Source organism: Rhinoderma darwinii, chromosome 5 (assembly GCF_050947455.1).
Source record: "Rhinoderma darwinii isolate aRhiDar2 chromosome 5, aRhiDar2.hap1, whole genome shotgun sequence".
NCBI classification, from domain to species: Eukaryota; Metazoa; Chordata; class Amphibia; order Anura; family Rhinodermatidae; genus Rhinoderma; species Rhinoderma darwinii.
The window spans coordinates 127128567-127416604 of NC_134691.1; the positions used below are offsets into that span (position 1 = coordinate 127128567).

Below are 288038 nucleotides of genomic sequence, written 5' to 3' on the forward strand. Positions count from 1 at the left end.
CACCATGCACAATGCCAAGCATCGCTGGCATCCACTGGTGGAGGAGGGATAATGGTGTGAGGCTGGCCTTCAGGGTTTGGGCTAGGTCTCTTATTAGCAGTGAAGGGTAATGTTAATACTACAGAATACAAACTTATTTTAGATAATCATACGTTTCCAACTTTGTGACAACAGTTTGGGGAATGCCCTTTCCTGTTCCAGCATGACTATGCCCCATAAAGACGTGGTGTGTGACAAGTTTGGTGTGGAGGAACTTGAGTGCTTGCACAGAGCCCTGACCTCAACTCCATCCAACACCTTTGGAATGAATTAGAAAGCAGATTGCGAGTCAGACTTTCTCGACCAACATCGGTTACTAACCTCACGAGTGCTCTTTTGGCCGAATGGCCACAAATTCCCCCAGACACACTCCAAAATCTTGTGGAAATGTTGTTATAACCACAAAAGGGGGCCCGACTCCATATTAACACTCATGGTTTTGCAATGGGATGTCCAACAAGCTCATATAGGTGTGATGGTCAGATGTCCACATACTTTTGGCCATATAGTGTACATGAGATGTACATTAGATGTTTCTTTTAATAACTATTGTAGCGTCGCATGTGTTTTATGAAAACAAATACTTGTATTTTATAACTGCCTGAAGGTGTGTATGTCAGTGTGAATGATTGTGTAATTTCTTGTATAAGCTATATCTTGCTTTTGTAATCTCAGTGCTTGTGTAAGGCACTTGTGAAGTCATGTTAATGGGCGTTCCAGAAAATGCCAGCATTTGTGTAAGGCAACATAAAGGCTTGTCATATTCTTTCTGTTATCTATTGCATGGTGGAAGTAATTGAAAACATTTTATTAGCAGATTATGTAAAGCAAAGTATTGCCCTATATATAATGTCTCATCATAAAAGCCGATATCTCTTAATCAGAAGTAATCTCTGAATTCCACAGATCACTAAACATTTATGTAAATGGATACAGTTTTGTTTAATCATTTCACGTTATAAACATGGTAGGTCTTTCTGAAAAGGACATAGAGCTGGAAAGTAAAAAAAATAAAAATAACCTAGTGCTTGGTACCTTTAAATACTACGAAGAACTGTGTGGGAGTGGCATCGGAACAGATCTATGCATATTGAAACAGCAGGGGTGTAACAAGTAACCAAGGGGCCTCATAGAAAAACTTGGAATGGGGCCGAATTCCATCATAACCACTTCATCAGCAAGTGTGTTCAGTACATGAAAAGTTCATGATAATTTTTCTCTCCCCTCTATCCCTTGTGTCTTTTCCTCCTTTCCTTATTTTCCCTGTGATCTGCATTTAAATTTCCACTGCCCCATCATCCACTTTGATCACTAACTGCTCTGAATGGAGGAAGGTACCCTTAGCTGCTGGGCCCCCTGGTAGCAGGCATTTTATGGGAGTAGGGAGTAACGGCTGCATCATCACATTCATATCGTTGCTTGACACGCGGGTTAGTAAGCTGGGGTTTACCAGTGACATATCACCAACATTGCTCTCCATAATTATAAGTACGGATTTTGACTAATATTTCATACACTATAATGTATAACCACCATGATTTACCAAACAATGCAGGTCTGCTATATTGTAGCAGTTTCCCAACTCCAGTTATCAAGTACAACCAACAGGTCATGTTTTGAGGATTCCTTTAACCCCTTCTCTCCACGTCCATTTTTAGATTTTTCTTAGTTTAGTTTTATGATCCCTGCCATCCAAGAGGCAAAACTTTTTTATTTTTCCATCAACATAGCCATATGAGGGCTATTTTTGTGAGACGGGTTGTAGGTTTTAATGTCACCAATTAATGTACCATATAATGTAATGAGAAACTTTAACCTCTTCCCTCCGCAACCAATTTTCTTTGTTTTTCATTATTTCCTCCCCGCATCCCTAAAGCCATAAATGTTTACATTTTCCGTCAACATAGCCATATCATTGCTTGATTTTTAAGGGACATGTTGCAGTTTTTCATGGCACCATATAATATACTGGGAAACTGAAAAAAAATTCTTTGTGGGGTGAAATGGGCAAAAAAACAGCGAACCGCTGTTTTTTGTGTTTCATTTTACAACGTTCCTCGTGTGATAAGAACTACATGTTAACTTTATTCTACAAATCTATACGATTACGGCGATACCAAATTTAGGCTTCGTTCACATCTGCGCTAGGGCTCCGTTCCGACGTTCCGTCAGAGCTTTCCGTCGGAACGGAGCCCTGACAGACACCAACGGAAACCATAGGTTTCCGTTTCCATCACCATTGATTTCAATGGTGACGGATCCGGTGCCAATGGTTTCCGTTTGTGTCCGTTGTGCAAGGGTTCCGTTGTTTTGGCGGAATCAATAGCGAAGTCGACTATGGTTTCCGTTTGTATCTGTCAGGGCTTCATTCCGACTGAAAGCTCCGACGGAATGTCGGAACAGAGCCCTGGCTCAGATTTGAACGAAGCCTTATATGGTTTTTTATGTTTTAACAATTTTACAAAAGAAAGAACGTGTTAAAAAAATAGTTTTGTGTTCTGAGAGCCATAACTATTTTATATTTTTGTCGATCCAGCGGTGTGAGGGCTTATTTTTTGCGGTAGTTTTTATTGGTACCATTTTGGGGTACATGTAACTTTTTGATACATTTTTATAAAAAAACATTTGGGAAGCTAAGGTGGCCAAAAAACAGCAATTCTGTTTTGTTTTGTTTTGTTTTGTTTTGTTTTGTTTTGTTTTGTTTTATTTATAATATTGTTATGTTGTAAAAGTTCAGGCTTTTTTTTTTTATAACATATTTTTATTACATTTTTCCCAAAAAAAAAAACACAAATCATACAGTAATGCATTGCCATAGTAATAAATATTACAAAAAAAATGTATAAGTGAACATGAGATAGTAAATACTTCCTAGCAAAATAGGTTTAATCTTGGATGGTATTCCCCAGAGGCTATCAACCCTCCTTCATCTCCTCTGTCCTTCCCATCCTTTAACCCCACATGTCGGGTAGTCCTGTAACCATAGTTACATAAACTCGCGTAACTGCCTAACTAACACATCAAAACAGTACATAAAACAAATAAGAAATGAGAGCATACATAACATTTGGAGCTTCGTGAAGCAGTTCACCCACTCAGGCAGCTAGTCCGCAAGAAGAAAGAAATCCAAGAGGAGACATACGCTTTACTCCCGTGGTATTTTCAGTGCCCCTAAAGTGCCCTTGAGATCCTCAATCAAGTACCATGGCGTTCCCGTGAATGGGCCTATAATGTCCCTTCGTTCTGCACTGGTGAAATATTTTGTGAGGAAAAGCTTCCATTTCTCAAAGAATTTTTTACTCTGCGTGTCTTTATTCTGTAATATACCAATGCGGTCTAGATAAAACAGTTTCCTCAACCCCTGGACCACAATATTCTGAGTCGGTACTTCAGCTACCAGCCAGTTTTGGAGTATGCATCTCTTTGCCACTATCAGTGTGGCATGGGCCATGGGGGATAAATGTGTCGTTTCTGTCTCTTCTAATTCTCCATCATGTTGTATATGGAATAAGACCTCCATTGGCCCTACATTCCCGTGGAACCTGCCCACCTGCTGCAGTAAGGATGTTATCTCCCCCCAGAATGGCTGAATATGTGCACACGCCCAAAGGCCATGATACATGTCCGTCTTTGAGATATTACATCTAGGGCATGACATTTTCCTATCTGGTTGTGAGGCGGAGGGGGCCAGAGTAAATGCATATATTGCTTGGTGTATAATCTTCAATTGAGTTTCCCTCCAGTTTTCATTGTGTATGTGCGCCCTGAAATCCACCAGCCCTTTTTCAATATGCTTTTCAATGCCTGGTAAATTAAACAGTTTTTCCCATCTCCCAAAGGCCTGCCCCGGGGACATCTTCAGTAGTAATGGTCTGAGTGTACTATATAATTGGGAAATGGAGTGTCTGTGATTGTCCATGAACCATGAGTCAAACAGGTTGAGGGGGACCTCATCCGCTACATCCGCAAGTTTAGTTTTACAGTGATTAACTATTTGCATATACTGTAAGTGCTGATGTCGTGCAAAAACGTATTTATTCTGGAGCTCTTGCAAGGTTAACCACCTCTTATCCTGTGCGTGAAACATATCCCGCAGTGTCGCTACCCCTTTCTCCCTCCATTCTGACATTAGTTTGTTAGATCTTCCTGCTGCAAACTCTGGGTGCTGCCATAAGGGCATATGTTTTGAAATGCGATAAGAGAGGTTATAATGTTTGCGTAGTACCTTCCAGGCAATGATGGTATCTCGTAACAGAGATGATTTCTTGACGATCTTTGGGAGACAAGTGAACGTTGTGTGTACCAGAGCCATGAGATCCCAAGGTTTTGCTAGCTGTCTCTCCAATCTAGTGTTGGAGTGGAACTCTGTGTTGTGTTTCCAGTCTAGCAGATGTCTACTCAGACAGGCCAGGTTATAACCCCGGATGTTAGGGAAATTGACCCCTCCTTCCGCCTTCCGCATCATGAGTTTCGTGAGCGCTATTCTTGGTTTCTTTCCCCCCCATATGAATTTGGTAAATGATGAGTTGAGTATATTGATATCTGAGTGCTTGACCAGAAGTGGAATAGTCTGGAGCGGGTAGAGTAATTTCGCAAATCCTGACATTTTGACCAAACAGCTCCTTCCCATAAGTGATAGAGGTAGACTATGCCATCTCAGAAGATCTGCTTGGATATCCTGTATAAGGGGAGTATAATTTAGATCATATAGGGAGTTGGGTGCTCGACCCACCTTAATACCCAGATAAGTAATGTTTGGCTTTGCCATCTCAACATCCAGGGTGGCTAGGGACCGCCTGTATGCTGGGTCCTGTGTTCCCAAATCTAATAACTGGCATTTTAACGTGTTAACTTTGTACCCTGAATAGCTCCCAAAGTCGTTCAATGCCTGGAAGATACGCGGAACATCTTTAAGGGGGTTTGCGAGAAATAACAAGATGTCATCTGCAAACAACGTTTCCTTGACCTCCATCTCCCCCACCCTTATGCCCGTATATAGATTGGATGACGCCAGATAACGTGCCAGCGGCTCCAAAGCCAGATTGAACAATAGTGGCGATAGCGGACACCCCTGTCTTGTACCTTTGCACAGACGGAATGGTTTAGATAGAAAGCCCGGTGTGGAGATTCTAGCCTTAGGGTCTTTGTAAATGTGGTGTAATAAGATCCTGAATGCCCCCGTTATTTCCATCCTATCCAGGACTGCATCCAACCATTTCCATCGGACATTGTCAAAAGCTTTCTCCGCGTCAAGTAAAAGTAAAGCCGACTGTTCCTCCGGAAATGGGTTATGCTGTACTCTATCTAGCACTGCCAGAACCGTCCGAATGTTAGTGACCGCCGACCTACCTTTAATAAAACCTACTTGTTCTGGGGCTATGAGGAACGGCATTATATTCGCTAACCTATCAGCTATGATTTTGGAAAGGAGTTTAGCGTCCACGTTTATGAGCGATATGGGCCTGTATGACCCTGGTAGTAGGGGATCCTTTCCAGGTTTTAGCAATAATTTCACATAAGATGTGTCTGCTGATGGTGGTAATCCCTCCTCTCCCAGAGCATTGTTAAACAAGGAGACCAGAGTCTCCGTAATCTGTTCCCGCATTACTTTAAAAAATTTGCCGGTCAGCCCATCTGGGCCAGGTGCCTTACTATTTTTAAGGTTTCTTATTGCCTCATCTACCTCCTCCCTTGTGACCCTGGCATTTAAAAGTTGCAACTGTTCCGCGGAAATGACCGGTAAAGTGACCTTGTCTAACAGTGTGTCTGTCAGCGGAAGGGAAGATGTATCAGAGTACAACTCCTCATAGAATTTGGCCAGGATGGTGTTAATACTAGATGGATCGCATGTTTCTCGCCCATTATGATCCCTCAGTTTCGCTATGTGTTGCACTGAACGTTTTCCTCGAGCCATATTGGCCAAAAGTTTACCCGCCTTATTTCCAAACTTATGTAAAGTAGCTTCAAAGTCTCGAGTATGCATTGTTTCTTTCTGAGCTGCCCACTCGTCAAAAGAGTGTTTTGCCTGAATCCAGGCCTGTCTAGCATCCAATGTAGGGTGTGCCAAATATGCTGTATAGGTTTCCCTCAGTGTAGCACTAGAAGCATTAAATTTTTGCGTTATTTCCCGTTTTTTGCTGACGGTATATGCCATTATCCTCCCCCTCAGCACTGCCTTGGCCATATCCCAGAACAGTGAGGGGTCATCCCTGTGTCCTGAATTCGTCGACGTGTATTCTAACCACCACCCTCTTAGCTGTCTCACAAAGGTGTCATCAGTTGCTAAATGAGCCGGGAATCTCCATATGAAGTCTGATCCTCTGGGATATATTTCCTGGAAATCTACCCGTACCGGGGCGTGATCTGAGATCACTAGGTCCCCTATCTCGGCGACCCCCAGCCTCGGTTGTAATGTTGGGGATATTAAAAGGTAGTCTATCCTGGACCAGGACTGTTGAGCGTGGGAGTAATGCGTAAATTCCCGGGCATCCGGGTTACCCCTTCTCCAGGGATCTATTAAGTGTGTTCTTTCCATCAGGGGTCCTAACACTCGGTCCTGTTTTCTGGGGGCCCTTGTAGGAATGGATTCCGTGCTTTGTGAATTATGTGTGCGTCTATCCTCCTTGTGATCAGAAACTGAATTAAAATCACCTCACACTATTTTGTGCTGGACATTATCTGACAGAAGGGCCCTCTCCAAACCATTGAAAAACTGAATATTATCACTGTTAGGTCCATACACGTTATAAATGCTTAATACCCCGCATGGTGTGCTTAGAGTAATATGGAGCAGTCGCCCTTCCTTATCTGCATCAGTGTGAATTACCTCATGTACCAGGTTTCTATTTATTAAAATAAGTACCCCCGCTTTACGGCCACAAGCTGAAGAGCCGTATACTTGGCCCACCCACAATTTTTTCATGCGGTGGAAGTCGCTCTCCTCCAAATGTGGGCCTCCTGAAGAAGAACGATGTCTGTATGGAGTTTTTTTTAAGTGACGGAGTACCATCATTCTCTTGTTAGGGGACCTGAGCCCCTTTACATTCCACGAGGTCAGCTGCATAAATTGGGCGTTCCGAAAAGGTTCACTATTGACTGGTCATAAATATCTATTTCTAGGCAAAAGTGCTGTGTTGCCTTGGTAGCCGCTCGGCGGCGTCTGCTCCAGATTGCTCCCAACATTACAATAACAACATTTACATTTGGTGCCAGAGAATTGGCACAACCTTTAACAACAAAATGCCCATCCAGGAATGTCACCAGCATTTCCTGTGAGACAAACTTTAAATTGGCATACATAACTTCACTTTTTTCTGGTCTGTGACCCCTCCCCCCCTCCCCTTCCCGCCATCTTTTCGTGACACACTGGATCTTCATATTTTAAATTTTAAAATATTAAAATAAGTTGGACTTCCTATACATCACGGGTACAAGTGCTTATGCCTATTATAGCAGGAGTTTTGTCGGAATAACATCCCACCAGAACCAATTGCCACATGAATATATAAGGCACAATCAAATGCGCTCATGGAGCCCCTATGAGATACTTATCAGTCCGGGATGGTTGCAGGCCGGTTTTCTGAGCGTTGTCGGTGTGGCGTCTTCGATGATTCTGCCCGTTGTTGCTTGGGTGAGGAATTGGAATTGCGGGCGATATCTGACCATGTACAGTCCCTCGGTGGAGAAACTGGTGCACGGGGTCCTTCCCCTCCTGTACCTTGACTCGCCGTCTCCTCTCCCGATTTTCTAGGGCCCCGAAGTCCAGGGATCTTGTCTACATATAATGCCGCCTCCTCAGGATTGTGGAATACCTTGTTGGCGCCATCCGTCTGCATGATCCTCAAGGTGGCCGGATACTGTAGCTGGAATTTGATTTTGCGTTTGTAAAGGGAGGTGCAGACCCCTCCAAATGCTCTCCGACGCCTTGTGACTTCTGCCGAATAATCTGCAAATAGGATGATTTTTGCACCCCTTATGTGCAAAGGGGTATTACGGTTCCGGAAAGTGCGCAGAAGTTCCTCTTTATCATTGTAATCCAAGTAACGCATGATCACCTGGCGCGGTCTGCTTTGCGGCTCTCCTTTGGCGTTGGCGCTCGGACCAGGGGGGCCCACTCGGTGCGCCCTTTCCCCTCTACAAGATCTGGTCAGGCCTAGCGCTTCTGGTAGCTCCGTCTCGCAAATGCCCTGGAGAAGCTGCGGTCTAATATGTTCAGGCAGTCCCACTATCCTTAGATTATTCCTTCTGGAACGATTCTCAAGATCTTCTAAGCGGTCCCTGAGTTTTGTGTTATCTCGCATTAGGTCTCTAATGCAGGTATGTGCCCCTGCGGATTCATCTTCCATGAGGCCAACCCGCTGTTCCAATTCATCTAGTCGATTGCCATGAGATGTCACCTCATTTTGGAGTTTTTGGAGCGTTGTTGTAACTGTGGCTATTAGGGAGTCTCTGATGTCGGGGGCCAGTTGGGTAGCCACCTCAATTGCCAGCTTCCTATAATCAATCTGCGAGTCAGTCATTACCGACGGCAATAACATTTCCCTCTGTATTTCTGGGCTCTGAGACCGGCTCTGTGAAAGTGATGGCTGCAGCGGCGCCGCCATCTTGGATGGCGCCTCACCTCGTGTGCTGTATTCGGCCGGGCAGGAGATCTCTCTGCTGCCGCTCCGGAGGAGATATCTCTCCATAACCCGCCCGGTTCTTGTCACCCAACTCTCCTCCAAATGCTGGGGTGGTTATATCCTGCGGGTGTGTGGCGTCGATGGGTTAGGGGATCAGGGCTTCAGGAGCTCATGCAGCTCCGTCCTCACATCCCAGCGCCGGAACCGGAACAAGTTCAGGCTTTTATGGTTACGGCTAAACCAGTTATTTTAATTTTTCTTTTTATTAACATTACTTTAGGGGAAAAATGGGAAAGTGGTTTTTATTTAACTTCTAATACTTTTTTCTACATAAAAAAAGTTCTATAACTTTTTTCGTTTTTTTGTTAGCCCCCCTAGCGGAATTGAACCAGCGAATCGCTTGCACGATACACTGCAATACTAATGTATTGCACTATATTGGGATTTTTACACACTCCTATTAAGCCCTGCCAGAGGCAGGACTTAATAGGAGCAGAAAGATGGCAGACCTGGCAACCATCAGCACCCCGTGCTCGCGTCACAAGGGGACCAAAGAGCTGTCGGATGGGGTTGCCCTCTCTTTCTAACGGCTTAGATGCAATGGTCACTATTGATAGCGGCATCTAAGTGGTTAAACGGGCGGACTCAAAGTGATCTTTGATTCCGTCCATTGCAGTGAAGTGTCGGCTGTATTATTTTGCCGACACCCTCTCAATATGGAGTGCGCTCAGCCCATGAGCGGCTCTATACTTCCCCATGTCGTTAAGGGGTTAAAAAATTATTTTGTGGGGTGGAATGGGAAAAAAAACAGCAATTCCACCATTCTTTTTTGGGTATAGTTTTAATGGCATTAACCATGTGGTAAAAATGACATGCTAACGTTACTATGTTGGTGCGAATATGGCGATACTAAATTTATCTAGTTCCTTTTATGTTTTACTACTTTTACAAAGTAAAAACCCATAACTTTTTCATTTTTCTGTGAATGGACCTGTGTGAGAGCTTGATTTTTGTGGGGCGAGCTGTAGTTTTATTAATAACATTTTGAGGTACATGCGACTTTTTTATCACTTTTTATTCCTTTTTTTTGTCAAAGTTTTTTTTAATTGATTTTTTTCTGCGTTCACCGTGCCAGATAAACAATGTTAGGCTTCGTTCACATCTGCGTTGGGGTCCCGTTCTGACGTTACGTCGGAGCTTTCCGTCAGAACAGGACCATGAACAGACACAAACTGACACGAACGGAAAGCAGAGGTTTCAGTTTCCATCAACATTACATTCAATGGTGACAGATCCGTTGCCCATGGGGTCTGTTTGAGTTTGTTGTGCACCAGACCCGTCATTTTGCCGGAAGCAATAGCGTAGTCGATTACGCTAATGCTTCCGGAAAAACGACGGGTCCGGTGCACAACAGACACAAATGGAAACCATGGGCACCGGATCTGTCACCATTGAAATCAATGGTGATGGAAACGGAAAACTCTGGTTTCCGTTCGTGTCAGTTTGTGTCTGCTCAGTGTCCCGTTCTGACGGAAAGCTCAGACGGAACGTCAGAACGGGACCCCAGCGCAGATATGAACGAAGCCTTAGATTGTAGCTCAGACTTTTATGGATGCGGCGATACCAATTATGTTTATTTTCTTCAATTCAAAATTGTCAGCAAATAGAAGAATAGCAGAGGTTCTAACTTGTTACAATATGACTTTGTGTCATAAAAAGTTATATGTGATATTTCCCAAATTATGGGCCTGATAATCAATATTACCCCAAAAATCAGACCATATAAGACCACTGTAATTATAGATCAGTTACATTGAAAGCAGTGATGTAATATTTGTTCATAACTGATCTGCTGCCATAGTCTGTGTAGACAAGACCGTCATAGGGACAAATGATTGCTTTGACTGCTGTATTTTTAGAAGTACAATAGTGGAATCACAGGCTGTGAATAAACTGTATTAATATGTGATGTTATATATCAAGAGTCTTACTTAAAGCTAAATGTGCTTAAAATGTTTGATTTTTAGTCTATTTGTGGCCTTAATTCCAAATTATATGTTAAATTATACCGCAAAATTCCTCCTGTACATCTTATTTTCATTTTGTCTGACAACAAAAGTACATCTCTTATCCCTTGGAGGACAATTGTTTGATTCTTTAATCAACTGCTCTTTTGGCTTTAGATTAACTTGATTGCTTAGTCTGCTGAATTATCTGATCACTTAACTAGATATATGTGCAGATTAGTGTGCCTCTGAAAATACATAACAGTGTATATAGCAGCCTCGGAGCGGGGGAAATATCCTCAGAAAAGCAATTCGTTTTGTGATAATGTTTGGCCTACAGACACAGGTTCACAATGTTCTGATGAAGCAGAACAATGTTCTCATTATCGGGAAACATCTGCATTGCAGTCAGTAGCTTGCAAAGAATCTCAATTTAACATAAGTACTCAACTAATTTTTAAAAAAAAAGTCAAAAACTAAAACCATGAAGACTAAAGGGCAACAATGTATTTCATACAACAAACTTCGAAGCACCAGTTGTTACAATTTTTGAATTTCACAATAGATTTCCCAAAAGTAAAAGTAGCATATAGAATGAAAACTAACTATATGTTCTAATTGACAGAGGTCACCTTTTATGGGGATCATGAATATTGTATTTGCCTCATGTCATCATGATCTCATGGAAAATTGTGAATATGGTATATGTCTAGATATGGCTGGGAAATCAATCGAAAAAAACAAAAACAAACGGAAATCCAGCAATTAACCGATATCATCTTGCACATTTCAGTTTCTTTGTTTTTTTTCCGGTTTCAACTGTATCTGCATCCTCAGGACACAGATACAGTTGAATCCAACGGTAGAGCAGGTAGACGTAAGGTCTCCCCTCTACCATTCACTATGTATCGCCGGACGCTCACGGCTTGACGCAGACAGACGCAAGTCAGTGATGTTATCGAGCCTGTCTGCGCAGAGCCACATAGACTGGAGGAGCAGAGGTATCTCCTCCACTCATCGTTGGAACAGGGTTAGGTGAGTATGTATTTTATTAGGCACTATTGGGGCTATGTCAGGGCAGCTATAGGGGCATTATACTAAGTGGGGACAGCTGTGGGGCATTATACAGCATGGGGCAGCTATGGGGGACTTAATACTGTGTTAAAGGCAGCTATGGGGGTGTTATACAGTGTGAAGAGCGGTTATGGAGGAATTATACTGTGTGGGGGCATTATAATGTGTGGGGCAGCTATGAAGGCATTATTCTGTGTGGAGGGCAGTTATGGGGCATTATACTGTATAAAGGCAGCTATGGGGGCATTATCCTGTGTGGAGGGCAACTATAGAGGCATTATACTGTGTGAGGATCAACTATGGGGGCATTATACTGTGTGGAGGGCAGTTATGGGGGGCAATGTACTGTGTGGAGGGCAGTTATGGGGGGCAATGTACTGTGTGGAGGGTAGTTAAAGAGGCATTATACTGTGTGTAGGCATGCCATAATTAAACATTTATCTCTGTATTTTTATCTTTAATTTATCTCTTGAAATTAGTATATGATTAAAATAAGCACAAAAGGAGTTAATTCTAATGCTTAACCAATTATTGTTGCAGCCAAAGAAATCACATGTGCAGCATGTAATCACTTCTGTTAAAACTGCCGCCCGAGCAACAAACAATTGGCGAACACTGGTAGGTGATATTTACGCGCTATAAACTTCAGCACTCAGCAGCCCTGCCCTGTGAGTTTGCGTGGTCTACCCCGTTGTGGATAAGCTGTTGTAACTCCTAGGGGCTTCCACTACACAATAATAGCACTTATAGTTAACCTGGCCAGATCTATCAGATCAGAAATTTTACAAACTGACTTGTGGCATCCTATGACAGCGCCACGTTTAAAGTCACTGAGCTCTTCACTTTCACCCATAGTACTAGAAATCTTTGTCTATGGAAATTGCATGACTGTGTGCTTGATTTGATGCTGCTGTTTACAATATTTGTGGCAGAAACACCAGAACTCCATTTTGAAAATCAAGTGTTTGTTCATGCCTGTTATGTGTTATTTTGTTACGTTAAATATTTTATGGTTATTTTCTTGTTCCACAAACCTCATAGTCCATGTGCCAATACATTACCTGGTTATGTCAAGGTTGTGAGCAAGATAAGATTTCAACAGTGGTTGTCCAGACTGATTGCAGGGTGCTCAGGAGTGGGCCTCCCTCTATGACTTTGTCCTAGCAGACAGCTAGGACAGCTGAGAAAGTTATCAAATATCAGGTTGAGGTCTAAAATCTAACTCACTACTGTAATTTTATGTAAAGCTAGTATAGTTACATAGTTAATAAGGTCTAAGTTTACCAACTTTTACAGCTATGTTCAGACAAGGTGTGACTGGGGATTTGCAGAGGTGGATTTGGAAATATTCCGCTGCACCTTGCTTCGTTGATTTAGATGAAGACAAAAACAACCCCCTGTAAAGTAGTAGACATTTCTGACTCCATAAATATCAGCCATAATAAATTCCTACAACAATATCCTATATTAGCCCTGGTATAGTTAACAAGTGATTCAATTTATTTCAAGAACGACCTTTAAACTCGCTTCCAATGACAGAGTATTCAACAGCTTTAATAGTGTAAATAACCTCCCTATTCCGAATATGGAACCTTTTCTCTAGACATAGTAGATGACCACCAAAGATCTTGCCGAAAATCTTTGGACTTTTATAGTGTTTATACACTGTAACATTGTCAACTCTAAGGTAACATTTTCTAAAATACTTAAACCTTATTTCTTTAATCATTCTAAACAATGCTTTTGATTAAAAAGTCTGTCCTTAAAAGAGTCTAAGGCTGGGTTCACTCACCCTATTTACGGACGTAATTAGGGCGTTTTAGCCTCAAATTACGTCCAAAAATACGGCTCCAAAGCGTCGGCAAACATCTGCCCATTCATTTGAATGGGTTTTACGATGTACTGTGCCGATGGGGAGTCAAAAGACGGCACGTAAAAAAGCCACCCGCGTCAAAGAAGTGCATGTCACTTCTTGAGACGTAATTGGAGCCGTTTTCCATTGACTCCATGGAAAAAGAGCTCCAATTACGTCCGTAATGGACACTGCGAAAAACGCCTGCACATGCCATTACGTCTGAAATTCCGGAGCTGTTTTCTCCTGAAAACAGCTCTGTAATTTCAGCCGTAATGGACGTGCACGTGTGACCATACCCTTAGACTTTGTTACAGTATTTCCTTAATGTACAGAAAAGACGAAAACTTGTCACAATATCCAAGATTGGTATGACTACACATAAATAACACAATGATTCCACTGCATGCACCCATGCACCTTTTATGTATTATATATTTGTATGGCCTGGATCTAACTGCTGTGTTGACCACTGAATACTTCTAAGTATGCTTCACTCTATTTGAATGAAAAATACTGCACTCTCTTGGTTTTCTTCCTACCTTTCTGACCGCTCGTTCAGTGTTTCATTTGCTGGCTCTACTCTTTCCCTAGCTGTTGGCATACCTCATGGTTTAGTCCTTGGTCCACTACTTCTCCCTCTCTCTTCAGAGTGCTGATTAGACAAACTATCAGCAGATGTGGCTTTTTCCTCACTGTGGAAACAGCCAAAACTCAATGATTACTGCAACTCATTACAAATCGGTCTTCCCCTCACCAAACTACCCTCTCCAATCTATTCTGAATGCAGTAGCCAGGCTCATCCTTCTGTCCAAGTTCTACACCAGTACATTTATCCTATGTCAGTCACTTAACTAGTTGACCGTTCCCTTTAGAATTCAATTTAAACTAAAACTTGTACATGAAGCTCTCCACTGTGCTGCACCTTCTTACATCTCCTCCCTCATCTCTGTCTACCACTCTACCTGTGCTCTATGTTCTGCCAACAATCTAAGATTAACATCCTCCATAATCCAAACCTTTCACTCAGTCTCCAGGATTTTACTTGTGCTGCACTAGTTCTCTAGAATGAGCTACCCCAGACAATCAGATTGATTCCCAACATCCACAGTTTTTGGTGTGCCCTTAAAACACATTTTTTCAGGGGGGTTTAACACATTCCCTAATTTTACTCCTCTCCTTTGAACACCCCCTCTACATTATTTCACAGAACTCGATCCATCCATTCAGCAATATCACATTTCATGCACCCTAATGCACTTCATATTTGTGTCTGCACAGAAATGGTCTGGCTCATGCAGCTTTGCAACATGTGTTTTCCCAAATTTGTACAAAAGATGGCTGTACCAAGCACTTTTACCACTTGTGTCAACAAGCTGGACCGTCACTTTCCCTGTTTGATTTGTTAATGTACACTCTGAATTATAAAGTGCTGCATTATATGCTGGTGCTACATAAAAAAAAAACATTATTATAATACCTCTGTCAGGATTCACACCCAGAAACGCCTGTATAGCCGGCAGTAGCTCTTATCATTGAGCTACTTGTGTTGCTGGACAGCTCCAATGCTGAATCTATTATTTGGTGTAACGTTGATGTATAACAATACAGCCTGCCTAGCAAAAACTCTTCCACAGTCTTTTCGCTGGCTACTCTGTTTAACAGAGTCTAAGGGACTGCAGGTTTTCACCATTTAACCCCAGTACAGGGATCTGGTCTTTGCTGCAGCAAATCCCCAGATTTCGTCTGCAGAGTAGCCGCTGACAGATGGAGCAAACAGGCAATAGTAAACCAATATTCACAACAGACACAAGACGGGTCAAACCAAGAGAGAGAAAAGGCACTGTAGCAATATGTGACGAGTAGTCAGAAAACTGTTTGAGGATATCCACAGTAGCTGTTACCCTGGTGGCCGTCGTTCGCTGCTCTCCGGCTTCCCCTAGCGGCCGCGAGCATAGTTTACCTTCGTGCCGGAATCCTCCCCGGGGATGCTGGCATCTACTGCTCCCATCCGTTGCTCACTGTCTTCCCAAATTAAGGATGAGCTGCGGCTCATGACCTCCGATCCACCCTGGATGCTCTCATTCTGTTGGCAACTTGGATCGACATGAGGATCAAGAACGTGCCCAGAAGGTCCACCGGGAGAGAAGGGCCTATAGACTGGCTCCCAAGTTACAGAGACCCCTACTGCCTTCTTCTGTTGTTCCTCCTGAAGAGCCCACGCAGTTGGACAGACTCAAATTGTGCGACCTGGAGAGACAGCGCAGACGCTCTGCAGGGCTGTGTCTATATTGTGGCCACAAAGGTCATTTTGTGCGTCAATATCCACAGAAGCCAGGAAACTCCAGCAACTAGGGTTGATTGTAGAGACAACCCCAGGTGGAACGATGCAAAATAATAAATCCTCTCCCAAATTATCGATTCCTGTAATTATTGTCTCTGGTGAGGAATCGCACTCCGTCTCTGCTTATCTGGACTCCGGAGCAGCTGCAAATTTTATTCAGCAGTACCTAGTAGATAATTTCTATCTGGCCACAGTTCCTCTGGAGAGACCTCTGGCAGTCATCTCTGTGAATGGGCAACCACTGTCCATCACTAAACCTCTGAGACTACGAGTTGGAATCCTTCACTCTGAACAGATTGCCTTCTAGGTCTTCCCAAAAGCTATCAACCTTTTCCTGCAGGGCCTGCCTTGGCTTCGTCTACTGTACATGTTCCGGTTCTTATCTGGATTTCCGGAGAGGTCCTCCATTGGGGACCCAAGTGTCTTCACTGTTGCCTGCCACAGGTTGATCCTATTCTGCCCTCAATGCCTCAGTCAATCTCTGGACTACCTCCACATTATGCCAGTTTTTCAGATGTCTTTAATAAAAAGGAGGAAGAGGTTCTTCCTCCTCATCGTTCCTTCGATTGTCCTACTCAGCTGCTCCCTGAATTCTCACCCCCTCATGGACGGGTCTATGCTCTCTCCTTGCCAGAGTCCCAGGCCATGTCGGCTTACATCAAGGAGAACCTTGAAAGGGGGTTCATCCTGAAATCTACTCCAGCCGGAGCCGGATTCTACTTAGTTAAAAAAAAAAAGATGGATCACTTCGACCACGTATTGATTACCATGGCTTGAATCAAATCACGCTCAAAAACAAGTACCCCTTGCCGCTAATCTCAGAGCTCTTCGATCGAATTCGTGAAGCAAAGATTTTTACAAAGCTGTATCTACGCGGGGCTTATAACTTGATCCGGATGCGTCAAGGTGACGAATGGAAGACCGTATTCAATACCTGCGATGGTCACTATGAGTATCTCGTGATGCCCTTTGGTCTGCGTAACGCTCCAGCTGTATTTTAGGAATTTGTGAATGACATCTTCCGGGATCTACTGTATGTCTGTGTGTTAGTATATTTGGACAACATCCTGATCTACTCACCAGATCTGACGACGCATCGTAAGCATGTTCGCCAAGTCCTGTTGCGGTTAAGGGGGAATCACCTATACGCTAAACTCGAGAAGTGCATGTTCGAGAACAAATCTATGCCCTTCCGTGGTGACGTTGTCTCTGATCAGGGTCTCAAGATGGGTCCAGAGAAAGTGAAGTTCGTCTTAAAGTGGCCTTGTCCACAGGGTCTCCAGGCTATACAGAGATTTCTGGGATTCGCAAATTTCTATCAGCAATTTATCTAAAACTTCTCGTCTCTGACTGCTCCAATCTGTGCTCTCACCAAGAAGGAGGTGAACGCCAAGGTTTGGACCTCAGAGGCAGAGTCTGCATTTATCAACCTTAAGAGCCCTTCACCTCAGCCTCCATTCTTCACCATCCTGACGTGACTCTGCAGTTTTCACTGGAGGTAGATGCTCCTTTTATTGGTGCTGGAGCACTTCTGTTCCAAAGAAGCTTCAAGGGTAAGGCAGTGGCTTCTTCGCCGAACTATTTTCTTCTGCAGAGCGCAAGTACTCCATTAGGGACCTGGAGTTACTGGCCGTCAAGTTGGCCTTGGAGTAATGGAGAGACCTGCTGGAGGGCGATATTCATTCTATCATCATTTATACGGATCACAAGAATCTCACATACCTGCAGTCGGGGTGTGCAATATACTTCTAAATTCTGGAGAGCCCTGTGTAAACTTCAAGGTGTGAAATTGGACTTTTCTTCTGCTTATCACCCACAGTCTAACAGCCAGGTTGAAAGGATTAATGAAATACTGGAGAATTATCTTTGTCATTTTGTTTCTGTTCAATACGACAATTGGGTGCAGCTTCTTCCCCGTTCTTCATTGTTCCTTCTTCCTGTGCCAGCTACATCTCAAGTACCTACAGCTAACTCTTCATTTGGAGACTTTCTTCATATCTGGCAGCAAACCAAGTCCTCTATCCTGCAGACGGGAGACCGCATGAAGAGAAATGCGGATAGAAAAAGCCCTCCTCAGTTTCTTCCCGGAGCCAAAGTCTAGTTATCATCAAAGAATATTCGTTTGAAAATCCCCTCTTACAAATTTCCCCCCAGATTTCTTGGTCCTTTTGAGGTTCTCCAACCTGCCTCCGACTCTCAAGATTCCCAACTATTTCCATGTGTCCCTCCTAAAGCCCGTGGTCCTGAATCGCTACAGCAAATCCCCTGGCTCTACTGTAACACTGGCGACTACCGTTCACCGCTATCCAGCTTCCCCTAGCTTCGTGCCGGCATCCTCCTCCTCCCCTGGGACACCGGCATGTAATGCTCCTGTCCGTTGCTCGCTTCCGTAGAGTGCACGCACGCCCTGTTGTCTTCTTAAAGGGCCAGCGCGCACCACTATAGTCTTCACTAGCCTATCCCTGTGCACCCTGTCCTATTTAAATCCATCCTGCCCTCCTTCCTGTGCCTGAGCGTTGTTGTTGCTACCCATGTTCGTTTAGCAAATGGTCCCATAGTTGTATCCTATTCTTAGTGTTCCCGTATCCTGTTTCCTTTATCCCGTATCCAGTAATTGTGTTTGTTCCTGTGCAAAGTTTAGTTGCGGAAAAGAGTCCACCTTTGGTGCACGTGCCGACCCGTGGGTTTTGGACGTCCAAGTATCATCTGTGCCAAGTGTCATCTGTGTCAAGTGTCTTCACACCAAGTGTCTGCCACATCTCCTACCCAGGTAGTCTTGTCCAAAACATTTTCATTGACTAAACTTTGACTAGCTGCTACTTCGCTATGGTGGAGCAGCCTTGTGGGTCCACATACCCACAGCCATGACAGTAGCAAATACTAGGGAGAAAGCATAGAGGTAAATGAGCTGGGTCAAAAAATAAAAGAATATTCACTAAATGCACAGACTAACACAGAAGGGCTAATTAAATAACTGGCAAATAGAACACTGATCTAACTGATTGGCTCTCAGGTTAAGTCCCCTCCTGCCTTTCTGCTCAATCTAATTTGAAACAGGTGAATTTGCCACCGCTCTCAGACCATGCCCTCTTTAACTTTTTTGCCTGGCTTTTGGAGCAGAAACGAAGTTGTTACATCTGGTTTCTCTTGTTTCTTGCCTCTTCAAATTTCTTGCCTTGATTACCTAATTAGTCTATTAGACTATTGAGCTTCCTCCGTCTAGTCTAGTTTATTGCTGCGTTACTATAAAAAACTTTTGCTGCTAATTTGTGGACCGAACTGAGATTGTTTCCTGACCGGGCCTCTGCCTTATGCTACAAATTTTTCCTGCTTATCTGTGTACCGAACTTGGATTATTTCCTGACCATGTTTCTGCCTTACGCTACAAACGGTTGCTGCTTATCTTTGTATCAAACCAAGACTGTTATTTGATTACTCTTGAAGGGCTAATTAAATAACTGGCAAATAGAACACTGATCTAACTGATTGGCTCTCAGGTTAAGTCCCCTCCTGCCTTTCTGCTCAATCTAATTTGAAACAGGTGAATTTGCCACCGCTCTCAGACCATGCCCTCTTTAACTTTTTTGCCTGGCTTTTGGAGCAGAAACGAAGTTGTTACATCTGGTTTCTCTTGTTTCTTGCCTCTTCAAATTTCTTGCCTTGATTACCTAATTAGTCTATTAGACTATTGAGCTTCCTCCGTCTAGTCTAGTTTATTGCTGCGTTACTATAAAAAACTTTTGCTGCTAATTTGTGGACCGAACTGAGATTGTTTCCTGACCGGGCCTCTGCCTTATGCTACAAATTTTTCCTGCTTATCTGTGTACCGAACTTGGATTATTTCCTGACCATGTTTCTGCCTTACGCTACAAACGGTTGCTGCTTATCTTTGTATCAAACCAAGACTGTTATTTGATTACTCTTGCTATCATCACACTCCGTCCAGATTGTTTCAGCCACTGGACTCCGAATCTGCTTACAGATATTGACAACCACAAAAGAAGTGTATTCAAAACGCATGGATGCATCAGTAAAGCTAGATTTACAATGGGCTCTACATTTGAACAGTGCTTCCGAAATTATTCCCAACATGTAGTGAACTGTATACTTACTATACTTACTATATTGTAATGCAATTAAATTGAAAAGTGTAGTCTACTTCAAAAAGGTTGTCAAAAAGGTATAGGAGTCTCTTACAGGCATAAGTCTGGCCAAGTAAAGTCTATAGGCGTATTAGTCATTTACTTTGGGAGTATTTTCCGATATATATATACTCAAAATGTAGAGCCCAAACATAGTATGAATAGAGCCTAAAATGTGCCTTACATCTTAATTGTTCACGCAGAATATCTACCAGCACTGCTACTCACATCCCACCTGCTCAATTACAGAAGAAACGTAAAAGGCATACAAGACAAACATATTTGTTGAAGTCTAAACATGTCTGTTATTTTATGTATATTATTCACGTTCAATAACACTACACATTTCACACTTCCTGACAACTTCATCTGTTTGTTTGCATCATTAATGCAACAACTTTGCTGTTATATATTTTACTTGAGTGTAACAATATAAATATTTGGATGGCAGCAATTGTTTGGTAGATAGAAACATATGTTATAGTCTGCTTCCCAATATAAATGGTTGGCGTGTGTGCAATAACATATTCTATGAAAGACAATTTAGACAGCTTCGCTCAAGCTGTAAATTTACTTAACTCAGCATGCTTCAATTTAATATGGCAGGTAAATGAACCATGTTATGAAGCTAAAATAACCATGTATCATGGGAAATGGTAAGAACCAATCAGCTTATTTTCAAATGTCATCATGTTTAGTTTCAGGAGAATTAAACATTTTTGGAGCCACTTTAAAGTATACATATTAGGGAACTTCATTATAAGCAATTCCCTAGTTTAATTAAATTATTATATTTGCTTTATTTACAAGCCAGAGTTTTTATGTAGGGCTGTGATGAACCAAAATGGATTTCCCACTATAGCCATTTATGAAATGTCCACAGGATATACCATAAATGTCTGAAGGTAGGGGTTCACACCTCTGGTAACTCCACCTATCAGTAGGTCAGGGGTCCCCTGAACCCTATTCTTCAGGACGAGGCCCTTAGCACAGGCAGAGACTAAATGGACAGATAGTTGTGCATGTGTGTGGCTTTCTCCATTGAAAAGTTATAGAAACAGACGAGCAAATAGTGCTTCTCCAATTAGTCTGAATTTGACTGTCTCTGCTTGCCACACAAGGGTTACCCCACCTATCAGATATTTGTGGCATATCATGTAGAAATGTTTAAGGTGGGCAAACCTCTTCAAATTTCCTGCTGTTACCCTGCAGGCGTGGTCCAGAAGAATCCAGGCAGAGATTATGGAAGAATGTATTGTGTAAATGGCTGGTGAGATGCAATTCAACAACGGAGGTGTTGCTATTTTTTTCTATTATATTGTATTTTCTAAACTATCATTGCATACAGTGTTTTTGAGACATATCCTTTGACTATATGGTTTATCATATTCCATTCCACTTGTACCAAGTTTAATCAGAAAATGATTGTTTTAAGTGTTCTATACATTTAGTATAAACACAGGACACAATATTATGTAAAAGACAGGATTTAGGCTTACCCACAATATAACTTCAATATTTCACTGTTACACAAGTGGAATTCATTACCTGCAATAAAATAAGGATCTGCTATATGTTATTGATGTTTCATAAGGCTCATTACTACTTAAGTACAAAGTCTCACAGATAAGAACCATTATACAACTGACTTATTCAAGCTCAAGTATAAATGCTCAACACGGAGAGTCTACCATGCAAGGGCATTCTTGGCCTACCTAAATTCATCTCTTTAGCTCTAATTGAATCGGTACAATGAAGGCATATAACATAGTATTGATGTCCCTCATCTGCCTCTCGGTCATCTCTTACATCTGCACCGTGGCCTTCAATGCTGTGTCAGCCATAGCTCAAAATGGTAAGTAATATATACATTTTCTTCATCATTAAAATTCCAATGAAACATTAAGGTTTGTGGAGTTGCTCAGGTAGTATCAAAAAAACATGGAACACTTTATCTATACTGAATTGTATATACTAATACAATAAATATAATAGAAAGCAGGAAATGAATTAGAGGAACATAAGGTCATGTGATAAGATCATTTCCGGGATCAGAAAACTCACAAATTTACAGTTGTAGAAAATACAATTTGTCATTTACAAATTTTTTTATTTGGAACAACTCATTGTAAAGCACACATTTTGCAATCTCATAGAGTTAAGCAACGAATTCAACTCTGCTATATCTGTAACAGTAGCCGAATGAGCTCTCTGGTTCTTCACTGTTGACCACTAGTCATAGCCTGGTAAGTTATGCCGTTAGAAGCCTGTCGTAGGGAATGTGAGTACAAAAAAATAGGTTATATACAGCAGTGAACTTCTAGGAAAGTGTGTGCAGTGTGTTCCAGCAATATTTTGTGTGTTTCTGAAATTAATTTGTTAAAGTTAATGGGCACTTCTTGGGCAAACCATACAGCTCAGAAGTGTAACTTGACAAGATGAAAGATAGACACCCATACATGCTAAATAATTTGGTCTTTTTCTGTTAATTATTTTTTTTCCAAAGCAGTGTTGTGTTTGTAATGAATTCTAATTTGTCTTTATATCATTCATTAGGCTTGTTTATCACAACTGCTAGCAACGTTTCTGCCAAATACCCGCTAGATGTGACACCTGCAGGCTGGACATTCTCCATATGGTCCGTAATCTATATCTGGAATGGACTCTGGATTGTCTATGTGGTCTCTACTCTGTTCAGAAGGTAATTGCAAATTATACATTGGTTTCTTCCAACAATAAGATAACACCATAGGAGCTGCCAATTGGAATATTTAATATACATACATCTTTTGTACATATCTACCTTATACTTGACTTTTATCATCTCTGGGGCTTGAATGATATACTTACCCACACATATAGTCTGAACCATTTTTAAAATAAGTTATTATTTTACTAATTTCATTGTTGGTAATAAGTGAGAAAATATTTGCACTATATGGATAACTATTCTATTTATTCAATGATATCCTATGACGTTCCAAATAATGACTGAATAGAGTAAATTGCAGCTGGAACCAAAGTGATGCTAGGGTCTTCATTACTTTGTCTTGTCTGGATTATCCTCCTTGGCAATGGTTTGGTGTTAAGTGTCCAAGTATCTTACAAGACCATGGTAGAGGCTTATTGTATGGACAATCACAATACAGTCGTCTAAGAGGAAAACACTTTTTGCCAACATATTCTCAATTCTCCAGCAACTAGGATTCATTGGGCAAAGCGATTTGCCATAGTTGAGATTTGCTTTTGACAAATTTTAGAGGATAATAATAATATAATTTTTATCTAATTTATAATCTACACTATACTAATAGTTCTCCATTCTGTTTCAGCAATAAAACGGGCCGTATATACCTCCAACCAGCAATTCATCCACCTGAATTTTTTGCTTTGTGGATAGTTAACAACCTCATTAATATCGGCTGGCTCTTCTTGTGGGACAGGGAGTAAGTATTTCATTTATGTTATGTATCAGCTCTGTATAACTGCATAATTCTAATTATTGCGACCTTCTCTGAAAAGCTGCTTGCTGTAAGGGGGACATATTGTTAGAGGCCCCATATTCAACTATTAGGCCACTTTCACATGGCAGTACTTTGGTCAGTATTCTTCTTCAGTATTCAAAAGCCAAATCCAGGAGTGGGACCAAAACTGGACCAGTCCTGGTTTTGGATTCCAAATACTGAAGCAGAATACTGACCAAAATATTGCCGTGTGAAAGTGGTCTTATTGCTGCCGGTACTGAAATGGTTGTCTATGTTCCAACAGAGCTGAGAGCAATGCTGTCTCATTGAAGACGTCCTGACAAGCTTGTATGAGCTCAGTATTGCCCTTTTAGTACATTTGGAAAGGAGTTGACGATTGGAGAACCCCTTTGAGCTGTACAGTGCAGGTCACAGCTGCATGATCTGAAAAACCTCATGAAATTTAGCAAAATTTACACATAAATAGGTCCTACAACATTATTTTCAGAAATAGCGCAACTCTTGTCTATGGGCTGTGTCTGGTATTGCTGCTCAGCCCCACTAATTTTAACAGGCATAGAATAGCAGTATATCATGTTGTCTCGAACCTTAATTTTCCACTGCAACTACCACAAATCATTAGCTCTGTTCCTGTTCAAGTGAAGAGGAGCAGAGCTGCAATTCTGCAGCATGGCCGCTATGCAGTGTTTGGAGCCCTCCGCTTCCGGCTCCGAACTCTGCATATACTGCATAACATCTGGCACCCGGAGGCAGCCGGAGCAGCTGATCAGCGTGGGATCCGGGTGTCGGAGCCCCACCGATCTTATACTGATGACCTATCCTGTGGATAGGTCATCAGTGTCCGTGCCCGGACAACCCCTTTACATATTTCTATCACTAACATAGGCAGTAACCAACTGCACCCAGTCTAATATAATTTTATCGTTACAGAGTAATTCGACCGAAGAACGCTATATGCTAGTAAATTCAAAACTAAAGCACTGCCAAAATTTAAATAATATTGCTATTTTTCTATTCTGTTATGGCTGCCATTTTTGCAAAAGTAGCACAACGATCCACTGCCAAAGTGGATGGCGCTTTTAAAATCAGCTTCTTAGCAATCGGGAGCAAAATGTCACTAACTGTTCACACGGAGAAAAAACTGTTCACGTGTCTGCTTACCATACCGACCACAACACCACAAAGCTGCGAACCTTCAGGGGCTCTGACGCAAACAAAGTGACAACCCATCTGATTAGTACTTACATTTCTAAACGTACAAAATACTATATGAAAACTGGTTAGATTCTAACAGAACGCCACTGTTCCTGCTTACACGTATTGGTCTCCTCAGCAGGCAATATCAGATTTCCATAAAAAAATGCCATCTTTAAGAATATGTCTCTGGGTTATCAAAAATGTGAATGTGAGATGACTTATTTTCTTACATTTTTTTTTCCACAGGCTCCTTATATTCTCTAATGTTTTCTTAGCTTTAATACCAATAACTACCTTCCTGATGCTTCACATGTCGTACAGAAATTGTTACCGCTATGCAAACTGGATGTCGGAAAATCAGCGTCTCGATCTGTGGTGTATCAGGATATTGGTAAGAATACACTGTACAAAAAAATATTCCGCAGATTCTGCTGAAAAGTAAATATTACATCAATACAGTCATATAAAGTAACTAACTAATCAACTAATAATAAGAATGTATTGGAAAGAGTAATATTAGGCCTCGTTCACATCTGCGTTGGAGGCTCCGTCAGGGGCCTCCGTCGCAGATTAGGCCCCCCCACGACGGAACCCATTAGAGTCAATGGGTTCCGTCTGACCACGGCAGTGTCCGTTGCTTCCTTTATTCCTTGTTCAGCTCCTCTGATGGAGCAGAACAAAGGAACACACTGACGCAAGTGTGAACAAAGCCTTAGCCTCTGTATATTCCAAGTGTGTTTTTTTAATAAAAAAAATTCTAGGCTTATTTGTATGAGAGAATACTTTAAATTTGATCTGGCTAGCAGAAAGTCACTAGCATTTGGTGTGAATAGGAATCCATAATCTTCTATTTATTTACATTTATAATCTGATGTGTTCAATTAGTGTATTTCCAAGATACTGGTTCCTATATGGGTTGAACACCCACAATATTACCTCTCGTATCAAAATTTAACAAAAAATTAGGGGGGAAATATTCCTAAAACGTCACTTTTATTTAAGACTATTAAGAAAATAATTCTTGATATTTAAAGAACAACTAGATCCAGACCGCTGTTCATGGGTTTGGTGATTAGTAATAGAGACTTGATTATCAGCTGAGGGACATATAGGAGACAGCTGATGTAAGGGACATATAGGAGGTTGAGATTAGGTATCCAGTGGTACTGGAGTCACCCTTTTCAGGGCGGGTGCTCTGACATAGTACCAATAGGGCTCAGAAAAAATAGGGCTAAAAACAGGGACCCACATTAAGTCAGACCAAGTAACCACTGGACCGAGAATAATCAAGTCTCTATTACTAATCACCAGACCCATGAACCGCAGTCTAGATCTTGTTGTTTTTTAAATATCAATAATTATATTCTTAATAATCTTAAATAAAAGTGCAATTTTAGGATTTTTTTCCCCCCTAATTTTTTATAATCTGATGTGACTGTTGCAGTATTTTATATGTAAAATACTGCACCAGACAAATGCCCTGTGTGTACCCAGTCAAGTTGTCCTGTGAAGATCTGGAATCAAATAAAATAAATGCAATTACTATACTAATAGTAACTATACAAAGTTATTTTGCATCCCCTACTGGTCATCTGTGGCATGGCGCTGCTTTGATGCAAGATTAGTGAAACATGTGAGATATGTGATGGTACAATGGATCTGTCTGCTCTTTATCCATTTGTAATTTTGATTCCCAAACATTGGACGAGCTTTTAAACTGCCTTTAATGGAACTGACGGCATTCAGATTCACAATTAAAAAAAAATAGAAATGGAGTGTATATCTTTATATTATTGCATTCCGGATAAGGAACAGAGTGGCAGGTGCTAATGTTAAACACTGGAAGTGATAAGCCAATAATGGTTAATACATTACGCACCCAGAACCTGTATATCTTCTTGAATATATACCAGACCTCTCAGTGACTATCCAGTGTCTTGTGTCTGTATTCTAGGTACATAATGGATTAGCTACATATGCCACATGGACTTCCATCGCTACAATTATCAACTTTGGCCTTGTACTGAAGTATAATATGAGCCATACAACTGAACCCTACGTCAGCAGCATTGTTCTTGGCCTTATTTTGTTTGCTCTTTTCTTCTGGTAAGTTCTCATTACACCGTCATTCCTCACTGTTGTGCTCTATTCTACCTATCAGTTTATATATTGTAATATAATACACTGTATATCATATACCAGGGGTGGTCGACTAACTGCCTCTTGAAAACCACAATAATGGCTAGCTTCTTGTCAGCAGCATGAGCCATGAAGGCATAGAAGCACATGCTAACAAAATAAGATATATGCCTCATATTACCCTCTCCACACCTGCAAAACCAACCCTGGCTGTAATACCAACCCTGGCTGTAATACCAACCCTGGATGTAATACCAACCCTGGCTTTAATAGCAACCCTGGCTTTAATACCAACCCTGGTTGTGTTCTCTGAGTGCCCAGCCCTAGTGACTCCAATGATGCAGCTTCCAAATTGTAGTGCTCACAGCAGACTCTACCCACAATGGGGCCAAATAATACCTGCATATTACAAATATTCCACATTAGTTCTCACATGTAAGACAATGATTTATATGTGGCCCACATGTGTATTTTCACTGTTGTGGAAATATAATTTAGCATTTGTGACCTTCATGTTAATGTACCTTTTGATTCCCAGAAATGAATCTCTAAGGCCCCATTCACATGACGTTTTTGTCCTATGTTTAATGTATACGCCGGGAAAAGCTAGTTAGTGACCTATGCCATAAGGTGGCATCTGTCACCTATACACTTTTATGGAATACGCTAAATATGAAAAGAGTCATGAGAGTTCAGGACGTGTACGTTAAACGGATAGCATTATAGCCTATGGGTGACGAATGCCACTATTCGGCATCCGTCACAGGCATTCCACACCCGTAGACTATTATGGTATCTGTTTAACGTATAAGCCATGAAAATCTATTAAAAAGCTCATGTCATATATACGTTAAACGGATGCCTGTGAAGTATACCATACAGTGCAATATTTCACTCCCAAGTTAAAAAACGTATACCATGCTGTATACATTATTTGCAGGATCCCGTAGAATAACATAGTATAGTCTACTACGCTATTCAAAAAAAGGTATACTAGCACGAAGGAGGCCGAAACGATACTCTTTTGGCCTCCATCGTGCTAACGGAGCCCCATGGACACGTTTAGCGTAAATATCAGGAGCTTTTGTTGCTGTACACGCAAAATGTAGGGCAAAAACGTGATAGCAACAATCTGTATGGTATGTGTTTATGACAAGTGCCATTGCACAGATTAATATATCAATTGCAATAGCTGCAATCGTTGACCCTGTATTAGAATATCTCTGAATGTGCAAGGTTGAAATGATAAAATGTGGTCTGGTGTCTTCCATCTTTCAGAGCTTGGGCCTGACTATGACTCCACCTTAAAGTGGTATTCTAAACAACGAAAATAATTGCATATCCACAGGGCATGTCATAACTGTCTGTTTTGCATCCTTTGGGGCTACAATTATCATATGTGAGAACCTTACAAATTTTCTGAAACTGGTCACAAATGCATGAGCTGTATTGCCAGAGCAGTGCCTGAACTAATCTATTGTCATGAATGACCATTAATGTGTATTATCTATTCATTACCTCAGATAATAATAACCAAGTAAAGAAAGAGACAGAACCTCAATGTTAACAACAGCCACTTCTCAGATATGAAGGCACCACATTGACCTCTGGTGGCATTCAGCTAAATGTGCATGTAGTACCGGGAAATGAGTCATTTGGTGCCGCTTACAGCACTATATTATGTTTATGGCGAGTTCATTTTCAGCTTCTAAACAGTTTTAATAAACCCATTCATCCATTTTATGTGATTTAGTGTTGATATTATTGTCTTTATCTCATAGGTTCCTGATGGAAACATTTATGTTTGAAAAGTATGTGCGCTATACAGTAACCATTTACCCAGTAGCCATTGTAGCTTCAGTTGGCATATTTCTTGGGGTGGATGAGACCACTGAATTTTCTGACAACGAAATGATGAATGGTAAGTCTGTTTTAAAGTATTTTTGTTTTGATCTCCACAGATGTGGGATTACAATTTTTAACAACAGGTTCCCTACTTCACATGCGCGATGCCTGTAGTGCAGCATGCCACGGAAAATTATTCTTACTTTAATAATGAAATAAAACAATTGCCAAGTCAGTACAAACGACTATGGTACTCCGTAACCGATGTGAGCACGCCTGTGTATGGGGGTCGGGGGGTCGGGAGGAATAGCTGTTGGCTGGACGAGTGTTCAGCAGACAACTATCCGAAAAATATCGCCAGCTTTAGGCCTCATACATTAATGTGTGTTGAGCTTGTTTGTTTTCATATGCGTTTCTATAGATGTGGCATATGTACATAGCATCCTATGGACTTATCACACATCTGTAGAGGAGCATATGAAAACAATACAACCCCACACTGCCCCCCGACACACACAATGTTTAACCCCTTAACGACATCCAACGTATGGGTACGTCGTTGTCGTTACGTACTTAACGCAATCCAACGTATGGGTACGTTGGAGCGTTAAGTGGTCACTGTGTGTAAAGACACGGTGACAGAGTAAAGATGGCTGCTGTCCCTGACAGCAGGCCATCTTTACATGTGGCCCAGGGGGGTGGCACGCTCCCCTGCATCCAGTGGCGGATTAAGTAGACCATGGGCCCTGGGCTGTTACCCAAACTTGGGCCCCCCTTCCTCACCGCCGCCCTGCCGCACCGTAACTATATTTAACACTACTTTTTTGGGCAAGCATTAACAGTGTTACGATTCCCCTTGTCACAGGGCTGTGTCCCTACATACTGACAGTATCACACTGTGCAGGGACACAACCTCCTGACAAGGGGAATTGTCTATCAGTCCTGGACTGCAGATAGACTTTGTGAAATACAAGGATTTCCTATAATAAACATGTCAGGAGAGGTGACAGATTCTCTATAAATCTAGTGACTCACAGGTGACGACGTAGTTTTTTTCCTCTTCTCCATCCAGTCCAGACTTCATGACGACTTTTCCCAGCCATGACCCATTTCTGCAGAATTTGCCACTCAGATGTCTTTGGCTCCTCACTTTTCCAACATTTCCACACCTATAAACAAAGATAATATTATCATGGTGCCACACACTGTGCCCCTAAATATAATAGCACCAAACACTGTGCCCCTGAATAAAATAGTACAAACACTGTGCCCCTAAATATTATAGCACCATAGACTGCGCCCCTGAATATAATTGTGTCAAACACTGTAGATAGCACCACACACAGCCCCCTGTAAATAGCGCTACACAGTCCTCCCCCTCTGTAAATAGCGTCACATAGCCCTCCCCCTCTTGTATATAGTGCTACACAGCAATCCCCCTTAGATATAGTGATACACAGCGCTCCCTTCTATATAGTGCTATACCACAATCCCTCCTTGTATATTGTGCTACACAGCGTCTCCCCCCTTGGACCTGCAGCTCTTGTAATTGCTCAGTATAATGTCCCCCGTAGCTGCCCCCACAGTATATTGCCACCCATAGCTGCCCCCACAGTATAATGCCCTTCATAGCTGCCTCTACACAGTATAATGCCCCATAGATGTGACACAGTATAATGCCTCCATAGCTGCGACACAGTATAATGCCTCCATAGCTGCGACACAGTATAATGCCTCCATAGCTGCGACACAGTATAATGCCCCATAGCTGCGACACCGTATAATGCCCCTATAGCTGCAACACAGTATAATGCCTCCATAGCTGCGACACCGTATAATGTCCCCATAGCTGACACAGTATAATGCCCCATAGCTGTGACACAGTATAATGCCCCATAGATGTGACACAGTATAATGCCTCCATAGCTGCGACACAGTATAATGCCCCATAGCTGCGACACCGTATAATGCCCCTATAGCTGCAACACAGTATAATGCCTCCATAGCTGTGACACAGTATAATGCCCCCCATAGCTGTGACACAGTATAATGCCCCATAGCTGCGACACCGTATAATGCCCCTATAGCTGCAACACAGTATAATGCCCTCCATAGCTGTGACACAGTATAATGCCCCCCATAGCTGTGACACAGTATAATGCCCCATAGATGTGACACAGTATAATGCCTCCATAGCTGCGACACAGTATAATGCCCCATAGCTGCGACACCGTATAATGCCCCTATAGCTGCAACACAGTATAATGCCCCCATAGCTGTGACACAGTATAATGCCTCCATAGATGTGACACAGTAAAATGCCCCATAGCTGCGACACCGTATAATGCCCCCATAGCTGTGACACAGTATAATGCCCCATAGCTGTGACACAGTATAATGTCCCCATAGCTGTGACACAGTATAATGCCCCATAGCTGCGACACAGTATAATGCCTCCATAGCTGCGACACAGTATAATGCCTCCATAGATGTGACACAGTAAAATGCCCCATAGCTGACACAGTATAATGCCCCATAGCTGTGACACAGTATAATACCCCCATAGAGGCGACACAGTAAAATGCCCCATAGAGGTGACACAGCATAATGCCCCATATGTGCGAACCTAATAAAAAAGAAAATATAATTGCTTACCTATCCCGGTTCCCACGACGGTGGGGGATGCGATGCTTCTCCTCCTCTGCACTGTGCTGTGAGTGACTCCGTGCAGACAGGCGCGATGACGTCACTACATCGCGCCTGCCTGCACCGAGCCGCTCACGGCAGAGTGAATGCTGGAGCGAGGCTCCAGCATTCAACCCAACTGAATCTGCGTCCTGCGGATGCAGATTCAGTTGGAAGCGGGCAGCGCGGTTCGGGCCGCGATGGGCGGTTCGGGCCGCGATGGGCGGTTCGGGCCCCGATGGGCCCCCTGGCAGCCTCGGGCCCCGGGCGACCGCCCGAAACGCCTATATTATAATCCGCCATTGCCTGCATCGGCGATCGCTGCGATTGGTCGGTCAGTTCAGACCAGCCAATCGTGGATTTTTGCGGCTATAACCTATCACTGTGCCGCAGGACACACTGATATGGTGGGGATTGGTGCAGTCTAGGAGGGCACCAATCCCTGCCATGTACTTGTAAGGCAGTCTCCATAGACCGACCAATCGTAGCCATGGCGGGCGTTTCAAACACTCTGCACCAGCTCTGCCCACCTCATTCCGGTTAGGAACGTTGAGCAGAGCTGGTGCGATAGTCTGTAAACCAAATACTTACCCTTGCTGAGGCCTTCTGTGCTGTGATCGTCCTCTTCTGCATCTTGCTGTGTGATCACTAACTGTGATCATCATCATCAACTGTACTGCTGCTGATTGTTTTGATTTTTTTTAGCAGCATCACTAGTGATTCCTGAATTTCCCTATCCCAGTTTTTTTTACTGAAGTTCGTTCACTAAATTTTACATAGCGTAGTTTTATAGTTTTAGCCTAAATTTACTCCTTTAGTTTTTATACTACATTTTTTTTTAGCAGATTCAATGTCACTAAATTTTAGTTAGTCAGGTAGTCAGGAAAGTCTTTACAGTTTTATATTGCCATAATTTTTTGTTACTGACGTTTGTTCAGTAAATTTTTTATACTTTCTTCTCTTGCAATTTTTAAATAAACGTGTAAAAGCACAACACACACAACCCCCTGTGTAAAAATAAAGTCAGTGTTACACATGTTCAAGCACTACACACCCCCCTAATAAAAATGTCCCAATCATCCCAAAGGGTCTATTCAGCAGAGGAGGTATACGCCATCCTGGCCTCTGACACTGATTCTGCCAGCGAGGGGGAAGAGGAATTCGCCCCATACATCTTGTCATCCTCATCAGGTGATGAGGAACCCCCGCAAAGGCGACTTTTGGGGGGTTTTCCACTGTCTTGTCCCCTCAGGGGCTTTGCAAATGCGACATGGCCTCCGCAAACCATTCCAGCTAAATTTGAGCTCCAAAAGTCAAATGGCGCTCTTTCCCTTCTGAGCCCTGCCGTGTGTCCAAACAGCCATTTATGACCACATGTGGGCTATTGTTTTACTCAGGAGAAACTGCTCTACAAATGTTGGGGTGATTTTTCTGCTTTAGTTCTTGTGGATATGAAAAAAAATTAGCTAAACTTACATTTTATTGCAAAAAATTTAGATTTTCATTTTCACGGCCCACTTCCAATAATTTCTGAAAAAAACCTGTGGGGTCAAAATGCTAACTATACCCTTAGATAAGTTCATTGAGGGGTGTAGCCTAAATGGCATCACTTTTGGGGCGTTTCTACTGTTTTGGCACCACAAGACCTCTTCAAACCTGACATGGTGCCTAAAATATATTCTAATAAAAAGGAGGCCCCAAAATCCACTAAGTGCTCCTTTGCTTCTGAAGCCGGTGTTTCAGTCAATTATCACTCCAGGGCCACAAGTGAGATATTTCTAAAAACTGCAGAATCTGGGCAATAAATATTGAGTAATGTTTCTCTGGTAAACCTTCTGTGTTACAGAAAAAATAGATTCAAACTGATTTTCTGCAAAAAAAATTAAATTTGTAAATTTCACCTCCACTTTGCCCGTGAAACTTTCTAAAAGCTGTTTTTAATACTTTGAGGGGTTAGGTTTTTAAAATGGGGTGATTTATGGGGGGGTTCTAATATATAGCGCCCTCAAAGTCCCTTTAGAACTGAACTTGTCCCTAAAAAAATAGCCTTTTTACATTTTATTGAAATTGTGAGGAATTGCTGCTAAAGTTCTAAGCCTTGTAACGTCCTAGAAAACTAAAAGAATGTTCAAAAAACAATGCCGACATAAAGTAGTCATATGGGATATGTGAACTAGTAACTATTTTGTGTGGTATTACTATCTGTCTTATAAGCAGATACATTTAAATTTAGAAAAATGCTAATTTTTACACATTTTCTCAAAATTTTGGTGTTTTTTTTTTTTTCAAATAAACACTGAGGGTATGTGCACACGTGAACTGTCTTTTACGTCTGAAAACACAGACTATTTTCATGAGAAAACAGCTGCGTCGTTTCAGACGTAAAAGCTCCTCCTTGCATTATGCGAGGCGTCTTTGACGCTCGTAAATCTTGAGCTGCTCTTCATTGACTTCAATGAAGAACGGCTCAAATTACGTGGCAAAGAAGTGTCCTGCACTTCTTTGCCGAGGCAGTCAATTTACGCGTCGTCGTTTGACAGCTGTCAAACGACGCCGCGTAAATGACAGGTCGTCTGCACAGTACGTCGGCAACCCCATTCAAATGAATGGGCAGATGTTTGCCGACGTATTGTAGCCCTATTTTCAGGCATAAATCGAGGCACAATACACCTCGTTTATGCCTGAAAATAGGTCGTGTGAACCCAGCCATAATATATCGACCAAATTTGACCACTAATTTAAAGTCCAATGTCTCATGAGAAAATGAGAAAACAATCTCAGAATCGCATGGATAGGTGAAAGCATTCCGAAGTTATTACCACATAAAGTGACACATGTCTGTTTTGAAAAAAATGGCCTGGTCCATAAGGCGAAAACAGGCTGTGTGCTTAAGGGGTTAACTAAGGCTATATTGGGAGCTTAGATCACTACATGTGCATTATTACTATCAAACAAGAGATCTGCTTTGTTACATAACAATATGCTCTATGCCAACCTCAGATATTTGGCAAGACTCAGCAAATCCTGGTCTTAACCCCTTCCCGACATTTGACGTATCCATACGCCAAAGTCAGGTAGGGGAAGTATGGAACGGGTTCACGAAGTTAACCCGCGCCATATGATGCCGATGTTGGCTGTTTGTTACAGCTGACACTTCAGAGTAACGAGCGGCATGACGCTCGAGCGTGATCCTGATCGTTTAACTCGTTAAATGCTGCGGTCAGTAGCGACTGCAGCATTTAAATCGTTAGAAAGAGGGGGGGCGATCCCCTCTAACAGCTCATCGCGGGGGGGGGGGCGATGATTGCTATGGCTGCCTGGGTGTCTAATGAAGGCCCCCAAGTCCGCCGTCTTTGTGCACCTATTAAGCCCTGCCTCCGGCAGAGCTTAATAGATGCCTGTCAGAATCACAATATACTGCAATACATTAGTATTGCAGTATATCGTGCAAGCGATCTAACGATCGCTGGTTGAAATCCCCTAGGGGGACTAATAAAAAAAGTAAAAATTTGTAAAATAAAGTTGTTTTTTTTATGTAAAAAAAAATAAAAAAATGTAAAGTTAAAAAAAAACTAATTTTCCCCCTAGAGCATAGTAAAAAAAAAAAAAAAATGTACATAATTGGTATCGCCGCATCCGTAAAATTCGGAACTATTACAATATATCATTATTTAAGCCGCACAGTGAAAAAATTGTAAAAGCCAGAATCTATTTTTTGGTCACCTAATCTCCCACAAAAAATGGAATAAAAAGTGATCAAAACGTCGCATGTACACCAAAATGGTATTATTAAAAACTACAGCTTATCCCGCAAAAAATAAGCCAACATACCAGTTAATCGACAGAAAATAAAAAAGTTATGACTCTCGAAATTTGGCGACACAAAATACATTTTCTTTTTTACACTTAGGGTATGTTCACATGGCCTAAGAAGCAGAACGCCTCCAAACATCTGCCCATTGATTTCAATGGGAAAACGGCGTTCTGTTCCGACGGAGCGTTTTTTTCACTGCGTTTTTTACGCGTAAAAAACCGCCGCGAAAAAGAAGTGCAGGTCACTTCTTGGGATGTTGTTTGAGACGTTTTTCATTGACTCTAGCGAAAAAGCTCCAAAAACGCCCGTAAAAAACGCTGTGAAATACGCAGCGAAAATAGCGAGTGCCTTAAAAAAATGTCTGAAAATCAGGAGCTGTTTTCCCTTGAAAACAGCTCCATATATTGAGACGTTTTTGAGTTTGTGTGTGAACATACCCTTAGGCTGGATTCACACGAGCATGTTCAGTCCGTAAAGGACGGAACGTATTTCGGCCGCAAGTCCTGGACCGAACACAGTGCAGGGAGCCAGGCACCTAGCATCATAGTGATGTACGACACTAGCAATCCCTGCCTCTCCGTGGAACTACTGTCCCGTACTGAAAACAGTACGGGACAGTTGTCCGGCAGCGAGGCAGGAACTCCTAGCGTCGTACATAACTATGATGCTAGGTGCCCGGCTCCCTGCAGTGTGTTCGGTCTGGGACTTGCGGCCGTTATACGTTCCGTCCTTTACGGACTGAACATGCTCGTGTGAATCCAGCCTTAGGTTTTTACTTGTAAAAGTAGTAAAATATAGAAAAAACTATATACATTTGGTATTGCCGTAATCGTATTGACCGACAGAATAAAGTTAACATGTTGTTTTAATTGCACAGTGAATTCCGTGAAAACGGCACGCAAAAAACCATGGAGGAATCGCAGTTTTTTTCATTTTCTACCCCACAAATATTTTTTTTGCCCGTTTCCTAGTACATTATATGGCAAAATAAATGGTGCTACGAAAAACTACAACTCGTCCCGCAAAAATCAAGCCCTCATAGGACTATATCGACAGAAAAATAAAGAAGTTATGGCTTTTGGAAGGTGGGGAGGAAAAAACTAAAATGAAAATCTGAAAAAGGGCTGCGGCGGGAAGGGGTTAAAGAAAGCCTGAGGTTATTGTGTAACTGACATTACATATGGTAGAAGTTCAGCTGATGATCATTCTGTAATAAAATATCTTCAGTTAGTAATGATAGACACACCTGCCTATTCGCAAACATAGCTACATTCTTTCTATCCCAAACCATATATGCTCATGTATACTAAGCATACAGCCTTCCATAACATGACTCATGCAACAATTTGTTTTTTACTGTCACATTTTTTGCAACTTTAGTTGCAGAAATAATTGATTGCCTTGTAGATATTTGGTATAAAACACAATATACTGCAATACATAAGTTTTGAAGTATATCGTGCAAGTGATCTAACAATCGCTAGTTCAAGTCATCTAGGGGGACTAATAAAAAAAAAGGAAAAAACTGTTAAAGTTTTTTCTACTATACAAATGAAAATTATTAAAAGTTAAAAAAAACTCCCTTTTCCCATTTTTCCCCTAAAGTAATGTAGAAAAATTCAAAATAACATAATTAATATTGCCGTGTATGAAAAAGTCTGAACTATTCTAATATAATATTATTTTACTTGTACAGCAAACGCTGTAAAAAAAAATAAATATAAAAAACACTAGAAATGCTGCTTTTGGTCACCTTAGCTCCCACAAAAAAATGGAATAAAAATTGATTAAACAGTTGCATGTACCCCACAATTATACTAATAAAAACCGCAGCTCGCGCAAAAAAAAAAAAAAAGAAGCAGTTACAAAGCTCAATTGACAGAAAAATGTAAAAGTTATGGCTCTCAGAATATGGCGACAAAAAAAATTATTTCTTTTTAACAAAGCGTTTTTCTTTCTAAAATAAATATTATATGGTACATTAAATAGTGCCACTAAAAACGACAGCTCGTCCCGCAAAAAACAAGCCCTCATACGGCTATATCGACGGTAAAATATAAAAGAATTATGGCTTTTGGAAGACGGGAGGGAAAAATTAAAATTTTAAAATTTAAATTGGGTGCGTCTCTAAGGGGTTAACTCTACAACTATGCAGGGGATGGAGCTCTGTAACAAAAACAAAGCTCTGAACGCTCTAATATATAAAAAATTTAATCAATTGATACTGTATTGTTGGACTAAGGCCTCCTACACACGAGCGTGTTTGGTCCGTGATACACGGTCCATACGTCGGCCGCATTTCCTGGACCGAACACACTGCAGGGAGCCGGGCTCCAAGCATCATAGTTATGTACGACGCTAGGAGTCCCTGCCTCGCTGCGGGACAACTGTCCCATACTGTAATCATGTTTTCAGTACAGGACAGTAGTTCCGCGGAGAGGCAGTGGCGTCTAGCGTCACTTTTTTCAGTATTCATGTATAAGATATGGTTAACGCAAAAGAACAGTTATTCTGCAATTGTTATAAAATTGTTTTTACCTTTACAGCCGTGGTCATCGCTGTGAGCGCTATAGCCTGTCTGCTACGGTTTGTTCTCATCTTCTCATGTGATAAGTTAAGACCAATGATACCAGAAAATAACACAGATCACGCAAAAGAATTCCGAGATGCTTCATCACCATCATCACAAACCAATGGTCACATAAACCCAATGGTTATGGAAATGGGGGAACCATGAGAGTGTATTACAATGAGTGTGTATTATATACCAGTAATAGGCTGTGTGCATCTATTTATATGAAAGATATATATTGAGTTGATGATAAAAATGACAGGTGATAACAAACTGACTTTCTCTCAGAGGTCGAAAAGACTAGTGCTAACATTACGAGTTGTACGAGGGATTACCCACATATACTACACAGATGTTGCAGTTGAACACATTTTTTTTTATCGACAACCAAGTAGAGCAGTCTATAAACCAGGGTCGCGGATCTCGACTCCGCAGGAGTTCCCACCAAGCTGGTGTGCCAAAGTGACTGTCGGCTCCGCAGCCTGTCCTACCATACTGCTATAGGTCTTTGAGAGGATACCCCCTACGAATGCCTGCACCGCCATTGACTGCGCTATTGATTCCGTCTAAAAAACGGAAACCTGCCGGAACAGTGACAAACGGAAACCATTAGCAATGTGTCCGTCACCATTGATATCAATGGTGAATGAAACGGAAGCTATCATTTCCATTTGACTTTCCGTTGCGGGGTTCCACGATGAAAACAACAGACGGAACCCCTCAACGGAAAGCAAACGCTGATGTGAACAGACCATAACTCACAAATACAAGCACCGGTAAGAAGATTACCTTCACCACAAATTACACAATGTGCCGCTCAAAATGGGCCAGAAAATAAAAAAATTTGTGGGAGTGCCTCTTTAATAATAACTGCAATATAACAGTAACTTCTAATAACAAGGTGATGAAAATTTGCAGAATACAATGTTAACTCTTTATAAACCTGTCCCAGTTATTCAGGAGGAGTAGGAGACTGGATCACCAAACAGTAGGCCCAATGCTACTTATCTATCAGTCTCTCACACAGAGTCCGGACTGCACGTCTACAGGCAGTCCCTGGTGCAGACACACATGGTAAATGGAGTGAAACTTTATGGCTGCCAAACTGGTACACACAGGAGCACAGCTCCCTCTGAGACTCCTACACATCAGACACACAAACTGCCTCCTGGCCTACTCCCCTACTTATCCCATCTGGCGCTGCACCAATCAGCATCAACTCGGATGGTCAACTGACACTTGGCTCATTTTCGCTGCTCTGTCGCCATGGGAACCGTGTTCCTTAAAACGAGTGACGCCTGCAGTAGGCTGACAAGCAAAAACAAGGAGCATCACACACACATGGGGACAGACATAGAACCCTGGAGAATGGGGAAGACAGGACAAATGTGCCTCAAACAGGGAGGTCGTTACCCCCTTACACTATAAAAGAAATCTATACTAGTAAATGACCTCGCTAATAGTAAGTGCTAAACCTATAAAGGATTTGTTGTTTTTGTAATATCGAATGTTTGATGTGCATTTTTTTTAAAATAAAACAGAAAATATTCACAATGCCCTGAGTCATCATTATGATAGGTTGTGTTCTTTTTGTTATCCTTTATATAAGAATATGATTTTCATTATTTGCTGTTAAAAGGGTTTCCCAGGAATATACTTGGAGGGCCTAGCCTTAAGCCATCAATGTATATTCGGTGACCGTCTGACCACCACCATGTTTATCCATGCACAGCAGTGTCTCCATCCATGAGGCTGGGAACTACAGTTTAGGTCCATTTAAGGCACAGTGTGCCCGAACAGCAGGCTTACTGAACAGACAGCCCTGGGGTCCTTTGTAGGTCCCCAGGGCAGACTGCAGAGGGATTCCCCGGTGTTTGATCACGGCACCGGGTTTCCGGTCACGGGATCAAAGTGGGGAGTTTCCTTTGATCATGCCGCGGTCACGGACCGCAGCGATCAAAGGGTTACACAGCTGGTGTCCGAATGTTTTCCGACCCCAGCTATATTCAGCAGGCTGCTCTAAAATCAGGAGCTGTAAGTGACAGCTCCTGCTTAAAGGATGAGTGCTCACAGGATCGCTCATCAGCCTCTTCTGCAGCGACGCCAAAAGATGTCGCTCTAGACTAAGGACATGCACCGCCTGCCGTAAAATAACGGTGGGTGGTCATTAAGGAGTTAATATATATTAATAACTGGAGTGGGATTGTTTAGATTCATGGAAAGCAAGCAGAGATCTTAAAAATTTCAGCAGATCAAACAGATACCCACAGAAATTTGAAGGCCAAGTCAACACCTTGAACTCTTTGTCATGTTCTGCAAACCAATCCTGAACAATTTTTGCAGTGTGGCAGGGCACTTTATCCCGCTGAAAGAGACCTTTGCCAATAGGGAACAGCGTTGTCATGAAGGGGTGTAATTGGTCTGTAACAATGTTTAGGCAACTCACACGCACATGGCCTTGACGTGATGTCAAAGAAAACATGATGCATGAAACCAGTCTACCTTCTACTGTCGATTCATCGTCCAGTTCTGAAACTCATATGCCCATTGTAGGCGCTTTCGGCGGTGGACAGGATGTAACATGGGCACTCTGACCGGTCTGCTCCTACGCAGCCCCAATGGCAGCAAGCTGTGATGCACTGTGTGTTCTGAATCCTTTCTATCATAGACAGCATTAAAGGGGTTGGCCAGGAACACATTTTATTTCTATTTTAACCTAAGGTGACATGTACAATGAACTTTCTAATATAATGTCTTTTTATTTTTGGAACGGCTACTTACTTCTAATTAGCGGTCAAATGACCACATCCAGAGTAAACTTTTCATTTCCTGTGATGTTCAGTGTCTTTACTCAGCCAGCACTTCTGGCAGAAAAGAGGCACGCCGCTTCATTACAGGCAGTGGGCCGGGCAGATGTTTCATGAGCTCTTCAGAGCTCTGGCTCTGGTCCCACTGCCTGTAGTTGATGACACGCCGTGCCTCTTTTCAGCCGGAAGTGCTGGCTGAGCAAAGACACGTGGCGTTTCTCAAAGTACACACCCCTCCTCATCCTATCTCGTCATTCACGCCCCCTCTTTTGGAGTTACCTCACTGCCTGGCCATAGCGTGGACAATGACAGAAGAGGTGGAGGTGTGTGGACGACGAGATAGGAGGGCAGTGAGGTCAGGGGCTTCCCCAGAGCCGGAGTCCCGGGCAGAGTGCTAGTATAGGCTCTGCTCCAGTTCTCTGTGGAATCCCCTGACATCACTGTCCATATATGTTAGGGGCTTCCCCAGAGTCAAAGACCCGGGCAGAGTGCTAGTATAGGCTCTGCTCCGGGACTCTGTGGAATCCCCTGACATCACTGTCCATATATGGACTGTGATGTCAGGTGCTTCCCCAGAGCCGGAGTCCCGGGCAGAGCGCTAGTATAGGCTCTGCTCCGGGACTCTGTGGAATCTCCTGACATCACCGTCCATATATGGACAGTGATGCCATGGGCTTCCACAGAGCCATAGTCCCGAGCAGAGCGCAAGTAGAGGCTCTGCTTCGGGACTCTGTGGAATCCCCTGGTATCACTGTCCATATATGTGATAATTACTGGGTGTGTGTGACAGTGTGCACGGAGCTGGGTGACGGTAATTAGAGCAGGGAATGACCCTGTGAACATAGAGGGGCGTGGCAGAATGCAAATAGCTGAGATGTTGTTGAGGAAGAGGGGGGGAATGTAAGCTGTCTCCTCAGATGCAGCAAGGGATCATGGGTAAGGTGGGTTACCAGAAAGGAAACAGACAGGAACAGAAGCAAGGGATGTAAACAAACAGAAAGAGCAGCAGTGACTATTGAGATCAAACAGAACCTGGTTAGTTTAGTAGGGGGTTTTAGGGAAGGCAAACCAATGCTGGGGGGACACTTTTCCCCCCAAAATTTTTCCCTGGCCAACCCCTCTAACTTATTCAGCAATTTGCGCTACAGTGTGGGATCGGACCAGGTGGGCTAGCCTTCGCTCCCCACGTGCATCAATGAGCCTTGTGCACTCATGACCCTGTTGGCGGTTCACCAGTTGTCCTTCCTTGGACTCATTTTGGTAGGTACCAACCACTGTATACCGAGAACACCCTACAAGAGCTGCTGTTTTGGAGATGTTCTGACCCAGTCATCTAGCCATCACAATTTGTCTCTTGTCAGTCACTCAGATCCTTACACTTGCCCATTTTCCTACTTTCAACTCAACAACTCCAACAATTGACTGTTCACTTGCTGCCTAATATATCCAACTCCTTGACAGATACCATTGTAACGATATAATACATTTTATTATATATATATATATATATATATATACATACACACACACACACACGGTAGTATTCAACAAAATAGCAGTGAGTTTAGAAAAGCAAATAAAGCGCAAAATCATTATAATAATATAAGTATCCAGTTTGTGTTAATCCTTTACAGAAAATAAAGAAAAAGGAATATTAGGCCGTTCATAAAAATAGCAGTACCAGAATTTTTCTTTAAAAACTCAAAAATGTAATGTATGAACAAAAAAAATATTTCAGATTTCACTTGACATTAAGAACAAAAGATTGACACCAGGCTCAACCATGGCCCCACCTTTTCCCCTCAAATAAAAACTCAACTACCGTTATGGTACAAGGCCATAGCAGCCATATTTATTAAACAAATATTCTCATAAATAACTTTAATAAACTTTACATAAAAATACAATATAAAATGACAGGTGTTCAAAAACATGCTAGAACATTTTACCCTATTCTATCTTCTCAATTTCTTGGGGGAAAAACAATCCTTAGAGGCAGTCTCCATTTTGACCCCTACTTTCCAAGTAAGGTAAAAACTCCTTACCCCTAGCCGTCCAAACCTGGCCTAAGGGCGCCGAATACAACTTATCCAACTATTCCTGGGGGGCTCCTTCCCCCCAGGACTCCATTCGTTGTATTTCACCATAAATTCAGATACACGGCCCAGTTTCGTGCACCTGACCATAAAATTTCTGCCTCCAAGGACCCCTTTTCCCCGCTCCTAATAAAACTGCTATGACGACAAATAACCCCCCATACTATTAGCGGGCGGCTGGGCGGGAACTTCTCTGTATGATAATGCAGACCCCTATCACTTAGGCTGGATTTACACGAGCGTGCTTTTCTGTTTTCAATCATACTTTTTACTGCTGTTGCGCGAATCACGCGCGTCACACGGAAGTGCTTCCGTGTGCTGTGCGTGATTTTCACCCACCCATTGACTTCAAACAATGCACAAATATAGAACATGTCGTGCGTTTCACGCAGCGGACATACGATGAGTGAAAATCACAGACAGTCTGAACTGCCCCATTGACTAACATAGGTCCGTGCGAGGCGGGTGAAAATCACGCGCATTGCACGGACGTATTACACGTTCGTCTAAATAAGCCCTTATTCCCACTAAGCTAATTAATGATCCTGTTTACTTCTACCCCAGTCAAGCCGCACTCCGCTATGGTTTCACCCCGCTCCATTGCTCTCCTTACTGAACTAATATTTAGTGGCATAACCATTGTTTCTGAGAACTGCTTGACATCTGTGTTGCATTCGGTCGACCAACTTTTGGCACCTCTGAACAGGTATTCCAGTCCAGCAAGATTGGACGACATTCCACAGTTCTTCTGCATTTTTTATGTCACCCCACAAGTTCTCTATGTGATAGAGGTCAGGGGATTGGGCTGGCCACTACATTAGGGTATGTTCACACGGCCTATTTATGGACGTAATTCAGGCGCCTCGAATTACGCCTGAAAAGACGGCTCCATTACGTCAGCAAACATCTGCCCATTGATTTCAATGGGTTTTACGATGTTCTGTTCAGACAAGGTATTTTTTACGCGTCGCTGTCAAAAGACGGCACGTAAAAAGACGTCCGCCTCAAAGAAGTGCATGTCACTTTTTGGGACGTAATTGGAGGCGTTTTTCATTGACTCCATTGAAAAACAGCTCCAATTACGTCCGTAATGGACGCCGCAAAAAACGCGTGCACTTGCAAAAACGCCTCAAATTCAGGAGCTGTTTTCGCCTGAAATTTCAGATGTATTTTGCGCTGTCATGTGAACATACCCTTACATCAATCCTGTTTGTCTGTAACCAAGATGTTGTTCGCTTACTGGTGTGTTTTGGGTCATTGTCATGTTGAAACACCCATTTCAAGGGCATTTCTTCTTTGGCATAGGGCAACATGATCTGCTCAAATATATTGATATATTCAACCTGATCCATGATGCCTTGTATGTGATAAATAGAAACATCTCCATATCATGATTTTTGGACCACCATGCTTTACTGCCTTCACAGTGTGCTGTGGCTTGAATTCAGTGCTCGGGGGTCATCTGACATACTGTCTGCGGCCACTAGACCCAAAATGAAAAATTTTGCTTTCATTAGTCCACAAAATGTTGCGTTATTTCTCTTTGGGCCAGTCAATGTGTTCCTTGGCAAATTTTAACCTATTCAGGACATGGTTTTTTTTCAACAACGGGACTTTGCAGGTAGTTCTTGCTGGTAACCTGACTTCACTTAATAGTCTTCTGATTGTAGCAGTACTCACTGGTAACCAGATCTTCTTTGATCTTTCTGGAGGTGATTATTGGCTGAGCCTTTGAAATTTTGGCTATTCTTCGATCCATTCGAACAGTAGTTCCCCGCTTCCTTCCGCGTCTTTCAGGTTTTGATTGAAAGGCATGATTCAAGGCATTTGATATAATTTTCGCTGAGCAGCCTATAATTTACTGCACTTCTCTATATGTTTTTCCATCTCTAATCAACTTTTTAAGCAAAGTACGTTTTTCATCAGAACAATGTCTGGAACGACCCATTTTCCCCAGTATTTAACCCCTTAAGGACACAGCCTGTTTTGGCCTTCAGGACACAGCCAATTTTTTCAACTCTGACATGTTTGACTTTATGTGGTAATAACTTCGGAATGCTTTTACCTATCCAAGCGATTCTGAGATTGTTTTCTCGTGACACATTGGACTTTATGTTACTGGCAAAATTTGATGGATACATTAAGTATTTAATTGTGAAAAACACTAAACTTTAGCGAAAAATTGCAAAAATGTGCATTTTTCTAAATTTATATGTATCTGCTTGTAAGACAGATAGTAATACCACACAAAATTGTTGCTAATTAACATCACCCATATGTCTACTTTAGATTGGCATTGTTTTTAGAACATCCTTTTATTTTTCTATGACATCACAAGGCTTAGAAATTTAGCAGCAATTTCTCACATTTTCAAGAAAATTTCAAAAGGCTATTTTTACAGGGACCAGTTCAGTTGTGAAGTGGATTTTAGGGCCTTATATATTAGAAACCCTCAATAAGTCACCCCATTTTAAAAACTTCACCCCTCAAAGTATTCAAAACAGCATTTAAAAAGTTTCTTAACCCTTTAGATGTTTCACAGGAATTAAGGCAAAGTAGGTGTGACATTTTCAAATTTCTTTTTTTTTTTTTGCAGAAATTCATATTTCATCTATTTTTTTTGTAACACAGAAAGTTTTACCAGAGAAACACAACTCAATATCTATTGCCCAGATTCTGCAGTTTTTAGAAATACCCCACATGTGGCCCTAGTGCATTTACTGAAGCACAAGCCTCAGAAACAAAGGAACACCTAGAGGATTTTGGGGCCTCCTTTTTATTAGAAAATATTTTAGGCACCATGTCGGGTCTGAAAGGCTCTTGCGGCGCCAAAACAGTGGAAATCCCCCAAAAGCAACCCCATTTTGGAAACTATACCCTTTGAGGAAATTATCTAGGGACATAGTGAGCATTTTGATCCCGCAGGTTTTTTGCAGAAATTATTGGAATTAGGGCGTGAAAATGAAAATCTACATTCTTTCAAAGAAAATTTAGGTTTAGCTCATTTTTTCTAATTTCCACAAGGACTAAAAGGAGAAAATGCACAACTACTTTTGTAAAGCAATTTCTCCCGAGTAAAACAATACCCCACATTTGGTCATAAACGGCTGTTTGGACACACGGCAGGGCTTAGAAGGGAAAGAGCGCCATTTGGCTTTTGGAGCTCAAATTTAGCAGGAATGGTTTGCGGAGAACACGTCGCATTTGCAAAGCCCCTAAGGGACCAAAAAAGTTACTCCATTTAGGAAACTACACCCCTTGAAGAATCCATCTAGGGGTGTAGTGAGCATTTTGAACCCACAGGGGTTTAATAGATATTATTGGAATTGGGCAGTGAATATCAAAAAAATCATTTTTTTCCAATAAGACGTAGCTTTAGCTCAAAATTTTTCATTTTCTTAACAAATAAAGGAATAAAAGAACCCCAACATTTGTAAAGCAACTTCTCTGGAGTACGGCAATACCCCATTTGTGGTCATAAACTGCTGTTTGTGCACACTGCAAGAATTAGAACAGAAGGAGCGCCATTTGGCTTTTGGAGCACAGATTTTGCTGGATTGGTTTCTTGACACCAAGTCACATTTGCAAAGCTCCTAAGGTACCAGTACAGTGGAAACTCCCCAAAAGTGACTCGATTCACAAAACTACACCCCTTGAGGAATTCATCTAGGGGTGTAGTGAGCATTTTGACCCCACAGATGTTTCATAGATTTTATTAGAATTGGGCAGTGAAAATAAAAAAAATCCTTTTTCTTCAATAAGACGTAGTTTTAGCTGAAAATGTTTCATTTTCTCAACAAATAAATGAAAAAAAGCACCCTTAGGCTATGTTCACACGGAGTATTTTGGGGGAGGAATATCTGCCTCAAAATTCCGTTTGGAACTTTGAGGCAGATATTCCTCTCCCTGCACGCCGATTTTCGCACCGTTTTTCACCCGCGGCCATTGAGCGCCGCGGGCATAAAACAGCGAGAAATACCCTTTCTCCTGCCTCCCATTGAAGTCAATGGGAGGTCAGAGGCGGAAGCGCCCGAAGATAGGGCATGTCGCTTCTTTTTCCCGCGAGGCAGTTTTACTGCTCGCGGGAAAAAGACGCCGACGCCTCCCATTGAAATCAATGGGAGGCGTTCTCGGGCCGTTTTTGCCGAGTTTTGCGACGCGGTTTCCGGTTTCCGCGTCAAAAAACTCGGCAAAATACCCCGTGTGAACACTTGTAAAGCAACTTCTCCTGTGTATGGCAATACCACATGTGTGGTTATAAACTGCTGTTTGGGCACAGAGTAGGGCTCAGAAGGGAAGGAGCGCCATTTGACTTTTGGAGTACAGATTTTGCTGGATTGGTTTCTGGGCGCTATGTCGAATTTGCAAAGTCCCTGTGGGACCAAAACAGTGGATCCCCCCCCCAGAAGTGACCCCATTTTGGAAACTACACCCCTCAAGGTATTCACCTAGGAGTGTAATGTGCATATTAACCTCACAGGTGATTGGCAGAAATTGGTGTGCACTTGATGTTGCAGAGTGAAAATTAGATTTTTTACATAGATATGCCAATATGTGGCGCCCAGCTTGTGCCACTGGAGACACACACCCAAAAAATTGTTAAAAGGGTTCTCCCGGGTATGCCGATGCCATATATGTGGAAGTAAACTGCTGTTTGGGCACACTGTAGGGTTCAGAAGGGAGGTAGCGCCATTTGGCTTTTGGAGCGTGGATTTTGCTTGTAGTTGTTTTGTTTGGAGTCTTACTGGTGTTTCCGTTTATAATGTGGGGGTACATGTAAGCCGGGCGGAGTATATAAGGGGCATAGTCAGGTTGTATAATAATGGGGTAAAAAAAAAATAATAAAATGATCCATAGATGTGTGTTACGCTATGACACAATCCTTTCTGCACAGGCCGGTGTCGCACTAATAAATGGTCTTTACTTATTCCCCTTTTGGTCCACACTCGGGATATTTGCAGTTTGAGGAATTTTGCTGGGAAGTGTTGTCGTGGTATAATACGGGCGCCCTCGCTTCCAGCAGATATGTTTGGGCTCTCCCCTTCCTGGTTCTCTATTTTTAGGGGCCTTGATAATTCGCCATTTGAAACAAAAAAGAAACGTTCCCCTCGGGCCGGCACAACAGCATATTTTTATTTCCTGGCTTATTGGAGCCGTAACTAATTTTATTTTTTCATAGATGTAGTGGTATGACGGCTGTTTTTTTTGTGGGACGAGCTGTAGTTTTTATTGGTACCATTTTGGGGTACATGTGACTTTTTGATCACTTGTTATCCTTTTTTTGGGAGGCAAGGTGACCAAAAAACAGCAATTCTGGCATATTTTTTTAATTCTTTTTATACAGCGTTCACCATGCGTTATAAATTACATGTTACCTTTATTCTGCGGGTCAGTCAGATTCCGGGGATACATCATTTATAGCACTTTTTATGTTTTACAACTTTTTGCACAATAAAATAACTTTTGTAAAGAGAATGGATTTTTTCTGTCGCCAAGTTGTGAGAGCCATATCGGTTTTATTTTTTTCCTCGACGGAGCTGTATGAGGGCTTATGTAGTGCAATGTATTAGAACTGTCAGTTGTTCACTGACAGCAAGCCGATCAGGCTCCGCCTCCGGGCGGGGCCTAATCGGCTTCCGTAATGGCAGATAGGAAGCCATCGTTAGGCATCCTGTTGCCATAGTAACAGTCGCCAGCCTTGCCATCGCATGGCAGGGATGCCGATTTCATACAAACCACTTTGATGCAGCGATTGCATTGAATCGCTGCATTGAAGGGGTTGATGGCAGGAATCGGAGCTGGCTCCGGTTCCTGCCCTTACAATGGATTGTCCGCTGTAACATACAGCGGACACCCACTGCTGATGACGCCGGCTCAGCTTCTGAGCCGGAAGCTGAGCCGGCGCCATCTTGCCGATGGTACTGGAAGCCTCCTGGGCCCCGCCGACAACAGGGCATAGGAGGATTCCGTTACTGGCAGACCGGGAGGTAAGTATTAACTCTCCGATCGCCTTTGCAGCCACCGGCAACCCAGCGATCACGTTGCTGGGGTGCCGGTGGCTATAAACTCCTCACATGCTGCGATCTCTATTGAACGCAGCATGTGAGGGGTTAATCAGTCGGATCGGAGGCTAGCTCCGATCCTGGCCGATACCTCAGGGTGCCAGCTGTAACATACAGCTGTCACCCGGCGGCGATGTCGCTGGCTCAGCTCCTGAGCCAGCTCCATCTGTTTCGCGTACAGTTACGTGGAGTTGCGGCAAAAGACCATCTCCCATCACGTAACTGTACGTGAAATGGCGGGAAAGGGTTAAGAAGGAAATGCATTATAACCGACATGTGTAACATTTGCCACCCTCTTATCTTAAATAAGGGCCAACATTGACTCCTGTTATTCCACAGAATGAATGACTTCACCAATGTAACTACTCACTGCTATTATTTTGAACAAGCCCCTTCCAATCAATGATTCAATTACTCAGAATGAGCGGCATCCATGTCCTAATTGTTGGCTCTGTTTTTTTTCTACTACACTTACAAGTAAATTATTTGCTAGGTAGAAATATCACTTCTACCAAAAACATTCATTCGTCAGGTTAATGATTTTGGACTGCTATGCTTTTTAACACTACTGTATATATATATCTGTATATATATTTATCTATATATAGATATGTACATCTATATACATCTATATATACACACACTGTATGTCACTGCGTGTCAGTGTTTATATCTGTTACAGTGTGCATATCTGTCTGTGTGTGTGTGTGTGTGTGTGTGTGTGTGTGTGTGTGTGTGTGTATGCAGATGTGCCACAGAATGCGTGTGCGCGTTTGAATGTGTGTAGGTTTTTTTGGGTACGTTTGCATTTACTATGTATGTGAAGCTGTGAACACCCCCCACCCCCTTACAAGATCCTGTGTATGCTCCTGGCATTGACTTATAATGGGGCCTATCGGGTTCTGTCAAGGTTTCCATTATTTTGACGGGAAGAATATCACTGCATGAAGGGCTACTCTTCCCCATCAAATTTGATGGGTACCACACTAGACCCTCCTAACGCAAATGAGAACATAGAACAGGTAATCATATTTTAATAGCTACTGGCCAGAAGATCATTATTGAATATTGGAGACAGCACAGACAATATATTTCCAGCACCCCTTCCCTGCTCTGTGTAAAACTTGGAAGCCTGTGATGTACTGATGCGTCCATAACATTTCCATAAACTGAATACAGAAGCCATTGTTTTCACATTTGGGAAAGTCAGATTGAGTGCGAAGTTCATTGCGGTTAGTGATAAGGAACATGTCACTTCAGTTCTTTCTCTCATTGTAGGAGGTATCTGAGAACTATACATTGCCACTAAACTCAACCACCCCCCAAATGTGAAATGTGATATTAATGTGCATAGGAGTATATTTCTCTAACCCATTCCTAAAGTGTAAGTTTCATTATAAAACAAAATTCACCATCCCTCCTCCTTCAGCTGTGTACTACGTGTAGGCAGTCAGATGTTCTACCCGCATAGTTTTTTCCTACTCTCTCCTTATCTTGTTGAGTGTGTAGGTTTTTCCTAGTGTCATGTAAGAGCTGGGCTATATGCTCTGAACCAATCAGACCCCCCCACCCCAAAAAAAAGTGGCGAGTGGGGAGGTTTCTGAACATTTAGGCTGAGTTCACGCAGGGCGGATGCTCTGCGTAATAGCACGCTGCGTATCCGCTCTGTCTGCCGCAGGGAATTCCGGGCCAAAAAGCGCACCAAACTGTGGTGCAGTTTTTCGCCCATAATGTCTGCTGCAAAAAACTGCAGCACTAAACACGTCTCATCCCTATGAGACCGCTGCAACCTGTGATTGGCTGTAGCGGCGGTCACATGGGATGAAGCGTCATCCCAGGAGGCCGGCCCTCTGACGTCATCCAGGCTGGCCTCCTGGGATAACGTTTCATCCATGCGACCACAACTACAGCCTGTGATTGGCAGCAGCGGAGGTCACATGGTATGAAGCGTCATCCCAGGAGGATGAAACACAGACTCCTAGATTAGTTAAATAAGTTTTTTTGTTTTCTGAGTTCCGTTTTTTGAGGCGGGATCGCTGCGAATCGGCCGCAAAAAACGGAACAACTTCTATTTGATGCAGGATTTACATCCCCATTGAATTCAATGGGTAAATCCTGCAACATATAAGCAGCATTTACGTTAAGACAATTGACATGCTGTGGAATGAATTTCCGCATTGCAGGTCAATTTCTGAGAGGTATTTCTGCTCAGTATTTACGCAGCGTGTGGATGAGATTTGTTTTACCTCATCCACTTTGCTGCTACTGCATTTGCTGCGGATTTTACGCAACGAATTCCGTATTTACGCAATGTGTAAATTGGCCCTTCTAGTGATCCTGATGGCTGTTGGGGGCGGGGTGGAGGAAAGGAAGAGAACTACATGCTGCTGAAAGGGGAGGAATATGCCACTTTTCCCTAACAAGAGATATATTGCATAGATTCCTATATTCACATGCTTTAATCTTACGTTTTGCTGGTGATTTATAGCTTGGCAGCAAGGCAGGTCGGAAGCTTCAAAGCTAACTCCCCTCAATGTCATCCCTCTCAATGGACTTGCGCACTTTGTGCTGATAATACTGCAAGAAAGACTAATAAATTGAGGGCAGCCACTCCAGTTGTGATGGGCTACTCACAGGGTCTTGCTGCGGATGGGACTAAGTTCTACCCACCCTTGAATTTTTTTTAAAAATAAGGGTATGTGCACACGATGAGAGGCTTTTACGTCTGAAAAGACAGACTGTTTTCAGGAGAAAACAGCTGTGTCGTTTCAGACGTAAATGCTGCTCCTCGTATTATGCGAGGCGTCTTTGACGCCTGTAATCTTGAGCTGCTCTTCATTGACTTCAATGAAGAACGGCTCAAATTACGTTGCAAAGAAGTGTCCTGCACTTCTTTGCCGAGGCAGTCAATTTACGCGTCGTAGTTTGACAGCTGTCAAACGACGACGCGTAAATTACAGGTCGTCTGCACAGTACGTCGGCAAACCCATTCAAATGAATGGGCAGATGTTTGCCGACGTATTGTAGCCCTATTTTCAGACGTAAAACGAGGCATAATACGCCTCGTTTACGTCTGAAAATAGGTCGTGTGAACCCAGCCTAAATCTAAATAGGTCTAGAATTCTGTGTTAATTAATTCCTAAGATAACTTTAGAGCGGAGGGCGCTTACTGCATACTGTTTATACATTGACCTAAACAGTGAATCAGTATGCAGTAAGCTCCCTCTAGTTGCGACTTCAGACAGCCAGAATGTTATTTTTAGATCTATGTCTTTACAGGGAATTTGGAACTTAATAACTCAAAAACAGAACTCTGGCCATTATAAAGATAAATTAAGAAATTTAGACCATAAAACAACATGGTGATAAAAAAAAGTGGATATTCACTTTGTTAACACTTTGTTATTCACGTTGGTCATATTTGCCCAAACCAATTCTCATCTTTGAAGTCTTCAAGACTTTATTTTACTTTCATTCTTTTTTTTAATGTTTATAGTCTTTTGAAAATGTTAATGGAGACATTTTTGAAAACTGGTGCCCAGCAAGTAATATGGTGAACACAGAAAAAAACGAAACGGGGTTGTCCAAGTGTTTAAAGGAAAGGTTTTTGTTTTTTGAATTAATTTGTGTTTTTATGTTATAAAATATTATATTTACTTTATTTTTTGTCACAAAATGTAGTTTAGGGCCTGTTCACATCACCGTTCACTTTCCGTTGCAGGGTTCCGTCGGAGGTTTCCGTCGCGTGAACCCCACAACGGAAAGTGAAACTGAAACCACAGCTTCCGTTTCAGTCACCATTGATATTAATGGTGACGGAAACATTGCTAATGGTTTCCGTTCGTCACCATTCCGTCAGGTTTCCGTTTTAACGACGGAATCAATAGCGGAGTCGACTGCGCTATTGATTCTGTCGGAAAACCGGAAACCTGCCGGAATGGTGACGAACGGAGACCATTAGCGATGTTTCTGTCACCATTGATATCAATGGTGACTGAAACGGAAGCTGTGGTTTCACTTTCACTTTCCGTTGCGGGGTTCACCCGACGGAAATCTTCGACGGAACCCCGGAACGGAATGCAAACGGTGATGTGAACAGGCCCTTATCGTTAGTTGTCATCAGTTTTTACCATCCGTTTTTCACATCAGTTTTTACCACAATGGTCCACAAAATGGTAGTCTAGGCTCTGAAAATGTGCCCCTGTATATAGTGCCACACACCCCCTGTAGATAATACCGCAGTGCCCTCTGTAGATAGTGCAACACCCATCATGTATATAGTGACATACAGCCCCTGTAGCTAATGCCGCAGTGCCCTCTGTATATAGTGCCACACCCCCCTGTAGATAATGCCACGGTTCCCTCTGTAGATAGTGCCACACACCCTGTAAATACTGCAGTGCCCTCTGTTGATAGTGCCACCCCCCCTGTATAGTGCCACACACCCCCTGTAGATAATACCGCTGTGCCCTCTGTAGATAGTGCCACACATCCCCTGTAGCTAATGCCACAGTACCCCATGTAGATAATGTCACACAGCCCCCCTGTAGATAACGCCACACAGCTCCCTTGTAGGTAGCGCCACACAGCTCCCTTGTAGGTAGCGCCACACAGCCCCCTTGTAGATAGCGCCACACAGGCCCCTTGTAAGTAGCGCTACACAGCCCCCATGTAGGTAGCGCCACACAGGCCCCTTTGTAGGCAGTGCCACACAGCCCTCTTGCAGGTAGCGAAACACAGCGACACTTGTAGGTAACGCCACACAACACAGCCCCCTTGTAGGTAGCGCTACACAGCCCCCATGTAGGTAGCACCACACAGGCCCCTTTGTAGGCAGTGCCACAAGCCCCCTTGTAGGTAGCGCCACACAACACACACAGCCCCCTTGTAGGTAGCGCCACACAGCCCCCTTGTAGGTAGCGCCACCCAGCCCCCTTGTAGGTAGCGCCACACAGTCCCCTTGAAGGTAGTGCCACACAGCCCACATGTAGAAAGCACCCCCTCCCCCTTCATGTAGATAGTGCCACTGTAGCTCCCTGAAGGAGCGAAATCCCCCTTTGGCCGGGGATTCCACTCTTGGAGCACTCCCCTTCATGTCTCTGTCCATATATGGACAGTGACATCAGGGGCAACTTCTGAAGCGGAATCCCCGTACACAGCGTTGCCGACGCTGTGACCAGGGATTCCACTCCAGGAGAAGCCCCTGTTGTCTGTGTCCATTTATGGACAGTGACGTCACTGGCTTATCTTGGAGTGGAATCCCCGGTCACGCGGGGATTCCGCTACTTCAGGGAGCTACAGTGACGCTAGTAGATAGCAAAGCAGGGATGATACCTCCATGCTCTGTTATAGTGGCATCGCTACCGCTGTAGCTGCCGCAGCGGCGCTACAGGCCATGGGGGGTCCCGTCCCGACGGGCGCCCTCATGCCCGGTGTCGCCGCTAGCAGCCGCTATGGCTGATACAGCAGCAGCGACGCCACTGAGTGAAGAAGCACCCGGGCGTAAAGGCGACTGCTGAGTTGCCGGGCGCTGGGGGCTTCTGAAACAAGCAGGGGAAGGGAGCCAGTGCAGCACCCGCTTACACCTGCTGGGGTGATGCGCCATGTGCAATAGCACAGGTCGCACACCCCTAAGGCTGGCCCTGAGTGGGAGGGTAGTCGTCAGGGTCTCCGCCTGGAGCGGAATCTCCGGCAATGCTATGACCGGGGATTCCACTCCCAGCTCACATCCACCTTTCCGCCGGCTGCTGCCGGAAGGTGGATGCGGCAGCACCCGTGTTCATCCGGCCACCATTAAAATAGATAGGCTATGGCGCCGGACCTCCCTGGGAGCCGAAGTTAAAAACGCTACAGGTAACGTTTTTAGATCCAGCTCCCAGGGTGGTCCGGCGCCATGCGGTGCCACAACTGATATCCTCCGTGCCAGAAAATATCCCATAGAAAACTACGGGATCCGTTCTAGCATCAGTTTGCGTCCGGGTTTTCTTCAACACGCCGAAGGTAAACCGAAGCGGGCGCCGGACATATGTGAACGGCCCCTTACATGTTTTTACTGTACTGGGGGCTGCCATTTATTATTTCATCTGTGTATGTATCACTTCACGACACATACACAGATGAAATATGGCAGCTACAGGGCATAGGACATAACACACGGGAGCCGTTCGTTATATCCTGTGCTTGTGCTGTCTAGCTCTGTACTGCGGCCCAGAATGGAAGCTGGTTTTTAGGGAGAAAACCGGCACCATTTTGGTGAAGACCGGCCGCACTGCCGGTAAGGTGTGTTTTGTACGTGTGTGTGGGGGGGGGGGGGGGTTATGTGTGGCGCGTCTGCATGTTTGGGCTGCACCCCACCTCGTCGGCCCCCACTGTGTCTCCATGATGCGTCAGAATCATTAATATTTCTGCTGCATCTCTAGTTCCCATCCCAGTTCACGGACCTCGTTTCTTTTGCGGCAGGGGGAGATAGAAGTCTGTGGGTATAAGTATTTTTATTTTTCATATTACTAACTTTATTTTTTGGTTTGCAGGTTCCGCTGGACCTATTGGACTACATAGTAGATTCGTTGGACTACTGCGATGATCGACGTTTTTAAAAAAAAATAAATATAATAGTTAACGAGGGTCTTGTGAGGGAGTTTTTATTTCAATAAAAAAATATTTTCTTATGTCTCTGTATTTTTTAATACTTTATTACCGCTTTAGTAATGCCAGTTGTCTGTTTGACTACGTCCATTACTAAGGCAATGCTTAGTATTAGCCAGTAAAAAGTCTAGCAGTAACCTCCCCATTATTACCCCGATATCCACTGCCACCAGGGGTATTGGTTAGAGCTGGGTACAATCCAGTACTCGACCGTCTGTAGTGATGGTAAGGTACTGGGATGGCCGCAGGCTAGTAAAATGAGGCTGGGAAGGGCCAAAAACTGTGGCCCTTCCCACCACGGTAATGCTAGGCTGTTGCTGGTATGTTGGCTGGTATGTATATCTGGCTGGTTATGAAAAATTGGGGGGACCCCACGTTGTTTTTTTTTAGTCTATAAGTGACGAAAATGACATGAGTTCCCACTCATTTTCATAACCAGCCAGATACAACACAGCAGCAGCCTAGCATTACCAGGGAGGGAAGGGCCACTGTTTTTGGACCCTCCCAGCATAATAATAGCAGCCTGCGGCCGCCCCAGTGCCTGGCCATCGCTAAAGATAGTCGGGTACTGGATTATACCCGACTCTTCTCGATACCCTTGGTGGCGGTGGGTAGTGGGGTAATAATTGTAGCCTTTTTGCTGGCAAGCACTAAGCCCCACCTTAGTAATGGACGTCGTCAAACAGACAACTGCCATTACTAAGGTGCTAATAAAGTATTAAAAAAACCCAGACATAACTCCCAATTCACACAGATTTTTGGTGCGGAAACTGCGTCGGAATCAGCTCCATAAAACCCCCGAAATTGCACCGCACTGATTTCAATGTGATGCAGAGGCGTCTTCTTCTCAGGCGGATTTGGCCGCCCGCGGGAAAAAAAAAGCAGTGTGTCCTTTCTCGGTGCAGCATCCGCCTCTGACCTCCTTTTGAAATTAATTTGAGGCAGAAAAGACCTGCAGCGCTCGTTTCCAAGCGTTTTTCGTGGCGTTTTTTGCCAGGGGTCCTTGCATTAGATTTAATGGCTGTGGGCAACAACCGCACCGAAAACCGCGGACAAATAAGCGCAGGCAGTTCAAAACCTACCTCAAAATTCCTGAAGGAATTCTGAGGCATATTTTTTTTTCTGCCTGCAAAAAACTGTGTGAACAGGGCCTAAGAGTGTATACACACAGTACGTTTTTCCAGCATGGCCGAAAAGCACATAGAAAAATGCATGCGGTTTTCGGCCGTGCAGCGAAAACGTGGCAAAACCGCAGTGTGTGAATACACCCTTACAAAATAATTTTTTATTGAAATAAAAACTCAACACAACCCTTGGTAACCATTTTATTTAAAAAAAAACAACGTAGATCGACGCAAAAACGTAGTGATATGAAAAATAAAAAAAAACTTACATACAGCAGACTTCTGTCTTCTCCCTTTTTAAATTACAGGAATTTTTCATGTGTTTTGTGCACGTTTTTTTGGCGCATAATTAGGACTCCCACTGACTATGGGAACATTTAGAGCGTTTTACGTACCAAAAAATTGACCCGACGCCTTTTTTACAACGCTCGCGTAAAAAAGTGCGTTATATGTACTAAGCACATTTTGCCATTTATGTAAACAGGAAGCTTACTCAAGCGCCTTTTTGGCTCATAAGATGCACCATTAACCGCGTAAGATACAAGCTGTGTGAACCTGTCAACTGATGTCATTCACCACAGGGTCTTCCTTCTTGACTTTCATCATTCTTAGCCTTTTGGTGTGTACTTTGTACAATACAGCTGGCAGAAGCTAAGCTCTTCAAAAATGGGAGCTGGACAATGCTTAGCAATTTGAAGGCACCTTTTCCTGGCTTGGAGCCAAAAATAGGGAGGGGGGGGGGTGAGTCTCTCTCCCACATTTATATTAGTTGTAAGGCCTCATTCACACGGCAGGGTTTCCCGTCCGGGTGCCGGCCGTTCATAAATCGGCCGGCACCCGGCTGCATTAGGAATGATAGACCCCTAATGGGGCTATTCACACGACCGATTTTTTGACGGCCGGAAAATCCGGCCGTCAAAAAATAGGACATGCTCTATCTTTGCCCGGACACCCGGCCGCCCGGCTCCCATAGAAGTCTATGGGGCCGGGTATTACACGGCCATCACCGGAATGTGTTCCGAGTGATGGCCGGGTTTCCCGTGGCTTGCGCTCTATCTCCTCCTCCTCACAGCGCAGAGTGCATGTGAGGAGGAGGAGTTGATGCCATTCTGACGAATGGCATCGCTGCACACTGTGTTGCAGGGCCGGGGTGTACAGCAGGTGGAGGGAGCGCTGCGCTGGCTCCCTTCCCCTGCTTGTTAAAAGCACCCTGGCTCGGCGACACCTTCGATGGCGCTGCTAGTAGCAGCAGCTGCTGCTGCTACTACTACTGCAGCGACGCCACTATAGCAGAGCGGGGAGGTATCTCCCCGCTCTGCTATGTGCTAGCCGCACTTTAGCTCCTTGAAGGAGCGGAATCCCCGTGTGTTCGGGGATTCCGCTCCTGGACAGAGCGCTTGATGTCTCTGTCCATATCTGGGCAGTGACATCAGGGGAAACTCCTGAAGCGGAATCCCCGAACACATGGGGATTCCCCTTCAGGAGCTGCCGCTGATGTCACTGTCCGGATCTGCCCGGCCCGGCACGGATGCATAACTTTATGCAAACCGGCCGGGCAGAATGGCCGATTTTACCGGCCGGCACTCGGGCTCGGACCCGACCCGGTCGTGTGAATCCCGCCTAAGTCAGGTTGCAATGCCTGATTCACGTTGCTGTAATTCTTGGAATTGCTCCCTCTGGTGGCCAACATAGGAAAACTTATCAAATTATTAATACTTTCCACTTTGTGGAAGAAAAAAAAAATGACACCAAAAAAATATAATAAAAATAAGTATCTTGCTTGAATTTTTATTTCAATTCACGACACATTCCCTTGAAGAAATGAAACTGCAGGAAATGTTATAAAATAAAAACAAACATTATTCACTTGTTTAACCCCTTGCCGCTCCAGCGCCGATGCTCCCGGTGGCTTTGTTTATTTTCCTGGAGCAGTACATGTTGGAGATGGCTTTAGATAATCACTGGCCTCAGTGGTACATGTTAGCATCATCGCTACATGACAGAACGTCCGGCGGATTTACTGCACTAGATTTCATTACAGTAGCAGAAAAGTGGATGAGATTTGAACAATACACGATGTGCAAAAAAAAACAAATCGGCTGAGCAGAACTTAATAAATTGTCCCGCGGTGCAGTTTTCTAATCCACAGAATGTCAAAATATGATGCGTAATCCTTGCACTTTTGTTGCGGGCTTTCCGCCACAAAAATCACAACATTCTAATTTGCAAAAGCTGCAACAAATAGCAAAGTCAGAGAAAAAAAAAACACCTCTTTTTTTGTTTAAATTTAATTAAAAAGTCTAATAACTTACCCCCTGGGCATCGCCATAGCAACTCGTCCCCCTGTTCTCCATGCAGCCTATCCTCCTGGGATGTTTCATCCCATGTGACTGCTGCTGTCAATCACAGGCTGCAGCGTCATCATAGGAGGCCGGGCTGCAAGGAAAACCGAATGAAGTGTCGCTATGGCAACACCTGGGAGTAAGTATTGACTTTTTTCTTATTTTAAACTAATCTTTCCGCAGCCGAGATTTTGCCAGATAATCCGCACCACGATTTGGTGCGTTTTTTTCAGCCGAAATTCCCTGCGGGTTCCAGGTCGGATAAGCTGCATACTTTTACATAGAGTATTTGCCCTGTGTGAACATACTCTAAATGTAGGTTAATATACTAGTTCTCAATGATCTGCTGATGCTACTTGCAGTATGCAGGCAAGCCAAATGTTAGTGGGAAGTTAAGCCACATGTGAACACACTAAAAATAAGCCATTCACGTACCTACCACACCGGAGAGATCGCTGCTCAGCGTTGCAATTGCACAGGGAAACTGCTTCCTCAAAGGGTCATACACAAGTAGAGCAAAAAGTGGAGTGTTACATAGAAGCCATATTTACAGATATGAATACAAAAAGGGCAAGTTAAGCGAGCAACCTACCCTGGTATATCTATATCCATAATTATGGCCTCCTGGTGTCATTTCAATATATTTTTTACCTTATTTTCAGTGATTTGCCAATCAATGTGAACAATTTGTTGTCCCTCCCCATCCCAGACACATGTATCAAATACAATAATCAAGATACAACAATAGAAATAAATATATCCAATGTTCGTGCCATAAAAAAAAAATAATAAAAACTTACATGGCCACCTTCATAGGCAGCCAGAACAGAACCACATTGGCACGTTGTGTGATGCGGCGCATTAGCAGTTGAAAATTGTAGGCAGTGCATTCACACTGAAGTAATGGGAAACGCCGACACAGGCGTGCGGTTGTCAATGTGGTTCTGTCCTGGCTTCCTAATAAGGCGTCCATGAACGTTTTTATGGCACGAACATTGGATATATTTATTTATATTGTGGTTGTATCTTGATTATTGTATTTGATACACATTTTTGGGACGGGGAGGGACAAGAAATTGTTCGCATTGATTACTATATATACTTGCACATTCATATTTTTGTATGCTTGAAATAGACTTCTGTGCGACTCAAAACGTTGCTGTAACTGGGATGTGTCAATAAACACCAACATTTCTTTGCCAATGGTTGCGGTCGTCAAGTTTTTGTAGTATGTAGAAGTCTGAAACTGGATTTTTGGACATTTGAATTTTGCATCTGGTCCTTTGTGGAGTTTTCTCCGGTGAGTCCTGTGGGCACTTTTGAATATTACTCTATAAAGACTCCACATTATAAGTCAATGGGATGAGTCTGGATTCTTTTGAACCTGATCTGGCATGAAGTAGCGATCATGGCTCCATTATAAACGTGATCATCAAGTAATAAAAAGCACGAAACAGGTTAAAAATGTCCTCTCTTTATTAAGCCCAATTTAAGTACTTGCCATTTTCTTTTCATATAAAAGTATAACTTGTATACAATGTTTATTGTACTTTGCAAATATATGATGTTATATTGAAAAGAACAAGATCTTAGAAATCTTATGATTAAATGGACCTTCCTTTTATACATTTTGGCAAGAAAAGTTAAACAGAAATAGAACTTGTATTAGGGCCTGTTCACATCAGCATTCGGGTTCCGTTCAACCTTTCCGTGAGAGGTACAGAAACTATAGCTACTGTTTGCATTACCATCGATTTCCGTTTGTTTCCGCTCCATAAAGATTTCTTTTTTTTCCACGGAAACAATAGCGTAGTCGTCTGTGCTATCGGTTCTGGAAAAAAAAACTAAACTTTACAGAACGGAAGCAAACTGAAACATTACCATTGAAATCAATGATAATGCAAACGGAAGTGATATTTTCTGTTCCTCTGATGGAAAGAGTGAACGGAACCAGTGCACTGATGTGAACAGGCTATTACCAGTTTTGCTAAATTCTGTTAAAATTTTACTTTATAAAATAAAAAGTAAAAAAAGTTCCCTTTAAGTGATTTTAATGCCAGAAATTATAATCAAATGAATATTAAATGATTGTTTGTTTAGCAAATAGAATCCACATATAAGGCTTAAAGTGAATATTACCACACTTGAACATCATTTTTTTTATATATATCTAAATAGGCTCAAGATTCTGTGAAGATTATGGCTGGGTTCACACGAGCACATTAACGTCCGTAATGGACGGACTTATTTCGGCCGGATGTCCCGGACCGAACTCAGTGCAGGGAGCCGGGATCCTAGCATCATAGTTATGTACGACGCTAGGAGTCCCTGCCTCGCTGCAGGACAACTGTCCCGTACTGTAATCATGTTTTCAGTACGAGACAGTAGTTCCACGGAGAGGCAGTGACACCTAGCGTCATACATAACTATGATGCTAGGAGCCCGGCTCCCTGCACTGAGTTCGGTCCACTACTTGCGGCCGAAATACGTCCGTCAATTACGGACGTTAATGTGGTCGTGTGAACCCAGCCTATTATATCTTTATTGCAGCAATCGTTATTTCCGATACAGAGCTCTAAATCCCCTGTATAGACAGAGATAGAATTTTAGATCTATTTAGGGGAAAAAAAAAAAAGACATTCACTTTAAAGAAGTAGTAGTGTTGTTGTAGTGTTTCTGAACGAAGTAATGCCATATAATTCAATATGCCAGCATAGTGATGACTATTAGGGTATGTTCACACGACAACGCCAATTACGTCTGAAATTACGGAGCTGTTTTCAGGAGAAAACAGCTCCAGAATTTCAGATGTTTTTACAAGTGCACACGTTTTTCGCAGCGTCTTTTACGGACGTAATTGGAGCTGGTTTTCATTGGAGTCAATGAAAAACGGCTCCAATTACGTCCCAAGAAGTGTCCTGCACTTCTTTGACACGGCCGTAATTTTACACGCCGTCTTTTGACAGCTCGTCTGCACAGAACATCGTAAGACCCATTGCAAGCAATGGGCAGATGTTTGCCGACGTATTGGAGCCGTCTTTTCAGGCGTAATTTGAGGCGTAAAACACCTCCATTACGTCTGAAAAGAGGTCGTGTGCACATACCCTAACTGGTTGATGGATACATTTTACAGACACAGAATACCGTACATTAAAAGGAATGGAAAAAGTTTCAAATCAAACATGGAATTTCAAACTGAATTACAAGCCGCAACATTTAGCAGTTATTTTCTTTATGGCTTTGGATGACATGAAGCAGACACACTGTAGCCTAAAATGTGAAGAAAACAAATTACAGAAAAAGGATACACACATTTACAGTTTTCCTTTATTTTACCATTACAAGATATAAACCTCAATTGGTCAGGTGTCATGAATTCTATAGATGGCCAATGGCAATATTAAAGAATGTGACAGCATAATGTGGTGTGACAGATAAGTGTCCACTTAAAGGGGCCATCTCATCTTGGACATTTATGGCATATCTACAGGATATGTTCTAAATATCAGATCGATGCGGGTCCCACCTATCTCTAGGACAGGGCCCTCTGACCCCAGTACTACCTTCTCTCACTGCTCTCTGGCTACGGACTGATGAGATGATCGGGAGAAGAGAAATAGCCGAGCTCACTGTGCTACGCTGTATCCGTAACTCCCATTCACTTCTATAGGAGTTAAGAAAAGAGTAGCTTTGGTGTTTCTGTACTCTGAACCACCCGGTCAGTCAGTGGCCCGAGAGAAACAAGAGCTAGACAAGGTAGGACGAATCCCCGTTCTAGAGATAGGTGCGGGACCCACATCTATTGGACATTTATGGCATATTCTGTGGATAATCCAGAAGTGCCCAAGATTGGAAAACTCCTTTAAAACGCAAGTTTAGTGGGAGCTCAGTGACCGTCACAATGAAGCTGCTTTGTGTACATGACACTATGTAGTACAGAGCTCTGACAACCTTCGAATAACATACTGAGTATTACATTATTCCTACTGGCAATGCCGTGCAAAAAAAACCAAAACTCTTTACCAAAACTTGTTACTGAATTTAAATGTCAAATTTTATTCAATTTTCCTGTACGTTTTCATCCTGAAGCAGCATATCTTTTGTAGTCTTCCCAAGATTCCTGCTACCTGGGTGTGAGGGGCCCAAATAAGCATGTGTAGTAGAGCTGCAATAGAATAGTAAGGAAGTAACAACTTCACGTGACCGCCCTTAGTGCATGTAGCTACAGTTCATGTACTCGAGCGGCGGGCAGGCACCCAGACAGGAAGTCAAGTGGTTGCTAGAGAAGTATCCCAGCCTATGGAAGGGGTAGGAAACAGATTCTGCAAAACTATAGTTATATTCTATACTATAGATGCTACTTCAGTGGGCTTAAAACTTTAAAGGGAACCTGTTGCTCCTCCTGATCTATATTTGTGTAGGAAAAGATTCAGTATAATGTAATTTATTCATTTAAACCTCTGCTTACTCTGGGCTGGGGAGTGTGGGCAGTCTTACTGACTGCGTTCCCTGTGCGAGTGTGAATATGAATAGTTGTCCATAAGTAATTAGGACCGCCCACTGGACTCCTAAGCCCAGTATCAGCAGACGTTCAAATTAATAAATTAAATTATACTAAATGTTTTGCTGCAAAAATATATATCAATCGGCTCAGCTCCCCCTGCTCTATAACATACTATATTGGTCTGCATTTCAACGTGACAGGTTCCATAAAGGAGGACATCATTTTTGCCACAATTTTTGATTAGTGATGCTTGAGACTCAATTATTGAGCCTTTATTAAGAAGTACAGCGTTAACATAGAATAAGCATGATCCCATTTATCATTTGTCACTAAAAGATATTTCTGATTGTTGAAAGTTATTGTCCATTAAATGCCACAAAGCAAAGACTTATTGCTGGGGAAATAGAAAGACTTTGAACAGACCGAAGCAAAACCATTGTATACAGCACATAAGCTCTAGTAGTTCCCACTTCCACCAACAAGTCCATCCACATGTGAAGACACAGCTCAGATTGCAGGTATTCATTTAAAAACTGAATATAAAATATCATTGGTAGCTTGATGACGGACTTGATATGAAGATCAAAAACTTAATTGCCCATCGCAAAATGATGCTCATACTTTCGGGTCTGGACCGGAAACTGGTCAGCAACTCTTAGGGACGACATTTACTCTTCTGCCATATAAAAACGATACATCAAGGCAACAATAACAGCCGAAATTGCTGGGATAATCCAATTACTCCACAAACTAGAATGGAAAAGGCACCCGGTTAATAAAAGCACGGTTTACTATCAGACAGCACATTTTATTGATTCCTAAACATGTTTAGCAAGTTATAGATCTGATGCTAGTCATAAAAGGAACATTTACAGCATTATGTCAAAGCTATTTAACTTTGTATGAGCAAAACCCCAGGCAAAAAATCCACCCCAGCCACGCTCTGCCTCTTAAATGTATATTTAGGACTATTCAATTTTGTGTTTGGCACATATTAAACGCAAGATTATCTAAAAAGTAAAGTGTAAAAGTAACATAAACCCTTAGGCCTCATGCACACGACCGTAGCCATGTGCAAGGCCGTGATTTACGGCCGTGGGCGGAGTGTCACCCGCAAATCGTGGCCCGTGCACATGGCCGCGGCCATTATTTGCTATGAGCCTGGGCCATGCAGAGACCTTGGTGAATGATACAAGAAAAAACACACGGCGCCACATAGCGTAAGTAAGCCCAAAAATAGCAGTCAAAATGTGACAGGTGTAGGCTTACCACAAGAAGTAAGATCAGTCACGTAGGATGGTAAGTGCTGCAGCCGAAATCCCAGACGGTCACACCAATGGGTCTCCGTGTAGAAATGATTGCAGAGGAAAAAAATGGGATATGAACGGCGCTGCAACTCAAGAATGATGCTTGGAATGGTTATAATGATAAGATCTTTTATTCAATAGGCTACGCGTTTCAATGCCGCACCGGCATCTTCCTCAGGCCATATAAATTTCAGTTGAAACAACACACCTTAAATACAACATGCTGCCAAAAAAACCGCCAATGTGATCAAGGTCAGAGTGCATCAGTGACGTCATCGATAAAAAAGATTTAAAAAAAAAAAAACACAAATAAAGAAAGACAAGTGTAAAACCAATAGTAACACAATAAGTGACATCATGGGTTAAAAAATATAAAGAACAATACAAATAAGAACATTGTACCATGAAAATGCTATCAAGGAATTTCAGAGAAATAGAAGTCGGGACCTGCAAAAAAATACATACTATTTGCTATTCGCGTAAGTGTGGTATTTACAAACACAACGATTTTTATAAAAATAAACATCTAATACTTTAATAAATAGGATAGAAAAGAAGAAAAGGATCAGTTTAAACGAATAAACCTCTGAATACATGTATATTTTGTATTTCTCAGCGTGTATGAATTTGAGGAACTAGATATCAAAAAACTCAAAAGAAGGTTTGAGATGCCGTAAAGAAGACACTATTTTAATATCTGAAATCGGAATAATCATATATATATATACACACACCCCCCTCTTAATAGAAGAAGAAATAATCCACATATATATATAAAAATATACATAAACCCTCAAACCATCCAAACGGATGCTCAATAATGTAAATGCAGCAATTGCAAAATATGATGAAAAATATTAAATATACAAAAGGATACACATATCATGATAAAAAATGCACTAAGTAAAAAATTAATTAAGAACCAATACTGTAATGTAAACATTACAAATTAATATAAGATGCCTCATTGGGGGACTAACTATAATTTACTGAAATATTTATTCCGTGGAAAATTCATACACAGATAAAAGTTACAGTTGATGATAAAAACTGGAGAATTAGGAGATATGAGATGAGAAAATTTGCCAAACAAACATGTATCTAAAAAACACACATAAAAATATATATAAAAAATACATACATATATATATATATATATATATGTGTAAAAAAAAAAGGGGTTGAAAAAACACAAACCACAGTCATAGACCCCCAGAGAATAAAATTAGTCGAGGGATGTTTCAGAAATGTCATTTAAACCATTTGGTTGCAGTGTTAGTAATTTAAAAATCCAGAAATTTTCTCTTTGTTTTAATTTCTGGAACCGATTGGGAATGTCACAAGATATTTGCTCTATCGGAGTAATAGTAATCTTATTAAATTGACAATTATGAACCGAGGCACAGTGTCTTGAAACACTATGTTTTAAAAATCCTTTTGAGACATTGTACCTATGTTTATTAATCCTACTCCGCAGGCATTGAATAGTTCTCCCAATGTATTGTAACCGACACGAACATTCCAAGAGATAAATGACATAATCACTGCCACAATTGAGGAATGACCTAATAGGAAAAATTTCCTTAGTAATATTAGAACTAAAAGTATGTTTTCTATGTGAAATATTGATACAACAAAGACACCGTTTTTGTCCACATTTGAAGGAACCATTTAAAATGGAGAGGGTTTTTGGAATAGATGACTTAATATTATGGACCCGGCTAGGGGCTAATTTGCGTAGCTCAGCAAATTTAAAAAATATATTAGCCCCTAGCCGGGTCCATAATATTAAGTCATCTATTCCAAAAACCCTCTCCATTTTAAATGGTTCCTTCAAATGTGGACAAAAACGGTGTCTTTGTTGTATCAATATTTCACATAGAAAACATACTTTTAGTTCTAATATTACTAAGGAAATTTTTCCTATTAGGTCATTCCTCAATTGTGGCAGTGATTATGTCATTTATCTCTTGGAATGTTCGTGTCGGTTACAATACATTGGGAGAACTATTCAATGCCTGCGGAGTAGGATTAATAAACATAGGTACAATGTCTCAAAAGGATTTTTAAAACATAGTGTTTCAAGACACTGTGCCTCGGTTCATAATTGTCAATTTAATAAGATTACTATTACTCCGATAGAGCAAATATCTTGTGACATTCCCAATCGGTTCCAGAAATTAAAACAAAGAGAAAATTTCTGGATTTTTAAATTACTAACACTGCAACCAAATGGTTTAAATGACATTTCTGAAACATCCCTCGACTAATTTTATTCTCTGGGGGTCTATGACTGTGGTTTGTGTTTTTTCAACCCCTTTTTTTTTTACACATATATATATATATATATATATATATATGTATGTATTTTTTATATATATTTTTATGTGTGTTTTTTAGATACATGTTTGTTTGGCAAATTTTCTCATCTCATATCTCCTAATTCTCCAGTTTTTATCATCAACTGTAACTTTTATCTGTGTATGAATTTTCCACGGAATAAATATTTCAGTAAATTATAGTTAGTCCCCCAATGAGGCATCTTATATTAATTTGTAATGTTTACATTACAGTATTGGTTCTTAATTAATTTTTTACTTAGTGCATTTTTTATCATGATATGTGTATCCTTTTGTATATTTAATATTTTTCATCATATTTTGCAATTGCTGCATTTACATTATTGAGCATCCGTTTGGATGGTTTGAGGGTTTATGTATATTTTTATATATATATGTGGATTATTTCTTCTTCTATTAAGAGGGGGGTGTGTGTATATATATATATGATTATTCCGATTTCAGATATTAAAATAGTGTCTTCTTTACGGCATCTCAAACCTTCTTTTGAGTTTTTTGATATCTAGTTCCTCAAATTCATACACGCTGAGAAATACAAAATATACATGTATTCAGAGGTTTATTCGTTTAAACTGATCCTTTTCTTCTTTTCTATCCTATTTATTAAAGTATTAGATGTTTATTTTTATAAAAATCGTTGTGTTTGTAAATACCACACTTACGCGAATAGCAAATAGTATGTATTTTTTTGCAGGTCCCGACTTCTATTTCTCTGAAATTCCTTGATAGCATTTTCATGGTACAATGTTCTTATTTGTATTGTTCTTTATATTTTTTAACCCATGATGTCACTTATTGTGTTACTATTGGTTTTACACTTGTCTTTCTTTATTTGTGTTTTTTTTTTTAAAATCTTTTTTATCGATGACGTCACTGATGCACTCTGACCTTGATCACATTGGCGGTTTTTTTGGCAGCATGTTGTATTTAAGCATGTTGTATTTAAGGTGTGCTGAAATTTATATGGCCTGAGGAAGATGCCGGTGCGGCATTGAAACGCGTAGCCTATTGAATAAAAGATCTTATCATTATAACCATTCCAAGCATCATTCTTGAGTTGCAGCGCCGTTCATATCCCATTTTTTTCCTCTGCAATCATGCAGAGACCTTGGAAACCACGGTCGTGTGCATGGCCCCATAGGAATGAATGGGGCCGCAAATTCTCCCGTGGATTTTCGGGAGAATTGCGGCCGCAAAAGCACGATTGTGTGCATGAGGCCTTACAGACACACCCTGCGTGTTTTTTCATTTCATACATTACATGTAAAAGCTACCTAGGTCTTATTTTCTATTCACAATGCCATTTTTTTATTTTTTCAAGCCATATAACACACACACAGGTAAGGCTGCAGTCACACTTCATTAGTGAGATCTACTCTCATGTACATCTATTTTTTTTTTATCCCAAAACATACGTTCGTACGCATCTCCCAAACGCTGTGTAAATGAAGAGTAAAACATTGTTTTACATTTTCATTTGGTCTCACAAATCTGATCAAAACCATCTGATTTATTGGTTCTCAGTTTTTTTGGGGTCCCTACAAGCATTCTGCATTTCTGATGGTCTATAAATGAACCTCTCACTAAACTATATTAGAGTAGTCGAGGAAAAGATGATAAGAGACTCAAACACTTCCATTGGTTTCTGATCCTTCTCTTTACAGAAACGTAATCAATTTGCTTTCAGACTAGATTCAAATTAGGACAATCGGAGTGAGATCTAGGGTTGTCACGATACCAGAATTTGGACTTTGATACCAAAACGATACTTTGCCAACAATAATAATAAAAAAAATAAAAAAAAAGTTCTTCCATTTTCTGATGTGAGGCACGTGGTATTAATTTTGAACCTCCATGTGCCTCACATTAATAGTAATTAACCCCATCATGTTTCTCAGTCATAATGAACAAAATTGGGTTAATGTGTGAGGTACATAATGGGTTAATTACTATTAATGTGAGGCACATGGAGGTTCAAAATTCATAATACCTCGTGCCTTACATTAATAAGTGAAAGAAAGTACTACTTTTTTTTTGCAGTGTGCACATCATAAATGATGCTAGAAGTTTGTTGTGCAGGTTATTACGGTCGTGATGATAGCAAATGTGTGTATATTTTATGCATTGAGACTTTGTTTAATGTTTATTGTAAGAAATGTGTATGTATTTCAGTTTTGTTTTTTTTATTCAACCCCTTGGCGACATCCAATGTACTATTACTGAGATGTCGTTAAGGGGAAGTATGGAGCGCGCTCACAGGTTGAGCGTGCTCCATACACAGCGGGTGGACGACTGATATACAGCCGACACCTCACTCCAACAAGTGGAATCAAAGATCACTTCGATTCCGCCCGTTTAACACCTTAAATGCGGAGGTCAATCGCGACCGCAGCATTTAAATTATTAGAATAAGTGGGGCGCCTCCTCAAATATGTTCACCTTAGCTCTCCAAAAAAAATGAAACATAGAAAGTGATCAAAAAGCCGCATATACCCCAAAGTGGTATCGGTGAAAACTACAGCCTGCCCTGCAAAAATTAAGTCTTCACATCTCTAAATTGACAGAGAAGTGAAACAGTTATGGCTCTCAGAACATGGCGACACAAAACATTTTTTTTTTTTTTTCTAAAAGTGGTAAAACATAAAACAAAACATATCAATTTGGTATCGTCATAATCGTATCACCTGTAGAATAAGGTGCACATGTAGTTTTTACCGCCTGATGGACACCATAAAAGCAAAACCCCCCAAAAAAATGGAATAATCGCTGTTTTTTTTCCCACTTCACCTCAAATAATTTTTTTTCAGCTTCCCAGGACATTACTCGTCCCACAAAAAACAAGCCCTCATACAGATCATACGGCTATGTCGATGAAAATAGAAAGAGGTTATGGCTTTTGGAAGGCGGAGAGGAAAAAAACAAAAATGAAAAAAAACCTCTAATTGGCCTGGTCTCCAAGGGGTTAACTTTTTTTAAAAACTTTTCTATTTCTAAACTTTAATGTACGGTCATATCTATATGCCAGTACATTAGCCTGTGTACCGATAGTACACAGGCAGTTGTTCGGACATACCCAAGTATGTCACAACAGGCAATATGGTCAGAAAGCCCAGGGGTCCTTCAATGGACCCTGGACTGTCTGAGAAGGGGGTATACCATGTATGGGCAATTTCCCCTTGAATGCGGCAGTCAGCTTTGATCAAGGGAATAGGTTTCTCTGATCTCCGCCGTTAGAGCGAGTATGCGGCTGTGTAATACAGCCATTGCCCTGCTTCTGATAGCATGCGCACACCCACTTGTTGCGGTCGGCAAGCACTAATAAGCGCCGGCAATGAAGACAGAACAAGGGGGAGATTTGCACTGCGCCCGTCATGCTCTCTGTCTTCAGGGCTGGTGCCGCCGCTCATTAATGCAGCGCCGGCCACACAGCTTAGTATTAAGACATGAATTTAACTGTTTGAGGGCGCACAGCATCGAAATAGTATTGATATTTCGATGCATCGTGCAACCCTAGTGAGAGCATAACTTTATCGTTATGATGATACATGTATGGTCGCCATGAGGTCACAAAGAAGAAAAAGATGTCCAGTATGCTGTGCGTTGGGAATAATAAATTATGTGGCATCCACTATTTTGAGACACAGAAAGAACTGCAAACCCCTCCCCCAAGGAACCTGTACAGCTAGGACCATACATACATATAATTATGTGTCCGTCTGTTTATTCAGCTCGACCCCAATGTGCTCTACCACATATACTACAAAAATTACCGCACACAGATGCATTGCACCCATTTACAGATCCTGTATACCAGATAAGTGCAGGATACACTAGAATAAAAATGGACACCTTTGTCCTTGAGCATTATAGCGACCCATATAGGTTGAGAAAAGTAGACAGATTTGGGATCGCTATACACAGGAGGGTGAGGGGATTATTTTTTATGTATAAATTTGTTTAAGCGTATTACATTACAAATGTTTTTTTCCTATTTCTGCCGATTTGCTCGGCAGAAATAAGAATCTATTTAGAAATTAGAATCTATTCACACGGTGTCTGAGCCTCACAGTGGCATATATGCAACACAGTATATATATATATTTTTTTTTACTGGATGGTTCTTTATGGAATAACAGTCAATTACGCCACTTCATACACAAAAAAAAAATTAAAAAAAAGAAGGCTGCCGACTTACCTTCCTGACATATGGAAAAAGGACACTATTTTGGCATAAATCGAGCCAATGGGGTCCTATGGAAACATTCAGCATATACGCTGGGAGATTTCCCAGCGCATATGCTGAACGTACATTGCATACACTTGTTGTGGTCTGCCGTATAGAACTACAAACTGAAAAGGAAGTCGGTGCATGGAGATAGAATAACTAAAGACAGGTTTCATACATAAGGAAGCCAGAAGATTCAATGTAACCTAAAATCCGTTTTTCATATAATAAAACTGTATGTATACCTTGAATCAGATTCAGTGGTAGTAATATAGGTTTCCTAAAGAAAAAAGAAAAAAAAAATGCATAATTCAATCATTTTGACGTTTGACAGAACATTTATTTTTTTTCCCAGACAAAAACATTGCAGTTTGAAAAATTAATATTTTAAAAAAAAGTATCTTTAGGGGGGAGTTCACACAGAGTTTTCTGATGTGGAAGCCACGTCGGAAAACGCGCAAAAAAAACGGCCAAACAAGAAAGAGAAACGACATGCCCTTTCGGGCATTTACGTCCCTGATCTCCCATTGACATCAATGGGAGGCCGAGAAAGCCTTTTTCACTGCGTTTTTTGCCCAATGAGCTCAATGGCTGCGGGTGAAAATTTCTGGGAAAAACTGCGTGCAGGCAGGTGAAAGTATGCCTCAAAATTCCAGAAAGAATTTTGAGTCAGATTTTTCTGCCTACAAAAAAAAATGCGTGTGAACAGGGCCTTAAAACTATTCATATGACACAACAGGAGGTTTTGTTTTTTTGAGTGAAGATAACGGTTGGTCGACCATGCTCAAACACGCAAGCTTAGATCGGCTAAACTTATATGTTTACTTTAGAGATAAACATCTGCTAGCCAGGGGCGTAGCTAGGGGGGGCGCAGACCGGGCATGTGCCCCAGGCGCAACTGGAAGAGAAGGTGGGGGGGGGCGCCCTGCTGGGCGCAGATACAATTAAATACTCCTCTTGCAGCAGAATCCCCCCTGATGTCACGATCCATATATAGACAGTTAAGTCAGGGGCTCCTCCTCCAGGAGAGGAATCATACCTCCCAACCAACCGGGACGACCTGGGGTATGTGCCGCTGTCAACTGTATCTGCATCCTCAGGACGCAGACACAGCTGAACCAAGGAACAGAGCAGAGGGAGCTCATCCGCTCACCGAGGACTCCCCGGGCACAGCGCTACTTTAAGCATATATGGACAGTGACGTCAGTGGCCCCTCGGAAGAAGAATCCCCGTTGCAGACGCTCTGGCACGGGATTCCGCTCCAGGAGTAGCCCCTGACGTCACTGCCCATATAAGGACAGTGACATCAGTGACGTCACTGACCATATATGAACAGTAGCATCTAGGAGTGGAATCCCCGGCATACGCTCTGACTGGGGATTCCGCTCCTAGAGGGAGTCCCAACGATCATAATATACAGGGGGGAGGGGGTAGCACTATCTACAGGGATGGTGGCGCTATATTCAAGGGGGGGTGTTGCACTATATAGGTGCACTATCTACAGGGGACACTGACGCCATCTACATGGGCACTGTGGCAATCTACTGGGGCACTGGCGGCATTATACTGTATCCCCATACATCTAAGGCGACATTATACTGTATGGGGCAGTTATGGGGACATTATACTGTATGGGGGTAGATATAGGAGCACTATACTATATGTGGCAGCTGTGGGTGCATTCCGCTGTATATGGGCATTATGCTGTATGAGGGCATCTATAGGGGCATTATGCTGTATGGGGGCTTTTGATTCAGCATTATGTATAGGGGCATATACTGTATCGGGCATTATGCTGTATGGGGGAATTTGATTCGGCATTACAATGTATAGGGGCATATGTCTGGGCTTTATACTGTATAGTGGCAGCTATGGAGCATCAATGTAATGTGGCATCTAGCGGGCATTATACTGTGTTGCTATGCGTGCCGCATCGGTTGTCCCTCTTTGCGATACTTGAAAGTTGGGAGGTATGGAGGAATCCCTGGCTAAAGCGTTGCAGACGCTCTTACCGGGGATTCCGCTACTGGAGAAGCCCCTGACGTCACTATCCATATATGGACAGTAATGTCAGGGGCTCCTCTATAGAGCTCCAATGGTGCCATCTCCAAGGGGGGGGGGGGAGTCGGTGCTAGTGTGGCGCTATCTCCAAGGGGGGGGGGGGCTGTTCATTATGTCACCATAGAGTCTCATTAGCCTCTTTATTTTCTTTTACATTTATTGTTATGTTAACTCCCTTATATAACTATATCGCTAGTAAAGTGTAAATCTTAGCCCCGGGTGCTGGAGAAGCTAGGTACGCCAGTGTGCTAGCCATCTCTGGTGCCGCTTATCTCTCCTGGGAAAAATTATTTAAGTGTAGCTAAACTTTTATAATAAAAAAAAACTTTTGACATATCATAGTGACATGTCAGAAGTTTTTATCAGTGGGGGTCCGAGCATTAGGACCTCCTTTGATCACTAAAATGAACCGGCAAATGCACACGAGTGAGCATTGTGCTGCTTAGTTTCTGATCAGCTTTCCTCAGAAAGCCGAGCAAGCGGTATACGGGCTCAGACTTTTTATTGAGCCTGTACACCGCTCCGAGGAGAGCTGATCAGACAAGAAGCGCCACAGGACTCGCTTGAACGCGTCTGCTGCTTCGTTTTAGCGATTGGTGGGGGTCTCAGTGCTCAAACCCCCAACGATCGACATGTCACTGACACTTTAAGCAGGTTAACAACCAGCATATCTAATCCTTCAAATATCAGGGGAATATCAACAAATGAGACGGTCAGTGGGACAAAATCAGCGGGATCCACTGACAACAATTTTACGTCTATGGCCAACTTGTCAGGAAGCCTCCATTACCTGTGTGCAGTGGTCCATCACCAATGATGCAGACAGTTGAGGGTAGATATTCTATGCACTGTGAAAGACCACTGCACACAGATGATGGAGAGGTTCTAACTACATGACGAATCGATTAGTGAAGATATTCACAATAAATGTTGTTGTAGCCAGATCTGTACAACTACACACGGCCAGCATACAAATCTTCACAGTTAACCATGAGATAGCATCACCTTGTTGTACCCGCTATTCATTTCAGAAGAACAGCCTATTACAAAATAAAAAAAAACTTACCGCTGGTTTCTGAATTTTGGAAAAATCATCCTGTGAAGAAAAAATAAATAATTTACATATTAAAATATCTAATATTGCTTTGCTGATTGAGTAAGAATCAAATATATTTCAAAATGTCAATATAGATAAAGCTCTTTCTAGCATCCAGAAGAATTGAAGATATTTTTCGAGCAGCAGGGCCTGAAGCCACCGAAATGATCACAGCTGGATAATGTGATTTGTAAATGGTCGAACACCACACGGTCCGAAGGGAAATCTGTGACTGTCCTGCTGGATAACTACAGAACACATCCACATAGCTAGTTCTGCAGCAAACATTACGTCTTTATTGCAGATGATAGGCCGAGGCCATATACACAATTTTAAAGCATTCTACAATGAGACTTTCGTCAGGAAACCGCAGAACACTTTTATTTTATTTTTTAAAGTGAACCGTACAGCAGAAAATTGGACTCAATTCAATAATATTCTAAAGGCAATTAAAATCACTCTCCAGGCATGTGTGTGGAAATTACTTGAAAATCATATTTTTCCCACTGCTTTAGTAATTCTGCCCTTGCGGTAATAGAAAACAGCTCTCCAAGTACTGAATTCATGCTGAGCCTATGATTGACTCGTGTTTATACACAATCATAGGTAGAGCTGTAGTGGGAGGAACAGAGCAGCAGCTTGAACCAATGAGGAGGCAGAAGGGGTGTCTCAGACTACCTCAGACTCCCTGTAGGTACTGCAGCCACAGACAATAGCTCTGCCCTAATGGTGAGGAGCTTAACCCCTTAACGACCAAGGACGAAAATGAACGTCATGGTCGGCTGCTAGTTCCCGCACCATGACGTTCATTTTCGTCCGCATTTCAAACTGTCACTGTGTAAACACAGAGTGACAGACCCGCGCTGACAGTTGTCCCCGACAGCTGAGACATCAGTCTCGCCGGACAGCGGACCATCGCCGCTGATTTCGGCAGTTAACCCCTTAAGTGCGGCGACGGATTGCCGTCGCCGCATTTAAGTGGTTTGAAGCACATCAGCAGCCCCCACAAAGTGATCGTGGGGGCTACCGATGCTTGTCACGGCAATCGGAGGTCAGATAATGACCTCCGGGTTGCCATGCACGGAAGCCTCGGAGGAACAGCCTCCGGCCGTTCCTCCTCTGCTTCCTGTCAGTGTGACAGTCACGTCACAATGACAGTTAGAGTACATTACACTACGTGTGTAGTGTAATGTACTCTAGCAGCGATCAAAGCTGCAAGACTAAGTGTCCCCTAGTGGGACAAGTTAAAAAAGTAAAAAAAAGTAATAAAAATGTTTTAAAAAAAGTGTAAAAATAAAAGTTATAAGTTCTATAAACACTAAATGCTTTTTTCCTATAATAAGACTTTTATTATAGAAAAAAAATGAACACGTTAAAAAAGTACACATATTTGGTATCACCGCGTTCGTAACGAACCCAACTATAAAACTATAATGTTATTTTTCCCGCACGATGAACACCCCAAGAAAAATCAATAAAAAACTACGACAGAATCGCAATTTTTTGGGTCACCACCGCTCCCTAAATAAAGAATAAAAAGTGATCAAAAAGTCGCATGTACCCGAAAATAGTACCAATAAAAACTTCTATCTGTCCCGCAAAAAACAAGCCCTTACACAGCTTTTTTGACTAAAAAATTAAAAAATTATGGCTCTCAGAATATGGTGACACAGAATTTTTTTTTTTTTATAAATAAGTCATTTTATTGCGCAAACGCTAAAAAAAAGGACCAAACCTATATACATATGGTATCGCCGTAATCGTACCAACCCGCAGAATAAAGTAAAAATGTCATTTATAGCGTACGGTGAGCGCCGCAAAAAGAAAACCTAAAAAACGGTGTCAGAATTCCTGTTTTTTGCTCAGGATTGCAAAAAAATTGAATAAAAAGTGATCAAAAAAATAAATAAATCGCATGTACCCCAAAATGGTACCAATGAAAACTACAGATTGTCCCGCAACAAATAAGCCTTCACACCACTCTATTGATGGAAAAATAAAAAAGTTATGGCTCTTGGAAAGCGGGGAGTGAAAATCTAAAATATGAAAGCAAAAAATGGATCAGTCCTGAAAGGGTTAATTCATTTCTAATGAAAAAACTTATGACAACATGTTGGGTATTTCCGTACTCGGGAGAAATTGCTTTATAAAAAATGGTTGTTTTTTTCCTCCTTTATCCCTTGTGAAAATGAGAAAATGCAACATTTTAGTGGGAAAAATGTTGATATTAATTTTCGCAGCCTAATTCTAATAAACTCTGCAAAAGACCCGTGGGGTCTAAATGCTCACTATACCCCTAGAAAAATTCCTTGAAGGTTTTTCCAAAATGGGGTCACTTTTGGTGGGTTTCCACTGTTTTGGTCCCTCCAGTGCATTGCAAATGCGACATGGCACCGAAAACCATTCCAGCAAAATCATAAATCCAAATGGCGCTCCTTCCCTTCTGAGCCCTGCTGTGGGACCAAACAGCAGTTTATTACCACATATGGGGTATTGTCGTAATCGGGAGACATTGCTTTACAAATGTTGGGGTGCATTTTCTTCGTTATTCCTTGTAAATAATAAAAATTTCTATGTTGTTTCAGAAAAAAAGTACATTTTAATTCTTACAGACTAATTTCAATATATTTAGCGAAAAACCTGTGTGGTCAAAATGCTAACTATACCCCTAGATAAATACCTTAAGGGGTCTATTATTCGAAATGGGGTCGTTTTTGGGGAGTTTCTATCATTCTGGCAGCTCAAAGCTTCTCCAAATGTACATTGGGGCCTAAAACATTTTCAAGCAAAATATGAGTCCTGAAAGCCTCCGGGTGTTCCCTTCCTTTGGGGCCCTGCCGTGTGTCCAAACAACGCATTAGGGCCACAATGTGGGTATTTTTGAAAACAGGAGAAAGAGGGTGATAGATTTTGGGGTGTGTTTCTTCATTTTCATGGTCGCTTTACAAAGAAATCGGTCTTCAAACAAATAATTTTATGAAGAAAGTGAAATTATTATTTTTTTCACCTGATATGCATTAAATTTAGCAAAGAACTGTGGGGTCAAAATAATTACTATACCCCTAAATAAATACCTTATGGGGTCTAGTTTTCTAAATGGGGTCGTTTATGGGGAGTTTCTAAAGTTCTGGCAGCTCAAAGCCTCTCCAAATGTACAGTGGGGCCTAAAACATTTTCAAGCAAAATATGAGTCCTGAAAGCCTCCGGGTGCTCCCTTCCTTTTGGGTCCTGCCGTGTGTCCAGGCAGCGCATTAGGGCCACAATGTTGGTATTTTTGAAAACAGGAGAAACAGGGTGATAGATTTTGTGGTGTGTTTCTTCATTCTCAGGGTCGCTTTACAAAGAAATTGGTCTTCAAACTGATACTTTTATGAAAAAAAGTGAAATTATTTTTTTTTTCACCTGCTATGTATTAAATTTAGCAAAAAACTGTGGGGTCAAAATACTTACTATACCCTTAGGTAAATACCTTAAGGGGTCTAGTTTTCTAAATGGGGTCATTTGTGGGGGTTTCCACCATTCTGACACCTATGAGCCTCTGAAAACCTGGCTTGGTGCAGGAAAACAAAATGTACTTCAAAATTTATAAAATTATTATTTAATTTGTAAGTCCTCTAAATTGCTGAAAATTTATTTTATTTTTTCAAAAGTGCTGCCAAAATGGAGTAAAGAGATAGAAATATATATTTAATTAAAAAAATTGTACAGTATGTGTGTACATATGTGACATATTGCAGTTAAAAATAGGGGAAAATGGTTAATTTTTACAAAATTTCTTCCATTTTTTTATTAATTTACGCAAACCGTATCAGTCTACTTTTACCACTAAAATAAAGTACAACATGTGACGAAAAAATAATGTCAGAATTACTTGGATATTCAAAACTTTCACAGAGTTATTCTCTGATAAAGTCAGACATACCAGATTTGACAAATCTGGCTTGGTCATTAAGGTACAAACATGCCCGGTCATTAAGGGGTTAAAAGCAGCCAAGAACAGAGGAAAATAAATAGGTAGGTACTGACACGTATAATTTTTAAGCTCACTGCGGTGTAGCGGCTTTAATTATATCAGTTTTATTTTTATACATTTATGCAAATATTTCAGAACAGTCTACCATCTCTTTAGGCCCATCTATATTTGATTAGGGTATGTATCTATACAATGTGGCACGTAGGGCCACACAATATAAAAAGGTCACTCACTGGATGAAGTTCTCCTATGATAAATTCTTTTGACATGTTTCTGGCATCTGTAGAGTGTCCAATGTCTTCAAACGTCTCTGTTGCATCCCCCCCGGCTTGTTCCCGGAGAACTTCTTCACCACCGGGATGCTGAAATCAACACATCTCAATTAACTTTATTTTCAGGTCATCATAAGGAAATCTGCGGTTGTAGCTAGGGATGGGTGGGACAATAAAGAGGCATATTCTCAAAAAAAAAAAAAAAAAAAACTGGGGTGGGAGGATTTAATACAATATAACCGCTTTGGAAAACAACAACATACTTTGGATTGTTTTAGTCCCATAGATGTAAAGATTATCATAGACTATTGTCAATAAGAGAATGGTTACGTCTGCGTCCATCTGCAGTCTGACCTCAAGTCTAAAATTACGGTTTACAGAAAAATGCTCGTTCTGCTCAAATAACTCCAGTGTACTGTATACATTTCCTACAATTATAAATTGCTTTGTGAACACACATTTCCTGAACAGCTTGACAACACAGTGCAGCTATTATTCTGAGAGAGGAGCGTCCTCCGTAATTATTTTTCATATCTATATCAGGTATTAAAAGGGTTGGCCACTTTCTATTAGAATGTACTAAAAACATAAAATATGAGGTTATGCAGCTCAATTTTTTTTAATTTTATTTTCCATCCTGTGCCGATTCTGTAATTCCAGAAGCACTGCTGACAATGTAAACAATGGGGACCAGTGATGTAATAGAGCAGTGGTCAAGTGATATACACATGAGATTGCTTTAATCCATGATCTCCATCCCAGTCTATCTGCGGGGGAGCTGAACTGTAGCTTACTACATCCAGCACATACAGGAGTTTATGCTGCCTAAACATGCGCTAGATGCAGGGAGCTATAGTTAAAGGGACACTCCAGTCGTTTTTAATTTGAAAAACAATCATTTTTTAGCTAGATTTATGCTAATGAGTTTCTCAATGGCCGACTGGGCGTGTTTTTACTTTTTACCAACTGGGCTTTGAACAGGGGAGTGTATGAGGCTGACCAATCAGTGTCCTGCACTTCTCATTGTTCCAGCCCAGCTTCTTTCACTGCACAATCACACTGTGCTGTGGATCATGCTGGGCTGGAACAATGAGAAGTGTCAGATACTGATTAGTCACTGATTGGTCAGCGTCATACACTCCTCTGTAGAACACCCAGTTGGTAAAAAGTAAAAACACGCCCAGTCGGCCATTGAGAAACTCATTAGCATAAATCTAGCTCATAATTTGCTCAAAAATGATCGTTTTTCCAAATAAAAACCACTGCTGTTATCTACATTACAGCGCCGATCAGATTATGTAGGAGACAGGGCACTTATAATCTGGTGACAGCCTCTTTAAGTAGATAGAGGAGTGGAATGACAGCTGTATTGCTCTCTTGATAGGCCTAGATATAGATGGCTTAAATAGACCAGGGCAATGACCAAAGCAAAAAAATTAAGGAATCAGCAAACTAGTGTCTAATGAAGACGAATTTTGGCATTTATCACCGAAAATTGTAGATTTAAATAATTAAGTAGCGAGGTGCTTCGTAATAAAGGTTTCTGGGAAAGTCGAGTGACAACAAATGGATGTACAATAAAGTTGCCTATGGGGTCGTCACGCAGCCTCCCTAGCGTTCTGCACAACAAGTCTACATTATGCAGCGATATTCCCCCTCATCTTGTATTATTCAGTTGATTACGTGTTCAGGACTCAAGAAAAGCTGGGTGACAAACAAGGGGAATGACATGACAGTCATAAGGTTTGTCACATCTTTCTTCAGATCATAGCTACACCACCCCCCATATACAGACCCCACGCCCTGTTTACACACCCCAGCATAGACTCAAAGCTACCCCTTTACATACCTCAGAGAAGATGTTAAGCTACCCCGATCTCTCTTATCCTGCGCTTCCCATAGCTCCCAGATGTAGCGGAGGGAAGCGATGAGTATGTGGGGCGCCCAATAGATTTGCTGGCTCTTCCAGGAGTCCCGCAGATCTCTCCTTTTTCCAGGAGTCTCCCAGACATTCCAGAAGAGTTGGTAAGAATGGTCAAATATTGCAGAACTCAGCATATCAGATGAAGCAGAACTTTCTATGTCAGATGTGGTAGTGCTTAATGCATGTACTGTCAGATGCAGTAGTGATGAAGCAGGACATACACTTTGTGAGTCTGAGTGCGGCGTCTGCGTCCCGTTGGAAGGAATAGTGATGCAGCAAAGCGGAGTGTGTTTGGTCAGGATGTAGTAGTAATGAATATGTCAGATATAGAAGAACCGAGTCCATGGGTTCTAGCAGAGCGGAGTCAGTGTTCTGGATAGGATAGATACAGGGCCTCAGAAGACGCATGACCGTATAAGATGATGCGGCAGATCAGCAAACCGCATAAATTAAAGGCCATGAAGAACATTAATGCCGTTTTTTTTTTAAATGAAATGCATGTATTTTTGATTACTAATAATTTTTCTTATGTAGTTTTATTAAAAATGCTGTTTAGATTTAGCTCTGCAGCTTCTATGTATCCACCATACAGAGAAGCTGCATAACGCCGCTGCAAGCGGAATCAGTCATTCAGCTGGACCGATGGCTCGGCTGACAGTGGCGCCGGCGTACCTCTAAAGGGGGGGGGGTGTTTGCACGGAACAGTTATTGGGCAGATGAGCGTTCATATAACATATAAAAAAGTAAAAGATTATCGTTGTCGGTAGAAACATCTCCCTGCGTAAACAACGAGACACTCTGCAGACATGATAATAATGGATGGGTACGAGCGATCGGAGTAACGACCGCTCGTCCCCATCCATAGCTCCGTGTGACAGGAGCAAGCGGGCGTCTATCATCGATGTCTCGTTGATCGACGCTTATCGGCCGGTGTAGCATCGGCCTCTAGCAGCTGAGAGCAGGGAGATTTGACGCTCCCTGCTCTGTTTACTTTATCCTGATGCAGTGCCGTAAAAAGGCATATGCATCAGAATAAAGCCCGTTAGTGACCGCCGTTAAAAGGCGTATTGGCGGTCACTAACGGGTTAAAGGATCATCGACTCAAACAGCAGTGAATTATTATTATGACTGGGGTATGCAAAAATATGACCTAACCCATCTAACAGCAGAACGAATAACCGTGTCAAGAATTGTTAAAAAACAAAAAATAAATAATAATAATAATAAAAACTGAAGAACTTCGGCCCCATGCACACGAAGGTGCTTTAATCGCCGCAATTCCCCGGGAGAATTGCAGCCCCACTCATTCCTGTGGGGCCATGCACACGACCGTGGTTTCCACGGTCCGTGCATGGCCCAGGAGCCCCGGACCGCAGAAAGAACGGGCAACTCTTATTACGGCCGTGTTCTGCGTCCAGGCTCATAGCAAATAATGACCGCGGTCATGTGCACGGCCCACGATTTGCAGACTGCTTGCAGGTGACACTCCGCCCCTGGCCGTCCTGAAAATCACGGCTGTGCACATGGCTACGGTCGTGTGCATGAGGCCTTACTGCAAATCAGGATAAAAATATAAACGGGCATAAAGAATTGTAGTGATTGCAAAACAAGAGTTAATCCTGTAATAAAATCTGTGCTGCATAGAATACATAACCACAATGACAGGGTGTAATCTACATGGATCACATGTACAATTTGTATACAAACTTTAATAATACATTAGTATGGAATAGAAAATGTTCATTTTCAACACACTCCAGAGTCGAATATCTTTTAAATCCTCTGCATTAAGAAAAGAACAGCAGAGAAAATATGTGCCCTATAGACAGCGCTACAGATTATACGTGCGCCACAGCCCGGCTGCGTGACTCAGCAAAACTAGAGCCAAGAGAGAAAAGAAAGAACTCATAATACACAGTGCAGATTAGGAAACGTTCGAGCCTTGTCCCACGTGCTCCGCTTCACCCTTGAACTGCAGAGATAAATGGTCACAGAGCAAAGGTCTCAAGACCATAGAAAAAGTCACGAGTCTGCTGTCTCTAGACATTTCACAGGTTTCCAGAAAGAATTCCTTTACATTTATTAGCCTAGACAAGCCGAGAAATAACCAAAATATGGAAACTCTAATTTAGCAATCCTTCCAGAACTGGTGTTCATTTAATTTTTATTTTTTTTATACTATATTGATTTTAGGTCTTTTTTTTCAAATTATAAAATTCTAAGAGAAGAATAAATTTGCAAATAGGTTCTATGACCATCAGGATACAATGGGCCAATTGAAGGCCAGGTCCAAGATTCACTTTTGGTAAAGGCACATATACACCGTATTACCGCGTGCCTGGATCCGGTACAGCGACGCATGGAGAAATGCAGGCACTATGCATGGCTGTGTGCTTAGTTTTATGCACCTGTTTGCAATGGATGTGGTGTAGCTCAATTAGGAGGGGTATCCACATACTTTTCGTTATAGTGCATAACAGATGTGTACAGTAGATGACAACTATGTTGGGGGGGGGTTAGAGTAGGATTCAGCACTTAGTCGGTCTTGTCTCATGCCGCATTACTCATTAGTAAATGTGTGCCATAGAAGGAGGTTATAGAAATTTTCCTGTTTTCTGTAAATAAAGCTTAGTAATTATATATTAAAAAAGTTATTAGACGACCCTCCCTTATAAATCCTGAGCAGGTGGGTTTCACTCTCAACAGGGAAGTAAAAGACAACACCTTGAGAATAATTTATATTTATACAATATGCTAAAAGACAAAATATACTGTTAGCTCTCCTATCAACAGACGCAGAAAAAGCGTTCGATAGGGTCAACTGGCAATTTTTAAAATTGAGTCTTGTAAAGTTCGGTTTACCGGAAAAATTTGTTAGACAAAATTATGGCCTTGTACATTGACCCATCCGCTAGAATTAAAATTAACGGAGTCCTCTCACAGCCATTTCAAATTAGAAATGGAACAAGGCAAGGCTGTCCATTATCCCCCTTGCTATTCATTTTAACGATGGAAGTCTTAGCCCAAAGAATCAGAGAAAATGCAAAAAATGTAAGGAATTTTATGTAATAAAACTGAACATAAAACCGCGACCTTTGCAGAGGATATGCTCATCATTATGACAAATCCGAACACATCGCTTAAGATTCTGCTCAAGGAATTTGAACTATTCAGGAAAATATCCAATTTTAAAATAAACAATTCAAAATCGGAACTCCTTAATATAAACATTTGCACAAGAAATCGGACCTCATTATCTAAGTTCTCCCCCTTCAAAAACACCTGCACCAGCATAAATTATCTAGGTATTAAGATAGATCCTGACTTAGCAAAATTATTTGATCTAAACAAGCTCTGTTGGAAAAAATAGAAAAAGATCTTATAAATTGGAACTCAATACAAACCTCATGGTTCGGAAGAAATAATCTTGTGAAGATGATAATTCTACCGAAAGTCCTCTACTTTCTACAGACCCTCCCCATTAACATTCCCCACTCCTTTTTTAAAAACCTTAAACAAACAACAACAAAGTTTATTTGGCATTCTAAGGGATTTAGAGTCAAATATGACAACCTGACAAAACCTAGGAAAATGGGAGGGATTGGACTACCTGATTTTGAGAAGTATAGAGACGCAACCCATATTAACAGAGTCCTAGAACTTTTACCCAAAACGCAAATTATGGACGGACATAGAACTGCATATGCTTAACCAAAAATTTGAAAGTTATAGGTGGATCACCCCCCACAATAGAATTCAATACAACACAATCGGAAACTCTCTAACAAATTTCACTTCACGGACTTGGCACAAACTTAAGAAAAACTTGATGGTCCTGAATATTTGTGAACATACGCCTCTCTCATTTCTCATACCAAACAAATTCAGATCCTTGAAACAGACCATTTCTGATAACCCAACATTAGCTGCTACCTTAGCGGTAAAACATTTAATTAAAAACAAAATTGCACACCAACTAACGGATCTGCCAGAGTTTAAAGATTCAAACTTAAGCGAACAAGACTCCAAAACGATCCTGGAAGTAGTCAGACTGTTCTCACCAGAGATTACTGACTCAACATCATACAAATTATCAAAATTCGGTCCCCAACCAAAACCGATCAAGAGTATGATTTCGAAATTATACAATTCCTTATTACTAACCTCCGATCCACCTTCCTATATCTCAAGATGGGAGAAAGACTTAGATACTAAACTCTCAGCAGAACAAAACAAAATAATCTTAAACCACTCTCAATCCTTCTCAATCTCAACAAGAAGCCAGGAACTTAACTAGAAGATCATAGCGAGGTGGTATAAAACTCCGGAGGTTCTGAATAAAATTGATCCGTCTTACTCTTCCACTTGTTGGAGATGTGGAACAGCAAAGGGCACGCTTTTGCATATATGGTATAAATGTCCCCTAATACTCCCATTTTGGCAAAAGGTCCAAGTCATCTTAAGAAAATTTCTAGCCAAAGACATTACCCTTACTCCAGAATTAACCCTACTCAATCTAGACATGTCGTATCAATATATAAATCGCAACTCTACTTTACCACATCTTATAAGTGCAGCAAAGACCTTAATAGCTAGACACTGGAAAGAGGTTGATCCCCCTACAATCACTGAGTGGTTAAGAGAAATAAATCTAATACAATCGTACGAAAAAACTAAATGGCTTTTAAACCAAGACAAATTCCAACATATGGCCCTGTTCACACGGAGTTTTTTGACACGTTTTTTGACGCGGAAAACGCGTCGGAAAACGCGCCAAAAACGACCCAAAATGACTCCCATTGATTTCAATGGGAGACAGAGGCGTTTTTTTACCGCGAGTAAAAAAAACGCCTCGCGGCAAAAAGAAGGGACATGACCCTTCTTGATGCGGTTTCCGCGTCCAAAACCGCATTGAAAGCAATGGGGACACGTCAAAAAACACCTCGAACTAGTGAGGTGTTTTCTGACGAGTATATTGCCGAGAGTTTTGGAGGAGTTTCTTGCAGTCTCCTGCTGCTAGTCCAGCCCAGAAAGGGGCTGTCATTTCCTGTCTGCTCGTGGAGGCTGAAAAACATCGTGGACAGAACTCAGGGATACAGAAAACCGAAGTCCTGCATCCAAATACAAGTAAGTGCACTTGCTCCTATGTTCCATACATGCTATACATGTATGGAGCTGTGCATTTTTTTTTTTAGAATTTTTTTTTTAATTTTTTTTTCTGATTTTTTTTTTCGATTTTTTTTTTCGATTTTTTTTTTCAATTTTTTTTTTCAATTTTTTTATTTTTAATTTTTTAATTTTGTTATGCAGTTGTTCATGGATGTCATCTCTTTTTTATTTTTTTTTAACATTTCAGGAACAGAAATGACGACAGCAGAGGTGTACCACCGAATGGACATTGATGTTGGGAAATTGATTCAAGAAGTAAGTATACTTTTTTTTTTTTAATGTGGGCCTGTTCACATCAGCGTGGTTTCCGCTGAGGGGTTCCGTCGGTGCTTTCAGTCAGGGGAACCCCTCAACGGAAAGGCAAGTGTGAAGTGGTGACAGATCCGTTGCTAATGGTTTCTGTTTGTCCCCGTTGTGCAAAGGGTTCTGTCGTTTCGACTGAACCAATACCGCAGTGTAGGGAATCCCATTAGCAACGGATCCATCAGCATTGAAGTCAATGATGATGCAAACAGAAAACAATGTTTTTTTTAATGTGGGCCTGTTCACATCAGCGTGGTTTCTGCTCAGGGGTTCCGTCGGTGCTTTCAGTCAGGGGAACCCCTCAACGGAAAGGCAAGTGTGAAGTAAGTTCCGTTTGCATCACCATTCATTTCAATGGTGACAGATCCGTTGACAGAAGGCTGTCAGGCTGGGTTCACACGACCATGTTACGTCTGTAATGTACGGAACGTATTTCAGCCGGAAGACCCGGACCGAAGACAGTGCAGGGAGCCGGGCTCCTAGCATCATAGTGATGTACGACGCTAGGAGTCCCTGCCTCGCTGCAGGACAACTGTCCCGTACTGTAATCATGATTACAGTACGGGACAGTAGTTCCACGCAGAGGCAGGGACTCCTAGTGTCGTACATCACTATGATGCTAGGAGCCCGGCTCCCTGCACTGTCTTCGGTCCGGGTCTTCCGGCCGAAATACGTTCCGTACATTATGGACGTAACATGGTTGTGTGAACCCAGCCTCATGCGTGTGAAAACCTCGGCAAAAACAGCCTGAAAAACCGCCTGGAAAACCGCCTCAAAAACCACGTCAAAAACCACGTCAAAAACCACATCAAACATGAAAACCTCCAGGGTCAGTTTTTACAGGAGGAATTTTCCTCCTGCAAAAAACTCCGTGTGAACAGGGCCTATATGGGACAGCTGTATCTCAAAGTAAAACTATTTATTTAATAAATACTAATTAGAATGTTGCACCAAAAACACTGACGGACATTTTTATTAAGAAAAAAATATATCAATTCCCTTTCAATGGTGTACATAGCCTATAATGGTGCATCTTTTGTGTGTTTTTAGGTGCAATTTTTACATTTTGTTGCAGAAATAGATGCAGTTTTTGGTGTTTTGTTTTTTTTTAATAAACTTGTCCGATACAATTCTGAGGCGGAAACGTAAGAAATTGACATGCTGGGGATTTCAAAACATGCACTGCAGGTCAATCGATTTTGCGGAAAAATTCTGCAACGTGTAAATGTGATTACTTGAAGTCTCCTTAACTTTGCTAGTAATGTATTACGATGTGGACTTGCCGCAGGAAAAGATGTGCAGGAAATCATGCAGAAGTTGCGGAATTCCCGCAAAAGAATTCTGCGCCGAAATTCTGCAGCATTTAGAGTAGCCGCAATTTGAACAAATCTCATCCACACACTGCGGAAAAAATCTGCAGCGAAAACGTTCAAAAATTGGCTTTTAATTTGGTTTTTAAATCCACAGCATGTCAGTGTTCTTCTGTTGCGGGCTTTCCCTATTCAATACAATGGGGATGTAAAACCCCCAAACAGACAAGTATTGCGACTTTTGCAACAGAAACGCCACAATTCAGATGCAAAAATAAAACGCAAATAAGAAAAAATAAAACTATTAAACCTGTTTCATACCATGTGACGTGTGCAACGATCACATGGGCTGCAGCGTCATCCCAGGAGACAGGACTGCACGAACAACATTGGGACGCGGTGCCATGAAGAAGTCTGGGGGTAAGTATGCACTTTCTTTTCTTCAAGCACCAGTTTCCGCAGCGGAGATTTGCGCTGTTTTTCAGGCGGAATCCGCTGTGTGTTTTAGGTGGGATACACTGCGTACTTTTACGCAGTGTGTCAGAACCGTGGGAACCTGACCAGAAGTTAAAATTTATGGCATCGCTTTAGAAGAAACACTGAATACAATTCTGTTCAAATACATAGTGCCAAATATTGAACCGGTCTGAGCTCTGCACAATGCTAGAAAATCCATCTCTGCACAATATATTATAGCCTCTACTTGAAATGCCATATAGAAAGGCCAGTAATTGTTTTTACTATTAGGCTGGGTTCACACGACCATGTTACGTCCGTAATGTACGGAACGTATTTCGGCCGGAAGACCCGGACCGAACTCAGTGCAGGGGGCCGGGCTCCTAGCATCATAGTGATGTACGATGCTAGGAGTCCCTGCTTCTGCGTGGAACTACTGTCCCGTACTGTAATCATGATTACAGTACGGGACAGCTGTCCTGCAGCGAGGCAGGGACTCCTAGCATCGTACATCACTATGATGCTAGGAGCCCGGCCCCCTGCACTGAGTTCGGTCCGGGTCTTCCGGCCGAAATACGTTCCATACATTACGGACGTAACATGGTCGTGTGAACCCAGCCTTACATGTAGGAGGCCACTCTTCTCCAGAAACACATGACATTTTATTTTTGCTTTAGTCACACGTATTTCCAGCGATGGACATTGAACACGGAGCTGCAGTTATACTCAGGACAGAATTTAACTTTGATACTATTTGTCAGGGATAAGAGAGTATTTGGTGTGGCTATAATATGTGAACATTGATAAGGGACATAAAGGATTTATGTGGATTATTACCGTATTTTTCGTACTATAAGACGCACCTGACCATAAGACGCACCCAGGTTTTAGACAACAGAAAATGGGCAAAAAAATTATTTGTTCTGTTTCACCACATTCTGAGAGCCATAACTTTTTTATATTTTTTCATCGATTAACCCTCACACCGCCCAATTTTTTGCGGGATGTGCTGTAGTTTTATTGGCACCATTTTTTGGTACATACGATTTTTTTTGATCACTTTTTGTATTTAATTTTTTTTTTAAGCGCTAAGGTGACCAAAAAACAATTCTGATGTTTTCATATTTATTTTTTTTTACACCATTCACCATGCGAGTTAAATAATGGTATATTGTAATAGATCAGACTTTTACGGACGCAGAGATACCAAATGATTAAATTTTTTACATTGTGCTTGGGGAAAAAACAGAAAGTTTTTAGTTTTTTTTAACTTTTAATATTTTTTTTTACACTCCCGAAAATGTATCTAACGTATTTATTTTTTTTTTACATGGTTACATGTGGAGTTACAGAAACAGCGTTACTCGCTGAGCTGCGATGTTTCCGTAATTCCCATAGTAGGGAATGGCAGTTACGGAAGCAGTGTAGCATGCATGCTATGCTGTTTCCGTAACTACTATTCAGTTCTATGGGAGTTACGGAAACATCGCAGCTCAGCGAGTAACGCTGTTTCTGTAACTCCACATGTAATCAAGTGGCCGGGGGCACACAGAAAGCTAGAACTGGGTTTAGGGGGCCCCATTCTAGAGATCGGTGCGGGTCTCCAAGGAGGTCCCCCAGCGATAAGGAGAACAGGGGACCGAAAGTCACCCAGAGCGCTACATGAGAAGCCTGGACTTCCGGGTTCTGCATCCGGCTTATTTGTTCAGCAGCTCCATAGAAATCAATGGAGAGACGCTCACGCATGCGCAGTAGAATTCCATTCATCCCTATGGAGCTGCAGGACACAAAACGCGGAAGTCACAGCTTCTCATGTAGCGCTCTTTGTGACTTTCTGTCCCCGTTCTCCTTATCGCTGGGGGTCGGAACCCCAGCGATCACACATGTATCCCCTATCCTGTGGATAGAGGATACATGTGTTTTATCAAATAGGGAATTGGAGAAAATGGTAGGAGACGGCGCTCCTCCGAGATCTTAGTTGTTAAATCTTGAAGCCGGCTGCCACCCACTGCGTTCGCTGGGAGGATGGATCCTACTTTCAGGAATAGATTTGTACGAAGGGTAAGGCTGGGTTCACACGACCTATTTTCAGGCGTAAACGAGGCGTATTATGCCTCGTTTTACGTCTGAAAATAGGGCTACAATACGTCGGCAAACATCTGCCCATTCATTTGAATGGGTTTGCCGACGTACTGTGCAGACGACCTGTCATTTACGCGTCGTCGTTTGACAGCTGTCAAACGACGACGCGTAAAAATACAGCCTCGTCAAAAGAAGTGCAGGACACTTCTTTCAGATGTAATTTGAGCCGTTCTTCATTGAACTCAATGAAGAGCAGCTCTAAATTTACGCCTGTCAGAGAAGCCTCGCATAATGCGAGGAGGAGCATTTACGTGTGAAACGAGGCAGCCGTTTTCTCTTGAAAACAGTCTGTCTTTTCACACGTAAATGCCTGCTATCGTGTGCACATACACTAAGGGTATGTGCACACGAGAACTGTCTTTTACGTCTGAAAAGACAGACTGTTTTCAGGGGAAAACAGCTGCGTCGTTTCAGACATAAAAGCTCCTCCTCGCATTATGCGAGGCGTCTTTGACGCTTGTAAATCTTGAGCTGCTCTTCATTGACTTCAATGAAAAACGGCTCAAATTACGTTACAAAGAAGTGTCCTGCACTTCTTTGACGAGGCAGTCTGACAGCTGTCATATGACGACGCGCAACTGACAGATCGTCGGCACAGTACGTCGGCAAAACCATTCAAATGAATGGGCAGTTGTTTGCCGACGTATTGTAGCCGTATTTTCAGACGTAAAACGAGGCATAATACGCCTCGTTTACATCTGAAAATAGGTCGTGTGAACCCAGCCTAAAGGTGAAAAATGCAGTTTTTACAGTATCCGCGCCAGGCAGAGAAGGAAATGATGATGACAGATGGTATAATCTTTAAAAGGCTTATTTTCTTTATTCAATGGACGACGCGTTTCTGGACCGTACCGGTCCCTTCATCAGGTCTGTAATACTGTATTTTTCACCTTTACCCTTCGTACATGTGTTTTATGGCACAACCCCTTTAAATGGCCAGGAAGAGCGAAATTTCTGTTCCTGGCCGTTAGAGCAGCGTGTCAGCTGTAAAACACAGCTGACACCTGCAGAGTATCAAGCGGTCTCAGCGCGTGAGCCCGCTCTATACATCACCCCACCCCCCGCTCCATGATGTGCCGGCACGTCATGGAACAGGAAGGGGTTAAGTAATGAAGCGGTCAGGGGGCCCGGCACAGCCGGGTCCTTCGACTGCGGACTCGAAGACGCAGGGACTTTTTAGCAAGATTTATTCTTGCTATAAACTGCGTCTTATAGTCTGAAAGACACTGTATATCAGACAGAACTTTATCATTTAACTTGATGTGTGGAGGGAAACTAGGGGTTTGGAGGTCTATATCAGAAGTATGAAACTGCAACCCTTTAAAAGGCAGATCGTGAAATTAATCAACACATAATTTAGGACATACAAAATGTTGCATATAAAAAAGGTACAATTTAACCCCTTCCCACCCGCCCAAAGTAAATTAACGTACTATTGGCATGGCCCCTGTTAATTTACATGCTGACTTTGATGGCACTGCACGCTCCTGCACACACTGGATCAGGATGTCACACTAACAGCCCGACCCTGTACTGTGACGGTCACAAAATCAGTTCCCTGAACACAGCTCTCGTATGGAGTGCAGAAGTAGCCACTTCTGCATTTTGGCACTTTCTAAGTAACCTGGTGGCATCATTAATGGCTTCATAGGGATTCTCTATACAGAGGGAGCTTGGGGACATGGGCTATTACCATTAGATCCCTTATCGGTGATCTGTCTATGGGGACAGGTGGGAACAAAGTTAATCACCTTAACCTAAATAGGATAAAAAAAATAAACACTTTCAAATTTATTAAAAAAAGACCCCTCCCTTAGAAAAAAGGTGCACAACTCTTTACATGGGCGTCGGGTGCTCAGTCATTAATACGATTTTATAGCGTAGATTGTACGTTACGTCAAACAGACTAGAATTGCTGCCCACCAATTTTTGTATGCCCCGGATCTAATCTACATTTCCACACCTGGTTGATTATTATCCACGTACAGAGGCAACGTCTAAGGGCTTATTTAGACGAATGTATAATACGTCCGTGCTACGCGCGCGATTTTTCACGCACGTCACACGGACATGTTAGTCAATGGGGCCATTCAGACTGTCCGTGATTTTCACGCAGCGCATGTCCGCTGCGTAAAACTCACAACATGTCCTATATTTGCCCGTTTTTCGCGCATCACGCACCCATTGAAGTCAATGGGTGCATGAAAACCGTGCACGGCACACGGACGCACTTCCGCATGATGCGCACTACAGTAGTCAAAACTATGAATGAAAAAAAAGCACCACGTGCTTTTCTGTTTACAAACATAAAAACAGTGTCATAATGATGGCGGCTGCGCAAAAATCACGCAGCCACGCATCATATGGTGATGACACACGGAGCTTTTATGGAACTTTTGCGTGCGCAAAACGCTGCGTTTTTTGCTTGCGCAAAACGCACACGGTCATGTGAATCCGGCCTAAATCTGAGGGAGGGAGAGGGAAACTTCAGAAGTTAAACAATGTACACATATTCGGCATCTCTATGAACTGCTAAATTGATTTTTGAGGTAAATATGACTCCTTGAACAAGCGATCTTAGAACGGATTGTATTTTTAAAAAAATATATAATTCTGATAATTTTTCTCTAAATAAGATAAAATTAAAAGATCTCAGCTCCAATTTTAAATAAGAAAGTCCTATGTGTCCCACAAAATAAATAATTTAACTACAGTGCTTGTCTAACTGGTCAATGGGGATTTTTCCCTGACTAACCAGATCGTGGATTGGGAGAATCGTTTTTGACACTGCAGAGCCACTTTGACGGTCACATGAGTGGAGGAGGGGAAACGTGTGGTAAGTGACTTACTAAACACTAGAGAGGAATTTATCAAACATTACGTACCAGTTTTCTGGCGTAGAACAGTAGCAAATGTCGCAATTTGCGCATTTACAACACTTCAGCAAAGTGGATGGGACTTAGCAAAAAGGGGGTGAGGCCGTCTGCTGCCTGCCAAATTTACTATAATTTGAGGAAATTATAGCGCAAATGTACACCAGCTGAGCTAGCGTAGATTTGGCATTCTGGCGCATAAATGGCCAGAGATGCTGCTAATTTATAAATTAGGGGCATCTTACTACAGGGCTTCTTAGATTTAGACTTGCGTATGAAACGCCAGTCTTAATAAATTTCTTCCACTGAATCTTCATCTCTCTATAATATGAACGACTACCTGACAAGACCGGGAGCCTCTTTTAATAAAGTAATAGGTGAAGTCGGGACCTGGAAATACGGACCTTTGGCCCGTTACCTGCAAATGAACAACAACTTATGCTAGACTTGAAATCGTTGCTCACAAGTACAGCAAGTATCTGGGGGTCCTAATATCCAAATTCAGCGGAATCGGAGCTCCTGTGGCGCAATACTACAACTCCTCTCTATGCGACACTTGTTACACTGCACACACCTTATCAGTTTGTATTCCACTGTTCCAAAGACCACGTGCACAGGTGTTTTTTTTAAATGCACGTTTAAAGCGGTCAACTGGAATTCGCAACTTTAGTCCATACAGAATTTAATTAAGCGTTGCATTAAAAAAAAAAAGTGTCATGTTCATTCTTGGCGTGTTTTCCGCGACAAATTTTCCCACTGAAGGCTTTAAAACCCTGCCAAAAAAACAGTTGCTTGATATTTTGAACGTTTTTGAATGTGTAAATGTACGTGAAATACACAGCGCATATTTTTTAAAAAGTGCATTTATTAAAAAAAAAAAAAAAAAAAAAAGGAAAGGAAACGTTTTTTTTCATTTTATCCACGTTCCTGCGCTTAGGTCATTAAAAACAGCAGATAAACAAAAAGTGTGCGTTCTTGACGTAGATTACTTGTCAGATTTGTTCTGCCTACAAACGATGCTGTGTGAGCATTACACAAACGGGTCACGATAATCTGTGAACAGGAGAAACCAGCTGTTATCCTGTGGAAAGAAGCTGGCCTCACCTAGGACGGTAATCACCATGAGTGAGCCAAGAACACCTTTATACAGAATACAAAGTTTACACATCATGAACTGAGGTAAGTCATGGTCACATCAGATTAGACTTTGAAGTTATACTCGAATATACTCCGTACACTGAACCCTGACCAAATACACAACAGACAAACATTTTTCACGTTAAAGAACAATTTACAGTGTGCGTCTTCAAGAGGAGTAAAAATGTGGATCGTAGTTAAACTTTTATGATGAAATACAAAGCAAAGTACAAGGATCTACATTATCTAATCAGAATATGCACAGCGGTTTCCCTCCACACACAAGATATCATGATAAAGTCTGATTATAGCGGATGATATGAAAAGTTAGAGTAGCTCATCGAGTTAAGGCCCCGTTCACATCTGGGTTGGGGGCTCACAGATCCAGCCGAAAACACAAGAAACAATAGCGCAGCACGCTGCACTATTGTTTCCGTTAAAACCACAGACGCCATAACAGAAACCTGACAGAACCCATAAAAAGTTAAGTACCGTCGTCGCCGATGGTGTCTGTCATATAATGGTACCGTCGCTTCCAGTATTTCCGTTGTTCTGGTCCTCTGACGGAGCAGAACAACTGAAACACCGGAAAAAGTGTGAACAGGCCCTGACAAATTTTTTTTTGCTGAAAATAAAAGCTGTAAATATAGACGAATTTACAGTTAGGTTACTCTATTCTATGTAGTGTTACATCTGGCAAAACAATTTTATGATTAATGGGGTTGTCCGAGATACCATCATATTTTCAAAAACCCCTTTAATGCATGTAATTTATAAATGTAAATACATTAGTAATATACTTACATTTTCCAAAGTGGCCCTGTTTCCAGATCCTGGATGACTGGTGACGTCACTCTCTGCACTGGCTCTGGCCACTTTGTTGATGTTGAATTCTTGCCGGGTACACGACACGTCACTTGTCACGTGGTGTATATCGGCTTGTTCTGTTGTAACGCGCATGCGCGGCCCCTGCTATTGTCTCGAGAATAGCAGGGACCGCGAGAACAGCAGTGACAGCGCATGCGCGTTACAGGCTGTAAAGCAGAACAAGCCGATATACAGCACGTGACAAGTGACGTGTCATATACCCGGCAAAGAATTCAAGATCAACAAAGCGGCAGAGCCAGTGCAGAGAGTGACGTCACCAGTCAAGTTCCCCACGGCAGGATCTGGAAACGGGGCCACTTTGGAAAATGTAAGTATATTACAAATGTATTTACATTTATAAAATTACATGCATTAAAGGGGTTTTTGAAAATAGGATGGTAACTCGGACAACCCCTTTAACTACCATAAGGCTCCATTTTCATCACTTTTTTGGCTTATCTTCAAAGTATGTACCGAGAAGAGCTCCCAACATATACGTTAAGCTTTAAGAGACGTCTCCCAATGGAATCCATCCCCCATAGACTATGATGGAATACAAACATATATTATAAACTCTTGACATATACATTAAGTGGATACCATCATAGCCTATGGGTGATGGATGCCACGGTTTGGCATCGGTCCTGTTAAATACATACATCATTCCAGTGACGTATCCCATACAGTAATAGAAGTCCCACAAGCTACAATTTAAAAAAAAAAACGTATCCTGCAGTCTACTTTTTTTTTTTTTTTTTTTAAATACTGATGTATACCACCTTGAGAAAGGCCAAAAGAAAAACATTTTTGGTGTCTTCGTTGGGCTAATCGAACCCTATACACGCTAAACGCACATCACAAATGTGATGAACAGGACATAAGATACAGCACCCAATTGTCAAAAACAAATTTGCCTTTTTATAAAATTGGCCTTAGGCCCCATGCACACGCAATTCCCCCGAAAATCCATGGGAGAATTGCGGCCCCATTCATTCCTATGGGGCAATGCACACGACCGTGGTTTGAACGGTCCGTGCATGGCCCAGGAGCCCGGATCGCAGAAAGAACAGACATGTCTTATTACGGCCGTGTTCTGCGGTCCAGGCTCATAGAAAATAATGGACGCGGCCATGTGAACAGCCCGCGATTTGAGGGCGGCTCGCGGGTGACACTGCGGCCGGCCGACCAGAAAATCATGGCCGTGCACATGGCTACGGTCGTGTGCATGTCCAAGATAGAGAAATTATGACCAACTCTGTACATCGCTGTGGAACAAGTGGTCGCTATATAAGAAATAGGAAATAAATACGTTGTAGTGGTTTCTAATAGTAGTTAAATAAGGGTTTAAAGAATCTGTACAAAAGAAATGTCTGGAAACCATGAAATGAACAATAACTTACATTACCTAGTAAGACTAACGTCACACTCCCGACTGTATAGGGAATGGATTCTAACACAAAGGAGAAGGGAGACATCTAAGGAAACATTCGGGAAGGTCTCCTTTTTCCCCTTGTACCAAGATCCCTTATTTTGATGGAAAAAAAAAAAGGATGTACAGGAGAGCGGATCTCCTGAATGCAGCGCAAAGGCAGCTTAAGACTTTGTACACACTATGCGAAACTGCTCTGACGTATAGATTTCTACAGACACAATGGAATAGATTTACTAATACTGCGTACGTTTAAGACGGTGGGAACTAAGACAAGGCAATCAGAAAATGCAGCAGATTCATCAAAGTGCTGCATGCTGGATGATACATGTGGTGCAGCTCGCTAGACATTGTGGACACTTTTCTCTCTTTCTTATATCACCTGTTAATTGGCTTCGTTTACGCCAGTTTTTCCGCCCAAGTTTTGGTGCACGGTGTCACATTTTAAGCCACACCCCTTTCGGGCGCATTTTGAACACCAATTACGGTAACCTTGTGCTGGGTCTGTGAATATTTACACGTCATACTTTCTGGAAGATTTCATAGCTTTTACATCGCTGCCGCCTTTTATTGCTCCCCGTCCTGCACCTCAATGAATGATTTTTGGCAAGTCTATGCAAACATTTGCACCACTTTGTTTTTTTAATATAATTTTACCTGGCTGAACACATGGCAGGTAAAAATAGTGCAGTCAAAAAGTGAAGCCGTTCCCTTTAGCAGCCGATCAGTGAATCAGATGTCATTTTTCCAGAAGAAGTGATTTAATGTGTTACTATGGGAAGTACTTTTTGAATACAGGGAGCTTGGTCACTATGCGGACAGCGGATCTATCAGTGGACTATGCTGCCCTACGTAAGGGTAGAAAATTAAAGCCAGTGGACCGCACACCAAGTATACAACACGGAAGGATATCTTGTGCCATTTGGTGAATAGTAGCGCTGCAATCAAGATGGGAGTGATCGCCCTGTCCTTCAGGCTGGTGACGGTCAAGCTGTGTATACGGAGATATACAGCAGACTGTCAGTCACCGCAGAGAAGGGCGGGGGGAGGCCGGCACATTATAGTGACAGATCCGCAACTATAGACATGTAGCGGTCATACGTAGTATACTTCATAGTGTACTGCAACCACATCCCCTCCAGCCAACAATGAGAAGCTTTCCTACTAAAGCCATGCTCTGTGGAGGGGGTGTAAAGATTGGAACATCGGTGAATAATTTATTAAAGGGGTAACTGCAGCATAAGCACATTGAGAAGATTCTCCATCATTGGGGTCCAATCTGTGAAATGCAGCAGCGACTTTGGCTTTTTCTCTGAAATAGGCTCCGATTCGATTCCTGATGTATCACTCGGTTCCGGGTTACAAAGCCCCACCAGCTTCTGGTTATCCCAGTGATATTTTATAACATCAATGCCTATGCGGAAAGAAGCAGATTGCTTGACTGCACTAACAAGGTCTTTGATCTGTCAGTTGTCATTAACGAAAAAGGTAAGGAGTATTGAAAACCGGCCATATTATACACCCATAGAGGTGATGGGCCTTTACAGTACCTCCGCACTAATCTGACAGACAAAAAATGGTGACGCGCTCCATTGGATACCATATACATGGATGTATCTTCCCTTGTAGAGGAGAACGCGTTAGTACATAAGAAATAAAATATGGAGCTTGTATAGAGACCTAAAAGTAAAAGAGGGGGCTCTTCAATGTGATATAAATGTATAATGAAACTTTATGCACCTCCCTAATATACCTTGCGTTTCCATTCCTCAAGATGACTGCTTGCTGTCAGAGAATGGAAACAATTGAGCCTTGCAGATGCATCAGTCTAGGCGCTAGACACAAATCCTTCCCTTGTTCTGGACTCCAGGAGGACGTATCTTCCCTACACTGACACATAACAACCCACAGGGCATGTGCCCCCTGTGCTGGATACCGAGTGGGGCGTTAACAAGCCACTACCTTGACTAGTGAACTTAGATACAGGTCTAGGGTATCTAACTAAATCTTTTCCCCAGGCCTAGCTATGTTTCTATACAAGCTCATCAGCAGTGTGACAGCAGGACTAGCCCATCCTCTGAATGGGAACAAGCAGCAGGCACGTGTCAGAATTTCTGCATTCTTACTGACAGTTTCCAAATCACCTGGTTGTCATTTCTGTGAGTGTATATTATGGTCTTGGGACTATAGGCACAGCCGCACCATGCTAGGACACAGGGATAAACGCTGCCAGCCACACCAAGCGCCATAAATCGGAAGGTGTGTGTTCTATATATGTTACTATGGAAAGAGTCAGCACAGAAACCTTCTCCACCCTGAAGACAAACAGGCAGGTCTTGTAGACTCGCTGCCCGCGGTCCACTCACCTCCTCCAGGAACTTGGTGACATCGTAAACCTTGTTGTGGAGGATGATCCAGGTACTCTTGCTGGTATTGTGCTTCTGTATCTCGTCTAAGGTGTAGTACTTCACGTCTTTCTGGTCGGCCATAATGTCACAGGACAGGGGACTGCACTCAATGCTCACAGCTTCACTTCTCCGTGCTGCTCACTACTCCTTCCTGCACCGGGGACAGCAGCTCCCTCCCTTAGCCTGAGACGCCATCTCATTGGTCCAAAGCAGGTCCCAGTACACCCAATCAGGACAGACGAAGGTCCTATCTTTCTATTGGATAGGAAGAATTCTTGGGGACTGCTAATTGGTTGCCGTTGGGGCGGGAAAGTTTCAGTACAGACTGTCCTGTGTGCCTGAGGTGACGAGAGGTGTCGGTGACTGGCAGCATAATCCTCTGTCAGCCAGCTCCTGTCCCTCCCGTGTGGGTCGTTCGCGTTCAGACTGAGGTTCAATGACAGAACTGGGAGTAAAGTTCAGTCAGGAAATAATAATCATATTGTAGCCACTCTGCATGGTATACTTGCGGCTATTTGTATGACCAGACATTACAAGCTGTGCTTATTTTGATGGTAATAAATATAGATGCAGGTTTCAAAGATGACAGTAAGGCCCTGTTCACACAGTTTTGTTTTTTTTACTCGGAAAACGCGCCAAAAGACGGCCGAAAATGCCACCCCGTTGATTTCAATGGGAGGCTGGGGCGTTTTCGAGCGGAAAAAACGTCTCGCAGGAAAAAGAAGCGACATGCCCTATCTTTGGGCGTTTACGTCTCTGACATCCCATTGACATCAATGGGAGGCAGAGAAAGTGTATTTCGTGACGGTTAATCAAACTTCCAAACTGAATTTTAAGGGCTAGTTCACACAGAGTTTTTTTGCAGGAGGAAGATTCCTCCTGCAAAATCTGCTCCAGGCGTTTTTTGCACAGTGGTTTAACAAAAACGTGTCAAAACACTCGTCGAGGCGTTTTTTTCCCACTGATTGAAATGGGGTTTTGGAGGCGGAAACCGCCTCAAGGTAGGTCATGTCGCTTCTTTTTATCGGGAGGCGGTTTTTCCGCTCGCGGTAAAAACCACCTCCGCCTCCCATTGACCGGTTTCCGCTCCAAAAAAATCGTCAAAAAACTCTGTGTGAACAGGGCCTTAGGCCTTATTCACACGGACATGTCAGTTTTGCGCGTGCAAAAAACGCTGCGTTTTGCGTGCGCAAAAAGTCAGTCTGTCATCAGCATATGGTGCGTGGCTGCGTGATTTTCGCGTAGCCGGCATCATGATGACACTCTGGTTTTCTGTTTACAAACAGAAAAGAACGAGGTGCTTTTCTGTTTTCAGTCATAGTTTTTCCTACTGCAGCGCGCATCACGCGGGGCACCCGGTAGTGCTTCCGTGTGCCGAGCGCGATTTGCACGCACCCATTGACTTTAATGGGTGCGTGCAGCGCGAAACATGGGCAAATATAGGACATGTCGTGAGTTTTACGCAGCGCACATACGCTGCGTGAAATTCACTGACAGTCTGAACGTCCCCATTCATTAACATAGGTCCGTGCGACGCGCGTAAAAATCACGCGCGTAGCACGGACGTATAACACGTTCGTGTGAATAAGGCCTTAGGCGGGATTCACACGACCGGGTCGTTCCCGAGCCCGAGTGTCGGCCGGTAAAATCGGCCATTTTGCCCGGCCGGTTTGCATAAAGTTATGCATCCGGGCCGGGCCGGGCAGATCCGGACAGTGACATCAGCGGCAGCTCCTGAAGGGGAATCCCCATGTGTTCGGGGATTCCGCTTCAGGAGTTTCCCCTGATGTCACTGCCCAGATATGGACAGAGACATCAAGCGCTCTGTCCAGGTGCGGAATCCCCGAAAACACGGGGATTCCGCTCCTTCAAGGAGCTAAAGTGCGGCTAGCACATAGCAGAGCGGGGAGATACCTCCCCGCTCTGCTATAGTGGCGTCGCTACAGTAGTAGCAGCCGCAGCAGCTGCAGCTGCTAGCGGCGCCATCGACGGTGTCGCCGAGCCAGGGTGCTTTTAACAAGCAGGGGAAGGGAGCCAGCGCAGCGCTCCCTCCACCTGCTGTACACCCCGGCCCTGCAACACAGTGTACAGCGATGCCATTCGTCAGAATGGCATCAACTCCTCCTCACATGCACTCTGCGCTGTGAGGAGGAGGAGATAGAGCGCAAGCGCCGGGAAACCCGGCCATCACTCGGAACACATTCCGGTGATGGCCGTGTAATACCCGGCCCCATAGACTTCTATGGGAGCCGGGTGCCGGGCGAAGATAGAACATGTCCTATTTTTTGACGGCCGGATTTCCCGGCCTTCAAAAAATCGGTCGTGTGAGTAGCCCCATTAGGGGTCTATCATTCCTAATGCAGCCGGGTGCCGGCCGATTTATGAACGGCCGGCACCCGGCCGGGAAACCCTGCCGTGTGAATGAGGCCTTAGTGTGAAACTGACAGGTATAATACCCTGCAATACATAAGTATTATAACAACGATCCACACTGTTTTCTTGATGGAAAAATAAAAAAGTTGTGGCTCTTAGAATATGGCAAACACAAAAACTCAATAATTTTTTAAAACCGTGATTTTATCGTGCAAACACCGTAAAACATAAAAAAAACTATATACATATGGTATCTCCGTAATCGCATCGACCCCCGCAGAATAAATTAAATATGTCATTTATAGCCCACGGTGAACGCCGTAAAAAAAAAAAAAGAATAAAAAGCTGTAGAAGTTTTCACAGCCAAATTCCACTCAATTCAGCAAAAAACCAGTGGGATCAAAATTTTCACTATACCCCTAGATAAATTACATAAGGTGTGTAATTTTTCCAAATGGGATCACTTTTGGGGGGTTTCCACTGTTTTGGTCCCTCAGGGACTTTGCAAATGCGACGTGGCACCCGAAAACCAATCCAGCAAACTTGAGCTCCAAAAGCCAAATTACGCCCCTCCCCTTCTGAGCCCTGCCGTGTGTCCAAACAGCCGTTTATTACCACATGTGGGGTATTAGCGTACTCGAGAGAAATTGCTTTTCAAATGTTGGGGTGCTTTTTTATGCCTTGTGAAAATTGATCATTTCTATGTTTTATTGGAAAAAAAATTAGATTTTCATTTTCACGGACTAATTCCACTAAGTTTCTTAAAAAAACTGTGGGGTAAAAATGCTCACTATACACCTCTGTAAATTCCTACAGGGGTTTAGTTTGACAAATGGTGTTTTTTTGGGGGGTTTCCACTGTTTTGGCCCCACAAGACCTCTTCAAACCTGACATGGTTCCTAAAATATATTCTAATAAAAAGGAGGCTCTAAAATCCACTAGGTGCTCCTTTGCTTCTGAGGCCGGTCTTTCAGTCCATTACCGCACTTAGAGCCACATATTTCTACATTTCTAAAAACTGCAGGTTCTGGGCAATAAATATTGAGTTGTGTTTTTCTGGTAAAACCTTCAGTGTTGGGGTATGTTCACACGGCAGCCTCCGTTACGGCTGAAATTACGGAGCTGTTTTCAGGAGAAAACAGCTCCGTAATTTCAGCCGTAATGGCATGTGCAGGCGTCTTTTGCTGCGTCCATTACGGACGTAATTGGAGCTGTTTTTCCATGGAGTCAAGGGAAAACGGCTCCATTTTGTCTGAAGAAGTGACAGGCACTTCTTTGACGCGGGCGTCATTTTTACACCCCGCCTTTTGACAGCGGGCCGTAAAAAAAATTACCGTCGGCACAGAACATTGTAAGACCCATTCAAATGAATGGGCAGATGTTTGCCGACGCTATTGAGCCGCATTTTCGGACATAATTCAGGGCTAAAACGCCCGAATTACGTCCGTAAATAGTGTGTGTGAACCCAGTCTAACGACCATTACGTCTGAAATTACGGAGAAAACAGCTCCGTAATTTCAGACGTAATTGCATGTACTCGCGTTTTGCGAAGCGTCAATTACGGCCGTAATTTGGAGCTGTTCTTCATTGGAATCAATGAAAAACGGCTCAAATTACATCTCAAGAAAGTGTCCTGCACTTCTTTGACGAGGCAGTCATTTTACGCGTCGTCGTTTGACAGCGACGCGTTAAATTATAGGTCGTCGGCAAACCCATTCAAATGAATGTGCAGATGTTTGCCGACGTATTGGAGCCGTATTTTCAGGCGTAAATCGAGGCTTAAAACGCCTCGTTTACGTCTGAAAATAGGTCGTGTGAACCCAGCCTTAGAGTATGTTCACACGGCTTAGCAAAATACGTCTGAAATTACGGAGCTGTTTTCAGGCGAAAATAGCTCCTAAATTTCAGACCTTTTTGCAAGTACTCCGTTTTTTGCGGCATCTTTTACGGACGTTATTGGTGCTGTTTTTCAATGGAGTCAATGAAAAACGGCTCCAAAACGTCCCAAGGAGTGACATGCACTTCTTTGACGCGGGCGTCTTTTTACGCGCCGTCTTTTGACAGCGACGCGTAAAATTACACCTCGTGGGAACAGAACATCGTAAAACCCATTGAAAGCAATGGGCAGATGTTTGTAGGCGTAATAGAGCCGTTTTTTCAGGCGTAATTTGAGGCGTAAAACGCCCGAATTACGCCTGAAAACAGTGCGTGTGAACATACCCTTACAGTAAAAAATGGATTTTCTAAAAAAAAAAAAAATGAAGTTGATAAATTTCACCTCCACATTGATTTAATTCCAGTGAAACACCTAAAGGGTTAAGTAAACTTTCTGAATAGTGTTTTGAAAACATTGGGTGCAGTTTTTAAATTTGGATGACTTATGGGGGTTTCTAATATATAACGCTTTCAAGCCGTAATTTCGGACGTAATTCGGGGTTAAAACGCCCGAATTACGTCCGTAAATAGGCCGTGTGAACATACCCTAAAAGTCTAAGGGTATGTGCACACGACAACGCCAAATATGTCTGAAATTACGGTGCTCTTTTCAGGAGAAAACAGCTCCTGAATTTCAGACGTTTTCATAAGTGCATGCGTTTTTCGCGGCGTCTTTTACGGACGTAATTGGAGCTGGTTTTCATTGGAGTCAATGAAAAACGGCTCCAATTACGTCCCAAGAAGTGTCCTGCACTTATTTGCCGCGGCCGTAATTTTACGCGCCGTCTTTTGACAGCGACGCGTAAAATTACAGCTCGTCTGCACAGAACATCGTAAGACCCATTGCAAGCAATGGGCAGATATTTGCCGACGTATTGGAGCCGTCTTTTCAGGCGTAATTCGAGGCGTAAAACGCCTCCATTACGCCTGAAAATTGGTCGTGTGCACATACCCTAACTAACCCACCAAAAAGTGCAGGAATAACCACAGAACAATATGTATACGAAAATACAACATTACATTTTATTGAGAAATAGCACATCAATACATCACTACACACACATGAAAGTATATATATATATACATATATATATATATATATATAGATATATAGATATATATACATATATATATGTAATTGTCACGATCCGTGCATATGTGGACCCACTAGGCGGCACCGCCGTAGTAGTAGGAGTAGCGGAGTAGCAGCTGGCCAAACAACAGTCCTAGTACAAGATGAACTTGTAGACACCAGACGTGGTGTATATCAGCAGGCGTGACCGGTGGCACAACACGACTCCAACAGGTTAAGGCACAGGAACAGATATGGTACGGGATATAGGATACAGGTAGCAGGGCAAGGGAACAACGGGAACTGGATAACACTAAGGGACCATTTGGTAAGACTAACATGGGTAAACACAACAACGCTCAGGCAATGAATGAAAGGGCAGAGCCCTTTATATAGTCCATGGTGATCATGGGCTAATTACAGATTTTCCTCATGTGTGTGCACTGGCCCTTTAAGGCTGAGCGTGCGTGCACCCTACTGGAACTAGTGTAGCGATGCAGAAGTGAGTGCCGGCGTTTCTCAGGAGGGAGATGCCGTCCGGCACTCACTTGTCCATGGCCGCTGCCGTCGGGGGGCAGGTAAGCACGACAGTCCGCATCTGTGGACATTACAGTAATGACCCAGACAATACTAGTTCTAACATGTCTTAGACACACGACAACACCTAAAAATAAAAGTCCAAGACATGTAGAGTTTTTGCTTGTCACTAAGGCTCTGTTCACGTCTACCATTTATGTTCGGTATATATGCTCCCAATGTATGCACTAAACGTAAAGGCCTTATGCATATTGGTGTACGCCATACAGTGGCATATATCACCTATAGGCCCCCAAAACGCAAGGGTTGAGTAGATGGGCATTTTACCCTTTATTAGGAAAAAAGACCCCCTAGATCAGGGGTCTCAAGCACGCGGGCCACATGCAGCCCCTGAGGCTGTCATCTGCGGCCCGCGGGACACAGAGAGTCGCTAGTATTGGCTCTGCTCCGGTACTCTGTGAAATCCCTGACATCGCTGTCCATGAATGGACACGTGATGTCAGCGTCTTCCCCAGAGCGGAGTCCCAAGCAGAGCACTAGCATAGGCTCTGCTCCGGGACTCTGTGGAAATCCCCGACATCGCTGCTCTGCTCCGGGACTCCAGCTGTGGGCAAGCCCCTGATATCACTCTCCATATATGGACACTGATGTCAGTTGCTTCCCCAGAGTTCCGAGTCCCTGCTAGGACTCCCTGCCTCTCCGTGGAACTACTGTCCCGTACTGAAAACATGATTACAGTACGGGACAGTTGTCCTGCAGAGAGGCAGGGACTCCTAGCATCGTACATAACTATGATGCTAGGAGCCCGGCTCCCTGCACTGAGTTCGGTCCGGGACTTCCGGCCGAAATATGTCCGTCCATTACGGACGTTAATGTGCTCGTGTGAACCCAGCCTAACATCTATAGCCACGGCCCGTCTTTCTGACTAACCCCTCGACGGCCATGGACATGGCCATGGACATCCGACATGAGTGCAGCGTCGTCCTCCTGTGAGGCACTCACTTCCAGATATCTCCGGAGGGCGCGCTACCGCGCGTGCACGTTCTTAAAGGGCCAGTGCACAGGAAGTCTGCAATCTAGCCCAGAATGCTCTGGGCTATAAAAGGGGCTCTGCCCTCTTGTTCCTTGCCAGAGCATTGTTCGTTACCCAAAGTTTGTCGTGCTAATGGTCCATTAGTGACTTCCAGTTTCCTAGTGTTCCCTGTTCTTGTATCCTGTTCCTGTGCTATCCTGATCTAGTGCCGTGCTGAGCTGTTGCCGTATTATGCTGCGTTCCACGCCTGTTCTGCTACGCCACACCTGACGTATACAGCCTGTCCCAGCCGTGCCTGCCTTGCTACTGCCTACGTTGCCTCAGGTATCCTCTCTGAACTATTGACTCTAGTACTTTACCTGTTTGGCCAGTGGCCTAGTGGGTCCACACCCCGCATCGTGAAAACAACCATGTGTTTGATCCCAGTTAGGGGTATATCAGTTGCATCAGCATCAGTTTTTTGTCTCTCTGATGCAAAAATGTATCAATTGCTATTAGGCTTTTTCACAATTTTTACTACAAAACCTTCAGTTGTCACCAGTTTTTAAGATCCGTTTTTAACATAATTTTTTACCACAATGGTTCACCAAAAAGGTAGTCTAGGGTCTGAAAATGTGCCAATTTTATCAGAATAGTGCATAGCTTCTGATAGATTGGATACATGATAGATAATTGTGTACCATGTCAGGCAGGGCCGTAGCTAAAGGCTCATCGGCCCTGATGCAAAGGTTCTTCTTGTCGTCCCCCCCCCAAAACGTCTCATGGCCGACGGCCCGCAGCTTTCAGCTGCATCGCTGGGTCTCCTAAGTGACCCAACAATGCAGCACTAGCAGCCAGGGGCGTCATTAAGATCTTAAAACAAAAGGGCAAATAGCCCCAATACATATACACCCCAAAAAAATGTGTGTGTATGTATGTATATATATATATATATATATATATATATGAGACAGCATATCTGTATCACTGCGATAAAAATATTTTTTCTATGTCATATTTTTTTAAACTTTATTTTTACCACACTACCACCTTAGTAATGGCCGCTGGCTGCTTGACAGGGTCCATTGCTAAGGCGGTGCTTAATGTTAGACATGTAGTGGCTAACACCCATTATTACCCCGATACCCACCGCACAGGCTGGTATTATTAGGCTGGGAAAGACCAAAACAGTGGCCCTTCCCACCCTGGTAATGCTAGACTGCTGCTGCTGTGTTGTATCTGGCTGGTTGTAAAAATGGGGGAACCCCACATCGTTCTTTCCAATTTATGTATTTAAAAAAAAAAAAATTACGTGCGGTCCCACCACATTTTTCATAACCAGCCAGATATAACATAGCAGCAGTAGGCTAGCATTAACAGGGTGGGAAGGTCCACTGTGTTTGGTCTTTCCCAGCATAATAACACCAGCCTGCAGCCGCCTCAGTGCCCAACCATCACTTCAGATGGTCAGGTACTGGATCGTACCCGGCTCTTCCCAGTACCCTGGTGGCGGTGGGTACCGGGGTATTAATGGGGGTTAGTGTTAGCCCTTTCACCGGCTAACACTAAGCCCCGCCTTAGTAATGGACGCTCTCAATCAGTCAGCGGCCATTACTAAGATGGTAGTATTAAAGTTTAAAAAAAAATACAAAGACATAGAAAAAATATGTTTATTGAAATAAAAAACTCTAACACAGCCCTCGTTAACCATTTTATTGATAATAAAAAAAGCCGTCATCGAAGTAGTCCTCGAATCCGACGTAGTCGAACGACCGAACCTGTAAAAAAACACACAGATGAAAAAAAAACATTAGTAAGGGCCTGTTCATATCACCGCCGCCCCTCCGTTGAGGGGTTCTGTCGGAGGTTTCCGTCGGGTAACCCCTCAACGAAAAGGCCAACTTGATCTCAATGCTGACGGAAACGTTGCTAAAGGTTTCCGTTTGTACCCGTTGTGGCAGGGTTCCGTTGTTTTGGATAGGCCATCAATACCTGATGGGTCGGTGTCCAACTCTCGGGACCACCTCCAATCAGCTGTTTTGAAGGGGGTGCAGCGCTCGTACTTGCTCACACTGTGAATCGCTGACACGTCCGTGTTGGCGATTCACAGTGTGAGAAAGTGACCGGAATCGTACGAGTGCTGCACTCCCTTCAAACCAGCTGATTGTCCCGAAAGTTGGACCCCATCCTATCAGCAGACAGTGATATTAAACTTACCCTCCTCTTCAGCCTCAGCGGAGGTCCTGACTCCATCCAGGGTTTTGATGTTGTGCGCAGCGCATAGCATCGTGGCGTCATTCGCTGCGCACTGTGATGTCAGGACCTCCGCTGCGCTCCGGAACGAGAAGGGTAAGTACTGTCCGTTACTATAGTAACAGGGGCCCATGTAGTTTATTACATAGGCCCCAGTTACTGTAGTAACTTTTCATTGATGTGGTGTGGGGGGCCGCAGGCTCCGGCCTCTGCGCTACATTGTTTTTGACATTTTTAAGAACAGAAAAATGTCATGTGTAGATAATGAAACATTGCCATCTGTAGATAGTTCCGCAGTACCCTTTGTATATAGTGCCACACACCCCCTTGCGTATAGTGCCACACACCCCCTGTAGATAATGCCACACTGCCCTCTGTAGATAATGCCACAGACCCCTGTAGATAATGCCGCCATGCATTCTGTAGATAGTGCCACACACCCACTGTAGCTAATGCCACCGTGCCGTCTGTATATAGTTCCAGATACCCCCCTGTAGATAAGGCTGCAGTGCCCACTTTAGATAGTGAACCCCCCCTATATATAGTGCCACACACGCCCCTATAAATAATGCTGCAGTGCCCTCTGCATATAATGCCACAGTACAAACTGTAGATAATGTCACACAGCCCCTCTGTCAATAGCGCCACATAGCGCCCCCTGTAGATTGTGCCACAAAGCGCCCCCCTTTAGATAGTGCCACCCCCACTATATAGTGTTACCCCCTTCCCCTGCAGATAGCACCACTGAAGCTCCCTTTTAAAGCGGTATCCCTGGCCAGAGCATTGCCAACGCTGTGGCCGGGGATTCCCTTTGGGAGAAGCCCCTGACGCCACTGTCCATATATGGAGGGATCAAAAATAGATATTGGGATGCACTCCTCAATCAATTGGCGTGGTGCTAGTAAGGTAGGGACGAGAATCCCACAATATTGAAAATATATAACCCCAGCACTCACAGAGGTACGCAAAAGATCCAGATGCAAACAAATTTAAGTTTTATTGCAACAAAAGATGGTAAAGTTGAGGTGGAAAGCGACTTGGTAAAGACGTTTCGGCCGAACCTCGGCCTTTGTCACGGTCGCTGTAAGACGATATCACTGGTATGGGTTGTCCGCCGGATATTCCCTGTGTGACACACAGGGAATATCCGGCGGACAACCCATACCAGTGATATCGTCTTACAGCGACCGTGACAAAGGCCGAGGTTCGGCCGAAACGTCTTTACCAAGTCGCTTTCCACCTCAACTTTACCATCTTTTGTTGCAATAAAACTTAAATTTGTTTGCATCTGGATCTTTTGCGTACCTCTGTGAGTGCTGGGGTTATATATTTTCATATATGGAGGGAAACTGACAAGGGCAATGGACATATGTGAACGGCCCCTTAGAAGTACAGAGCTGCACACACGGAAGCTGTGCTGCACTTTTCTGTCTCACAAGCGCTCTGGCAGGGGACTCCTGTTTTGGGAAAGCCATTCAGGGGCTTTGAAATGACTGTATACACTCCCCCTGTAGATAGCGCCACACCACCCCCTGTAGATGGCAAGCCACTCCCCCTGTAGATACGCCACCCCCTGCAGATAGCCTCACCCTCATTTATAGCGCAGCTGAAGCTCCCTCTAGGAGCGGAATCCCCGGCCAGAGTGTTGCCGACACTTTGACTGGGAATTGTGCTCCTAGAGGGAGTCCCATGGACCGTGACAGCAGGGGCTCCCTCTAGAAGCGGATTATCCGGCCAGAACGTTGCCGACGCTTTGGCTGGAGACTCCGCTTCTAAAGGGAGTCCCTGACGTCACTGTCCATACATTCCTCCGAGAGCGGAATCCCCGGCAAGAGTTTTGGTGGTGATATCTATCTACAGGTGGGGTACTATCTACAGGGGTGGCACTATCTACTGGGGGGTGACGCTATCTAAAGGGGGTGTTCTATCTACAGTTGTCACTGTGACACTATGGGACTATCTACAGTGGGCACTATCTATGTGGGCACTGGTACTATCTACAGTGGGCACTGTGGCACTATCTACAGGGGCATTGCGGGACTATCTTCATAGGCACTGTGGTGATTTTAGGAGTTGGGACAAAAAAATGAAATTCATCCATTGTTTTTTACGGCCAAGAAAAACGTATAGCAAACGGTGGTTAAAAACAGTCAGATGGCCAGGTAATGGATGAAAATTTTGAGACACACTGATGCAAAAGGCCATGAAAACTGACTGTTGATCCGTTTTTAACAGCCTTTTTTCCACTGCCGTGTACATATAGCCTTATAGCCCTCATTACTCTCCCCTCACAACGACCTAGGCTGGTGGAGAGAGAAGACGACTAGTTGTTACAGAGCTGCAAGAGTGTATATATATCTCTATACATAGATATATATATATATATATATATATAATTTTTAGTGATTTGTCTGATCATAATAAAAATGTAAAACATGGAATTAATTAAACTAATCTAGAAAATGAAAACCTCCTAAGTCTTGTAAAAACAAAAACAAAGTAAAAATAGTTGTGATATTCAAAGCGGTTACAAAGATATTATCTTTTAAAGAAGTGCATATCAAAAATGTAACATTTCACCCAGACACAGGGGCATCAATGACCCTTGGTCATGAAAGGGTTAAATAAAATCTGGTCTAGATCTTGTAGAATGTTCCTACCTAAAGTCATTGGTGTATTTGCCTACATGGCTTCTTACGATTATAACACCTTTTGTTCCTTACTGCTGACCACAAATTGCTACCCTGATTCTGGATACTCCCAATACTGGAATTGATAAATTGTTGGCCACAGTTAAATGTATCCATATTCCTGTATCTGTCTGGACTAATTGATTAAGGTGTTGTTTGAAATAAGTTTCTGCCATTGTAGTTATTTGTGATCTGATATCCAAGAGATACTCACCTTTTCGGCCCTCAAAGCAAACAGTATTTATAGAATGCATTGTTTCCCTTTATATCCACCGTTTTCCCCGTGAGAGGGGTCAGTTTAACTGTTTATTAGGTACACGTCGAGTTTCAGACTGACATTGACGGACTAGGTGTCAAACTCTCCATATTCCCAACATCTAGGTCCTCTCCGTTCTGTTCTTGGACCACCACTAACCCTCCTAGAGTGAGGTTCGCTATTTGGACGGGTCCACAATTTTCTTCCCTAATTGAATTGAGTATGGGTTCCTTTTAGTCTTTTACAGTCTCTTCCTGTATTTCTGATTTATCTTTGCGATCTCTTCCCAATCCGACATTTCGACACATAACTGCATACGGCCCATCCTTATTGCAAGAATTAGCCTCAGTGGGTATATGATGGAAAGTCAGTGACGAATCAACTATCACACGCTCCTGAAGTTTTTATCTTAAGGGTACACTTTGTAGACCAACTATAAATTAGTCCCTAGAATAAGTACCCTTTTCTCCTAAGGGCCACATTACTGTATGATCTTTCTTTTGGATAGAGGCTAATAACACTTGTAAGACATTAGCATACTGGAGAACTGATTCATCTTCTCTCTGAAAGCATGTAAAAATGCTGTCAGTCTTGCATCACCTTCGGGGGCATTCAGGTTCAACTCCACTTGTACTTCAGGTATTGCATCATACAAACGAATGGTCCACTTTGTTCTCCGCTGCAATCTGTGAGCATCATGTTTTTGCCATCAGATTTTGAAAGGTGGTTCATTACAGCTCCTACCGGCAATAATGCAGTGGGTGTTCCACTGGTGAAAGTGCCAGAATGGCTGTTACAGTAGATCGGTTATTAGTACTCTCCATCTCTGAGGTCTTGTTCTGCTGACTACGCCAAAATATAAGCGTATTGCCATTTGGCAGCTTCAAATGTGACACACAGAACCTGAAAAATACACAGATTTTAATAGAGCAACCGAAAGTGATTTGAGTTAAATTTTCTGAATATACTCTTTAAAGAGTCCAGTCAATTTCTTCTTACTTCCTAAAAATGTTTTGTAATAAATATTCAACAATTGTTCAGCCTAAGTTATCAATTTTTCAGACTATTTTAATCTTCACTGTGGATTCAACTATTAGTCCTTAGTGTAAGTTCAATCCAGTTATTTTTCATATACAATAGTCTCTTATGGACTGTAGACCAAATACTTTGGTAGACAACAGTCTTATAAAAGAAAATGAAGGCCGTTTACATTTTGTAAATAAAGTCTCTTCTGAACTTACTTTTGTAGACAACAGTCACCCCTTCAGGACACAGCCTGTTTTGGCCTTGTGGACACAGATGATTTTTTCAAATCTGACATGTGTCACTTTATGTGGTAATAACTCCGGAATGCTTTTGCCTATCCAAGCAATTCTGAGATTGTTTTCTCGTGACATATTGTACTTTATGTTAGTGGAAAAATTTGGTCGATAAATGTAATATTTATTTGTGAAAAACGTAAAAAAATTTAAAAAATGTGCAAAAATTAGCTTTTTTCTAAATTTAAGTGTATTTGCTTGTAAAACAGATAGTAATACCACACAAAATAGTTACTAGTTAACATCCCCCGTATGTCTACTTTATGTTTGCATAGTTTTTTTTCACGTCCTTTTATTTTTCTAGGACGTTACGAGGCTTAGAACTTTAGCAGCAATTTCTTATATTTTCAAGAAAATTTCAATAGGCCATTTTTTCAGGGACCAGTTCAGTTCTGAATTGGCTTTGAGGGCCTTATATATTAGAAAGTCCCCATAAATCACCCAATTTTGAAAACTGCTCCCCTCAAGGTATTCAAAACCACATTCAGAAAGTATGTTAACCATTTAGGCGTTTCACAGGCATTAAGGCAAAGTAGAGGTGAAATTTACAAATTTAACTTTTTTTGCAGAAATTCATTAGTAATAAAAAAAATCTGTAACACAGAAGTTTTTACCAGAGAAATGCAACTCAATATTTATTGCCCAGATTCTGACATTTTTAGAAATATCCCACATGTGGCCCTAGTGTCCTAATGGACTGAAACACAGGCCTCAGAAGCAAAGGAGCACCTAGTGGATTTTGGGGCCTCCTTTTTTTAGGAATATATTTTAGGCACCATGTCAGGTTTGAAGAGGTCTTGTGGTACCTAAACAGTCGAAACCCCCCAAAAGTGACCCCATTTTGGAAACTACACCCCTCAAGGAATTTTTTTAGGGGTATAGTTAGTATTTTGACCCCACAGTTTTTTTGCAGAATTTAGTGGAATTTGTCTGTGAAGATGAAAATCACCTATTTTTCTGTGGAAACATAGAATTTTTTCATTTTTACAAGGCATAAAGGAGAAAAAGCATCCCAACATTTGTAAAGCAATTTCTCCCGATTACGGCGATACCCCATATGTGGTCATAAACTGATGTTTGGACCCACAGCAGGGCTCAGGAGGGAAGGAGCGCCTTTTGGATTTTGGAGCGCAGATTTTGCTGGATTGGTTTTCAGTGCCATGTTGGGTTTGCAACGCCTCGGAGGGACCAAAACAGTGGAAACCCCCCAAAAGTGACCCTATTTTGGAAACTACACCCCTCAAGGAATTTTTCTAGGTGTATAGTGAGCATTTTGATCCCATAGGATCTTTTTTAGAGCTAAGGTGACCAAAAGACAGCGATTTTGGCGCTTTAAATTCTTTATTTCTAACAGCTTTCACTGTGCGCAATAAATTACGTATTCCTTTATTCTGCAGGTCGGTACGATTACGGCAATACCATATGTGTATAGTTTTTTTTACGTTTTTCAACGTTTGCACAATAAAATTACGTTTCTAGAAAATTATTCATTTTCTAGAGACACCCTATTCTGCTGATCGGCAACACTGGAGTGTCAGCTGTCGGGGACAGCTGATCTCCAAGTTCCCGATGCACACCTTGTCACCGACAGTGTGCATCGGGAACGACACAGTGACTTCCTGTCACTCTGACAGGAAGCCTATCAGGACAAGCCGAAGGTTGGTCCTGATGGGCTTTCGTCCATGGCAGACACGGAGGCCATTGTTTGGCTTCCGTTTGCCATACTAACCATCGGCAAACCCCGCGATTTCGGATATGCTAGAAACCCCTAAAATTCGGCGCTTGCAACCGATCGCCGAATTTAAGGGGTTAATTCGCCGGTGCACACTGTCGCCGACAGAAAACACAGTAACTGTACGTCCTCGTGCGAGAAGTAACCTCCCGAAACGACGTACAGTTACTTACTCGTGCGGGTAGGGGTTAATAAAATGATGCTAATATTTACTATCTAGCCCAGTCTTTATCAATTCCACCCTACTTAGCATCAGTACTAATAATATTATTTAAAACAATGTAAATTTCTTAATTGGTCACGCACGTTACCAGGTGACACCTCTCTGTCTGTACTTGATGCGCTGTGATTGCCTCTGACATTCTCTGAGGCACTGTGGCGGTTTACAAGAAATTCCCCCTTTATTGTCAGTTCTTTGTTTTGATTATTATACATAAAGCACTGTGACAAGAAAATGTAAATGCTGACGTTGTATTGTTAATTTTGCCTTTATATTTTGCATTTATGTGCATTGCTGACTTGTTTATTAGAATATGAATGTTCGAATGGAGGAATCCATATTTTTTTGGGACTTGCCAGACCTGAAAAAGCTTTGTGCAGTTAAACTAATTATAAATGCTGGAATATCACATCCTGATATTAGAGATAAACAAGTAAAACTTTGCAGGTAATGTAATAATTGCAATAATATTTTACAATTTTGCAATACTTGCCTGTCTTTCTGTCCTTCTATTTATTTTATATTTTTGTTTACTTTGAAACGTAATACACTATATAAAACTCTAAACTTCTTTGTGTGAATAAATTAAAATCTTAATAAAAATATTTGTGGGCTGGATTTTTAAACCAGCTTTAGATTTGATAGTAATCTAGAATTATTGTTTAAAGGGGTTTTACATGGCATATATTGATTAAATATGTAATAAATTAATGATCTTATCGACTTGTGAAACTCCCACCAATATTTAATAAAAAGGTGCTTTGCCATGCGCTGTCCTCCATTGATTCACATCAGGCATATTTGTCTCCACTCGGGAGACACAAGTTTGACCAATTAATATTAATAAACCAAAATGGTTTCTCCAGAGTGAAAACGAGCATGGTCAACAGGAGCAAATTAGCATAATATTATTAAAAAAACACTGCAGTTCCTTCATTTTAGCTATCAATTGGAGTCAAATAATGTTGACCGCCATCAATCATGCATTTTTGGCATTCGAGATTGTTTTGTACACTTGATATCTTAATAAAAATGTCTGCTCATCAAAAGCCATTAGGAATTTCGCTTACACTGTGATCCTTCTGAATTTCAGCTTTATATCTTAATCAATATGGCTCTTGAATATTCATTGGGGGTTCTGCCCCTGCCCTGCCCTATTATAGGAAATTCACACACTACGGAAATGTTGTGGTTTTTCAATGCGAATTCCGGACTGAAAATCCACAGCCATTCACAGTATGATACATGTGGGTGGTGTTTTAAAAATCCCAACCACATGTAGTAGAGAAAATGCGCACAGAATTGAGTGCATGTTGCGGATTTGTTGGTTGTTTTCACCGCAATGCATATGCTGAAATCCAGGGCGAAATGCATGTACATCACTTGCAGGTTTTTCAGCGGATCTGTTGTAAATTAAATGCGATATTCACTGCAGAAAAAGTCCACAACATGCCTGTCATGTGACTTCAGATTCGCTGGTAAGCAAAAGTGGATGTGACTGCTCGAAACCCTCACTGGAGCTCCGGCCTTTAGACCAGGGGGGCACAACTTGTGGCCTGGAGGCCACATGCAGTTAGTGATGCCTTTCTGTACAGCCTGCAACCATCAGGACACAGCGATACCTGTCTGTGTCCTGATGATTCAGAAACACACGGTTGTTAGAAGATGCAGATATATTGTCATTAGACCAGAGCCAGCCTCAGGTAAGATGGTGCCCTGTGCAATAATCCCCCCCCCCCCCAAACACACTTAAAAAAAAAAGGGTAGTTGTTGAGGAAAACTGCAGTAGACAGCTAATAGATCACGTGACTCTAGTAGCTGCTCACTATTATGTGGAGAACTGTGTAGCTGCCACCTTTGTGGACACTGTTATAAAGGAACTGTGGGGCTTGCTGAGTCTAATTTCAGGCAACATAAAGGAGCAATCCATGTTATGCCTAGTGCAGACCATGACTGGTATTCTCTTTGAATCGCTGTGTCATGTTCCGCCACCTCACGCAATTTTGTCATATATTGTCGATAAGCCATAAATGTGTCAAATGGAAATACTCTATTAAGTTTTATTGCTACCCTTGGGAGCCGGACAATCTTTAATGTGGCCCTTGAACCAGAAAAAGTTGTACACTCCTGCTTTAGACTCATTCAAAGACAGTCAAACTCCTCATTCAAAGGTCAATGGAAAAAGGGGAAAGATCATGGGATTCACACATAGATTTACCAATATGTTAGAAATTATTTGTGTGCAGTAGTGAGTGCACTTATTCTCTACTTACTTCCAGACCCAAGACTTGCCCAATCATCACATTCGACTGTAGAAAAGGGACATCCTTGCACATCCAGCATTACTTGCATTGACCTTTCATTACTATGGTTATGTGGTAGCTGTAGGATAGGAAGAATTGATAAACTTCACAACTTGGAGTCTTCCCAGCTGATATCTTGCCCCTTATTAATATTTAGTAAATTAACATATATCATATAGTAGTGTAAAAAAACAACCCATTGTAAAATACGTAATTATTATATTAGTTTGTCAAAGCAAAGTTAAATTAAAACAGTAATTTTTACTAAAGGTTTCCACAAACATCTTTATTTTTCAGATGCCTGCTATTCCTTTATGATGATATTGTGGCATCACCAATACTAGAAGAGTTTAGTCAGATACTGGTGATAATGTCTGTAAGCTCTCTTTTATTCTGTTATTGATATATTTTTCGTTTTTTGTATTTGCAAAACTGCCACATTGAGACTGCTAATATTATTTTATTAGTAAACATTTTCAGCAAATGAAGATTACTGTAAGTACTCAAACTGCCTACATAGGACTTTGGTTGGCTGATTCAAGAAATGTAACAATGTTTCGTTCTACTGTATGTTATCAAAAAGCCATACAAGAGCTTGACACTACATGCAGCAGCTGATAATAGCCTGCTGACATGTAGCTTCCTGCCAGCAGAAGGCACATTCTGGCAGCATGTGGGAGGTAAGTATAAAAGTACAGGAGGAAGAAGGGAGGGGCCTGCCCTCACTACTAATGGAAAGACGGGGAATTCTGTAACCACTGGGGGAAAGGATCATGCTGTGGCTTTGGAGGCGTGGCCTATTATTGATGTAGCATTATGAGTAGAGCAAATAACCAAAATCTTTTTTGCAGGGCACAATTACACTAATTTTATCATAATCCAATTTCAAGACCTTCCGTTGACAGAATAATGCAATTTCACTTTATAAATATGTTAAGAGACACTCAAAATACTGTTTGCCTTTAGTTTTTTTTAACTGTATAAAATTTTGTAGCTTTTCCACCAGAAAATAGTATTTAAAGCAAGTGCATTTTTATATTTATAATTCTTGCTTAGATATCTTTCTACAAATCTGGAAAAATTCAGTCTGCTGCTGAAAAACAGGAGGTTAAAGTAAGTAAAACCACTGTGCATAAATTGAATTGACTCGTATGGCATCTTGTAACTAATGAGGAGATCTGGTTAAACCTTTGTAGCCTTTTTTTAATTAAAATTATTTGTTTATACACATTTTACAAATTGAGATTAATTCAAAATATATACATAGAAGCTGCATAATGCCTGTGTAAGCCAAATTCGTCAGTCAGTTGGACTGGCAGTTCGGCTGACAGCGGCTCCTGCGTGCATCGAATACACTTAATATAACCCTAATACAGATTCAAATCTAAGTTTTAAGGTTATATTTAGTGTTTTAGGCAGACAGGAGCCGCTGACATCCGAGCCATCAGTCCAGTTAACTGACGGATTCGGCTTAGAGTGACATCAAGCAGCTTCTACTGTATGTATAGTGGATACATAGAGGCTGCAGCGCAAAAAAAAAAAATGTAATAAATGTCAATTTGAAAAATGTATATAAACACAAAACACTGAATTATTAAAAAGAGAAAAAAAGGCTACATGACCCTTAAATAGATACAAATTCTTAAGATGCTCTTCAGTTTTTTCATACAATATGTAAATTCATGAATATATCTAATTTTCTTAATTTCTGGTTATGCAAAGGATATGGCATAATGACTTGCTGCCATTTCTACATAGTGCCTCATTTAGAGCTGTGTAATATTCATTTAAGTGAGCAAAAGCAGGTAAAAAGTTGTTTCCTGACCTTCCTGGGCGCCAGGTTGTCACTAAAAGCCTTAGTAAACAATTCCTGTATGAGTCTTCAAGCAACAACAAATTTTATGTGTCCCATGGGACACCTCAAGCACTGGCGTAGCTATAGGGGTCGCAGCGGTCGCAATTGCGACCGGGCCCCGAAGCCAGGGGGGCCCACGGCCCCCCGCACCACATCAATAAAAAGTTACTATAGTAACTCGGGCCGCGGGCCCCTGTTACTATAGTAACATACTTTACTTACCTTCCTGGTTCCGGATCGCAGCGGAGGTCCTGACGTCAAGCGCTGTGCGCAGCGCATGACGTCACAGCGCTATGAGCCGCGCACAGCATCGAGACGACAGAACCCCCGCCGCGGCCGAAGAGGAAGGTAAGGTTAGTCCTGACTGGCGGGGTCCGACTCCCGGGACCCGCCAATCAGCTGTTTTGAAGGGGCTGCAGCACTCGTACGAGAGCTGCTCCCCTTCATTCCGGTCACACTGTGAATCCGTGTTGGCGATTCACAGTGTGAGCGAGTAGTGAAATGAAGGGGAAGCAGCTCTCGTACGAGTGCTGCGGCCCTTTCAAAACAGCTGATTTGCGGGTCCCGAGAGACACATCAGCTATTGATGGCCTATCCTGAGGATAGGCCATCAATGTTTAGGGACTGTACAACCCCTAAGCCTACGATGTAGCAGGCTTAGGGGGCCCATGAGACAGGATCACAGATTGTGTGATCCTGTCTGCTGGGCCCTGTATCTAAGCCAATCACATGGTAGGCTTAGATACATGGCCCATGTGTGATCCTGTCTGCTGGGCCCTGTATCTAAGCCAATCACATGGTAGGCTTAGATACATGGCCCATGCGTGATCCTGTCTGCTGGGCCCGGTATCTAAGCCAATCACATGGTAGGCTTAGATACATGGCCCATGTGTGATCCTGTCTGATGGGCCCTGTATATAATCCTACCACACTGTAGGTTTAGATACAGGGCCCCAGCACACAGTAATCTTATACTGTATAAGATTACAGTCTGCTGGACCCTGTATCTAAGCCTACGTTGTGGTAGGCTTAGATACAGGGTCCCACAGACAGTATCACACATGGGCCCTGTATCTAAGCCTAACACACGTGTTACTAATCATTTTTTGTGTGTTTTCTTACAGGTTCGGTCGTTGGACTACGTCGGATTCCAGGACTACTTCGATGCCAGCTTTTTTTTTATTATCAATAAAATGGTTAATGAGGGTTGTGTGCGTTTTTTTTTTATTTCAATAAAATATTTTTTCTATGTCTTTGTGTTTTTTTGAAACTATATTACTACCGCCTTAGTAATGGCCACCGGCTGATTGACAGCGTCCATTGCTATGGCGGGGCTTAGTGTTAGCCGGTGCAGAGTCTAACACTAACCCCCTTTATTATCCCGGTACCCACCGCCACCAGGGGTGCTGGGAAGAGCCGGGTACCATCCAGTACCTGACCATCTGTAGTGATGGTCGGCCACTGGGGTGGCCGCAGGCTGGTATTATCAGGAGGGGAAAGGCCAAAAACAGTGGCCCTTCCTACCCTGGTGATGCTAGGCTGCTGCTGCTTTATTGTATCTGGCTGGTTATGAAAAATGGGGGGGACCCCACGTCATTTAAAAAAAAATAATTGGAAAGAACGATGTGGGGTCCCCCCCAATTTTCATAACCAGCCAGATACAACACAGCAGCAGCAGACAGCATTACAAGGGTGGGAAGGGCCACTGTTTTTAGCCTTCCCCAGCCTAATACTACCAGCCTGCGGCCACCCCGGTGCCTGCCCGTCACTACAGATGGTCGGGTACTGGTTCGTACCCGGCTCTTCCCAGTACTCCTGGTGGCGGTGGATACCGGGGTAATAATGGGGGTTAGTGTAGCCTCTGCACCGGCTAACATTAAGCCCCGCCTTAGTAATGGAGGTTGTCAATCAGCCAGCGGCCATTACTAAGGCATTGATAATAAAGTTTAAAAAGATACAAGCACATAGAAAAAATATTTTATTGAAATAAAAAAACACAACCCTCATTAACCATTTTATTGAGAATAAAAAAAACGCCGTCATTGAAGTCCTCATATCCGAAGTCCAACAACCGAACCTGTAAAAAAAAACACAAACACACAAAAATAATCAGTAACACATAAAGAAGCAAAATTATTATTCTTAACTATCCTGGGTCCAGCGCTGGAGACGCAATGACAGCAAGCTGGGCCCTGTATCTAATCCAATCATGTGTGATATTGTCTGCTGAGCTGTGTATCTAATCCAATCATGTGTGATACTGTCTGCTGGGCCCTGTATCTAATCGTATCTTGTGTGACACTGTCTGCTGGGCCACTGTATCTAATCCTATCATGTTGTGTGATACTGCCTTCTGAGCCACTGTATCTAATCCTATCATGTGTGATACTTCTCTGCTGAGCCAATGTATCTAATCCTATCCATAGTTTATAGGGTCGTAGTGCTATAGATATGCTATGCTGTCTCCTATACACACACTTTTTTTTGGGCGGACACATATGTATTGGGGCTATTTCCCCTGACATTTTAAGCCCTCTAGGTATGTTCACACGGCAGCGTCTGTTACGGCTGAAATTACGGTGCTGTTTTCAGGAGAAAACAGCACCGTAATTTCAGCCGTAATGGCATGTGCAGGCATCTTTCGCTGCGTCCATTACGGACGTAATTGAAGCTGTTTTTCTATGGAGTCCATGGAAAATGGCTCCATTTACGTCTGAAGAAGTGACAGGCACTTCTTTGACGCGGGCGTCTTTTTTACGCGCCGCCTTTTGACAGCGGCGCGTAAAAAAAAATGACCGTCGGCACAGAACATCGTAAGACCCATTCAAATGAATGGGCAAATGTTTGCCAACGCTTTTGAGCCGCATTTTCGGACGTAATTCAATGCTAAAACGCCCGAATTACGTCCGTAAATAGGGTGTGTGAACCCAGCCTTAGTGACGCCGCGGCTGCTAGTGCTGCATTGTTGGGTCACTTAGGAGACCCAGCGATGCAGCTGAAAGCTGCGGACCGTCGGCCATGAGAAGTTTGCGCGGGGGGGGGGTGGCCCAGTAAGAATTTTTGCATCGGGGCCCATGAGCCTTTAGCTACACCCCTGACCTCAAGGTATCCTCTTTTTAGGGCTTGCTGCAGTTTTCTTTTTAAAACCATAGCTTGCCCTATATGTTAACCTCTTCCCTAATCATGACGTACATTTACATCATGAGAAAGATTTAGTTCCTGCAAAATAACATAAATGTACATTATAGTGATGGCGCAGGCTTGGGAACTGTACCTGCACCATCACGTGCTGTATTACACAGCCAACACTTTAATATAATGGGCAGTATCGGAGATAACTCAGATTCAGAAAGTTTAACCCCTTAGATGCCGCGGTCAATGCTGACCATGGCATCTAAGTGGTTAAACATAGGGAAGGGGTCCCCTCTGTCAGCCCATTGCCCCCTCCCCTCTTCACGCGATCGAGGGGTGCCAATGGGGTTGCTGTGGCAGCCGGGAGCCTAGCAATGACCCCCAGGCCTACCATATTAGCTCACCTATTCAGAAGAATGGTCTAATAGGATGCCTGTTAGGCTTTGTTTACATCAGCGTTGGTTTCCCTTCATGGGTTCTGTTGCAGCTTTCCGACGGAGGAACCCATGAATGGAAAGGCAAATGGAAACCATAGCTTCTGTTTGCATTACCATTGATTTCAATAGTAATGCTTCCGTTGCAAATGGTTTCCGTTTGTCTCCGTTCCGTAAGGTTTCCTTTTTTTTAGTGGAAACAATAGCGTAGTTGACTGAAAACGCAGCGTAAACATTAATAAATTGACTTGCAGTGCGGAATTTAATTCCGCAGCTGTAATGATGGGAGTAAGGAAACAGACAAGTGAGCCCTAATCTACTCAGTCAGTCCCTGCCTACTTGCAACGACCCGCCCTAGGCGACGGGGTACAACTGGGCGACGGTCCCTACGCTCAATAAGTTCACGACAGACAAACAGACAAGGGTACACAGAAGCAAGGGAAAAGGGGCAGTTGCCCACGGCAACACCGTGAGCAACAAGAGTGGTGAACGAGCCGAGTCAAACGAGGAGTGTACGAGGTACCAAACGCAGAGCAGGAGAGTAGTGTACAAGCCGAGTCAAACCAGGAGTGTACGAGGTACCAAACGCAGAGCAGGAGAGTAGTCAGTAAGCCAGGGTAAATATGAAGCAGGGTCAAATGGTACAAGAAGCTGCAGCAGGGCCAGGAAACAAAACAAGAAGAATCACAAGCAAGGAGGAACAGGAAAGGCAGGTATAAATAGACAGAGGGCGGGAGCTAGCTCCGTCTGGCCAGGCTGTGATAGACTCTCCCACTCCTAAGCCTGCCATCCTGAGTGGTGGAAGATGGAGTCAGTCTCACAGACATAGAAGCAGATGCAGACTGATTACCTATGGGCATGGATACAGAAGCTGTGCCTGACAGATCCTTAACAGTACCCCCCCTTTTATGAGGGGCCACCGGACCCTTTCTAGATGGACCTGGTTTATTGGGGAAACGAAGGTGGAACCTCCTGACCAATACCCCAGCGTGAACATCCCGGGCGTGTACCCAAGTCCTATCCTCAGGCCCGTACCCTCTCCAATGGACCAGGTACTGGAGGGAGCCTTGGACCATCTTGCTGTCCACAATCTTGGCCACCTCGAATTCTACCCCTTCAGGGGTGAGAACGGGGACAGGAGGTTTCCTCGAGGGAGCCAAGGATGGGGAGCAGCGTTTAAGGAGGGAGGCATGAAACACGTCGTGTACTCGAAAAGATGGGGGCAACTCCAGTCGGAAGGAGACAGGATTGAGGACTTCAATGACCTTGTACGTCCCTATAAACCGGGGAGCAAACTTCTTGGATGGGACTTTAAGGCACAAGTTCTTTGACGATAGCCACACCACATCCCCGACCATAAACAAGGGGTTAGCAGAACGTCTTCTATCTGCCTGAGTTTTTGTATGGTCTGGGACGCCTCTAGGTTCTTCTGAACCTGGGCCCAGACTGTGCACAGTTCCCGATGAACGACCTCTACCTCGGGATTGTTGGAACTACCAGGTGAAACGGAGGAGAACCGTGGATTAAACCCAAAATTACAGAAAAAGGGGGAGACTCCTGACGAGTTACTGACCCGGTTATTAAGGGAAAATTCAGCGAGGGGAATGAATGAGACCCAATCATATTGACAGTCAGAGATAAAACACCTTAAATATTGTTCTAGAGACTGATTAGTCCTCTCCGTTTGGCCATTAGTTTCAGGATGGAAGGCAGAGGAGAAGGACAGATCAATCTCCAACTTTTTACAGAAGGCTCTCCAAAACAAAGAAACAAATTGTACCCCTCTGTCAGAACCCTTAGCCGGAATTGCAGCGGAACAAACAGCTTGTTCTCAGGAAGGTTCCCGGGAGCTGAACCTTGATCAGCAGCAATTTCAGAGACTAAATCAGAATCAATAGAGGAAATGATTATACCTGGAGGCAAAATACAAGCAGGATCTTCCTCCGAAGGAGGACTGGCCATGAAGCTACGCGACAGTGCATCAGCCTTAATATTTTTAGACCCAGCCCTATAGGTAACCAAAAAATTGAATCTGGTAAAAAATAACGCCCATCGAGCTTGTCTCGGGTTTAGCCTCCGGGCAGATTCTAGGAAAACCAGATTCTTGTGGTCGGTAAGGACCGTTACCTGGTGCCTAGCCCCCTCCAGGAAGTGGCGCCACTCTTCAAATGCCCATTTAATGGCTAAGAGTTCGCGGTTGCCAATATCATAGTTACTCTCAGTGGGCGAAAACTTCCTGGAGTAGTAGGCACAGGGACGGAGATGGGTGAGGGACCTGGTACCCTGGGACAAGACAGCCCCCACTCCCACCTCGGACGCGTCAACCTCCACGATAAATGGCTCCATTTGGTTGGGCTGAACCAACACCAGGGCCGAGATAAAGCACTTCTTAAGGACCTCAAAAGCCTGGACAGCCTCAGGAGGCCATCGGAGGAGATCAGCACCCTTGCTAGTGAGGTCCGTAAGAGGCTTAGCGATGACCGAGAAGTTAGCAATAAATCTGTAATAATTAGCGAACCCCAAGAAGCATTGTAATGCCTTCAGGGAGGCAGGTTGGACCCATTCCGCCACAGCCTGGACCTTGGCGGGGTCCATGCGGAATTCATGAGGAGTGAGGATTTGACCCAAAAATGGTATCTCCTGCACCCCAAACACACATTTTTCGGTCTTCGCAAACAGTTTGTTTTCCCGAAGGACCTGGAGCACCTTCCTGACATGCTCAATGTGGGAGGACCAGTCCTTGGAAAACACAAGTATGTCATCAAGATACACTACAAGAAATACCCCCAGGTAATCTCTTAAAATCTCATTTATGAAATTCTGGAAGACCGCGGAAGCATTACACAACCCAAAGGGCATGACGAGGTATTCGAAATGACCTTCGGGCGTGTTAAACGCAGTCTTCCACTCATCCCCCTCTTTGATGCGGATAAGGTTATACGCCCCCCGTAGATCAAACTTAGAGAACCATTGGGCCCCCTGAACCTGATTAAAGAGATCAGGAATCAAAGGAAGGGGATACTGGTTCCTTACAGTGACCTTATTCAAGTTACGGTAGTCAATGCATGGCCTAAGACCACCATCCTTCCCTACGAAGAAGAAGCCAGCACCTACCGGAGAAGTAGAGGGGCGAATGTAACCCTTGGCCAGGCATTCCTGGATATACTCTGTCATGGCTTCACGTTCGGGACAAGAGAGATTAAATATCCTACCCTTAGGGAGCTTACCTCCTGGTACCAAATCGATAGCGCAATCGTATTCTCTATGAGGAGGTAACACTTCGGAGGCCTCCTTAGAGAAAACATCAGCGAAGTCCTGAACAAACTCAGGTAGCGTGTTCACCTCCACAGGGGGAGAAATAGAATTAACAGAAAAACATGACGTCAAGCATTCATTACCCCATTTGGTAAGATCCCCAGTATTCCAGTCAAACGTGGGATTATGCAACTGCAACCAGGGAAGGCCTAAAACCAAATCGGACGATAATCCCTGCATCAACAGTACAGAGCACTGCTCCAAATGCATGGAGCCAACAAGGAGTTCAAAAACGGGTATGCTGTGTAAAATAACCATTAGCAAGAGGAGTGGAGTCGATACCCACTACCGGGACAGGTTTAGGCAAATCAATCAAAGGCATAGCTAGAGACATAGCAAATTCCACAGACATGATATTAGCAGAAGACCCTGAATCCACGAAGGCACTGCCGGTAGCAGACCTACTACCAAAAGAGACCTGAAAGGGAAGCAAGATTTTATTACGTTTCATATTTACGGGAAATACCTGTGCGCCCAAGTGACCTCCCTGATGATCACTTAGGCGCAGAAGTTTTCCGGCTGCTTATTCTTACGCCTAGGACAGGTGTTCACTTGATGCTTGTCATCGACACAATAGAAGCAGAGACCATTCTTCCTGCGGAACTCTCTACGTTGTTGGGGGGACACGGAGGCCCCGAGTTGCATAGGTACCTCCGAGTCTTCCGTGGAAGAAAGAAGCAACGGAACCTCGAGAGGCATCATGGGGGAGTCAGAGGAGAAAACACAAAAACGTTCACGTTGTCGTTCCCTGAGACGTCGGTCAAGTCGTACCGCTAAAGCCATAACCTGGTCTAGGGAGTCAGAAGAGGGATAGCTAACTAGCAGGTCTTTCAGGGCGTTCGACAGACCCAACCTAAACTGGCACCTTAAGGCAGGGTCATTCCACCGAGAAGCTACGCACCACTTCCTAAAGTCAGAGCAATACTCCTCAACAGGTCTCTTACCCTGACGTAAGGTCACCAGCTGACTCTCGGCAAAGGCAGTCCTGTCAGTCTCGTCATAAATGAGTCCGAGAGCAGAAAAGGAAAGATCAACGGAGGAAAGTTCAGGGGCGTCAGGAGCCAAGGAGAAGGCCCATTCTTGGGGCCCTTCCTGGAGCCGGGACATAATTATATCCACCCGCTGGCTCTCAGAACCTGAGGAGTGGGGCTTTAAACGAAAATAGAGCCTACAACTCTCCCGAAAGGAGAGAAAAGTCTTCCGGTCCCCTGTGAACCAGTCAGGCAACTTGAGGTGGCGTTCAAGAGGTGAGGTGAGGGGCACTACCATGGTAGCATCAGGCTAGTTGACCCTCTGAGCCAGGGCCTGGACCTGTAGGGAGAGACCCTGCATTTGCTGAACCAGGGTCTCAAGGGGGTCCATAGTAGTGTGAAGGACCAAGGGAGAGTAGGTATATGGGCTTGTGATTATGTAATGATGGGGGTAAGGAAACAGACAAGTGAGCCCTAATCTACCCGCCACTCAGTCCCTGCCTACTTGCAACGACCCGCCCTAGGCGACGGGGTACAACTGGGCGACGGTCCCTACGCTCAATAAGTGCACGACAGACAAACAGACAAGGGTACACAGAAGCAAGGGAAAAGGGGCAGCTGCCCACGGCAACACCGTGAGCAACAAGAGTGGTGAACGAGCCGAGTCAAACCAGGAGTGTACGAGGTACCAAACGCAGAGCAGGAGAGTAGTTAACAAGCCGAGTCAAACCAGGAGTGTACGAGGTACCAAACGCAGAGCAGGAGAGTAGTCAGTAAGCCAGGGTCAAATGGTACAAGAAGCTGCAGCAGGGCCAGGAAACCAAACGAGAAGAATCACAAGCAAGGAGGAACAGGAAAGGCAGGTATAAATAGACAGAGGGCGGGAGCTAGCTCCGTCTGGCCAGGCTGTGATAGGCTCTCCCACTCCTAAGCCTGCCACCCTGAGTGGTGGAAGATGGAGTCAGTCTCACAGACATAGAAGCAGGTGCAGACTGATTACTTATGGGCGTGGATACAGAAGCTGTGCCTGGCAGATCCTTAACAGCAGCATGTCAATTTATGCTGCGTTTTTGTTGATTTTCTGTTGAAACCCAAGTGTTTTGCGACCTTTGTGGCGTAATCGCAGCGTTTACGCCGCAAAAATCGCAACGAAAATCATACTTACCCAGAACACCCTCCTTCTTTTTGCAGTCTGGCCTCCTGGGATGATGTTGCATCCCATGTGACCATTGCAACCAATCACAGGCTGCAGTGTCACATGGCCTGCAACGTCATCCATTCATCTAAATGGTCTTTTTTTCTCTAGCAAACAAATGGATTTCTGAATGTTTCTGAAATCCAGATGAATGGAACTGATTTTCAGTTGCAGAAATTTCTGAAAACAAATCTCCCGCATGTGAATCCACCCTTAGCCTTTGTTCACACATTGCAGATTTTCTGAAGATTTTGCATTTATTTCTTAAGCCATAACCAGGAAGACTAACCAAATCTAGCTAGTGATAAAAAGAGCAGTTTATTTGGCCTTGCATTTACAGTAACATATCAGCTAGTAGATTATGAAATGTAGTCTGGCTTTACATAAAATAGAAGGAGTCACACGCATAGTGTAAACTATATATTTCACTATTCGACATAGAGCATGGCAGCAGTGGATACGATTTGGTCCCCATTCATGGAAGCCCGTATATTGTTTATGAGTGCAGACACAAATTGTTGAAAAAATAATAATTACTTGTTTCTGCTGATAGGCTGCAAGGAATTTGGTTTCTTCATGGCTTCCCTGCTCTATTACTAAATTGCTCCTACTCATAAATGGACACATTTCAATAACAGTAGTACCGTATATTTGAAAAGTGATGATGTAATGAAACTTATTTTTTATTATGCAAAGCATTTTAACCTTATGAAATTGAATACTCTAATCTTCTGTCATCAGTATTGCAACTTTCAAGGTTCATTGTATTAAATATTGCCTTGATCAACATATTTAATGATATTTGATTATAGTTTATAATATGTTGAGATTTATTATAAAGTTGTGTAGACCTCTGATTCAACGCAGTAGAAGCAGAAAAGCCGTTCCACAACACGCATGAGAAAACTAAATTGATTTATACTAGGAGCATGAATTGTATGTAATTCTAGTACTTAGTCTACTCTTCTTAACAAATAGAACAGACATTGATCATACATTCTTATGCTTACCTTAGGTGGAGAAGCCTGAAAGAGTTACTCCATCTATGCTTCAGATTTGTCTGTTTTACACAATCACAGTGAGGCTTGCTCCCTACTGGAATAAGGTTGGACATTTCCTAATTCAAGGTGAAACACTTTTGTATCATTTGTTGTTTCTTGGTGAGAAACATAAAAACACTATGATTTCATTACTTCCATTGAAAGTATATAAATGCATTAAGAACCTACAATAAGCTTGACATTTGATACTGGGAACCTAACCCTCAGGCTGCTGATACACTTTAGATTAATGTCACAAGATTATTTTAACAATCTAATGTGCCTGGTGGCCTCCCTACAGTCCTTCAATCTCATATAATGTATGTGTAAAAATGAGGATGCATGTTGAACACCTACATTCCAAATCCTTTCATTGTACCGGTAGATAAGCCGCTACTAGAGATGTCTAATAGGGGTTCGTCTCCCGCTCACCATTGAAATAAACATGCAGAGTAGGCTAAACCAAATGCGTATGTTTATTAAGAGGTCTGTTTATTGACTTAAAGGGGTACTATGGGCATTTTATATTGGTGGCGTATCCTTAGGATAGGCCATTAATATCAGACTGGTGGTGTAATGATGGGGTAGGGAGACAGACAGGTGAGCCCTAATCTACCCGCCACTCAGTCCCTGCCTACTTGCAACGGCCCGTCCTAGGCGACGGCGTACAACTGGGCGACGGTCCCTACGCTCAATAAGTGCACGACAGACAAACAGACAAGGGTACACAGAAGCTAAGGGAAATGGGGCAGTTGCCCACGGCAACACAGTGAGCAACAAGAGTAGTGAACGAGCCGAGTCAAACCAGGAGTGCACGAGGTACAAATCGCAGAGCAGGAGCGTAGTCAGTAAAGCCAGGGTCAAAAATGAAGCAAGGTCAATAATCATAGCAGGAGCAGCAGAGCCAGGAAACAGAAAAGAATCACAGGCAAAGGAGGAGCAGGAAATGCAGGTATAAATAGACAGAGGGCGGGAGCTAGCTCCGTCTGGCCAGGCTGTTATAGGCTCTCCCACTCCTCAGCCTCCCAGCCTGACTGGTAGAAGATTGTGTCACTCTCTCAGACTTAGGAGCAGGTGCAGACTGATTACCCACGGGCGTCGACACAGAAGCTGTGTCTGGCAGATCCTTTACAGGTGGGGGTCCGACTCCCGGCACTCCCTGCCGATCAGCTGAATAATGGGACCGCGGTGTTCGTCGCTGCAGCCTTTTCCCTGTTTACAGGCACAGAGCCGTACACATCTGTAGCTGCTGTGCATGGAATTGCAGTTACTGTCCCATTTAAGTGAACAGATGTGTTTAGTGCTGTGCCTGGTAAATTTTGAAGAGGCCGTGTCGACGAACGCTGTGGCCCATTCTGTCAGCTGATGGGCAGGGGTGCCAGGATTCGACCACCACTGATCTGATATTGATGGTCTATCCTAAGGAAATATCCCCACTGTGGCCCTAGTCTGCTGTTAGGGACACATGGTAGGGCCCAAAAATATAGAAGCACAATGTGTCTTTCAGTATACAATTTTAGCTTGAATTAATTTTAGTCCCAATTTCACGCCAGCAGAGGATTTGAGCTGGCTGCACAAAGTAACACCCCCAGAACCGTATTTTGAATACTGCAGCCCCTAAGGTATTTATCTGGGGGTGTAATCAGAGGCGTAGCTAGGTTCTCCTGCACCCGGGGCAAAGATTCAGATTGGCGTCCCCCCAACTTATTTCCCGACATCTCCTTCCCCCTCGCCATGTTTGCTTTCTCTACTAATCAATGAGGTGTCATTTTTTTTCCACAATTTTTTTAATGTAACCCAAGCATAAAACCATTTCTAAATTTTACAAGCGATATAGTTATATAAGGGAGTTATTATAACAATAAATTAAAAGAAAATAAATGAAAGAGGTCACACACAGCCCCCTCTTGTATATAACGCCACACAGCCCTCTGTAGATAGTGCCACACACATCCTCCTTGTAGTTAACGCCACACAGCCCCCCTGTTGTAAATAGCTCCACACACATCCCACATTGTAGAAAGCGCCACACACAGCCCCCTTGTAGATAGTGCCACACACAGCCCCGCTTGTTAATAGCACCACAGACACACACCGTTATAGATAGTGCCACACAAAGCCCCTCTCTTGTAGATAGTGCCAAACACACCCCCCTTGAAAATAGCATCACACACACCCCCTTGTAGATAGTGCCACACACAGCCCCTCTCTTGTAGATAGTGCCACACACATCCTTCCTTGTAACTAGTGCCACACACATCCCCCTTGTAGGTAGTGGCACACACAGCCCCTGTCTTGAAGATAGTGCCACACACATCCCCCTTATAAATAGTGCCACAAACATCCCCCTTGTAGATAGTGCCACACACACCCCCTCTCGTAGATAGTGCCACACACACCCCCTCTCGTAGATAGTGCCACACACAGCCCCCTGTTGTAGATAGCTCCACACACAGCCCCATGTTGTAGCTAGCGCCACACACAGACCACTGTTGTAGATAGCTCCACACAGCCACCCTTGCAGATAGCTCCACACAGCCACCCTTGTAGATAGCTCTACACAGCCACCCTTGTAGATAGCTCCACACAGCCACCCTTGCAGGTAGCTCCACACAGCCACCCTTGTAGATAGCTCCACACAGCCACCCTTGTAGATAGCTCCACACAGCCACCCTTGTAGATAGCTCCACACAGCCACCCTTGTAGATAGCTCCACACAGCCACCCTTGCAGATAGCTCCACACAGCCACCCTTGTAGATAGCTCCACACAGCCACCCTTGTAGATAGCTCCACACAGTCACTCTTGTAGATAGTGCCAAACAGCCCCCCTTGTATATAGCGGCATACAGCCCCCTTGTAAATAGCGGCACACAGCCCCCCTTGTAAATAGCGCCACACTGCCCCTTGTAAATAGCGCCACACTGCCTCTCTTGTAAATAGTGCCACACTGCCCTCCTTGTAAACAGCGCCACACAGCCCCGCTTTGTAAAAAGCGCCACACAGCCCCGCTTTGTAAAAAGCGCCACACAGCCCTCCTTGTAAACAGCGCCACACAGCCCCATTTTAAACAGCACCACACAGCCACCCTTGTAGATAGTAACACACACAGCTCCCCTTGTAAATAGCGCCATACAGCCCACCTTGTAGATAGTGCCACTCACAGCCCGCTGCCCCCCTTGTAGATAGCGGCACACTCCCCCCCCCTTGTAAATAGCACCACACTCCCCCCCTTGTGGATAGTGCCATACACAGCCCGCTGCCCCCCTTGTAAATAGTGGCACACCCCCCTTGTAAATAGTGGCACAATCCCCCCCTTTGTAAATAGCGCCACACTCCCCCCCTTTTACTTAGCGCCACCCTGAAAAACAGCGGCGAGTGTTAGCGGTAGCCTACCGCTACCACTCTCCGCTCTGCCTAACATGACTCACCGGAGGAGCTGAGTAGGTCATGCAGCGCAGGCAGCGGCGGAGTTCGTTCTGACTAAGGTCGGTGACAGCCCAGGAGTTGACCAGTCCAGTCACCTGACCTGAGTCATCTGACCTCATGTCACTGACGTGAGGTCAAGTGACTGGACTGGCCATCACAGATCCCATTCAGAACGCTGCCACATGAACTCCTGGCACTTCCTAATGCTGATCGCTGCTGCAGGTGTCCGACATACAGGGCACCTATCAGCAGCGATTAGCTGCTCTGCGGCGCCCCCCTTCCCTACCACCTAGTTGCGCCTGGGGCACATGCTGCGCCGGCCCACCTTTAGCTACGCCCCTGGATGTAATGCACATTTTGAGCCCATCTGTTTATGCAGAAATTTAAAGGACACATTTTTCCTAAAAAGTACATAAAACGGAATAATTGTACCCCAGCATTGATTGTGTTGTTTCTTCTGTGTTCAGAAATATCCCTACTTTAACCCTAATCGGCTGCTTGAATAAATGGTGGGGCACAAAAGGAAAGGAGCACACTGTGGCACAATTTTAGATGATTTATAGGCCCTATTCAATGCGATGTAATACCCCAGAATTGACTCCATTTTAAAAACCACACACACATTTTAGTTGAGAAATTATGAAAAGCTGGAGTGAAAAATTTAAAATTAGTTTTTTCACAAATCTGTCATTTTAAGGGCATATTTGTAGCGAAAAGTGCATGAAACTGAAGGAATGCACCCCAATATTTATCGAACATTCTTTTGTGTTTAGTAATATGGCTGTAGTCTGCTGCCTTGCCAAGCGGCAGGGCCCGCCAGTCCCTGCCTGGAGTTGGTAGCAAGCGGCCGTCTCACCAGGCAAAACAGGGGTCGGGTGCCCCCATTCTCTAGATAGGTGCGAATCCCAGAGTGGGAAGCCGCATCTATCAGACATTTATGGCATATCTTGTGGATATGCCATACATGTCTGTGTAAGGAATAACTCTTTATCCCCTTAATGCATAATCACGTAACTGTACGTAATAAGGGTTAAGGGGAAGTATGGAGTGCGCTCCATACACAGCGGGTGATGGCTGTGTAATACAGCCGACACCTCACTGCAATGGGCGGAATCAAATATCACTTTGATTCCGCCTGTTTAACACCTTAAATGCCAAGGTCAATCGCGACCTTTAAAGTGTTAGAATCACGGGGGCGCCCCCTCAAACAAGCCATCGCGCCCCCCCACCCGCAACACGATTGGGCAGTTACAACGGTTATGGCAGCCTGGTGGCATAATAAGGGCCCACAGGTCCGCCATTTTTGTACTCCTTTGAAGCTCTGCCTCCGGAGGCTGTCAGAATCACGATATACTGCAATACATTAGTATTTTTTCCTGAAAAAATTTACAGTAACATATCAGATAGTAGATCAATTCTTCAAGTCCCCTAGGGGGACTAATTAAAAAAAAGTAAAAAAGAGTTAATGTTTTTCTTATGTTTCAAAAAAAGTATTAAAAGTTAAAAAAAAAACCTTTCCACATTTTTTCCCTAAATTAATGTTAAAAAAAATGAAAAGTTAACATAACTGGTATTGCCACGTCCGTAAAAGTCCGAACCATCACAATATAGCATTGTTTAACTCGCTAGGTGAATACCGTAATAAAATATATATTTAAAACAAACAAACTGATGTTTTTTGGTCATCTTAGCGCTCCAAAAAAATGAAATAAAGTGATCAATAAGTCGCATGTACCCCAAAATGGTGTTGGTGACAACTACAGCTCTCCCTGCAAAATGTAAGCCCTCACATCGCTATATTGATGGAAAAATGTAAAAGTTATGGCTCTCAGAATATGGCGACACATAAGATTTTTTTAATTGAGCAAATAGTTTTATTTTTTTAAAAGTGGTAAAACTTAAAACAAAACATATAAATTTGGTATTGCCCTAATCGTATAAACCTGTAGAATAAGGTGAATATGTAGTTTTTACCGCCTGATGGACGCCGTAAAAAAATAAATATGGCGTAATCTCTGTCTTTTGCCCATTTAACCCCACAAATAAAAAAAATTCAGCTTCCTAGTACATTATGCAGTACAAAAAATGGTGCCATGAAAAACTACAACTTGTCCCACAAAAAATAAGCCCTAATATGGCTATATCGATGGAAAAATTAAAAAATTATAGCTTTTGGAAGGTGGGGAGGAAAAAACAAAAGTGAAAATCCGAAAAAGGAATTCAACATTTTTTTTACATTTCAAGTAATAAAAGTCAATGTGGACATGTCGCAACGCGCAAGTTGGCGCGACATCACAGTTGCAAAAAAAACGTTGTGTCACAGTTAGGCATCATTTAGACGAGCGTAATATACGCGCGTGCTTTTCACGCGTGTCGTACGCACCTATATTAGGCTATGGAGCAGTGCAGACAGTCCGTGAGTTTTGCGCAGTGTGAGTCCGCTGCATAAAACTCACGACATGTTCTATATTTCTGCGGTTTTTGCACATCACGCACCCATTGAAGTCAATGGGTGCGTGAAAACCACGCAGGTCGCACGGAAGCACTTCCGTGCGAACTGCGTGGTTCGCGCAACAGCTGTCATTCTCTGAATGTAAACAGAAAAGCACCACGTGCTTTTCTGTTTACAAACATCCAAACGGAGTGTCAAAATGATGGCGGCTGCGAGAAAATCTTGCAGCCGCGCATCATACACTGATGACACACGCAGCTGTTAAGTGCCTTTTGCGCACGCAAAACGCTGCTTTTTTTGCGTGCGCAAAACGCACACGCTCATGTAAATAAGGCCTTACTTGCAGGTTGCAACGCGACCACATTGACTTTCATTACTTGCGGTATAGGCTATGGGACATAGCATTCTTTGGCTGTGTGACTTGTGTTGGTACAAAGTCACCATGTAGCCCCAGCATTAGAGAGGCTCTGTCACCAGATTTTGCAACCCCTATCTGCTATTGCAGCAGATCGGCGCTGCAATGTAGATTACAGTAACGTTTTTATTTTAAAAAAACGAGCATTTTTGGCCAAGTTATGACCATTTTTGTATTTATGCAAATGAGGCTTGCAAAAGTCCAAGTGGGCGTGTTGAAAAGTAAAAGTACAACTGGGCGTGTATTATGTGTGTACATCGGGGCGTTTTTACTTCTTTTACTAGCTGGGCATTCTGACGAGAAGTATCATCCACTTCTCTTCAGAACGCCCAGCTTCTGGCAGATCACGCTGTGACGTCACTTCCCCAGGTCCTGCATCGTGTCAGACGAGCGAGGACACATCGGCACCAGAGGCTACAGATGATTCTGCAGCAGCATCGGCGTTTGCAGGTAAGTCGATGTAGCTACTTACCTGCAAACGCTGATGCTGCTGCAGAATCAACTGTAGCCTCTGGTGCCGATGTGTCCTCGCTCGTCTGACACGATGCAGGACCTGGGGAAGTGACGTCACAGCGTGATCTGCCAGAAGCTGGGCGTTCTGAAGAGAAGTGGATGATACTTCTCGTCAGAGCGCCCAGCTAGTAAAAGAAGTAAAAACGCCCCGATGTACACACATAATACACGCCCAGTTGTACTTTTACTTTTCAACACGCCCAGTTGTACTTTTGCAAGCCTCATTTGCATAAATACAAAAATGGTCATAACTTGGCCAAAAATGCTCGTTTTTTAAAAATAAAAACGTTACTCTTATCTACATTGCAGCGCCGATCTGCTGCAATAGCAGATAGGGGTTGCAAAATCTGGTGACAGAGCCTCTTTAGGGTAATGTTACATGTGGCGGATTTACTGCAGATTTTACCTGCGTATTTGCGCAGGTAAAGTATACTGTGGATTACAGTACAAGGCAAGTAGATGAGATTTTACAAATCTCATCCACATACTACAGACATTTTACACTGCAGATTTTGAAATCTTTTGAAATCTTTGATATGTCGTTAAATTAATATCTTTCCATAAAAGATTCATTTTGAGGGAGTTAAAGGGGTTTTCCAGTGCCCATAAATTGATGGCCTATTCTCAGGATAAGCTTTCAATATCTGATCAGTTGGGGTCCGACTCCCGGTACCCACGCCGATCAGCTGTCTTGTAGCGACCGCAGCATTCGTTCAAGCGCTGCTTCCCCTTCATTTCCGTTACTTCTCACACTGTGAATCATCGATACACTTGTAGCGGCGGTACACAGTATTACAGTCACTACAATGAAAGAAGGCTGTAATACTGTGAGCCACCACTACAAGTGTGTTGGTGATTCACAGTGTGAGCAGTAAAGGAAATTAAGGGGAAGCAGCGCTGCAACCCCTTCAAAACAGCTGATTGGCTGGGGTGCCAGGAGTTGGATCCCGACCGATCACATTATTGATGGCCTATCCTGAGGATAAGCCATCAATTTATTGGGACTGGACAACCCCTTTAATGTTTTTTTATATCACTTCACAACATCTGTAATGGTCGTATGGTGTCAGCAAACCAGCTTTGGAAAATTGCTCTCTAAAAGCCAGTTTGCGCAACATTCATTATAAGCTACGCCTTGCGCCCAGCGTGCAAGAAATGCACACATATTTGGTATCTCTGAAGTCGGCAGAAGTTGCCAAATATACATTTAGGTGTGTTTATCCAGTAGCATGCACCAAGTGTAAAAAAAAATCAAACCAAAAAAGAAAAAGGTTCCGGACAAAACCAGCACACACTGGGTAACAAAAATAATAAAGTTTTATTTAATTTAGTTTTAAATATTAAAATATATATGTGAGGGAATAATTTCCCTGAGCAATACATATGACAACAATATTATTAAAATATAAACCTAAATCACCTAGCCGGGTGATAATACTGCAAAAACAATGTTATATCAATAATAACACAAGTTATGAAAAACATACAGATGTATCAAGATGTATTAGTAGGGATAAGAAATCCCTATAGTAGTGCAGATATTATTCTTCCAGGAAATATAGCATATAGCCAGGCATGTAAAGCACAAGCAAGTTGATCCAATCAGAGGTATACTCATCTATTTGTAGGTGTTAAGGGGCTCCATCGACAAATAGATGGCTTCGATAGTAACCAAAGTTCTGTTGTGTGTCCACTTCTTGAGCAAGTTTTTCAGCCAAGTATACAGGCAGTACTACAATCACGTCTTTCAGGATGGAGCCAGCGATGACTCACCATTGGTTATACAAGGAGTTCTGGTTCTATGCTAAAAAGCCAGCGATGTTTGGGTAATCTCATCCGGATCTCACAGAGTTATTCACCACGTGGTGTACCCAGGAGATCTATTTGTGCAGCTTGTATGCATGCAAAGGGAGTGCACGGCGTGCTGGCGTCACTCACAGCCGTGACAAGACAGAGTAATAAGTTCAGCTTACGCGTTTCGTCCCAGCTGGGACTTTCTCAAAGCAAGGTATAGCAATTATGTTACTGACACCTTTTTATAGTATTTACATTTAAAGGTGCAGTATCAGTCATTATAGAGCTTTCATTAGTTAACTCTAAGTTTGGTCACCTTCGACCAGTATAGATAGTATAATAGTATAAATGTCATAATGAAGGGAAAATTCTAACACAAACAAATATGCGTATATAAGAGACACAGTATTGCTCCCAATGTGTTGGAGCTCTTAGTAAGGCCCTGAACAGCATAAACTGATGTAAAGCATCAGAAAAAAGGAGAAGTACCATTTACAATAATATAAATTCTGTCATGGATAGGTGCCCTCTCCAAACAAGAAAAAAAAGAAAGAAAGCCTCGTTTTATTGATTTTTTTCAAATAGCCCCTAGAACGGAAGTGCTCAGATAGTTCAAGAGCTTCAGATTTGAACACGTCAAAGTTTGTACAGTTTCTTCAAATGCGAAGAAATTGGCAACCTGGAATTCCCTTAATTTGTGATGGGGATGGTGGCTACTTGCTGCCAACAAGGTATTTCCAGCAGTCGGTTTTCGATACTAGTTATTAACCTGTTGTTTTACTTATAGATATTTAAGTCTAAAAAACGTATTGATATCTCACTATAAGTATAGGTTAATAAGATGTTAAGGGTGTTCTGGTTCAGTTCTTTAACAAACAATTCTAGTTCCTGAACTGATCCCTTAAAGCAGACAAAAATATCGTCCATGTATCTGAGCCAACGGACTACATGTTTTTTTGAAGGAACAGTTACCATAGACAACAAATTCCTCCCACCACCCCAGGTGCAGGCAGGCATACGATGGGGCACAAGATGACCCCATTGCAGTCCACTGCACCTGTCGATAGTATTTACCATCAAAAGAAAAACAATTATAATTCAAAACAAATTCCAACATTTCGATGATAAATTCATTCTGGTGGGCACATTCACCACCCCGGCCCTCCAAGTAGTGTGACGATGCTTTTAGTCCGATCTTATGAGGGATGGAGGTAAACACGGACTCAACATCTAAACCAACCAAAAGAAAGTCTGAATCCAAATGTCAGTCTTTGAACTTTCGTAGGAAGTCACCCGTGTCTAGCACAAATGAAGGAAGATGGCATTTTTGGTTTTGTCGCTGACCGGCTCCCTGTCGCCATTGGGTTGGGCCGTCCTAATCGGTTTGCATCTGCGGACAGCGATATAGGCCGGTGCTGCCCCTGTGCTGTCACTGAAACAGGTGCCGTTTTCTGGGGTTGGACTGGTGTATGTTGCTTGTCTGGCTACACTTTGTCATATTGGATGGATTCCTACTTTTCTAAGATACTTATACTTTTTATTCCTAAGCATTAAATTATGGTCACTATTCGGTCTATCCTGGAAACTGGTGGATTTTCTGTCCGTCCTTGTCTGAGACTCAGTCTGAGCAGCCTTGTGGTGTGCCCTGACTGGCTCCACGTCCATGGTGGCGTTGGCTATATTTGGTGGTGTTGGCTATATTTGGTGGTGTTGGCGATATTTTGTTCCCCCTGCTACCGATAGGGATCCGGTCCGTGACTGCCATTTAGGCATTGTCGCCATCTATTTTTGCCCACATCTATGGATGGGGACCTGGTCTGGTGCGGCCCCTGGACTGTCTTGATGACTGGCTTCTGGCCATGGTTGGATGGACAGCTTCTGGTTCTGTTAGGTAACATGCTTCCTATTTTGAATATACAGGGTGGGCCATTTATATGGATACACCTAAATAAAATGGGAATGGTTGGTGATATTAACTTCCTGTTTGTGGCACATTAGTATATGGGAGGGGGGAAACTTTTCAGGCTGGGTGTTGACCATGGTGGCCATTTTGAAGTCGGCCATTTTGTATCCAACTTTAGTTTTTTCAATGGGAAGAGGGTCATGTGACACATCAAACTTATCGAGAATTTCACAAGAAAAACAATGGTGTGCTTGGTTTTAACGTTACTTTATTCTTTCATGAGTTATTTACAAGTTTCTGACCACTTATAAAATGTGTTCAAAGTGCTGCCCATTGTGTTGGATTGTCAATGCAACCCTCTTCTCCCACTCTTCACACACTGATAGCAACACCGCAGAAGAAATGCCTCCCGATCTGACCCCCTTAGACTTTTATCTTTGGGGTCATCTGAGGGCAATTGTCTATGCTGTGAAGATACGAGATGTGCAGCAACTGAAACTACAGATACTGGAAGCCTGTGCTAGCATTTCTTCTGCGGTGTTGCTATCAGTGTGTGAAGAGTGGGAGAAGAGGGTTGCATTGACAATCCAACACAATGGGTAGCACTTTGAACACATTTTATAAGTGGTCAGAAACTTGTAAATAACTCATGAAAGAATAAAGTAACGTTAAAACCAAGCACGCCATTGTTTTTCTTGTGAAATTATCGATAAGTTTGATGTGTCACATGACCCTCTTCCCATTGAAAAAACTAAAGTTGGATACAAAATGGCCAACTTCAAAATGGCCGCCATGGTCAACACCCAGCTTGAAAAGTTTACCCCCTCCCATATACTAATGTGCCACAAACAGGAAGTTAATATTACCAACCATTCCCATTTTATTTAGGTGTATCCATATAAATGGCCCACCCTGTACTTACAATCCCATGATGAGAATTTGCTATCCTAATTATTATTATACTTTATTTATTATAATTTTTTATTTTATTTATTAATTTTTTAATTAATTTTATTTCTGTAAAGGATCTGCCAGGCACAGCTTCTGTGTCAACGCCCATAGGTAATCAGTCTGCACCTGCTTCTATGTCTGTGAGACTGACTCCATCTTCCACCACTCCTGGCAGGCTTAGGAGTGGGAGAGCCTATCACAGCCTGGCCAGACAGAGCTAGCTCCCGCCCTCTGTCTATTTATACCTGCCTTTCCTGTTCCTCCTTGCTTGTGATTCTTCTCGTTTGGTTTCCTGGCCCTGCTGCAGCTTCTTGAACTATTTGTCCCTGCTTCATACTGACCCTGGCTTACTGACTACTCTCCTGCTCTGCGTTTGGTACCTCGTACACTCCTGGTTTGACTCGGCTCGTTCACCTCTCTTGTTGCTCACGGTGTTGCCGTTGGCAACTGCCCCATTTCCCTTAGCTTCTTTGTACCCTTGTCTGTTTGTCTGTCGTGCAGTTATTGAGCGTAGGGACCGTTGCCCAGTTGTACCCCGTCGCCTAGGGCGGGTCGTTGCAAGTAGGCAGGGACTGAGTGGCGGGTAGATTAGGGCTCACTTGTCTGTTTCCCTACCCCCATCATTACATAATCACAAGCCCATATACCTAGTATACCCTGGTCCCTGACACTACTATGGACCCCCTTGAGACCCTGGTTCAGCAAATGCAGGGTCTCTCCCTACAGGTCCAGGCCCTGGCTCAGAGGGTCAACCAGCCTGATGCTACCATGGTAGTGCCCCTCACCTCACCTCTTGAACCCCACCTCAAGTTGCCTGACCGGTTCTCGGGGGACCGCAAAACTTTTCTCTCCTTTCGGGAGAGTTGTAGGCTCTATTTTCGCTTAAAGCCCCACTCCTCAGGTTCTGAGAGCCAGCGGGTGGGTATAATTATGTGCGTAGCTTCTCGGTGGAATGACCCTGCCTTAAGGTGCCAGTTTAGGTTGGGTCTGTCGAACGCCCTGAAAGACCTGCTAGTTGGCTATCCCTCTTCTGACTCCCTAGACCAGGTTATGGCTTTAGCGGTACGACTTGACCGACGTCTCAGGGAACGACAACTTGAACGTTTTTGTGTTTTCTCCTCTGACTCCCCCATGATGCCTCCCGAGGTTCCGTTGCTTCGTTCTTCCATGGAAGACTCGGAGGTACCTATGCAACTCGGGGCCTCCGTGTCCCCCCAACAACGTAGAGAGTTCCGCAGGAAGAATGGTCTCTGCTTCTATTGTGGGGATGACAAGCATCAAGTGAACAACTGTCCTAGGCGTAGGAATAAGCAGCCGGAAAACTTCCGCGCCTAAGTGATCATCGGGGAGGTCACTTGGGCGCACAGGTATTTCCCGTAAAAATGAAACGTAATAAAATCTTGCTTAACTTTCAGGTCTCTTTTGGTGGGAGGTCTGCTACCTGCAGTGCCTTCGTGGATTCAGGGTCTTCTGCTAATATCATGTCTGTGGAATTTGCTATGTCTCTAGCTATGCCTTTGATTGATTTGCCTAAACCTGTCCCGGTAGTGGGTATCGACTCCACTCCTCTTGCTAATGGTTATTTTACACAGCATACCCCTGTTTTTGAACTCCTTGTTGGCTCCATGCATTTGGAGCAGTGCTCTGTACTGTTGATGCAGGGATTATCGTCTGATTTGGTTTTAGGCCTTCCCTGGTTGCAGTTGCATAATCCCACGTTTGACTGGAATACTGGGGATCTTACCAAATGGGGTAATGAATGCTTGACGTCATGTTTTTCTGTTAATTCTATTTCTCCCCCTGAGGAGGTGAACACGCTACCTGAGTTTGTTCAGGACTTCGCTGATGTTTTCTCTAAGGAGGCCTCCGAAGTGTTACCTCCTCATACAGAATACGATTGCGCTATCGATTTGGTACCATGAGCTAAGCTCCCTAAGGGTAGGATATTTAATCTCTCTTGTCCCGAGCGTGAAGCCATGAGAGAGTATATCCAGGAATGCCTGGCCAAGGGTTACATTCGCACCTCTACTTCTCCGGTAGGTGCTGGCTTCGTCTTCGTAGACAATAAGGATGGTGGTCTTAGGCCATGCATTGACTACCGTAACTTGAATAAGGTCACTGTAAGGAACCAGTACCCCCTTCCTTTGATTCCTGATCTCTTTAATCAGGTTCAGGGGGCCCAATGGTTCTCTAAGTTTGATCTACGGGGGGCGTATAACCTTATCCGCATCAAAGAGGGGGATGAGTGGAAGACTGCGTTTAACATGCCCGAAGGTCATTTCGAATACCTCGTCATGCCCTTTGGGTTGTGTAATGCTCCCGCGGTCTTCCAGAATTTCATAAATGAGATTTTAAGAGATTACCTGGGGGTATTTCTTGTAGTGTACCTTGATGGCATACTTGTGTTTTCTAAGGACTGGTCCTCCCACATTGAGCATGTCAGGAAAGTGCTCCAGGTCCTTCGGGAAAACAAACTGTTTGCTAAGACCGAAAAATATGTGTTTGGGGTGCAGGAGATACCATTTTTGGGTCAAATCCTCACTCCTCATGAATTCCGCATGGACCCCGCCAAGGTCCAGGCTGTGGCGGAATGGGTCCAACCTGTCTCCCTGAAGGCGTTACAGTGCTTCTTGGGGTTCGCTATTTATTACAGGAGATTTATCGCTAACTTCTCGGTCATCGCTAAGCCTCTTACGGATCTCACTCGCAAAGGTGCTGATCTCCTCCACTGGCCTCCTGAGGCGGTCCAGGCTTTTGAGATCCTTAAAAAGTGCTTTATCTCGGCCCCGGTGCTGGTTCAGCCCAACCAAATGGAGCCATTTATCGTGGAGGTTGACGCGTCCGAGGTGGGAGTGGGGGCTGTCTTGTCCCAGGGTACCAGGTCCCTCACCCATCTCCGTCCCTGTGCTTACTTCTCCAGGAAGTTTTCGCCCACTGAGAGTAACTATGATATTGGCAACTGCGAACTCTTAGCCATTAAATGGGCATTTGAAGAGTGGCGCCACTTCCTGGAGGGGGCTAGGCACCAGGTAACTGTCCTTACCGACCACAAGAATCTGGTTTTCCTAGAATCTGCCCGGAGGTTAAACCTGAGACAAGCTCGATGGGTGTTATTTTTTACCAGATTCAACTTTTTGGTTACCTATAGGGCTGGGTCTAAAAATATTAAGGCTGATTCACTGTCGCGTAGCTTCATGGCCAGCCCTCCTTCGGAGGAAGATCCTGCTTGTATTTTGCCTCCAGGTATAATCATTTCCTCTATTGATTCTGATTTAGTCTCTGAAATTGCGGCTGATCAAGGTTCAGCTCCCGGGAACCTTCCTGAGAACAAGCTGTTTGTTCCCCTGCAATTCCGGCTAAGGGTACTTAGGGAAAATCATGACTCCGCACTATCTGGTCATCCAGGCATCCTGGGTACCAAGCACCTCATTGCCAGAAACTATTGGTGGCCTGGGTTGCCTAAAGATGTTAAGGCCTACGTCGCCGCTTGTGAAGTTTGTGCTAGGTCCAAGACTCCCAGGTCCCGACCAGCGGGCTTACTACGTTCTTTGCCCATTCCCCAGAGACCTTGGACCCATATCTCCATGGATTTTATCACCGATTTGCCTCCATCTCAAGGCAAGTCGGTGGTGTGGGTTGTAGTAGACCGCTTCAGTAAGATGTGCCACTTTGTGGCCCTCAAGAAACTATCCAATGCTAAGACGTTAGCTACCTTGTTTGTCAAACACATCCTGCGTCTCCATGGGGTCCTTGTCAATATTGTTTCTGACAGAGGGGTACAATTTGTTTCATTGTTTTGGAGAGCCTTCTGTAAAAAGTTGGAGATTAATCTTTCCTTCTCCTCTGCCTTCCATTCTGAAACTAATGGCCAAACTGAGAGGACTAATCAGTCTCTAGAACAATATTTAAGGTGTTTTATCTCTGACTGTCAATATGATTGGGTCTCCTTCATTCCCCTCGCCGAATTTTCCCTTAATAACCGGGTCAGTAACTCGTCAGGGGTCTCCCCCTTTTTCTGTAATTTTGGGTTTAATCCACAGTTCTCCTCCATTTCACCTGGTAGTTCCAACAATCCCGAGGTAGAGGTCGTTCATCGGGAACTGTGCACAGTCTGGGCCCAGGTTCAGAAGAACCTAGAGGCGTCCCAGAGCAGACAAAAAGCTCAGGCAGATAGAAGACGTTCTGCTAACCCCTTGTTTATGGTTGGGGATCTGGTATGGTTATCGTCTAAGAACTTGCGCCTTAAAGTCCTGTCCAAGAAGTTTGCTCCCCGGTTTATAGGGCCGTACAAGGTCATTGAAGTCCTCAATCCTGTCTCCTTCCGACTGGAGTTGCCCCCATCTTTTCGAGTACACAACGTGTTTCATGCCTCCCTCCTTAAACGCTGCTCCCCGTCCTTGGCTCCCTCGAAGAAACCTCCTGTCCCCGTTCTCACCCCTGAGGAGGTAGAATTCGAGGTGGCCAAGATTGTGGACAGCAAGATGGTCCAAGGCTCCCTCCAGTACCTGGTCCATTGGAGAGGATACGGGCCTCTGGAGAGGACTTGGGTACCCGCCCGGGATGTTCACGCTGGGGTATTGGTCAGGAGGTTCCACCTTCGTTTCCCCAATAAACCAGGTCCACCTAGAAAGGGTCCGTTGGCCCCTCATAAAAGGGGGGGTACTGTAAAGGATCTGCCAGGCACAGCTTCTGTGTCAACGCCCATAGGTAATCTGTCTGCACCTGCTTCTATGTCTGTGAGACTGACTCCATCTTCCACCACTCAGGGTGGCAGGCTTAGATGTGGGAGAGCCTATCACAGCCTGGCCAGACGGAGCTAGCTCCCGCCCTCTGTCTATTTATACCTGCCTTTCCTGTTCCTCCTTGCTTGTGATTCTTCTCGTTTGGTTTCCTGGCCCTGCTGCAGCTTCTTGAACTATTTGTCCCTGCTTCATACTGACCCTGGCTTACTGACTACTCTCCTGCTCTGCGTTTGGTATCTCGTACACTCCTGGTTTGACTAGGCTTGTTCACTACTCTCCTGCTCTGCGTTTGGTACATCGTACACTCCTGGTTTGACTCGGCTCGTTCACCTCTCTTGTTGCTCACGGTGTTGCCATGGGCAACTGCCCCATTTCCCTTAGCTTCTTTGTACCCTTGTCTGTTTGTCTGTCGTGCACTTATTGAGCGTAGGGACCGTCGCCCAGTTGTACCCCGTCGCCTAGGGCGGGTCGTTGCAAGTAGGCAGGGACTGAGTGGCGGGTAGATTAGGGCTCACTTGTCTGTTTCCCTACCCCCATCATTACAATTTCCTTTTCTTTTCTCTCTTCCCTTTTTTTCTTGTTTGGAGAGGGCACCTATCCATGATTTTGACAAAATTAATATTATTGTAATTGGTACTTTTCATTTTTTCTGATGCTTTACATCAGTTTATTCTGTTCAAGGCCTTACTAAGAGCTCCAACACATTGGAAGCGATCTTGTGTCTCTTAAATACGCATATTTGTTTGTGTTAGAATTTTCCCTTCATTATGAAATTTATACTATTATACTATCTACAGTGGTTGAAGGTGACCAAACTTAGTGTTAACTAATGAAAGCTCTATTATGACTGATACTGCACTTTTAAATGTAAATACTATAAAAAGGTGTCAGTAACATAATTGCTATACCTTGCTTTAAGAAAGTCCCAGCTGGGACGAAATGCGTCAGCTGAACTAATTTCCCTGTCTTGCCACTGCTGTGACTGACGTCTACACGCCGTGCACTCGCTTTGCATGCATACAAGCTGCACAAATAGGTCTCCTGGGTACACCACGTGGTGAATAACTCTGTGAGATCCGTATGAGATTACCCAAACATCACTGGCTTTTTAGCATAGAACCGGAACTTCTTCTATACCCAATAGTGAGGAATCGCTGGCTCCATCCTGATAGACGTTATTGTAGTACTGCCTGTATACTTGGCTGGAAAACTTGCTCAAGAAGTGGATACACAAAAGGAGAACTTTTGTTACTATTGAAGCCATCTATTTGTCCATGGGGCCCCTTGACACCTACAAATAGATGAGTATATCTCTCATTGGATCAACTTGCTTGTGCTCTACATGCCTGGCTATATGCTATATTTCCTGGAAGAATAATGTCTGCACTACTATAGGGATTTCTTATCCCTACTAATACATCTTGATACATATTTTAATAATATTGTTGTCATATGTATTGTTCAGGGAAATTATACCATCACATATATATTTTAATATTTAAAACTAAATGAATTAAAACTTTATTATTTTTGTTACCCAGTGTGTGCTGGTTTTGTCCAGAACCTTTTTCTTTTTTGGTTTGTCATTATCATCCCAGACGGCACCGTGTAATATTTATTGCATTGACTGGGAAGTGCTTTAGGATTTTTAAATTGTAAAAAAACATCACCTAAAATCACATATTCACATTTATTTTCCATTTCCTTTCCATTTTTCCCTCCATATTTAAATAAAAGTAAAATATATTGATTATTTTTTTATACAATATGGAAGTTCAATATGAGAAAAACAGACCAAATGCATGAAGGTTGAAAAAGTACTAGAACAACAATTTGCTTTTAAATTGACCCATGGCTAAAACTTGAAAATGGGCCTGGTCAGGAAGTGGTTAAAATGGAAAAATGTGTCAATAAATAAATGTGAAAGATTTAAAAATTAAAAACATTTATAATCTAAACAGGAGTGGTAGTTTTTAAAACAATCCTTTATACAAAGGTCAGGTTTGGAGGGGCATGTGTTGCATTGATAATGTGTATCTTTACAAGGTTCCTCTTTGAAAATAGATGCAACATCTTTTTAGTGGCTGTATGTTTTTTTTCTGTGGGAGGCACCTCTGAATGAAAATAACGCCCTCAAACTATCCTTGAATGTTGTCCTTCTGCCCTGTCTTCAAAAATAATTTTATGTTTTTCTAGTATTCCAGGTATGTCCAGGTATGTGGTATGTCCGATAGCCGGAAGATCTGTACAACATATATGGGTTGTACATTGCTATTTTGACGAGATTACTATTTTTTATACCAGGATCAGGTCCTGGATTTCCTTATTGCATTATAGGGATTACTCATTTTGTTGGAATGATCGACCCCCACATGTATTTTTTAAATACCTGCATACATACAGGCTTTGGGGTCCCAGCAGATGTGCCACGCATGGGAACGAGAGTGCTTGTACATTATGTATTGTTGCACGCATATGGACTTTTTTTTGTCCCTGTGCTTCAAGAAGAGCACCACACAAAGCATTGTATACGTCGCTTAGGCCGTATACATTTACTAAGCCATGCATATATATATATATATATATATATATATACATATAGCTATATATACAGTGAAGGAAATAAGTATTTGATCCCTTGCTGATTTTGTAAGTTTGCCCACTGTCAAAGACATGAACAGTCTAGAATTTTTAGGCTAGGTTAATTTTACCAGTGAGAGATAGATTATATAAAAAAAAAAAAACAGAAAATCACATAGTCAAAATTTATATATATTTATTTGCATTGTGCACAGAGAAATAAGTATTTGATCCCTTTGGCAAACAAGACTTAATATTTGGTTGGAAAACCCTTGTTGGCAAGCACAGCAGTCAGACATTTTTAGTAGTTGATGATGAGGTTTGCACACATGTTAGATGGAATTTTGGCCCACTCCTCTTTGCAGATCATCTGTAAATCATTAAGATTTTGAGGCTGTCGCTTGGCAACTCGGATCTTCAGCTCCCTCCATAAGTTTTCGATGGGATTAAGGTCTGGAGACTGGCTAGGCCACTCCATGACCTTAATGTGCTTCTTTTTGAGCCACTCCTTTGTTGCCTTGGCTGTATGTTTCGGGTCATTGTCGTGCTGGAAGACACAGCCACGAGCCATTTTTAATGTCCTGGTGGAGGGAAGGAGGTTGTCACTCAGGATTTGACGGTACATGGCTCCATCCATTCTCCCATTGATGCGGTGAAGTAGTCCTGTGCCCTTAGCAGAGAAACACCCCCAAAACATAATGTTTCCACCTCCATGCTTTACAGTGGGGACCGTGTTCTTTGGGTCATAGGCAGCATTTCTCTTCCTCCAAACACGGCGAGTTGAGTTAATGCCAAAGAGCTCAATTGTAGTCTCATCTGACCACAGCACCTTCTCCCAATCACTCTCAGAATCATCCAGATGTTCATTTGCAACTTCAGACGGGCCTGTACATGTGCCTTCTTGAGCAGGGGGACCTTGCGGGCACTGCAGGATTTTAATCCATTACGGCGTAATGTGTTACCAATGGTTTTCTTGGTGACTGTGGTCCCAGCTGCCTTGAGATCATTAACAAGTTCCCCCCGTGTAGTTTTCGGCTGAGCTCTCACCTTCCTCAGGATCAAGGATACCCCACGAGGTGAGATTTTGCATGGAGCCCCAGATCGATGTCGATTGACAGTCATTTTGTATGTCTTCCATTTTCTTACTATTGCACCAACAGTTGTCTCCTTCTCACCCAGCGTCTTACTTATGGTTTTGTAGCCCATTCCAGCCTTGTGCAGGTCTATGATCTTGTCCCTGACATCCTTAGAAAGCTCTTTGGTCTTGCCCATGTTGTAGAGGTTAGAGTCAGACTGATTAATTGAGTCTGTGGACAGGAGTCTTTTATACAGGTGACCATTTAAGACAGCTGTCTTTAATGCAAGCACCAAGTTGATTTGGAGCGTGTAACTGGTCTGGAGGAGGCTGAACTCTTAATGGTTGGTAGGGGATCAAATACTTATTTCTCTGTGCACAATGCAAGTAAATATATATAATTTTGACTATGTGATTTTCCTTTTGTTTTTTTAATATAATCTATCTCTCACTGGTAAAATTAACCTAGCCTAAAAATTCTAGACTGTTCATGACTTTGACAGTGGGCAAACTTACAAAATCAGCAAGGGATCAAATACTTATTTCCTCCACTGTATATATATATATATATATATATATATATATATATATACACACACACATATATCTCTCTCTCTCTATATATATATATATATATATATATATATATATATATATATATATATATATATATATATATATATACTGTGTATATCTCAAAAGACTTTCAGAACTATATTGGTTTCAATGGTGACGGATCTGGTGCAAATGGTTTCCGTTTGTCTCCGTTGTGCAAGGGCTCTGTCGTTTTGACAGAAGCAATACCGTAATCGACTGCGCTAATCATTCCGTCAAAACGACGTAACTCTTGCACAACGGAGACAAACGGAAACCATTTGCACCGGATCCGTCACGATTGAAATAAATGGTGATACAAACGGAAACCTTCGGTTTACGTTTGTTTCAGTCAGGTATCTGTTCTGTCGGAAAGCTCAGACGGAACGCCAGAATGGAGCCCTGACACAGATGTGAACGAAGCCTAAACTGTATAATAAACTTTTTGGGTAATTTTATTAGTTTGTATTTTTTATTTATTATAACCCCTTTGCTCAAATGAACAAATTAACTTCTAATAAAATATAACCCTAAGGCCCTATTCACACAACAGGAAGTCTATGGGGACGTGTAAAGCACGGCTGTTACTCGGATGTGATCAGAGTGACAGCCGTGCTTTCTGCAGCTCGTTCGCTCTCTTCTCCTTCTCACAGTGCGAAGTGCATAGGAGGAGGGTATTTTTTTGCTCCCTGTAGGAGCGGAATCCCCAATCCCCGGCCACAGCGTTGCCGAAGCTGTGGTCGGGGATTCTGCTCCAGGAAAAGTGCCTAACTTCACTGTCTATATATGGACAGTCATGTCAGGGCCATCTCCTGGTGCGGTCCCCTACTGCTGAAACGGAATACCTGGCGCTGTGGCTGATGTTTTCGCTCCAGGAGAAGTCCCTGACTTCACTGTCCATATATGGACACAGTGACATCAGGGACTTCTGAAGCGGAATCCCCGACGCTGTGGCCGGTGATTCCAATCCAGGAGAAGTCCCTGACTTCACTCTCCATATATGGACATTGAAGTCAGACTTCTCCTGGAACAGTCCCCTACAGTGGTGCTATCTACAGGAAGGTAGGGTGGTGCAATTTATGGGGGGTGCTATGCAAAAGGGGGCTGTCTAGCACTACCTACAGGGGGGCTGTATCGCATTACCTACAGGGGGCTGTGTGGCATTACCTACAGGGTGGCTGTATGGCACTACCTACAGGGGGGCTGTGTGGCATTACCTAGAGTGGGCTGTGTGGCATTATCTACAGTGGGCTGTGTGGCATTACCTACAGGGTGCTGTGTGGCATTACCTACAGGGGGCTGTGTGGCACTACTTACACGGGAGCTGTGTAGCACTACCTACAGGGGGCTGTGTGGCACTACCCACAAGGTGAGCTGTGTGGCACTACCTACAAGGGGGGCTGTGTGGCACTACCTACAGGGGGCTGTGTGGCACTACCTACAGGGGTTGTGTGGCACTACCTATGGGGAGCTGTGTGGCATTACCTATAGGGGGACTGTGTGGCACTACCTACAGGAGGGCTGTGTGGCATTACCTACAGGGGGCTGTGTGATGTTACCTACAGGGAGCTGTATGGCATTACCTATAGGGGGCTGTGTGGCACTACCTACAGGGGGGCCGTGGCAGTATCTACAGAGGGAAGTGTGGGGCAAAAAATTTACAAATTAAATTCATCCGTTTTTAAAACGGACAAAGAAATACACGGATGCAAAATGGGTCAAAATCGGCTGTTAAAACTGGAAACACGGCCCGGAACGGATGCAAAACGGCAGAGAAAAACGGAGCATTGTACTGTGCACATTAAAATCAATGTTTTAATTAACTACTTTTTGCAAAAAAAAAGGCAATACATGTTTTGTTTTTAAGTGTGTGAAGCTGTGTATTGTTAGCTGCATCTAAAAAATTTAAAGGTTAGAATTATTTTTTATTTTATAGGGGCTGATTTTTTATCAAAATACGGAAAGCAGGATGCAGTTGGTAAGTAAACCATAAGCTAACCATGGGTAAAAGCAAAAAAGAGTAAAAATAGTTTTAATTGTTCTGTTAAAAAAATACAAAAAAAGATACAGATCATTCCTCTTTCATTTAGGGGTGTAGCTGGCGGGATATGTGTCACAGATGCTACAAACCTGGGTGGGGGGCGCTCTCACTTGACCATGATATTTAGGTGATACAGAGCAGAGATCTAAATTTTTGCCTCAGGTGAAAGAAAGCATAGCTGTAACGCATTTTTAAGGGCCTGCCTGTTCACATCAGTGTCGGGTTCCGTTTGGGGTTTCCGTTCATCTATTTAGTCAGAGGAACAGATGAACAGAAATCAGAGCGAAAACTATAGCCTTCATTTGCATTACCATTCATTTTAATGGTAATGCTGGCGTTGCAGTTGGTTTCCATTTGTTTCTGTTCTGTAGTTTCCGTTATTTTCACAGAAACAATAGCCGACTGATACGAAAACTACACAATGTCAAGTTATAAATTTACATGTGCACAACTAATAGTCAGTAATGCAGGCAACAAAAATTTGTTTTACAGCTACATAAATAAAACATGGATTGGATTTTATATATATATATATATATATATTATATATATATATATATATATATATATATATATATATACACATACAGTATGAAGGCAGAGACCCTGCAGATTGTTAAAAATTCACCCCATTGTTTACATTAATTTATGCCATCATGCAACTTTGATTCAAACTTTGATGTTACGCAAAATCTACATAAAAAATTCACGTTTGTGTCTACAACTCCAAGCAAAGCCCTGATCAAAACGGCTCAGGTGTGGAGTTCATAATTGCCACATGTTTGAAGTGAGAGGACAAACAGCAAATCTGGTTTTCATCTGCATGCTGCAGTTTATGTAGTGGGCCTTCATTTAAGCTAACCTGGGGTAAGGTGCCTAAGGAAACACTTTTCTTCACCTTTGACTCTGTCATGGTTATGGACTCTGCTGCAGAGTACTCCTCAGGTTGCAGTTCCCAGAATAGTTTCCGATCAGTGGTAACTGCAGTAACGCAATCATGAGCAGTGGTCAGTCAGACGAAGACAGTGGTCAGAACCAGAGGTCAGAATCTGTGGACCATGGAATGGACAGAAGATGATATATGAAACCTAGGCAAGGATCAGGAGTCAGCAGCCAAGATGACAAATCTGCGTGAACAATATCACGAACAGAGCAAGGTGGAACCAGGAGTAACAAAATCATAATATGAGTGCTAGAGGCAGACATTGAGCATGAAAATACTTAGTAGGTGGGTTCAGGGTTTAAGTCCCAGATGCCATGGCAACGCAATGCAACTGACCAATCAAACAGAGCACTGGATAAAGCTCTGAACATCTGACAGAAGTATCAGAACAATTAAAGCATCAACTGCATGTGACAATCAGTGATTTTCCCCCATAAGCATCATGTATACAGCAGCCGTAGGCATAGCTTTGGAATATCTGACAATTTGTGGCCCGTTTTACCTGACACCAACCATAAACCCCCTCCCCTAGGAATCCAACTAAAATAAAGGCAAAAGCAGCGTGACTTGGGAAAAACGGCCACAGCAGCCTCTTTATTATTAAAAAATATAACCATATATACTTATATATACAAATTCATATATATATATATACATATAGAAAATAATGCTAATAACATAATAAACTTAACTGATTTCCCCCTATCAATACATCATATATCCTTATTAAATCGAGGATTGGGCTTTTCACCGGTTACCTCTGGAAAAGAGTTTGAGATATGTAAAGATCTTCACCTCTTTCTCAGAAAGATCCTTTTGAGACTTTGGCATGGGGAAAAAAAAGAAGAAAAAAATGAGGGGAATAGTCAAAATGAGAATATTCTATCACAGTCGCAGAGAGAAATAATGGAATTTGGATTGATTTCTAATTTAGAAATGTCTGATCTGAATACCTTGGGAGATTTAAATGAATTATGGAGGGAAGGTAACATATTGGAAAATACAGATATTCCTGAAGAGGATTTTTCTGATATTATCCCGGAGTATACGGGTTTGCGTAAAAAAAGCAGTACCATGCCAAGCATACACTCCAATAGATATACACATGCTTTTTTGGAGGCCATGCTTAAGGACATAAGTGTCATCGACTGGTCCTCCTTCCTGTGTGAGGACAACTTAACTGAAAGGGAACGAAAAGCCCTGAAGGAATTGCAGAATATTGAGAATATTGTTATCAAGCCCAGTGATAAGGGTGGAAATGTTGTCCTACTCAGGGAGGAGGACTATGTCGGTGAGATTAAAAGACAATTGGAAACGGATACATATTCTCTTTTGAAAGATAACCCATCGGATCATATAATGGGGACCTTGAATAGAAAACTGACTTTCGCATTGGATGAGGGCCTAATTAATAAAAATGAGTTCCAATATTTGGAGGTAAGGGAACCTCGCATGCCTACCATATATGTGCTTCCTAAGGTGCACAAAAATAGGAATACACCCCCGGGTAGACCAATTATTTCGGGGTGTGATGGCCCAACAGATCACCTTGGGAAATACATAGACGAAAAATTGAAACCCTTTGTTCACACACTTCCATCCTTTGTGTTGGACACAGGGGACCTCTTAAATAAAATTGATAAATTGACCCTGGAGGAGGATGTCATCCTGGTAGGATTGGATGTGGAGTCATTGTATACTTCCATCCCACATGACATTGGCCTCAAAGCGGTCGCGCATTTTCTGGAGAGGAGAGGAGGGGACTGGGCTCACCAAAATGAATTTATTATTGAAATGTTGGAATTCGTCTTGAATTATAATTGTTTCTCTTTTGATGGCAAATTCTATCGGCAGACCCGTGGAACAGCCATGGGATCCTCTTGCGCACCATCATATGCTTGTTTACATTTGGGATGGTGGGAAGAATTTATAGTATACCCACACCCCCTTTTCAGAAAATGCGCCTCCGCTTGGCTGAGATACATGGATGATGTTCTCCTAGTTTGGAGGGGACCACTGGATTTGTTGGATAGCTTTATTAGAGACTTAAATGTTAACAACCTAAATATCCTTCTGACATATACTCACAGTGAAGATCATATTAGCTTTCTTGATCTTAATATTCATAGGGAGGGAAACAGATTAAAAACGACTACATATCGGAAACCAACATCAGGCAATACCCTATTGGCAGCAAGTAGCCATCACTTTCCCTCTCAAATTAAGGGGATCCCGATAAGCGAATTTCTTCGAATTCGCCGCAACTGTACTGATTTTAGGGACTTCAAAAGTGAAGCACAAGATCTGTCTTCCCGTTTTGAAAATAGGGGTTACTCCAAAAAATTGATCAAAAAAGGATACAATAGGGCATCCAGACAGAATAGAGAGGAAATCCTCAAGAGAGGTAAAAAAGATAATAGTGACAATAGAGTCAGATTCATTTCGAGATATGGGTCCCATTGGGATATACTTAGGAATTTGATGATAAAAAACTGGCCACATTTGACTTTGGATAAAAGAATTAACTCAATAGTGGGGAATGTACCGAGTATGGTCCCCAAAAGGGCCCCCACGCTGAGGAATATGTTGGTAAGCTCTGAGTTTAAGAGAAGGACCCCAGGTAATGAGAAGTGGTTACAGAAACGTCCAAAAGGAATGTTCATGTGTGGCTCTTGTAGATGTTGTAAGTATGTATTAAAATCTGACACTTTTCTTGACAGTGAACACAAAAGGGAATTTAAAGTTTATAACTTTATTAATTGCCGTTCGACCATGGTCGTTTATTCCATTGTCTGCCCATGCGGGAAACAATATATTGGCAAAACGAAGCGAGAATTACATATTCGCATCAGCGAACACATTCGGGACATTACCAAAGGTGAAATAACAAATCCTCTAGCTGCACATTTTAAAACATATCATGCCCAATCACCAACTGGCTTAAAATTTATGGGGATTTATCAGCTATTTCAAGATAGAAGGGGGGGTGATCTTAACCGAACACTCCTTCAAAAAGAAACCATGTGGATTTACACATTAGGAACCTTGAACCCTAGGGGACTAAATAATGAAATAAAATTTAACATGTTCCTCTAAGATTTAAACAAATGGGAGCCAATGGACTCCCATTAGGATGACCACATCCTCTGCGTTGGTATTGGTCTCTGCTTGTTCCTTTTCCTCCTTGATAAAACGTACATGAGACCCTATTGTCGTCCAGTGTTACATTCCCTTCTCAATTTCCTGTACTTTCTGAGTTACCTAGCACTGGATAAATAAATCCTTGGATCAAAAAGGGCTAATGTATGGATTGGATATATTCTTTCCTTGGAATTTGATATTAACTCTAATAATATGCCTCTGATTTGGATATCCCATTTGCTACATATCAGTAATTTACTTCTTGCAGAATGAGCATGAGTAATGTTCTTTCGGGCATGAAATATTGAATCAATTGGATAAATAAATAAAATAAATGAATATATTATCCATCTCTTGCAATTTTCTTTCGCAGGAGTACGAGTTGTCCTTAGCTCTTTGTGGGTGGTGGAAATTAGGGACCCATTGCCCCTTTTTGGACATTTGATCCCTCTCCCTGCCTCCATTTGGAGTTTCATGGCGGCCCCCCCTATGTGCAACAGTTATATACATACATATGATTATGAGACTTAGTGATAAAATTATTCTATTGAATTTTGATAGTTTATTTCTTTTGGGGATAGTGGGGACCCAGGTCCTAATACCTTAATAGGTTTTGGTCCTCTCTCCCTGCTTCCCCTGAAGTATTTTTTGAACTCCATATGTATGCATGTATAGATAGCTATAAAATTGAACAGATTATATATTTAGCTTCAAAGTACTAATTAATTTTGCTAATTTAAAATAGCGTATGATATAGTTTAATAGTGTAAACGGTGTAGCAAAGGACTCTATGTTGGGGAAACATTTTTTATTTTTATTTTTTCAATAATCCAACTATAGAATCCAGATATTAGTAGCGGACTATATTCATGGATAAATTAATTCTGATTATTAGACCCAAGTAGTTGTTATACTCTTGTGGAAGACTCTGATTTAATTATTATTTCTGTCATGACCATATAGAGATGCACCACTGATTGCCTTCTCCATAAAAATACCGAATATATCCTTTCAACACGACTTAGTGGATATATGAATTGCCTGTTTGATTGTAAAAATATTTATACTTGCTATCAAAATTGATTGTTTTATCTTATAAAAGATCGATATGCACTATCCATAACGTCTCTTCTAATTATCCCCATGAAACATTATGTCTATGACCACAGAACCAATGAATGAATTTGGGACACTATAAATACACTGTGTTTGGCAGCACCTGTCAAACTGCTCTGAAGAAATCCCGTTCAGGGATGAAACGCGTCAGCTGTTCCAATTAACAGGGCCGGTAGTGACGTCCAAGCCTTGCCCTGAGAATCCCTGTCCAATGTTGGAGATACCACGTGGAAGGAAACCTACTCTGGAATTTTAACTCACCTGGTTGCTAGCGTGCGATCCTGCCCTGTCGGGTCTGTGTCTCTCGAAGTGTACTTAATCCACCTTGATGCCGGCATGTGATCCTGTCCTCTCAGGTCCGTGTCTCTCTGAGTGCAGTGGCGAAATACCCGCATGGATCAAGGGAGGAGATCGTCATTTGATGTGATGGTAGAGATTTGGAGGCTTTGAATTGAATGTGTGGCCACACAGACGAACCTTGCTTCTGTGGAGATCTACTATTTTCCATCTTTGGGCTGACTACCCCTACAACCGGCTTCTCGGCACTCGCTGGATTTTTAAGGTAAAAACCCTATACAAATTATAAGAGTGCCTTGCATTAAAGCTCAAGATCACGAGGGTTACACATTTGACCCCAAGGGTCTGTGAAAAGACTTCCTTAGAATTAAGGATCCACTTAAGAGAGGAAAAAGCACGCTGTAAACCACATCCCCTTAATACAAGGGGCAACCTTCCTATTTTTGGAGTTATATGCGTATAAAAAGACTCTTTTCAAAAAACATCATTACCAGTTACTCCTGATAGGAACTCTGGCTATTTTGCGATTTAAATTACAGATATGGTTGAAAACCGCAAGTGTGAACACTACCCAGCGGTTTTTCGTTTGGAATTTTCTATCTTTTCAAAACGGTTCTGTATATAAATAGTACGCTGTATAATCAATTGGTAATATCTCCAATGTATTAAGGGTGCCATTGTATGTCTCTTTTCCTGGCCAGGAGGTTCTTTTTATGAAAATATACACTTTTGTTTTTGTAAAAATTTATTTTGCTGGTATTATCTGGATTCTAAAATAAAATACTATATTTAATTTTACTTAACCCAAGAGTGCCTATTTATATTCCTGGATCATTTTTTCTTTTTTCTTTTTTCTATAATCTTTATCAGGAATGGCACCGTGCTATATTGTATTGCAATTTTGGGTTTGTTAGGTATGGTTTGGTTATAACCACATCTTTTTTCTTTACAATTTATTTTGGAGGGTTTTTTCCTTCCCGTTTTTGTTTGCATACCTTTAGAATTAATTTATTATATTCTCTGTTTTTGAATTTGAGGGCAATCAGTGGCGTGTCATCATTATGGCTTATTGCCTAGATTTAGAGGTAGATGCTCGGATTGCTGCACTTTTGAATTGTGAAATAAACAAAAGTGCCGAAGACACTAGAGGAGATATATATGGTTTATTTAAAAATCATCGGAGACTAATTTTGAGTCACCTAAGACGTAAATGGGATATCCAGAGCTTAGAGGCATATAAGTTGTCCAAAATAATTCCAAGAGGGTTACGTAGACGTACTACACCTGCATCACATTTTAAAAGTGAGGCATTCTTGGAAAAATGGGATGAGGAGTGCTTGAGACACTCAAGGAATCTGATGGATTTATTAATAGAAGAAGAGAAAAACATGCTGAGTTTGCTTGATTTGGAAATTGAGGAGAGTGTTAGAAAACTGGATATCTTTTGTAAGGATCCGGAATTTGAAAAATTAAATGTTAGTCTCAAAAAAGAGGTGGAAGTGGAACTTCGAGAAATATCAATACGAAAAAGGAGGAAATTCCAAAGGGATACTTTTGACTTTGAGCAGAAACAAATTTTCTCCTTCTCAAAAAATAGAGAAAGACAAAATAGAAGTAGACCACGAGTAAGAAGGAATACTTTTATGTCAACAGATGGGGAAACTACTAGTGACCCATCTAGTGACAATGAGATGGGGAAATATTTTAGAGCTGAGGAACCACAGTCAAAGGTATCTTTTTTAGGGGACCGAAACAGAGGGAAATTCGGAGAGGAAAGAATAGTAGAGAAAAAAGGAGGACCCAATACAAGACAACGCAGGGGAAGATAGAAAATAATGCTAATAACATAATAAACTTAACTGATTTCCCCCTATCAATACATCATATATCCTTATTAAATCGAGGATTGGGCTTTTCACCGGTTACCTCTGGAAAAGAGTTTGAGATATGTAAAGATCTTCACCTCTTTCTCAGAAAGATCCTTTTGAGACTTTGGCATGGGGAAAAAAAAGAAGAAAAAAATGAGGGGAATAGTCAAAATGAGAATATTCTATCACAGTCGCAGAGAGAAATAATGGAATTTGGATTGATTTCTAATTTAGAAATGTCTGATCTGAATACCTTGGGAGATTTAAATGAATTATGGAGGGAAGGTAACATATTGGAAAATACAGATATTCCTGAAGAGGATTTTTCTGATATTATCCCGGAGTATACGGGTTTGCGTAAAAAAAGCAGTACCATGCCAAGCATACACTCCAATAGATATACACATGCTTTTTTGGAGGCCATGCTTAAGGACATAAGTGTCATCGACTGGTCCTCCTTCCTGTGTGAGGACAACTTAACTGAAAGGGAACGAAAAGCCCTGAAGGAATTGCAGAATATTGAGAATATTGTTATCAAGCCCAGTGATAAGGGTGGAAATGTTGTCCTACTCAGGGAGGAGGACTATGTCGGTGAGATTAAAAGACAATTGGAAACGGATACATATTCTCTTTTGAAAGATAACCCATCGGATCATATAATGGGGACCTTGAATAGAAAACTGACTTTCGCATTGGATGAGGGCCTAATTAATAAAAATGAGTTCCAATATTTGGAGGTAAGGGAACCTCGCATGCCTACCATATATGTGCTTCCTAAGGTGCACAAAAATAGGAATACACCCCCGGGTAGACCAATTATTTCGGGGTGTGATGGCCCAACAGATCACCTTGGGAAATACATAGACGAAAAATTGAAACCCTTTGTTCACACACTTCCATCCTTTGTGTTGGACACAGGGGACCTCTTAAATAAAATTGATAAATTGACCCTGGAGGAGGATGTCATCCTGGTAGGATTGGATGTGGAGTCATTGTATACTTCCATCCCACATGACATTGGCCTCAAAGCGGTCGCGCATTTTCTGGAGAGGAGAGGAGGGGACTGGGCTCACCAAAATGAATTTATTATTGAAATGTTGGAATTCGTCTTGAATTATAATTGTTTCTCTTTTGATGGCAAATTCTATCGGCAGACCCGTGGAACAGCCATGGGATCCTCTTGCGCACCATCATATGCTTGTTTACATTTGGGATGGTGGGAAGAATTTATAGTATACCCACACCCCCTTTTCAGAAAATGCGCCTCCGCTTGGCTGAGATACATGGATGATGTTCTCCTAGTTTGGAGGGGACCACTGGATTTGTTGGATAGCTTTATTAGAGACTTAAATGTTAACAACCTAAATATCCTTCTGACATATACTCACAGTGAAGATCATATTAGCTTTCTTGATCTTAATATTCATAGGGAGGGAAACAGATTAAAAACGACTACATATCGGAAACCAACATCAGGCAATACCCTATTGGCAGCAAGTAGCCATCACTTTCCCTCTCAAATTAAGGGGATCCCGATAAGCGAATTTCTTCGAATTCGCCGCAACTGTACTGATTTTAGGGACTTCAAAAGTGAAGCACAAGATCTGTCTTCCCGTTTTGAAAATAGGGGTTACTCCAAAAAATTGATCAAAAAAGGATACAATAGGGCATCCAGACAGAATAGAGAGGAAATCCTCAAGAGAGGTAAAAAAGATAATAGTGACAATAGAGTCAGATTCATTTCGAGATATGGGTCCCATTGGGATATACTTAGGAATTTGATGATAAAAAACTGGCCACATTTGACTTTGGATAAAAGAATTAACTCAATAGTGGGGAATGTACCGAGTATGGTCCCCAAAAGGGCCCCCACGCTGAGGAATATGTTGGTAAGCTCTGAGTTTAAGAGAAGGACCCCAGGTAATGAGAAGTGGTTACAGAAACGTCCAAAAGGAATGTTCATGTGTGGCTCTTGTAGATGTTGTAAGTATGTATTAAAATCTGACACTTTTCTTGACAGTGAACACAAAAGGGAATTTAAAGTTTATAACTTTATTAATTGCCGTTCGACCATGGTCGTTTATTCCATTGTCTGCCCATGCGGGAAACAATATATTGGCAAAACGAAGCGAGAATTACATATTCGCATCAGCGAACACATTCGGGACATTACCAAAGGTGAAATAACAAATCCTCTAGCTGCACATTTTAAAACATATCATGCCCAATCACCAACTGGCTTAAAATTTATGGGGATTTATCAGCTATTTCAAGATAGAAGGGGGGGTGATCTTAACCGAACACTCCTTCAAAAAGAAACCATGTGGATTTACACATTAGGAACCTTGAACCCTAGGGGACTAAATAATGAAATAAAATTTAACATGTTCCTCTAAGATTTAAACAAATGGGAGCCAATGGACTCCCATTAGGATGACCACATCCTCTGCGTTGGTATTGGTCTCTGCTTGTTCCTTTTCCTCCTTGATAAAACGTACATGAGACCCTATTGTCGTCCAGTGTTACATTCCCTTCTCAATTTCCTGTACTTTCTGAGTTACCTAGCACTGGATAAATAAATCCTTGGATCAAAAAGGGCTAATGTATGGATTGGATATATTCTTTCCTTGGAATTTGATATTAACTCTAATAATATGCCTCTGATTTGGATATCCCATTTGCTACATATCAGTAATTTACTTCTTGCAGAATGAGCATGAGTAATGTTCTTTCGGGCATGAAATATTGAATCAATTGGATAAATAAATAAAATAAATGAATATATTATCCATCTCTTGCAATTTTCTTTCGCAGGAGTACGAGTTGTCCTTAGCTCTTTGTGGGTGGTGGAAATTAGGGACCCATTGCCCCTTTTTGGACATTTGATCCCTCTCCCTGCCTCCATTTGGAGTTTCATGGCGGCCCCCCCTATGTGCAACAGTTATATACATACATATGATTATGAGACTTAGTGATAAAATTATTCTATTGAATTTTGATAGTTTATTTCTTTTGGGGATAGTGGGGACCCAGGTCCTAATACCTTAATAGGTTTTGGTCCTCTCTCCCTGCTTCCCCTGAAGTATTTTTTGAACTCCATATGTATGCATGTATAGATAGCTATAAAATTGAACAGATTATATATTTAGCTTCAAAGTACTAATTAATTTTGCTAATTTAAAATAGCGTATGATATAGTTTAATAGTGTAAACGGTGTAGCAAAGGACTCTATGTTGGGGAAACATTTTTTATTTTTATTTTTTCAATAATCCAACTATAGAATCCAGATATTAGTAGCGGACTATATTCATGGATAAATTAATTCTGATTATTAGACCCAAGTAGTTGTTATACTCTTGTGGAAGACTCTGATTTAATTATTATTTCTGTCATGACCATATAGAGATGCACCACTGATTGCCTTCTCCATAAAAATACCGAATATATCCTTTCAACACGACTTAGTGGATATATGAATTGCCTGTTTGATTGTAAAAATATTTATACTTGCTATCAAAATTGATTGTTTTATCTTATAAAAGATCGATATGCACTATCCATAACGTCTCTTCTAATTATCCCCATGAAACATTATGTCTATGACCACAGAACCAATGAATGAATTTGGGACACTATAAATACACTGTGTTTGGCAGCACCTGTCAAACTGCTCTGAAGAAATCCCGTTCAGGGATGAAACGCGTCAGCTGTTCCAATTAACAGGGCCGGTAGTGACGTCCAAGCCTTGCCCTGAGAATCCCTGTCCAATGTTGGAGATACCACGTGGAAGGAAACCTACTCTGGAATTTTAACTCACCTGGTTGCTAGCGTGCGATCCTGCCCTGTCGGGTCTGTGTCTCTCGAAGTGTACTTAATCCACCTTGATGCCGGCATGTGATCCTGTCCTCTCAGGTCCGTGTCTCTCTGAGTGCAGTGGCGAAATACCCGCATGGATCAAGGGAGGAGATCGTCATTTGATGTGATGGTAGAGATTTGGAGGCTTTGAATTGAATGTGTGGCCATACAGACGAACCTTGCTTCTGTGGAGATCTACTATTTTCCATCTTTGGGCTGACTACCCCTACAACCGGCTTCTCGGCACTCGCTGGATTTTTAAGGTAAAAACCCTATACAAATTATAAGAGTGCCTTGCATTAAAGCTCAAGATCACGAGGGTTACACATTTGACCCCAAGGGTCTGTGAAAAGACTTCCTTAGAATTAAGGATCCACTTAAGAGAGGAAAAAGCACGCTGTAAACCACATCCCCTTAATACAAGGGGCAACCTTCCTATTTTTGGAGTTATATGCGTATAAAAAGACTCTTTTCAAAAAACATCATTACCAGTTACTCCTGATAGGAACTCTGGCTATTTTGCGATTTAAATTACAGATATGGTTGAAAACCGCAAGTGTGAACACTACCCAGCGGTTTTTCGTTTGGAATTTTCTATCTTTTCAAAACGGTTCTGTATATAAATAGTACGCTGTATAATCAATTGGTAATATCTCCAATGTATTAAGGGTGCCATTGTATGTCTCTTTTCCTGGCCAGGAGGTTCTTTTTATGAAAATATACACTTTTGTTTTTGTAAAAATTTATTTTGCTGGTATTATCTGGATTCTAAAATAAAATACTATATTTAATTTTACTTAACCCAAGAGTGCCTATTTATATTCCTGGATCATTTTTTATTTTTTCTTTTTTCTATAATCTTTATCAGGAATGGCACCGTGCTATATTGTATTGCAATTTTGGGTTTGTTAGGTATGGTTTGGTTATAACCACATCTTTTTTCTTTACAATATATATACATATATACATACAGTACTGGGCAGTTGTGGAAAAATGCTGCATAATAAGAATTCTTTCTAAAATAGAATATTAATCGTTTTCTTTTTTTATCAATTAACAAAATGCAAAGTGAATAAACAGAAGAGAAATCGAAATCAAGTCAATATTTCACTTTGCCTTCAAAATAGCATCAATTCTTCTAGGTACACTTTCACAAAGTCATGGTTTTGAAGAATTATAGTCAGGTGTATGATTAACCAATTAACCCAAACAGGTGATAATCATCAACATTTTCATATGTAGATTGAAACACAGTCATTAACTGTACGGGTATGTTCACACGAGGTCATTACGTCCATAATTGACGGACGTATTTCGGCCGCAAGTACCGGACCGAACACAGTGCAGGGAGCCGGGCTCCTAGCATCATAGTTATGTACGACGCTAGAAGTCCTTGCCTCGCTGCCGGACAACTGTCTCGTACTGAAAATATGATTACAGTACGGGACAGTAGTGCCATGGAGAGGCAGGGACTCCTAGCGTCGTACATAAGTATGATGCTAGGAGCACGGCTCCCTGCACTGTGTTCGGTCCGGTACTTGCGGCCGAAATACGTCCGTCAATTACAGACGTAATGACCTCGTGTGAACATACCCTAACAGAAACAGCTGTGTAGGACATTTAAAACTGGGTGAGGAACAGTCAAACTCTGCTACAAAGGAGAGGTTGTGGAAGACAGTTTCATGTCACAGGTCCACCATGGCAAGAATGAGCACGGCATCAAGACACAAGGTAGTTTTACTGCATCGGCAAGGTCTCTCCCAGGGAAAGATTTTGAAGCACTGGGATTTCAAGATGTTCTGTTCAAGCTCTTTTGAAGCTCTCATGCTTACTTCCCTTCGAAATCAGAAGATGTCCAGAAGTGCCACCAGCTCAGAACTGGCAGAAACTAATGGGCCCAGATACACAAATCTACTGTTTGGCGAAGTCTGGTCTGAAGTGGTCTCCATTGAAGAATTTGCTCCAAAAAGCCATACCTTCGACATGGAAACCACGCCAAGCAACCCAACTATGCACGAAAACATGGGAACTGGGTTGCAGAAAAATGGCAGCAGATGCTCTGGACTGATGAGTCAAAATTTGTGTAACAGAAGGCAGTTTGTTTGCCGAAGGGCTGGAGAGTGGTACAATAAGGAGTGTCTGCACTCAATTTTGGGTTTTCATTAACTGTTCCCATAATCATTAACATTAAAAGAAAAAATGCGGGAAATAGATCACTCTGTGTGTAATGAACCTATATATAATATATGAGTTTCACTCATTGAATTGAATTACTGAAATAAGTTTACTTTTTGATGGTATTCTAATTAATTGAGAAGGACTAGTATATATATATATATATATATATATATATATATATATATATATAATACAGTACGTGCATAACAAAAATAATGACTAAGGAAGGGATCTTCAAAGTCTCTGTATAATTAAACTTAGCACTTCAGCACCTCCTCTCTGCCTTCAGCCGCATCTCGCCGATTTAAGGGCCATCCCCCTGAATGTTGCCCCTATTATCATCCCTCTGACACCTCCGCCCATTAGGGGCATACTCACAGTCTTACACCATATAAATGTACCACTTGGGGGACTCCACATACTTTCGATAGGGCTCCCAATTTTTTCAGAATTGTACCTCCTTCAATGACCCTGTTACCACTAGCTGCCATGACAAATCAATTTGCACAGAAAGGAAAGAAAACAAATAAAATTGACAAAGTTAGTTGAACAAAAAAAAGGGGTGGTTTGGACGCTGCTCCACTGCTGAATTCTGCCTACCTGACCCCTCCCTGTCTATATGTACCCCGCTACGGACCCTGCATATCCACCAATAATGTAAGAGACTACCCCCCCCTTTCCTTCCTATCTTCCTATTACCACTCCCTTTGAACTTCTCACCTCTAGCCACTAGCCTGCTGTTTTCTTTTAACTTCTAACCCTTTTCTAATCTATCCAAGGCTAGAGCATTTCTTCCAAGTTATGAGGCCTTACCCCAAACTGCGCCCCGGTCCAGGCCTGTTCTCTCTATGTGCTGCGTATGGTACTTCTATAGCGAAGAATGCTCTCATAATACAGAATCCGTTGGAACATGCCACAATTCTTTCCTGTTGGATTCTTTGTGAATCAGATAGAAAAGACCTCTGTATGCCTTCATATTGAATAGGAGGCATACAGAGTTATTTTACAGGTCCATACACTTCAATGAGTTCCATATTACTGTTTAGTACAATGGAGCTTGTACAGAGCTGCAATATGGCCTCATGCACAAGGTTTAAATCCTATAAAGTTTCAAAAGGCAAACACCCTTCTGATTATTAATAATCATCCCCAATAGATGACTCACTTACAGGATCATGCAACTTTGACACTCACTGATAAAGTATACTCACGAAAATCCTTGCCGAAGCAAGAAGCCAGTGAGTGTAAAGATCAAAAATAACACACATTAATAGGTGAATAAAAAGGTTTCAAAATTAGTAGTTACTCTGAGACTCTCTGTGCCGACAAAGAGAGTCTCAGTAACTACTCATTTATAAACTTTTTTTATTCCTATTGAAATACATGCTCCCTTCTAGAGACCCGGGTCAAGGCTGGCAAAGGTCCCTACACATGAAGCGCTTCTCTATTTTTTTTCTTTCTATCTGTACACAATGAAGGCTATATGTATAGTGCTGATCAGTGGGGGTCCTATGGGGGTCCTATATCTGCCTATCCTTAGGATAGTCCATCAATGTTATAATCCCGGAGAACACGTAACTCATTACAACTTATCAATTGCAACAATAACTTGTTTTTTCCTCATAATCATCCTTAAGATTTTCTGTATTTATGTTTATTCTAGCAATCTCCATAAATGTATTAGACAATCAATTATTTTTCACTGTGCAAGTGCATACAGTTCGACTCCCACCTTGTCAGGTAATTTTGAATTTTATAGTAGTTTCTTCATTGTGTTATTCTAGTTTATGATTTAATGAATGTTTGGACATGTCTGTCATTAGCCATAAATACCTGCTTAGTGTGATAGTGTGGGGGTACTTTGCTGCTTCAGGATCTGTATTAAAAAATATGGTGGAGCCCTCGCTGTCTTTTCGCCTGGTCTACGACTGTCTCGCTATCCTTGGTTTTTGGACAGAAGTTTTGGAATTTATTGAACTTAAAGTAGGTCTGCCACGAGTGCTGGATCCCATAGTCTTTTTATTTATGATGCTTCTCTTATATTATGCCAAGAAAACCATTCTCACACATTGGAAGCATCCCAAGGTCCCTACGCTGCAGGCGTGGATATCAATGGTCAATTCTACTCTTCCTCTCTTTAAACTAATGAGGCAAGAAGCTGCCCTGATAAGTTCACTAAAATATGGCAATCTTGGATAGCTAACACAAACACTAGTTCTTAGTGTTTGCTTTCTTTGTCCCGGGATGTGTCTCCTTGCCTTGTTTGATTCCACCTACAACATCACTACAGACTGTGTTTTCTAACGATTTCTAAGACTTGCAAAGCTGTTTCATTTACGTACTATGCTACATTATAAATCCTTCTATTTTTGTTATTTGGTTGACCTGCTATACTCAAGGGAATATGCAAAACTATTCAAGTGAATAGGAGCAGAGTTGCTGTTCTGCAGTACGGCCGCTATGCAGTGTACGGAGCCATTTGCTTCTAGCTCCGAATACTGCATAACATAACATCCGGCTCCCAGAGGCAGCCTGAGCAGCTGATCGGTGCGGGTGTCGGACCCCCATCGATCATATACTGATGACCTATCCTGTGGATAGGTCATCAGTTATCCGTGCCTGGACAACCCCTTTAAGACCAACTTTTCTTAGCCAGTGTAGAGAACATTTTAGTTTTCGCATTTTAGTGTAAACACTTTTTACCCTAATAATAATTTAATCTAAGCTAAGCAAAATTTACACCATATTCTCTGTTTTTATCTAGCTATGTGATTTTGATGTTGCCTCTGAATGCTTTCAGAGTTCATTAACTGGGAATAGTTCTACTATAAGAAAGAAAAGCTACTCAAGTAATTGGTGCTACGTCTTACCAAGGTAAGCTTTAACTAGGTTGCATGTAACATATATTAAGGCTATGTTCACACAGGGCGGATATGCTGCATAAAAGCACACAGCGTATCCGCCCTGTGCGCCACAGGGAATTCCGAACTACAAAACGCACCAAATTGTGTTGCAGCTTTTCGGACGGAATATCCGCTGCGGAAAACCGCACTGGCTGCAGCTGTCACATGGGATGAAATGTTTTGGGATGGGATAAAATGAGTTCCGTTTTTTGCGGCAGAATCGATAATTTTCCGCCGTAAAGAATGCTTTGACTGATTTAGAAAACCCATTTCAAAATACCCTATTACGAATTAATAGAGGAGGATGCCCATTTAGGACCCTCATATAGTAGCCAAAGTGGAGACCTGGTACATCCATGCATTACACAGGGAGCTCATTGATTTCAATGAGAACCGTGTAATGTTTAAACTTCCCCTGCAGTGGCACTGCAAATTAAATCTTGCTGCTGGGTTTGCCCACAGATTATAGCTGATTGCTCAGCAGTGGTGCACCTTGAAAAAATACTTCATTCGATTTGAGCCTATGTTGATCCAGATGAAGGCAAAACCCCAATGAGGTAAACGCCAAGTTTCCTCATTTTAAGGAAAAATTTCTTCCTGATTCCAATATGGCAATCAGAATAATTCCCTGGATCAACAACCCATCTTCAGTAATTACAGTAATCGAGTAATTATCCATAACTTGTAATATTATTACACTCAAGATGGTTAGCCGGGCCCATTTTGAACTCTTTCAGGGAATTCACTATAACGACTTCCTCTGGCAGAGTTCCATAGTCGCACTGCTATTACAGTAAATAATCCCCTTCTATGTTTGTATAGAACCTTTATTTTCTCTAGACGTAGAGGATGCCCCCTTGTTATAGTAAAAAGAGATCATGAGAGATATCTGTGTATTGGCCTTGGAAATATTTATTGATAGTTATCGGGTCATCATTTTTCTATACTAAATAACCCTAATTGTTATCATCATTCTGGGTACTAATGTCCACCCATTCCATTTATTACTTTAGCTGCCTGCCTCTACTATGCCTTTCTTGTGTATTAGTGCCAAAAACTGTACGTAATATTCCATGTGTGGTCTGACTAGTGATTTATAAATCTGAATATATAACATCACTGAGCAAGTTACTTACACACATTTTCCCCCAATGTTCTTATCTTGTTTACCAACCTTTAATGCGGCACAGTATCGAATGTTTTGGAAAAATAAAGATGTATGACATTTAATAAATCACCACGGTCCAGTCTAGAGCTTACCTCCTCATAGAAGCTGATCAGATTAATTTGACAGAACTGATCCCTCATAAATCCATGCTGATTGAACTTATTTTCATTGAGATACTCCAGGCTAGCATCTATTAAAAAATCTTCATACATTTTAACCTCCTTAGAGGTTAAACTTACAAGCCAAAAGTTTTCGGAATTACTTTTTGATCCCTTTTTAAATATTAGCACCGCATTTGTTATGTGCCAGTCCTGTGAAACAGACCTTGTCACTGTAGAATCCTTAAAGGCTATGTACACCTTTTAAATCAGTTATATAACATAAAAAATGTCTATCAGTGTGTTTGGTGCAACTTTCTAAATACTTTTTATTAAAAATAATTTTTGCTTTTTCAGATACATCTGCTTTGTATCCTGTATTCAGAGTAGCTGTATCTTGCGCTGAAACCTGAATCCGTCAGCTCAGCTGGCACTGACGAGTTCAGTGTAAGCAGGTTCTGTGTGTCTCTGACACGCAGGATCAACCTGTTACGGATCACATCTACGTTCATAACTTAGATGTGATCGATAACAGGTGGATCCTGCATGTCAAGAGACACACAGGACCCGCTGTCACTGAACCCGTCAATCCCGCTGACTTGACAGATTCAGGTCTCAGTGCAAGATACAACTGCTCTGTATACAGGATACAAAGCAGCTGTATCTCAAAAAGTAAAAATGTATTTAGAAAGTTGTACCAAACACACTGCTAGACCTTTTTATTAAAATATAAATAAATAAGAAACTATTTTAAATATCAGAAATTATGGTCTGTCTATTATTGTACTTAATTCCCTTAGAAATTGGGGGTGTATGCCATCTGGACCTGGTGATTTGTCTATTTTAATATTTTTAAGGCGCTCTGCCTTCTACGTGGGTTAGACAGGTGACATTTAATGGAGAATTCCTCTGCATTTCGCCTGACATTTAATTTTCCTCTGTGAACACAGTGGAGAATAAAATGTTTAATACATTTGCTTCTTCCTCATCACCCTCCACAATTTCTGCCTCATTACTTAATAAAGGGCCAACACTTTCAGTTTTAACCTTTTTTACTATTCATATAATTAAAGAACATTTTAGGGTTAGTATTACTCTCTTTGGCAATGAATCTCTGTGTCGCCAAATTTTCTGTCTTTATCTGTTTTTAAACATAATTTATTTTTTCCCTATAGCTTTTTAGTGCTTCCTCCCTGCCTTCCTTTTTAACCCTTTCATGACCAAGAGTCATTGATGCCCCTGTGTCCAGGACAAAGTTTCCATTTTTGATATGCACTTCTTTAAACGATAATATCTTTGCAACCGCTTTGAGTATCACAACTATTTTTACTTTGGGTTTTTTACAAGACCTATGAGGCTTTAATTTTCTAGATTAGTTTAATTAATTCCGTGTTTAAAATTTTTATTATGAGCAGACAAATCACTACAAATGCAAAAAAAAAACACTTTTTTGTAATTTCTTATATATATTTATCTATATTATATTTATATGTATGTATGTATATAAATATATATATATATATATATATATATATATATATATATATATATATATACACACATACACTGTACAGCTCTGTAACAATTAGTCTTCTCTCTCCATCATCCTGGATCGCTGTGAGGGGAGAGTAAAGAGGGCTATATACACACGACAGTGAAAAATGTCAACAACGGAGCAACTGTCAGTTTTTCATGGCTGTTTTGCATCAATGTGTCTCAAAATTTGAATCCATTTCCTGGCCGTCTGACCATTTTTAACCACCATTTGATGAATTGATGAATTTTAATCGTTAGGGTTTTTTTGTCGCAACGCCCTGAAAACACCACAGTGCCCATGTAGATGGTGACGCAATACCACTGTAGATAGTGCCATATTGCCCACATAGATAGTGCCAGTTCCCACATAGATAGTGCCCACAGTAAATAGTGCCACAGGGCCCCCATAGTGCCACAGTTCTCCCTGTAGATAGTGCCACACACAGTGCCCATGTAGATAGCGCCACAGTGTCCCCTGTAGGTAGTGCCAATATAATACCACAGTGCCCATATAGACAGTACCACATCACCTGTATATAGCACCCCTCTGTAGGTAGCACTACACCCCCTGTATATAGTGCCACCCGACGCAAATAGCACCACCTCCTGAACATTCCACCTTCAGATAGCACCCCCCATAAATGGTACCGTCTTTCTGTAAATAGCACCACTGTAGCCCCCTGTAGGAGCAGAATCCCTCTGGCCATGCATTCCGCTCCTACAGGGAGCCACTGATGTATCTGTCCATATATGGATAGTGACACCAGGTGCTTCTCCGTCAGCGGAATCCCCGGCCAAAGTGTCGGCTGGGGATTCCGCTCTTAGAGGGAGACACTAACGTCACTTTCTAAATGGACAGTGATGTCAAGGGCTCTCTCTAGAGGCGGAATCCCCAACCAGTGCGATCAGACACCGGGGAGTTCAGGTGGCGCTATCTACAGTGGGGAGTTTGCTATCTTCAGGGGGGGGACACTATATACAGCGGGGGATAGAGAGACGGCGGGGGCTCCCTTTAGGAGGGGAATCGTCGGCCAGAGCGCTGACCGGGGATTCTGATGCTGGTGGTAGCTTAGGTGGCGCTATCTACAGAGGATTTTGCGCTACCTACAGGGAATTGTGGGTGGCACTATCTACAGTGGGGGGTGTATTCCGGGGCTCTCAAAGCCCCACCTGACATGATCTTGCAGCCCTACTCACACTGAAGCAGCACTGCACTCATTAAACCCATTCCAGGCTGTCAACGTCTATATACAGTGAAGGAAATAAGTATTTGATCCCTTGCTGATTTTGTAAGTTTGCCCACTGTCAAAGACATGAACAGTCTAGAATTTTTAGGCTAGGTTAATTTTACCAGTGAGACATAGATTATATTTAAAAAAAAACAGAAAATCACATAGTCAAAATTATATATATTTATTTGCATTGTGCACAGAGAAATAAGTATTTGATCCCTTTGGCAAACAAGACTTAATATTTGGTTGGAAAACCCCTTGTTGGCAAGCACAGCAGTCAGACGTTTTTTGTAGTTGATGATGAGGTTTGCCTACATGTTAGATGGAATTTTGGCCCACTCCTCTTTGCAGATCATCTGTAAATCATTAAGATTTCGAGACTGTCGCTTGGCAACTCGGATCTTCAGCTCCCTCTATAAGTTTTCGATGGGATTAAGGTCTGGAGACTGGCTAGGCCACTCCATGACCTTAATGTGCTTCTTTTTGAGCCACTCCTTTGTTGCCTTAGCTGTATGTTTCGGGTCATTGTCGTGCTGGAAGACCCAGCCATGAGCCATTTTTAATGTCCTGGTGGAGGGAAGGAGGTTGTCACTCAGGATTTGACAGTACATGGCTCCATCCATTCTCCCATTTATGCGGTGAAGTAGTCCTGTGCCCTTAGCAGAGAAACACCCCCAAAACATAATGTTTCCACCTCCATGCTTGACAGTCGGGATGGTGTTCTTTGGGTCATAGGCAGCATTTCTCTTCCTCCAAACACAGCGAGTTGAGTTAATGCCAAAGAGCTCAATTTTAGTCTCATCTGACCACAGCACCTTCTCCCAATCACTCTCAGAATCATCCAGATGTTCATTTGCAAACTTCAGACGGGCCTGTACATGTGCCTACTTGAGCAGGGGGACCTTGCGGGCACTGCAGGATTTTAATCCATTACGGCGTAATGTGTTACCAATGGTTTTCTTGGTGACTGTGGTCCCAGCTGCCTTGAGATCATTAACAAGTTCCCCCCGTGTAGTTTTCGGCTGAGCTCTCACCTTCCTCAGGATCAAGGATACCCCACGAGGTGAGATATTTTGCATGGAGCCCCAGATCGATGTCGATTGTCAGTCATTTTGTATGTCTTCCATTTTCTTACTATTGCACCAACAGTTGTCTCCTTCTCACCCAGCGTCTTACTTATGGATTTGTAGCCCATTCCAGCCTTGTGCAGGTCTATGATCTTGTCCCTGACATCCTTAGAAAGTTCTTTGGTCTTGCCCATGTTGTAGAAGTTAGAGTCAGACTGATTAATTGAGTCTGTGGACAGGAGTCTTTTATACAGGTGACCATTTAAGACAGCTGTCTTTAATGCAAGCACCAAGGTGATTTGGAGCGTGTAACTGGTCTGGAGGAGGCTGAACTCTTAATGGTTGGTAGGGGATCAAATACTTATTTCTCTGTGCACAATGCAAATAAATATATATAATTTTGACTATGTGATTTTCTTTTTTTTTTTTATGTATATAATCTAACTCTCACTGGTAAAATTAACCTAGCCTAAAAATTCTAGACTGTTCATGACTTTGACAGTGGGCAAACTTACAAAATCAGCAAGGGATCAACTACTTATTTCCTTCACTGTACGTGACAACGGCACAGGGCATTGGCAGTTGGAACGTATATAGCCGTATGGCAGTTGTGAAGGGGTTAAGTAGTTTAAAAGCTTTATTTTTGTTATTTATTGTCCTTATTACATTTTTATTTATCCACAATCGTTTACTCCTGTTCCTAACCCTTTTTTTACCATAAGGTATTTACCTTGTAGATGCTTTTAAAAATATCCCATTTAATATCTAAAATTTTTGAGGACATTATCCAAGTCAATGAATTTAAGGGCATCTCTAAGCTGATCAAACGTTGCCTGAAGTTCAGTGTTTTTGTGGCTCTACGACAAAAACTTCCTATTGAAAGACAGTTCAAGTGGAAGTTTAATATATTATGGTCACTTTTGCCTAGGTGCTCCCCAACCTGCACCTTTGTTATTTTACTGGTTAATATTAACCCCTTAAGGACACAGCCAATCTTCGTATTTAAAAATTTTTCTTCCCGCCTTCCAAAAGCCATATGTTTTTATTTTTTTCGTCGACATAGCCGTATGAGGGCTTGTTTTTTGCGCAACAAGTTGTAGTTTTTCATGGCACCATTTATTCTACCGCATAATGTATTGGGAAGCTGAAAATAAAATATTTGTGGGCTGAAATGGGCAAAAAACAGTGATTACGCCATATTTGGGGGGGTTTCGTTTTTTCAGTAGTAAAAACTATATGTTCACCTTATTCTATGGGATGATACGATTACGGCGATATCAAATGTATTTGTTTTTTTAATGTTTTACCACTTATGTTAAAAAAATATTTGATTAAAAAAAAACAGAGCCATAACTTTTTTATTTTTCCATCAATTTAGCGGTGTGAGGGCTTATTTTTTGCAGGACGATCTACAGTTTTTATGGATACCAGTACTGATTTTGGGGTACATGCGACTTTTTGATCACTTTTTATTTTACTTTTTTTTGAGAGCTAGGGTGACCAAAAAATTTGCGTGTTTTATGCATTATTTTTTTGTACTGTGTTCACGAGCAGGTTAAACAACGCTATATTGTGATCGTTTGGACTTTTATGGATGCAGTGATACCAGTTATGTTAACTTTTATTTTTTTTAACATTGTTTTAGGAAAAAAATGGGAAAAGAGGGGGTTTTTGAACTTTTAATATTGTTTATTTTTGGAACATTAATCCCTCGTGGACACACATGATTTTTTCAAATCTGACATGTGTTACTTTATGTGGTAATAACTCTGGAATGCTTTTACCTATCCAAGCGATTCTGAGATTGTTTTTTCGTGACATATTGTACTTTATGTTAATGAAAAAATTTGGTTGATAAATTCAATATTTATTTGTGAAAAACTTCAAATTTTAGTGAAAATTTGCAAAAATTAGCATTTTTCGAAATTTAAATGTATTTGCTTGTAAAACAGATAGTAATACCACACAAAATAGTTACTAGTTAACATCCCCCATATGTCTACTTTATGTTTGCATAATTTTTTTTCCTGTCCTTTTATTTTTCTAGGACGTTACAAGGCTTAGAACTTTAGCAGCAATTTCTCACATTTTCAAGAAAGTTTCAAAAGGCTATTTTTTCAGGGACCAGTTCAGTTCTGAAGTGGCTTTGAGGGCCTTCTGTATTAGAAAGTCCCCATAAATCACCCCATTTTGAAAACTGCACCCCTCAAACTATTCAAAACCACATTCAGAAAGTATTTTTACCCTTTAGGCGTTTCACAGGAATTAAGGCAAAGTAGAGGGGAAATTTACAAATGTCATTTTTTTTGACGAAATTCATTTGTAATAAAAAAATTCTGTAACACAGAAGGTTTTACCAGAGAAACGCATGTCAATATTTATTGCCCAGATTCTGCAGTTCTTAGAAGTATCCAACATGTGGCCCTAGTGTCCTAATGGACTGAAGCATCGGCCCCAGAAGCAAAGTAGCACCTAGTGGATTTTGGGGCCTCCTTTTTTTAGGAATATATTTTAGGCACCATGTCAGGTTTGAAGAGGTCTTGTGGTATCTAAACAGTTGAAACCCCCAAAAAGTTACCCCATTTTGGAAACTACACCCCTCAAGGCATTTTTCTAGGGGTATAGTTAGCATTTTGACCCCACAGTTTTTTTGCAGAATTTAGTGGAGTTAGTCTGTGAAGATGGAAATCACCTTTTTTTCTGTGGAAACATAAATTTTTTTCATTTTTACAAGGAATAAAGGAGAAAAAGCACCCCAACATTTGTAAAGCAATTGTTCCCGATTATGGCAATACCCCATATGTGGTAATAAACTGCTGTTTGGTTCCACTGCAGGGCTCAGAAGTGAAGGAGTGCCTTTTGGATTTTGGAGCGCAGATTTTGCTGGATTGGTTTTCAGTGCCATTTCGGGTTTGCAACGCCCCGGAGGGACCAAAACAGTGGAAACCCCCAAAAAGTGACCCTATTTTGGAAACTACACCCCTCAAGGAATTTTTCTAGGGGTATAAGTGAGCATTTTGATCCCACTGGTTTTTTGTATAATTTAGTGGAATTAGGCTGTGAAAATGAATATCAACATTTTTGTCCACTAAAATGTTGAATTTTTTAATTTTCGCAAGGTATAAAAGAGGAAAAGCACCACAACATTTGTAAAGCAATTTCTCCCGATTTCGGCAATACCCCATATGTGGTCATAAATGTTTTTTTATTAGAAATTAATTAACCCTTTCAGGACTGATCCTCTTTTGCTTTTTCATTTTTGTTTTTCTCTCCCGGCATTCCAAGAGCCATAATTTTTTTAGCGGTGTGAGGGCTTATTTTTTGCGGGAAGAGTTGTAGTTTCTATTAACACCATTTTAAGTACCATAAAATGTGCTGGGAAACTGAAAAAAAATAATTTGCGGGCTGAAATTGGAAAAACTGTGATTCCTCAATTGTTTTTGGGGTTTTGTTTTTAAGTCTTTCACCGTGCGGGAAAGACGACAACTTTAGTTTTATTCTGCGTCTCAATATGATTACGGTGATACCATATGTATATAGTTTTTTTTAAGTTTTGCAGCGTTTGCACAATAAAATTACGTTTCTATAAAATAATTTATTTTCTGAGACACGTTATTCTGAGCCGTAACTTTTTTATTTTTTAGTCAAAAAAGCTGTGGGAAGTCTTGTTTTTTGCGGGACGGGTTGTAGTTTTTATTGGTACTATTTTGGGGTAAATGCGACTTTTTGATCACTTTTTATTCTATATCTTGGAAGGGGTGGTGACCAAAAAATAGCGATGCTGACATAATTTTCCATTTATTTTGTTTGCGGCGTTCACCGTGTGGAAAAAATAACATTATAGTTTCATAGTTTGGGTCGTTACGAACGCGGCGATACCAAATATGTGTACTTTTTTAACGTTATAATAAATGACTTATTATAGGAAAACAAAAACTTTTATTTTTACTCTTTTATAAAACATTTTTATTAACTTATTTTTTAACTTTTTACACTTTATTTTTTTTACCTGCAGCTCTGATCGCTGCTAGAATACATTACACTATCTAGGTAGTGTAATGTATTCCAACTGTCAGTGTGACATCACAGTCACTTTGACAGTAAGTCTACGAGGACCAGCCAGAGGCTGGTCCTCATAGGCTTCCATACATGGCAGACTTGGAGGCCGTTGCCCGGCCGCCGGATGCCATCACAAGCATCAGCAACACCTACAATTGCATGGGGGCTGCTGATGTGCTACAAACCCCCTAAATGTGGAGATCGCAATCAGGCGCCACATTTAACGGGTTAATTACCGAAATCATCGGCGATGAGCCGCTGATCGGAAACACTGGAGTGTCAGCTGTCGGGGACAGCTGACCTCCCAGTTCCCGATGCACACCTTGTTGCCGACAGTGTGCATCGGCAACGACACAGTGACTTCCTGTCACTCTGACAGGAAGCCTATCAGGACCAGCTGGAGGTTGGTCCTGATGGGCTTCCATCCATGGCAGACACAGAGGCCATTGTTTGGCCTCCGTTTGCCATGCTAACTATCGGTAAACCCCGCGATTTCGGACCAGAGTCTGCCGATAAGCTAGAAACCCCTAAAATTCGGCAATTGCAACCGATTGCTGCATTTTAGGGGTTAATTCGCCGAAATCAGCGGCAGAGGACCGCTGGCCAGCAAGAGTGGAGTGTCAGCTGTCCGCGACAACATATAGTTACTTACTCATGCGGATAAGGGTTAAAAAGCTCTTTAACTGTTTTTACTATTTTTATTAGTCCCCCTAGGGAACTTGAACCAGTGATCGTTGGATCGCTTGCATGATATATCAGTATATTGCTATTGACAGTCTCCTTTAAAACCCTGCCAGAGGCAGACCTGGGGGCCTTCATTAGGCCACCGGACTCCCATGACGACCATCGGCACCCTGCGATCGCGTCACGGCAGGAGGGGGGGGGGCGTTAGCACGTCAGAAGGGGCTGCCCCCTGATTCTAATGATTTAAATGCAGCGGTTGGGATGGGCTGTGGAATTTAGTGGATTAAATTGGTGGAATCAAAGTGATCTTTGATTCTGCCCGTAGCAGTGAAGTGTTGGCTGTATTACACAGCCAGCACCCGCTACGTATGGAGCGAGCTCAGCCCGTGTGTCTGCTCCATACTTCCCCTTAACGCTGTCAAGTACATATACGTGACGTCATTAAGGGGTTAAGCCTATAGGAGCCCTCCCTCTAATTGGGCCTGCACTAGTTGGAAAAAAGTAAATTTTCTTTTATTATTGACAAAAACCTGTTTCCAAAGATCCACATCTTTCAGTCTCCCAATTTAGATATGTAGAGTTGAAGTTCCCCATAATAACTACATCACTATGATTTGCTGAGTTTTATCGATTTGCCTTAGCAGTAGAATTTCTGTGGATTCTGTTATATTTGGTCGCTTATAGCAAACCCCTAGTATTTTATTATGTTTTTTCCCTCCATGTAGTACTACCCATAGAGACTTCACATGATCATTTACCTTTACATAAATTGTCCTATAGTGAAGGCTTTTCACAGGACTTTACATAAAGGCAAACCCCACCCCCTCTTCGGTTTAAACAATCGTCTTTGAACAGACTGTAACCTTGTAAGTGACTGCCCAGTCATAGCCATCATCCAGTGAGAACTCAGTAATACCCACTATGTCATACTTTTCCTCTGACATTATCAATTCCAGTTCATCAATTTTATTTGTTAGGCTTCTAGCATTAATTAGCCTACTGTTTAGAGTTTTTTGGTAATTTTTTAATTTAAACTTGTGGGACCTTCTAACAAAAATAGATTGTCCAGTGCGTACAACCACATTAAAATGTTTACAATGTTTTAAGTCGTTAAAGTGGCCCTGTTGTGAGCAGTCTCCTGATGTCTGTTTTACTTAATGCTTGCATTCTCTATGAATTAACAATTCTGTAGCTTGTTCTTATAGAATCCTTGTTTGTACTGGTACTATGTTATTTCTCCTAGAAAAGTGTAAATAAATGGACAACTTAGTACTACCATTCCACCTCAAGGGCCGTATCACTACATACTCTGACACTGTCCAATCAGTACTGTCATTGAGAGTGTGTAGAGCTCACTACTTGTCAAAACACTTCGATGCCGCTATTGACCAAGGCATTTAGGGGTTGAACAGCTGGGAGCGGCGTTATCCTCCATATGATTTCCATACTCCTTTATATAACTCTCATTTTCGTATTTCATTATGACAGTATGAAGATGGGCAAAATCGTACACTTCAGTTATGACATCCCACCAGAATGTCCATTTAAATCCTACAAAGACTTTCAGAATTATTGGAAAGCGTTGGTGAGATTTGTTCAGTTATTTTTTTTTAAATAAATAAATGGAATGCTCAGCACCATTATCCACAAAAATATAAATTTTAATACAGTGAGCTGCTTGTAGAGATAAACACCTAATCACATACTCACATCCTGAGACCAATATATACTAGCTACAGGACCATATGTAGAGTTGGTGCTGCCCTAGGCACTTTTAGTGCTGACACCCCCCATTACTCCGGAAGTTACAGAAACAGCGTAGCTCGCTGACATTCCGGCTTCAGCGCTGGACTCAGGAAAGGTAAGTATAATAATTGTTTTACTTTTTTGTGTTACTAATGTTTTTTTTGTGTTGGTTTGTGATATTTTTACAGGTTCAGTTGTTTGACTACTTCAGAATTGAAGGCAATTACGATGACAGCGTTTTTTATTATCAATAAAATGGTTAATGCGGGTTGTCTAGCTTTTATTTATTTCAATACGGTATTTTTTCTATGTGTCCGTGTTTTTGTTTTTTTTAACATTATTACTACTGCCTTACTAATGGCCACTCTCTGATTGACAGCCACCATTACTAAGGCGGGGCTTGGTGTTAGCCAGTGAAAAGGCTAACACTACCCCCCCATTATTACCCATGAAGAGCCGGGTACGATCCAGTACCCAACCATCTATAGTGACGGTCGGCCACTGTGGCAGCCGCAGGCTGGGAAAGCCCAAAAACCATGGGTCTTCTCACCCTGCTAATGCTAGCCTGCTGCTATGTTGTATCTGGCTGGTTGTGAAAAATTGAGGGGACCCCACATAATTGTTTTCAAATATTTATTTTTTATTTTAAAAAAAAACTACGTGTTTTTTATTACCAGCCAGATACAACATAGCAGCAGGCTAGCATTACCAGTTTGGGAAAAGCCATGGTTTTTGGTCTTTCCCATAATAAATAATGAAACTGATAACACCAGCTTGCGGCCGCCCTGGTGCCCGTCCATCACGTCATTTAGTCGGGTACTGGATCGTATATGGCTCTTCCCGATACCCCTGGTGGCAGTGAGTACTGGGTTAATAATGGGGGGGTTACTGCTAGCCTTTTCACCGGCTAACACTTAGCCCCGCCTTTGATACACAGCATCCATTACTGAGAGTGGCCATTACTAAGGCAGTAGTAACAATGTTAAAGAAAATATACCAACACAGAAAAAATATTTTATTGAAATAAAAAACCCTGCACGACCCTCATTAACCATTTTATTGAAAAGAAAAGCGCCATCATCAAAGTAGTCCTAAATCCAAAGTAGTCCAACTACTGAACCTGTAAAAAAAACACACAAAAAAATCCATTAGTGACACTAACCTTCCTGGGTCCGTGACAGTTAACTTATTAGTGACAGCTCTCAGCTGTCATTTGTTGGTTTACACATATATACACATACAGACCCATATATACCCACACAGGCACATATATACACAGTACAGATAATGTAGTAGATGTTACCTGCATTCCTATGTAGCACCACAGATAACACAAAGTGATAACTCTCTGAATACAGATGATGTCGTAGATGTCACCTGCAGTCCTATGTAACACCACAGATAACACAGTGATAACTCTCTAAATACAGATAACGTAGTAGATCTTACCTGCAGTCCTTTGTAACACCACAGATAACACACATTGATAAATTTCTGAGTACTGATAATGTAGTAGTTACCTGCAGTCCTATGTAATACCACAGATAACACACAGTGATAACTCTCTGATTACAGATAATGTAGTGGATGTTTCCTGCAGTCCTATGTAACACCACAGATAACACACAGTGATAACCCTCTGAGTACAGATAATGTAGTAGATGCACACTCACCGAGACATATACACATACAGACAAATATATAGGCACTTAGGCAGAGAAATACAGGCAGAGACACATACAAACATATTGTAACATATACACATACAAACACAGAGACATATATACACACACAAATATACACCACACAGAGACACACACACACACACACACACACACACACACACACACACACATATACACACACAGGAGACAGATTTGGATGCACAGACACATATAGACACACACAGGCGCATATGGGGGCACAAACAGCAGACAGATTCTCTATGAGGCATTTACCAGCTCCCTTCCTGACAGGCTTCTTGCAGGGGCGGGCTGTGGGCAGAGATTCCTTCTCTCCTCTTGCTGCCTCTCTTTCTGTCTCCTCCTGTCTCCATGCCAGTCCTGAGTCTGAGACATTCCCACTGTTCTTGGATTGGCTACAGCTCACGTGAGCAGTTCTGTCCAATCCATGAACAGAGGACATGTCCTACACTCAGTATGAGTAGCTCTGGTTTAGCCACCACCCCCAAACCCCCCCTGCTTGTGAGTGACCTAACTGCTGGTAGGTCAGTTCACATAGTTAATTTTTTTTTTAAATAAACCATCCAGCAGCCACCCCCCCCCCCACACTGCTAGAAGCGCTATGCACTGCACCCCCAGTGTCTAGTGGCAAATAGGGCCTGACTATATATATATATATATATATATATATATATATATATATATATATATATATATATATATAGTTCCAACTTTTTATTACAAAATGTGTTTGAAACACAAAGAATACCAGTCACACAGCATATACTATTCCTTATATGTCTCCCATAAAACGTTGTTGTTTTTTTTCTAGATGCATAATGCAAACTGTATGGCTAAATGAGATGTGAATGGAGCCTAACATTGTCACATTTTGATTTTTCCCCCAGCATGGGTATGAGCTTCCACACATGTCTGAAGATGTGATATACTGCAGTGTTTACTTCAAGTTTATTGGAGAGAAGATTTTTACGTATCCTAAATTGGTCAATATTTTCTCACCAACCAGGCATGCATTGTATGTGAAGTCACATTCATATAAATATTTGTACACATTTGAAACGTATTTGAGGAGCAGGGGAACAGCAGCATGGACACAGGCTATAGAACGGGTTACACAACCTTTTCTGGTCCAAGGGCCACATTCTAAATTGAACTACAAGAACCGCAATAATAATAGTACTTTGGTAAAACTGCTTCACTGTGTTATGCCTAGTGTAGTGTAGGTACTAAAGAGGTGTGCATGACACAGGGATTCAAAGGGCACTAAATAGAGAATTCCTATGTCATGTACCAGTCATTCAGACTGCCCTAAGCATAACACGAATATAAGTTTTTCCTGGATTTATCCTTTAAGTGGCTTAAAATAGAACGGTGATAGTCACAATGCCCCATATCAATGAAAACCATAGTCTCCCATACAGCAGTGCTAGTCACTGTGGCCTCTTTAGTGTGAGACAATGAGTCCCGCTTTAATGCTAGCCAAATTCCCCCTATTATTTCCAACCATCTATGTCTCCATTAGTGCCACTAGCCACAGTGCCCCCTGTTAGGCTCTGTTCACACACCGTGTATTTGACACATTTTTGGTAATTATGTAAAGATAAATGCATGAAGACATAGGCTGTTATGGAAATGCAAGTGGAGCGATACCTCAAGGCTGCTGGAGTCTGCCGGGAGAGAGCATGCACGTAAACTCGCAACCTCAAATCTGTAACCACTCTGATCGACATTGTCTAAGGCTACTCTAAGGTGTTTACCAGAGCCGACCGCAAGGTGGGATGGACTTTGCTGCTTAGAAACCAGGTTGTCTTAACAGAGTGCAGTTTTGGATAAAAGGTGCAATGTAGGCAAACCTGAGCTGGAAACCAGACAGCCAATAGGTTAACTGAAAGTCCAGAAACGGAGTAGAGGTAATCAGACAAGCCACGGTCAAAACCAGCCTGGAGCGGATAATCAGAATCGGTAAGCGGAGGGTTAACGAGAGACAAGCCGAGGTCAGTATACATGATGTAATGTCAGGATAGGGAGACAGACAGGTGAGCCCTAATCTACCCGCCACTCAGTCCCTGCCTACTTGCACAGCCCGTCCTAGGCGACGGCGTACAACTGGGCGACGGTCCCTACGCTCAATATGTGCACGACAGACAAACAAGGCAAGGGAACACAAAATCAAAGGAATGTGGGGCAGATGCCCACAGCAACACTGTGAGCAACAGAGTAGTTGATGAGCCGAGTCAAACCAGGCGTGTACGTGGTAACAAATGCAGAGCAGGAGAATAGTCAGTCAAGCCAGGGTCAATATGAAGCAGAGGTCAATAGTAACAGCAGGAACAGCAGAGCCAGGAAACAGGAGAATCACAGGCAAAGGACAAGCAGCAAATGAAGGTATAAGTGGACCAAGGGCGGGAGCTAGAACCGTCTGGCCAGGCTGCGATAGGCTCTCCCACTCCTCAGCCTACCAGCCTGAGTGGTAGCAGATCGAGTCACTCTAGCAGACCTAGGAACAGATGCAGGCTGATTAACCACGGGTGGCGACACAGAAGCTGTGTCAGGCAAATCCTTCACACATGAGGTTCAGAAAACAGAAGTGCAGGAGCAGTCAGGAGAATGATCAGAAACCAGGAGATAGGAAAATTCTCAAGCAAAGACTGGTGGGAAAATACAGGTATAAATACAACCTAACAGCTGATTGGCAGAAGGACAGAGAAGAGGGATAGGCTCAAGGTAAAAGAAGAACCAGTCAGAAGCTAGACAGGTTGTCATAGCGACCTTAAGGGAACAGTTGTTTTTCTAACATAGGCATTAAATAGCATGTTTGAACTCTGCACATCTTGAACTTTTCTTTTTCAGAAGTATAGTGCATCTCAGGTTTTCCTTGAGTCAGATTTGTAGCCACAAACATGACTATTGTATGCATTTTCTTTAAAAAAACAATGTTATGCTTTGATGCAAAATTGCATGAAGGTGCCCATGAGTGTAAAGTGCCAGGTAGAATTTTGACAATGTGTAAGGTGTCTACTTTCATAAAATATATAGGTATGCGATTATAATATGATTTTTATATTTTATAATTCAGGTTTAATTCGTCAAAAGTGTGAAAATTGGCGCAGCAGCGAAAGGGTCAAAGTCTCTTGCAGCCTGTTAGGCAGAGCTTTTTGCAGGCAGATTTTGATCTGCCTGCACGCCGTTTGCTGCGTTTTTTGAGGAGTTTTTCACCGTGTTTTTCGCTCTGGCCCATTGAGCGCCACAGGCAAAACCACCGTGAAATACGCTTTTTCTGCCTCTCATTGATGTCAATGGGATTTCAGAGACGTAAACGCCCGAAGATAGGGCATGTCGCTTCTTTTTTCCGCGAGACGGTTTTTCCACTCTCGGGAAAAAAACGTCTCCGCCTCCCATTGAAATCAATGGGAGGCATTTTCTGAGGTTTTTTGGCATGTTTTCTGACCCAGTTTCTGTGTCAAAAAACTCAGTGTGAACTGACCATTAAGATGCTGCAGGGGAGATGTAAGGAATTTGAATTCCCTGTGACTTCCCTGCTTACATTTAGAATATTGCAGTTCCTTAATATTTGTGTGCAAAAGATTATTTAGTCTCGGACTAAATTAAGTCCAATCAATTCCGTGACTTTGTGCATTTCGATATAAGGATCACACAGTTTTTCTTCCCAGAAAACATTTGATTTTTATGTAATTAAAAAAGAATATTTTTGGAACATATAGCAAATGTTCATTTATTTATAAATAATTGTCACTGATGTATATTTTGTACATTTTAATCATTATTATTGTGTGGCTATAACTGTCAAGCCTTAATCTTTGTCTAAAGATATCCCTTTATTTGCCTAAGAAGCCAGCCTATTCAGTTTTATCCATGGGCAGATTTGACAAGAGTTCTGAATACCTTTGTTGATGACCTCAAGTCTAAAATGCCTTATTTGTGTGGTTTTCCGGTAAACATGACTAATACTCCAGTTTATCCCATGAAAGAATTGTCAAGACCTCTACCACAGGTAACACACGTTGAATATGTTTAAAAGTTACTTAATGGAGCCACAAGGGGGCACTCGAACCAAATAGAAAAATACTATTTCTATATATGTTTAATATTAAGAAAAACATGTACATTCATGGAAATAGCAATTGAGGACATATTTTTTTTTTATTGTACAATGTGTTACACGTCTGCAGAGATTCTTCTTCATGGAGTTGCTTAGGTGATGTAAATAGGGTAGGGCAGGAATCCTTTGCAGCTCCCCTTGTGACTGAAAAGAACGTTATATGTAAGCAGCCGCAGTATGGGTGGGAATATTACGGGTACTGAATGTGGCTGTGTGTGTCCACGATCCCTCTAATATATTTTTATGTTACTTGTGTGAGCGTGCATACAGAGGTAGCTGTCAATCTGCCCAGCTCTTCCTGTCCATATCCTGCAGATAGGACAACATGCGGCTATGTAAACGTTTGTAGACTTTTTTTTTTTACTAAAACAATGTATTAAATTAGTAAAAATATGTTTTAACAATTACAAAGTTGCACTAAACACTGTAATACATTGTTTTAGTAAAAAAAGAAATAAAAAGTCTTCAAAGGTTTACACAGCCTTTAACGTGACAGGTTTGCTGGTTTAGTCGGCAGAAGGTAAGACTTTATTCCCCATGATCTGTGCCAACTATCGCCATATACAGACATACTATTGTTATTTATTTATATCATGCCATCAACTTCCATGGTGTTTTTAAATAGCATAATATTGAGATAACACATTGTAACAAGCACAAAAGACAAGTGAAATGGTGTTTACAAGTCATATTAGGTAGGAGCCCTGTCCATAAACTTACAATCCACACAGCTAAACAAATGCACAACGATGACAGAATATGACGGTTAATTTATCAAATAAAGAGAAACAATGATGTAATCTGAAATATTTTGCATTCCTAGGGTAGTAACGAACGCCTGAATAATTTAACTGCAACAATAAAACAGGTTCCCAAATACTCGGACCAGACAATGTATTCTACAGGAATTATCCAGAAGACTATTTCAGTGGACCAATCATTACAACGTTCTGAAAAGTTTGAGCATCCTCCAACATCATTGTATGTAAAACACATGACATCAGTTACAGTGCCTCTTGGATCTCAGCATTTCAATTTATCTAATCCTGTATGTTCAACTAAATCAGAAAGTGTACAAAAATATGTGCCCTTCTTCCGTGGTAAGATAGGAAACATTAACAAGAATGATAACATGAAAATTACTGAAGGTAATACAGCTCTAGTTGGTTCTAATGTCTCTGATAACCTCAACTCCAATTTGAAAGATATTATGCCAAGCAGAAAATTATTTGCTCAGGTTTCTGATACAAAGAGGACCACAACAAGCAATGTATGCAAAGCTATAAAAATGAAAAGTAACAAGGAAAATACTACTCTCCTGTCTTCTCAATCTACTCTTTCAGAAAGGCAGTCTTGCATTTCCGTTAGTGTTAGTCCTGGGAACATGTCTGACTCCAACCCAGAGAATGCTGAATCTTCTCACACACAAGTTATTGATTCCTGCAAATTAAACTGCACAAATGACATAATTCCTTGGATTTCATATGTAAGAAAGGAAAATCACAATGTTGCTGGAAGTATTAAGACATCAAATAAGATGATTGCTGAATGTCAAGGATTTAAAGACAATATACAGGTAAATGTAAGTTTTGGGTTTCCTGGTAATGTAAGAATGTGGGTGAGAATTGCCAAAGGGAGTGTGATGCACATTTTGTATATTTGTACATATACCAAAATATGGTGCGTTTATTATGCACTGTGCAGTGGATCCAGAAGTTGATGACTCCAGAGAATCAGACAGAAAGGGATCCGAGGAATGGTTGTCTGGTTCAGAGAGGCTTCGGCTTCGCCTCTGTGTACCCTACTGGGGAGGAGGTGTTCATCAACCAGAAGTTCCACATGTGGGCTGGCATGAAGAATCTTAGGGCTGTTGAGCAGACCAAGTTCACCCTGACCAGTGGGCCAAAAGGGACTTGGGCTGTGTGCATTAATAGGCCCCAGCGGCCGGTCCCTTCTGAGAGCCTGACCCATGCCTTCACCTGATGGAGGCTTGCTTCAATGCCAGAGCTGCTGTGGAATCAGGAGAAAGAAAGAGCTATTGCTGCCGTTACTGTTGCTCCTGTGCCAGAATAAAGGAGGGTCGGAGACCAAGGGAGAGTCTCTGTTGGAGCTGGGCGTCCTACTGTTCAATATGGGGAATGCATATTAGTGGACTACACCTTTTAATGCATGGTCCATGTGCCTGTTACCGTGCCCATCCATGCCCAGCCAGTGGTCCAAACCAGGTGGGATATTCAGGACCGGTGATTCTAAGAGTCTGTATCTTGTTTTGTGCCTGTCTCCCCGTAAAGCTTAAGAAGGACTTGTTCCAGTTTTGTCTATCCACCCTGTCTTAAGTTGTTCCTAAAGTAAGGTACTGTCTCCAGTTGGCCGCCTGGTCTGCTCTGAATTGTGTTTCTGTAAGGGACGGCACAGATTTAACTGGGGAGGGGCGGTTATGTAAGAGTGTGGGGGAGAATTTCCAATTCTTAAAGCACCTGTGATGCACATTTTGTATATTTGTACACATGCCAAATATAATCTATTTATGCACTGTGCCTTTAGTGATCTATATCTTTATGCTGTTTTTCATTCTCCCACGTGGCCTGTTGTATTTTGTTATTGCATTGTAACCTTATGATTTCCCTATTCCTCCAGGTGGCATTCTCTCTGGTGTCCGTCTGGCCTGTTGCATTTGGTTGGGGTGCTCTTTTGTTAGCGCACTGTGATGTTATGATTTATTTATACAGGCAGATGATAGTTGGCTGGCTGTATAATCTAAACTGTACAGCCCGGACACCATTTTAGTGACTGTATTGCTGTGCCTTAACATCGCCAGGGCGTTGCAGCATGGCTTTGCCGCATCTTGATTCTGAGGGCGTCGCTTATTGTATAAAATGGCTGCTGTTTCCGTGAATGCGGCTCAGTGTTTGGGTGGAAGAGTGGAGGAACCCGGCTGTAGAGTGAGCTGCTCAGAGTGGAACGTAGAGCTGCCATAGGTTCAACTAGCACTAGCATTAAGTCTAGTCTGTGGGTCCTGAATCATGTTGTGGGTGACGGGCAGGAGCCTCGCTGTGAGTGTGCATGTGTCATATGCGCTGTGATGGGTGATGGACAGGAGTCTCCCCACGTGTGTCAGCATGCAGCAAGTCAGTAAATCAGTTGCGGCCTAGTATGCCTGAAATTGCCAGACCATCCTCAGCAACATAGAGGGCTCTGCCAGAGACCAGTATAACCAGCCAGCCATCATCTACCTGCCTGAACCGTGTCATAAGAGACTGTGCCTCAAGTCAGGATATGTGTTTATTTTCCCTGTTGAAGCCTAGTAGCGTTTTGTTGCCACAAAGCTCCTGGTGTCTGTACCTTGACAACCCTGCCACTGTTGTGCGCCAACCGGGCTCGATTCTTACAATACTATATTTGTTCTCCAAAATTCATTATTAAACACTTGTGGCCTATACAGGCAACCAGTGAAGCTACTCATAAAGGCATTATTCTTATACAGTGCTCCATCCCTAAGAAAATTACTAAGGCATTCAAATTTTAAGCAACTAGAATCACATGTTGTATTGTACTGTATTAATTCAACCACTTATATTTATAATTTTTTTTTAAAAAAGGAGGGGGAAAAACACCTGCTTAGCTAACAGCACACAAAATGCCGTTATATTTGGCACCCGATATGTAAATAAGCCCCTGAACATTCAATGGGGCGTTTCTAACTAACCAAAATGCAAGGGGGTGTGATGTCTTCGCTCTGACATTGTCCAATCATCTGCGGAAAGTGTCAGGGCGGCTTGCGCTGTGTTCCCTGCCGCGAGAACACACACATACTTGGTGTTTGTGCTGCAGATAGCGTGCGTGCGCTCACGCATGCGCGCACGGTCGTTCGACCGCACATCGACGTCACCACTCCCACCGCCACGGAACGAGAAGAGGCGAGGAGGAGAAGCAGAGACGAGGAGAAGAAGCAGAGACGAGGAGAAGGAGACGAGGATATCTACTTACATCCGTCGATGTGCGCGCGAACGGCCGTGGGCGTGCACGTGCGCGCCCACGCTATCTGCAGCACAACCACCAAGTCTGTGTGTGTTCTCGCGGGAGGGAACACAGCGCAAGTCGCCCTGACACTGTCCGCAGCTGATTGGACAGTATCAGAGCGAAGACATCACACCCCCTTGCCTTTTAATTAGTTAGAAATGCCCCATTGACTGTTCAGGGGCTTATTTACATATCGGGCGCCAAATATAACGGCACCGATATGTAGATAACGGAGGGAGTTAGAAAAATAATTTTGCGTGAGACGGTTTGTAAAGCCTTTCCTATAACATGCTGCACTCAGCTATATATAACAATGTATTATGGTGTTTTAGGCAATTTTGTAATTAATTTTTATAGGATTTTTTTTTTTACTTTTTCAGTTACAGCTTCTATATATCCTGGATACATAGAAGCTGTATCTTGCGCTTAGAGCCGAATCTGTCGGGTCAGCGGGACTGATGGCGGCTTCGGTGACAGCGAGTCACGTCGGATCCAGCTGTTATCCATCACATCTAAGTTATAAATATGTGACCCGCTGTCACTGAAGCCATCAATCCCGCTGACCTGACGGATTCGGTCCTGAGTGCAAGATACTGCTATGTATTCAGGATACATAAAAATTGTATCTGAAAAAGTTAAAAATATTTTTAATAACAACCAATTACAAAGTTGCTTAAAACACCATAATACATCGTTCTATTTTACATTTTTCTTTTTTAAAAAAAGTGTTTAAAGGTTTACTTAGCCTTCAAGTCACACTCTCATATGTTTTATGTTTGCACCAATATTTAACCTATCCAACATACTAGAATTTTCATGACTTTTGGAGGAAGGTTTGACTTTTTATTTCATATATATTTACATACATGGTCAGCTGACCAGTTTATGTAAAAGTGTCAAAACCATGTGATAGTCCTAGAGTACATCCCATTTTTTTTTTATGACTGATGTTACACTGCAAACTGCTAGATCTCTAAAATTAATTTTAGGTTTACTAAAATATATATACATTTAATTTCATATCCAATTCAAATTTATGAACAGGAAGAAAGTTTGGTGGTACCTCACAAGAAATGCAGAACAAGTAAAACTCTAAAGAACGTAGATGTAGAACAGAATGCGAGAGATAACAAGGTATGAACATTGTAATGAAAGCTTAAAGATTAAGTAAACTTTCATAAAACTTTTGATATGACATACAAACATATAAAAAGTTTGGATCGGTGGGGGTCCGGGTGCTGAGACCACCACAATCGCTGAAAGGAAGGTGAAGAAGCGATCAACTGAGTGTTTTGCATCTACGGCTGTGATCAGCACTCTTCATCAGCCTGAAGACGGCTCACATAGATGTTCTATGTGAGCCGTCTTCAGCCTGACAAGGAGCGCAGATTACAGCCATAGGTGCAAAGCGCTCAGCTGAGCGCTTCTTCACTTTCCTTTCAGCGATGGTGTTATAATGTTATTGTGAAGAAGAGCTAAGCAGCAAGGTTTTGGGCCATGTAAGCTCCCAAAGTGCATAAAAATTGTCTACTCTTTGTTGCAGCACTTACTGCCAGGTTTCAATCTAGTGTCTGTACGTAATGTCAGCAGAAGTACTATTTATTGAAAGCTTTAGTCTTAGCTGAGAGCTTTATCAACTGGGTTTTAGCACTATTTAGTTAGAACAAAAATCTATTAAAAAAAACAGCTTCAAATAACATTATAGAAATCTAAGCAGTTCATTACAAAAATTGTTAACGGGTTACTAATGCTTGAAATATCTGTTTACTAAAGGCTTAAATTAACAGTCAGTACATAAAATTAGAGGAATTACAGACAGTGTCACTAATAAAAAATTTATGTGTCAGGATACACACGACCGTGCCCGTAATCACAGTCCGTAATTACGGGCTCGCACAGTCGTTCACATTTGCCGGACGTGCTCCCATTATAAAGTATGGGAGCACGGTCCATAAAATAAAAAAACAGGACATGTAAATATACGGGAAGGTGTCCGTCGGCCATATAAATGAATGGGTCCGTAATTACCGAAACCTATGGTCGTGTGCATGGGGCCTCACACGTAGAGCCTCATCATGGCTTACTGTCTGTGGCCATCAGTACCTTTAACTACATGAAACATGACCATCCTTTGCTCCCAGTACCTTGAGTCTTTCCAGCTCCAGCAGTACAGAAGGAGTCGCACATCAATGACGGTTTCCCTACGCAGCCTTTCTTAAAAGAAACCTGTCACTAGGTTTGGAGCCGTTAAACCACCACCATGTCGTTATGCAGCTGGGGTTTAGGGTTCCAAATATGCCCATGACAAAACCAGACATTTAGGCGATAGTTAGGAAAATAACTTACAAGCTATGAGTTGAGTCCGGCAGCATCGGGCACATGTGCATTGCGCACATGAAGTTGAGGACAGTACACCTTGCTTCAGTGCGCACAAGTGGTGTACTGCCGCCAGCTTCATGTGCATTTTGCTCATGCGCCCGGACTGATCCCAGTAACTTGTATGTTATTTTACTGACTATTGCCTTAACGGTCAGTTTTGACATGGACAGGTATGGAACACTAAACCCTAGTGGCATAACAATATGCTGGCGGCTCCAAAACTAGTCACAGGTTTCCTTTAACCACCTTCTAGTGATAGCCACATGTCACCATATTTTAATTGCCAGATCTAGCAATATACATGCTCTAGCCTCCATGGAAGGAGTCTATCCCAGCAGTTGGAGCCCCACTGATCTAACAGTTACCTATATCTCATAAATAGGTGCTAAATGTTTTTTCTTTTGATTACATGTTTATAATATGCAGATAAGAAATTACTAAAGAAAGATTCAACCCAAAATAGAAAAAATGTACATACAGTATATTGGTATGCACTTAAGGAGTTGTCCAGTTTAGAAAATCCATTATCATATTAACTATTAGAAAATTTTGAGCTAATAGAAGGGTTTAGTTTGTTCAGAATCTTCATCTCTTGGTAGGAGGTAGTTACAAAGTGTGTTTCTCACTCTGGAGGACCTGTCCTGTCTTTCATTACACAGACATCCCATTGATTTGAATTGGCATTGTGTAATGCTTAATTTCCCCTGTGGTGGCCGCTGCAGGGAAATGGAACACTTACTGTCAGGTTTCCACACAGATAACAGCTGATTGCTGGGGGTCTCTGAAGGGGGACACTTTGTGACCTGCTTACTTGCTTCCAACAAATATGGAGTGTTCAAAGCAGACAACAGTTTAAAGAATACGGCATGGGAAGCAGATGGTTCATGCATCACCATACTGTTACAGCGTGGGGATGTCACATGCTCAGGAGCTGTGCCCGCACCATCCGCAGCGGGTGTCAGGTCTAACATATGGCTGACACATTGCTGCAACAACTGAGATCAAAGTAAACTCCGATCCCAGGCCATGTAACCCTTCAAAGTCAATACTTACTAAAGCACCTAAGTGGTTTTACAGAGGAAGGAACTCCCTCTTTAAGCCAATCTGTGCCCACGTGACGCAATCTTGAAGTGTCGATGGGTTGCCATGGCAGCAAGGGGTATAACAGTGACCTATAGATATACTATGTCCCAGAGCCTACTAGGCCATAATAATCATCCTGTCAGTGTAACACTGGTAGACATAATAGGCTGCAATACATAATTACTGTTGTGTATTATCTATGTGATCAAACGATCTAAAGGGTAACTCCCATATAGTAACTAAAAGAAAAGTGTAAAAAATGTACAGAATTAATTTGACAGAAAAATAAAAAAAAATCTTAAGTAAGAAACAACAACAACCCCCCCCCCCCCTTACACACTAGGGGAGATTCATGAGAACTGTCTAACAGCAAAACTGCCTTTATTGCCCTAAGCAACCAATCACAGCACAGCTTTAATTTTGTATAGTGCTGCTGAAAAAATGAATGCTGTGCTGTGACTGGTTGCTATGGGCAACAAATACTTGCTGTTAGACAGTTTTCATAAATATCCCCTAATGTTTTATTATTAAAAAGAATAAAATGTAAAGAATAAAAAAAAAATACAAACTACACATAATTGGTATCATTTCATCCGTTATAACCTGTGCTATAAAATAAACATGTTATTTAACCCGTACAATGAATGCCTTACAAAAAGAAAAAAAAAGCAATGCCAAAATAGCTATTTCTCTTACGTCCTACCAGCAGCACAATAATGGGGTCTTTCTGCCCATGTGTGCTAGTAGGACAAATGGAATTTTAACTTTAATCAAATTAAACACTAATTAACTAGAGCCACTCACTACAAAAGGATATCTAGCCCCTCCACCTTGTGTTTTTTTCTGTCCTGTGGGGACTTGGAATTTAAGAAGACCTTTTCACAGTCCAGGTCTGAATCTACCAAGACTTACACATGGGTCAAATGGATCTTTTCAGATTGGTGTTCCTCTCAAGGAGTGGATAGTTCCCACCCTGCGGATTCGGAAAAGGACTAAGTCTATCGAACTGAAAGTTCCAAATTTAGTTCAGGTCAACCTTTTTGGGTAAGATCATTGTCACAAAAGCCCTTGCTGAAAAGGTACCTGAAACGGTCTGCTAGAATGAGACATACCATCCTCAGACCTGTGGCAAAATGGGACTTTGCTCTAGTCCTAAGAGGTTTATGCTCATCTACCTCTATGTGTATCTCTGGAAGAGGTCCCACATAAACCTATCCTAAGAAATGATTTCCTCCTAGTCATAATCAGGGGCGGACACAGGCGGTGGAGATCCCCCCCATGCAAGAGGGGTATATGGGCCTATTCCGTCATGATGAGTGCATAGTCTCATACAGCAGTTGCCGTAGCTCCTTCAGCAGGGACCGATTGCGGTAGTCCCCGCTGATTAACCCCTTAGAAGCCGCGTTGAATAGCGATCACGGCTTTTTAGGGGGAAAAGAGCATCGACGTCCCGCAACATGATCGAGAGCGCCGATGGTGCTATTGCATATTGCAACCGGAGGCCTAACAGTGGCCTCTGGATATGCCATCTATGGAAGCCTAGTGGCAAAAATGTAAATAAAAGTTTGAAAGAAATAAAAGTAAAAATCCCCCTTTTTCACTTATCAGTCCTTTATTATTAAAAAACTAAAAATAAATAAAGTATACATAATTGGTATCACTGCGTCCGTAACGGCCTGAACAACAAATGTATTTAGTTTTTTATTTCGCGCAGTGCACACCGTAAAAGAATATAATAATAAACCATACCAGAATGACAATTTTTCCAAAAAAATTGAATAAAAAGAGATCAAAAAGTCACATGTACCCAAAAATGGTACTGACCGAAACTACAGTTCATTACGCAATACAAAAGTCATCATACAGCTTTCTTGATGGAAAAATAAAAATGTTATGGCTCTTAGAATATGGCAACACAAAAAGTAAATGATTTTATATAAAAAGTATTTTATTGTGCAAACACCATAAGACATAAAAAAAAAAACTATAAACATGATATCGCCGTAATCATATCACGCCGCAGAATAAAGTGAATATGTCATTTATAGTGCACGGTAAATGCTGTAACAAAAAAACAAAGGAATAAAAAACAGTAGTAGAATTGCTGTTTTGTAGTCAACACGCCTCGTAAAAAATAGAATAAAAGCTGATCAAAAAGTCGCATGCACCCCATGAAAACTACAATGAATTCCTCAAGGGGTCTAGTTTCCAAAATCTATATATACAAAAATTGCCAAATGCAAGAATACCCTTCTTCCCAACTGTAAGATACAATGAAAATAAATAACTTTATTGTGCTTATTAAAGCAAATGACTAACCACAAAATGTTTATCTAAAAGTTAATATACACTACCGTTTGTGTTTTCCATGAAAACTCACACTTATATTTATCAAATGAGTTGCAAAATGACTAGAAAATATAGTCAACACATTGACAAGGTTAGAAATAATTATTTTTATTTGAAATAATTATTTTCTCCTTCAAACTTTGCTTTCGTCAAATAATGCTCCATTTCCAGCAATTACAGCATTGCAGACCTTTGGCATTCTAGCTGTTAATTTGCTGAGGTAATCGGGAGAAATTTCACCCCATGCTTCCAGAAGCCCCTCCCACAAGTTGGATTGGCTTGATGGGCACTTCTTGCGTACCCTACGGTCAAGCTGCTCCCACAACAGCTCTATGGGGTTGAGATCTAGTGACTGCGCTGGCCACTCCATTACAGATAGAATACCAGCTGCCTGCTTCTTCCCTAAATAGTTCTTGCATAATTAGGAGGTGTGCTTTGGGTCATTGTCCTGTTGTAGGATGAAATTGGCTCCAATCAAGCTCTGTCCACAGGGTATGGCATGGTGTTGCAAAATGGAGTGATAGCCTTCCTTATTCAAAATCCCTTTTACCTTGTACAAATCTCCCACTTTACCAGCACCAAAGCAACCCCAGACCATCACATTACCTCCACCATGCTTGACAGATGGCGTCAGGCACTCTTCCAGCATCTTTTCAGTTGTTCTGCATCTCACAAATGTTCTTCTGTGTGATCCAAACACCTCAAACTTCGATTCGTCTGTCCATAACACTTTTTTCCAATCTTCCTCTGTCCAATGTCTGTGTGCTTTTGCCCATATTAATCTTTTATTAGCCAGTCTCAGATATGGCTTTTTCTTTGCCCCTCTGCCCTGAAGGCCAGCATCCCGGAGTCGCCTCTTCACTGTAGACGTTGACACTGGCGTTTTGCGGGTACTATTTAATGAAGCTACCAGTTGAGGACCTGTGATGCGTCTATTTCTCAAACTAGAGACTATAATGTACTTGTCTTGTTGCTCAGTTGTGCAGTGGGGCCTCCCACTTCTCTTCCTACTCTGGTTAGAGCCTGTGTATGCTGTCCTCTGAAGGGAGTAGTACACACCGTTGTAGGAAATCTTCAGTTTTTTGGCAATTTCTCGCATGGAATAGTCTTCATTTCTAAGAACAAGAATAGACTGTCAAGTTTCACATGAAAGGTCTCTTTTTCTAGCCATTTTGAGAGTTTAATCGAACCCACAAATGTAATGCTCCAGATTCTCAACTAGCTCAAAGGAAGGTCAGTTTTATAGCTCCTCTAAACAGCAAAACTGTTTACAGCAGTGCTAACATAATTGCACAAGGGTTTTCAGGTGTTTTCTAATCATCCATTAGCCTTCTAACACAGTTAGCAAACACAATGTACCATTAGAACACTGGAGTGATGGTTGCTGGAAATGGGCCTCTATACACCTATGTAGATATTGCATTACAAACCAGACGTTTGCAGCTAGAATAGTCATTTAGCACATTAACAATGTATAGAGTGTATTTCTGATTAATTTAATGTTATCTTCATTGAAAAAAACGGTGCTTTTCTTAAACTTTTGAACGGTAGTCTATATCTCCTCCATTGAAAATGGTAACAGGCATTGCTACTTCATAGAACAGTGTAAAGTGTCAATTGGCCGGCGGCTGCAGAACGCCAAGGCCAACTAACAATGCTTCAGAAACTATCAACGGAGGTATACATTTGTTTAAAATGAGAGTGTCAGAGCCCCCCCGACATGTTCCGCTACACGAGGCAGCATCCTCAGGGGTACCGGGCTAATGATAACGCGCCGAAAAAGTCCCGTGCTGATATCATATCCGGAAGACACTACAGGTCCGAGGTCAGCCAATCACGGCCTGTCAATACAGACGGGCCCTCCATTCATCTGAGTGGCACAAAGGTAAACCAATCAGAGCGCCGTGCCAGGAGCCAATGAAAACGTAAGGCTGCCGGCCAATTAGATTTCAAGAGAAGGGATGGTCCACTACAGTCGATCTAAACCATTGGGATGGTTGGATTGTGATGTTTACCTCTAACCCAATATTGTTACTAACGGACCCTCTTTACGTAGGCAAGCCGATTCATATTGTTTCATAATGCTCACTGGGGGCACTACTTGATAAAACGATGGATGTATTATATCCATGGGAACTTGCATAGTGTATGTATCTTTTCCTGATTGGTCCATCCCCATGTCAGTCAAGGAGAGAAAGAGGCTCTTCCCTTCTCTTGAAATCTAATTGGCCGGCAGCCTTACGTTTGCATTGGCTCCTGGCGCGGCACTCTGATTGGTTTACCTTTGTTCCACTCAGATGAATGGAGCGCCCGTCTGTATTGAAGTTATTTATTTTCATTGTATCTTACAGTTTGCCAAATGGGGTCACTTTAGGGGGGTTTCGACTGTTTTGGCACCACAAGACCTCTTCAAACGGAGGCTCCAAAATCCTCTAGATGCTCCTTTGCTTCTGAGGCCAGTATTTCAGTCGATTAGCACACTAGGGTCACATGTGGGATATTTCTAAAAACTGGGCAATAAATATTGAGTTGCTTTTCTTTGATAAAAGCTTCTGTTTCACAGAAAAAGATGGAATAAAAAGGATTTTCTGCATAAAAAAATGAAATTTGTAAGTTTCACCTCTGCTTTGCTTTAAATTCCTGTGAAACGCCTAAGGGGTTAAGAAACTTTATAAATCGTGTTTTGAATACTTTGAGGGGTCTAGTTTTTAAAATGGGGTGATTTATAGGTGATTTCTAATATATAGGCCCCTCAAAGCCACTTCAGAATTGAACTGGTACCTAAAAAAAAGGCTTTTGACATTTTCTTCAAAATATGAGAAATTGCTGCTTATGTTCTAAGCCTTGTAATGTCCAAGAAAAATAAAATAATGTTCAAAAAGTGATGCCAAGATATAGCAGACATATGGGAAATGTAAACTATTCACTATTTTGTATGGTATTACTATCTGTCTTACAAGCAGATACATTTAAATTCAGAAAAATGCTAATTTTTCCAAATTTTCAAAAATGTTTGCTATTTTTCACACATAAACACTGAATATATCGACCATATTTTACCACTATCATAAAGTACAATGTGTCATGAGAAAACAGTCTCCCAGTCGCTCGGATAGGTTAAAGCCTTGACACATGTCATGTTTGAAAAAGGGGCTCTGAGCCTTAAGGCCCAAACTAGGCAGAATCATTAAGGGGTTAATGGTGCATCCTTAAAGAGGCTCTGTCACCAGTTTAATACTTCTCTATCTCCTACCTAATCTAATAAAAGCTTTGATGCTGATAACTACTGTGTTGTTTGTTTGTTTTTTAAACTTTATTATTGACAAAGTTCTGATCATTTTTATATCTATGTTAATTTTTGCTAAATGCCCAACTGGGCGTTTTTTTTTTTCGTTTAAACAAGTGAGCGTTGTAAAGAAAAGTGTATGACGCTGATCAATCAGCGTCATACACTTCTCTTCATTCATGCCCAGCTTTATTCACAGCACAGCATGATCTCGCGAGATCACGCTATGATGTGATTTCCTCCCGCACGTCCTTCACCGGAGCAACGGGAGAATGACCAGATATCGCCTTCAACTGTGCCAGGACGATTATCCTCCTCAGCAGCAGTCCTGGCAGGGCCGGAGGCGATGTCTGGTCATTCTCCTGTCGCTCCAGTGAAGGAACTTCGGGAGGAAGTCTCATCACAGCGTGATCTCGCGAGATCACGCTGTGCTGTGAATAAAGATGGACATAAATAAAGAGAAGTGTATGATGCTGATTGGTCAGCGTCATACACTTTTCTTTACAATGCCCACTTGTTTAAACGAAAAAAAAACTTCCAGTTGGGCATTTCGAAAAAATTTGCATAGATCTAAAAATGATCAGAACTTGTCAATAATAAAAGTTTTTTTAAAAAAAAACAGTTATCTACAAAAAAACATTTTTAGATTAGGTAGGAGATAGAGAAGTATTAAACTGGTGACAGAGCCTCTTTAAGGGGTTGTCTTGGTGTCTTCAAAGTAGACCCAAACCAAAGTCAAAAAGGGGGTCCTACAGGTGAAATGTGCAATCGGTTTAACTCTCTCTGATTTTCATTGAACTAGACACTTCACACCATTTTTGCAAAAGTGCAATCATTTTGTTTGTCTCCTTTGAATTGGCTTCTCAGAAGCCGAGTATACACTTTAATTTTGTCTACATGTTCATTCAATGATAATGTGACAATTTACTGAGAACCTAAGTGTGACAACCTATATAACTGCAATGGCTATTGTCACTTTTGCAAAAAAAAGAAACTTTTTGGACTACATCTCTAACATCTGATTTACCAATACATGAACATTTTTACATTTTGGTTGCAAATCCTCTTAAATTTACAAAATGAAAGTCAATAGCAATAATGTGCAACTAGTTTTCAGATGTACTGTATCATAATTATACAGAGAATTAATTACATTACTCATGTCGTTTTGTAGCTATTTAAACTAAACAACGCTGATCTCCAGGACTGGCTCAAGCAGCGTGGTATTTCTACCAAGACCAGAGACAAAAAAGAACAACTTGTGGCAAAGATCATGCAGTTTATTCAGCAATCCTAGGTTTCTTTTAAGTTGTATGTTAGCTATACTTTCTACCATTGCACTCAACCTATACTAGACTTACAATTTTGACACATTGTGGGAGATTCATGAAAAACTGTGCTCGTTGCCTATAGCAACCAATCACAGAGCAGCTTTCATTTCTTATAGTGATCTTTAAAAATGAAAGCTGCACTGTGACTGGATGCTATTGGAGACAAAGATAGTTCTGTTCTTATTCATGAATCTCATCGTTTACTGCATTGTTTCGTTCAGAACTCTTGATATTAAAACTAATTATTTCTTGTTATAAGGTAAATATAACTTACTGACAGTGAATATTCCTTGTTTTTCTCTTTTTTCTTTGTTCTGATTAAAAGTAACATATTCTGCTTCAGTTATTACTTCGTTCTTTTTTAAATAATCAAAACAATTAAAATATGTATATAGTTATACTTCCAATGAATCTCATTTGTTTTTTAACCACTTCCTGACCAGGAGCTTTATCCCCCATCCTGACCAGGTCCATTTTTACATTTTAGCCATGTGACAATTTAAAAGCAAATTGTTGTTCTATTATTTTTCCAACCTACATGCATTTGTTCTTGTTTTTCTCAGAACATATTGGGCTTCCATATTGTGTAATAAAAGAATAGATATATTTAACTTTTTTTTAAATATGGAAGGAAAAATGGAAAAAAAAAGTTGGAAAAAATGTGAATCTGTGATTTTAGGTGTTTTTTTTTACATCTGGTGCATGCCACTGGGTAAACACACCTGAATACATATTTGGCGACTTCTGCCGACTTCAACGATACCAAATATGTGTGCATTTCTTACGCAAGGTGGCGCTTACAATGAATGGTGCGCAAACTGGCTTTTAGAGAAAAAAATTCCAATGCTGGTTCGCTGACACCATACGACCATTACAGATGTTGTGACGTTTCCAGTCCACAAAAACAGATTGCCTCAGGATAGGCCATCAATATCTGGTCGGTCAGGGTCCGACACCTGGCACCCCCGTTGATCGGCTGTTTTGAAGGGGCCACAGTGCTTGTACGAGCGCTGCTTCCCCTTTATCACCATTACTGCTCACACTGTGAATCACGGACACACTTGTAGCAGCGGTTCACAGTTTTACAGACTTCTCCAATTCAAGTGTATACTACAAGTGTGTCCGTGATTCACAGGGTGAGCAGTAAAGGAAATGAAGGGGAAGCGACGATCGTACGAGCATCGCGGCCCCTTCAAAACAGCTGATCGCTGGGGCTGCGGGGAGATGGGCCACCACTGATCAGATATTGATGGCTTATCCTGAGGATAGGCCATCAATTTTTGTGGACTGGAAAACACCTTTGACACCCCAAAAATGATTATTTTATGGAAAGTGGACACCAAGGTATTAATTTAACGACAGATCAAAGATTTTAAAATCGGCCGTGTAAAATGTGTGCAGCATGCAGATGAGTTTTGTAAAATCTCATCTACTTGCCTTGTACCGTAATCCACTGCATACTTTGCCTGTGCAAAGCCGCAGGTAGAATTTACAGTGAATCCGCCACATCTAACGTCACACGAAGGCCCAGTTCACACAGGGATTTTTGGCGCTGATTTTGATGTGAAAACCGTGTCGGAATCAGCCGAAATTGTTGTTTTTTCCCGGGCGACTGGGAGTCAGAAAAAGCGTTTTACGCCCGCGGTCCTCAATTGCCACGGGCAAAAAACACGGCAAAAAAGTGCAGGCAGGTCAAAATCTGCCTCAAAATTCCTTCAGGAATTTTGAGGCAGATTTTTTTCTGCCTGCACAATACCCCATGTGAGTTACATGGTGACTTTGGCCACGACACAGGTCATCCGACCAAAGATCGCTATGTCCCATAGCCTACACCGCAAGTAATTAAAGTCAATGTGTTTGCATTGTGACCTGCAAGTAACTGCAACACGACAGTTTGTTTTTGTAGCAACTGTCATGTCGTGGCAACTTGCGCGTTGCGAAACACAGCCACATTTACTTTTATTACATGCAATGTATGCTACGGGACATAGCGATCTTCAGCCGGTCGACCTGTGTCGTGCGTGGGAAAAGTCGGCGTGTAGCAGATAGACAAATTTATTTATAGAAATTTTTTTATTGAAAAAGTGTTTTTTTTGTTTTTTTTTTACATTCCATTATTGTTCTCCCTCTCTGGCAGTCTGCCAGGGTGGGAGAAGATGCAACTGGTAATCGCTGTGACACCGAACAACTGACCAGAGACCACACTGAGTGGTCTCCGGGTGAAAGCTCCGTGATATCAGCTGTCTCTATACAGCTGTATCACAGAGCTCCTCACAGGCGACGCGTAAGCGCTGTTAGGAGCAATGTAATCGTTGTGACAGGTTGTCACAGCAATCACTTGACGGGAGACCACGCTGAGTGGTCTCCGGGGAAAGTTCCATGATACAGCTGTCTAGAGACAACTGTATCACGGAGCTAAATGCCGCAGGGGAGCGGCAAACCTGATAACTCTGCAGGACGTTCTGGAACGGCCCTGCAGAGTTAATTGCGGACCGCCCGGACATTTATAGTCTATGGGCGTTCAGTAAGTGGTTAAACAGTAAAATATTAAGTGCATTTGTCCAAAGAAAAAAAAACATAAGAAAAAACCCATCGTGTCCCAGATAAGAATATTCAGCACAAAGTGGCAGTGCGTGTGAACGTTCACCGTGGTTCCAGCTCCTTCCTGAACTTGTTTCTACTTGTATATTGTGAGCAAATAGAAACACATTATAAAACTATATTTATGACAAAAAATTTATTATATTAATTGTTTAAAAATTATTACTATTGACATTGGTTTCAAAGGTTTTTAATGAGAGCATTTCAATAAATTGTACAAGATGAATATTAAGGGTATGTTCACACGGCCAAATTTCAGACGTATACGAGGCGTATTATGTCTCGTTTTACGTCTGAAAATATGGCTACAATACGTCGGCAAACATCTGCCCATTCATTTGAATGGGTTTGCCGACGTACTGTGCAGACGACCTGTTATTTACGAGTCGTCGTTTGACAGCTGTCAAACGACGACCCGTAAATTTACTGCCTCGGCAAAGAAGTGCAGGGCACTTCTTTGCCACGTAATTTGAGCCGTTCTTCATTGAAATCAATGAAGCACGGCTCAAGGTTTACGAGCGTCTCAGACGCCTCGTAAATTACGAGGAGGAGCATTTACGTGTGAAACGAGGCAGCTGTTAACAGTCTGTCTTTTCACACGTAACTGCCTCTCAGCGTGTGAACATACCCTTAGGATAAGTTTCACACTGCCTATTTTACGGCCTATTTTGGAGCGTAAAAAGGTTTGTATTACGCTCCAAATACAGTTTAAAATACAATATAAAAAAAAGCCTGCAAACAGCCTTCCATTGTTTTCAATGGTAAAAAAAAACGTGTAGTCCATAGAAGGTTTAATTTTACGCAGCTGTTTGAAAAACCACCACTTAAAAATACGCCTTGAAAAAAAAGTGCATTTCTTGAGGCATTTATTTTTTTTTTAAATCTATTTGTTTAAGTCACAAAATATGAGACTTGGTAAAAAACAATGAAGAGAAAAAAGAGAAGACATGAGAATGAACATAGAAAAATTCTATGTTTCAACATCATGCCAAATAGTAAAGAAATTTCCAAAATGTTCATATACATGTAAATGGAAATAGTTAACTCAAAAAAACGCATATACAAATGTCCCTATCTTTTTGAGGTATACACAGAGGTTCAGATGAATAATGTATATCTACATTGTAAGGAAGTGACAATGAAATTATGTGAAGTGATAAAATATGGAAAGAAATACGGGGACCGAATCCTAGCAGCCTAAACCAAAGCTAAGTTCTGGTGGAAAAACAGGAGCATTCTATAATCTATACGTACCAGGGCACTTATTTTACTAGTTCTGAGCGAGTACGTTTCCATGGTCTCCATGTCTCCAGGAATTTTGTGTGTTTACCTAATTCACAACTAGATAATTCCTCCATTCTGCATATCATATCAAGCTTGGGAACCCATTCAGTGATCTAGGGGATCTGCTCAGATCTCCAATGTGAGGGAATAAGCATTTTTGCAGCAGTTAGAAGGTGGGTGAGCAAGTCATTTTTGTTTGGTGTGAAACCTGAAGGCAGCCATAATAGGATCAGAGAAGGTATCAGACCAATCTGTTGCTTGGTAATCAAATTACAGCAAGATTCAATCTCTGCCCAAAAGGGTTATATACGGGGACAGAACCACCATAGATGAGAGATAGAACCTCTAAATGTGTTGCATCTCCAGCATGTGTCTGACACCGTCGGATAAAATTTGTGTAAGAACTCAGGAGTCCTATACCACCGTCTTATAAGAGTTCTCTTGCACCCTTACACATCTTGACTAACCATGAGAGTTACTGAGAAGGCGGGAGATTTAATCTTTAATAAAAGTCCTATCAAGTTCCTCTTCCCAGACACAAATAAAGTTTGCCGTAGTTTGAGCTCTGTTCCTGAGTAGCCCGGAATATAGTTTTGATAGCAACCCTTTTACTGGGTTAGGGAGTAAGATATAGGTTTCAAGCCAGGATGGTTCTTGGATGCTCACAAACTTTTTCCGAAACACAGAGCAAACCTTTTGAAAGTGAATAGTGTGCAGAAAGGAGGGACCAGACAGACCCCGAGACGATAGTAATACATTTAAATCTAGTGAATTTGTGTCTTTGAACGCCTCAACTTTTCCCAAAACACTGGGGTAGGGCCCTTAAAATCTGTTAAATAAGGTAACAACTGTAAGGGAACTAGTGAGTAAATCGACCTAGATGGAGTCAGAAATTAAATGAAATTCAAATTATGATAAACTGAAATAGTTCCTCTAGTAGTTGGGCTGGGTTTCAGAGAGTGGTTAAACTTAGTACTAGAACACCATAATACTGCTAGACCTGGTTTGCCCAATAGGGCTCTTTCGGCATCTAGGTTAGGGGAATTATCAGTGTGTCTAAGTAATTCCACCCACCTGCTCAAATGGACCGCCCTATAATAACGCAGAGGGTCAGGAAGTCCCATACCACCTAAGGAGGGCTTGAGAGTTAACAGTCTATAAGAAAGTCTGGGTGCCCTAGTGTTCCATAAAAATTTCGAAAAAATTCTCCAAACTGTAATGAAGAATATCTGTGCTAGAAAAATCGGTACAGTTTGGAGAACATTAAGCAATTGTGAGAGTATATATGCTTTTAAGTAATTTTTCCTCCTTAACCATGACATAAAAGGAACATTGAGAGAATACAATTGAAGTTGTATCCTACGTATTAAAGGGAGATAATTTGCAGTGAAAAGTTTGGAAAGGTCCTTAGTGAGTTGGATACCTAGATATTTAATCTGGTGACTAGGCCATTGAAACGGGGCCAATTTCTTCAGGTCTTCAATGCCATCCCGACCAACAGAGACATTCAAGTCCTCAGATTTTGTCAAATTAATTTTAAAATTGGAGATCCACCCAAATGATTCGAAAATTCGTAATATATGAGGAAAGCCTTGTTGGGGGTTAGTAACTATTAATAAAAGGTCATCTGCAAACGCTGCGGTTTTATGATGGTGAGACCCCAACGTTAACCCTTGAATATCATCTGTTTGTATCAACTTCTGAATGAGAATTTCCATCGACAAGACAAACAAGGTAGGGGACAAAGGGCAACCCTGTCGTGTGCCGTTTGCTATATTGAACGCAGGGGAGAGTGTGCAATTCAGTCTCAGATTAGCAGAGGGTGAAGTGTACAGGGAAAAAATGGCTTCAATAAACTTATCAGGAAAACCAAATTTTTGGAGAGCAACCTGCATGAAAGACCACTCAACCCTATCGAACGCTTTTTCAATGTCTGTCCCTATCAAGACTAGAGGAGTTTTCTTTATCGAGGCCAAGTGGATTAAGTTGAGAAGTCTGGTGGTGTTGTGTTAACCCTCTCTCATCGGAATGAAAACCACTTGTTCTGGGGAAATTAATTTAGATAGCAGGGGCTGAATCCTGGACGTGATAAGTTTCGCCCACCATTTAACATCTGTATTTAACAGCGAGATAGGGCGATAGTTGGCACACAACTTGGGATCCTTTCCTTCTTTGGGCAATAATGTGATAAAGGCTTATAGAGCCTGTGGAGGCAAATGAGCTCCATTCAAAGGGTCATTACACACATTAACCCCTTAAGGACACAGCCAATTTTAGCCTTGAGGACAGAACAATTTTTTTATATTTCCCTCTTTGCATCCCGACGCTCATAACTTTTTTATTTTTTGTACGACGTAGTTGTATGAGACTTTCTTTTTTGCGGGACGAGTTGTACTTTATGTAGGTACCATTTTTTGGTACAAATACATTATCGTTTAATTTATATACATTTTTATTTGGTTGAAAATGCAGAAAAAAAGCAGTTCTGCTGCAGTTTTAATTTTTTTTTTACACCATACACCGATCATCATAAATACTGTACGTTTGTTGTACAGGTTGTTACGGTCGTGGCGATACCAAATATGTCTATATTATTTCATGTTTTGGGACTTATATTTTAAAAAGTTTATTTATTATAAAACATTTGTGTTTCTGTGTATTTTTTTACTTTTTATTTATTTATTTATCATTAAATTTTTTTTACATTCATTTAACTTTTTTTTTAATCCCATAAAGGGATTTTTCATTTTGGATTTTATTTTTTAACTGTAATGTACTGGCATAGATCTATATGCTAGAACATTAGCCTGTGTACTGATTGTACACAGGCAGTTGTTAGGCAATACTTCAGTATGCCCTAACAATAGGAAATATGTTCAGACAGCCCTGGGTCCTTCAATGGGCTTTGATCGCGTCACAGTTATTTTCTGTGACACGATCAAAGTGCAGTCCCCTCTCCTTGAACGCCGCGATCAGCTTTCATCGCGGCATTCAAAGGGTTAATGGTGGAGAGAGGATGTTTCTCTTCTCTCCGCTGTCAGAGCAGGGCCATGGCTGTGTATTACAGCCGTTGCCCCGCTCTCGATCGCACGCAGAGACGGCTGTAACACAGGACGAGAATGCTCATCCTAATGCGCGAAGTACCCGCCGGTCAGGACGAGCATTCTCGTCCTGTGTCGGCAACAGGTTAAGAACTTAAGGGAGAAGAATATCTGTAATGTCGGGGTAGGGAAACAGACAAGTGAGCCTTAATCTACCCGCCACTCATTCCCTGCCTACTTGCAATGACCCGCCCTAGGCGACGGGGTACAACTGGGCGACAGTCCCTACACTCAATAGGTGCACGACAGACAAACAGACAAGGGTACAAAGAAGCCAGGGAAATGGGGAAGTTGCCCACGGGAACACCGTGAGCAACAAGCGAGGTGAACGAGCCGAGTCAAACCAGGAGATGAGCGAGGTACAAAAACGCAGAGCAGAAGAGTGGTCAGAAAAGCCAAGGTCAATCAAAAGCAGAGGATCAGTAGTTCAAGAAGCTGCAGCAGGGCCAGGAAACAAACAGAGAAGAATCACAAGCAAAGGAGGAACAGGAAAGGCAGGTATAAATAGACAGAGGGCGGGAGCTAGCTCCGTCTGGCCAGGCTGTGATAGGCTCTCCCACTCCTAAGCCTGCCATCCTGGGTGGTGGAAGATGGAGTCAGTCTCACAGACATAGAAGCAGGTGCAGACTGATTACCTATGGGCATTGACACAAAAGTTGTGTCTGGCAGATCCTTTACAATATCCTTGTATTTTTTATAATAACTGATGGGTAACCCATCCAGCCCTGGGACTTTGCCAGCCGGGATTTTGTTGAGTATCTTGGGAAGTTCTAATAGTGTAAAGGGTTGCACTATAACTTGCTTTTCTTCATCTGAAAGGGAGGGGAGGTTAATAGAGTCCAAGAACAACTGAGTGGCCTCGCCAGCCAGAGGAGCTTCCTCTAAATTATATCATGAAGAGTAGAATGTTAAAAATTCTTCAGTGATACTTTTGATGTCCGCCACTACGTTATTGTGACGTGTTTTATTCTCATTAATGAAGGATTTCTCTTTCTTCTTCTTAATTAATGCCGACATTACTTTAGAACATCTATCTCCATGAGTGTAATACTTAAAGCAGGCTCTCTGGTATAGCTTGGTGGATTTTACATTTAAGACATCCTTCAACTTGTTTCTAAATTCTATAAGATATTTTTTGTATGGCTAAAGCCCTAGAGCGCTTCCTAATTCTTTCAAATGCTGAGATCTGGGCCAACAGGGAGTTAAGTTCAGCAGATCTCTGTTTTTTAACTCTAGAGCCTAGAGCTATGAATTCACCTCTCATAAACGCCTTATTATCATTTTGCCAGGTCTATTATTTATGAATATGTGAAAGAGGCTAATAGAATGAAGTGTGAAGTAGCATTAACAATACTTATACACTGTATCACTAACTTGTGCCCCATATGAGTTTCCAGGCGAGCATTCTCCTCTCACAAGGTACCACTAGGGTGCAGGCCCCTAGATGATAGAGGCTTCCGACGCAGATGTGAACATAGACTTAGCCAATTAACAAAGATATATTGTAAACGTTAGGAGTAAGCAAGCAAAGTAGGAAAAATAATACAGTTTTCTAATTTCATAATTACACAAAGGTTTTGTTCACACATGCACACAAATAAGATGTTTTGGTAAAATGGAAATATGTATGTGATGCCATCTCAAACAGATTATACTGTGGAACAAAAAATACATAGGGTTATGTTATGTATCTTTATCATAAAAATAGCTCAGTTGTATTTTTTCTTAAATTATATTACAAGTTTGAATGAGGCCTCCCATAGTTGAAACAATTTCTCATTTATCCCAAATATTAGTACATGAAGAACAATAACAAATGTACTGATTTGTACCCCTAATGGTTGTTTTCCTACATAAACATGATATACGTGGTATACATGAGTGTTGCTAGGCTTTTTCTCTAATATTGTTGATAATTCTTGTTATCAAAACTGCACAATAACAATTTTGGTAAGGCATTTATCTTTATCTGGGCAAAAGAAAAAAAAACGGTCCACGGTGGCTATGTCCAACCAAAACAAAATTGACATAAAGACGCAGTTAGGACTAAGAAATTAGGTCTCATAAGCACAACCATATAACAGCTCTGTACATGTTCTAAGTCGGCACCCATCAAAATTTATGTGCTTATACTGTACATTTGTATTCCTCCGATTTCATACATTGAATGCCGTAAAAGAGAGGTATTGTCTCCTATAAGTATTGTCTCTAGGGAAGAATACCTTCTTAAAAAAAGTGGTGTTCTGATTCTGTGGCGTTTTTGCTGTATCTATAGCACCATAATAGGAATCCATAAGCAGGGGCGTAGCTAAAGGCTCATGGGCCCCGATGCAAAAGTTTTTATTGGCCCCCCCCCCCCCGCAAACTTCTCATGGCCGACTGTCCGCAGCTTCCAGCTGCATCGCTGGGTCTCCTAAGTAACCCAACAATGCAGCACTAGCAGCCGGGGGCGTCACTAAGAACTTAAAATGTCAGGGGAAATGGCCCCAATACATATGTGTCCGCCCAAAAAAATGTGTGTGCGTGTATGTGTGTATAGGAGACAGCATATATATAGCACTATACAGTGGCTCAGCAGACAGTATCACACATAATAGGATTAGATACAGTGGCTCATCAGATAGTATCACACATGATAGGATTAGAGATAGGGCCCAGCAGACAGTATCACACATGATGGGATTAGATACAGTAGCTCAGCAGGCAGTATCACACATGATTGAATTAGATATAGGGCCCAGCAGACAGTATCACACATGATTGGATTAGATACATTGGCTCAGCAGACAGTATCACACATGATATTATTAGATATAAGGCCCTGCAGACAGTATCACACATGATAGGATTAGATACAGCGGCTCAGCAGACAGTAATAATAATAATAATAATAAACTTTATTTATATAGCGCCAACATATTACGCAGCACTTTACAATTTAGAGGGAACATGAAACAGACAATATCAGACATTACATAGTGACAAAGTTCATTTACAATTCAAACCTGGGGAGTGAGGACCCTGCTCGCAAGAGCTTACAATCTATGAGGAAATAAGGGAGACACAAAGTGTAACAGTGTTTGTTCTGTACAATGGTCCAGCCATTTTTATACACATGGGGTGGTACACATAAAGCAGCATGAGCCGGACACCAGCCAGTATTCGTGAATGACGGACATGAAGAGAAGGAGTGTTACGGAATCTTATTCTGATGACTAATGTAAAAGGAGGGACATGGAAAGGAGTAAGATTAGGGAATGTTATAGGCCTGTCTAAATAGATGTGTTTTCAGGGCACGTTTAAAACTGTGGATATTGGGAATTAATCGGATTGTCTGGGGTAGCGCATTCCAGAGGACGGGTGCAGCACGAGAAAAATCCTGGAGACGGGAGTGGGAGGTTCGGATTTCCAATTATTTTTTATTTTATTTTTTTTAAATTACGTTGTGTCCCCCCCCCCCTTTTTCATAACCAGCCAAAGTTGAAAGATGGCCAATCAGGATAGGCCATCAATAGCTGATGTGTCGGGGTCCGTCTCCCGGGAGCCGGCCAATCAGCTGTTTTGAAGGGGCCGCAGCACTCGTACGAGAGCTGCTTCCCCTTCATTTCCCTTACTTGCTCACACTGTGAATCGCCGACACGGATTCACAGTGTGAGCAAGAGACCGGAATGAAGGGGAAGCAGCTCTCGTACGAGTGCTGCGGCCCCTTCAAAACAGCTGATTGGCCGGCTCCCGGGAGTCGGACCCCGCCAATCAGCTTCAGCAGACAGGGATATTAATCTTACCCTCCTCTTCAGCCGCGGCGGAAGTTCTGTCCTGACTCTATCCGGGATCACGATGTTGTGCGTGGCGCATATTGTTGTGACGTCATGCGCTGCACACAGCGCTGTGGCGTCAGGACCTCCGCTGCGCCCGAGTTACTATAGTAACTTTTTATTGATGTGGTTCGGGGGGCCGCGGGCCCCCCTGGCTTCAGGGCCCAGTCACAATTGCGACCGCTGCGACCCCTATAGCTACGCCACTCTCCATAAGGACTCTGTATGCAGCCATCCCGGAACTGTGCACAAGGCTCTGCTGTGTTCCAAAATGGTCCCTGTAGTGTGTTACAAGCTGATCATTCGTTTCCCCCTTTGCTGAGGGAAAGACATTCCTGTTGATGCTTGGGCAAAGTTGAAAGAATATTTTTTGCTCTACTCCAGAGGTGGAAGCAAACATTTTATCTGTGTCCACAAACTGACTAGCCATGACTGCAAATTCTATTGTATGTGATTTGTGACATTACCCCTTGTAGGATTTGTATATAATATAGAAATGAAGAATACTATTATGTGGTAAGATAGCTCATTATAGCGTGATTACATGTGGTAATGGGTTCGACATGGGCTCCTTAGCAGTGGGGCCCTGTTGGACACTGAAACCGTAACGCTCCTTGTTGCTATTTCACTAGATCTATTTATGACATAGCGCTACTTGTTAGTCAAAAGATAAAGATTGGAATGTATGTACTATTTTTCAAGTAATATGTTAACATGCAATAAAATTGTAATTTGTATTTATGACCAAAAGAGGGAGCAGTTATTCCAAGCAGACTGATCTATCCTCATTCTTTGCTATACAAATGCTTTTCTTTGTCTCAGTTTAGAAATCACTGAAAGTGTTCTTTAAGATCAGTTACAGCACAAGTTTCTTGCAACAGCAGTAGGAACTAATTTTAAGATTACATACTAAAATCATTATCACAGTGTAGTGATTAGTCTTAATGAAGTTAAAACATTAACTTCTAATTGTATTATTTTAAATAACATTAACTAAATACACCAGTCTATTATCAGTTTGGTACAGGTTGTTGTCAGGAATAACTTCAAAAAGGGGTCATTCAGTTTACATTTCTATATTAAGGCGGGATTCACACGACAGGGTTTCCCGGCCGGGTGCCGGCCGTTCATAAATCGGCCGGCACCCGGCTGCATTAGGAATAATAGACCCCTAATGGGGCTATTCACACGACCGATTTTTTGACGGCCGGGGAAACCGGCAGTCAAAAAATAGGACATGCTCTATTTTCGGCCGGGTGCCCGGCCGCTCGGCTCCCTTAGAAGTCTATGGGGCCGGGTAATACACGGCCATCACCGGAATGTGCCCCGAGTGATGGCCGGGTCTACCGTCGCTCGCGCACTCCCTCTCCTCCTCCTCACAGTGCAGAGTGCATGTGAGGAGGAGGGTCTTTTATTGCTCGCTGTAGGAGTTGGAATCCCCAATCCACGGCCGGGGATTGGGGATTCCGCTACAGGAGAAGTGCGTGACTACACTGTTCATATATGGACACAGCGAAGTCACTCACTTCTGCAGCGGAATCCCCGACTCTATGTCCGGGGATGCCGCTACAGGAGAAGTGCGTGACTACACTGTCCATATATGGACACAGCGAAGTCACGCACTTCTGCAGCGGAATCCCTGACTCTATGGCTGGGGATGCCGCTACAGGAGAAGTGAGTGACTACACTGTCCATATATGGACACAGCGAAGTCACGCACTTCTGCAGCGGAATCCCCGACTCTATGGCCGGGGATGCCGCTACAGGAGAAGTGAGTGACTACACTGTCCATATATGGACACAGCGAAGTCACGCACTTCTGCAGCGGAATCCCCGACTCTATGGCCGGGGATGCCGCTACAGGAGAAGTGCGTGACTACACTGTACATATATGGACACAGCGAAGTCACGCACTTCTGCAGCGGAATCCCCGACTCTATGGCCGGGGATGCCGCTACAGGAGAAGTGAGTGACTACACTGTCCATATATGGACACAGCGAAGTGACTCACTTCTGCAGCGAAATCCCCGACTCTATGGCCGGGGATTCCGCTACAGGAGAAGTGCGTGACTACACTGTCCATATATGGACACAGTGACGTCACTCCCTTCTGAAGCGGAATTCCCGACCTGTGGCAGGGAATTCCTCTTCAGGAGAAGTCAGTGACTACACTGTCCATATATGGACATTGAAGTCAGTGACTTCTCCTGGAAGGGGGGGATGGGTGCAACCTACAGGGGGCTGTGTGGCATCACCTACAGGGGGCTTGGTGCCATCACCTACAGGGGGCAGGGTGGGTGGCATCACCTACAGGGGACTGGATGGCATCACCTACAGGGCAGGGTGGCATCTCCTACAGGGGGCAGGGTGGCATCACCTACAGGGGGCTGGATGGCATCACCTACAGGGGCAGAGTGGCATCGCCTACAGGGGGCAGGGTGGCATCGCCTACAGGGTGCTGTGTGGCATCGCCTACAGGGGGCTGTGTGGCATCGCCTACAGGGGGCTTGGTGGCATCACCTACAGGGGGCTTGGTGGCATCACTTACAGGGGGCTTGGTGGCATCACCTACAGGGGGCTTGGTGGCATTACCTACAGGGGGCTTGGTGGTATTACCTACAGGAGACTTGGTGGCATTACCTACAGGGGACTTGGTGGCATTACCTACAGGGGGCAGGGTGGGTGGCATCACCTACAGGGGGCTGGATGGCATCACCTACAGGGGCAGGGTGGCATCGCCTACAGGGGCAGGGTGGCATCGCCTACAGGGGGCAGGGTGGCATCGCCTACAGGGGGCTGGATGGCATCACCTACAGGGGCAGGGTGGCATCGCCTACAGGGGGCTGGGTGGCATCGCCTACAGGGGGCAGGGTGGCATCGCCTGCAGGGGGCTGTGTGGCATCACCTACAGGGGGCTGTGTGGCATCACCTACAGGGGACTGTGTGGCATCACCTACAGGGGGCTGTGTGGCATCACCTACAGGGGGCTGGGTGGCATCACCAACAGGGGGTTGGGTGGCATTACCTACAGGGGGCTGGGTGGCATTACCTACCAGGGGGGCTGTGGCATTATCTACAAAGGGCTGTGTGTGGCAACAAATTTAAATGAAATTCATCCAATTTTAAAATGGACAGGGAAAAAAACGGATGCAAATCGGCCGGTAAAAACGGCAACTCGGCCCGGAACGGAATCGGAACGGATGCAAACCGTATGCAAACCGGCCGGGAAAATCGGCCAAAAACGGCCGATTTTCCCGGCCGACACTCGGACCCTGTCGTGTGAATGAGGCCTAAGGCCTCATTCACACGGCAGGGTTTCCCGGCCGGGTGCCGGCCGTTCATAAATCGGCCGGCACCCGGCTGCATTAGGAATAATAGACCCCTAATGGGGCTATTCACACGACCGATTTTTTGACGGCCGGAAAAAACGGCCGTCAAAAAATAGGACATGCTCTATCTTCGCCCGGGTACCCGGCCGCCCGGCTCCCATAGAAGTCTGTGGGGCCGGGTAATACACGGCCATCACCGGGATGTGTCCCGAGTGATGGCCGGGTTTTCCGGAGCCTGCGCTCTATCTCCTCCTCCTCACAGCGCAGATTGCATGTGAGGAGGAGGAGTTGATGCCATTCTGACGAATGGCATCGCTGTACACGGTGTGGCAGGGCCGGGGTGTACAGCAGGTGGAAGGGAGCGCTGCGCTGGCTCCCTTCCCCTGCTTGAAAAGCACCCTGGCCTGGCGACATCTTCGATGGTGCCGCTAGCAGCTGCAGCTGCGGCTGCTACTACTGCAGCGACGCCACTATAGCAGAGCAGGGAGGTATCTCCCCGCTCTGCTATGTGCTAGCCGCACTTTAGCTCCTTGAAGGAGCGGAATCCCTGTGTTTTCGGGGATTCCGCTCCTGGACAGAGCACTTGATGTCTCTGTCCATATCTGGGCAGTGACATCAGGGGAAACTCCTGAAGCGGAATCCCCGAACACATGGGGATTCCCCTTCAGGAGTTGCCGCTGATGTCACTGTCCGGATCTGCCCGGCCCGGCACGGATGCAAAACTGAATGCAAACCGGCCGGGCAAAATGACCGATTTTACCGGCCGACACCCGGGCTCGGGAACGACCCGGTCGTGTGAATCCCGCCTAAGTCATCTTCCAGGAGATCGTAATGGCTGCAGTCTTTGGGTTCTTTTTGATGATCACGTGTAAAGAAAAAAAAAGAAAAAAGGATTTTTCTATATCACTGTAGTTGGCATCTGCTCTCTGTTTTCCAGAAGTTCTGTTATACTGTAATTTCAGTCCTGTTAGTGTCTGGCAATGCAACATTGCAACAGTGGTTCCCATCTAACCTAGCTCTCTCTTGCCTGTATCATCAAAGTACATGCACAGAAATGTATTGGTATTACTGCACACAGCAAAGGAGTGCGGGATTACTGGAATAATATAGCAGTACCAGGCAATATCTTTCCTCTGCTGCTCTCATGCTCTGTGTGAGAATATAAAAGTTTACTATCATTTATGTCTTCTATTACACTCGTCCTGCTGTCTATACTGCACACATTAAGAGATTGCTGGAGAAAAATTACAGTATGTGTAATTACAGCGATCACCCACACCTCATTAGGATCATACATATCAATGATAAAACAAAAAAGAAAGTGCTAGAGGAATATTACATTAATGATTTTGTAAGGAGGTTGAACTAAGTGTTTGCTTACATGGACTGTGCAGAAAATATTTTTTTGTAAATAGGTTACCTAGCCATTTAAGAGACTGTCCAGACGCCAAATGTGATGTACACATGTATCTACCCTTGCCTTTGCTTGAATTTGGCTATGTATTTTTTTTTATAAAAAATGTCTGTGTGATTGATGCAACTTTATAAATAGTTTTTATTAAAAATATTTTTTACTTTTTAAGCTAGAGCTAGAGCTGCTCTGTATTCTCTATACAGAGCAGCTGTATCTTTCGCTATGACCTAAATCTGTCAGTCCCGCGGACCTGATGGGCTCAAGTTATGAATTTAGATGTGATAGATTACAGGCGGATCGCAGGACCCGCTTTCACTGAAGCCTTTAGTCCTGCGGACCTCATGGGAGCAGGATATAGCAAACAATACGGCTGCTCTGTACAGAGCAGCTGTATCTCAAAAAGTAAAAATAATTTTTAATAAAAACTATTTAGAAAGTTGCACCAATCACACTGACTGGCCTTTTTATTTTTAAAAAAATGCCATTCAAATGTTTACATAGACTTTAAGGACTCATATATCTTCATGACAATTTATCATTAAACAAATTCAATACAATATTGAGACATGCTAGCAAAACCCTTGACAAGCTACAACTCCCACCACAACTACTGGGTGGCCACACATATACACATACAGCATAGACATCTTGTGACAGAGTATCATGAAATCATGTTATTTTTAAAAAAAGTTGGTTGTACCATTAGCTTCAAAAAGGTACTGCAGTCAGACTTGGCGCAAGCTGCCCAGTAAGGCGGTGTCAGCAACCTTTGGCACTCTAGCTGTTGTAAATCTACACCTCCCAGCATGCTCTGACAACCAAAGGCTTTATTATTCCAGCCAAAGGCTGTCAAGGCACGCTGGGAATTGTAGTTTCACAACAGCTGGAGTGCCGAAGGTTGCTGACCTCTGCAGTAAGCAATCTCTGAGGTCCTTCAAGGCAAACCATAAAATAACCCTTACTGTAGAGGAACCCTAGCTAGAATGGGACTGCTGCTCATAAAATAACCCTTACTGTTGAGGAACCCTACCTACAGTGAGATTGCTGCCCTGATAAGAACAATTCCACTATCAGGAAACTTCTAGTAAGGCTGAGCAATCCTTGTTAGAACCTACGGTATATCAGGATGACCACTGGTCAGCCGCTGACTAGCAATATGAGTAGAACGATACCTGAAAAGTTAAAAGTAAACCAGAAAGCTCGTAATAAATCCATCAGTACAAGTAAAAGGTAAAACAGAAAGTACGTAACAAATACATCGGTACAAGTAAAGAGTAAACCAGAAAGCACGTAACAAACCCTCCAGAATAATATCCACTCCACGCTAATCGTATATATATATATATATATATATATATATATATACATATACTGAGCTTTGTTCTGGTGTTGTATATATGTACTTAGCTTTGTTCTGGTGTTATATTCATGTACCGAGCTTTGTCCTTGTGCTGTATTGTGTGTAAGCTCTGTTCTGGTGCTATATATATGTACTGAGCTTAGTTCTGGTGTTGTATTTATGTACTGACCCTGGTTCTGGTGCTGTATATATTTACCTTAACTTAAAGAGGCTCTGTCACCACATTATAAGTGCCCTATCTTCTTCATAATGTGATTGGCGCTGTAATGTAGATTACAGCAGTGTTTTTTATTTGGAAAAACAATCAATTTTGACGGAGTTATGACCTATTTTAGATTTATGCTAATTACTTTCTTAATGCCCAACTGGGCGTGTTTTTACTTTTTGACCAAGTGGGCGTTGTTGAGAGAAGTGTATGACGCTGACCAATCAGCGTCATACACTTCTCTCCATTCATTTATTCAGCACATAGTGATCTTGCTAGATCATAATGTGCAGTCACATACTCACACATTAACGTCATTGAAGTGTCTTGAGAGTTAATAGACATCGCTTCCAGCCAGGATGAGATATCTATTCACAATCCCGACACTTCGGTAAAGTTTGTGTGGGACTTACAGCACAGCAAGCGTAATCTCGCGAGATCACGCTGTAAGCTGTCATTTACAGCGTGTCTATTAACTCTCAAGACACTTCAGTAACGTTAATGTGTGAGTAAGTGACTGCACATCATGATCTAGCAATATCACTATGTGCTGAATAAATGAATGGAGAGAAGTGTATGATGCTGATTGGTCAGCGTCATACACTTCTCTCCACAACGCCCACTTGGTCAAAAAGTAAAAACACACCCATTTGGGCATTAGGAAAGTCATTAGCATAAATCTAAAATAGGTCATAACTCCGTCACAATTGATTGTTTTTCTAAATAAAAAAACACTGCTGTAATCTACTTTACAGCGCCGATCACATTATGTAGGAGATAGGGCACTTATAATGTGGTGACAGAGCCTCTTTAACCCCTTCCCGCTCCTTGACGTACTATTACGTCATGGCAGCTGTATCGTTCGCGCTCCATGCCGTAATAGTACGTCTCAGGAGTAACGGCCGTTTCGGCCGTCCTCCCGACACATACAGGAGCTGTGACGCTGCTGTCTTGTTCAGCAGCTGTCACAGCTCCTACAGCGGGGACCGATCGCTGTGTCCCCGCTGATTAACCCCTTAAAAGCCGCGTTCTATAGAGATCGCGGCTTTTTAGGGGTTAAGCTGCCATCGCCGGCCTGCTACGCGACAGCGGCCGGCGATGGTGACTATGGCAACCGGACACCAAACAATGGCGTCCGGCTATGCCATAGACGGAAGCCTAGTGGGTCCTGACAACGTCAGGACCCACTATGCTTGCTGTCAGTGAGTAGCTGACAGTTCTAATACACTGCACTACGCATGTAGTGCAGTGTATTAGAATAGCGATCAGGGCCTCCTGCCCTCATGTCCCCTAGTGGGACAAAGCAATAAAGTAAAAAAAAAGTTAAAAAAAGATGTGTAAAAATAAGAAAATAAAAGTTTTAAAAGTAATAAAAGTAAAAGTCCCACTTTTTCCCTTATCAGTCATTTATTATTAATAAAAATATATAAACAAACAAATAAACTATACATAATTGGTATCGCCGCGTCCGTAACGGCCTGAACTACAAAATTATTTTGTTATTTATCCCGCACGGTGAACGCCGTAAAAAAAAATATTAATAAACCGTACCACAATCACAATTGTTTGGTCACTTCACCTCCCAAAAAATGGAATAAAAAGAGATCAAAAAGTCGCATGTACCTAAAAATGGTACTGATGGAAAATACAGTTCGTTACGCAAAAAATAAGTCCTCGCACGGCTTTATTGATTGAAAAATAAAAACGTTCTGGCTCTTAGAATAAGGTAACACAAAAAGTGAATGATTGTTTACAAAACGTATTTTATTGTGCAAACGCCATAAGACATAAAAAAAAACTATAAACATCTGGTATCGCCGTAATCGTATCGCCCCGCAGAATAAAGTTAATATATCATTTATAGCGCACGGTGAACGCTGTAAAAAAAGTATACAAAAACAATAGTAGAATTGCTGTTTATTAGTCACCACGCCACCTAAAAATGGAATAAAAACTGATCAAAAAGCTGCATGCACCCCATGAAAACTACAATGGATTCCTCAAGGGGTCTAGTTTCCAAATTGGGGTCACTTTTGGGGGGTTTCCAATGTTTTGGCACCACAAGACCTCTTCAAACCGGACATGGTGCCTAATAAAAAAGAGGGCTCAAAATCCGCTAGGTGCTCCTTTGCTTCGGAGGCCGATGCTTCAGTCCATTACCGCCCGAGGGCAACATGTGGGATATTTCTCTAAACTGCAGAATCTGGGCAATAAGTATTGAGTTGCGTTTCTCTGATAAATCCTTTTGTGTTATAAAAAAAATGGTATAAAAAGAGTAAATTTCACCTCTACTTTGCTCTAAATTTCTGTGAAACACCTAAAGGGTTCATAAACTTTCTAAATGCTGTTGGGAATACTTTGAGGGGTCTAGTTTCTAAAATGGGGTGTTTGATAGGGGTTTCTAATATATGGGCCCCTCAAAGCAACTTCAGAAATGAACTGGAACCTAAAAAAATAAATAAATGAGGCAATACTTCGCTTCTTACATTATACTGATAATGAGCCGTGCCCACCCCGAGATGACCCCAGTTTTGACCGTTTGTATAAACGGAGACCCCTATTAGACCGTTCCAGTGCCCGGTTTTCCCAAGCATACACCCCCGAGAAGTGTTTTTCTATTGATGAGTCCCTGGTACATTTTAAAGGGAGGGTTCAATTCCGCCAGTACCTGCCGGGTAAGAGGGCAAGGTATGGCGTGAAGATGTATAAGCTGTGCGAGAGTGCATCAGGGTATACCTACAGGTTTAGGATATATGAAGGAAAGGCCACCCCCAAACCAGACTGCATCCTGGACTACAATAGGTACATGGGAGGGATGGACTTGTCAAATCAAGTCCTGAAGCCCTACAGCGCCATGCGGTGTGGTATAAGAAGCTGGCCGGGCACATCATACAGATGGCTTTGTACAATTCGTATGTGCTACGTCGATGTGCAGGCCAGAGGGGAACTTTCCTGGAATTTCAAGATCTAATCTTTAGGGACCAGGAAGGGGGGGCACCCAGTACTTCTGGAAGCGAGGCCACACGCATCGTACCAGGGCAACACTTTCCAGGAGAAGTTCCCCAAACCGGTGGAAAGGGAAAGAGTCAAAAGAGGTGCAGAGTCTGCTATAAGAGGGGGATAAGGAAGAACACAATATACCAATGTGACACGTGTCCCGAAAAACCAGGGCTCTGTATAAAAGATTGTTTTAAAATGTATCATACATCCCTTGATTTTTAATTTACCCTGATGCACTCCGCACAGCTTACCCCCCTCATCTTTCCCTTCTGAGCCCTGCCGTATGCCCAGGCAGCTGATAACAGCCACATGTAGGGTATTGTCGTACCCAGGAGAACCCACATTACAATTTAAGGGGTGTATATCTCCGGTGGCGCATGCTGGGCACACTATATTGGACACTGAAATGGCATATACATATATAAAATTGCAAATCTCACACTGCACCATCTGCTGCGCATTATCTTTTACACAGTACCTGTGGGGTCAAAATGCTCACTACACCTCTAGATGAATGTCTTAAGGGGTGTAGTTTTTAAAATGGGGTCACTTCTCGGGGGTTTCAACTGTACTGGTACCTCAGGGGCTTCTGCATACATGACTTAGCACCAGAAAAGCTCCAGTAGGCCAAATGGTGGTCCTTTTCTTCTGAGCCCTCCCATGGGCCCAAACGGCAGTTTATCACCACAAATGGGGTATTGCCGCACTAAGGACAAATTGGGCAACAAAATGTGGTATGTTGTTCCCTGTGAAAATAAGAAATTTTGATCAAAAATGACATTTTATTGGAAAAAATATAATTTTTTTCATTTCACAGCCCAATTCAAATAGGTGCTGTGAAAAACCTGTGCGGTCAAAATGATAACAAAAACCATAAATGAATTCCTTGAGGGGTGTAGTTTCCAAAATGGGGTCACTTCTGGTGGGTTTCCATTGCTTTGATACCTCTGGGGCTCTGCAAATGCGACATGGCACCCGAAAACCAATCCAGCAAAATCTGGACTCCAACAAACACATAGCGCTCCTTTCCTTCTGAGCCCTCCCATGGGCCCAAACGGCAGTTTATCACCACAAATGGGGTATTGCCGCACTAAGGACAAATTGGGCAACAAAATGGGGTATGTTGTTCCCTGTGAAAATAAGAAAATTTTATCAAAAATGACATTTTATTGGAAAAAATATCATTTTTTTCATTTCACAGCCCAATTCAAATAGGTGCTGTGAAAAAACTGTGCGGTCAAAATGATAACAAAAACCATAAATGAATTCCTTGAGGGGTGTAATTTCCAAAATGGGGTCACTTCTGGTGGGTTTCCATTGTTTTGATACCTCAACGCCTCTTCAAACCTGGCATGCTGCCTAAAATATATTCTAATAAAAAAGAGGCCTCAAAATGCACTAGGTGCTTCTTTGCTTCTAGGGCTTGTGTTTTAGTCCACGAGCGCACTAGAGCCACATGTGGGACATTTCTAAAAACTGCAGAATCTGGAAAATACATATTTAGTAGTGTTTCTCTGGTAAAACCTTCTCTGTTACTAAAAAAAAATTGAATAAAATTGAAATTCAGCAGAAAAAATGAAATTTGCAAATTTCATTTCCACATTGCTTTAATTCCTGTGAAATGCCTGAAGGGTTAAAAAACTTTCTATATGCTGTTTTGAATACTTTGAGGGGTCTAGTTTTTAAAATGGGGTGTTTTATGGGGTTTTCTAATACATAGGCCCCTCAAATCCACTTCAGAACTGAACTGGCACCTTCAAAAAAAGGCTTTTGAAATTTTCTTAAGAATATGAGAAATTGCTGTTTATGTTCTAAACCTTGTAACGTCCAAGAAAAATAAAATAATGTTCAAAAAACGATGCCAATCTAAAGTAGACATATGGGAAATGTGAACTAGTAACTATTTTGGGTGGTATAACCGTCTGTTTTTCAAGCAGATGCATTTAAATTCTGAAAAATGCTATTTTTTGTAAATTTTCTCTAAATTTTGCAATTTTTCACAAATAAAGACTGAATATATCGACCAAATTTTACCACGAACATGAAGCCCAAAGTGTCTTGAGAAAACAATCTCAGAATCGCTTGGATAGGTTTAAGCATTCCGACGTTATTACCACATAAAGTGAAATATGTCAGATTTGAAAAATGGGCTCTGAGCCTTAAGGCCCAAACTAGGCTGCGTCCTTAAGGGGTTAAGGTAAGTGTAGATTTAAACAAATCTAGGTTATATTCACGCAAATTTAGGTTATATTTAAACAAGGTTATATTCATGCACAGTAGATTTTTTTTTCCTGTAAACCACAAAAAATTTAAAGCTCCTGACCTCCTTACGGTCTCAAAGTATTCTGCGTTTTCTCTTCTGTATGGCTCATTCTGCTTTTACAATGAATTCAAAACCGTGCCGGATCTGAGGCCGCCTAAACAGAAATCTGCAAATATATGGTATAGTGCCTTCAGAGTTCGGGGGCTTACACTTTGAGAACTGCGTGGGACTCATGGTGCTCTTAATCCACCCCTGCTCGGTGCAAAGGGTTGACCCCCCTTCCCCGACGACAATGCCAGCAATTCAGGAGGTATCAGTCAAGCCATGGGGGTGAAGGAATGGTGACCGACTGGAAGGAAGAGGGTGGAGAGGTCAAGGGAGTATCTGCAAGAAATGCTGGGACGAAGTTTGGATGCAGGTCCAGGATTTCTGTTCTAGGTGGACATCCAGACCAGCTTTACTATGACATTGATGCTCGACCTTGGGGGAGGTGGCCATGGCGTCAGTGCCACAACAAGAGCAGTAAAACACTGACATGAGGGAGGAGTAAAAAGGCAGAGGAGTGGTGGTGCCAACCATCTCCAGAGTGATACAAACTATTTGTCACAAGTTCCAGTTCTATTCATTGGTTACAGTAAAAGCTCAAGTTTTCCAGTTGTTTTCTGTGGAGACGGAGTGCCGAGGACTCTGTAAACCCGGGGAAAGTGTAAGTGTAAGTGAACTAAGTATAAGGAGGGTGAAATCTATTGAAGCCTATGGACTGTGCAGATATTATCCTTTTGTAAATAGGTTACTTAGCCCTCTAAGAGACTGTCTGCATACCAGATGTCATGTTTATAAGTTGTTGCTCTGTGTTGTTGTTGCTCTGTGTTGTTGTTGCAGGTCGCTGGAGAAGCAGGCTGCCAATCTCTGCGGTGCTGCTATCGCCAGTGCTGTCATAAGGAGGGAGGAGGATGGAGCAGTAACAGGGGAGGAGGGAGGAACTGACAGGCCCTGGAAGAGCCTGATACTAGCAAAGGGGAGTGTGGTGACGCCGATACTCTGCGCCACCATGTTGGTAGGAGTAGAGACTGGAGGGAGCGCATATAGGGGAGGTGATTTTGCACCGAAACGGAGAGGGAGAGTGGGCGACGAGTATAGAGAGAGAAAGCTGTAGTGGAGGATCCGGCAAAGCACGGCGGCTTGTCTTGTTGCAGGAAGGACAGTAGAAGGCAGGAGGCTGCCGACAGTGAGCTGGATGCTGGAGTGTATATTCTGTGAATGAAAGTAGCCAGGGGTCTACATAAATGAAGGGGATTACTGGGCCTCCGTCTGATAAAAGCCACCTCATCATGACATTAACTGTAAGTGACTGTATGTGTGGAAATCATGTATGTAGTGACAATGTGTTTGTATATGTGTATGTGTGTGTATTGAGCATCTGTGTGTGCTTGTATATATACATGTATGTTGCAAGTGTGCATATTGATTTTGTCCTTGTATGGTATGTAAGTGAATGAGTGCATGTATGTATGTTATCAATCTGCATATTTGTAGGTCCATGTTTGTATGTGTATGTATGTAATGAGCTTGCGTGAATTGAAGTAGTGAGTGTGCATGTGCTTGTACGTAGCAAGTTTATTTGTGTACGTGGTAAATTTGCATACACATAGCTGTGAAGCCCACTTAGCTAAATCCTGCATACGTCCTGTGAAAAACCATTGTCATCATGACAACCCTTCAGCTTATTTTATTGACAGAATACTATACATGCTACTATAAATATTAGTCTTCTATGGGTATTTTATTTTCTAACAGCTGTGATTCTCTTTTATAGGTATTGCTCCCATTTCTAAATAAACACAATATTATTGAATTGTGAATAAAGTCTCGTTCCTGTTTTTCATTTTTCTATTTTCCGTTCCAGTAGACAAGACTGGTAATCCCTATGTCTACATTTCAGACTTAATTTAGGTCAGAGCCTCTTAATCAAGCAACCATTCACATATGCGTTGTATTACAGGTGACTAAAGGCCAAATTCTGCAGTCAACTCTCATTACCATTACAATAAGCTTTGAAAAGAAAAACCATAAAATCACATGCAATTCAACTGTGTTGCGTTTGTATTTTCAAAAGCAGAAACACTAAACTGAGTTCATACAAGAAGAAGACCAGGTTTTAGTCTTGTGGTTGGGAAAACCACAGCAAAGAAATAAATAATTCCATAAAAAAACAAAAACAAACATGTTTTGTTGTGATTTGGGGCCCCGGGGTCTTAACAAGCCAAAGTATTACAACCTCTCATGGCAAACTAACTCAAAGGCAAGGCTGCAACTTTAGGATCACAGTTTTGATGTCCAGAGTATTAATGCATAAAAATAGCTTATATATCTTTACATTTTGCTTATCTGCAAAACACGTACTTGGCCTATAGGTCCTCAAATCCTTTACAGATTTTAAAATAGGGTTCTAGTATCCCTTTTTTAATTATCGTTTTCCAGACAAACCAAACTACTGTTTCTCGGATTTTGCGAGATAGAGGTTTTCCATGGGGACAGCGCCCATGCCGCGGACCATATGCAGTGCTGGCTACGTTACATAGATGACATCCTCTTTGTGTGGCAAGCATCTGAGTCTGAGATGGCAAGTTTCATGCAGTACCTGAATTCAAACCAATTTAATGGCAAACTGACATATACTTTCCACAGACATAAAATCTAATTTTTGGATATACGGATCTTCACTGATCAGGGTGGATATCGGCAAACAGATTTTTTTTCGAAAGTCTACATCAGTGTACTCATTACTGCATGCCTCATCATCTCATACACGATCCACCATCAATTTCTCAGGATGAGGTGGATCTGTTCCACGAATAGTCTTTTTGAACAACAGTCTGAAGATCTGCGGTCTAAAATTTTAAGATAGAGGCTATAGTAAAAGGACAATAAAGGCTGGATATATTAGAGCCAAAAAAAAACACGTAGTGACCTATTGAGAAGTAAGCCCCGTAGAAACGGAGATCCCGGTGTATGCTTCATAACTACATACAATGCCCAATGGGAGAGAATGAGGGCAATTTTGGAGCGTCACTGGCCTATTTTAAGATCCGAGCCTACATTGGCCCGCAATCTATCTGAGAGACCTATGATGGCGGCCAAGAGAAGTAAGAACCTCAGAGATCTCTTGGTTAGGAGCCATTACATACCCAAAGCCTCGAATCCCTTCGGATCACGTGGACCGAGATTAGGTTGTTACCCTTGTGGTGACTGTATATTGTGACCCAACATCAGTAGAGCAACGGACTTTATGTCAGTTGATGGCAAGAAATCGTTCAAAATAAAAGATTACATTTCTTGCAGTACGACCCATGTAATCTATTACGCGGTGTGTGGTTGCCCCAAGGTCTACATAGTCCTGACCTCTAGGGAACTTAGGCTACGCACCAGAGAACATGTGTGTGACATCAGAGGAGCCAGTGCAATAGACGATTTTGCTCAACTAAAAACCCTACCAATGCATTTTAAACTACACCATGGCTGTAATCCTAAATCCCTAAAAATTAAAGGAATAGAACGTATACACTGTGGCATCCGAGGGGGTGACTTGAAAAATGTGTTGCTACAGAGAGAGTGCAGATGGATCATAAAATTGGGTTCAATGACCCCCTTTGGACTCAATGAGAAACTCAGCTTTGCCCCATTTTTATAATAATGTATCCTTGTCACTAAGCATGGTTTTTAACTATTTTTATGCGTCTTGTATTATATGTTCTAGTAGGTATCTGATGTGCTAACTTTTTCCAGCTTGATTGCTCCTACATAAGAAATATACAAACATCCGAAATTTATATGATTTTTATGACATAGAGTCTGAAGGTCGCAGCAAAACCTATCTCATCCTCGTATTAAGATTGGGACTACTAATATATATATATATATATATATATATATATATATATATATATATATATATATATATATATATATATACATTTTCTGATAACAATTCTGCTATTATATTTGATGATATAGTCTTTCTAGTTCCCTCTTATTCCTATCCTTCCCAAAATAATATGCTCTTTTTTCGTTTATACACTTCAATGTTTACACAGTATGATTGCTGTTTTTGTAATGGTATTTTTATTGCAATGATATGTCTAGTACAGCATCAGTCCTTATGGATATTTCGTAGCACTTTTTTATTTATATTCAATTTAATTTTGACTCTAACTTTGTAGAATGACTTCTTATAAAAGCTTGTGCAATATCTCTTCTTATATAATATTTTGTTCACTTAGTTTCTCTTAAAAATAATAATAATCCCTATGGAATAATCTGTTCTCACCTTTGTAATATGATTACACATGTAACACTGTGGGGGAAGTAGTCCTATATAATCTTTGTCCTTTATCCCCTCTTTTTAGTCTATTTTGCCACTAATCACATGTAAATATGTATTTCCCTATACATCACTAACACTATTTACAATGTAGCACTTGGTTCTGCACTAATACATGTTCTTTGAGTAGGTGGGAGGAGCGAGGAGAGGGGCTGGGCCATTAACATCTTACCTTCTACTTTTTCCTTCAGCTGACCAATGAGGTGTGCACTCCGTCTGTGTGTGGCCAGCGGTGACGCCCGCCCTGCTCCTGCCCCCTATAGTGCACTGCGCATGTCCGGAATTCCTGGTACGCGTCAGGAACCCGGATATGCGCTACGGCAATGGGGGCCGGAAGTGGGGCGTACCTCACTTCCGGTTACGCCAATGGAAATGCGCCGACCACTCATTGGCAATTTGTAAATTCTAAACACCTGTGACATACCCTATTTAGATAGCAATCGCTGCAATAGGACACTACATACCCCCTGAGGAAGCACTGATCGCGAAACGCGCGTTGGGGTCCTGCACATGTCATCCAGGCTCTGAGGACCACTGAGATGGGTAAGGTGCTGTTTTATCCCTGATATCACTGGCTTCCCCTATCTTCATATGGACTGTTTTGTCCTAATTATATGCACTTGCACTTTGGATAGGGCATTGCCATTTTCAGGACACTGCACCATCTATTGTTTACATTTCCAATATGGAGACTACAGTACACTTTTTCTGCATCATAGGTCCTGTTATCCCAATATGACATGTGAACACTTATAGAGTCTTCTCTGTTTTGATACCAATTTTTAATTGTTTGTCTAAACCTTCATGTTAATAAAATTGTTATTCTTTTATATACATGGCTTTGTACTCCGTTTTTTTCTGTATGGTATTAATTTTGGAGTGGCCCAAGTGTTAAGAAAGGGAAGGTGTCCCTTGTGGACACAACTTAGCCCATTATCACATTGTTCTAGGAGTTTATATATTTGTAGTCAAACTACTGTTCTGATGACAAAGTTATACTTTGCAACATTTATTATTATCATATATACTGCATAGAGTATACAATGTTTATACTGTACAGTCTTTCTGTCACAGTATTCTCCAAGTAATGACCTCAATTGATGTTGAGGGGAACCCTATTTATACTTATTTTGAGAACATGTTTTTTTTTTTAATTAATTAATTCATTTATTTATTTATTGCTTTACTTACAGTACTTAGCTCAAGGAAAATAAGCTAATGTCAACACTATTACTCTTGGAAGGCTTTTTTGTACCTGTTCCCTACTTTTTGAGATTTGCACTTATATATTTACAACTAACACAGGCAATGTGAATTACATAAGGACTACTACAATATCAGAAAACAATTTTTTGTAGACCTTAATAATCTATAAACATCGCCAGAAGAAATTCAGTTCAAGTTTCATTTTCCTGTACAGAAATTCAGCAATACTCAGGTCAACTCAGTAACCTTACTTTAAAAAGGGTTAGGAACTTTCTAAAATAGATGGTATATGCCTTAAAATGAAAAGTATTACTTACTCATAAAATGTTTTCTTAAGTTCTGTCTCCCCTACCCAATCTGTAACCTACAGTGCGGGATAGGGGTGAATGTACAGTATTGCGGGTGTAGCGATCACGTGACCAATGTGTACATATCTTCCCTTGCTTGCGCAGACTTAAACAAGCTATTACATAAGAAGCTCTTGTATATGATACTATGCAAGAAGGGGATGTAATGGGTGCAGTGGTCACATGATACATGTGGTCATGTGACTGCTGCCTCCATCAATTCTCACGCAATTGTTTTTAAGTTAGAAATCGGACGTGAAAGGAAATATCTAATCAGGATTAAGCCTAACATATGACTCCCAGCGCTTGGTAGGGCACTTAAAAACATGTGGACACATACCTTTGTGTCCCTTCATAGCCAATAAAATTAACTTCAATCTGCTATGCAAACTAGCCCGTAAGTGCTCCGAGGGCGGTCCCAAGCCCGGCAAGTGTTCTGGATCCTGCTTTGTAACCTTGCCCAACCCCTCACCCCTCGGAGTTAATTGACGGCTCCAGCGTTGTGCTAATTGCTGTACACGGTGACGTAGAACAATGCTGGAGCTTTCAATAGGGCATGTTGTGGTTTGAAACAAATGCATTCATAAGTGTCCAGTGCCTTGGAGAACACTGAAAAACAATTAGATCATAAGATTTATGAGCCCACGTTGTGAATGTATGGGTCCAATGCACAACACACCAATTAATTGTTTAAAGGGGTATTCAAGCCATTTATCAACTATTCTCTGTGCTTCTCAGAGATTTATAGAGCAAGAGCATACATGCTTAGCCACCACCCTATTCAACTCCTTCCCAACAAGGATGTGCTAGTGGGGAGGGTTCAGTTGTTGGGGCTCCCACCAGTTGGACCCCCACCAATCGAACATTTAACACCTATCGTGGAGAGGTGATAAATGTTAATGTCTGGAAAACCCATTCAAAGAAATTCTGTAAACCTGATAAGTTCCCTTTAAATTAGGGCAGGAAACAAAACTGTGCACATTGAAATGGGGGTTTTCCCATTAACAACATTTATCACCTATCAAGGTTACCTTCTTCAAGTAGCACAGTTTCTATTTTAGTACATACATTTTGAGGAAGCACTTCTGTAAAGTTTTTTGAATCTGCAGATTGGTGCTTGAATCCATACTCGCGTGTAGGCCAGGATCCTTTTCTTCTGTAATATCTGTAACAAACATAATTCGAAAAGGATCACTCCTTCTTGGGTCGCCCCCTGCAGCGACAACAGTCACCGCCGTGGCTCACGGCAGAAGGGCAACTCCACAGCATCAATACTTCTTTCCATGCACTCAGTACTTTTACAGTGATGTAAATGTAAATTCTTCCAAACATTTGTTATTCTCTATTTGTCAGGGGTTATTATGATAAGAATAGCGCAGTCTGCAGCACCAATCCTGTCCCCGACAAAAAGAGAATAACATAAATGTTTGGAAAATGTTACGTTTACATCAATAAAAAAGTACTGAGTGCAAGAAAATAATTATTGACTGTGGAGTTACCCTTGTGCCGCGAGCCACTGCAGCAACTGTCGTCGCTGCGGGGTGCCCCAGGAAGGATTGATCCTTTTCAAATTTCGTTTGTTATCGGTTTACTCTGTTCACACATCTTCTCCTTCAGCCTACAAAAATACTCATACGATGTCACCTTAGAGGAGCGCCTCTGTCTCTCTTTTGTCTCCCTCCCCATTCCCATTTTTTAAGAAACCTTTCTGTAATATAAAGTTTGTAAAATAAAATGTAACATACATTTGTTAGGACTAGTTAAAATTCACTAGAAGTTTCATTGATTGTAACATCTTCAACTTCTCTGTTGGCATCAGTTTCTAAATCTGTAGAAACATTTCAAACAAACATTGCCTGTCGTGTGCAATCCTTTCTTAGTCTACCTGTGTAATAGCATCATATTTTCAAAAACGAATGACCACTCGTGTTTACAGAGCAGCTGCTTAGCAAAAAGACAGTAGAAGAGACCGCAGCAGACTTCAATGGGCCGCAGAATGCAAGTATGCTATACTGAAACTGCCCTCACTACCAAACATTGATTCAAAAGAGCAGCAGTGGCGACAGAATTATTGTTCAATGTATTTTCTTTATTGTGCACAAAAAATAATTTAAATTAAATTTCTAAAACACCCTAAGGTGCTGTGTTCTGACATAGGCAACTGTAAAAATACCCACCAATTACCCCTTATTTCATTCCCCCTTCTCCCTCTGGAACGGCTTAGTAAACTGTGGACGGTGCAAATGTGTTCAGCGCTGGCGCACAAGAGCAGCCCAAATCAATCACATTTACCCGTATTTTTAGGTTCCAGGATGATCGTCTTATTGCTATCTAGAAAGGAATCTGGATCTTCAGATAATTTCGCTATCAAGTAAAGAAAACAGCATCAGTGAGGCAAAGAATAGAGCTTTTTCAAGAATAAAAAATTGTACAACAAAGCTCACCATTAGCAAACTTGTGGTCGCAAAACATTTTATGACCGGTTTTAGAGTTCAGACCTCATATCATAATCAGGGGCATACATTGAGATGCTCCTAAATTCAGACATGAGTGTCCAGTGCTTGAAGTCACAATCTCAAGTGACTTCACACACACGGAGGTCCATCCCACTTTCCTGCAAGCATAGACTTTCATTGCAAACATGCTTTGGAATGGGGTATGTGGACCCACTAGGCCGCTTCGACGTAGCGGAGTAGCAGCTGGCCAAACAATAGTCAGTGATATTCTTTAGGACAAGAGTACCTGGATAGAAGAATTGACACTTGATGTGGCAAACACTTGGCGTGGCAGACACTTGGCACAGATGATACTTGGCACAGATGACACTTGGCACAAACGGTGAACTCAACTCCGACACTAGACTTTGCATTGGAACAAACACAATTACTGGATACGAGATACTGGGTACGGGAAAACAGGATACAAATAAGGGACCATTTGCAAACGAACATGGGAAGACCCAACAATGCTCAGGCAAGAAGGAAGAGGGCAGAGACCTTTTTATAGACATGGGTGAATTGGGATTGGATAGGGACCATTTTACAGGGGAAACATTGAAGCAGTGCAGCTGCGTGTGCTGGTGTCTCTGGGGAGGGAGACAACAACAAACTCAAAGTGTCCTATGGTCGTGGCTACCGGTGAGTATAGCGTGCACAACAGTACCCCACCCTTATTCCCCCTCTTCTGAGATCCAGATCATAGGAGGAACTTCCTGTTGAGAGTTGGGGCATTAATGTTCTCTTCTGGCTCCCAAGACCTCTCCTTTGGACCAAACCTTTTCCACCAGATAGAAGTCTTTCCCCCTACCCTCTTGTAGTCCAGGATCTCCCTTACCTAAAAGATGTCAAAAAAAGCGCTGGGAGCAACTGTAGAACCAGGAGATTTACTGTAGTGGTTCAGGACCACAGACTTTAGGAGGGACACATGGAACTAGTTGAGAATTTTGAGAGTAGGAGGCAGCCAAAGATTATAGGACACAGCGTTTATTTGTTGTAAAACCTCGAAGGGGCAGGGGAACTTGGAGCAAGTTTGTGGGAAGGGATCTTAAGACAAATGATTTTAGAAGACAGCCAGACCTTCACTCCGGGTAAAAACTAAGGAGGAACTATTCTTTTCCAATCGGCATATTTTTTCATGCGATCCACTGCCTGAAGAATCTGGTTTGCTGCCAAATGTGAAGAATAGTCCTGAGGGATGAATTGGCTGCAGGCACTTGAGACAAAGCTGGCACATGGAGAGGAACTCCATGGATACTGACTGTATACAATGAAGAATGGAGAAGAAGCGGTAGACTCACTTGTATAATTATTATATGAGAATTCTGCCCAAGGCAGAAGCTGTACCCAATTGTCATGTTGAACAGAAACCAATGACGAAGATAATTTTCCAGTATTTGATTGATCCTTTCCACTTGACAATTAGACTGTGGGTGATAAGCAGAAACAGACTACATAGTGCTCTCCAGAATTTGGACTTGAACTGTACACCCCTAACAGACACAATATGGAGGGGTAGTCCATGCAGACTAAAAATGTGCTGGATGAACAGATTTTCCAGACCGGGAGATGAGGGAAGACCAGTTAAAGGGACTAAATGTGCCATTTTGAAGAAACAGACCACCACTACCCAGACAGTAGTACATCCATCAGAAGGAGGAAGGTCTTTAACAAAATCCATGGCAATGTACTGCCAGGGGGCGTCAGGCACTGGCAGACCAGCAGGTTTGGAATGGGTAGATTTGTTTAAGGCACAGTTAGTCCAGGAGAAGACATAGTCCAGAACATCTTTAGTGTAACGTCTATGGCCACGGCCCGTCGTTCTGACTTACCCCTCGACGGCCATGGACATCTGAGTTCGTTGCAGCATCGTTCACTTCCTGGTTTCGAGACTGTCTCCTGGAGGGCGCGCGCGCCCGCGCGTGCATGGCCTTAAAGGGCCAGTGCGCGCATATTGCAGGAAGTCTGCAATCTAGCCCAGAAAGCTACTGGGATATCAAAAGGGCCCTGCCCTCTTGTTCTTTGCTGAGCACTGTTCATTTCCCAAAGTTTGTCTTGCTAATGGTCCGCTAGTGTCTTCCAGTTTCCTAGTGTTCCCTGTTCATGTTCCTGTATCCTGTTTCCTGTGCTATCTAGATCCAGCACCGTGCTGAGCTGTTGTCGTGTTGTGCTGCATACCACGCCTGTTCTGCTACGCCTGACGTCTACCTGGTCCTGCCTTACTGCTGTCCAAGTTGCCACAGGTACCCTCTCTGGACTGTAGGCGCTACGCGGTACGGTCCAATGGGTCCACAGCCCGCATTGTGACATTTAGGTAGCGTGGGCCACCAGTAGTGATGAGCAATAACGTCCCGAGTCTTATGGACACCAAAGTATCCAGCCAGTTTGGAATTATGTCCCCAGCGGTGAATTATTTCCCTGTCAACAGGACAAACAAAAAGTTTTCCATGGCGGGCACCACACAAATAATGCCACATACTCTGCAAACTTCGAACTGCAAAACCAAACTAACAAATGGGTATGTATTTTGCAAAGAAATATATAAAGGCAACTATTCTTTTTATTCCAACAAATGTACCACATGTACAAAATTTAAAAGCATTTAAAATAGCAAACACATCGTAAAAGTAAATTCTGATGGGGGGTTAGCCACCCTGATAAGCGGCCAAACAGTACCCACACTGTACACCCAAACCCCTCAACATACCTAGTTAGTAGAAGATAAATCAAAATGGGTAATACATATCGAAATGTAAGAAGTGTGTGAAGCATGTTATCCAAGTCGGTGTATATGGGCCGTGGCCATAGACGTTACACTAAAGATGTTCTGGACTACGTCTTCTCCTGGACTAACTGTGCCTTAAACAAATCTACCCATTCCAAATCTGCTGGTCTGCCAGTGCCTGACGCCCCCTGGCAGTACATTGCCATGGATTTTGTTAAAGACCTTCCTCCTTCTAATGGATGTACTACTGTCTGGGTAGTGGTGGTCTGTTTCTTCAAAATGGCACATTTCGTCCCTTTAACTGGTCTTCCCTCATCTCCCGGTCTGGGGATTGAAAGACCCATGCGTATCGCCACAATGTAGCTTCCTAAGGCGTATTTTTTGATATGGGATACTTTTGGGTTTGGGTCTTGATCTGTAGAGGGTTTAAAGCAATAATCCTGGAAGGGTTAATTATGTGTTGAGGACTTTCTTTAGAGTCGCCTGTCTCGAATGACTGGGACAGGGCATTGGCCTTAATGTTTTTGGCCGCAGGGCAGACATGAAGAAGGAATCGGAATCTGGCGAAGAGCAGCGACCACCTGGCTTGACAAGGATTTAGTCGCTGTGCAAACTGCAAATATGTACGATTTTTGTGATCTGTGAAGCTGATGATGGGATGAGCAGCCCCCTCCAGCAGGTGTCTCCACTCTTCCAAGGTCAACTTGATAGCGAGTAATTCTCGGACCCCAATGGGGTAGTTGTGCTCAGCAGAAGAGAAGAGATTGGAGAAGTATCCACATGATATTGCCTTATCCTTGGAATTTCTTTGGAACAAGAGCGCTCCAGCACTGATGGTAGAGGCATCAACCTCCAAGGAAAACTGTTGAGTCACATCAGGATGATGAAGAGCAGAGGCAGAAGTGAAGGCGCTCTTGAGGTTGGCGAATGCCTCAGGGGTTCAATCCTTCGCATTCACTCCCTTCTTGGTAAGAGCTGAGATGGGAGCAGTAAGAGACAAGAAATTTGGAATCTACTGTCGATAAAAATTAGTGAATCCAAGAAATCTATGTATAGCTCGGAGACCTTGAAGATGTGGCCACTCGAAGACGGACTTCACCTTTTCCAGATCCATTTGAAGACCGCGATCAAAAATAATATAACCCAGGAAGGGCAAGGCTTTTTTTCAAATATGCAGTTCTCGAGTTTCGCGTATAAGCTATTACCCCTTAACCGCAACAAGACTTGGCATACATGCTTCCGATGCGTCGTCAGATCAGGTGAGTAGATCAAGATGTCGTCAAGAAACACCACCACACAGACAACAGAAGACCACAGAAGATGTCGTTTACAAATTCTTGGAACACTGCTGGAGCATTACACAGTCCAAAGGGCATTACGAGATACTCGTAGTGACCGTCTCGGGTGTTAAATGTGGTTTTCCATTCGTCACCCTTGCGGATAATGGATCAGGTTATAGGCCCTGCGTAAATCCAGCTTAGTGAAAACCTTGGCTCCATGAATCCTGTCGAAGAGCTCGGAGATAAGCGGCAAGGAGTACTTGTTTTTGACCGTGATTTGGATTAACCCACAGTACTCAATACATGGTCGAAATAATCCATCCTTTTTCTCCACAATGAAGAATCCGGCTCCGTCTGGCAAAGTAGACTTCCTGATGAACCCCCTCTCTAGGTTCTCCTTGACATACTCCGACATGGCCTGGGTTTCCAGCAAGGAGGGAGGATAAACTCGTCCGTGAGGGGGAGAGGCTTCAGGAAGCAGCTCGATAGGACAGTCATAGGGACGATGAGGAGGAAGGACCTCTGCCTCCTTTTTTTTTTTTTATTTAAATTTTTTATTGAATTTTCCAACAAAACAAAAGACATATGTCCAAACAGGTAGGTAAACATCATATTACATCTCATATCATGTTATACATACTTAACAGAAAATAGGGGGAGGAAGGGGAAAGGAAATAATAAAAAGGGTGATAACACAGGGAAGGGGAGAAACATTGGTACATCAAAGTCAAGCAATACTGTCCACATAAGAAGGCACAATTTGACATCTCAATTTACATTATGGTCAAATCACACAAATTTACGATACATTTTCCATGGATGCCATATCTTGAGAAATTTGTCCCTAGAGTGAGAGTCCCAATGAGACATCTCCTCAAATCTATATATCTGATCCACCCGTGCAATCCAGTGATCCAGAGAAGGAACTGAATCAGATAGCCAATGAAGGGGAATTAACAGGCGAGCCGCCACTATCAGTAATTTGAATAAAGCAGATGGGACTACCGGGACCGAAAAGTCCGTAAGAGAGAGTAACTCAATTTCCGGCGACACCGGAATTATACAATTGCATATGGAGTTACATATTTTCCCACCAAGCTTTCAGCAAGGCACATTCCCACCAAACATGGTAAAAAGTACCTCTGTCCCTCCTGTAGCGCCAACACGTATCCGGGTGTGATGAGCCAAACATGCTAGTCTTATCTGGCGTCCTATACCAACGGGATAATATTTTATAACTATTCTCCTGTATCTTAATGCATCTAGACACTTTATGCGGGGCAACCAATATCCGAGAGATTTCAGCATCAGTAAATTTCCTTCCCAGATCTCTTTCCCACAATCCTATAAAATATGGAGGTCTGGCTGCAAGACGGACAGAGATCTTCCTATAAATTTGAGAGATAATTTTAACTGGCGTGCGATTCTGTGAAAACAGCGTTTCAAACCAGTTAGCTTCTCGGTGAAACGAGGTAGACCTACAACATAACAAAGTGGTAGATTTTACATAAGCAAGGAGTAAAAAATTACCATTGGTAACCGATAACTTTGACATTAGAGCAGAATGGGAGATCAAACAACCATCGTCGTCCAGTAATTGAGTCAGCGGCGTCTGAGAGCAACTAACATGCAATGGAGCACTGTCCCGCACCGCCTTGGTGGCCGCCCCCATAATATCTCTTAACTCTATCAGGGGAGATGGCAGCTGTTGCCCTCCTAGGCTAGCTAAAAACCTCTTCCAGACTGAAAGGGTTGCCCGCGTAAAAGGGTTAGAGGGGCCACTATTCGAAATCAGGGAGGAGTCCATTAGTATTAGAGTACGAAGCGGCGTCGGGGATAGGGCATTTTCCAACGCCACCCACAGTTTATGTGCAGGGGCACGCATCCAATCCAGCACCCTAGATAAGTGTATTGTTCTATAATATTGTTCTGGATCAGGAAAACCAATACCACCTGATATTTTCTGCCGAGTTAAGATGGACCTCGCAATACTTACCCTTTTCCCCTTCCAAATAAACTTAGCAAATATTCTGATTATACGTAAGAAATATAACCGTGGGATAGCTACCGGCAATGTCTGCATCAAATAGGTGAGCTTAGGCAGGACATAGGACATAACAATGTTCTTCTGACCAAACCACGACAGGTAAGGCAGATCTAATCGTTGTAACCAGTTGGGGAAAAAGGCTAGTAGCGGTGAGAAGTTCAAGGAGAACAACTCATCGCAGTTTGCACACATCCTTATCCCCAGATAGGTTATATGTGATGACGACCAATCAAAGGCCGAATTGGCCATCAGTTTTACTCTGCAATCTGACGACAACGCTATACCTAGTGCTTTAGATTTACTCGCATTGATCAAAAAATTAGAGATATAGCCATAAGAGTCCAGTACTTCTTTTACTTTTGGGAGTGCAGTGATAGGGTTCGTGACAATCAGAAGTAAGTCGTCTGCATAGGCTGCTACGTTATGTTCCACCCCTCCCAAGCGCATACCCACGATATCTGGCTGTAATCGTATAGACTGCATCAAAGTCTCCATAACCATGACAAACAGCAGGGGGGAAAGAGGGCACCCCTGCTGGGTACCATTACTAATTGCGAAAGGGGAGGACAGGACCCCATTCATGGTTATAACCGCCGAGGGGGATGCGTACATTGAAAAAACAGCATTAATGAATGGGGTAGGGAGGTGGAATGCCAACATAGTCTGTCTCATAAAGTTCCAACTCACCCTATCAAAAGCCTTCTCAGCATCTGTGCTGAGAAGGACTGTTGGAACCTTGTTTTTTTGTGAGTGATGTAGTATGTGCAATACCCTAGTAGAGTTATCCTTTCCCTCTCTTTGCATCACAAACCCGACCTGATCTGGCGATATAATGTCCGGGAGAATCTGTTTTGGTTTTTTTAACTCGGTTTATTGTAAAAGTACATACAAAAATCATCAGCAAATGGAAACAAAATAATGACATTAACATTAACGTTCCTGCATACCATGAATACACATTAGAAACAAGAGTTTGCAATTTACATTTATACATGAAGGCGAGTCACATGAGACTCCAAATATTCACTGCACGCAGGCAGGTCAGTGTCTCACTTATTTGTGATTCTGTAGACATACAGGTCGCAGTTATTTACCAGATCCAAGCTCCATTCTCACACCTAGGGCATTAAATACCTGGTCAAGTAGATCTCAGATCCCTCCTACTTGAAGTGGTAAGGATTCTCTAAGGTCGCCCACGCTGAAGGAGGCAAGAGGTGAGGAGCACCACTCTCCCCAGATTTTCAAGAATTTATATTAACATCCTCTATGTTTATATACTATATTTTCATATGGGAGAATAGCATTGACCAAGCTTTTCCATTGTGATGTATCCGGAAAAGTGTCCCCCATCCATCGGATGGCTATCGCTTTTCTGGCTAAGAACAGGGCTTCTCGCAGGAAGATACCCTCATAGTGTGTCCGGGTCCTCTCTCCCAACAGCCCCAATAAGCAGAGACCTGGTTCACATGGAATCGGGTTGGTCATAATTGAGGACAGTATTTGCGTCACTTCTTTCCAGAAATTGGCTATGACTGGGCATAACCACATCATGTGATCAAAGCCAGCCTGATCTTGAGAGCATCTAGGACATCGTGTGCTAGGTGCCCTTCCCATCCGATATAATCTGATAGGGGTAATATAACATCTGTGTATGATGTACAATTGCGTCAATTTATTGTTCGCTGCAGGCGAGACCAAGAGATGTGATCCCATGGCCTCCCCCCAGTCCTCACTGGATAGTGTGGGAATAAGACCCCTCCATCCAACCTCAACCGACATCTCAGCGTGAGTGACCCTCTGCGACAGGAGGTAAGTATAAAGGGCAGATACCATCCCCCTTGGTCCCTGTGTTCTCAGAATACCAATGAGTGGAAGTGAAGAAATGGATCTCTGATCTTCCCTGAACTGGGATTGTAAAGCATGCCTAATCTGTACACAACGGAATGCATCTCTCTCAGGAACCCGGAATATATCCTGTATCTCTCTGGCTGATATCATATGTCCCTCGTCATCTATCAGGTTTTGCACCTGCGTTATACCTACTTCAATCCAAAAATCAGAATCCTGCATCCCCCTAAAATGACGAAGCCGGTCTATCGGGCGAAACGCGCGTCGAGGCGTCTGTTCACCCATCCAGCTCTTCTGACCCCTCACGCTCCTCAACATGTCTCAGGGTATGTGTTCATTCGGTCTTGCTATGGCAGTTTTCTCTTTTTTTACTACCTGAGCTGCTACACCTTCTGATATACATTGCCTTCTGTGCTAGTATTGCACGTTCTATTACACCTTCTGATATACATTGGTATCTGCATTATTTCTTGTGCCAGCATTGTACGTTCCATTGGATGCATACCTATTTAGATGCTCCCTTTATTTATCGTACTGGCCTTGATGCATTATTACATGTAGATTGCCATATGCACAATGCTTTTTCTATATGTTATCATATACTGTGTAGGTTTTGTCTGTGTATAGGTTATTATCTCTGTACACGGGAATTTTTTGCCAGCAATATTGTGCCATATGTCACATTATACACCCCTGGGCTTGTGTGTTACTCATTATCATCTAAGCGTGTTCTAGGTCATTAGTGGACGGTTGATTCTGTTGGTCATGGTCTTGTACATCTGACCCTGCTGCTTATGTCTCCGTATATGTTGTATCATTCCTCTTTTTCCTATCATTGTGTTATTTTGTCATTATATTTAATAAAGATATTTTTTTGTACTTTTTATATTGAGTACAATATTTCTTTCAGGGATATGTCCCAATTGGTTCGCTTTTAGGTTTAACTGTTATAGGGGACCCCATTACATGCCATTCAGTTGGTGTGAGGTTTTTGGTTAGGTTGTCCCCCTAAAATGAGACAGACCCTGATGAGACCAAAGTGGCAGCTCTGCAACTATGTCCTCCCATTCCAGAACTTTCTTAACATGTGACCAGACCTGTCTGGCTAGTTTAATTATTGGCAAGGAATGCCTAGGGCTATATCCATGCAGCTCAAGTATGGGCCACAAAGAGGAGATCCTAAGAAAATGGGCCAAGGGGAGTTCTGCATTAGGCATTGGTTCCTCAGCCACCCATGCCTTAATATATCTTAATTGGCCTGCCAAGTAATACAAGAACACGTCAGGTAGAGCAGCCCCCGCCTGTTCCTTGGGGCGTTGGAGCGTGCTAAGTTTAAGCTTGGGGCGACTCTCCCCCCATACAAATGAGGAAAATAAGGAGCTTACCAGGTTGAAAAATCGTTTAGGGACCAGGGTGTCCGCATGTTCTAGGAGATATAACATTTTGGGCAGCACTATCATCTTAATTAAATTTATTCTTCCTGCTGTCGATATAGGGAGCGCCTTCCAGACAGCAAATTTATCTCTCAGATATGTCAACAGGGGATATATATCATATGAAGCGCCACTATCCCTAACTATATAGACCCCTAAGTATTTAAAACAGGAAACCACCTGCAGGCCCTGGAATTCCGTATCCCACCCACAGTTATCGGGTCTAAGGGGCATAAGAAATGACTTACTCCAATTGATATATAGGCCTGAGAACCGTCCAAACTCTTCCAGTATTGTCATTGCTCTTGGTAAGGAGGCGTTTGGATTAGCCATATACAAAATCATGTCATCGGCATAAAGACCGATCCGATCCTCCCGTGGTCCTATGCGGATACCCTGAAAAGCCGCATCTAGACGGATGCGAATAGCCAGGGGCTCAATGGCCACTGCAAACAGAAGAGGGGACAGGGGGCATCCCTGCCTCGTGCCTCTATGGAGACAAAAGGAGGGAGACAAAATCCCATTAACCAACACCGATGCTTTCGGATCTTTGTATAGGATGTTAATCCATTTAAGGAATCTCTCGCCAAAACCAAATCTGCGAAGGACCTCAAACAAATAAGGCCACTCTACTGAATCAAAGGCCTTAGCCGCGTCCAACGAGGCCAATGCCCAGTCCTGCTGCTCCCACCACCCTATCTGGGTCACCACCTGAGCTCTGCGGATATTATCCGATGTTGATTTGCCTGGGATAAAACCAGATTGGTCCGGATGAATAATATCTGTGATAGCGCCACTAAGTCTATTAGCTAAAAGTTTGGTTAGGATTTTATAATCCACATTGAGTAGGGATATCGGGCGGTACGACTCACATTCCTCTGAATTTTTTCCTGGTTTAAAAATGACAACTATAGTGGCATCTTTCATCGAGACTGGTAATTCACCCTTCTGAAAGGCGTCCCCAAATACAGTTAATAACTGGGGATTTAGAGTATCTACATATTTAATATACACCTCTAGAGGGAGACCATCCGGACCTGACGCCTTCCCTTTTGTCATGGAGGATAAGCATTCTTCAATCTCATGTACCGAGAAAGGGGCCTCTAACTTGATTCTATTCTCCTGTGACAACCCTGGGAAGTTTGCCCCATCTAAATAGGAGTTCAATTCCTCCATCGAATACTGTGCCTGCGAAGTGTAGAGTTCCCCATAAAAATCTGCAAATCTATTCAGTATGTCTAATGGCGTAGTAGCCGTACCCTGGTTTGGTTGGGATATACGTAGCACTGGAGGGGACATGGTATTCTGTTTCGCTATTTGTGCAAGCAGCTTACTCGACTGATTACCGTGCTCAAAAAAGGATTGTTTAGAGAAGAATATCCTTCTTGCTGCCTTTTCCTTGACTAGAAGCAAGTATTGTCTGCCCACTGCCAGCCACGCTTCTCTGTTAACCTGGGATGGGTCCCGTACGAAAGTATCCTCTAAACCCCTGCATTGTTGTGCTAAATCCATTTCTTGTCTGGCTGAGGAGCGTTTAACATAGGAAATAGAGGATCTCAAGCACCCTCTCAAATACGCTTTTAATGTATCCCACACCAGTGCACTATTTTGTTCTTTTGAATGCGCTCCTAAAAGACATCTAGTTGATCAGGTATTCTGTCACTTCCCGTAAACAATTGCAACCAAAATGGGTGTATCTTAAGAGCTCCCCTCCTTCCCTCCGCCCGTTGATGTAACTGTAAAAGAATCGGGCTATGATCCGACACCCCTCTGGGCAAGTGTTCTATAGAAGCCATGCTTGAGAAAATGGCGGGAGATCCCAACACGTAGTGAATGCGAGACAGAGCGTTAAACTGCGGAGTATGGCACGTGTATTCCCTTATTCCCGGGTGGCTCACTCTCCATAGATCCAACCATCCTATCTCCTCTATCATAGATGCTAGCGGAGTGGGGCTCATGGGGTCCCGGGGGCCCGACCTAACAGTAAAGCGATCCAACAGAGGGTCTATGGTGAGGTTCAGGTCCCCCATTAGTATAACTCGCGCCTCCTGATAAGTGGATGCGAATGTGATGGCCTCTCTGAGTATACTCATTGAGCCCTGTGGCGGGTTGTAGATACCAATTATGACATAAGGGACAGAGTTTACATTAGCATGAACCAGCACATATCTACCATCAGTATCTATTCTTGTATGTAACGCCTCCCAGCGTAAATTCCTATGTACTAGCAGTGATACTCCCCGTGATGCTGAGGATCTAGTAGCATGCCGCCCCCATTGAATCCAAGATTTACTCAGCATATGCACCTTATCTGCCGTAAGATGCGTTTCCTGAAGGCATATAATATGAGGCATGTGCCTCCGTAGTATAGAAAAGATCACATTTCTCTTACCCGGCGTTCCCATCCCCCTCACATTCCAGGACATAAATTTAAGTGTCGCCATATTCCACTCTATACCATATCTCTATGTGAAGGCACTATCCCCCCACAATCAGCGAGCAGTGATAATGGGACCCTGTTCCCATGTCATCATGTAGCAGGCATGCAAAACCGTTTTGAACCTTAAACCAATAACTTTGAACAATTAAGCTCATCAGGAGCTGCTTAAGCCTACAAGGCATAAAGAATGCAAAGTGCATAAAAACTGGGGAAGTTTCCACTGCTTAGGTTAGTAACACAGAGGAATCAAGATAAGCAATAGTACCTTTTCAATGGCTTCACCCTTTGTTAAGCTGTATTTCAGCCATATAAGATTCCATGTTTCCTTCCTTATAACTTAGATAAACGTGAGGGTAATTAATACAGTTATGTAAACTATAACATTTTACTCCTATGCCACCTCAATATATCTGCCCCTCTCCCCTTATCTTCTTCAAGGTTTAGTACATACATATACTCAGTACATCAAGAACACTTCCATGTATATAAACCATGTGTGTGCGAGATCAAACATCCACTGCATAGGGACCCCTCATAAAATGCATATTGCAATCATGTAAACTCACTGTCCCCTTCATATAAAACATGGTCCTCAAGTCAGCGTCGAGGAGATCGTCCATGTCTGGTGAGCCACTCATCTGCCGCCTCAGCGGTAGTGAAAAACACGGATCTCTCTCCATCCACAACTCTCAGTCGCGCAGGGTACGCCATAGAATATGGGATCTGACGCTCCCGAAGTCGTCTCTTGACGTGCATGTACGAGGCCCTCTGTCGTTGTAGCTCCGGGGAAAAATCAGGGAAAATGGACACCGTCGTGTTCTCCACTCTGATCTCTCCTTTGCGCCTCGCCGCCTGCAGCACCATATCTCGGTCCTTGCAATTTAGCAATCTCGCCAGCAATGGTCTGGGATTCGCCCCGGGTGGTGGTGGTTTCGCTGGCACTCTGTGCGCCCTTTCAACTGCAAAGGCCATTGAAAATACTGTATCCGGGAATAGGTCTTTCAGCCACTTCTCCACAAATTCATCTGGTCTGGGTCCCTCCGACCTTTCAGGGAGGCCTATTATCCTCAGATTATTTCTTCTCAGTCGATTCTCGAGATCATCTGCTTTTTGGCGCCACAACTCCACTTTCCCCAACAGGTCTCTCAGCGTGCGCGGTACTGCTGCCGTTACATGTTCCAGGTCCGAAACCCTTGTCTCAACCTGAGTTACCCGGTCTCTCAGATTATGGAGGTCCTGCCGCATCAGACCGACATCCACCTTCACCTCCTCCACTTTCGTTGTTACCGAGGTACGTGTCTCCAGAATCGCCGCCAGGAGCATCTCCGTCACCTGCTTCAGCGTTAACTCGGGGGGCACCGCTTCCCCTGCCTCGGCGAGTGCAGCAGGCCGTCTCTCCTGAACATGTGCCGACGAGGACTGCTCCCCCCGGGCGCCATCTTGTCCCGAGTTCCTGGCGAACTCTTTCAGTTTTTCCACCGCTCCCGATGTCTTGGAGGGTCCCATATTGTGCCGAGTGGGTTTCCTACCCTTCTTTCTCAACAGGTAAGGAATTTTGGCTGAAATACTTTCTCCACAGGATGAAATACAGGGTTCAGCACACGGAGCTAAGGTTCAGTGCGACCGCTCACATCCGTGCCTGGCCACGCCCCCCGGTAGAATCTGTTTTAAACGAGATGCCAACATCTTTGCTATCAGCTTTAGGTCCGTGTTCAGAAGTGAGATGGGTCTGAAGTTGGCGCAGATCGTATGGTCCTTCCCCTCTTTGAGAATAAGGGAAATATATGCCCTTGACATATCTACAGATCAAGGCACTCCCTCAGTAGTGAGATTTGCAATGCATAGTAAGTGGGGAAGAAGTACTTCTCCGAAGGATCTATAATAGTCTATAGATAAGCCATCTGGCCCTGGGCACTTGCCCACTGGGAACTGCTTAACAGCTATCTCCAATTCCGCCATGGTAAATGGTTTCGCCAAAACTACCCCCCGCGCCTCGGAGATGACCGGGAGAGAGAGAGAGTCTAGAAAGGAGGATATGAGCCCAGGTCTCTCTTCCAGACACCCCGATGGTAGCGATTTTTCCAGATTATAAAGGTTATGATAAAAGTCTCTAAACAGAGTAGCAATTCTAGGGGCCGAATAAGTCAAGCTGCCATCCGGTGTCTTTAACATATAAACATGATTGTTAACCTGCTGTTGTTTGACCCTTTTGGACAGAAATTTAGAGGCCTTATTGCCATGGGCGTAAACATTTTGTCGGGACCTTTCAAAGTATTTAGCCGAAGAGGCGTTAAGTAAGTTCTTAAGCTGGGATCTAAGGTCATTCAGTTCAGTCAAGTGTCGGCTAGCCAGAGATTGTTTATGAAGTTTTTCCAATTTCTGGATCTGGGACAGAAGTGTCTCAACGGCTCTATCTCTTTCCTTTTTTATATGAGAACAAATGCTGATCAAGTGCCCTCTAACAAAGGCTTTGTGGGCATCCCAAACTACCTGAGGAGAAGTGTCCGGTATAGCATTAAGTCTAAAATATTCCTCCAGCTTTCCCTTAATATCATCCTTTACGTCCCGTCGCCATAATACCATCATTAAGAATCATTAAGCCTCCACCTTGGCGATCTGCCTTGTATATTAGCTAACTGCAAGGACATAAAAACCGGTGCATGATCTGAGTGTGCATAATGAAGGTTAGTTTTGTGCATAAAAAAGTGGTCTAATCTTTGGTAGGGATCATGCATAGGAGAATAAAAGGTGTAGTCCACCTCAGTTGGGTGAAAACATCGCCAGACATCAACCAGGCCACGATCCTTCAGAAAAGTCTTGACCTTCCTCAAAGCTCTATACGATAAAGCCGATTTCTTAACAGACTAATCCACTAAAGGATCCATAACCAGGTTTATGTCCCCACCCATGATAATCATACCTTCTGCCACTGAGTCCACCACGAGAAGGACCTTACTCAACCACAGAACCTGCCCAACATTGGGAGCATATAAATTTACAAAAGTGACAATTTGAGTGCATATCTTTCCCTTCAATATAATATACCTGCCCTCTGGATCTAGAGTGGAAGATAGACAGACAAACGGTACTGCCTTTTTAAAACCCACGCTAACCCCCCTCGAAGCCGAGCTATTGCTTCCACAATGGAACCATACCGAGAAATGAGAAAAGGAAAGATTCGGATAATGATCTTTCTTGAAGTGTGTCTCCTGCAGCATCATAACATCACACTTTGCTTTCTTCATAAAGGAAAAAATTTGACAACGCTTTGAGGGGGAATTAAGGCCCTTCACATTATATGACACAATCTTCAGGGCAGCCATATTAAAGTACAGAGGAAAATTACAGTATCACACATCCGACCCTGACAGGCGAGTAAATTACAGTTGATCTTTTCGATACCATGTGAAGGTGAGCTGAGAGATAGAACATCCATTTTCCATAATGCTGCAGGACTAAGGACAAAGTACGCGGACAGGACATAAAGTACCAACGACAGGACGGGAAAGGGGAAAACAAACATAAATAACAAAGATGGGGGACAGTACCCCAAAACGGAGAACGAAAACAGTAGCGGTTCACACAGAACCTTCCATAGGAGGGAATCTGGTAAGTTAACCATATATTATCACAATCAGCCCATCACGCCATAGCAGTCCACACCATGGCAAAATAAAGGATATAAGGATATAAAGCGTAAGTTACAACGCCACAATTCAAGGCAGATCTTCTCTCTCCTCTACTAATCTGCGTGAGCCCAAGCGTCCTGATTTCTTCTTACTGCGTTGACGTTTAGGAGCTGGAACATCTTCCCATGGTGTCAAGTGGGCCGTAGCAGGAAGAGACGTCAAATCCAGAACCGGATCCCAGTCTTCTATATCCAGAGGCTCTATATCTAGGTGAGTGTATACGGAATCCAAGTCCGTCACGGACGAAACATGCATGCGACGACCCTCATGGAAGAATGATAATCCAAACGGGAATGTCCAGCGATACATAATATTTTTATTCCTCAGATGATCAGTGAGCGGTTTCAGATGACAACGTTTTTGAAGGGTACTAGATGCCAGATCTTGATAGATGGAGATAGCAGAACCTTGCAGAGTGAGAGCAGCCGTGTTTCTTGCTTTAGTCAGCACAGCGTCCTTATCCGTGTAGTTCAGGAATCGGCAAATTACATCCCGGGGAGGATCAGATGCTGTAGGTTTAGGGCGCAAAGCTCTATGAGCCCTCTCCAGAACAAGGTCCGCAGGTGTATTAGGGCCGATAAGCGAGCGACAGAGTCCCTTAATAGTTTCCATCAGAGCATCAGCAGGGATGGATTCCGGCACACCCCTGAAACGCAGGTTGTTTCTGCGGTTTCTGTTCTTCTGATCTTCTAGGGCCCGGAAAACTGAATTAAAGTGATTCTGGCACGAGGAGAAGCAATGTGTGACTGCACTGTTAAAATCCAGCATTGCCGCCTGTGTCGATTCCAACTTCTCTACCCGTTGCCCCACATGCCTCACATACTGTTTAATGTCTGCCAAATCCTTAACCAGGGGATCCAGAGCCTTATTTAGTACCTTAGTGAAGAAGTCTCTGGTGAGTGGCAAGTCAGTCGAAGTGCTGCCTGCATCGCTACCATCGTCTGCTGCTCCAACTGATCCCTCCTCACGAGAGCGAGAGGAGGACGGCGCCATCTTGGCCTCATGTCCGCCTGCACCTAACGACCCCCTTTTCACAAACTTCTCCATGTCACCTTCTGCCCCAGCTGTTCTGGGGGGATCCTGGTCGTCTCTGGACTTACTGCCGCCAATCTTGACCATGGTGAGTGGGAACACGCTGTCTTATGCGATGAATGAGCTGTCGGTATTTACGGAGCTCAGCAGCACACGTCCATTCAGGTCCGTCGCTAGTTCCGCCCCCCTCTGCCTCCTTTTTGACCTCTCCGGAAAATTCCCATCAAGGACTGGAATGTGCTGGCGAAGCCATAGCAATCCCAGCAGGAGAGGGTTTATAGCTTTGGATAGGACATAGAAAGTTATTAATCCAGAATGGAGGACTCCTATCTGTAATCTCAGAGGTTTGGTGATAGACAGGATAGGGTACGGTAGAGGTTGTCCATCAACAGAAGTGACCGCCAGAGTTTTCTCCATAGGAACAGTGGCCAGGTGGAGACGGTCTACTAAGTCCTGCTGGATAAAGTTCTCAGCTGCTCCAGAATCCAAGTAAGCAGGTACAGAGTGTGATCCTTCACCGGTGATGATAGGCACAGGAATAGAAAGTCTGGGAGAAAATGTAGTAGTTGAGGTAGATTCACCTAGGATTGCCTCTCCAATCAAACCTGGGTGCTGGAGTTTCCCGGCTTTTAAGGGCATTGGCGCACAAAATGTCACTTGTGACCACAGTACAGACACAACCCAGTCGAACGTCTGCGTTGCCGTTCCTGGTCGAATAGTCTGTCTACTTGCTTTGGATCCTCTGGAGGCGCAACAGGACAGGGCAGTAGGGACATTAAAATTTGGGTGCCAGTCGACAAGACCTCTTCTCCCATCGAACTTCCAGAATGCGCTCTTGGATCCTCACATCGATCCCGGTTGCCAGGAGGATTAAAGTATCAAAGGTAGATGGAAGCTCTCGAGCTGCCAGTTCATCTTTTATATATAGAGGCAAGTCCCTGCCAGAAAGTTGCCACTAAGGCCTCGTTATTCTAAGCCGACTCTGTTGCCAGCATACGGAAGTGGATCACATACTCCAATATAGTTGATTCCCCTTGATTGAGGGTCAGCAATGAGGCAGCTGCAGAGGATGTTCGGCCCGGTTTTTCGAATACTTTACGTAAAGTCTCTTGAAACAGAGGCAAATCTGAGAATTTCCAAGATGGTGTTCGCTCATGCCAGGGCTTTGCCAGAGAGGAGGGAGATTATAAAAGTGACCCTGGCCTCATCAGTGGGGAGGAGATGAGCACGTAACTTGAAGTGGATTGTATACTGGTTTATGAAGCCTCTACAGGCCAGCTTAGGATCCCCGTCGTAGCGAGGAGGTAGAGGCAACGAAAGTACAGACCCAGGACGGGCAGGAGGGATAGCAGGTGGTGGAGTAGCGGAAGTAGTCAGAGTAGGCACAGAAGGAAGATCCAAACGGGTAATTATGGAGTTTACAGCCTGTAGGAAATGATCCTGACGTGCCTGGAGGTCACGCATTTGCGCCTGCATCATATGGATCGCTGTTTTGGGTTGACCAGCAGGATCCAGAGCCTGAGGGTACTGTCATGGCTATGGGGTATGTGGACCCACTATGCCGCTCCACTATAACAGAGTAGCAGCTGGCCAAACAATAGTCAGTGATAGTCATTAGGACAAGAGTACCTGGATAGAAGATTTGGCAGACACTTGGCATGGCAGACACTTGGCGTGGCAGACACTTGGCACTGATGACACTTGGCAAAAACGGTGAACTCAACTCCGGCACTAGACTTCACACTGGAACAAAGGAACAAATACAATTACTGGATACAGGAACACAGGATACAACTAAGGGACCATTTGCAAAAGAAAATGGGAAGACACAACAATGCTCAGGCAAAGAGGAAGAGGGCAGAGACCTTTTTATAGACCAGGGTGCATTGGGATTGGTAGGGACCAATTTACAGGTGCAGCCCAGGGGAAATAGTGGAGCAGTGCAGCCGTGTGTGCTGGAATCTCCAGGGAGGGAGATGCAGGCAAACTCCCAAGTGTCCTGCAGTCGCGGCTGTCGGTGAGTATAATGTGCCGTCGGTCAGCAACAACGCATGGCATGGACCTTTTCTGGGTTGGAAAGAAAAGATTGACGTGTGACGCAGTTTTAATTCAACTAAAGAATACTCCATGAAAGTGATCTAACAATTATAGGATATTACAACTGACTTACCTATATCAAGAATTTGTTTGTTGAATTAAAACTGTGTCACATGTCAATGTGCACTGGGGCAAAGTTATGTTGGAAAAGAAAAGGGACTTCTCCAAACTGTTCCCATAAAGTTGTAAGCATACAATTGTCCGAAATGTCTTGGTATGCTGAAGAATTAATATTTCCTTTCACTGGAACTAAGGCCTAGGCCAACCCCTCAAAACATCCCCATACCATTATCCACCACCAAACTTTACAGTTGGCACAATGCAGTTAGGCAGGTAACATTGTCCTGGCATTTGCCAAACTCAGACTCGTCCACCAGACTGCCAGATAGAGAAGCGTGATTTGTCACTCCACAGAACATGTTTCCACTGCTCCAGAGTCTAGTGGTGGTGTGCTTTACACCATTCCATCCATTCCACAGTTTTTGTGCTGATAATGCCACAGAAGGTTTGGAGTCAGCAGAGCGTTGGCAACTTTTTTGCACTTTGCCCTTCATAGTTGATCTTGGAATATTTAGGAGGGAGGAAATTTCACAAACTGACTTGTTGCAACAGTGGCATTCTATTACAGTACCACACTCAGATTCAGTGAGCTATTTAGAATGACCATTCTTTCACAAATGTTTGTAAAGACAGACTGCATGGCTTGGTGCTTGATTTTACAGACCTGTGACAATGGGACTAAATAAAACAACCGAATGCAATGATTAAGAGGTGTCTCCCAATAATTTTGTCCATAAAGTGTATACAAATATGCTATCACTTATAAAATGGGAATACACCATTAAGTTAAAAAGGTTGTCTGGTTTAGAAAACCCATTTTCAAATACCCTTGGTATTCTGAGTTAACAGAAGCGGGGTCCATCATTTGGGACTTCTTCCATTAGCCAGAATGAAAAGCAAATACAAAGAGCAAACAAATCAATTTTTTTTTATAAATAGCATTGATTTTATACTCACTCATAACATCTTCACTTTCGAAGGAAAATTTTTTAAACAGACCAAAGGTTGTGCAATGGGATCACGTTTTGCCCCATCGTATGCTAATTTGTACATGGGAGCTTATGAAAACATATACATTTTTGGTGATCATATGTATAAAGACAATATCATCTTCTATAAGCGTTATATTGACGACCTCATTTTCATCATAAAAGGTGATCCAACCGTGATTACCAATTTCATGAAACACTTAAATGACAACACCTTTGGAATCTCTTTTTCACATGAGTGCTCTGTCAGCAAAATTGACTTCTTGGATCTCACAATTGAGAAAAAGGGTCGCGTGTTAACCACAAAAACCCACTTTAAAGGGGTTGATGTAAACAGCTACCTGAACTTCAGGAGTGCCCACTACCCATCCTGGCTGAAGAATGTACCCTTTGGCCAGTTTAAGAGGATTAGAAAGAATTGTTCCAATAACCAAGATTTCCAAAAAGAATGTAATTTACTGAGGAAAAGGTTCAAAGAAAAGAACTTCCCCTCCAGCCTGATCATAGGCGCTGAAACCAGAGTAAAATCACTTACACAACTGGATTGCCTAAACCCTCGAACCATTACCACAAATAAGTCAGGTGACTTCAGATGCAATTTCGTCACTACTTTCAATAAAGGGAGTAAACTGATCAGCTTCACATTGCAAAAACATTGGCACATTCTCACTAATGACCAATACATGAAAGATCTTATTCCAACAAGACCCAAGATCACCTATAGGAGGGCAAAAACTTTGAGGAACCTCATTGCACCCAGCAAATTACGCACTGTCCAACAGCACCCCCCTAAAACACCTCTGACTACCTACGGCTCGTTCCGTTGTGGGAAAACAAGATGCCTATGTTGTTTGAATATCAATACCAAGACATCCCATTTTACATCTTTGGTAACTAATGAAAGTTACGCAATAAAAAGCTTTTTGAATTGCGGTCTACTTACTACAATGCACATGCAACCTCCAATATGTAGGGCGCACAACCCAAACCCTTAGGGATAGGATGAATAAACATAGGTTTAATGTTAAAAATGGTTATCTGAAACATAGCGTATCCCGACATTGCGCTCTGGAACATAAATGCAATTTTGATGTCCTGACAGTCACTCCCATTGAAAGCATACCGTGTGAACTTTCTGACAGATTTACCAGACTTAAACAGAGGGAGAATTTCTGGATCTATAAATTGGGGACCTTACATCCTAATGGGCTTAATGACATCACGGAATCTTCATTAGATTAATTCCGCAATTCTATCTCCCTTCCCATTGTCAATCTAATAATATCCCCGGCCCCAGCAACTGTATCTTAACAACTGTCTTATTTTTTAAACAATCTTTTCTTGGCATATTTTTATTATATTTTTATTGTACTTATCATCCCATTGTCAATCTAATAATACATCTTGTTTAAATTGTATTTCAGCAACTATATTATTATTACTATACTATTGCGATATTATTATTACCCTTGTATTATCATTGTCTTATTATTCTGTTTTCCAAACAAATTACTATCGTAATACTATATTTTATGCATTCACTTATCTCTCTCTCAACGGAGCATTTCGATATTTTAATAGTTTAATAATTTGATATTTTAATAGCCTAGTATCTAATATTCTATTAATTGCGATGATTATGAAGCACAAATGTTTATTAATATAAAAAGATAGGTTTGCACCTACCATTCATCTCCGCTCTGTACTTTGCTCCGTGTGGTGCGGTTTGCGGTCCACCGTGCATTTCATGGACATCTGGCCCTCATGAGTTGCCATGATGGTTGTCATGACGCCCATACAACGCCATTTGTTTGTGCGTTTCATGGTGCGTTCCAAGGTCCTTGTTTGTGATGGCTCCCGGAGGCGTGACCTCCATCTATCCGATAAACAGTAAGGAGTCTTTGATATTATATGTTCCATATTTATATCATATTCATCTAATCACATATGCTATTTACCAAATTTTTTCGGTGAAATTTATGAAATATTAAATATGAATTATTTTAGCTTTTTAACATGAACTGACTGTTACTTACGGGATTCCTACCTAGCACATGATCTTTGTCGGTTAGGTTACACTGCTACACACGGACCATCCATATGCCACATTGGGCTTTTTTTTTTTTTCCAACTTTATAAACAAGAGTTGTTTCTGTGACCTTTGACCTTTCCCCGTTTTTGGCGTTTTTTTTACTGAATTGGCCCTATTACAATCTGCAGCATGTAACACCACATCCAGACTTTGCTGTGGAATCACCAAGAATTTAGAGCAAAATCAGTGGTGGATTTTGCCTGCTACGTGTGGACGTACCCTTAGGATGGTGCCTTTAAGTCGACCTTCAGACGTTTTAATAATAATTTTTTTGTGCATTAAAGGGAGCAAGTCTCCAGTGCAGTAAATAAGCTGTTTCAGCAACCAAATGAGTAAAAGTTGGGGAACAAAAATTCCTTACAGAATGTTTATTGAGTGTTGTCTGGCCTTTAATGAGCAGAAATACAGTCCAGCTCATTAGTATGCACAAGCTGCAGCCGCTGTACCACAGCCTTTGTCAGCAACTTAGCAACCGGTGTGTGTGAAATAAAGAAATAAGTGGAATAAAGGCTCTACTATCTGCTCGTCAAGGCAGAACTCATTTCACATACTTACTTACATTACTATACGGGTTTACAAACCTAAATTGTTAAATTGCTTTTCTTCAATACTATATACAGTCTAAAATATGCAATAATAATCTACAGTCAATACATCTATAGACTGAACAATGTAAAAGAAAATATAAAATATTTTTAAATAAATTGTTGGGATCTGACATCTCATTCAACCGGCTGGGAATATTCCAACTTATAAATCTCAATATGCCTACTTTTTATGAGTTATATTCTGTATAAATATAACTATATGTCTACTAACATAGATATACTTCATTATATTATAGGCTATTTTTTGATAAAGTGGTTGTCTGGTTTCTCAATGAGGTTGGTACCCTGACTATGTGTTGATCGTTGTGGGGGTGGGTGGGGGAGGTTTTACTGCCAGGACTATTATTGCCAGAGGAAGCTGGCTTCACTTTCTCTGAAGAGGGAGAGCTCTGACTAATATACGTAGGAGGGGTCCTGAATGGTGGACCCCCCCATTATTGTCATAAGTTCTAACAGGGTATATGCAAAAAAGTTCTCTAAGACAGACAACCCATCAAAGGGAACCTGTCACATTGCAAATGCAGACTGATCTGTGAGCAACATGCTATAAAGCAGGAAGAACGAAGAAGATTGAGATATATATATATCTATATATATATATCTATATATATATATCTATATATAGATATACATAGATATATAGATATATATATCTATATATAAATATATATATATATATATATATATATATATATATATATATAGTATTGTGGGAATAGATTCAGTATAATGCAATGTTTTTATCTAAAATTCAGCATATTCTGAACTTGGGAGTCCAGTGGGCAGTCTCACTCAATGATTGACAGCCTTCCCTGTATCAGTGTGTGTAATGGCTGCCACCGCTCGTTGTCGTATACTTAATGCTTCCTGGCGTCTTCTGCCTCCTGGCCGGCGCCATTCTTGTCTGCTCTCTGGTCCCTCTCCAATCTCTGCTTCTGGTGACCTCCCACACTGCCGCAAGCTCACCTCCTGTCTTGTCTACTGCTTCTAGGGCACGCACATACTGAACCTACTCTTCTTAGAGGGCCAGCGCTTGCCAAAATTCTACCCAGCTTTCCCAAGCTATAAAAGAGTTCCATCCACTCCAATGCCTGAGCAATAAGCTTCTTCACTAGCTTGGTAGTTGTACCCTGCATCGCTATATATTTGGATTACCTGTTACTGACCGCCGCCTGCCCTGACCACTTGCCTGTTGACTGTGATGACCCTCTGACTCTGCTAACCATGAGGGTATGTTCACACGGCAGCGTCCGTAACGGCTGAAATTACGGGGATGTTTTCAGGAAGAAACATCCCCGTAATTTCAGCCGTAACGGCATGTGCAGTCGCTTGAACGCCGCGTCAGTTACGGACATAATTGGCGCTGCTATTCATTGGAGTCCATGAATAACGGCTCCAATTACGCCCAAAGAAGTGACAGGTCACTTCTTTGACGCGGGCGTCTATTTACGCGCCGTCATTTGACAGCGGCACGTAAATATACGCCTCGTGTGAACAGACAAACGTCAGCCCATTGCTTTCAATGGGCAGATGTTTGTCAGCGCTAACGAGGCGCTTTTTTCAGACGTAATTCGGGGCAAAAACGCCCGAATTACGTCCGTAATTAGTGCGTGTGAACATACCCTGAGTGAAAGTCTGCCAACTGCCCTGACTTATTCAATACCCGACCTTGCATACTGTCAGCTATTTCTGTACTACGCCTGTGCACATTAAAATAAACATGTCTCAACAGGGCACTTTAGCCATTGCTATGGGAGACAACTCTGGTGGTAGCAACCTGGGGCATATTGACAGTCAAGTCCACATCTCAATTTTTAAAAGGACAACTTTTTCCAACCTAAATTCTTATGCACATGGCAGAACCCGGTTGACAAAGCCTGTACATCAGTGCTCAGAACCGTACAGCCTCCGTGTGCTGCCTTACATGCTCCAGCGGGAGCCGTATGTATGTAGATATTCTCTTCTAGAAGGAGTGGCGCACACTGACAACAAGGAGCACATACGCAAGAAATAAGTGTGTAAAATTGGAGGCATATTGAGGTATAGTAGATGTCTAGTGCACTTCCATGACAGCCTTGTTACAGCTCTATACAAAACAGAGCCGTAATACACCTGCGCGCATGCCCCAGCACAACTACTGGAGATGTAAACTAAATATATTTGTTGTGCTTTGTTTTTCTAAGTCTGGGTTCACACTGAGTTTTTTGCAGGCAGAAAATCTGCCCTAAAATTCCGTTTGGAATTTTGAGGCAGATTTTGCTCTGCCTGCACGCCGATTTTCACGGTGTTTTTCGCTGCGTTTTTCGCCCATGGCCATTGAGCACCGCGGGCAAAAAATGCAGTGAAATACGCTTTCTCTGCCTCCCATTGATGTCAATGGGAGGTCAGAGACGTAAACGCCCGAAGATAGGGCATGTCGCTTCCTTTTCCTGCGAGACTGTTTTTCCGCTCGCGGAAAAAAACGCCTCCGCCTTCCATTAAAGTCAATGGGAGGCATTTTCGGCTGTTTTTTGTCGCGTTTTTCGACGCAAAACGTGTAAAAAAAACTCAGTGTGAACTTACCCTAAGTGTATCGGGACCTTACTGTACATTTTGTATGTAAGTAGACAGTAAAAATAAAATTGAAAGCCTAGAACCATTAAAAGTCAGGCGCACCTTCTACTAATTCCCAGAGGGAATTTAACATTACCAGATCTCAGCTGCATGGCGTCAAGACCTATTTCATTTAACAAAAGTTCACCGCTCACAGCCTGATCAACAAAAGTCAGACACCATTAGGCCACACGAGCGTGGCATTTTTGCAATGCAATGCAAAAACCACTTAACAGCTCCGTGGGGCATCAGCATATGATGCGCGGGTGCGTGCTTTTCGCGCAGCCGCCATCATTATGACACTCCATTTGGATGTTTGTAAACAGAAAAGCACGTGGTGCTTTTCTGTTTACATTCATCCTTTTGACAGCTGTTGCGCGAATCACGGCATGCGTGATTCGCGCAAAACGCCGAAAGAACGGACATGTCGTGACTTTTTTTCAGCGGACTCACGCTGAGTAAAAATCACGGACATGTCTACACGGCCCCATAGACTAATATAAGTTCGTTGCACGGACGTTTTTCCCGTTCGTCTAAATAAAGCCTTAGCAGATGCCTCCTGCTGTCACTGAGCTGCCTCTTCTAAGGACAACTTCTACCTCCAACATAGACTGATGCTTCTACTCCTGGACAGTCTCATAGTGCATTAACTTCTGTTCTCCCAAACCCACACTGCCATGATCTGGCACACATACAGATGTGTCCACCCTTACCTCTGCTTTAATTTGGTTAAGGACTCCAAATTCTCATTAAACAATTTCAATACATTATTTTGCATGCTTGCAAAACCCTTGACAGGATGCAATGCGCATCACAACCACTGTATGGCCACACATAAACACATATAGCATAGAAATATTGTGACAGAATATTGTGAAATCATGTTTTTTCTAAGCTGATCATTTCACACAACCAACCTCAGGATATGTTGAGAAAAAAGGTAGGGTAAGGAAGGACACATCTGTACCTCCATAGGCCTCAGATTTTGTATGAAAGAATACAGTGTCAAACGAAATCCGAGAGAACGAAAATTGTAGCTCTATCTGACGCAATATCACAGAGTCAATCTCCTTCGGAAGCATTGGTTCTAGGGAAAAAAAATTCCGTAATTAAAGAGGCTCTGTCACCAGATTTTGCAACCCCTTTCTCCTATTGCAGCAGATCGGCGCTGCAACGTAGATAAGAGTAACGTTTTTTGTTTTTTTTTTAAACGAGCATTTTTGGCCAAGTTATGACCATTTTTATATTTATGTAAATGAGGCTTTCTAAAGTACAACTGGGCGTGTTTAAAGTAAAAGTACAACTGGGCGTGTATTGTGTTCGTTACATCGGGGCGTTTTTACTTCTTTTACTAGCTGGGCGTTCTGATGAGAAGTATCATGCACTTCTCTCCACAACGCCCAGCTTCTGGCAGTTCACAGACACAGCGTGTTCTCGAGAGATCACGCTGTGACGTCACTCACTTCCTGCCCCAGGTCCTGCATCGTGTCGGACGAGCGAGGACACATCGGCACCAGAGGCTACAGTTGATTCTGCAGCAGCATCAGCGTTTGCAGGTAAGTAGCTACATCGACTTACCTGCAAACGCCGATGCTGCTGCAGAATCAAATGTAGCCTCTGGTGCCGATGTGTCCTCGCTCGTCCGACACGATGCAGGACCTGGGGCAGGAAGTGAGTGACGACACAGCGTGATCTCTCGAGAACACACTGTGTGTCTGCACTGCCAGAAGCTGGGCGTTGTGAAGAGAAGTGGATGATACTTCTATACACAACGCCCAGCTAGTAAAAGAAGTAAAAATGCCCCGATGTAACGAACACAATACACGCCCAGTTGTACTTTTACTGTAAACACGCCCAGTTGTACTTTAGAAAGCCTCATTTACATAAATATAAAAACGGTCATAACTTGGCCAAAAATGCTCGTTTTTAAAAAAACAACACGTTACTCTTATCTCCATTGCAACGCCGATCTGCTGCAATAGGAGATAGGGGTTGCAAAATCTGGTGACAGAGCCTCTTTAAGCACAGTATGGAGGCACCATATGGTGGCACACCGAGTGCCTACACCTGCGTAATACGAAACTGTAGATATTTAGTGTGCCTCTCTACAGCCTTCTTGCACATGGCTCGGCACTTAATGGAGACAAAATTCATTATGCATATATCCTATAATGTAAGTGATTTCCTGGTAGGACTGCATTTACTTCTGCTTGATCTTTATACATAATAAAAAGTTTTCTGCATTCCTTGGTTTCTTCAGTCAGCAGGACATGCAAAGAGAAAACAACAATATGAAGGCATAATTCCATTACTTCTGGGGCTATAATGCAGACATCTGACAGTTTTATTATCGCTGTGGACATTTCTGCATTTTTATCTTCTTTCTCCTTTCTCCCCATCCCTCCCTACAGACAGAAAATCTTTATTTTAATTTGCTTCACTTGCTGATAGTACATTTTCCTGACAATGTGGTATAAACCTACACTGACATGTTGTGTCTGCAATCCCCAACAATAATTGACTTTAATGGTATTTATTCTAGCTATGTGCAAACCTGTGCATGAAAGTGCACTTGATTTTAATTATTGCTGGAAATATGAATCATTAAACATCAGGCAGTAAAAATAACCACTTAGAAATGGAAACATTTTAATTATTTCTGTATATCCTGTATATTCTTCTCTATATTTCTTTGCTTGGTCCTGTTATCTATATATCTACATCTAAATATTTAAATCATGCTTAAAGAGGAAATGTCAGTTCTCCTGACATGTCTGTATTAGTAAATACTTGTATTCCCCAAAAATAGCAATTCTGGAGCACCTTTTACTTAAAACTCTGTGTTGTGCAGTTCCTCTGTTGTTCCTCCTAGAAACTTATGAATAAATTGACAACTGTGCGTTACCAGTTTTGGGCGTGTCCTTGCACACACAGTCTGACACTGTCCAATCAGTGCTGACAGCGCCAGACTCTGAAGGGACACGCCCCCCTCACAAGGGAAATGGTATCGTCCAGTTGCAAATTTATTCATACATTTCTAGGAGGAATAATAGAGAAACGGCACAGCGCAGAGTTCTAAGGCCCCATGCACACAACCGAAAAAAACCTCAGTTTTTGCAGACCGCAATTGAGGTCCGCAAAAATTGACCCATTTACTTTCATTGAACGCGGACACCTTTCCGTAGCGCTACAGATGGGTGTCCGTGCTGTAGAAATGTTCAGAAAATTATGGAACATGTCCGTTCTTTTGCATTTTGCGGGCCGTGCTCCCATACTTTGTATGGGAGCACGGCCTGAAAATGCGGGTGGCAGTCGGTGGCCGGCCGTGCCCACAATCGTGGGCCGTGATTGCGGGCACGGTTTGCATGGGGCCTAAGAAAAAGATGCTCCAGAATTGTTATCTTATGGGAAGTACAAGTATTTACTGAATCCGTTCTCTTTAATTGTTTATCTTATCCACAGCAAAAAGACAAAAATATAAATGAAGTGATTTAGCTCTAACATTACATTTTTATTAAAAAAAATGTGCCCTTACATCAGTGTCGTACTGCCCCTAAATAATACTGTCCAACTAAAACAGCTAAACAGTCCACGAATTATAGTGCCATGATATTACATTCCTACCATGTCAGTGGCCACCTACTGTAATAATACCCAACCACAACGCCTCTATAATTGTGCCTGTTTATAAGCCCCTTTAATAGTATCTACCACAGAATCAAGAAAGTACCTGCTACAGTGCCCCTGTAATAGTTACATTTCCATTTTAATTCTGTATATGTCAGTGATTCCCTTGCAGTGCCTGCCATGATCCACATCACAGTAAAGGCCCTATTACACAGGCCAATGATCGGGCAAACGAGCGTTCATATGAACGCTCAGTGGCGTAACTACCGCCGTAGCAGCAGTAGCGGCTGCTACGGGGCCCGCGGCATGGGGGGGCCCGTGTCGCCCGCCGGCACTGGCCCCCACCATGGCCGGAGGCTCCGCTAGCAGCCGCTATGGCTGCTACAGCGGGACGCCACTGAACACTACGGCAGAGCAGGGAGGTATCTCCCCGCTCTGCCATTAAACAAAAGACATGTATCCCCTATCCACAGGATAGGGGATACATGTGTGATCGCTGGCAGCGATAGGGAGAACGGGGACTGAAAGTCCCCTGAAGTTCTCCATCACAAACCTCGGACTTCCGGGGTCTGTGTCGGGAGCTCCGTAGAAATGAATGGAGCGCCGGTCGTGCTTGTGCGCATGCGTGACCAGCGCTCCTTTCATTTTTAGTGAGCTGCGCAGACGCCGGAAGTCAGAGGTCAGTCATGGAGAACTTCAGGGGGACTTTCAGTTCCCCGTTCTCCCTATCGCTGCCAGCGATCACACATGTATCCCCTCTCCTGTGGAGAGGGGATACATGTCTTTTGTCAGACACGCTGTAGGTCGCATTTTTTTGGGAGGGGGAACGCTGTATGGCGTTCCCTACAGGGGGGGGCTCTGTATGGCGTTCCCTACAGGGGGGGCTCTGTATGGCGTTCCCTACAGGGGGGGGGGGGCGCTGTATGGCGTTCCGTACAGGGGGGACGCTGTATGGCGTTCCCTACAGGGGGGGCTCTGTATGGCGTTCTCTACAGGGGGGCTGTATGGCGTTACCTCCAGGGGGGGCTGTATGCCATACAGCCCCCCCTGTAGGGAACGCCATACAGCCCCCCTGTAGGGAGCGCCATACAGCCCCCCCTCTAGGGAACGCCATACAGCCTCCCCTTTAGGGAACGCCATACAGACCCCCTCTGTAGATAACGCCATACAGTCCCCCCTGTAGATAACGCCATACAGCCCCCTCTGTAGATGACGCCATACAGCCCCCTCTGTAGATAACGCCATACAGAACCCCCTGTAGATAATGCCCTACAGCCCCCCTGTAGATAACGCCATACATCCCCCCCTGTAGAGAACGCCATACAGCCCCCTGTAGATAACGCCATACAGCCCCCTCTGTAGATAACGCCATACAGACCCCCCCTGTAGATAATGCCATACAGTCCCCCCTGTAGATAACGCCATACAGCCCCCTCTGTAGATAACGCCATACATCCCCCCTGTAGAGAATGCCATACAGCCACCTCTGTAGATAACGCCATACAGCCACCTCTAGATAACGCCATACAGCCCGCTGTAGATAACGCCATACAGCACCCTGTAGATAACGCCATACAGCCCCCTGTAGATAACGCCATACAGCCCCCTGTAGATAGCGCCATACATCCCCCTCTGTAGATAACGCCATACAGCCCCCCTGTAGATAACGCCATACAGCCCCCTCTGTAGATAACGCCATACATCCCCCCCTGTAGAGAACGCCATACAGCCCCCTGTAGATAACGCCATACAGCCACCTCTGTAGATAACGGCATACAGCCCCCTCTGTAGATATCTACAGAGGGGACTGTATGGCGTTATCTACAGGGGGGCTGTATGGCGTTATCTACAGGGGGGGTTGTATGGCGTTATCTACAGGGGGGCTGTATGGCGTTATCTATAGATGGGGCTGTATGGCGTTATCTACAGAGGGGGCTGTATGGCGTTATCTACAGGGGGGGCGCTGTATGGCGTTATCTACAGGGGGGGCTGTAAAAAAGGCACTATCAGGGGGGGGGGGGGTTGTGTGACACTCAGGGGAGGGGGGGCCCCAGTCAAAAGTTTGCTATGGGGCCCAGTCTTTCCTGGTTACGCCCCTGTGAACGCTCATTCCCGATCATTGCTCTGTGTAATAAGGGAAACAATCTGCCGATGAACGAGCAAATGCTTGTTCATCGGCTGATCTGCTCTTTTATGCAGAGTTAAAAATCATCGTTGTCGGCATCACATCTCCCTGTATAATGATGCGCTGACGACATAATGAAACTGTATAGGGACGAGCGATCGTAGTAACGAGCGCTCGTCCCTATACATATTGAATCATTGCTCCGTGTAACAGGAGCAACGAGCTGTCTATTTGTTGACCGGCACACATTTACACGGCCCATGTCCATGTACCTTAAGAGATATCACTTCTGGCACTGTTTAGTAAGGTAAACTGTATTCCCTTATCATTGTGTACTAGAGTCGGTTGGATAGTACGGCATACACTTAGGGTACTATTACTTGTCCCCATACATTATCATCATGTCGGCAGGGCATCTCTCTGATTACACTGGGAGATGTGCTGCCGACAACGATGATTTTTAATTCTGAATAAAAGAGCAGATCAGTCGATAAACGAGTGTTTGCTCATTCATCGGGTAATCGTTGACCATATTACACAGGGCAATGATCGGGAAGGAGCGTTCTTATGAATGCTTGTTTGTCTGATCATTGGGCCATGTAAGGCTTCGTTCACATCTGCGCTAGGGCTCCATTCCGTCTGAGCTTTCTGTCGGAACGGAGCCCTGACCAACACAAACAGAAACCACAGCTTTCCGTTTCCATCACCATTGATTTCAATGGTGACGGATCCGGTGCCAATGGTTTCCGTTTGTCTCCGTTGTGCAAGGGTTCCGTCAACTACGCTATAGATTACGTCAAAACGTCGGAACCCTTGCACAACGGAGACAGGGATTCCGGTACTAGAGGTGGCCCCTTACGTCACTGTCCATGTATGAGATGAATCCCAGACCAGAGCATCGGCAACGCCCTGGCCGGGCATCAGTGGGGTCAGTGTGGAGCACCATCTACAAGTGGCACTGAGTGTGGCACTATTTACGCTGGTTTTTACGCTACCAGTAGTGGTCAGCACATATTACCTAGCCCTAGTGATAAAGTGAGACATCACCAGCCTGTAAACAACGGGATAAAAAGAGAGATACTGGCCACCATAGTAGTTGTCATCCAAAATAGTGCAGACATTTTTGTTCATTTATTTGTACGCCGAAATTCTGGGAAGAAAGCCATGCCTCATTAGCCAATCCCACCAGATAAGCCACGCCTCCAGATGACACACCCACCAAAGAAGCCACTCCCTAAGTGTATATATATATATATATATATATATATATGGATGTAGCCTTCTTTAACTTGATTCTGATAACTTGCTGCAGTGTGATATCACACAAAAAAAGCCATTGAAAAAGTCAAGATAAGAGATCTAGCCATTGTTTATTTAATGCGTTAAAAGTAAAGGTAAAGACGGCTACATCTGTATACACACTGTATATGAGAGGGGGTAGGTAAGAGGTGGTTAAGAAGGTGATATAGTTCTTTATGATATTATAAAGGGAATCTGTCACCAGATTTATGCTGCCATATCTGAGGGCAGCATAAAGTCACTTGTCAATATGGTGTAGTTTATATAAAATTACTTGACTAGCCTAAGTAGAGTCATGTGCTGATTAACCATTTTACCTTTATTCCCCTTCTTTCGCCCCCTTCCCAATAAAGACACGTGACAACCGAGGTTGGATGTGAAATGGCCACAGCAGCCGTTTATTTATTTAAGGGCAGATACACACGAACGTTGCGTTTTTGCACGCGCAAACAACGCTGCGTTTTGCGCGCGCAAAAAACATTTGACAGCTGCGTGTGTCATCCGTGTCTGATGCGCGGCTGCGTGATTTTCGCGCAGCCGCCATCATAGAGATGAGGCTAGTCGACGGCTGTCACTGTCCAAGGTGCTGAAAGAGCTAACTCTTTCAGCACCCTCGACAGTGAATGCCGAACACAATATCGCAAAACCTGTAGAAAAAAAAGAAAAAGTTCGTACTTACCGAGAACTTCCCGGCCGTTGCCTTGGTGACGCGTCCTTGGTGACGCGCCTCTCTTGACATCGGGCCCCACCTCCCTGGATGACGCGCCAGTCCATGTGACCGCTGCAGCCTGTGCTTGGCCTGTGATTGGCTGGAGCTGTCACTTGGCCTGAATTGTCATCCCGGGAGGTCAGACTGGAGGAAGACGCCGGGAGTTATCGGTAAGTCTGAACTTCGTTTTTTTTTTACAGGTTCATGTTTATTGGGATCGGAAGTCACTGTCCATGGTGCTGAAACAGTTTAACTCTTTCAGCACCATGGACAGTGACTATCTCCTGACGTCGCGTACCGATAATTTTTTTGCCGGGTTCGGCCAAAACGAGTTCGGCCGAACCCGGTGAAGTTCAGTTCGCTTGTCCGGCTTCGCTCATCGCAAAGACACTCCGTTTGGATGTTCGGAAACAGAAAAGCACGTGGTGCTTTTCTGTTTACATTCATCCTTTTGACAGCTGTTGCGCAAACACGCAGTTCGCACGGAAGTGCTTCCGTGCAACCTGCGTGGTTTTCACGCACCCATTGACTTCAAAGGGTGCGTGATGAGCGAAATACGCAGAGTTATTGAACCTGTCGCGCTTTTTGCGCAGCAGACAAACGCTGCGCAAAAAGCACGGACTGTCTGTACTGCCCCATAGACTTGTATTGGTCCATGCGTGCCACGTGAAAACCACGCGGCCCGCACGGACCGAATACACGCTCGTGTGAATCCCCCCTAACCTAAATTAAATGCAATTTAATCCGAAACATTCGGATAACTCTTTTAGGAATTCGACCAGAGAATTCCTACTATAACTCACATCACCCAACGTGGGTCAATTAATACTAAACAGAGCAGGGGAAGTCCTTGAAGCCATTTTTCCGATTTCCTTTAAATTAGCCATCTGCAAACCACCACCAACTATTTACCTCCAGCCGTAAACCAGCTCGGAAGCACCGCTCACCCCTGCAGATGGCTCCAACCACCAGAAGACCACTTCAAAGGGATAACACCCTATGAAGTCTTCAAATGATCTACCATTTTGGGGGACGCATACCCCCGATGCGACCCCCCCCACCATTTTGTACTGACCAACCTCAAGGTCTTCCGCCGCCACAGCGAAACAGGCCTTGACCACCTTAAGCCTGTGAGTCCCTCCAAACGACCACCGCCCTCTCAATTCCTTCTGCTAAAGCCAGGCTCCACATATCAATTCCAACCTCGGTCAAATGTACCCCATCACTACTCCAATAATTACCGACCCCTGACTCCAAATCCTTGTGTCGAACACAAATGCCCCCGTTCTTAGCAACAAAACGTGACACCGCCCGGTTTACCTTAATGCGGGCTTTGTTAACCCTCTCGACCGATCTTGCCAAACGCCAAAACTTCCTCGGAATGATTTCCGACCAAACAATCACCAGGTGAAGATAAGATACCCATAAACACAATAGATCGTGTTTAATATCCCGCACTAACTCGCGAAACGGGCGCACCCCCAGATCATTCCCCCCCGCATGTAACACCAGAACCTCCGGAACCCTGTCTAACTGAGAGTATGTCTGAAACTCAGCAAGTACCCGGCTCCACAACATACCTCGGAATCCCAGCCAGTGTACAACCGCATCATGCCGCGGAATGCGAAGCTGGCGGCCATCTGGGCGAACGTCCGCCCGCAATGCCCCCCAGTGCACAAAAGAATGTCCTAAAATCCACACTAAGCAAGGTTGATGATCTGAAAAGAGAAACAAAACCGCACATGTCAAACAATCAAAACACCTGACCGACTCACAACAAATGAGGGCTCACATAAGTCCGAAACCTATTGGACTCCCACCGGCCTATGCGCCGCACACCCTCGTCATCCAGCCCCCACCGCCCCGCTTCAGTAGCAGCGCCAATCCTAAACGATTGAGACGAGTATTACCCCTGCCCTACGCCAACCACCGCCAAGCATTTTTTAAACTGATACCTGGACAAAAACGAGCCATTCTTATGACGGAGCAATGGCGCCTCAGGCCCCCCAACCAGTGGCTTAAAAGCCGCCATACAAGCGACTGGACACATTGCCGACCCTGGGAGGGAAAACAACACTATCCGCTTACCCTGACCCGCTTGATCAGTCTTGGACCGCCGCAAAAACAACTCAAGTCTATCCTCATATAGACCCACGTCAGCCTGCCGCAATCCCCCAGCCCTAGCCGCACTAGGAGAAACCAACTCCCCAATTCTGAGTGCTCCGAAAAACGTGAGGGAAAAAGCCAACCGGAACAACACTACCTCATCAGGCGAATTACAAACAGCCCCCAGCGATGCACCCAACGACCCAAGTAGGGAAAAAGAAACGGGTCGCCTCTGATCTGCTACCGCCCTACCCCGACGCAGACCTTTTAAAGCTTGCCGTACTAAAAAATGTTTGGACACATCCTGGAAAGCTCGTAATTTGAATCCAAACGCCAAACCAGCAACAAAACGATTCACTTTTGCCGGGGAAAACCCCGCCTCCCCAGCATCCCCCAACCAGTACAATAACGCCACCAACCTGTCTTGCGCCGTGCTGACGTTACCCAACACTCTTACCCACTCCTCCCACTGCTGCCAACACGCCGAATAAGCGCTCCACGTCGCGCTAGCCAACGACCTTTCAATCAACCGTTCCACGGGACCGAAATCAGACCCCAGAGATGTTCCGGGCAAGCCAAACCGACCAGCTCCGCTCCCGGTGCCATTTGCCAAAAACGATCCCACTGCGAGCGAGAAAGAGCATCAGCAATACAATTGGAAACCCCAGGTACATGCACCGCAACCACCCACGTGTTTAAAGACAAGCACACCAAAACTAGGTGACGCAACAACTGAACCACCGGTGGAGAAGATGCTGATAAGTTGTTAATTGCTAACACCACCCCCATGTTATCGCAGTGGACACGAAACTTTTTATCCCTGAGCCTGTCCCCCCAAATGGTCACCGCCACCACGATGGGGAACAGCTCTAGCAGGGCCAGATTTCGCGTAAGACCGCCAGTCACCCAGCTGTCCGGCCAGTTCCCCGCACACCATTGTCCTCCTGCATACGCGCCAAAACCACCAGACGCTGCCGCATCAGTAAACAGTTCCAACTCGCCCATCTCCTGTACCTGCGACATCCACAACGATCTACCATTATACTGCCCGAGGAACTCGTCCCAGACCTGCAGGTCTGCCCTGTGATCCCCACCAATCCTCACAAAATGATGGGGCGCCCGAATACCCGCCGTCGCTGACGCCAACCTCCTGCTAAAAACTCTACCCATTGGCATAATTCGACAGGCAAAGTTCAACTTTCCAAGCAGCGACTGAAGATCGCGCAACGTGATCTTCTTCAATTGGCAAGCCCGCCTGACCTCCTGTCGCAATGGCAATAATTTATCCTCAGGCAGCCTGCACTCCATTGCCACCGAATCAATTTGGATCCCCAAAAAACAGATGGTAGATACCGGGCCCTGTTTTTCCAGGCGCCAAAGGGATTCCAAAATCCGTTGCAACCTTCTGCAAGGAATACAATAAATTACTGCAAACCGGGGACTCGCTAGGGCCTACGCACAAAAAAATCATCAAGATAATGTATTAAGGAATCTACCCCGGCCACACCCTTCGTCACCCACTCCACGAAGCTACTAAACGGCTCGAAGTATGCGCAAGAAAGGGAGCACCCCATTGGAAGACACCTATCAACATAAAAACCCCCATTCCAGAAGCAACCCAACAGCCGTTGGCTATCTGGATGTACCGGCAGCAAGCGAAAGGCCGACTCAATGTCAGTCTTTGCCAACAACGCACCGGGGCCCGCCTCCCGCACTAACGCCACCGCTTTGTCAAACGAAGTGTAAACAACCAAACATAAATCGTGATCTATCCCATCGTTCACAGACGCTCCCCTGGGAAACGACAAATGCTGTATCAACCGGAATTTGTGAGGCTCCCGCTTTGGCACAACTCCCAAGGGTGATACCACTAGATTCTCAATCGGCGGCTCAGCAAAAGGACCGGACATCCGACCCAAAGACACTTCTTTCAAAAGCTTTTCTGAAACGACCGCCGAGTGCAGATAAGCCGACTTAAGGTTGCGCCGTGTCACCGGAACCTCATATGGAGGGGGGGGGGGGATAACAAAACCAAACAAAAACCCCTCGTAAATTAACTTGGCCGCAACCCTATCCGGATATTCACTTAGATACGGGGCCATCCTTTCCTCCCTCACCGGCGACCGCCCCTTGACCAACTGAAGCGGACTGAGGGCCTGACCACCTACCCTTCCGCATACATTTTGAGGCCCCGTGCGAGGAGCCATTGCACTCCGAACAGACATGCTTAAATTTACAGGTGGCCCCGAACTTACACTGGCCATCGTTGAATTGCCAGCAGAACCCCAGTTTTGACCCGGAACCTTGCCCGGGTTGACTAGACTGGCCCCCTTGGCCAACGCTCCCGGGAAAGGACTGCTTAACCGGCGCCGTAACCCTCAACCACAACGCAATATCCTTTTGATCCCACCGGATCGCCGTCCGGACCGCCTTCCGCTGGCGAAATTGCTCGTCGTACCGCAACCACGCCTGGCCCCCGTACGCCCAATAGGCCTCCCCGATGGCATCAAAGTAACAAAACAACGCCGAGCAATTTTCCGGCGACTTTTCCCCGATCACGCTTGCCAAAATAGAGAAAGCTTGCGACCAGTTGGCGAACGTCTGCGGGATAAGCCTATACCGCCGGCGTTCTTCTTCCTCTTTCTTACTCTCATCCCGCTTGCCCTTATCCAAATTGAACTTTGCAAGCGGCAGAAGAGAAAATATCTCCACGTATTCATCCTTCCAAATCCGTTCGCGTACCTCTTGCTTCAGGTGAGCCCCTAAAGGGCCCTCGAAACAGACGTAAACCTCGCCCCGAGCGCGATCATCAAGCCGAATCCTATCCCCATCCTTCTGCGCCTCGGTTTGGACCGACACTGCTACCGCTTCCTTTGCCACCCCCGGGACCTCCCCGACCATGGACCGCGACTGTACATCACGAGGCCCTTCCCATACCACCACAGGAGACCCCGCCGGCGCTACCGGCGCCGCTGTCCTATCTAAGCGCCCGACTAGCTCGCGCAAACAACCCACTAAATCTGTTAAACCATCGCGCCCGGCAACGCCACTACCGACAGCCGCTACCCCGCTCCCTGACACACCCCCAACATCCGACATGAAAATTGCTGGATACGGTAACGTAGGAGTTACACACTCACCAGGCTGCCCAAGCGCTGTATTCCCGCCAGCCGGAAAATCCTGACCGCGATGCGACTCATCCAGCTCTCCACCTTCCAAATCCTCTCTCGCCGCCGACTGGTACTCGCACCGACATCTACGACACGGGGATCCCGGCACGCTGACCGATGGGCTGGCAACCTGCCGCCCGACCGCAGGGACCCAGACTTCCGACCGGACCTGTTGCCTCGTCGTCATCGCTGATCTTGGCGTCCTCACCGCTGCTCTCGAGGAAGCCTGCTCCCTGGCCGGAACATCACCATGCGGGGCGGCCGTATACTGCCCTCCGAACACAGCAGCTGAAGGCGGGGGTGTGACAGGGAGCCCGGCCTGCGACTCCCTGTTAACCGCCGAGCTCCGTCGCGGCTGGGGATTCCTGCCAGGACGCAGGCCCTGGGAGGAAGCGCCCGTCCCAGCAGCCTGGCCTGCAGCGTCCCTAGAAGGGCTCCCCCTGCGACGCCGGGCCCGTGGGGCCACGTCTGGACTAAGGCGCTCTGGTGGGCGAGTCCTACGGGAGCGGTGGGGTGACCTAGCCTGGGCAGCCGCCGCTCCCCCCGAAGCCCTCTGCTTTATTACAGCAGGGGCAGACATCAACAGCTCTCCCCCCACCGCCGTATTCCCATCGTCTAAGAGGGGAGCGGGGGCAAGGACGCTACAGTCTCCTCAAGCCAACCCGGATCGTGGTAAGCAACAGCTACCCGCAGCTGCTCAAGAAGCGAGATGGGGGACGCCATTGCGGTAAGCACACAGCACACTATCTAACCTGAGCTAAGTTTTTCTTGTTTCTCCTCCCGCTGCTTCCGGCTCAATGCCGAAAACAGCGGGAGGAACAGTTACCACACCCCGGCTCCTCCCATCTCTCCCTCCTTCCTCACCCACCTGTCTTCCTATTGGTTGAACCCTCCCTCCTACGGCAGTCATGGAGGCTTCCCGTTAAGCCCTCCGTGCTGCCGTCCAGCCTCTGCTGTTTATCAGGTGCAGCACAAGCTTAGCGCAGTGTGCTCCCCCTGCTACTGATTGACAGCTTTCTTATTTCTAAGATAGCTGTCAATCAGCGGCGGTGGGTGGGATTAGCACGCATATAATGAATATGGAGGACTCCAGAATTAGCACATGCACATCATTGAAAGGACTCCTGGCTCGGCTCACGCTCCACCTGATAAACTGTGATTTTATGACAACTACACCATATTGACAAGTGACACATCACTGAAATCAGGGAATATGGCACTACTTCATACTGCCCTCAGATAGAGCAGCATAAACCTGGTGACAGGTCTCATTTAAATTAGGTTTAATAGGGATCAAACTTTAAAAATAAACCTATTTGTTTTTATGTAAATACGGTGCCGTTCCCACAACGGCAGAGCCCTTAATACGGTGGTGACTGGCTGCCACAATCACGTGACATAAACACATCACGTCATTGTGTAAGCAAGGTAAACAGAGAGGATTGGGGACAGGCGGGTACCGGAATGGCATAGAGTTACTAAGGTAAGCACATTACAATTTGGTCTATTTTCAACCCAAAGCCCTATTAAACACATTTTAATATCTCAGAAAACTCCTTTGACAACCTTCCCCAGTTGTCGCTGTTTACTATGCTTCCCACTGACCATTCTGCTGACTTCCCTCCCTTTAAAGGCTCAAACGGTAAAACCCCAGGGGCCCTGAGTAATCTCACTTTATGGGGCCCCGAAATTTCTGATGGCGGCCCTGAGTGCAAACTTAAGACTAATAGCACCAGACACAGCTACTGTCTAGTAACAAAAAAGTAACATTCTCTCAGTGTCAAGAAGAATGAACCTTCGTCCAAGCCAGGAGGATTAACTATGTGGGCATTTTAGCAGTGTCTATGGCAAGAGGGCCAATGCAACACTTATTAAAGGGAACCTGTCACCAGCATTTCACCCATTGAACTCTCCTCACCCCTCGCTGGCTAAAGTTTATTGCCGTTATCCCCTCTCCTAAACTCATCCTCCGACCGTAAATACTGGTCTGCAAACATTTTGCCTCGTTTATGGTAATAAACTGGCAGTCTTGTTCGTTCCTCTTCTTATTATACCCGCCCACCTCTGAAAACTGGCCAGCCCTGAATGCCGAAATCTCATCTGTGATAGCGCGCATGCGCCCATGATGTATGGTCCGACACCCTTCCCTGCTTTGTCCGGGCCTCAAATCAAGTTACTGCACTTGCACCAGAACTGGACAGCGATGCGCAAGTGCAGGATTTCGTGTGTACTGTGGGAGGCGAAAGAGCTGTCAATCAAAAGTAAGGGGGCGGGGTAAACTCAGAAAGGCTTGAGAAATGAAGATATGACTCTTTTCAAACGAAGATATAACTCTCATGCTTATTAGCATACAGCACGGGAACACTAAAAAACGGAATACTAAAGGTACTATCCTCTTAGGACCCCCTGCTGCTATGGGGCCAGAGGAAGCCCGCACCGCATAACATTTATGGGTCGGGTGGCACAGGCCCTCTCATACTCAGTGGCGTCGCTAGCACTGGATTGGGCCCCTATGCTAGCGACAGCCACATTCAATTGTATCTGCCTCCGCAGATACAAATGAATATTATAGGCTGTAGGCGTACGTTAGGCCTGCAGCCTATAAGGTGCTGGGAACACTCACTGCGCAGGCTGGCGTGATGACGTCACTGCATCACGCTGGTCGTCCCGACCGGAGCCTGTGCAGCGTTCCGTCCATCGCGTGAACGGAGCAAGGTAAGTACAATATTTTTTTGGGGGGGCTTTGTGGCAATACACAGGGGGTATTGCTGTGTGCCACTATTTACAAGAGGGGGCTGTGTGGCAGTATATACAAGGGGGGCTGTGTAGCACTATATACAAGGGGGTGCTTTGTGGCAGTATATACAATGGAAGGGCGCTGTGTGGCACTATATACAAGGGAGGGGGGCTGTGTAGCACTATATACAACCGGAGCTGTGTGGCCCTTTATACAAGAGGGGACTGTGTAGCACTATATACAAGGGGAAACTGTGTGGCACTATATACAAGGGGGGGGGGCTGTGTGGCAATGTATACAAGGGGGGTATAGCACTACATACAAGGGGGGCTTTGTGGCAGTATATACAAGGGAGGGGCGCTGTGTGCCACTATATACAAGGGAGGGGGCTGTGTAGCACTATGTACAAGCGGAGCTGTGTGGCACTTTATACAAGAGGGGACTCTGTAGCACTATATAAAAGGGGAAGCTGTATGGCACTATATACAAGGAGGGTGCTGTGTGGCAATGTATACAAGGGGGGTGTAGCACTATATACAAGGGGTGCTTTGTGGCAGTATATACAAGGGAGGGGCGCTATGTGGCACTATATACAAGGGAGGGGGCTGTGTAGCACTTTATACAAGGGAGGCTGTGTGCCACTTTATACAAGAGGTGGCTTTGTAGCACTATATACAAGAGGGAGCTGTGTGGCTGTATATACAAGGGAGGGGAGGCTGTGTAGCACTATATGCAAGGAGAAAGCTGTGTGGCACTATATACAAGGGGGGCTGTGTAGCACTATATACAAGGGTGGCTGTGTAGCACTATATACATGGGGGACTGTGTAGCACTATATACAAGAAGGGCTGTGTGCCACTTTATACAAGGAGGGGCTGTGTGGCACTATATTCAAGGGGGCTATGTGGCACTATATACAATGAGGGTCTCTGTGGCACTATATACAAGGGGGACTGTGTGGCACTATAAACAGGGTGGGGCACTATATACTAAGTGGGGGCGAAGTGTGGCACTATACTAAGTGGATGGGCTGTGTGGCACTATACTAAGTGGAAGGGCTGTTTGGCACTATTTACAGGGGGGTTGTATGGCACTATGTACAAGGGGGAGAGGGCTGTGTGGTGCTATCTACAGGGGGGCTGTGTGTGGCGCTATCAACAGGGGTGCTGTGTGTGGCGCTATCTACAGGGGGCACAAAGAAGGCATCACTACTATGGCACAAAAGGGGCACAAAGGGGGCACGGTTACTGATGGGGTACTTTTATTGTGTCGAGCACTGAAGGATCATTATTACCATCTGGGGCACAGTGGATTACGAGTTTGTTTAAAGGATGGGGTGTAGGTGGGGAGGATGCTGGAAAAGTGAGAAACCAACATGTTTGTGTGTCAAATTCTGCAGAAACGAGTCGTGGCTGGAATAGGTCGTCACAGTTGTCTGGGCCGGATGGAGAAAAAAAGGGAAAGTGAATGACACTAATCAGAGGAAACATCACCTGTGAGTTACTAGATATAAATGTGTTGTAATCACTTATATCCTCTGCAGAGCTCCTGTGTATAACTGGCATCTACCACTATATGGTCACTACATGGTGGTAATATTGGTCTTTGTATAGTGGTTTTTATTCAGTAACAGTATGGGGGTATTATTCAGTCACTATGTGTTTATGGTGTGGCGGTATTATTCAGTAACAGTATGGGGTATTATTCAGTCACTTTGTGGTTATGGTGTGGGGGTATTATTCAGTGACTATGTTTATGGTGTGGCGGTATTATTCAGTAACAGTATGGGGGTATTATTCAGTCACTATGTGATCATGGTGTGGTGGTATTATTTAGTAACAGTATGGGGGTATTATTCTGTCACTATGTGGTTATGGTGTGGCGTATTATTCAGTAACAGTATGGGGGTATTATTCAGTCACTATGTGGTTATGTTATGGCGGTATTATGTGGAGCTTATATTGTGTTATGAATGGTAATATTGGTCTTATAATAGTTAATTGTGTTCAGTAACAGTATGCAGGTAATATTTCACCTGGTATAATGGTATGATTTAATAACTGTATATGTATATATCATTTTTTTGAGTGAGAGGGGAGACATATGCTTTTGGGACTTGCAACACTCCTGGACACGCTAGAAATTAACGATGCAGCTCTCTGCCCACCGCCTTCTGAAATAACTGCATTATTGATACAGTAAGGGTGTGTTCACATCAGTATTTGGTTTCCGTTAATGGGTTCCGACAGACCTTTCTGTCAGGGGAACCCATGAACGCAAACCATAGCTTCCGTTTGCATTACCATTGATTTCTATGGTAATGCTTCCGTTGCAAATGTTTTCCGTTTGTCTCCGTTCCGTAAGGTTTCTGTTTTTTTTAAGGAATCAATAGCACAGTCGACTGCGCTATTGTTTCCACAAAAAAAAATTAAAACCTAACGGAACGGAGACAAATGGAGACCATTTGCAACGGAAACATTACCATTCAAATCAGTGGCAATGCAATCAGAAAGCTATAGTTTCAGTTTGAAGATCCAAAATATACCTGATGCTTAAATGATCTCAAATAAACAGCAAGAGTACCAAAATATATCTTTATTATCCCAATAGGGAAAACATTACCCACAAAATACAAACATTTAAAACACAAATAGTTAAAAACACCCCGGTTAGGAATGTCCACCGTATCCCATAGAAATAGTCATACTATATAGCGATAAGGAAATGTATAATCCTAGTACAGATTCCCCCAGGAGATCAGAAATCTAGAATGATCAACTGGGTAGGCGTAAGAACCTCATATAACCCATATGTGGGAGTGCAGAGACAAATCTGTATCAAAAAGAGCTCTTAATTACCTGGGGTGGACATGATGAAAAAGAAGACCTCATCCGGGGAACACCTCGACGCGCGTTTCGCTTCCTTCGTCAGGAGGTGAAGTATGCTAGATGCTTCCTCCCTTAAGTACACCTCAAATGAGGTGATGTTAATCGGCGCACGACAGGTCACGCCCATCTCCATGTGCCAGACCATCCGCGTCAAATCCGGAAGTCGTACCTGGAAACCAGGACTCGTTCTCGGATCAGAAGACAACTTCCGATCTGACACATAGGAGACAGCGCGACCCGCATGCGCACCCATCACGTACCAAGTGAGTAAATCAAAAAGCATACTTATGATAGAGGAAAAAGTGTCATTTTATAATATCAGTCCATGAAAAACCAGAACTTTAATATATCATTATGCTCTTAATGGTGTATGCCCTAATATGTCAATATCTGTGTGGACAAGGTACATAAATAAATATCACATCAATATCTAATCAATATCAAATCAAATGACTATACACATATTACAGTACTATCTCAAACTTAAAGGTATACATGCAAAGAATTCATATATACATCAAACCATTACCAAAACAATAAAAATAATAAATAAATATAAATATAAAAAATATATACATATAGTTATAGTTATACTAAAAATAAGAAAATAATCCCCCCAAAAACAATCTAATAATATTATATATATCTTTACATAAGAGGCCCTAAGACCAAAACCCTGAACATTAATATAAAAAATATAAAGTGCAACAATACGTTAATGGATACATGAAAGCCCAACCTGATCGGAACCCCAACCTGAAAACAGGAATTGCGAGCTCCGATCCAGATGAGCATCCAGGAATCAAAGATAATAGTGACAATAGCCCATAACTATAGAAAGTATAAACAATATATCAATATATCATCTATGCAGTGAGGTTCAGAGTACAAACTAGTACATAAATAATCGAATTAGTACAAAATATCAATATAAATTGACCCGCAATATATACACACTCCACATATGAACTCTCCATGTATACACCCAAATTATTCCAAATACGAGTAGATTTAGACAAAACGAACAGAATCAAGCACATATAGACAAGATGACAGAAAAATTAAATAATAAATATATGCATCAACCCAATACATCAGAGGTTAACAGTGCACCTGCGTATATATATCCTAAAATATCCATATTATATTATACACCAAGATGAGAATGAAAGTCAATACATACATGCATATATATATCATTACATCAATAACTCATATCATCCCTATCCTGCGAAATACACACGTATAAAATATAGAACACCATGTATATTATTCAAAAATTTATCATCATACAGCATATATAGACATAAACACCGATCCAAGTACTTCAAAATCTTCAATATGTTCTCCTTTTCAAAAATCCGATAATCCGACACTAGCAACAAATAACAAATAAAAACAGCGTAAGTCCTAATACAGAATAATCACAAAAAGGATGCGAAACTTTGTGTTTCATTCAAGCCCCTTGGGGACAGTGTGTCTAGAGTAACAATTCATTTCATTTCATTTCTAAGAAGGTTTTTAACCATGTCCCCCCCACGATTACCAGCATAAATACGGTCAATTCCCTTTATTTTCAGCAGTCTCCAGTTACTCCCATGAAACTCCTTAAAATGCCTTGCAAGAGGCTTACTCCTGTCACCAAAACGAACATCATCATCTCCAATTTGTTTATGCTGAATACCTTTGATATCCCTGATGTGTTCCATTACACGCATTTTCAACTCCCTTGAGGTCATCCCAATATAGATCTTATTGCAAGGACAACAAGCATGGTAGATGACGTTCCTGGTGTTGCAGTTTACAAAATGCACAATTTTGTATATTTTGGTGCAATCTGAGCCAGAGAATGAGTCAGTTCTCTCCATTACGTGACACGCTCCACATTTTCCGCATGACACGTTACCCCACCTAGGCCCTCTAGATTCAAACAAGTATTTATTGGATATGGAAGGAACGTAATGACTCCTAACTAAAATATCACGGAGATTAGGACTCCGACGTGGTGTCATAGATGGAAAAGGGGTAATGATTCTGGATAGACGTTTGTCTGTTTTTAGGATAGACCAATGCTTGTCAAAGATCCCTCGCATGATGTTCCATTGTTTATTGTATCCCGATATGTATCTTACCGCATTATCCGGCCCTTTTCTTCCCTTCAACTGGGGTTTGAGTAGATCGGTTCTGGTCTTGGTTTTGGCGTATTCATATTCGCGTTTTACTTCCGATTTTTCATATCCTCTATTAAGAAACCTGTTCATCAGATCCTTGGATCGATGCTCAAACACATCCTCAGTAGAGCAAATCCTTCTAGCTCGGAGGAATTGCCCTCTTGGGATGGCCCTAATGATGTGTCTAGGGTGGGAGGAGTCAGCCGTTAAATAGGAATTCACAGAAGTGGTTTTTCTAAAAATATCGGTGTTAAGCTTACCATCAGCCTCCACCTTTATCTTTAGGTCCAGGAAATCAATATCAGTTTTACTGTACTTGCTTGTCAATTTAATACCCATTTCATTAATATTCAGATGATTAAGAAATAGGTTGAGCTCATCCTCAGTACCCTGCCAAATAAACAAGACATCATCAATATAGTTTCAGTTTGGTTTGCCTTCGTGGGTTCCCCTGACGGAAAGTTATAACGGAAGCCATCAACCGAACCCCGACGCAGATGTGAACTGGCCCTAATTCAGAATTTGGGGCCCCACTTTTAACTTTGCCCAGGGCCATACTTAGTCTAAAACCGACCCTGGGTACAGAGCCTACTTAGAAGATAATTATAGGTTACAAAAAAATTATTTTTCACCCACTTCCACCAGGAATTGCTGGTTTAATAGATGAAATGCTGGTGACAGGTTCCCTTTAAAGATTATTTGCAATGCCTTCGAAAAAAAAGTTAAGAGATAAATGCAACATGTTAACCAAACTCAAGTGTATCATGACTATGGTGGGTGGTAAAGGTCCCATAATTTGTATTGCCTGGGGCCCAGGTGTAGTATATCTTGGGCAGTAATGTTTAAATTGCTGACTGCATATTGTTACATGACTTATGGGCCCAGTGTGCTGGGTGTGGCTCAGTATTGGTCAATTGGAGAATAAAGCAAGCATCCTGAAGTCTGGGCTTGATAGCCTGTGAACAGTGCTGGCATCAGCACCTACAAAGCTGGGCAAATGCCGGGCCCACAGCACACTGAGTTGGGGATTCTCCAGTAGGAACGGGCTCCAAATGCTGAACCATTGGGAAAAGTTGCATTAAGGGATAATTGGGGGATAAGAGGGCACCAGCACAGGAATACATCATACACTTACTATAGTGACTCCTAGCGCGTGAATGGGACTGGTGGGTGGAATCCCTAGATGTCAGCCGCTCAGGACACTGTAACTGAGTCTGTTTCTCATTGGCTCTGTGTGTAGGCTGACGTCTATAAAGCCCGGTTGTGTGCTAGGAATTACTATAGTAAGTGCATGATGTGCTCCTGCCTCTTTGTTCTAAAAAACTCTGGAGTCTCAGTAGCTGTACTTACACAGGTCAAAACTTCTGACATGTCACTATGACGTCAGAAGCTTTTTACAAATTAGATTCTATCCAGAATAGAAAGGGGAAGTACATTGAATGAATGGAGTGGGCCCACTGGACGACTTTGCTTAAGGGCCCACTCAGTCCTGGAGACGGCCCTGCTTATGTGATACACTACACTAGGCTCCTCTCAGTCCACGCCTGCCCAAAAAGCATAAAAAGTAAAATTTCCTTACATCCTTTCTGCCCCTATGATTACTGTAAATAGATCATGCCATCCGCAACAGATACCATACTTTTTCTCTTAATAGTACTTTTCATTGATTTTAAGAGCAACAAACATTGCTTCATGGATCAAAACTTTACTACATCTCCTCCAGGCATGGTATGAAATGGATAGGATTTACGACCTTCAATTTCTTATTTTAAATTCTATGCTATGTGTAACTTTTCTCTTTTTTTTACTCTGTGTGAAAAGTTCTAAGACTGTCCAATTTCTCTTAATCAGTAGGTCAAGATTTACATTTTCAGTCCTCTGAATAATCCGTTGGTACAGCCGCAGTCGGGCAGATAGTATTGTGGACTCATCTTTGTTTTTTGTTGGTGTGTACTCCTAACTTATATTTTTGTTTTTTTTAATAAAAAAAATATTTTCTTTATCCTGATTTAACTGTATTGCACAATTTTATATGCTTTTGACAATTCATTGCTAAAAAGGGTGAGTATCACAGGGAGATAAACATACACCTTGTGTCTTCAGAAACGAGACAGATGAACAAAAGAGATATTATTTCTAATGCCTGATACATAAATTCACTGTGTGGACCATGCAAATCTGTTAACAGTTTCTGAGGAAAATCTCATGGTGCTGATAAGGAACCTGTTTACTAGTGGATTCCAACCTGTGGCTCTCCTGCTGTTTTGAAACTACAACTCCCACTATGCCCTGAAAGTGCTCTGCACTGATTAATAAACACCCATCATGACAGAAAATAGTAAAAAAAATATTTCTTTCAGGAGTATAGAAGGTATTACATTTTCAATTTATGTATCCACCCTATACACTTTGGGGGGAATTTATTAAGGCTGTTTGTTCAGTCTTAATCTAAAGCCCGCTCTAAACGAATTAGGCAGATCTATGGCCGTCCACGTGTTAGAAAGACAAATCCACTCCAATTATGAGGTGAATCTGATTTGCGCTATAATTGACGCCAGTTTCAAGCGTAAATTATAGTCAATTTGTGAGTCATGAAAGGCCACGCTCCTTTTTACAGAGTTCCACCCACTTTTTAGTAAAGTGGCATGAGTGGTGGAAATTCCTTTAAAAAAATCTATATTTTTTGGGCAAGTTGAGACTTTTGAGGAATTTGCAACTTTTCTACACCAGAAAACTAGCTTAGAGAGAATAATAAATTCCCTCCTATATGTATAGAATATCTGGACAAAAGTATGTGGACACCTGACCGTCACACATATATGAGCTTGATGGATGTTTCAGTCAAAAACCATGGACATTAATATGGATTTGGGCCTATTTTGTGGCTATAAAAGCCTTCACACTTCTGGTAAGGCTTTCCACAAGGTTTTGATGTATGTCTGTGGGAATTTGTGCCTATTTTACCAAAAGAGCATTTATGAGATCATACACTGATGTTGGACGAGAAGGCCAGTCTTGCAATCAGCATTCTTATTCATGCCAAAGGTGTTAGATGGGGTTAAGGTCAGGGCTCTGTGCAGTGCAGGCCACTCAAGTTCCTCCACACCAAACTCGTCATACCATGTCTTTATGGACCTCACTTTGTGCATAGGAGCACAGTCATGCTGGAACAAAAAACGGCTTTTTCAAAACTGTTGCCACAAAGTAGTTGTCACGAAGGGTCTGTGGACCCACTGGGCTGTACCGCCTTGACGGTTTGGCAGCTGGCCAACAGGGCGCAGGTCAATGTCTATAGTTTGTATAGGTACCTGTGGCAGCTCGGACAGTAGCAAGGCAGGCTTGGCTGGGACTAGGCAGCAGGCAGACGTCAGGCATGGTAAAGCAAGACAGGCGTGGTATACAGCACGGCACCAGTTTGGCTAGCACAGCACTTGACCAGGATAGTTCGGAATGCTGGGAACAAGAACACACTAGGAGGCCATCACATAGACAAACTTAGGAAACAACAACAACGCTCAGGCAGGGGTCTGGACCCCTCTTTTAGCCCAGGGTACTCACGACCTGATGTTCATCAAAGTCCGGTTCGCGCGCTGCCCCTTTAAGAGCGGGCACCCTACAGGATCCGGCTGAGGTGAGTGGAAGCAAGCGCTGGCGTCTCCTGAGGAGGAGGCTGGGGCCAGCGCTTGCCGACTCGTGGCTGCGGCTGTTAGGGGGAGATTGGAGCTGACAGCCCGCAGCCACGGACATGACAGTATGAAGCACACAGTTGTTAAAAATGTCTTTGTATGCTGTAGCATTAACATTACTCTACACTGGAAATAAGGAACCGAAACCTGAATTACAGCCCCATACCAGTATCCATCCTCCACCAAACTTTACAGTAGCACTATGCATTCCGGTAGGTAGAGTCTTCCTGGTCTCCACCAAACCCAGATTCATCCATCAGACTGTCAGAAAGTGAAATGTGATTTATCACTCCAGAGAACATGTTTCCACTGCACCAGAGTCTATGCTTTACACCAGTTGATCCGACACTTTGTGCATGGGAATCTTAGGCTTGTGTACATTTGCTCAATCTTGGAAATGTGACCAGGGTATAGATCAGATATCTGGTAGAGATTTGAATAGTAACTTCTATTGGTGAGTTAAAGGGGTTGTCCACTACCGGGTGTCGGACCCCCACAGATCATATACTGATGACCTATCCGGTGGATAGGTCATCAGTTGTCAGCTAGTGGACAACACCTTTAATGATATAATGAAAATGTTAATTTAGAGATATATTTTTTGTTGTGCGGACAACCCCTTTAAGCTCTTAAAGCACAGTTCCTGCGCTGATGTCACTCCCGAGGCAATTTGTAACTCTGCAGTGAGTGATGCAACAGTGATTTGTATGTGCCAGACACTTCTTCACTGGGCAGCCCCACTCTATGAGCTTTCATGGTCCACCGCTTCATGGCTTAGCTGTTGTTACTCTTAGAAACAAGTACTGTACAGATTAGAAATGCATCAGCTTAAGGTTATGGACACCTTTGAGGGTATTTTTTTTTTTTTTATGTAAATAGACTAGTCAGTGTGTTTAATGTAACTTTGTAATCAGTCTTTATTAAAAAATCGTTTTACTTTTGGAGATACAGCTGTTCTGTATTTGTCACGATCCTGGGGTATGTGAACCCACTAGGCCGCTCTGCCGTAGCAGAGTGGCAGCTGGCCAAATAACAGTTCATGCTTAATCAATGTAAAGTCTTTAGCACAAGAGTACCTGTAAGAGTCCAGACAGACACGAGGTGTAGCAGAGGCTTTGGTACAGATGGAGCTTGACGTGGCAGATTAAACATGACGTGGCAGATGGCACCAGACGTGGCAGATGATACCAGACGTGGCAGATGATACCAGATGTGGCAGATGACACCAGTCGTGGCAGATACCAGACGTGGCAGATGACACCAGACGTGGCAGATTACACACTCAACTCCAAATAAAGGCTTAGGCTCAGAAACAACAAAGCAACAGGATACAAAAAGCAGGATACAGGAACACTGGAAGCAGGAACAACTAAGGAACCATTTGCAATACGAACATGGGTAGACAACAACAACGCTCAGGCAAGGAGTGGAAGGGCGGAGCCCTTTTTATAGTCCAGGATGACATGGGGACTGGTTAGGGAACTTTTAGCTTGTGCCCGCTGGCCCTTTAAGGCTGGGGACGAGCGTGCGCACCATAAGAGACAGGAGATGGCGTCCCCGAGGAGGGAGACACTGGCGAGAAGCCAGAGGTCTGCTGTCGCGGCCGACAGAAGGTGAGGAACGGCCTTGGTCTGCGACCGCGGCCATTACAGTATTCTCTATGCAGAATAGCTGTATCGTTCATTTTACACTAAATCCGTTAGTCTCACGGACCTGACAGGTTCAGTGTCGGCGGGTCCTGCGTTTCTCTGACACGCAGGATCCACCTGTAATCTATCACATCTAAGTTACGACTGCGCTCTGTAACTTTACATGGTTTGCCTCTTTGTGGCACAGTTGATGTCTTTCCTAAACGGTTCCAATTTGTAATACTGCCACTCACAGTTGATTGTGGAATATCTAGGAGGGAAGTAATTGTATGTACTGAGTTGTTACAGTAGCATGATCAAAATCAGGGAGCTCTTTAGACCGACCCATTCTTTTACAAATGTTTGTAAAGGCAGACTGCATGGCTAGGTGCTGGATTGTATATACCTGTGGCAATGGGACTAAATGAAACACTTGCATTCAATCATTAAGAGGTGTGTCCCAATTTTTTTTGTCCATATACTGTATATGTGCAAGTATATACATACTGTACAGCTATTGTTAACTGAATTTTAAACATTCCAAAGCATAAAATATTAAAATTACAAGACTCTTTACGTGGGTTTATTTTTTTTAAAAAAATCTTTCTGTTTTCACATTCAGATACGCCACATAGTACACCTACAATTCACATGTCACATAAACACTATGAATAATCTCCAAATACTTGGAATACGATTCCAAGCCTTTTGCTATATATCAAAAAAATGAGCTCTCGCCTAGACCTCAAGCTGTAAACCTGTATACAGGAAAGTTGATAAATGACTGTTAAGACAAGCCCTGAGAAGTTCATGAGAGCTGAAGTGTCTTCCTCATAAAAAATAAATGAGATTTATAAATCCATATTTTAAAGTCAATAAGAAATTTGACATTTTCTGTCAGTTAATGTTCTCTTTGTATTTTTAGCAAATGTTCTGTACATTACTCACATTTTTGTGTAGTGAGCTATTGTAGCTGTAAGTTTTAGTCTGTGTAGTGCGTGAAGAGAACTTATAGTTTGGTGTATCATTGACATTAGAAGTGGACAGTAAACTAAAGTCTATAAAATGCACATTTCACGCTAGTGGTAAAATAGTACCTACTATTGAATGGCATAAGTTATGTATTGTATACAACAGTTATGCCTTCCACCCACTATTGTGTAGATAATTTAGGAAGTCCTAGGGTCAGGTTATTTTAGAAATGGTAAAATAAGGGAGCTGATGGGCGGAAGAGTTTGCAAGTTAAGCAGCGAACAATAAGCTTGACTTTGAAGAGGACAATTCATGGTCTTCGTCACCAGCATTTGTTACTGACAAAGTTAAAAGCAATACGCCATTAAGAAGAGGCTGGACGGCAGCACGGAGGGCTTAACGGTAAGCCTCCATGACTGCCATAGGAGGGACAGCCAATAAGGGAAGAGAGGGTTAGTTGAGGCAGGGAGAGGGAGGAGATGGAGCGGGGAGGAGCCGGGGGTGTTGTCTGTTCTTCCCGCTGTTTTCGGCATTGAGCCGGAAGCAGCGGGAGGAACAACAAGTAAGATAATCAGGTCCCACCCCCCCCCCCCGCCCTGAATTAAGTGGTAATTTTGGGGATCTGGATTGGTTTGTGGGGTTTGTCTATTTTATTGTGCTTTTGATGTATGCTTATGTAACTTGTGTTTTCTTTTATTTCTTTTGAGTAGGTCCAGGTGTCATGGCAGCTGGCGGGGGGAGTCCTTGAGGTTGGTCAGTACAAAATGGTGGGGGGGTCGCATCGGGGGTATGCGTCCCCCAAAACGGTAGATCATTTGAAGACTTCATAGGGTGTTACCCCTTTGAAGTGGTCTTCTGGTGGAAGGTATATCATTTGAAGACTTCATCGGGTGTTATCCCTTTGAAGTGGTCTTCTGGTGGTTGGAGCCATCTGCAGAGGTGAGCGGTGCCTCCGAGCTGGTTTACGGCTGGAGGTAAAGAGTTGGTGGTGGTTTGCAGATGGCTAACTTAAATGAAATCCGGTGTTAAAAGGGCTTCAAGGACTTCCCCTGCTCTGTTAAGTGTTAATAATGTTGATTGTTATTTCTGATTCTGACCCATGTTGGGTGAATTATAGGAGGAATTCTCTGGTCGAATTCCTAAAGGAGTTATCCGAATGTTTCGGATTAAATTGCATTTAAAATAATGTCGATTAATAAACGGCTGCTGTGACCATTTCACATCCAACCTCGGTTGTCACGTGTCTTTATTGGAAGGGAAAGGGGAATATAAGGTTAACATGGTCAATTAGCACAGGACTCTACTTAGGCCAGTCATGTGACGGTATCTCAAAAACTCACTGTGGAAATTCTTTCGTAGGCAGTTAAAATGCTGCAATATAGCACCATATACCACCGTATTATTATACAGCGTTATACATGGTCTTATTGAAATGCATTACTATACTATTCGGATCCCAAACACGGTCATGTGTATGAGGTCTAACTGTGATCCAGCACTTGATTTAAAAGCTATTTACTACATTGGCATAAGCAAAATTAATTTGCAAGTCATTGCAAATAGTTATGTTTGGCTGAATATATATTTTTTCCAGCTTGACAAATGGCAAAATTGATTTTTTATTAACTCACCCACTGACCAAATTAGGCTTCGTTCACATCTGCATCAGTGCTCGATTGAATGGCACCGTCAGGGGAACCCATGAACGGAACCCTGACTGAAACAAACAGAAACCATAGGTTTCCCTATGCATCACCATTGATTTCAATGGTGACGGATCCGGTGCAAATGGTTTCCGTTTGTCACCGTTGTTTAAGGGTTACATCGTTTTGACGGAATGAATAGCGCAGTCGACTACGATATTGATTCCATCAAAACGACAGAACCCTTAACCCCTTCCCGCTATTGGGCGTGACTGTACGTCCAGATTCAAAGTGTGCGTTCCCACAATCCCACAGTCACGCCATGTAGATAAAGCTGGCACAAGGAGCTGTGGGCGCTTCATCTTCAGCGGCTGTCAGCTGTCATACACAGCTGACATGCCGCTGCAACGGAGGCGATGGCAGTTACCGCCGTTCACTGCCGTTTAACCCCTTCAATGCGGCTGTCAATGGCGTCCGCCGCATTGAAATGGTTGACAGAGGGAGGGGGCTCCCTCTGTGCCCCCGGCCCTCTCCGCGATGGATTGCGGGTGGCGATTGTTGCTATGGCAACCAGGAACCCATTGCTAGGCTTCCTGGTTGCCCAGGTACGGAAGCCTATTAGGTCCTGCCCGAGGCAGGACCTAATATGCTAACTGTCAGATGAAGAATGACAGTTACAATACACTGCACTACATATGTAGTGCAGTGTATTGTACCGGGGATCAGAAGACCAGATCTTCAAGTCCCCAGGTAAGTGTAATAAAAAAAGTGAAAAAAGTAAAAAAAAATGTGAAAGAAAAATAAATAAATAAAAGTTTTAATTAATAAAAACAACAATCGCCCTGTTTCCCTGATCAACTCCTTTATTATTAGAAAAAAAATGAAAAAATGAAAAGAAACTATACATAATAGGTATTGCCGCGTTCGGAACGGCCTGATCTATAAAAATATCACATTATTTTTACCGCACGGTGAATACCGTAAAAAAAAATAATAAAAAACAATGACAGCATTTTATTTTTTGGTCATCTTGTCTAAAAAAACATGTAATAAAAAGTGATCAAAAAGTTGCAAGCAAAATGGTACCAATAGAAACTACAGTTCGTCACGCATAAAACAAGCCGTCCCGCAGCGATATCAACTAAAAAATAAAAAAGTTATGGCTGTCAGAAAATGGCGACACTAAAACATGATTTTTTTAGAAGATTATTTTTATTGTGGGAACGTAGTGAAACGTAAAAAAACTATATAAATTTAGTGTCGCTGTAATCGTATCGCCCCGCAGAATAAAGTTAACATGTTGTTTATACTGCACGGTGAACACTGTAAAAAATAAAAATAAAAACTGTGCTAGCATTGCTGTTTTTTGGTTTCCTCATCTCCCAAAAAATGTCATAAATTGTGATAAAAAAAAAAATCGCATGTACCCCAAAATGGAACCAATAAAAATTACAGCTCGTTCCACAAAAAACAAGCTCTCACACAGCTCCGTCAACGGAAAAACGCAATGATGCAAAATTATGCTAAATGACGGCCCAGACTAATTTTTTAGGTCCAGAAGATTTTCACTAAATACCCCACATCGTTATTTGCTGGACCCCACAGGTGGACCCTGTAGATGCAGCGGAGATGAGGAAACTTTAGGGCCTTGTGCGGCTTATAGGGCTAGTGAAGAAGTCAAAGATTAGGCAATACTGGAGCGCAGGTATTTTGTATAATACCCAATAAACCCGGCCTGTGCATAAAGGATTGGTTCAAAGCGTACCACACCAATCCATGGATTATTCATTCACCCCATTATTACATCATCCTATTATGCCCTGATGCACTCTGCCCAGCTTACATATACCCTGGTGTACTCCGCCCAGTTTACATATACCCTGATGTATTACGCACAGTTTACATATACCCTGATGTACTCCGCCCAGCTTACATATACCCTGATGTACTCCGCCCAGCTTACATATACCCTTATGTACTCCACACAGCTTACATATGCCCCCCACAATTTAAGCTGAAATACCAGTAAAACACCAAGCAAAATCTGCACTTCAAAAGCCAAATGGTGGTCCAACTGAGCCTGGCAGTGTCCCAAAACGGCAATTTATGACCACATATGGGATATTACTGTATACTGGAGAACCCGCTTAACAATTTATGGGGTGTGTGTCTACGGTGGTACAAGCTGGGCACAAAACATTGGGCACTGAAATGGCATATCTGTGGATAACGGCAATTTTCAATCTGCAACATCTATTGTGTACTCATTTTTGCAATACACTTGTGGGGTCAAAATGCTCACTACACCCCTAGATAAATTCTTTGAGGGATCTAGTTTTCAAAATGGGGTAAATTTTCGGGGGTACCACTGTACTGGTACTATAGCTCAATGCAACATGGTGTCAAAAAACGAATCTTGTAAAATCTCCACTCCAAATACTAAATGGCGGCTCCTTCCCTTCTGAGCCATGATGTGTATTCATACAGTAGTTTATTACCACATATGGGGTATTTCTGTAAGGAGAAGTTGCTTTACAAATGTTACGGTGCTTTTTCTCCTTTATTTGATGAGAAAATGAAACATTTTGACCTAAAGCTACGTCTTATAGGAAAATAATGTAATTTTTCGTTTTTACTGCCCAATTCTAATGAACTCTATGAAACACTTGGGGGGTCAAAATGCTCACTACACCCCTAGTTGAGTTCCTCTAGGGGTGTAGTTTCCCAAATGGAGTCACTTTTGGGGGGTTACCACTGTACTGGTACCTTAGGAGCTTTACAAATGCGACATGGTGCAGAGAAATCAATCCAACAAAATCTGTACTCCAAAAGCTAAATGGCGTGCCTTCCCTTCTGAGTCCTGCCGCTTGCCCAAACAGCAGTTTATGACCACATGTTAGGTATTTCCGTACTCTGGAGAAGTTGCTTTACAAGTGTTGGGGTGCTTTTCCTCATTTATTTGTTGAAAAAATAAAAAATTCTGAGCAGGGGCGTAACTAGGAAAGACTGGGCCCCATAGCAAACTTTTGACTGGGGCCCCCCCTCCGCTGGGTATCACACAACCCCCCTTCTAGATAGTGCCTCCCTAAAGATTCCACCACATAGCGCCCACCTATAGATAGCACCATACACAGCCCCCTGTATATAGCACCATACACAGCCCCCTGTAGATAACGTCATACAGCCCCCTGTAGATAACGCCATACAGACCCCCCTGTAGATAACGCCATACAGAGTCCCCCCTGTAGATAACACCATACAGAACCCCCCCCCTGTAGATAATGCCATACAGACCCCCCTGTAGATAACACCATGCAGAACCCCCTGTAGATAACACCATACAGAACCCCCTGTAGATAACGCCATACAGACCCCCCCGTAGAAAACACCATACAGAACACCCTGTAGATAACACCATACAGAACCCCCCCTGGAGATAACGCCATACAGACCCCCCCCCCCCCCCACACACAAAAAAAATGGATATAAAGTGCAAAGTCATGTGACAAGGGTACTTTATTAAGGACAAATTGGAGACATCTGAAACCAAGTCAAGTTGTGAACGGACCATGGACTATAGTTTATGTGACCTAGGCCTTCTTGAAGAAATGAGTTTTCAAGGCATGCTTTAAACTGGGAATGATTGGAGAAAGTCTAATACTCCAGGACAGTGAGTTTTAAAGAATAATTTCAGCACAGGCGTCCGGTAAACGGGAGTGAAAAGATGTAATAAAAAATTATGATAGTTTCAAGCTATTGGCTGAGTGGAGAGCACGTGCGGGTTGGTAAATGGAGATGAGAAAATAAATGTATAATGGTGCAGTAGTGTGGAGAGCTTTATAGTCTAGTAAGATGTTTTTGATTTTATTCTTGTCAGTGTAATGAGTGACAGAGAGCAGAGGCGTTAGTTACCACCTGGCTGGCTCCATTCATGATGGATTGAAGTGGAACTGGTTTCTTAGTGGAATTCCCAACAGTAGCGAGTTACAATAGTTTAGCTGAGAAATGACTTGGCCCTGGATTAGTGTTTTAGCAGTGTCAGTGGTGAGGTGGGATGTTTTAAAGGTGAAGGTGGCAGGATTTGGCAATGGATTAAATGTGAGAAAGGACAGATGAGCGTTAAACTTACGCAGTATTAGTAAATCTATTCCAAAACTCCAAGACATAACTCCAAGGGATGCCTTGGAAGGATGGCAGTGTTACAGATGAAGATTGAGAAATCAGATTTTTTTAATAGGTGATGGAGGAAACAGCAGGAGCTCCGTTTTAGAAAGATTAAAGGGTAACGAAACTTTCAACAAACTTCTGACATGTCAGATGAGTGCTGAGCCACTTGTTTTCTGTTTGGCTTTTCTCGGAAAGCCGATGTAGCGGTGTACGAACATAATAGAAAGTCTATGGGCCCATACACCGCTTCATTGGTTTTCTGATCAGAAACTAAGCGGCTGAGCGCTCACCCGAGTGCTTCTGCAACTTAATTTTAGCGATCGGTGGGGGTCTCAGTGCTCGGACCCCCACCGATCAAAACTTTTGACATGTCAGC

The 288038-nt window shown here is 42.8% G+C and overlaps 2 protein-coding genes across 8 annotated transcripts; one reads left to right on the top strand and one right to left on the bottom strand.

Moving 5' to 3' along the window:
• Positions 1–62106: 62106 nt before the first annotated feature.
• Positions 62107–98897, bottom strand: CYB5A (cytochrome b5 type A). Its single transcript, XM_075826492.1, has 5 exons — positions 98666–98897; positions 78651–78779; positions 74415–74444; positions 71533–71567; positions 62107–64145 (listed from the first exon to the last, which is right to left on the bottom strand). The coding sequence occupies exons 1-5, from the start codon at positions 98786–98788 to the stop codon at positions 64064–64066; spliced, it is 399 nt and encodes a 132-aa protein (XP_075682607.1). The 5' UTR covers positions 98789–98897; the 3' UTR covers positions 62107–64063.
• A 114-nt stretch (positions 98898–99011) lies between these two features.
• C5H18orf63 (chromosome 5 C18orf63 homolog) lies at positions 99012–199408 on the top strand. Of its 7 annotated transcripts, none has more exons than XM_075826485.1 (14): positions 99012–99261; positions 114417–114553; positions 116707–116785; positions 117466–117522; positions 128327–128438; positions 150734–150775; positions 165901–165977; positions 167002–167111; positions 178473–178569; positions 181321–181403; positions 184262–184445; positions 185377–186135; positions 189618–189707; positions 198845–199408. In XM_075826485.1, the coding sequence occupies exons 1-14, from the start codon at positions 99259–99261 to the stop codon at positions 198965–198967; spliced, it is 1953 nt and encodes a 650-aa protein (XP_075682600.1). In that variant the 5' UTR covers positions 99012–99258; the 3' UTR covers positions 198968–199408. The 7 variants fall into 7 exon arrangements, with proteins under 7 accessions (XP_075682600.1, XP_075682599.1, XP_075682601.1 ...); XM_075826484.1 differs by having other exon boundaries at positions 99012–99206; XM_075826486.1 differs by having other exon boundaries at positions 99012–99206; positions 185377–186129.
• Positions 199409–288038: the final 88630 nt, after the last annotated feature.

Coding starts and splice junctions, on each gene's coding strand:
- C5H18orf63 (XM_075826485.1), top strand. Junction 184,446..185,376: donor TGTCAAGACCTCTACCACAG/GTAACACACGTT, acceptor TTGCATTCCTAG/GGTAGTAACGAACGCCTGAA. Junction 186,136..189,617: donor AAGACAATATACAGGTAAAT/GTAAGTTTTGGG, acceptor ATTTATGAACAG/GAAGAAAGTTTGGTGGTACC.
- CYB5A (XM_075826492.1), bottom strand. CDS start 98,788: ATGGCCGACCAGAAAGACGTGAAGTACTACACCTTAGACGAGATACAG. Junction 74,445..78,650: donor TCATAGGAGAACTTCATCCA/GTGAGTGACCTT, acceptor TTTTCTTCACAG/GATGATTTTTCCAAAATTCA. Junction 71,568..74,414: donor CCAAAATTCAGAAACCAGCG/GTAAGTTTTTTT, acceptor TTTTTTCTTTAG/GAAACCTATATTACTACCAC.